Source organism: Pseudorca crassidens, chromosome 10 (genome assembly GCF_039906515.1).
Source record: "Pseudorca crassidens isolate mPseCra1 chromosome 10, mPseCra1.hap1, whole genome shotgun sequence".
Lineage (NCBI taxonomy): Eukaryota > Metazoa > Chordata > Mammalia > Artiodactyla > Delphinidae > Pseudorca > Pseudorca crassidens.
This window is the reverse complement of record NC_090305.1, coordinates 91882697-92171054: the sequence shown is the minus strand read 5'-3', so window position 1 is coordinate 92171054 and position 288358 is coordinate 91882697. Positions and strand designations below refer to the sequence as shown.

The window sequence follows — 288358 nt, the reverse complement described above, 5'->3', positions numbered from 1 at the left end:
AGCTCTGTTTAATAGGAACAATCTTGCTGCCAAGAATCTGGTACACTTGTTACACAGAGATTGGCCTTGAGCTTATCTTTAAAAGCTTCTGTATAGCTTCTACAGCTTTTTGTAATACACCTTAAAACTTAAAAGTCCGTTGATAGGAATACTCGTCTGGACACCCCATGCCAGTTCTCACAGTAGTAATAAATTACTTTTTGCGGTATTTGTATCCTAGAAAAACACATGTGGTTAACTTTAAAAAGAAAAGTATCACTTATTACAGGAATTTACTATTTCCAGAAATGGTACAGTATGCCACTTACCATAATGAAGTTTTTAAAGGATAATTTTGTAAGATGTTCCAAAAGTGTGTTTTTTTTTTTTTTTTTAAATCTCTTGATAGAGCAAGTGTGGAAAATGAAGCTTTGTTAAAACAGAGTTCAGTGTGGTTATTTCATTGCTGGACCTTGTAGACACTTCCACATGCCAGTGTGTTGAATGAATTGATCAGTAATGTTCATTAGGCTTCTCAAGAGGTAGACACAAATGCAGAATTTTCCAAGGACATCTGACAAAGGCTCCTTATTTCTTTTAATACAAAGTAAAAACCTACAGAACCGGTACCTGCAGGACACATAGCTTCTCAGTAAATCCTATTTTAAAATGAAGAACTCTTTTGCAAAGAAGAGAATCACTGTATCAGTAGATTTCAGAGCAGGAAAAAGAAAAACAGAGTATTTTCTAATAGTTTCAAACAGAACAGAATTTCACACCTGGAATTCTGGGAGATGGGTGGGAAATATTGCTGCTAAATCATTAGGTCACATCCTGTAAACTGCATTAATGGCAGAAAGGTGCCACTGCCAATGGGATATCAAAAAATACAGTTATAGGAAACGATTAAGAAATCACAATGATCCTCCGCTGCAAAGATGAGAAGTGTCAGAGGACGTGCCGTCCAGCCAGGCCCCACAGATGCTCATGTCTGCTGAAATCAATACATCTCCACTGCTGGAGGAAGGTGGCCCACTCTCCGTCTCACATCTTCCTCAGCCTACACAAGCGCATCTCATTGGCACATGTAGATTGAATCCAGAGTCCTAGAGACACAGGAGTCTCTGAAAGGTAATACCCAGGCTACTACCTCGGAGATACAGACCTATGAATCATACACTCTGGATTTCTACTTCTCTTGTCAGTGAAACACACTGTAAACAGGTATTCTGAGATTTAAATCCTGTTTCCAATCCCCTTTTTTCTAATTCCTTCAGGGAAAATAGAGAACAAATCTCTTTAACACTCTTTTACCTTCTTGAAGAATCATAGGCACCTAGTAGGGGCTCCAGAAGTATGTGTTGTGGGAATAATTGAATAAAAGACATGTACATTTTTATGTAGTTGAGGAAACAGGAAAATACAGTGACATGAAAGGAATGTTAATAAGTGAAATGCTTCTCATGTGGAATCCACAGGTAGTCCTCAGCGAGGGTCACATTTGCTTTATGAATTAACTTCATTTAATAATGACCTATTTCAGTTATCTTAAGCTTATCTACACAGTAAAATTGAATTAAGCTATATTTACTACAAGTTACTCATGAAAAGAGAAAAGCACATGTATTGAATATGAAGACATAAAAGATAAGATTGAAAGAGCAGCAATTATTATGAATCCCCTGCATTTTTCCCTTTCTTTCTTCTTTGCCACAGTGGTCAGAGACTCTCAAAGGACCTGACACACTTCTCTTCAGTGTAGACGGGGCTTACATTACAGTTGATGGAGTATCAGTGCTTCCTCCTGAAACATGGCTCGGATATACAGGTTCTCATCTGTCTTTCTATGAGAAAGCCAGAGATTAAAGTTGGGGCTTGGCCTTGCCAGTCCAGGGGTGAAGACTCCACACTTCTACTGCATGGGACATGGGTTCAATCCCTGGTCAGGGAGCTAAGATCCCTCATGCCACGCAGTGCAACCAAATAAACAAAGTTGGGGCTTAAGGTACCTTGTAAATAGTATCAGTGCCAACGTGTGTGTGTGTGTGTGTGTGTGTGTGTGTGTGTGTGTATTAGGGAGGAAGAGTTTCTCTCTCAATATACTATTTTATTGTAATATCCAGGCCAAAGAGGGGAGATTCTAAGTAGCTCAGATATTTTTTCTTACTTAGGTGGATATTCTAAGAAATCAGAATATTCTTCTGAGTGGATCCTATTAAGCAGCAGAAATGTACATTTTGATTTTTTATTTTTGAAGAAAAAATTAACACCTTACCTAAACTCTGGATGGTAGTATGGCGTTGGTTTCTCCCCTTCACCCCTCTCTCTTTCCCTGTCTCCCTCTCTGCAAGAAAAGTTAAGAACACAGTGAGATAATAGACACCAAACCTAATAATAAGATCAGACACCAGACGTCATATTTTCAGACACCAAATCTGATAATACACGCCAAATACTCAGTCACTCTGTCATTGTCTAGTTTCTCTTACAGGTGGGTTTGAAACGTGAGTAGTTCTATAAACAATACTGACATCAGCCTCATGGCCTGGGGTGATGCATTTCCTGTATGGCCTGCCCTCACCATCTCTGTCCCTTTGTTGTTGTCACCTTGGAGCCACACGTTCCACCAGATGCCCGACTCCACATCAGACCTGGTGAGAAAAAAACAAAACAAACACACACACTCACACACACACAATACTGGGGTATACCTCTAAGATACTAGCTCTCTTTTAGGAGCTAGTATTTGCAACCCTGGCAAATAGGAGTAGGGCATCTTTTGTACTAAAAGTCCCATAGGCTGAAATTCATTTTACCTTTTTCATTGCAAGCCCCTGGTGAGATCAACAGAAGTGGAATTTAAGAAACCTTCACTACAAAATAGATAACTAGTGGGAAGCAGCCACATAGCACAGGAAGATCAGCTGGGTGCTTTGTGACCACCTAGAGGGGTGGGATAGGGAGGGTGGGAAGGAGACGCAAGAAGGAGGGGATATGGGGATATGTATATGTATAGCTGATTCACTTTGTTATACAGCAGAAACTAACACATCATTGTAAAGCAATTATACAATAAAGATGTTTAAAAAAAAAAAAGAAGAAACCTTTACTACTATATCCTGGGAATTGTATGCACTACTCCATGTGTGTGTGCTTTCCTTTTCCCTGGAAAGAGGGTAGAGAACTTATATTGGAGCCTCCAAAAGGTCTAGAGTCCAAAGAAGGCCAAGGACTACCAGATGAAACGTTGTCTTTAGTTGAGGGAATTTTGAGCTTCTGTGAAATCCTCAAATCATGGAAGTCGTTACCAAAAGGAAAGAAGTCTGCTTAAATCTGAGCAATCTTCTTTAGGCTGTTGCCCTTCAGGGACTCAGAAGCCTGGCATTTGGGCTCAGGTTTGCAAGAAGCAGGTGTGTGGCAGGTGATGGGAGCTCTTGTGATTAGGAAGAATAGTCTGGAGCCAAGAGGCTTGTTCAATCATGTAACACAAAGGGATTAAAAGAAAAGAGGCAAGCAAGCGCTGAGCAGTTAGTCTTTGTGGTTGGAAGTCTTTTGTCTTCCTCTAATCTCCTTACATGTGATTGCTGTGGTGGCGTAGGCTCTTATATTTAATAGACTCTCAAGTTGCTTTGGAGATGAAACGTTTTACACTTACATAAAACATATTTTATACCAGAACACAGATGCTACAGTCAGTACCCCCTCGCTCCAAGAGAGCATTTCACAAAGGGTCCCCAAAGATTTTGCGGCTGCATTTATCATATATAAAAGAAAGATTACAATAATACTGAACTCCAAGATTAACGTAACAGAAATAGAAGCACGGAAGATGGGCTTATTTACTACTTTCCCTCTTGGGGAGTATCAGACAAAAGTGTTTTTTAAAATGCACTTAACAATGGCAAGGATAACTGTTCCAGGTATATAGATTTTCAGTAACTGCTCAAGTTGTCAATACATTGCACTCACTGCTCAGTAGGTGCACCTAAATTGTGTATTTTGTTAATGAAGAATTGTCAAGAAGTATTGGCTTCATTTAGAAAGCAATATTCTTCTCAGTAGCCTTGGTCTCATTTTAGGAAATCCACAGGGGATACGTAATGTAAGAGTTCAGAGCACAAAGTGTCGTATCATTATTCCCCAAATCTTTGCAAGTATCCCCCAAAGCAGGAAAGATTAAATTATAAGGTTTTGATTTCTCTACTGTTTCAAAGCACAAACCTGTAAAAGGGGAACATTGACACTCTTTTTCAAGGGCATAAAACCACCTTTAACTCACATGAAATGCTTTGAGTTGGTATGATTTGCTCCTCTGATCTCAAAGCAGTTTGTCATGTTTCATTGAACTTGACACTTCCCTTTGCGCAAGAGAGGTTAACCAAAAAAAAAAAAAAAAAAAAAAATCTTGCACTGTTGGCTTTCTCAAGCCACTCCAGGATTAAAAAGAGACACAGCATGTCTTTGTAGCCTTACAATTCTTAACAGGGAGATTTTCTATGCATTCCATTTATGGGGATGAGTAGAAGTCATGTGTATATACACAGACAAAGATGGGAACTGTGCCTTCTCCAAATCTACCCATTTCAAGATGGTGTCTGGAATCTATGATTCAAAAAACGATCGAAGACTATCCTGCTAAAAATTGCCTTTATTTTGGAGAATTGTGAGCTTCTGTGGTGTCGTGAAAACATGTAGGCAGTTAGAAAAAGTCTTGGTAGTACTTCACCCAGATGCTCTCTGAAATGGTAAATGGGGATAATAAAAAGTTATTGCTTCATCCATGTATTTTGAAGGTTGAGTAAGATGAAACTTATAAAGAGCTTAAAATAGGGCAGAAAGTAAACTCAGTAAACATTAACAAGCAATGCGAATAGTAATGGGAGTTGTAAAATACCTTCGTTGCTCCCTGTAACCAGTTTGCACGTTACCACATCTATAGAGTTTAATGTATAAAATCTGACAGTAGTTATTTTCTATAGAGCTTAATTTATAAAATCTGAAAGTTACTATTTTCTCCCTTCTTCCTTTTCTCCCTCCTCCCCTCCCTTCTTCCCTTCCTTTCTTCTTTCTTTCCTTGCTTTGCTGTCTATTTCATTCAATCAGTAATTCTTAGTGAACACCTATTTGTAAACACTGTGGATAAATTGCAGACCAAGCTAAACACAATCAGTGAAACATGGAATTAATATTTTAGAGCATAGAGGCAGATATTAAAGCCAAAATTGCACAAATGCTTAGTGCCAGTTGTGGCATGTATTATACCAGAGATAGCATGGGAGACATTAATGGATTGTAACCTGGGCATATATGCAAAATAGGGGCAGACTCACAGTGTATGAAGCACTAATTGAATTGTTTTCTAAGTCCTTTGCTAATGGATAGACATACAGTAGTAGATAAAAACATACAAATCGTTTCCCTCATGAAGCTCTCATTTTAGTTTTCGAGTTGTGTGCTAAGAAACTCTCAGCATCTTAGAGATGTGAGACTCTAAATGCCCACTGGACCAGTTAGGGAGAGGGCACGCACTGAAGCTGCACAACTCCGCACCCACTTCAGTCAGATATGGGCAGCCCTCCCTCTGCATGACACCATATTAACACAAATGTGTGACTGTGTGTACATAGGAACTCAGTCCTTGCTTTAACAGGTTTCTAATACGCATTAATGTCAGTTAACTTGGTACCATGTAAACTTGGATGTCCTCTCATGTATGTTTGACAAAGGTCGTACAGCTAAAATGAAATAATTGTCAACTCTTAGTTAAAAGTTCTAGTCTGGAACATGGTTTTCCAGTTCAAGAGTCCTTATAAGATTATATAGCTCCAAAGAACTGTCCTACTGCACTGGGCTAAATATCTCATTTTCTTGACTTTCTGTTAAGAATCAGCTCCGTTACTCTCGCTACCCTGATCATCTCTTTGTATACATACTAGTTGGACAACGTTCCTCTTAAAGCTTGGAACTCAAGACTGAATATCAAGTATACTTTGCAATGGAATATTTATCTGTAACACTCTGCAGACTGTATGTTCTATCAAAGTAGGTACGTGTCTACGCAATTCCCTCTTGTAACCTCAGTACCCTAGCAGAGTACCTGATATCTAATTGGCACTTAATGGTCGTTTCATTAATAAATACTCTAGGTGTTGCATGATCCTCCATAATATGGATACGTACTTTAGTAACTATAACATTATCACACGACCTTTGCTGGTAGCCACGTCACACAGTTGGCTAATTTTGTGTTTCTTATCGATTTAGCAGATTGGCTACTTTTCATTTGTGAAGGTCCTGAGAGAGCAGCCATGAGGGAGGTAAATTTAGTTGGGGAGGGATTGTGAACACAAAAGAGCAAAAGTCAGATCTGAGTGGAATCCTAAAGTGGAAAGGAAGTTGTTAAGAACATTATGATCTGTCTCCCCTAAGTGCTTTGTGCTCAGAGACTGAAAAGAACAAGGAAATCAAACTTCACATCATTCTGGAAATGCCAAGGCATAATGCAGAAATTTTATGGGTTTATATTTTAAAGGTTCTGCATTATAGTATTGATTTGAATGATGTGAAATTTCATACAAAACTTCATTACCTCTTAACTTGGTGAAAGTCACCGCAGAAAGAAGTGTTACAGAAATGGGCTATTCCATAGTGCCTTTCATATTCATGTCAGATTGTCAATGCAGACAACTGGGACTTCAAAATGATGGGAAAGTACACTTGAATGTCATATTTGGGCAAAGCAACTTGGCACTTATGTGACCAAGCTTAAAATACTCACACTGAAATTAGAAATTATACTTCTGGAAATCGAAGGAAATAATGAGGAGACAGTCAAAGATGTATGTACAAAATACTTCATCGTGGCACTTTTTTATAATAGAGAAAAAAAGGGACAATGTTCTTTAACATGGAACTGCTAAGACCAAATTATGGTTAAACCTATATGATAAAAAACAAAACAAGTATACTTCCAGAAAGATGCAGAACAATATGTATAGTAAGTTATCTTTAAACTGAAAGAAAAAGATGGAAAGGTAAAGCAAAAACTAATAATAATTGTTACCTGTAAGAGGAAGGAGGAAAGGAATAAAGTAGAAGAAAGAGCCTAGGTTACTTTCATTTTGAATTTGGAAGCAGGTAAATGTTTTATGTAACATGTAATATGGAAAAAAGAAAGTCTGACACTCCGAAGGAAAATAAAACAAAAGAACTTGTATGTGAAGTTAGTGGCTTAATGATGTTAAAGAAGAAAATTTGCATTCTAATAATTTGTATAAGTTTTGTGGAATATATCTCAATAACAAAAAGATGGCAAAAACATCTTTTTTTTCTTTCATTTTCTTTAAATTGAAGTATAGTTGATTTACAATATTATATTAGTTTCAGGTGTACAGCTTGGTGATTCAGTATTTTTACCGATTAAACTCCATTAAGTTATTACAAGATATGGTTATAATTCCCTGTGTTATACAATACATCCTTGTTGCTTATCTATTTTTTATGTAGTAGTTTGTATCTCTCAATCCCACACCCTTAATTTGTCCCTCCCCCTGGCAAAAAAAAAATCTTAAAATGTTATCTGTAATCATATTTAAATAATACTAATATTATTTTTAATTCATTACCCACATATTTTGGAATAAATCAAAAAAGTATTTTTATATCATGAGGAAACATGACTTTAATTGTTAAAATAAATATAAAGTCAGAGAAGTTAAGCAAAAGCCCTTGCATCCAATATTTGATTTGAAATTATCAAAATGAACTCATACTGTATTTTAACATGATATTTTCTATATCTCGCCACTAAAATGTCCAGAAACAATGACTGTCCCCATATTAGTGAATAGCCCCAGCACACAGATTGTGGTCTCTAAGTGGCTTTCCTAATAAAAGAAATCAGGACACCTTGGAGAGATGTTCAGTTCCAGGTTTGGGGCAGAAAGAGTATAAGATGAAACTGAAATATATGCTTGAACCCCCAAACAGGGAAGTCACATAACTGTCCTTATAGTGGAAGGTAATTATAATCACTTTTAAGGGCACAACCCTATCTAAGAAAAGATGAGAACTGTGAACATTGAAAATAGCGATAATGGCAATGAATTGACATGTACCAAAATATAAAAAATGAAGATGCATAATGATAGCAAAAAAATGGTAAAAAGAGAATCATGTACTTTTCTTACCGTTTCTATTCACACCATCTCAGCGTAGCCAAAGAGTTTCTTTATATAGAAGTATTTCAGGTAATAAATGTGGAAAGAATGATAAAATTAGATTATTACAATTATGTAACCACTAATGAAAAAAAAGATAATAGTTGCTAAAACCAAAACCCAGAAGTGAATGGCTGGTAGGAGCTTTATAATGGATAGATCAGGTTGTCAGTATCTTTAAATCTTAGTCTCAGGCACACACACATACACTCATATACACACACACCCAGAAAGCAGAAAACGATGTGCATATAGATGTGATGCAATAGGAATTATTCAGCATCACCTACAGCTATGAATTATCCATGTCATGATATCGAACCTGAATCTGATCAAGCTTCAAGACTTACCAGTTTGCAGGACATACACAGGTAGAGCAGCGTGTTGAAAACACCACAGAGAAACTATCAGCAAAGTTCAGGGTGTGAGAAATTCTTCAGGACGAATAACTGATTTCTTCCACAAATTAATGGCGTGAAAACTAAATAAGAGAAGGAAAGGGACCAATAGATTAAGAGACTCAACAGATGTCTCAACCAAATGTATATGTTGGATACTTTTTTTAATCCCAGTTTAGGCATACAGAATAGTAAAAACACATTTTACAACCAATTGTGAAAGATTGAACATGGACTTGGTGATATTGAACACATTTTCAAATGCATTGCAGGTGATAATGGTATTTTCATTGTGTTACAAAATAAAATCATTATCTTTTAGGAGTACAGACTGAACTGTTCATGGATAAAAATTATATGACGTGTTAGATTTGATTTAAAGTATGCTAGTGGAATGATCGAATAATGGGTGGTGGTGTAGGTGAATCAAGATTGGCCATATGTTGATAACTGTCTAAGTTAGGTGAAGGGTATAAGATGTTTTAATATAATATTCTCTCTAATTTTATCTATGTCTGAAATTTTACATAATAAAAAGTTAAAATTAATATTTTTAGATAACAACAGTTAGCTCTGGGTTATAGGATGTATGAATCTTTTACTTTCCTTGATTTATTTTATTGTATAACTTTTTTTTAGCAAGGGCGTATGACTTTCATGAGCATTAGAAAAAGGTACATAGATTTTAAGTGAACTCAAGACCAAATCTAAGCTGATATAACCAGGTTCAAATTCCCTAACGCTTGTAGAGAATCGCTATATTGTTTTCCAAGGGCTGCTGTAACAAAGTACCACAAATCAGTGGCTTAAAACAATGGAAGTTTAATCTCTCACAGTTCTGGAGGCTAGAAGTCCAAAATCAAGGTGTCAAGAGGGCCACGTTCCCTCTGAAAACTGTCTGGGGGAATTCTGTCTTGCCTCTTCTAGCTTCTGGTAGTGGCCATCAGTCCTTGGCTTATAGCTGTTATCACTCCAGTCTCTGCTCCTGTCGTCACATGGTATTCTCCTTGTGTTTGTGTCTTTTCCCCGTATAAGGATGTCAGTCATATTGGATTAAGGGCCCATCCAACTCCAATATGACATTATCTTATAACTAACTATAATTATATAACCAATTATATCTACAATGACCTTATTTCCAAATAAGGTCACATTCTGAGGTTCTGGGATTAAAAGTTCAGCATGACTTTTGGGACCACACTGTTCAACCCATAACAGTCACAAGTGCCATCTATGACTCTTGAAATAGCTGTGATATACTAGGCAGAAACCCTACATAAATTTGGCCCAAATTCAAATTTCAAATAAGCCCTTTATTCTGTGACCTTAGATTTAATTTTTTTTTTTTTTTTTGCAGTACGTGGGCCTCTCACTGTTGTGGCCTCTCCCGTTGCAGAGCACAGGCTCCAGACGCGCAGGCCCAGCGGCCGTGGCTCACGGGCCCAGCCGCTCCATGGCATGTGGGACTCTCCCGGACTGGGGCACGAACCCGTGTCCCCTGCATCGGCAGGCGGACTGTCAACCACTGCGCCACCGGGGAAGCCCCAGATTTAATTTTTTGAATCATACTTTCCTTGGCTGATCATACTAACAGTGATAATAATAATAATTTGTCTTAGGTCAGTTTCTCTACCAGACACCCTACGGTAGAATTTGTGTGCTAAACCCTGGGGCGTGGGGGGCGGCTGTAAAATCCTGCAGCAGCAAGAGTGAGGGAGAAAAGGCAAAGAGGCAGGAAAACACTGGAAGCAAATATGGTGGGCCCTCCATTCCAGTGGTTCAGCATGTGCAGATACAACCAGTCTTGGATCCAAGGTTGGTTGAATCCCAGGATGCGGTAACCACAGATGGAGAGGGTCAACTGTACCGTGCCATTTTATGTAAGGGAATTGAGCATCCCCAATTGTGGCATCCTTGGGAGCCCTGGAACTGATCTGCTGTGGATGCTGAGGGATGACTGTACATGCTGGGACACTATTACCGAGTTGGTCACAGCCTCACAAGAAGACAGTGTCAGCTGCTCAGTCATTAGGGCATTTCCAGACAGGCTGTGTGGAGCCTCCAGAGCTTAGCATCCTTCAGTGGGGTAAAGAGAAGAAATATGTATTTGCCAGCTCCTTCCTATCTCCTGTTTCTCATTGTTCCTACTTAACCCCATGAATCCTTAACTCTCCAGCTCTCCCCATATACCACTCTTGGTCTTGTTACCCAGTCTGCCTAGGCAGTCCAGGGAAGCCAGACCCCATGCCAAACAGGGAAGGGCTTCCTCTGAATGCGGAAGTGGGAAGAGTAGGCAGACCCTCTGGTGGGTAGGGTTGGGATGCATTAATGGCAGGTAAAATGGAAGCTGTGTCCAAACCCAGCCCTTACCCTGGAAATTGTTTATGGAGATGAGGCATATGAGGCTATATCCTGAGATTTTCAGTGAAAAGCAGCTGAGGCCCAGGGGCAGATAGACTGAGAAAATCTAGCGTGACACATAAATTGGGTCCAAAAACCACTCACCAACTTACAGATCATTTGTGATGAGTACATGGGAAAATACGTAAAACAATCCCCTGCTGCTAGGTACCACCTGCCTTAAGTCAGCCACTCCGTAAATGGTTCCTGCTTATTTCTGTTTATTTGGAAGAGACATATTTCAGCATCCAAAGAGCTTATCATAAAAATGATCTTTAATTTCTTTAAGAGGGCCACATGAATTTGAGAAGATGGGGTCAAACTGTATTTAATTGAGAAGATTTTAGTTGAAAGCCATGGTGATGTAAACTCAGCCTCTGAACTACTTGTAATGGAAAGGCAACTAACCGCACAAAATAATATGAGCTTGAAAAAAAAGGATGTCTTAGAATTATATGTGAGTTTTTGAACTATCGTAAATAAGAGTTCAGACTGTGGCCTGATGCACTTTTATTTTACTACATTATTTTATTTTTATTTTTTGCAATGAAACAACACTCCTCCTTTTTATTGATCTTCCCTTATTCATTCCTCTTCCCACTCCTCCATCCTCCTTAATACTTCTTGTAGTTAAAAGTCTGGGCTACAGGGAAAAAAGAGATTTAAAAATTCAGAGACCAGCTTGGTAACTCAAAAGCTACATGCAAATTGTTTAATTTCTTAAACTTTAGTTTCCTCAGTTGTAACTAACAAGTCGCAAGGATTAAATAAAATCCCATACACCAAATGCTTAGCACATGCTGTCTCTTGGCATTGTCCAGTTTTCATCCCCACTGTCTTCCTCCTCTCTAGATCTGAACAGAACCGCTGCCTAACTTCCCCACCCTCCTTTATTCCCCAGACCCTGCCTGCCAGCCTCTCTTCACTCTCTCCTTCTACCGTAGCTGGAGGAATCCTGGTCAGAGGGAAGTCTTTTCAGTGCCTTCTCACTAACAAAAGATAAACATGAAATTCCCAAGTTTGTCCCACCTGTCTGTCCAGCTTCGTTCCTCACTATCCCCATAGTAACCACGGGCACACCATTTCCCATGTGCCCTATGTGCTCTGACCTAGACATTTATCCCTGCAGTGTTCTTCCTCTTCTGGCACATAGCTAATGTCTGCTTGTCATTCAGGCATCAGTTGAAGTTTTTCTTCAAACTAAAAAGCTTCTGTACAGCAAAGGAAACCATCAACAAAATGAAAAGGCCACCTATGGAATGGGAGAAAACATTTGCCGACCATGTATTGTATAAGGGGTTAATATCCAAAATATACAAGAGATTCAGACAACTCAATAGCCAAAAATACATAACCCACTTAAAAAATGGTCAAAGGATCTGAATAGATATTGTTCCAAGGAAGACATACACCTGGCACCTGAAAAGATGCCCAACATCAGTAATCACCAGTGAAATGCAAATCAAAACCACAGTAAGATATTACTTTACACCTGTTAGTATGTCTTTTATGAAAAAGACAAGAGAAAAAATACTGGAAGGGATGTAGAGGAAAGTGAACCCTTGTACACCATTGGTGGGAATGAAAATAGGTACAGCCATTATGGAAAACAGTATGGAGGTTCCTCAAGAAATAAAAAATAGACTACTATATGATCCAGCAATCCCTATTCTGAGCATATACCCAAAGGAAATGAGATCATTATCACGAACAGATAGCTTATTGTCATGTTCATTGCAGCCGTATTCAGTATAGCCAAGATAAGGAGACAACCTAAGTGTCCATCGATGGACAGATGAAGAACATATGGCATATCTACACATGGGAAAATATTTAGCCTTAAACAAAAAGGAAATCCTGCCATTTGTAATAACATGGACGAATCTGGAAGGCATTGTGCTAAGTGAAATAAGCCAGAAAAAGACAAATACTACATGGTATCGCTTACATGTGTAATCTTACAAAATGAAGTCAGTCTCATAGAAACAGAGGGGGAAATGTTGGTTGCCAGGGTCTGGGGTTTTGGGGAACTGCTGAGAGATTGGTAAAAGGGTACAAACATTGAATTATAAGATGAATAGCTTCCGAGGATCTAATGAATAGGATGGTGACTATAGTTGATAATACTGTATTATATATATTTCTATGTATCTGGACATGATGTACTGGATTTAAAAAAAACGGGTATAAATAGGCCTTAAGAATGTGGTGGTGGAGTGTGGGTGGAAGGGAAGCTTTTCATAGTTCTAAAATTCGGTTTCTGTCTTTTAATGAGCCTATGCCTCTGGAATGTGAACTTCACAAGAGTTTCTCAGGGTGTTTTTGTTGTTTTGTTGCTGTTGTTTTCCCCCTTCTTAGACTGGACAGAATGGCTTAAGTGGGCGGGAGTTGGGTGTTTCCCTTCCCTCGGATCAGCTAGGTGCTGATAATACTTGATTAGGCTAGCCTCCGATGACTAGTTTCCCTGAAGTCAGGCCTGGTTTAAAAGAACAGAGTTCTCTGATGTATTTCAAAATGGTTCCCTTTCCCCTCCCCCTGCTAGGAGCAAAATAAGAATTTTCTCTGGTACTGACTTTAGGAACCTGGTCAAGGCTCAGGAGGTATAATCTCACAGGATTGTGCCCCCCCCCGCCCCCATGGCTGGGTCCCCCTGCAGTTTTTAGCCCTGAGTTGCCCACATTGAGTCGCCAGCGTCTGGGCAATCCCAGTTCAGCTTTTCCTACTACAGCGCCCGTTCCCGCCTCAGTTTCTGCCAGTGAATTTCTGCTCCAGAAAACCACGACTCCCTGTATCTCCCTGTCTCTCTCTCCAATCTTTAGGGCAGTGAAACAGAAAACCTTGTGTTTTCCTCTCTTGTGGATCCAAGAAGAGTTGTTGATTTTTCAGTCTGTTCATCTTTTTACTTGTTAAGGCAGAGCGGCGACTTCCGGGTTTCTTACACGTGCAACAGGGAATTGGGAACCCACAGTTAGATGATGCTCTGCATTCTTTCCCCAAAACTGAGCTCTCACAAGACAGAGGTTGACTGTGAAAGAATTCCCCCTTCCTGAAGTCTGTTTCTGAGGCATTTATCCAGGGTTTCCAATGTATGTCGCCTAAATCTTATATGTAGAAGAGTCATCCAGGTATTTTCCAGCCTTTTCTTGAAGTGTCGATTTTGAATGACAGTCTTAAACTGCATTTTTAAGAATGTTTCTCCTCTCCTTGAATATTGCCTAGCAATGACAACTGCATTCAGGCATGTTTTTGTTTGTTTGCTTGTTTTATGGTAGGTGCTATTTTATTGTAACCATGTGTAGCCACAGTACCTGTTGGGGTCTCCAAAGACCTTTAAGCAGGATGATCTTGGGACCCTGTGCCCCTTGTACTGCTACCCTTGCTGTGTTCTGGGTTTTTTTGTTTTGTTTTTTTATTGGGGTATAGTTGTTTTACAATGTTGTGTTAGTTTCTACTATACAGCGAAGTGCAGCTCCCTGTGCTATACAGCAGCTTTTTATTAGTTATCTATTTTATACATGTTACTGTATACATGTCAGTCCCAGTCTCCCAATTCATCCCCCCCAAGGCATGTTGTATTTTTGTTTGTTTGTATATTGGTGAAAAAATGTGAATGTGTAATGCCCCTTTGAGGGTACCACATTTCTTCTGTTTCAATACTGCCTTAGAAAAGAATTAAGGATTTGAGGGCTTTAACCCGCACTAAGTGTGCCTGTCAAGAATGTCACCACCACCTCACACCTTAACCCAGCCTTCAGTCAAGTGCTTCTATAACTACACTGTAAGTAGCTAATTAAGAAGGTGTTTAATGTGCTGTAGTTGAGAGTGCTTTCTATTCAGGAAATTAGTTCTACTGCTTATTAGGAGTTGCAAATAAGCAATTCAATAACCTGAATCCACTCCAAACAAAATACTAACCGGGTATCTTCATGGAGGCATAACTCCAGCTAGAATAAATGTGCATGGAAATTACTTTCTCCTCCTCCCACTTCTTCACGTTATTGTTATCCAATTCCACAAGGCAGAGATAAGAAGCACAACACCTGCATTTCTCAGATTACCAATCTCTTTATCCTGTGTTGGTAGAATGACACTCATTTTTTCGCTGGTAGCATTGCTGCCACCATCACAGCTGGATCTTTATTTCTTTTTCAAATAAATGAAATTAAAGGTGCACAGCATGGCATAGTTCAGCTGTATATCTCCAAGTTGCACACAAATTGAAGCTGCTTGTAACTTTAATTTTTAAATTTCTTTGCCAGCATGCAATGATAAAAGTAAAGAGAGTCAGACAACGTGGTCCGTTTACCTGCCTGCCTTCCTTCTAAATAGATAGCAGTTGGTTGTGAATGTGTTACTACTATAGGGCAATTTTATGGCAAAGAATTTTTTTTTCTTTCTTAAAAGGTAATGGAAATATCTGGAGAAAAAGACAGATTTTGTTTTCCTTTAAAAATTTCTCAGGCATCGGCAAGGTCAGAGCTGTTGATAAATGAAGTTGGGGTAATTTACTGAAACTTTTGTGGTGAGTAGATTGGGAAACTGGAAGAAACTATATTTATTGCAAGGTATATAAGGCATTTTGTATTCTGCAATCATAGCATTCACTTTTTTTAATTGAAGTACAGTTTATATACAATGTTGTATTAATTTCTGCTGTATGGTCTAGTGATTCAGTTATATATTTATGTATATATATATATGCATCATTCTTTTTTATATTCTTTTCCATTATGGTTTATCACAGGATATTGAATATAGTTCCCTGTGCTATACAGTAGGACCTTGTTGTTTATCCATTCTAAATATAGTAGTTTGCATCTGCTAACCCCAGATTCCCACTCCATCCCTCCCCCCGCCCATAGCATTCATTTCCATAAGATAACTATATTTTGGAAAACGCCAGCAACCTAATTGTATGAAATTTTGTGAAACACGTTGGTGTTTCCAAACTTGGTTATCTGAATTTTGTGATCCAAACTTGGTTATCTGAATTTTTCTCCCAGGATTTGGAGCTTTAAATGCAGTCATATAAGATTAAAAAAAGGGGGGTGGGGAGTGGCTGGAGCTGACTCATTCTTGCATTGAAGAGACTTTGCATTATGGATTGAATTATTTTCCACTCAAAAGTGTATTAAAGCCGTAACATCCCTGGTAGCTGTGAAATAGAGTCCTTGTAGGTGCCATGAAGATAAGGTCAGACGAAGACACAGAGGTAGGATAGCCACGTGAAGACAGAAATAGAAGTCGCTGTTATGCTTCCACAAACCAAGGAATGCCTGTGGCTACCATTAGCTCGAAGAGGCAAGAAAGGACCTTGCCCTAGTGGATTTGGAGGGATAGAGCCCTACTTCTGCTTTCCTTTGGACTTCTAGACTAAAGGACTGTGAGATGCAGAACTTCCCTGCCCAGGGATCTAACCCATGCCCCCTACATGGGAAGCACAAAGTCTTAACCACTGGACCACCAGGGAAGTCCAAAATTTCTCTTGTTTTAAGCAACCCAATTTGTGATCATTTGTTCCATCAGCCCTAGGAAACTAGTAGACCTTTCTTTTGCTTTTTCAGCTTTGATCTACTAAGATGCCCCATTTCTGGTTCCTTCCCAAGCCGAACTCATCAGTTTCTCCTTTGTTGTTTAAGTTACCCCATAATCTTTCCAGTAAATTCCCTTTAAACTTAGGTTAGCCTAAATGGAGTTCTGCTGCTTGCATCAAAATGTCCTAGCTAATAAACATTTCTTGCTGCCATCCTAGGTGTCTTTTGGTATTGGTAGGTAGTCAGACATAGTTTATTAAGAAAAATGAACCAAACTCGAAGTCACGCAGAGGTAGGGCAGCATGTACTCTTATAGACATATTAAGATAGAACATTGTTTAACAGGCCAACCCAAAGATTTTTAAATTATCTATATTTAAGGAATGTACCACTGATTGACTTAATGCTTACTATAAGAGTCCGTACTCTGTGAAATAGCCGTGAACTTCTAGACTTTGTCTGGTAGAGATGCAAATCATTATTTTCTGATAGATAATATAACTAAAACGTTTGGGTTTCACTGCCCTGTAGAACATTAATGAGTTTTATGTCTAATCTAGCCATGTTATGCCCACATTCTTTTTTCCAATTCCTATACACCCTTTGTTCTAACAATTATGCTTTGAATCAACTTTGCCTTCCTGCTGATTACTGCGTTAATGAGGGGAATCAGTCTTGATACATTTGTATGAAAACATATTTTCAAATTTTTGGTAATTATACTTTGCTGCATGCACATACAAAATTATTTGAGAATGCTGACAGTTCCAGATTAGCTGAATGACCTTGTGTAAACATATCTACAAGGCAGAAGTTAGAATGTTGATATTAAATGGAAAATTTGAAATGATTTCATTGTACTTAGAGAAAAGAATGATTTTCCTGTATATATAAAATTCTAGAAAGCTGATTCACTCAGATACATTGACTGAGAGAGTACTAAGTGTCTCTTAAAGCTAAGACAAATTTTCACTGAAGATACGGTCATTAAGAGTTATGTTAAATACCTTCAAGTCCACGTTATTTCACCCAGTTCTTTGGGTGTAACTAAATCTTCACACAGAAGCATAAAAATATTAAATAAACTGAAACCACCCAAAGCAGCTGAAAACCAGCTGAAAGTTACTTGAGAAAATGAGGTAATTTCCATAGCAATATCCAACTTTAGTTTTCACTGCAATATTGAAACTTCAATGTAAAAATAAAAACAACAAAGAATGAGTGTAACCAACTTCCATAATATTTGTAATGTAGGACCAATATGACATTTTTGAAAAGGACCAGACATCTCCCTAACGGCAGGTGTGTGTGTGTGTGTGTGTGTGCGTGCACGCATGCACACGCATGTCTGTCACAGCAGTAAAATTTGGGACAGCATAAAGGGTAGAGAAGGAAATAAGGATACCACCATTTTCTGAGTGTTATTATATGCCCTGCTCTAGGAGAAGTCTTTTTAAAAAGCGAAGTTTTCAGTTCTTGCCATATGAGAGCATATATTGTTATCAGTGCCATCAGTAAATGAAAGTCAAAGTGATTATCTTTCCCATGCAACAGCTCATGCAGAAACAGGATTCAAGTTCATGTCTAACTCCGGTGCTCCTGTTTTAGATTTTCTCTTAAAGATCATTGCATTACTTCAATGAAAACAGTTGTTGACGCATTTAATGTGAATAAACCTGAGATGCGATTATTTGAAAAATGACTTTATTTTATGTCCCTTTGAGAAAGAATAAAATGTTAGCGCTTAAACTGATACAGTGCTTTGTTATCAATTAGTATGTTATTTTATAGTTATTGAAAAACCTTTTTACTTAGTAATAGATACTTTTATCATATATCACAAAAAGGAAATATAAGAAAAATAAATTTGTGGTATTCCTATATTTTTTCCCATTCAGTGTCCAATTTTTCCAGATTAACATTTAGACTCATAGTTATATATGTTTTTTCCACATACAGCTACTAATTAACATCTACAAGTGTTTCAAAACTAATGGTAAGAAAGCCTTTCTTTAACATATGGTTGATTGCTATCCCTGAGGGTTTCTTCAAAGCCAGTGATATATTTTAATTTGACGCTGGTAAATATACAAAAATGTGTATTTGCCAGTGTGTGTGTATATGTGTGTGAGTGTACAGTCATATGGTTAAACATGTGAATTTTGGGCATATGTATGTATTCTATAACATTTCTAGGTTGTGAACACCTAGTGGGAAACACTTGGATATTATTCATCTTGACAGTCTCCTCAACATGCATTACGTTGTCTTTCACAAAATAAGAACTCAGAAAATATTTATCAACATGAGGACTTCCGTGGTGGTCCAGTGGTTGAGACTCTGAGCTTCCACTGCAGCGGGCCCTGTTCGGGAAAGATCCCACATCCCACGGCGTGGTGAGGCAAAAAAAATAAAATACTTATAAACATGAAGTGGGTCTAAAATATTCTACTCTGATTTTTAAAACTTTCAAATTATTTGGCTTTATATGTAATAAAGAAATCCATTAACTAGAGGGAATTTTCTAGACATACTGAAAATATATCCCTAAATGTTTGTCATTTATTAGCAAGAGAAAATCAGTAAAGATAGTAAATTCCAAAATATATCAATGAAGGCAAATTTTTCCTTAGAAAAGATAATTTGAAATTATAGTATTCCATGGAGTTCTCCAGTGTTATTTGTTGATTTCTGCTTAATTAAATGCAGATTATAAAGCAAACATCTGCTAGGCTCATTCCCACTGATCAGTTGGGTAACTAAAGGTAACAAAATTGGTATGTTTGGTTTTCTATCTAACACAGGATTTCTTTTATTACCAGCATTTTAAAATAGCATTTTTATCACCATTTTATGTGACTTGTAATTTATACATTAAAAATAAAAGTTTCAAAAATAATGATCACTTTGCATATTATTCAATAGGAATGTAGGGTATGAAATCTTGCTTTGATTGAATACTAAGTTAGACTCCAGACTTCTAAGTGCCCCGACTACCACCTGGTCTTCCCAAATATTCATTTGTAATTTTGAATTAAATTTGAAATAATTTATTTAAACATGTCATACAAATACATTGGTATGTTCTAGAACAAGCTGTTCCTACTAGTAATACATCAGTGTATCAAAACAATTGTTTCTCTAAGCTACTGGTTTATAACTAGGAAACCAGACTTTGCCTTTTAGCTGATGTGCCCACTGCCTTACTCCCTCCAGTTCTGGGAATTTTGCAATTATTCTTCTAACCTGAATGCTACACACAGACATAAACACACACACACACACACACACAGTTTTTGAAATAAATAGTATAACTTAAAAATTCAATGGCCTGAATACCGTAACATGGTGGCTAACAGTACAGATTTTGGAGTAAATTGCTGGGTTCAAATCCTGTCTCAACCACTACTAGCTTAGGGCCCCTGGGAAAGTGACTTAGGCTCTCTGTTCCTCATTTCTTCATCTGTAAAATGGGCTAATAGTACCGAATACATAGGAGTGCTTTGAGGAAAAACTAATATTTGAAATGCATTGAGAATTCTACCTGCCACATATTAAATCATATAAGTGTTTGCTAAATTTTAAACAATGAAAATATATTTCTATTAGTACTCACATCACACACTGAAGGAGTCTGTAAATGGTTGTTTTTTTTTTAAGTGACAAAGCTGGTATTTTTCTTTTGTTTTATTTTTTAATTAAAAAAATTTTTTAACATCTTTATTACAGTATAATTGCTTTACAATGGTGTGTTAGTTTCTACTGCATAACAAAGTGAATCAGCTATACCTATACATATATACCCATATCTCCTCCCTCTTGCATCTCCCTTCCACCCTCCGTATCCCACCCCTCTAGGTGGTCACAAAGCACCGAGCTGATCTCCCTGTGCCATGCAGCTGCTTCCCACTAGCTATCCATTTTACATTTGGTAGTGTATATATATTAATGCCACTGTCTCACTTCGTCCCAGCTTACCCTTCCCCCTCCCCGTGTCCTCAAGTCCATTCTCTACGTCTGCGTCTTTATTCCTGTCCTGCCCCTAGGTTCTTCAGAACCTTTTTATTTTTTTTTTAGGTTCCATATCTATGTGTTAGCATATGGTATTTGTTTTTCTCTTTCTGACTTACTTCACTCTGTATGAGTCTCTAGGTCCATCCACCTCACTACAAATAATTCAATTTCGTTTCTTTTTATGGCTGAGTAATATTCCATTGTATATATGTGCCACATCTTCTTTATCCATTCATCTGTTGATGGACACTTAGGTTGCTTCCGTGTCCTGGCTATTGTAAATAGAGCTGCAATGAACACTGTGGTACATGACTCTTTTTGAATTATGGCTTTCTCACATTATATGCCCAATAGTGGGATTGCTGGGTCTTATGGTAGTTCTATTTTTAGTTTCTTAAGGAACCTCCATACTGTTCTCCATAGTGGCTGTATCAATATTTTTTTAAATGTATTTATTTATTTTTGGCTGTGTTGGGTCTTCGTTTCTGTGTGAGGGCTTTCTCTAGTTGCGGCAAGTGGGGGCCACTCTTCATCGCGGTGCGTGGGCATCTCACTATTGTGGCCTCTCTTGTTGCGGAGCACGGGCTCCAGACATGCAGGCTCAGCAGTTGTGGCTCACGGGCCCAGTTGCTCCACAGCATGTGGGATCCTCCCAGACCAGGGCTCGAATCCACATCCCCTGCATTGGCAGGCAGACTCTCAACCACTGCGCCACAAGGGAAGCCCGTGGCTGTATCAATTTACATTCCCACTGACAGTGCAAGAGGGTTCCCTTTTCTCCACACCCTCTCCAGCATTTATTGTTTGTAGATTTTTTGATGATGGCCATTCTGACTGCTGTGAGGTGATACCTCATTGTAGTTTTGATTTGCATTTCTCTAATGATTAGTGATGTTGAGCATCCTTTCATGTGTTTGTTGGCAATCTGTATATCTTCTTTGGAGAAATGTCTATTTAGGTCTTCTGCACATTTTTGGATTTGTTTGTTTTTTTGATATTGAGCTGCGTGAGTTGCTTGTATATTTTGGAGATTAATCCGTTGTCAGTTGCTTCATTTGTAACTATTTTCTCCCATTCTGAGGCTTGTCTTTTCATATTGTTTCTGGTCTACATCTCTGTGCAAAAGCTTTTAAGTTTCATTAGGTCCCATTTATTTATTTTTGTTTTTATTTCCATTTCTCTAGGAGGTGGGTCAAAAAGCATCTTGCTGTGATTTATGTCATAGAGTGTTGTGCCTATGTTTTCCTCTAAGAGTTATAGTGTCTGGCCTTACATTTAGGTCTTTAATCCATTTTAAGTTTATTTTTGTGTACAGTGTGTGTTAGGGAGTAATCTAATTTCATTCTTTTACGTGTATCTGTCTAGTTTTCCCAGCACCACTTATTGAAGAGGCTGTCTTATCTCCATTGTATATTCTTGCCTCCTTTATCAGAAATTAGGTGACCATACGTGCGTGGGTTTATCTCTTGGCTTTCTATCCTGTTCCATTGATCTGTATTTCTGTTTTTGTGCTAGTACCATACTGTCTTGATTACTGTAGCTTTGTAATATAGTCTGAAGTCAGGGACCCTAATTCCCCCAGCTCCATTTTTCTTTCTCAAGATTGCTTTGGCTATTCAGGGTCTTTTGTGTTTCCATACAAATTCTGAAATTTTTTGTTCTAGTTCTGTGAAAAAGGCCATTGGTAGTTTGATAGGGATTGCATTGAATCTGTAGATTGCTTTGGATTCTGAAAATGTGATGCAGTATCCACCTATTTTTTGATATTTACCTCTTCCCTTACCATAAGTATATTTGCTTCTTGCTACTGCTTTCTCAAAAACTTTATTACAAGGGGATTCCCTGATGGCACAGTGGTTAAAAATCTGCCTGCCAATGCAGGGAACACGGGTTTGAGCCCTGGTCCGAGAAGATCCCATATGCCGTGGAGCAACTAAGCCTGTGCCCTGAAACTACTGAGCCTGTGCTCTAGAGCCCATGAGCCACAACTACTGAAGCCCTTGAGCCACAACTACTGAAGCCCGCGTGCCTAGAGCCCTTGCTCCGCAAGAAGAGAAGCCACCACAATAAGAAGCCCGCGCACCGCAACGAAGAGTAGCCCCCACTCGCCACAACTAGAGAAAGCCCGTGCGCAGCAACGAAGACCCAATGCAGCCATAAATAAATAAATAAAATTACTTATTAAAAAAAAAAGGATGTTTTTAAAAAAAAATTTATTACAAAGTATAACCATATATAAAATGCCCACATAGCTGGTTATTTCATTGAAACATAAAATTAGCCCCAGACATCCACCCCTCAAATTATTAAACTCTTCTTTGTTGGGAATGAGTAGAATTGGGTGGATTTTACCAAGCAGAGTTTACAAGTTTTAATAGGGCCAATACTATAGAGAGCTTATGGCTCAGATACTCTTATTGAGGAATTTCTGTGGAAGGCCCCAGGAATACAAACATTTGCAAAGTCTTATCCTGATGCCCTCGAGGTGCCAGCATTAGTGATCACTGATGCCATCCAAGTTGAGATTTGAAAATTTCACCATCTTCATGTACTAAATCACACTCCACATGAATAAGAAGCACTGTCTCTGACTCTGAGGCATGAAAGGAATTCATAGTGAACTTTTACTGATGTTTCAAGCTCAATAGGATCCACATAAAGAAAGTCATCCATTCTGTCTGCCTTTCTGTGCATTTGAATTGAAGAATTGAAACAGCTCTCTGCCCTACCTAGGAACCTGAGACTTGCTTCCTTTCACAAGTAGAATATGTTTCATATAAATATGATTTTCATCTGTCTTTTTTCCTTTTAATTATCTTATAGTAAACATGAATGGGATTCCCTTAAGAGTTGTACACATTGTTAGAGGTAAATGCAGTTTATTATTTAATAGGTGAGGCTACTGGGTATCTTATTGACCTCAAATTCTCGATTAGCTCCCTTTAGACTCCCACGTGGTTAAAGTATTGGAAACAATGTGAATAGTTTTCATTGAGCAGCTCTCCCTGCAAAAGTTCAGCGGTCCCATTTTACTATTCTATTTACATACTAAGTTATACATTAACTTGTACAATAATCTTTGTTCCACGCATTGCAAATGCTGGAATATTAGTTTTGTATAATGTTAAGAAATGTTATAAGGAAAAATTTTTGCAGTAAATTTGTTTCAAAAACAGTGAGTTAAATCAAAAGAAATGGGTTTCTTTACCACAAGTCTTCTCAGAACCATGTTAATATGCATCATCTTCAAGAGAGAGATGCAGGATGCTATGTCTTCCCAACATTTTTACCAGCCTTTTTTTTTTTTTTTTAACTTAGAATATTTCTCAGAATTCGTGTTATGTGATACACTGTTTGGGAGTGGCTTCTTGGTACACTTTTCTTATTTCTGAAAACTGAGGCTAAAGTAATAATTTGTTTACCAACACTTGAATTCTTTTATCAGTTAATCCTTCTTCTGTTCCCAGATAGCGGAGGGTTAAGGAAAGCAGTGCAGTTGTGAATAATACTAAGAAACAAATATATACCACTTAGCTCATTCCTCCCCTGGGAAATGTAAGTACAGCTTTGAAATTTACTATTTCTGTCATCAATGTAGAAATTGATAGTGTTGAGAATATTTATAAAGAAAAGCTGTTAGCAAGACCAACTAGGTCTGCCATGGCACTAGAGAACCTCCAGCTGTTTCCCCTAGTCTAATGCCAAGCCATGGCTAGAGTACTTCTTCAGTGGCAGTGAAAAACAAATGAACACTTTCCATTAAAAGTCAAATGAGGATCAGTGAATAGGTACTCCAGGAAGCCAGCTTTGGGATTAATATGAGGGAAACATGGTCATACAAAAAGGCTAACGTGGTAAAATATGTAACAGAATAGATTAATGCTCTGAATGTAGGACCCAAAGCCAGTTAACCATACCCATGGACTTAGAGAATGTTTCTATTTGGAAGAGAACTTAGAGTAATAGTAGGAGGATTTCAGCTCCCATGATGTCCTAGTCCCTTTGGCCTGCAATTATAGAATATTATAGATTGGGTGGCTTATGAACAACAGAGATTTATTTCTCACTTTTCTGGAGACTGAGAAGTCCAAGATGCAGGTGCTAGCTTATTCACTGTGGAGCGAGTGCATGCTTCCTGTCTCACAGGTGGCTCTCATATGTTGCTGTATCCTCACATGGCAGGAGGGGTGAAGGAGCTCTATAGGGTCTCTTTTATAAGGGCACTAATCCCGTTTATTAGGCCTGCACCTTCATGACTTAATCACTCCCAAGGTCCCCACCTCCAAATACCATCACACTGGGGATTGGGATTCAATTTATGAATTTCGGAGGGATAAAACATTCGATCCATAGCACATGCCAACTCTGATTGACTTGTAGTGGCTTTCTGAGTATTATGTGGAGGAAAATTCAAGTCTCAGTGTTAAAGTGTAGCATGAACAATTAACAGAAGATCATATTTTTAGGAATTGGAGTGTTGACAGTGTATGGGTCACCTGCTTGGAATTTGAACCAGGTGTTTGCATCCCAAGTCATCTATAAAAATATACTCTGCTGAAGTTTACCCCCTGAGACAGCCATCATTGCCTTCCTTGCCATTTAAAATCTTAAATAAGACATTCAGTTATATGTCAATCATATTCACTCATCACAATTAGAGCTGTTGAAATGAGAACAATTTTTCATAAACCCACTTGGGTCTGAAAGTCTTCACAGAGCTATATAGGCTGAATAAAAGTGGAAGGGTCTGTCATTCCAACTTGTAGAGCAAACCAAGTTGGAAATCAGGCATGTTATTCTTTATAAAGAAACAAGTAGGGAAGAACAGAGAAATGTCCTTGTGTAGAAAAAGAAAATTTGAATATCATAGTTTTGCTTTTACCTTAGTGCCGTCTTTAAAATCTTTGTCTCTTGACTACACAATAAATAATGAACTCTATACATCTTATAGCAACAACATACCCATACAAAAGCTATTCAAAATATGTAATGGAAAGCTTTCTTTGCAGTGTTTCTTTTCCTCTTTCCTTTTGTCTTTGTCTTCGGACTTAAATAGACTGTCAGCCATCTATTTTTATGGAATTTTTTGTGAATTGAGCATTTGGTAAAAGATGAAAACAGAATTGTAGGTTTTAATCACATAGAGAGGGAGACATAGAGAATAATATGTTCTAAAATCTAGGAGATGTCTTACATATAAAAATAAAGTACCAGGCCTTCCCTGGTTGTCCAGTGGTTAAGACTTCACCTTCCAATGCAGGGGGTGCGGGTTTGCTCCCTGGTCGGGGAGCTAAGATCCCACATGCCTCGCGGCCAAAAAACCAAAACATAGAAGCAATACTGTAACAAATTCAATAAAGACGTTAAAAATGGTCGACATCAAAAATTCTTTAAAAATATAAAGTGCTGACTAAACATTAATAGAACGTGCTTTGTGTCTTCCAGTTAATAATGTCTTTTCCAGATTTCAAGTAACTAGAATCTTGAATGTTCACAATGACTGGGGTTGTCTTTGGTCATGGAATGGACACTGTGATTGTAACCTCATTAACACTCTGGTTGATTTTGTACTAATAGGATAAAACAAGCATGGTAAAAGGAAAGCAGAAATTTATCACATATAAAAATCAGAAGACCTTATTCATAAGATTAGAGAAATTTAGAACTGCAAGGGATTGTTATAGACTATTTAAACTTCTCCTTTCCAAATGAGGAAACATACCCCAAGAAATGTAGTGATGTGTGCTAAGCACTTGGTTCAGTGTAATGGGGCCAAAAGTGAAACTCAGACTGTAAGATTATGCCATTTTAGTGTCCTTCCCCTTTACCCAATAGAAATGATTTTAAAATGACAAAATCATAAGCTAGTATAAACAAATTCCACTCTCATCCAGCCTTTGCAGTGACAATTTGGAAGGTCAGAACCACATTTTTTTCATTATTCTGCAAGAGTACAGTCATACGCTGAAACAATTTGAACACTTTATGGGATGTAGGCTTTCTAAGACAATTGTGAAAGTAGTAGAACACTCAGATGGTTAATTTTTGAAGACAGCTATTTTCAAACTGTTTTTACTTTCGTTATGTTTTGTCACTTACTTTTTTACACATGATGAAGATTAAGGTCTCGGTAATTTAAAAATTACGCAACAGCTGCTGCAAACTCCTTCTCACAGTGGAACATGAAATTTATGTTGGGAAAACACCTATTACTAGCTATAAAATGTGTATGAGCCTCTGCAGCCAACTTTCTCCTCGCAGCAAAATAGAATGGTTACTTTGCTTGGGGGATTAACCATTAAAGGAGAATTGTATTGATACTGTTAAGTATTGTTCCACTACATGAATAATGCAACCATCCTTTGTGATGCTCAGGATTTTGGAAATATTTCTAGACCAATTTATTATTTAGATACTTGTATGCTGCCTTTTGCAGCAGATCTTATTTTGTTGGATAGCATGCGTAACTGTATAGGTATAAATGGCAAATGTGTATCCGTAATTAATTTTGGGTCTGTGTGTTCCCACAGCTAATTAGATGGGCATGTTTTATATACCATATAAAATATCCACATCAACCAGAAAAAAAAAATGGTACTATTTTGGGGATGTTTTATGTTTATGACGAATGAGAAAAAGTAAGCTCTCAGGGATTTACTTTAAGAATTATTTCTCAGAGCATTTTGAATGTTTCACAAAGACAGTGTGATAATCTTGTTTTGTTTTCTTAACCATGTAAGTCTCACAGGCTTAGCAGCCCTGTTTTCGAAATCAAGACACATGGTGGTTAAACAGTTTAATCATCTTTTGCCAATGCTACCCCCAAACAGCCAAATTCATCTCCCCAAAGTATTTCTCATAAAATTTGGTCTGGTAGCTATAAAATCTGCAGCATCTCTTCCGGGTCTGCTGAATGGACTCATCTTCACATTTCGGGTCCTTTTGAGAAGCACAGCCCAGTGACTTTGCAACGCTTTCCAGCTCCACTCTCTAAATACACCTTACATGCTACAGCCCTGCCGTACCCTTATTGTTTTCTTTTTGTTCCAAGGCTCAGTCCCCCTCCACAAGAAGATCTATTCATCACCATCTTTAACAGTTCTAACTATCCTTTCAAACACAACTCAAATGCCTTTATTTGACAGTCCGATTACGTCTCATTTTATGGACTAGATATTTTGTGGGAAGTGGGAACAGTGGCCTGCAGGCTCCTGATAATCTTTCCTCATCCCCGAATTCCAGTAAAATGTACAGGTTAATATGTTGGAGATAGATCTACACTGCTTGGGTTTAAATTCCAAACGCACCATTTACTAGCTGTGTGCTTTACGGTAAGTTATTTAACCTCTTGTTACCCATCTTAGTTTGCAGCTGCTTTAACAAAATACCAAGACTGTGTAATACCCAGTTCTGGAGGATGGAAGTCCCAGGTCATGGTAGCAGCATGGCTGAATGAGGTCACACTTCCGCGTTCATTGCTAGACCGGTTTTGCTGTGTCCTCACATAGAAAGGGCCAGGGAGTTCTGAGGGGTTAACTTTGTAGTTATGGGAAATGTCCACAAGATGGCAGCACTTCCTCCTGCCCAGCTCTGGGTCCTGGTGCCACCAGAGCCTGAGGGAAAGTGGGTTTTTGTGGTTTGACGTTAGAGTGGCGTGTGCCAGCAGAAACGCCCCAGGGCTTGTGTCTCATTTCTTCTTTCCCCGTACCCTTCAGGCTCAAGACAAACGGCAACCTCTGCCAAACCTCGATGCTGCGGCTGCCACCTCAGGAGTGCGCGGCCATCTGAGGAAGGAGGCTGGAGGTGGGAACCCCGCCACCGGGAGACCTGGAGACCTGGGGACATTTCAAAGCTAATCCCACCCAGAGGCTGCACCCTCCTTTGGGTGTGCTAGGCTTGCTTAAGCTGTAGGAGGGGCCATCTGGGTCAGGAGATTATGTCGCCAGCCAGAGGGGAGCAGGCACTCCAGGTCCAGTGGGGGCTCATTGCTGGCGCATCCTCCCCAGCTCCCTTCGCCCCAGAACAGTCCAATCTTAGACTCCAAGTCTGCATAGGCTCCAGGGTTGTGCCATCAGTTCCGTTTATCGAGGCCTGAGAGGAATAGGGATGGCATTTTTAAATTTTTAATTAGGTTTTTTTTGCGGGGGGGAAGATTCTGCAATCGGTTTATAACATTGTGATAGTTCGTGGTGCACAGCAACGTGATTCCCTCCTATATGTACATATGTCTATTATTTTTTGTAATCTTTTCATTATAGCTTAAAGTGCTAAGTAGAGTTCCCTGTGCTCTGCAGTACGTCCTTGTTGCTTATCTGTGTCATATATATTTGTGTGTATATGTTAAGCCCAGCCTCCTATTTTATCCCTTCCCCCACGTCCCCTCTTTTATAACCGTAAGTCTTTTTTCTAAGTCTTTGAGGCAGTCTGTGTCTTGTAAATTAGCATCTTCGACTCAGTTTTTAAATTCCCCCTATACGTGATAGGCGATAATATTTTTCTTTGTCTCTCTTACATCACTTAGCCCTTGGTCTTCCTAGATCCATCCATGCATTGCATATGGTAATATGGCTTGCTATTTCATTGCTGCATAATACTTTTTTGTATATATGTACCACATCTTCTTTAGGCCACCCTCTGTCCATGGATATTTTGTTTGCTTCCGTGTCTTGGCTATCGTAAATCGTGGTGCAGTGAACGTTGGTGTGCATGAATCTGTGTGAATTACTTTTTTGTGCATATACGCCCAGGAGTGGGACTGCTGGATCATGTGATAGGTCATTTCTTAGCTTTTGAAAGAAGCTGTGTACTATTCTCCATAGTAACTGTACCAATTTCCATTTTGCCCAACAGTGAGGGAGGGTTCCCTTTCTTCCAGGGCCTCTCCAGCATTTATTGTCTGTAGACTTTTTAACGATGGCCACTCTGATTGACCTGAGGGTATCCCTCATTGTAGTTCTTAACTGCATTGTTCCAATAGTTAGCCATTTTGAGAATCTTTTCATGGGTTTTCTTTTTATAAACCGTTTGACTACAATATACTTGTTGAAGTGGGCTTCTTGAAAGTCGGCCCCCTTTTGAACTGCTTTTCAACTGCCTACCCCAGGGAATTTATGGGGTTCCTGTGTTGGTTACAGCACCGCAGACCTTGTGAATATTCAATGCCAAGAAGCTGGGGTTTTAACGTTGTAGTTATGGGAAATGTCCACAAGATGGCAGCACTTCCTCCTGCCCAGCTCTGGGTCCCAGTGCCACCGGTGCCTTAGGGGAAGTGGGTTTTTGTGGTTTGAAGTTAGAGTGGAGTGTGCCAGGAGAAACGCCCCAGGGCTTGTGTCTCATTTCTTCTTTCCCCGTACCCTTCAGATTCAAGACAAACGGCAACCTCTGCCAAACCTCGATGCTGCGGCTGCCACCTCAGGAGTGCGCGGCCATCTGAGGAAGGAGGCTGGAGGTGGGAACCCCGCCACCGGGAGACCTGGAGACCTGGGGACATTTCAAAGCTAATCCCACCCAGAGGCTGCACCCTCCTTTGGGTGCGCTAGGCTTGCTTTAGCTGTAGGAGGGACCATCTGGGTCTGGAGATTATGTCGCCAGCCAGAGGGGAGCAGGCACTCCAGGTCCAGTGGGAGCTCATTGCTGGCCCACTCTCCGCAGCTCCCTTCGCCCCAAGACCATTCAACTCTTAGACCTCAGGTTTACTCAGGCTCCAGGGAAGTGATATCAGCCCAGATTTTCGAGGCCAGAGGGGAACAGGGTCGGCATTTCTTTTTTTAATTAATTTCTTTTCGGGGGGAGGGTGATTCTGCAATCGATTTCTAACGTTGTTTTAGTTCATGGTTCACAGCAACGTGATTCCCTTCTATACATACAGCTATCTATTATATTTTGGAATCTTTTCCCATACAGATTAATACAAAGTGCTGAGTAGACTTCCCTGTGCTCTGCAGTAGGTCCTTGTTGCTTATCTGTGTCATATATGTTTATGTGTATATGTTAATCCCAGCCTCCTAATTTATCTTCTCCCTACACCATCCCCTCTTTCATAACCGTAGGTCTTTTTTTCTAAGTCTGTGAGGCAGTCTGTGTCTTGTAAATTAGCTTCTTCGACTCAGTTTTTGATTCCACCTATAAGAGATATGCGATGCTATATTTCTGTGCCTGTCTGTCTTACATCACTTAGCCCTTGGTCTTCCTAGATCCATCCATGCATTGCAAATGGCAATACTGCTTGCTATTTTATAGCTGAGTAATATTTTTTGTATATATGTTCCACATCTTCTTTAGGCCATCCTCTGTCCATGGATATTTTGGTTGATTCTGTGTCTTAGCTATTGTAAATAGTGCTGCAGTGAACAGTGGTGTGCGCGAATCTGTGCGAATTACTGTTTTCCGTGCATATACGCCCAGGTACGGGATTGCTGGATTATGTGATAGGTCACTTCTTAGTATTTTAAAGAACCTCCGTACTGTTCAGCGTAGTAGCTGTACCAGTTTCCATTTCACCCAACACGGAAGGAATGTTCCCTTTCTTCCAGGGCCTCTCCAGCATTTATTGAATGTAGACCTTTGGATGATGGCCATTCTGACTTGTGTGAGGGGATCCCTCGTTTTCGTTTTTATCTCCGTTGCTCTAAGCTTAGCGATTTTGAGCATCTTTTCTTGGGTTTTCTTTTTTTAAACGGTTTGACTACAGTATACCTGTTGAAATGGGCTTCTTGAAAGTCGGCCCCCTTTTGAACTCCTTTTCGACTGCCTACCCCAGGGAATTTATTGGCGCCAGGTGTTGTTTACAGCCCTGCAAGCCTTGTGAATATTCAGTGTCAAGATGCAGGGGTTTTCACGTTGTAGTTACGTGAAATGCCCACAAGATGGCAGCACTGGATCCAACCCTACCTGGTTCTTGCTGCCACCAGAACCTTTGGGGAAGTCTGGTGTTAGGGTTGTATTGGGTTGGCTAAATGTTTCGTTCGTTTTTTTTCCCTAAGATGGCTCTAGTAGCACTTAGTTGTCTTTAGCTTTATTAGAAACAATTTTGTTAGATTGTATGTGACAGCTGTCATATCAGCGTGCATTTAAAGAAGAACGTATCAAAACTGGTGACGTTTTGTGTAGCCATTTTAATATTGAAGATAGAAAAAGCAACATTTTTGATGTAGTGTGCTTCATTATTTCAAGAAAGGTAAAAACGCAACTGAAACACACAAATATTTTGTGCAGTGTGTGCAGAAGTTGCTGTGACTGACCAAACAGGTCAAAAGTGGTTGCAAAGTTTCCTCCTGAAGATTTCTGGCTGGACGATGCTTTACGGTTGGGTAGACCAGTTGAAATTGATAGTGATCAAATTGAAACCGTAATTGAGAACAATCAACGTTATACACATGGGAGACAGCCGACATACTTAAAATATCCAAATCCAGCGTTGAAAATCATTTGTCCCAACTTGGTTATGTGAATCGCTTTGACGTTTGGGTTCCACATAAGTTAAGTGAAAAAAACCTTCTTGACCGTATTTCTGTATGCCATTCTGTACTGAAATGTAATGAAAACGTTCCCTTTTTAATACAGATTGTGACAGGCATTGAGAAGTGGATACTGTAAAACAATGTGGAACAGAAGAGAGCGTCCGGAAAAAAGCGAACGAACATTTTGGCCAACCCCATACACATATCTCTTCTTCTTCCGACTTTTTTCCCATGTAGATTTTGACAGGGTTGAGTAGACTTCTTTGTGCTCTATGGAAGGTCCTTGTTGATTTTTTATTCCATATATATTTGTGTGTATATGTTTATCCCAACCTCCTTATTTATCCTTCCCCCACTCCCCAGTCTCCTATTTGGTAACCGTAAGTCTGTTTCCTCAGTCTGTGAGTCTTTTGTAAAGTAGTTTTTATCTCCATTGCTCCAATAGTTAGTGACTTGGAGCCTCTTTCCATGTTTTTTCTTTTTTAAAACAGTTTGACTGCAATATCCCTGTTGAAATGGGCTTCTTGAAAGTCTGCCGTCTTTTGAACCCCTTTTCGACTTCCTACCCCAAGGAATTTATTAGGGTCAGGTGGTACAGCCCCGCAGTCCTTGTGAATATTCAGTGCCAAGAAGCAGGGGTTTTAACATTGCAGTTATGGGAAATGGCCACAAGACGGCAGCATTTCCTCCTGCCCATCTCTGGTTCGTGGTGCCACCGGTGCCTTAGGGGAAGTGGGTTTTTGTGGTTTGAAGTTAGAGTGGCGTGTGCCAGCAGAAACGCCGCAGGGCTTGTGTCTCATTACTTCTTCCCCGTTACCCTTCACTACCCAGGCACATCTTAACCCTTCCAGAACCTCAATGCTGAGGGTGCCATCGTATGTGGGTGGGGTGACTCTGAGGAAGGAGGCGGAAGGTGGAAACCCCACAACCAGGAGGTGCTGAGACCAGGGAACATTTCATAGTTAATCCATCCCAGAGGCTGCACCCTCCTTTGGGTGCGCTAGGCTTGCTTTAGCTGTAGGAGGGGCTTATCTGGGTCTGGAGATTGTGTCGCCAGCCAGAGGGGAGCAGGCACTCCAGGTCCAGCGGGGGCTCATTGCTGGCCCACTCTCCGCAGCTCCCTTAGCCCCAGGGGAGTCCAGCCTTAGGACCCAAGCCTGGTCAGGCTCCAGGGGTGTGACATCAGCCCCATTTCCCCTGGGCTGAGGGTAATATAGTAGGTATACCTTTTTTTTTCATAATTTAAATTTTTTTTGGAGTAGTTGATTTACAATGTTGTGTTTATTTGAGGTGTACAGCAACATGATTTAGTTCTATATATACACATATACCTGTTCTTTTTCAGAATGATTTCCCGTGTAGATTATGACAGTATTGGGTAGAGTTCTTTGTGCTCTATGGTTGGTCCTTGTTGGTTTCCTAATTCATATATATTTATTGTATATGTTAATCCCAAACTCCTAATTTATCCTTCCCTCTCACTTCCTCTCCTAACGCTAACCCTCCTATCTGTCTTGTTTTGGTTACTTGCTTTTTGTTTTTTTTTTATTTTATTCATTTTTTGGCTGTATTGAGTCTTCCTTGCTACGTGTGGGCTTTCACTAGTTGCGGCGAGCAGGGGCTACTCTTCGTTGCGGTGCGCAAGCTTCTCACTTCCGTAGCTTCTCTTGTTGTGGAGCATGGGCTCTAGACACGTGGGCTCAGTAGTTGCAGCCCGCGGGCCCTAGAGCGCGCGGGCTTCAGTCGTTGCAGGGTGTGGGCTCAGTAGTTGCAGCACGTGGGCTCTAGAGCACAGGCTCAGTAGCTGTGGTACACAGGATCTAGATCACAGGCTCAGTAGTTGTGGCGCACGGGCTTAGTTCCTCCGTGGCAGGTGGGATCTTCCCAGACCAGGGATCAAAGCCGTGTCCCCTGCATGGGCGGGTGGATTTTTAACCACTGCGCCACCAGGGAAGTCCTAGTGGCTACTTTTTTATGTCTTTATTTGTAGAAGTTCTGTTTTGCTCGGTTCCGGTCTCTTTCCTCAATAGTTGTTTTACAAATGGTTGTGTTTTTGGTGTCCAATGAGAGAAGATAAGCTCATAGTCACTCTACTTCATCATCTTAGCTGATCTCCTGCCGAGTTCCTCTTCCTGGCTGTTCTCTTGCTACCTCTGGAGGTGTTAGGCAACTCCCTCTTCGGTCCTGGATCCTAGCTGTGCAGTTTTTACCTTGTGAGCTTTCAGGCTGTTTGAGCATTTCTTTTCCTGGACTGGGTCCAAAACTCCTGAAATGGCAACACTGATTCCAGGGTTACTGCATGTCTCTTAGAACACACACTTCAGTAATATCCACAGTAACTCAACTTCTTCAGGAAGAAAGATATTCTGGGTAGTACTCTCCCATATGGGGTTTTTTAGTCCAGGATCAATAACCTGGATGTTAATATGCTGTAGAGCCTTTGGAAGATTTTGAGCAGGAGAGTGATATGGTCTAGTTAATTTTTGTTGTTGTTGTTTTTTGTTTTTTGTTTTTGCGGTACGCGGGCCTCTCACTGTTGTGGCCTCTCCCGTTGTGGAGCACAGGCTCCGGACGCGCAGGCTCAGCGGCCATGACTCACGGGCCCAGCCGCTGCGCGGCATGTGGGATCTTCCCGGACCGGGGCACGAACCCGCGTCCCCTGCATCGGCAGGCGGACTCTCAATCACTGCACCACCAGGGAAGCCCCTAGTTAATGTTTTTAAAAGTTCACCATGGGTCACTTTGCAAGTTAACCCAGAGGGACTGCAATGGCATGGTAGTGGGTAAGAGGAAAACCATTAGAGTGTGATGTCCTGGAAGGCAAGGAAAGAAAATAATTTTCACCATTGTGATTACTCCTGCGAGGTCTAGCAAGGACAAGGGCGTGCCCATTGGGTTTGGAAACACTAATGGCATTAATTATATTGGAAGCAACTTTTGAGCAGTGGTAGGTATTTGAAGGATGACCGGAGTTGGAAGATGATGAAGAAATTGAGAAAGTAAATATAGACAGCTATATTAAGAAGTATGGCGTTGAGGGTGGGTGAAGTTGGAAGCCCAAGGATGGAGTGTGGTTTTGCATATGATATCAGTTAAGCCTGGCAAAGTTATGCTGACGTAACAAACAACCCTGCTGCTCAGTAGTTTAGCGCAACCCTTATTTTTCTCCCATGCTATAAATCTAATCAAATTTTGCAATGGGCTTTGCTTATCATTCTCACTCAGGGACCTAGGCTGGTGAAGGCTCTACATTTGCTTCCATGAACACCTGGAGTGAGGCAGAAAATGTGAAAAGTCCTGACCTTGCTTTCAGACTGGAAGCTCTAAAAGTGGGAGGTGACTGACTGAGCCATGTCTGCAGCTAACTTAAAAAAGCATGAAAAGTACACTCCTAACATGCGTTTGCAAGGAGAAAGAAATGCTTGAAATTATACAGAAAGGAGCCTTAAAAACATCTGTAAGAACTTCTGTCATTAAATATTAGTTTCCCAAATTCTACAACACGACTGCCCCAAGTAGTGAGAAAGAGAAATGGATGATACAGGACAAAGGGGAATGGTGAAGATGGAAGAGGATGGTACTCCATGTTCAAACTGAGAAAATAGCCTTAATTCAATATAAGCAGAGATATTTGCTCTATTGTAACTATTGTAACAGAAGGCAATGCAGAACATTTGGAGAGATTGGTATATTTGATGGGACTATTTAAATAAACAATTGGACATCACTGTGCTGACCTTTTAAAAATGGATGAAGTTTATATAGATGAAGACAGTTATCTAAATGATAAGTGTTACTGGAAAAAGAGTTGCATAAGACACTTACAAAATAAAATATTCTGTAAGAGGGCTTCCCTGGTGGCGCAGTGGTTGAGAGTCCGCCTGCCGATGCAGGGGACACGGGTTCGTGCCCCAGTCCGGGAAGATCCCACGTGCCGCGGAGTGGCTGGGCCCGTGAGCCACGGCCGCTGAGGCTGCCTGTCCAGAGGCTGTGCTCGGAAACAGGAGAGACCACAATAGTGAGAGGCCAGCGTACTGCACAAAAAAAAAAAAAAAAAGAAACCCAGTTTATCAAGATGGGTCTTGAATTATGCAAGTTTTGAATCATATTAGGGCATTAGGAACACACGCTGGCACGAAGTGGAGTGCCCTGAACAACCGAGTGTATTAGCTGGAGTTTCAGAATGTGAGTAACTAAAGATAGATTAAATATCCCAAGAGGTCTGAAAAACTATTAACTATATAAAAATTTCTGAGCCCAGAGGGACTGGGAGAATGATGAACACAGGCTCTGTAGCAATGAGCAATCTTGTAGTATGTTCCCTAACTGCCTGGGAAAACAGAAATATCACGGAAGGAAAGAAAGTATGCTTTCTTGCTAATTGAACCAATAACCAACATTTGTGCCTGAAGTTCTAGGACTGCACACTCACTAAAATATATTTGACAGTGGATAGAGGATAATTGTAGGCAATTACTGATAATAAAGACTCCATAATTATGGCAAAAGTTAATCTGTATTTTTCCATTGCAGAGAAATCTATCAAATGATTTTACTGGTTATTATCTTGATAAACAAACAAAAGAAACTACTATCGTCTTGCCAAGCTGTCCAGAATGTGAAGATAGATGGTGGGTGGAGAAAAGGTGTATATGATGCAATATCAGCCAGTCCTTTGTCTAATGAGGGATTTTAAAGTCAACTCCAATTTTTATTTCATGTTTATTTTATTAAGAATAAAGCTAAATTTTGTCTCCCCCTCCCTTTTACGTATCTCCTTATTTCACAGTGTTTGGAAATTGCTTTGCTTTCAAATTCCCTTTCCTGCCCTTATGATTTGGGATTTCCTTGACCAATTACTTCTTTCTCCATTTGTTTCTTTCTTGAGGCAGGTATTTCCCCTTAGCCGAACAATGTACAACATATGACTGTCTAAGCATTTTTTTCACAAATGACTTTTCTTTGTACTTGGAATTTTGCTATTTAGCTTTAGCGTGGAGACCCGTGTCTAAACAGTGTCTCTTAAATCATATGAAGAAATAGAAACATTTAAATTAGAAAGCCAAAATAGCTGTTACAGAGGTCACTCAATATTGACCTCCCACACATAATATTCATCAAGTATGAATAAATTTTTTTATAGGAAAGTTATAAAGTGGAATTATTGGTAAAATTCACAGATGCACGATGTTGGAGCTGTGTTAGTCGTGAAGTCGGACAGTTTGCTGTGGATGAACTAATAGGGTGGGTGCTAGGACGTGAAACATGAAAAGGTTTCACAGTGGGTTCTAGCGTGTAATTTTGTTCAAAGAAATTCTGTGAATGTAACGACTAAAATGTTGTACACTAAAGTTACCATGGTATAACCTTGCCAGTTATTCTAAGGAAAGTTAAACTGATAGTTATTGGTCTTTTAGTCTCCATGATTTACATCCTCTTACGGACTAAATGTCGATCTAAGAAAGAAATGGAAAATTTTGTTTGAGCCACAGTTTGAGGATTGCAACCCACAAAGAGCATCTCAGAAAGCTCTGAGAACTGTCCCACCCATTAGAAGTCAAGGCACACTTACACAAGTGTTTTGAGACAGAGGGCTATACACTAAATGACACATTATTGACAGTGTGCACCATCCAAATCATCGTGGCCCCTTAGGAGATCAAGAAGAAATGTTACCTTTTAAGGCGTTGTCTTGTTGATGCTGGGAGAATGTTGCTTTTTATGGTCGAGCAGGTATTCCTGCCAATGGAGGAGGTTTGGTTGATGCATAAAGCAGATACACAAGGCACGGAAGGGGAGCGAGGAGGCCAAAGGGCAGAGAAAAATTTTTATGTTTAAATTTTTCTTGTCTGGCCATAAAATTTTATTTCACATGTATATATCCCTTGAGAATTCTTGTGCCCTCACCCCTAGTGTGACTGTATTTGGAGATAAGACCTGTGAGGAAGTAATCAAAGTTAAATGAGGTCCTGAGGGTAGGGCCCTCATCCTGTAGAATTAAAAGAAGACACATCAGAGAGTGCTCTGTCTCTCTCTCTCTCTGTCTCTCTCTCTGACTCTGTCTCTCTCTTTCTTTCTCTCTTTCTGCCAGGGGAGGACACAGGAAGAATGCTGCCAGCTACAAGCCAGAGAGAGAGTCCTCACCAGGAACTGAATAAGCCAGCACCCTGATTTTGGACTTTCCAACCTCTCGAACTGTGAGAAATAACTTTCTGTTGTTTAAGCCGCTCAGTCTGTTGTATTCTGTTAGCGCAGCCCAAGCCAACTACGACACACAGGAAGTAGTATTGTATCTGTTCATGTTCACAGGGATGAGTCCATCAATTAATGTGGGTAAGGCTACACATTAATCTTGTTGAATTGTAGCATTAAATAAAACTGATAGGTTGATGATTTTTGAAAATTAGTTGTAGACCTTTTCTAAGATAAAGTCACTTTTGACTCTATAGCACAGATTGGCGCTTCCCTACCTACAGATATTTATGGTGACAATGTTGAATTTTACCTCAGCCTTGTGCTCCTGGAAAAAGCCAGGTCTCAGAAATCCTCCCACCATTTTGTGTTCTGGAAAATGGCTACTGCAAAAAGCACCTTTCCCCAAGTGACTTAGGTAAGAATCAAGATACCCACCCCCCAGTTTATATAAGACAAGGCTAGAGACAGACGCCGCAAATTCCCGTTCTTTGCCTTTTAAATGATTGGCTGGATCATTTTTTGTTCCCACTGACCAAGATAACAAAATACTTGTTAGAACTTGGTACAGTATAGCTCAGTTTTCAGGTCTACAGAAGGTGCTGAACAACAAGAAACTTTATTAAAGTACATAGAATTGGATTAGATAGAAACTTCTCTCCTTCCCCCAGGACTCAGTCTTGACCCGCGCTCAGCCAGTGCCAGTATACAGTCCCTCCTTAAAGGCCCTTCCAGGGAATAGGCAGGAGGCGATATTAGGACAAAATATTCTTCTCAGTCATCCTACTTCCCCAAGCCTGGTGTTGCCTGAAAACTGGCTTCGCCAAAAGACACGACCAAGCCAAAAGGGGGGAAGGAAGGATTTATTCATTGCAGCAAGTCAGGAGACCACCGGGGATCTTACCCAAAGCGCTGTCTCCCCTACAACAAAACTGGGGAAGTTTTAAGCTAAGGGTACATGCATATTCATGAAGGAGCTTGGGGGGGTAGGCAGAGTCCAAGCTCTAGTTGATTGAAGTCCTGAGGGTCAGAAAAGGTCAACATCATCCCTTGAGTTCCAGTTGATCTGGTGGTTAAGCGCCTGAGGGGGGATTTAAATTCGGTAAAACAGCTTTGTCTGGTCCAAAACGTGGATTGGAAAAGAATTTCCAGACACAAGGCAGAATGTAAAGAAGACAGAATTTATTAGAGAGAAGGGTCACTGCCAGAACAGCGGGACAGCTTCCTAGTAGTCTGAAAGAGTCGATCCTGATCATGTGCTGTTGATCAGTTTTTATAGCCAGAAAGCAAAGGAATGGTCCGAGGTGAAAATTTTGTTTACTGACTGGTCAGAGGCACAGATACCTCCCTTCTCTAGGGTGGGAGTGGGACGGGCCAGATGCCTTTCCTTATTTGGGAGAGGTCTCCTGGCCCAGGTGGGCTCAGGAATTTCATAACCATCTCCATGTGTTAGGGAGGGCAATTAAGAATCCCGTAGGGGTGTAACTCTGAACTTTTTTCAGGCAGGGTCATCCTTTGTCCTTGAAGCACCACAAGCTTAAGACAGTGCTTTAGGCTTATCTTTGCCCTTGAAACAGGAGGGAGAGTCTTTACAACTGCTTTGTTATTTTTGCTGTTGTTATTTTTCTTGCCTGATAAGTTTGTCCATTTGTTCTCTTGAGCTTTTGTTAGTACTGAGACCCGTTTTTAAGCCCTGTGGGCCGGTTTAGATCACAAAATAACTTAGGCCAAAAATGGCTTCTCTTATGTCAAGAAAGCCGTGCCTGATTCTCCTTCTCCAGAGACACCCCCACCCCCACCCCCACCCCCACCCCTGAGCTTACACTGGTACTTCCTAGTCTTGTTTACTTATCCTGAGAAAAGCTGCTTTTGCCTGACCTCTGAGACACTGGCTGATCTTGTGATGCCAGTACTTCCCCCACTGCAATAGTCCCATTCACCCACCCCTCTTGTAATAATCCTTTAGAACAATCTCTTTACATCCAGATTGATCTTGCATTTGACGAAGGAAACCTGAAGGAAATAAAATTTGTCAGAAGGCTCTGGCAATCTTAGATTATCCAGCTCCTCAGACTCTCCTTTCCCAGTGACTACCGCTGTTTTCGTTTCTGCTCCTATAATTGAACATGGATGGGTAAAGTAAAGTAATACATGATCAAACTGGGGGAGTTCACCTTCCTTTTGGGAAGATCGCCTCTAGAATGTTTTCTATCTCATCCAATTCTACATACTGGAATAAAGATTCTTGTTGTTCAGCACCTTCTGTAGACCTGAAAAGTGAGCCATTGCACCAAGTTAGTTTTAGGGGATTTTTATAAGATACATTAGAAGATTTAAACCACTTTTACTCTAGAGAGCGATGGATATGATTAATTAGTCCTATAATGTTCTGATCAGAAGGTTTGCCTATTGAAATGATTGGGGTTCTCTCTAGGAGCAATATGTTCTGATTAGAAGTAAGTTGGGCTTGGATTTGCGACGTCCTGAGAAGAACTATGGTTTAGAATCATGCAGAATTTGGCCCCAAGTTCAGTCTTCTGTTTTGCAGCAGCTGACTGAGTTAGGATCTCAACTGTTTCATCTGAAAATCAGAAGAAAAAAAAAAAAGCTCACATGGTTGCTGGGATGATTCATTGTGGGCAAAGTGCTTAGCACAGTGCCTGGGACCCGTTAAATAAAGAAATACTATTATTATTAATAAGGTAATTTTTTTTAGTCCTCCTTTGCTCAATGGAGGAAGTTCTCTTCCTGTCTCTGGCTGAACTGTTAGGCAGTTCTATGACTCTCCTGGTCCACTTTAATATCTTCAGACTCCTTTGTTAGTTTAAGTTGCAAGACGCATCCTCGATTTGGAAACGAGAATGTCTAGATCCAGAAAATCCTGATTGTAAAGTAAGCCAGCGTATGGGATCTGAATAAAGGATATGTATGTACGGGGAATATCTGATTTGTGTCTCTTTTTCTCCACCTCTAATCCTGACAGGTGTTTGTTGAAGATTCTTCCTCTCCTGGAGGATTTTGTTGGTTCTTTGGGGACCAACCCCATCCTATTGTTGGGGAACTCTTTCCTCCGGCTCCATTGACTGGGGCAAATGGATTTTCATTGCTGCTGGTCACTTCCTTCTGTAGCAGTTCCTTTAGAAACCAGAAGTCTACTGCTAGCTTTTCTCTGCTGACGTTATTCCTCCTCCAGGAAAGTCTTCTTGGACAAGATTTGACCACTAACCGCTGACCCTCCACCCCACGCTGTATCTCACTCCCTCATGGCTCTCACAGGAAAGACCTGCCCATCCTTGCCCCAGCAGACACTTGTAATACAAGGTGATTCCCAAGCGGCTTTCTCTTTTCCAGCCTCTATTCCCTAAATTATCCATCTTTTGCTGTTCAGATTTCAGATAGAAGTCAAACACTAGTCTCGTCTCCTGTGTCCTTTCAACCTCAGGTGACCCATTTCAAGGTATCTGTGTGATTCTGTCGAAGTTATTTTCTCTAAAGCAAAGGGAGAAACCCTTCCCTCAATGTTGGTGATCTGTGCAGAGACATATAACTGGTTCTTGGCCATCTAAAGCTTGCAAGTTCCACCAGTAGGCTCTTTTACAGCACTCTTAGATATCTGCTGTCTGGTATCTTATAGATTTGAGTCCATTTTAACACCATCTTCCATTATTATTATTGGTTTATGAAGGCTCTTCAGCTCATATCCATAGGTTATATGTGTATTTAACATGAGCTTAGCACTAGAAATGATTCACTCCCTCTCCAAGTACAGAAACTTTGGGCAGGTGATCTAAGAAACTTCCAAAAGGCTCAGGAGGGAAAGTAAATAAATGAAAAGAAAAGAAAAGGATGAGTTTTAATATTCAGCCCAAATTTCATACCAACAGCAGCAGCATGGGTGTTAGTGAAGTGCGTGGTACCAGGTTTAGTGGACATTTTAGCTTCCTTCTCAATTCATATCCTCCCTGATAGAATAAAAACAGTAGCTACTATTTCTTTTCTTTTTTTTTTTTTTTTTTTTTTTTTGCGGTATACAGGCCTCTCACTGTTGTGGCCTCTCCTGTTGTGGAGCACAGGCTCTGGACACGCAGGCTCAGCGGCCATGGCTCACAGGCCCAGCCGCTCCGCGGCATGTGGGATCTTCCCGGACCGGGGCACAAACCCGTGTCCCCTGCATCGGCAGGAGGACCCTCAACCACTGCACCACCAGGGAAGCCCAGTAGCTACTATTTCAGTGGGCTTTATTAGCAGGCATTGTGCTAAACACTTTTCTATATTTTTTTATGTCATTTAATCCTCAATGTCATTCAGAATGCCAGAAGAATTTAATAATGTGTCCAATATCACATGATTAACAAACACAGAGGTATAAAGTTCATACCAGCTCTGTCTGGATCCATAACTTGAGCTCTTAGACACTGCACTGGTTGCTGCTATTCCAGACCCTTTCCTAGGTTTTGCAGAAAATTTGTCCAAGGTCTTGTGTCACAATCATGCCCTGGACAGGCTCATTCTGTGAGGAGGAAAACATGTTCTGAGAGTTTATTCAATATGTTTCCTTGAGTTTGTCTGGAGAAGTATCTTGCCACATATCAGTTTAGAGAGCAGTGTTTTCTTTAAGTTTCCAGATGGTCCACCAGTGATACAATCAAAATCAATAATAATGGATTCAAAAGGTGCATTTTGTACACATAAACAACAGAAAATGACGTCTTATTTCTTCTTTGGGAAATACCAGACAGCCTAATGTTAGCTAGAGGGGTAGAGATTATGCAGTGAATGTACATACATCTGTTTATAGAAAGAAAAAGAAAGAGGGAGGAAGGGAGGGATGAGGGAAGGAAGGAAGGAAAAGAGAATGGGAGAGATGGAAAGGTGGGGAGGGGGGAGGAGAGAGAGAGAGAGTTGGAGAGGAAATGACTGAGATCATTAGCTCCTGAACTCTGTTTTTCACAATGTCCCCGATGTTAATGCAGCTTCTGTGATAGAGTTCTAAGAAGATGCACGTTTGTGAAACACTGGATTAAACAGCCTTCCATCCTACATTTTCTCAGTCTTTAACATGTATTTCAGCTCTCTAAGAAGGGGACACAGTTTACCATAATTTCACACTCCTTTGATCATAGAAGCCTTTGTTCCCTCCATCCGCCCACCTCTCAGAAGAAACAAATATTACAAAGTGTCAGTGCTCCAGGGAAGTTTCTTTGAGAAAGGATGGTCTTGGTGGTCACAGGAAGGAAGCTCCACTGCTCTAATCAAGTGTGATTATTGGAAGAGAAATAGAATCAGAATTCCTTTCTCCTAAAGGAACAAAGTCAAAATGGTTTTCTGGTGAGAAGGCAAGTGTCCAAGTCAGATGTTTCACCAGTGGGAACACAGCATAATGAGGCTGCACATTCAACGCCACCATCTGTTGCACGTTCCCTGAGACGGATGGCAAGACTTAGGCTTCTCTTTGAAGATTTTAAGTGATAAATGCTTAGTTTTGGTGCCAAATGTCGCGGTCTTTTTTAGAGACTGATTTCCCTGCTGAAATAATTCATCATAATGATGGGCACTGACTGTCCACTACAGATAAACTTCCTTCTGCTGTCTGCAAATGGAACATAAACAGTAGGAGGGCACCGAGGCTGCAATATGCAGCTTCTTTTAGTAAAAACCAGATGTTAGTAAGGGGAATGTTACAGGGCTTTCTAATTTACTTACTATTTGACATCACACAGTGTTAAAGGAGTCATATTAACCTCATTTTTCATTAGAAGAACAGCAAATAAGCTCTTCTGGTAGAAGGAAGTTATCCATGCTACTTTGGAAAACAGTGTAATGAAGATATCAGTCACAGAAACTGACTTTCCTGGATTCCAAGGCTTTCTTGGCTACTAAACCCTCTCTCCACGTGGCTGAGCCCAGCCAAATTGTCACCCATCGAGGATTCATGTTGACAGCTCAGAAACTGAACAGCCTTTTGCTGTGACCCTTATAAGCTAGCTCTGAAGTCACTTGGCCATTCCCCATCTTCTTGGAGAACCCCACTATTTTACCAAACCCTGCAACCATTAGCTTTCAAATCTCTTCTTAATTCTATATGAAAGTAGTTGCTGGGATTTCTTGAAAGCATAAATTCTTCACCCCTGAATCTAAGAGATTCCAAGCAAAGGAATTATGAGGTTATGTTTAAATTAGTAATTATATAGTCTGAAATAAGTGAGAAGATAATAACTCTGGTAATCTCAGATATTGGTTAAATGGGTGTGTGGTATTCCTTGCTCTTTCTGAATTTTTTAATGACATTAAAAGTCCATATTTTTACATACGTATAGAACTTTTAAATTTAGAAATTACCTTTGCTTGCAGTATCACAGATAAATCTCATGACAAGTTGGTGAGGAAGATGGAGTAAGAATTTGAAGCCCAGCCACGTGATTGGCCCAGGAGCACTGGCGAAAATGGGTCCCCCTTGATGCCATGATGTTTCAAAGGTCAGCTCACTCTCCTCTATGCATGGTGTCTCCTGCAAAGATTATGTTTTGATACGTTTAGTTTTGAACTTGTTTGAAAGGCATGAATTTGGTGGGGGGGGGGGGTTGGTTAGGAGGACAGATAAGGGATTGCTGTGTATTCTTTTTATTTTATACAGCAGGTTCTTATTAGTTATCTATTTTATACAAATTAGTGTATACATGTCAATCCCAATCTCCCAATTCATCTCACCCCATCCCCCCTGCAGCTCTCCCCCCTTGGTGTCCATACATTTGTTCTCAACGTCTGTGTCTCTATTTCTGCCCTGCAAACCAGTTCATCTGTACCATTTTTCTAGATTCCACATATATGCATTAATATATGATATTTGTTTTTCTCTTTTTGACTTACTTCACTCTGTAGGACAGTCTCTAGGTTCATCCACGTATCTACAAATGACCCACTTTCATTCCTTTTTATGGCCGAGTAATATTCCATTGTATATATGTACCACATCTTCTTTATCCATTTGTCTGTCTATGGGCATTTAGGTTGCTTCCATGACCTGGCTATTGTAAATAGTGCTGCAATTAACATAGGGGTGCATGTGTCTTGCCGAATTATGGTTTTCTCTGGGTATATGCCCAGGAGTGGGATTGCTGGGTCATATGGTAATTCTATTTTTAGTTTTTTTAAGGAATCTCTGTACTGTTCTCCCTAGTGGCTGTATCAATTTGCATTCCCACCAACAGTGCAAGAGGGTTCCCTTTTTTCCACACCCTCTCCAGCATTTGTTGTTTGTAGATTTTCTGATGATGCCCATTCTAACTGTTGTGAGGTGATACCTCATTGTAGTTTAGATTTGCATTTCTCTAATGATTAGTGATGTTGAGCAGCTTTTCCTGTGCTTCTTGCCCATCTGTATGTCTTCTTTGGAGAAATGTCTATTTAGGTCTTCTGTCCATTTTTTGATGGGGTGAATAGCTTTTTTAATCTTGAGCTGCATGAGCTGTTTATATATTTTGGAGATTAATCCTTTGTCTGTTGATTCATTTGCAAATACTTTCTCCCATTCTGAGAGTTCTCTTTTCGTCTTATTTATAGTTTCCTGTGCAAAAGTTTTGCTGTACAAAAGCTTTTAAGTTTCACTAGGTCCCATTTGTTTATTTTTGGTTTTATTTCTATTATTTTGGTAAGTGGGTCAAAATAGATCTTGCTGTGATTTATGTCAAAGAGTGTTCTGCCCATCTTTTCCTCTAAGAGTTTTATAGTGTCCGGTCTTACATTTAGGTCTTTAATCCATTCTGAGTTTATTTTTGTGTATGGTGTTACGGAGTGTTCTAATTTCATTCTTTTACATGGAGCTGTCCAGTTTTCCCAGCACCACTTATTGAAGAGGCTGTCTTTTCTCCATTGTATATCCTTGCCTCCTTTGTCATAGATTAGTTGACCATAGGTGCGTGGGTTTATCTCTGGGCTTTCTATCCTGTTCCATTGATCTATATTTCTGTTTTGGTGCCAGTACCGTATTGTCTTAATTACTGTAGCTTTGTAGTATAGTCTGAACTCAGGGAGTCTGATTCCTCCAGCTCCATTTTTTCCCCTCAAGATTGCTTTGGCTGTTCAGGGTCTTTTGTGTCTCCATACAAAGTTTAAGATTTCTTTGTTCTCATTCTGTAAAAAATGCCATTGGTAATTTGATAGGGATTGCACTGAATCTGTAGATTACTTTGGGTACTATAGTCATTTTCACAATATTGATTCTTCCCATCCAAGAACATGGTATATCTCCCCATCTGTTTGTGTCATTTTTGATTTCTTTCATCAGTGTCTTATAGTTTTCTGAGTAGAGGTCTTTTACCTCCTTAGGTAGGTTTATTCCTAGGTTTTTTATTCTTTTTGTTGCAATGGTGGATGGGATTGTTTCCTTAATTTCTCTTTCTAATCTTTCATTGTTTCTGTATAGGAATGCAAGAGATTTCTGTGCATTAATTTTGTATCCTGCTACTTTACTGGTTTCATTGATTAGCTCTAGTTGTTTTCTTGTGGTGTCTTTAGGATTTTCTATGTGTAGTATCACGTGATCTACAAACAGTGACAATTTTACTTCTTCTTTTCCAATTTGTATTCCTTTTATTTCTTTTTCTTCTCTGATTGCCATGGCTAGGACTTCCAAAACTGTGTTGAATAATAGTGGCAAGAGTGGCCATCCTTGTCTTGTTCCTGAAGTTGAGGAAATCCTTTCAGTTTTTCACCATTGAGAATGGTGTTTGCTGTGGGTTTGTCGTATATGGCCTCCATTATGTGGAGGTAGGTTCCCTCTATGCCCACTTTCTGGAGAGTTTTTATCATAACTGGGTGTTGAATTTTGTCAAAAGCTTTCTCGGCATCTGTTTAGATGATCCTATTTTTTTTAGTCTTCAGTTTGTTAATATGGTGTATTGCATTAAGTGATTTGCGTATACTGAAGAATCCTTGCATCCCTGGGATAAATCCCACTTGCTCATGGTGTATGATCCTTTTAATGTGTTGTTGGACTCTGTTTGCTAGTATTGTGTTGAGGATTTTTGCATCTATGTTCATCCATGATATTGGTCTGTAGATTTCTTTCTTTGTGATGTCTTTGTCTGGTTTTGGTATCGGGGGGATGGTGGCCTTGTAGAATGAGTTTGGGAGTGTTTCTTCCTCTGCAATTTTCTGGAAGAGTTGAGAAGGATGGGTGTTAGCTCTTCTCTAAATGTTTGATAGAATTCACCTGTGAAGCCATCTGGTCCTGGACTTCTGTTTTTTGGAAGATTTTTATTCACAGTTTCAATTTCATTACTTGTGATTGGTATGTTCATATTTTCTACTTTTTCCTGGTTTAGTCTTGGAAGGTTATACCTTTCTAAGCATTGTCCATTTCTTCCAGGTTGTCCATTTTATTGACATAGAGTCGCTTGTAGTAGTCTCTTATGATGCTTTGTATTTCTGTGGTGTCCATTGTAACTTCTCCTTTTTCATTTCTAATTTTATTGATTTGAGCCTTTTCCCTTTATTCTTGATGAGTCTGGCTAAAGGTTTATCAATTTTATCTTCTCAAAGAACCAGCTTTTTGTTTCATTGATCTTTGCTATTGTTTTCTTTGTTTCTATTTTATTTATTTCTGTTCTGATCTTTATGACTTCTTTCCTTCTACTAAGTTTGGGTTTTCTTTGTTCTTCTTTTTCTAGTTCCTTTAGTTGTAAGGTTAGATTGTTTATTTGACATTTTTCTTCTCTCTTCAGGTATGATTGTATTGCTATAAACTTCCGTCTTAGAACTGCTTTTGCTGCATCCCATAGGTTTTGGATCATCATGTTTTTGTTGTCATTTGTCTCTAGGTATTTTTTGATTTCCTCTTTGATTTCTTCAGTGATCTCTTGTTTATTTAGTAACATACTGTTTAGCCTCTGTGTGTTTGTATTTTTTACGTTTTCTTCCCTGTAATTTACTTCTAACCTAATAGCGCTGTAGTTGGAAAAGATGCTTGATATGATTTCAATTTTCTGAAATTTACCGAGGCTTGCTTTGTGACCCAAAATGTGATCTATCCTGGAGAATGTTCCGTGTGTACTTGAGAAGAAAATGTAATCTGCTGTTTTCAGATGGAGTGTCCTATAAATAACAATTAAATCTGTCTGGTCTATTGTGTCATTTAAAGTTTGTGTTTCCTTATTAATTTCTGTCTGGATGATCTGTCCATTGGTGTAAGTGAGGTGTTATTGTGTTATTGTCGATTTCCTCTTTTATAGCTGTTAGCAGTTGCCTTGTGTGTTGAGGTACTCCTATGTTGGGTGCATATATATTTATAATTGTTATATCTTCTTCTTGGATTGATCCCTTCATCATGATGTAGTGTCCTTCCTTGTCTCTTGTAATAGTCTTTATTTTAAAGTCAATCTTGTGTGATATGAGAATTGCTGCTCCAGCTTGCTTTTGATTTCCATTTGCATGGAATAACTTTTTCCATCCCCTCACTTTGTCTGTATGTGTCCCTAGGTCTGAAGTGGGTCTCTTGTAGACAGCATATATATGGGTCTTGTTTTTGTATCCATTCAGCCAGTCTGTGTCTTTTGGTTGGAGCATTTAACCCATTCACCTTTAAGGTAATTATCAATATGTACGTTCCTATTAGCATTTTCTTAATTGTTTTGAGTTTGTTTTTGTAGATCCTTTTTTTCTCTTGTGTTTCCCACTTAGAGAAGTTCCTTTAGCATTTGTTGTAGAGCTGATTTGGTGGTGCTGAATTCTTTTAGTTTTTGTTTGTCTGTAAAGCTTTTGATTCCTCCATTGAATCTGAATGAGATCCTTTCCACGTAGAGTAATGTTGTTGTAGGTTCTTTCCTTTCATTATTTTAAATATATTGTGCCACTCTTTTCTGGCTTGTAGAGTTTCTGCTGAGAAATCAGCTATTAACCTTATGGGAGTTCCCTTGTATGTTATTTGTCGTTTTTCCCTTGTTGCTTTCAGTAATTTTTCTTTGTCTTTAAGTTTTGCCAATTTGATTGTACCTCAGCATGTTTCTGCTTGGCTTTATCCTGCCTGGGACTCTGTGCTTCCTAGACTTGGGTGGTTATTTCCTTTCCTATGTTAGGGAAGTTTTCGACTATAATCTCTTCAAACATTTTCTTGGGTCCCTTCTCTCTCTCTTCTCCTGCCAGGACCTCTATAATGCGAATGTTGTTGTGTTTAATGTTGTCCCAGATGTCTGTTAGACTGTCTTCATTTCTTTTCATTCTTTTTTCTTTATTCTGTTCTGTGGCAGTGAATTCCACCATTCTGTTTTCCAGGTCACTTATCTGTTCTTCCTCAGTTTTTCTGCTATTGATTCCTTCTAGTGTATTTTTCATTTCAGTTATTGTATTGTTCGTCTCTATTTGTTTGTTCTTCAATTCTTCTAGGTCTTTGTTAAACATTTCTTGCATGTTCTCACTTTTTGCCTCCATTCTTTTTCTGAGGTCCTGGATCATCTTCACTATCATTATTCTGAATTCTTTTTCTGGAAGGTTGCCTATCTCCACTTCATTTAGTTGTTTTTCTGGGTTTTTATCTTGTTCCTTCATCTGGTACATAGTCCTCTGCCTTTTCATTTTGTTTATCTTTCTGTGAATGTGGTTTTCGTTCCACAGGCTGCAGGATTGTAGTTCTTCTTGCTTCTGCTGTCTGCCCTCTGGTGGATAAGGCTCTAAAAAACTCCAGCACTCCACACTCTGGAGGCCCTGCTTTGGATGTGCTGCCTCTCCCCTTCCGCACAGGTCCTCTGTGAATTCTTAATATCTCTGCTGCCTAGTTACTTTTTCAGTGTGTGAGGAACCTGAGAAAATATTCTTTCTTTAAAATATCATTAGTAGAAGCAGTAATAGTACTGCCTAATTTTATTGACTACATAGCTGTATGCCTGGTACCACTTTACAAGCATTTAAAAATCATAACTATCAAGACAGAGACTGAGGTGGGAAGAGAGGGAGAAAGAGAGAGAATATTAGTTTCCTCAATTACAGTTGATGAAACTGAGTGATACAGACTCTGAGAGATTAAATAACTCCCTGGAAGCCATTTACTTAGCTGGTTACCTAGCTGGTAAGTGGTGATGCCAGGCAGTAAATCCAGGAATGTCTGACTCTTAAAACCTAGGGTTCATAACCACAAACCCAGGAAAGGCAAATACCCTGTGTATGTGCTGCTAGTCCCTATTCCTAAGTCCATGGCAGACATTATTAATTGATTCTGGCACTTTCTGTTGAACTACCTCAGTGTGCCTTCCTTCCCCACAGAGCTCTTCCAACAGCCACTACTATGTGATTGAAGCTGGCATGTAACATGAGTTGCCGTTCTTTCATCAACTATACTGACTTAAAAATTCATACTCTCAATCACTAAGATATACTTTGAGGAAAAAAGTAGCTAACTCATCATCAATTATTATCATGCTGTCAGTAGTAATATCACATAGGCATGGTTATATATGTATTTTAGTTGGTGACAGGTCGGAAAAGAAGTGAAGGATTGTTAATTTAGACTGCAGTGCATGCAGCCAAAGAGTGATGATCACAGACTTTGTTTGATATGGAATATGCATTTTTAATTATTTAGGCAAGTGACTCGTTGTTACTAGTTCCAAAGTATAAATAACACTTTAGAGACCATGTGTCCAACCATCTGCAGGATTCCAGTATAATGTGTGTTCTAATGAACTTAACTATACAATTGGGAGCTGTGCAAGCAATTAGTTGCTTTCTCTTTGTCCTCTGATTTCACCAAGGCTGGCAGAGAAAGGAAGAATTTTGTAAGGAAAAAGAATAAAAACAAATAAATACTTTTAATGGGTGGGGGGTCATGAATGCTATGGCCATTTGTGCATAGTCCCAAAGAAAGTATAAGGGTCCTGAAATCCTTAAAAGCAGGTTAAGGTCTTCTGTGTTACATTAGTTTCCTGAAAATCCTCAGACTATAAAAAATGGAGAACTACCCACTCAAGGGAAGCCCAGCAGTGGGCTACAATTAGAAGTGCATCCAAGGCTTCCCTGGAGGCACAGTGGTTGAGAGTACGCCTGCCGATGCAGGGGACGCGGGTTGGTGCCCCGGGCTGGGAGGATCCCACATGCCGCGGAGCGGCTGGGCCCGTGAGCCATTGCCACTGAGCCTGCGCGTCCGGAGCCTGTGCTCCGCAACAGGAGAGGCCACAGCAGTGAGAGGCCCATGTACCGCAAAAAAAAAAAAAAAAAAAAAAAAAAAGTGCGTCCATAGAATTTTTCACCACTTGTTTCAATTATAACAAGTCCCATACTTTTTTCTGAGAAAGGCTGCAGACAATGATCAGTTTTGATGTGATGATTTCAGCGAGAGGATGGAGAAATCCATGATGGCTGTTACAGAAGCTTTACGTCTAGCAGAGTAGAAAGATGCAAGACCTCTGGTGAGATGAAAAACTCAATAGTTCCTACTGAAAAGCTCTTTTCCTATAACTTGTGGTACAGATGGTAGTTAAGACATTAAGATAGTTTATAAAAATCCATAACATAAATTATAAGGGATTTTATATTTTATGTAAGCAGTTATGGGTATTTCCATATTGATGATCATTGTCATTATCTTACTTGCTTTCACACATGAAAATCATTATATCTTACAAATAGTTACATTTGGCTTAAAGTGTCCAGCAACTATTTGGCAAGAACCTATTTTGCTCCTTGTTATTTTAGTTAAAATTTTCTTACTCATTCCTACCCACAAACCTGAAAGGTATCATCACAGATGAGGAAACTGAATTTTGAGGGGCTTGCTAGGTCATACAGCTGGAAAGTGGGGGAGCCAGGCTATGAAATCTAAAATATTGAAGGTTACCTTTTGGATTTCATCACTACAGATAAGCGATGTGACGTTAGGCAAGTCCCTTTTTCTGAATTCATCATATAAAATAATGATGTTAAACTAGATATCCTACTTTTTTCTAGCAAGGGATTCTAATCCAGAACAATGACAAATGTAAAAGCACAAACATCAAAGCACATTATAGAGGTTATACATATACACACACATTATATCCATATTTGCATACATACTTATTAAATACATATATATTTAAATACAGATATATGTATATAGATAGATGGATAAGAATATAGATAAGAAAATATGCTATATCTATATACTTTTTTCTTTCTTCCTTTTTTTTTTTTTTTTTTTTTTTAACATTTTGGCTACAACACGCAGCATGTGGGATCTTAGTTCCCTGACCAGGGATCAAACCCATGCCCTCTGCAGTGGAAGCATGGAGTCTTAAGTGCTGGACGTCCACGGAGGTCTCTATATCTATATACTTTAACCACATGCTATAATGAGCACAGTGACTTTGTCAAACTTTTTTTTTTAACATCTTTATTGGAGTAGAATTGCTTTACAATGGTGTGTTAGTTTCTGCTTTATAACAAAGTGAATCAGCTATACATATACATATACATATGTCCACAAATCTCTTCCCTCTTGCATCTCCCTCCCTCCCACCCTCCCTATCCCACCCCTCTACAAAGCACCGAGCTGATCTCCCTGTGCTATGCACCTGCTTCCCACTAGCTATCTATTTTACGTTTGGTAGTGTATATATGTCCATGCCACTCTCTTACTTTGTCCCAGCTTACCCTTCCCCTTCCCCTTCCCCATATTCTCAAGTCCATTCTCTAGTAGGTCTGTGTCTTTATTCCCATCTTGCCCCTAGGTTCTTCATGACGATTTTTTTTTTTTTTTTAGATTCCATATATATGTGTTAGCATGCAGTATTGGTTTTTCTCTTTCTGACTTACTTCACTCTGTATGACAGACTCTGGGTCCATCCACCTCACTACAAATAACTCAGTTTCATTTCTTTTTATGGCTGAGTAATATTCCATTGTATATATGTGCCATATCTTCTTTATCCATTCATCCATCGATGGACACTTAGGTTGCTTCTATGTTCTGGCTATTGTAAATAGAGCTGCAATGAACATTTTGGTACTTTTTGTATGACTCTTTTGCATTATGGTTTTCTCAGGGTATATGCCCGTAGTGGGATTGCTGGGTCATATGGTAGTTCTACTTTTAGTTTTTTTTTTTTTTTTTTTAACATCTTTATTGGGGTATAATTGCTTTACAATGGTGTGTTAGTTTCTGCTTTATAACAAAGTGAATCAGTTATACATATACATATGTTCCCATATGTCTTCCCTCTTGCATCTCCCTCCCTCCCACCCTCCCTATCCCACCCCTCCAGGCTGTCACAAAGCACCGAGCCAATATCCCTGTGCCATGCGGCTGCTTCCCACTAGCTATCTACCTTACGTTTGTTAGTGTGTATATGTCCATGATTCTCTCTCGCCCTGTCACAGCTCACCCTTCCCCCTCCCCATATCCTCAAGTCTGTTCTCCAGTAGGTCTGCGTCTTTATTCCTGTCTTACCCCTAGGTTCTTCATGACATTTTTTTTCTTAAATTCCATATATATGTGTTAGCATATGGTATTTGTCTTTTTCTTTCTGACTTACTTCACTCTGTATGACAGACTCTAGGTCTATCCACCTCATTACAAATAGCTCAATTTCGTTTCTTTTTATGGCTGAGTAATATTCCATTGTATATATGTGCCACATCTTCTTTGTCCATTCATCCGATGATGGGCAATTAGGTTGTTTCCATCTCTGGGCTATTGTAAATAGAGCTGCAATGAACATTTTGGTACTTTTGGTATGACTCTTTTTGCATTATGGTTTTCTCAGGGTGTATGCCCAGTAGTGGGATTGCTGGGTCATATGGTAGTTCTACTTGTAGTTTTTTAAGGAACCTCCATACTGTTCTCCATAGTGGCTGTATCAGTTTACATTCCCACCAGCAGTGCAAGAGGGTTCTCTTTTCTCCACACCCTCTCCAGCATTTATTGTTTGTAGAGTTTTTGATGATGGCCATTCTGACCGGTGTGACATGATAACGCATTGTAGTTTTGATTTGCATTTCTCTAACGATTAATGATGTTCAGCATTCTTTCATGTGTTTCTTGGCAATCTGTATTCTCCTTTGGAGAAACGTCTATTTAGGTCTTCTGCCCATTTTTGGAATGGGTTGTTTGTTTTTATGATATTGAGCTGCATGAGCTACTTGCAAATTTGGGAGATTAATCCTCTGTCAGTTACTTCATTTGCAAATGTTTTCTCCCATTCTGAGGGTTGTCTTTTCGTCTTGTTTATGGTTTCCTTTGCTGTGCAAAAGCTTTGAAGTTTCATTAGGTCCCATTTGTTTATTTTTATTTCCATTTTTCTAGGAGGTGGGTCAAAAAGGATCTTGCTGTGATTTATGTCATGGAGTGCTCTGCCTGTGTTTTCCTCTAAGAGTTTGATAGTGTCTGGCCTTACATTTAGGTCTCTAATCCATTTGGAGTTTATTTTTGTGTATGGTGTTAGGGTGTGTTCTAATTTCATTCTTTTACATGTACCTGTCCAGTTTTCGCAGCACCACTTATTGAAAAGGCTGTCTTTTCTCCACTGTATATTCTTGCCTCCTTTATCAAAGATAAACCCACACACATATCGTCACCTTATCTCTGGGCTTTCTATCCTGTTCCATTGATCTATCTTTCTGTTTTTGTGCCAGTACCATACTGTCTTTATTACTGTAGCTTTGTAGTATAGTCTCAAGTCAGGGAGCCTGAGTACTCCAGCTCCATTTTTCTTTCTCAAGATTGCTTTGGCTATTCGGGGTCTTTTGTGTTTCCAAACAAATTGTGAATTTTTTTTTGCTCTAGTTCTGTGAAAAATGCCAGTGGTAGTTTGATAGGGATTGCATTGAATCTGTAGATTGCTTTGGGTAGTAGAGTCATTTTCACAATGTTGATTCTTCCAATCCAAGAACATGGTATATCTCTCCATCTATTTGTATCATCTTTAATTTCTTTTATCAGTGTCTTATAATTTTCTGCATTTCTGGTCTTCTGTCTCCTTAGGTAGGTTTATTCCTAGGTACTTTATTCTTTTTGTTGCAATGGTAAATGGGAGTGTTTTCTTAATTTCACATTCAGATTTTTCATCGTTAGTGTATATAGGTATGCAAGAGATGTCTGTGCATTAATTTTGTATCCTGCTACTTTACCAAATTCGTTGATTAGCTCTAGTAGTTTTCTGGTAGCATCTTTACAATTCTCTATGCATAGTATCATGTCATCTGCGAACAATGACAGCTTTACTTCTTCTTTTCCAGTTTGGATTCCTTTTATTTATTTTTCTTCTCTGATTGCTTTGGCTAAAACTTCCAAAACTATGTTGAATAATAGTGGTGAGAGTGGGCAACCTTGTCTTCTTCCTGATCTTAGTGGAAATGGTTTCACTTTTTCACCATTGAGGACTATGTTGACTGTGGGTTTGTCATATATGGCCTTTATTATGTTGGGGAAAGTTCCCTCTATGCCTACTTTCTGGAGGGTTTTTATCATATATGGGTGTTGAATTTTGTCAAAAACTTTTTCTGCATCTATTGAGATGATCATATGGTTTTTCTTCTTCAATTTGTTAATATGGTGTATCACATTGATTGATTTGTGTATATTGACGAATCCTTGAATTCCTGGGATAAACCCCACTTGATCATGGTGTATGATCCTTTTAATGTGCTGTTGGATTCTGTTTGCTAGTATTTTGATGAGGATTTTTGCATGTATGTTCATCAGTGATATTGGCCTGTAGTTTTCTTTCTTTGTGACATCTTTGTCTGCTTTTGGTATCAGGGTGATGGTGGCCTCGTAGAATGAGTTTGGGAGTGTTCCTCCCTCTGCTATATTTTGGAAGAGTTTGAGAAGGATAGGTGTTAGCACTTCTCTAAATGTTTGACAGAATTTGCCTGTGAAGCCATCTGGTCCTGGGCTTTTGTTTGTTGGAAGATTTTTGTTTCTGTTTTTTTTGGTTTTTTTGTGGTACGCGGGCTTCTCACTGTTGTGGCCTCTCCCGTTGCAGAGCACAGGCTCTGGATACGTAGGCTCAGCGGCCATGGCTCACAGGCCCAGCTGCTTCGCAGCATTTGGGATCTTCCCAAACCGGGGCACGAACCCGTGTCTCCTGCATCGGCAGGCGGACTCTCAACCACTGCACCACCAGGGCAGCCCTGTTGGAAGATTTTTAATCACAGTTTCAATTTCAGGGCTTGTGATTGGTCTGTTCATATTTTCTATTTCTTCCTACTTCAGCCTCAGAAGTTTGTGCATTTCTAAGAATTTGTCCATTTCTTCCAGGTTGTCCATTTTATTGGCATACAGTTGCGTGTAGGAGTCTCTCATGAGCCTTTGTATTTTTGCAGTGTCAGTTGTTACTTCTCCTTTTTCATTTCTAATTCTGTTGATTTGAGTCTTCTCCCTCTTTTTCTTGATGAGTCTAGCTAATGGTTTATCAATTTTGTTTATCTTCTCAAAGAACCAGCTTTTACTTTTATTGATCTTTGCTATCGTTTGCTTCATTTCTTTTTCATTTATTTCTGATCTTATCTTTATGATTTCTTTCCTTCTGCTAAATTTGCGGGTTTTTTGTTCTTCTTTCTCTAATTGCTTTAGGTGTAAGGTTAGATTGTTTATTTGAGATGTTTCTTGTTTCTTAAGGTAGGATTGTATTGCTATGAACTTCCCTCTTAGAACTCCTTTTGCTGCATCCCATAGGTTTTGGGTCATCGTGTTTTCATTGTCATTTGTTTCTAGGTATTTTTTGATTTCCTCTTTGATTTTTTCAGTGATCTCTTGGTTATTAAGTAGTGTATTGTTTAGCCTCCAATGTGTTTGTATTTTTTACAGATTTTTTCCTGTAATTGATATCTAGTCTTATAGTGTTGTGGTCGGAAAAGGTAGTTGATACGATTTCAATTTTCTTAAATTTACCAAGGCTTGATATGTTACCCAAGATATGATCTATCCTGGAGAACGTTCCATGAGCACTTGAGAAGAATGTGTATTCTGTTGTTTTTGGATAGAATGTTCTATAAATATCAGTTAAGTCCATCTTGTTTAATGTATCATTTAAAGCTTGTGTTTCCTTATTTATTTTCATTTAGGATGATCTGTCCATTGGTGAAAGTGGGGTGTTAAAGTCCCCTACTATGATTGTGTTACTGTTGATTTCCCCTTTTATGGCTGTTAGTATTCGCCTTATGTATTGAGGTGCTCCCATGTTGGTGCATAAATATTTACAATTGTTATATCTTCTTCCTGGATTGATCCCTTGATCATTATGCAGTGTCCTTCTTTGTCTCTTGTGATTGTCTTTGTTTTAAAGTCTATTTTGTCTCATATGGGAATTGCTACTCCTGCTTTCTTTTGATTTCCTTTTGCATGGAATATCTTTTTCCATCCCGTCACTTTCAGTGTGTATGTGTCCCTAGGTCTGAAGTGGGTCTCTTGTAGACAGCATATATATGGGTCTTGTTTTTGTATCCATTCAGTCAGTCTATGACTTTTGGTGGGAGCATTTAAGCCATCTACATTTAGGGTAATTATCGATATGTATGTTCCTATTACCATTTTGTTAATTGTTTTGGGTTTGTTATTGTAGATCTTTTCCTTCTCTTGTGTTTCCTGCTAGAGAAGTTCCTTTAGCATTTGTTGTAAAGCTGGTTTGGTGGTGCTGAATTCTGTTAGCTTTTGCTTGTCTGTAATGGTTTTAATTTCTCCGTCAAATCTGAATTAGATCCTTGCTGGGTCGAGTAATCTAGGTTGTAGATTTTTCTCCTTCATCACTTTAAATATGTCCTGCCACTTCCTTCTGCCTTGCAGAGTTTCTGCTGAAAGATCAGCCCTTAACCTTATGGGGATTCCCTTGTGTGATATTTGTTGTTTTTCCCTTCCTGCTTTTAATATTTTTTCTTTGTATTTAATTTTTGATAGTTTGATTAATATGTGTCTTGGCATGTTTCTCCCTGGATTTATCCTGTATGGGACTCTCTGTGCTTCCTGGACTTGATTAACTCTTTCCTTTCCCATATTAAGGACGTTTTCAACTATAATCTCTTCAAATATTTTCTCAGTCCCTTTCTTTTTCTCTTCTTCTTCTTCTGGGACCCCTATAATTCGAATTTTGGTGTGTTTAATGTTTTCCCAGAGGTCTCTGAGACTGTCCTCAATTCTTTTCATTCTTTTTTCTTTATTCTGCTCTGCAATAGTTATTTCCACTGTTTTATCTTCCAGGTCACTTATGCGTTTTTCTGCCTCAGTTATTCTGCTATTGATCCCTTCTAGAGAATTTTTAGTTTCATTTATTATGTTGTTCATCGCTGTTTGTTTGCTCTTTAGTTCTTCTAGGTCCTTGTTAAACGTTTCTTGTACTTTCTCTATTGTATTTCCAAGATTTTGGATCATCTTTACTGTCATTATTTTGAATTCTTGTTCAGGTAGACTGCCTATTTACTCTTCATTTGTTTGGTCTGGTGGGTTTTTATCTTGCTCCTTCATCTGCTGTGTGTTTCTCTGTCTTCTCATTTTGCTTAACTTACTGTGTTTGGGGTCTCCTTTTCGCAGGCTGCAGGTTCATAGTTCCCCTTGTTTTTGGTGTCTGTCCCCAGTGGCTAAGGTTGGTTCAGTGGGTTGTGTAGGTTTCCTGGTGGAGGGGACTAGTGCCTGTGTTCTGGTGGATGAGGCTGGGTCTCATCTTTCTGGTGGGCAGGTCCCTGTCTGGTGGTGTGTTTTGGGGTGTCTGTGGCCTTATAATGATTTTAGGCAGCCTCTGTGCTAACGGATGGGGTTGTGTTCCTGTCTTGCTATTGTTTGTCAGAGGGTGTCCAGCAGTGTAGCTTGCTGGTCGTTGTGTGGAGCTGGGTCTTGGCGTTGAGATGGAGGTCTCAGGGAGATTTTCACCGTTTGTTATTACGTGGAGCTGGGAGGTCTCTTGTGGACCAGTGTCCTGAAGTTGGCTCTCCCACCTCAGAGGCACAGCCCTGACGCCTGGCTGGAGCACCAAGAGCCTGTCATCCACACGGGTTTAGATTTATGTTGAGTGACTGGGCACATGCAGTTCAGTTGAAGGATATTTTATTTGTGTGCTGGTGTAAGCTTTAGTGGGTCCAGTCTCAGTCCTGTAGACATTTCTGAATCCCAGGGTAAAAGTCACTTACAGTGTTCAAGTAGGGATCCATGCCACGGTGGCCAGGAAAAGGCCCTGACCTTCAACCCGGCCTCCATCCAGGCTCTCCCACTCCCTCCTGGCTGCCATTCCCTGCTCCTCCTCAAACATTTTTTTTAGACCTCAGTTTCTTCTTAAATTAAACGTGGGGGTGACTAGATCAGGAGTTCCTAAGAAAGGTGAATAAACTGGGCTTCAGCAAATTCTCTAAACCCCTGTTTAAATGGAAAATTGAGCATCTGAGCAGCTTTGGGCATCTGATGAAAGCTATTACAGATTTTTCCCAGAAAATAGACATGTGCAAATAGATTCCAGGCTTATATATATGTCAGAATAGTAACTCCTGGACTATGAACTCCAAAAGTTTTCATTGTGACATTCTATCACTATAAAGTGCTCTCTTCATAACAGGTTTACTTGAAAATGACTGCTTTTAAAATTTGAGTTGTATTGCTGTTTTTTCCCTTACAGTTGAATATAAATTGTAGGAAATACAGTGTTCTTAATTATATTTCTAGAGTATATTTTGGGACTTCTTCTACATTTTGATACATACTGCCAAATTGCTCTTTTAAAATGTTTTACCAGTTAGTGTTACCAGGAGTTATCAACAGTTGACCATCTATCTCCCTTGCTAACCCTAAATACTATGATCATTCTTCCTCTTTACCTATCCTGTGAAGACTAATTGTGCTCTTTCTTTAAATTTTACTGTTACATTTTTTGCGCCCTGTTTGCATGTCTCAGATTTGAATTTGCCACAGCCACAGCCTTGGTTGTAAATCAAGGCAAAATCTGAGAATGAAAAATGTTACCCTCTGAACAGTTATAGTTTCAGGAAGAAGTACGAACATAGATGCTTTCTCTCTGGAGTAGTGGGCTCTTGTGTAACTCTAGGAAAGTTCAGTGTTGGTATAATATGCATGTTTATTTTACCATGTACACTAGGCATCCCCATTAACTAAAAAACTTTCTAAAGATCTGTGAAGCAGAGGCTTGGAGGATCCTGGGAAGTAGGATAATTTCAAAATGGTTTACAGTAATCTGTTGTAGGCATGCACTTCTGCAGCCACTGGGAAGATAAAGAAATGGCCGAGAGAGGGGGGTAGAAACTGATTAAAGGTTTGGAAGGATTTAAGAAGTGTTGCTTATTCCAGTGCAAAGAGACTTTCTGCTCAGACTTGGAGAGAACCAAGAACTGTGAGATTGCTCTGCCACAGAACCAGAACAGACGCTGAAGCAATTTTCCAACCATTTCATAACTTCTCAGAGTCCCTCAAGAGTAGCTGTTTCATCTGCTTAATTAAAAAATATATATATATTGGGACTTCCCTGGTGACGCAGTTGTTAAGAATCTGCATGCCAATGCAGGGGACATGGGTTCAAGCCCTGGTCTGGGAAGATCCCACATGCCGTGGAGCAGCTAAGCTCACATGCCTAGAGCCTGTGCTCTGCAACAAGAGAGGCCACCGCGATGAGAAGCCCACTCACCGCAACGAAGAGTAGGCCCTGCTCGCCGCAACTGGAGAAAGTCTGTGTGTAGCAACAAAGATCCAACAGAGCCAAAAAATAAATAAAACAAAGTAATTAAGTTAAAAAATATATGTGTGTGTGTGTGTGTGTGTGTGTGTGTGTATGTACGTACGTATAATAGGAAGTTGTGCAATTTATCCTAGAGCAGCATTTCTTGGGGTAAAAAAGAAAACATCTGTCAGCTATCCCAAAACATTGAAGATTAATATTACTTTGTTGTGGATTTTAGTCCGTAAATCATCAAGGGGATATGCTGTTACTTCTCATTCTGGAAGTTAATTTACTACTTGTGTGAAAAGAATATTCAGAGAACTGATGGAATGTAATTTTGTTCTTTCTAAATTTTTCTTTATTTTAATGGATTGTTTTCCAATATCGGCATTGTTGTAGGTCAGTTGTTCTCTAGGTGCCGTCACCTGACCAGCAGGGGAAGCAGCAACATCTGGGAACTTTTAAACATGCAGATTCTTGGGTGCAACCCCAGATCTACAGAACCAGAAATTCGGGATGGAATCCAGCATTCTTGTGCTAACAAGCCCTTCAGGAGTTGCTGAGGGTGCCAAAGTTAACTTTTACATACTGAAGTGAAAGTTCAACTTGAGTTTGAAGTTAATGTTTTATTTGTATTAGATGTCAACTCAGATTTCACCTCCTCACTTTTCTTAACAAAATAGTTTGCTTCAAATGGCACTCTTTTACTGCAGAATGATCAACATGATCATAACTACATTTTTTCTGTTAACAGGTTTTTTTGTGTGTTTTTTTGCGGTACGCGGGCCTCTCACTGTTGTGGCCTCTCCCGTTGTGGAGCACAGGCTCTGGACGTACAGGCTCAGCGGCCATGGCTTACGGGCCCAGCCGCTCCTCAGCATGTGGGATCCTCCCGGACCGGGGCACGAACCCGTGTCCCCTGCATCGGCAGGCAGACTCCCAACCACTGTGCCACCTGGGAAGCCCCCAGTTAACAGTTTTTAAAAAGTGTTTCATTAATAATGTCATAATGTGTGATTAGCACTTTGCATATGGCTGAGTTATTCACATATTTGAACTCATTTTCATCTTTACAACAGGCTGATGATACACATGTTACTATTAATTTAGCTATGCAGATGTTCAGCAGAACATATTGTATCTTTGTACCTCTCGTATTTATAAATTACAGATAAAAGGAAGAATAAAAGGAAGATAAAAGGATAAAAGGAAGAATTATCAATTTGTTTAGAAATAGATAATAATATAAACAAATTGGAGGTCACTTCTGTTTCTACCAGAAAGGAAAAGATGAAAAAGAACATATTTTTTTCATGTCCTAAGTATTACAGCACAATTTCATCATATATTGAGTTGAAAAATCCTGATCCCTTAGAAAAGACCTGTATAACTGAAAAAACTTGAATTAATGAAGTTCAATAATGACACAACTTAGAAGTGAAAGAGTAAGAGTAAAAATCTCTAAGTAATATATACACAATACATGCTTCAATCTCGAAAACTGCCTTCAAGGAAAAAAACACCTTGACTGTAGAATGCTTTCTACAGGGTATAATATTGTGAAACACTCCCACCTGGTGGTTGACTCTTTTAATTACACTTTTATTAAAATAGCAAAATTATAAGATACTTCTACTCTTTAACTTCGTCAAAGAGGCATGTGTTGGTATTTTAAAAATTAATTGTAAAATGTAGTAAATTTTTATACTCTGATGAAATGTATTATCGTAGAAGTATTTGCCCTGTGAAATTATAAACATAAATTATAAATATTTAATTATCAAAATCATTCTAATATACATTGTGCTACAGTTAACTTCTTTGTATGTAACTTGCTGAAATTTACCTCCCCCCCAAAAAAATGTGTATTGAATCTCATTAGTGCTTTAACTGATTTAATTACTGAGTTACATAGTTGTTTTACAAAACATTAAAAACAACTTCTCCTGAAAGCAGAAGACAGGGCTTGGCATCAGCTTTGAAAAAAAATTGTTTTTCCATGATCACGTCTGCTGTATGTAGTTTTGTATTTTTACTGAGGTACCTGTATATTCTTTTTTAAAACTGAGATATAATTGACATATGACATTATATTATTTTCAGATATACAACATCTGACTTGATCTTTATATATATTTTGAAATGATCACCAAAATAAGTGTAATATAGTCTAAATATATGAATACTTATAAAATGCAAAATTCAGGTCAACAGGTTTTTTTTGAAGTATAGTTGTTTTTGAAGTATACTTAGGTAAGTTACAGGTGCACAACATAGTTGTTCACAATGTTTAAAGGTTAAACACCATTTACAGTTATTATAAAACATTGGTTATATTCCCTGTGTTGTATAATATATCCTCGAAGCTTATTTATTTTGTACATAATAGTTTGTACCTCTGAATCCCTTACTCCTATCTTGCCCCTCCTCACTTCCCTTTCCACAAGGTAACCACTAGTATGTTTTCTATATCTGTGAGTCTGCTGCTTTTTTGGTATATTTACTAATTTGTTTTATTTTATAGATTCCACATATAAGTAATATCATACAGGATTTGTCTTTCTCTCCCTGACTCATTTCACTTAGCATAATGCCCTCCAAGTCCATCCATGTTGCTGCAAATGGCAAAATTTTGTTCTTGTTTTTTCTTGTGTGGTTTTATGGTTGTTTTTCTTTTGGCTGAGTAGTATTCCATTGTATATGTATACCACATCTTCTTTATCCATTCATTTCTTGATGAACACTTAGGTTGCTTCCCTATCTTAGCAGTTTTAAATAATGCAGCTACAGACATTGTATGTATCCTTTCGATTTAGTGTTTTTGTTTTTCTCAGCTACGTACCCAGGAGTGGAATTGCTGGGTCATATGGTAGTTCTACTTTTGTTTTCTTTGAGAAACCTCCATACTGTTTTTCACAGTGGTTGCACCAATTTACATTCCCAAGAAGAGTCAGGGTTTTCTCCACATCCTCTCCAATATTTATTATTTGTGTTCTTTTTGATGATAGCCATTCTGACAGGTTTGAGGTGGATTAGATTTGCATCTCCCTGACGATTAGCGATGTTAAACATCTTTTCATATGCCTGTTGTCCAGAGTATTTCCTCTTTGGAAGAATGTCTATTTAGTTCTTCTGCCCATTTTTTAATTGTTTTTTTTTTCTTTTATCTTGACTTGTATGACCTGTTTGCATATTTTGGATATTAACCCCTTATTGATAATATAATTAGGAAATCTTTTCTCTACTTGGTAGGTGTCTTCTCATTTTGTCAGTGGTTTCCTTTTCTGTGCAAAAGCTTTTAAGTTTAATTGGGTCCCATTTGTTTCTTTTAGCTTTTATTTCCTGTGCTTTAGGAGACAGATCCAGAGAAAGATCACTGAGATTTATGTTTAAGAGCGTTCTGCCTATGTTTTCCTCTAGGTGCTCTATGATTTCCAGTCGTACTTTAGGTCTTTAATCCATTTTGAGTTTATTTTTGTATACGGTGTGATCCAAATGTTCTAGTTTAATTTTTTACGTGTAGTTGTCTAGTTTTCTCAGCACTACATATTGAAGAGACTGTCTTTTCTCCATTGTATATTCTTGCCTCCTTTGTCATAGATAATTGACTATAAGTGTGTGGGTTTAGTACTGGGCCCTCTATCCTATTCCATTGATCTGTGTGTCTGTTTTTGTGTCAACTTTGTGTAGTATACTCTGAAGTCAGGGGGTGTGATTCCTCCAGCTCTGTTCTTTCCTGGTATTGTTTTCTATTCAGAGTCTTTTGTGTGTCCACACAAATTTTAAAATGATTTGTTCTAGCTCTGTGAAAACTGCCATTGTTATTTTGATAGGGATTGCTTTGAATCTGTAAAATGCCTTGGGTAGTATCATCATTTTAACAGTATTAATTCTTCCAATCTATAAACATGGTATATCTTTCCATCTCTTTGTGTCATCTTCAGTTTCTTTAATCAGTGTCTTACAGTTTTTGGAGTACAGGCCTTTTGCCTACTTAGGTAGGTTTATTCCTAGGTATTTTATTCTATTGGATGTGATGTTAAATGAGATTGTTTCCTTAATTTCTCTTTCTGATATTTCATTGTTACTGTATAGAAATACAACAGACTTCTGTATATTAATTTTGTATCCTGCAACTGTACCAAAATCACTTAGGATCTCTAGTAGTTCTCTGGTAGTATCTTTAGGATTTTATATGTTCAGCATCATGTCATCTGCAAACAGTGACAGTTTTACTTCTTCCTTTTCACTTTGGATTCCTTTTATTTATTTTTCCTGTCTGATTTCTGTGGCTAGAACTTCCAATACTATGTTGAATAAAACTGGTGAGAAAGGACATCCTTGTCTTGTTCCTGATGTTAGAGGAAATGCTTTCAGCTTTTCACTGTTGAGTATGATGTTAGATGTGAGTTTGTCATATGTGGCCTTTATTATGCTCAGATGTGTTCCCTGTATGCCCGCCTTCTGGAGAGTTTTTATCATCAGTGGATGGTCAATTTTATCAAAAGCTTTTCTGCATCTATTGAGATGATCATATGGTTTTTATTTTTCATTTTGTTAACATGGTGTATCTCATCACTTGATTTGTACATATGGAAAAATCCTTGCAGCCCTGGGATAAACCCCATTCGATCATGCTGTATGATCCTTTTAATGTGTTGTTGGATTCAGTTTGCTAATGTTTTGTTGAGAATTTTTGCATCTATGTTCATCATTGATATTGGCCTATAATTTTTGTGTGTTATACTTTTGTCTGGTTTTGGTATTAGGATGATGGTAGCCTCATAGAATGAATTTGTAAGTGTTCCTTCCTCTGCAACTTTCTGGAATAGTTTGAGGATAGGTGTTAGGTCTTCTCTATGTCTTTGGTAGAATTCACCTGTGAAGCCAACTGGTCCTGGACTTTTGTTTGTTGGGAGCTTTTAAATTACTGATTCAGTTTCTGTACTGGTAATTGATCTGTTCATATTTTCCATTTCTTCCTGGTTTAGTCTTGGGAGATTTTACCTTTCTAAGAATTTGTCCATTTCTTCTAGGTCGTCTATTTTATTGGCATATAGTTGTTTGTAGTAGTCTCTTATTATCTTTTGTATTTCTGTGGTGTCAGTTGTGAGTTCTTTTCCATTTCTGACTTTATTGATTTGGGCCTTCTCTTTTTTTGTGTGTGTGATGAGTCTGGCTAAAGATTTATCAATTTTTTTTTTTTTACAGGTTTCCTTGATTGATTGATTGGCTGCATTGTGTCTTCATTGCTGCATGCGGGCTTTCTCTAGTTGCGGTGAGCGGGGGCTACTCTTCGTTGTGGTGCACAGGCTTCTCATTGCAGTGGCTTCTCTTGTTGCGGAGCATGGGCTCTAGGTGCACAGGCTTCAGTAGTTGTGGCACACGGGCTCAGTAGTTGTGGCTCACGGGCTTTAGAGAGCAGGCTCAGTAGTTGTGGCGCACAGGCTTAGTTGCTCCACGGCATGTGGGATATTCCTGTACCAGGGCTCAAACCAGTGTCCCCTGCATTGGCAGACGGATTCTTAACCACTGCGCCACCAGGGAAGTCCCAGATTTATCAATTTTGTTTATCTTTTTAAAGAACCAGCTTTTAGTTTCATTGATCTTTTCTGTCGTTGTTTTCTGTCTCTATTCCATTAATTTTGCTCTGATCTTTATGGTGTCTTCTACTAACTTTGGGTTTTGTTTGTTCCCCTTGCTCTAGTTCCTTTAGGTGTAAGGTTATGGTGTGTATTTGAAATTTTTCTTGTTTTTCAGATAAGCTTGCATTGGTATGAAGTTCCGTCTTAGAACTGCTTTTGTGTAAGATTTTGGGTTGTTGTGTTTTCATTTGTCTTCAGTTTTTTTTAAATTTCCTCTGTGATTTCTTCAGTGGTCCATTGGTTGTTTAGCCTCCATGTCTGTGTTTTTTGCAGTTTTCTTCCTTGTAATTGATTTCAAGTCTCATAGTGTTGTGGCTGGAAAAGAGGCTTGCTATGATTTCCGTGTTCTTAAATTTAGAGAGGCTTGTTTTGTGGCCTAGCATGTGATCTGTCCTTGAGAATATTCCATGTTCACTGGAAAAGAATGTGTATTCTGCTGCTTTTGGATGGAATGTCCTATATGTATCTATTAAGTCCACTTGATATAATGAGTCATTTAAGGCCAGTGTTTTCTTACTGATTTTCTGTCTGGATGATCTATCCATTGATAGAAGTGAGATGTTAAAAATTCTCTACCATTACTGTGTTACTGGTGTTTTTCTCCTTATGCCCATTAATATTTGCCTTATGTATTTAGGTGGTCCTATATTTTCAGATGGTCCAAGATAGCTGACTGCAGAACACCAAGGAGCCCCAAGTCTAGTGCTGGCTCACTCGTGGTGGACAGAGTCAAGTTCCAGAAGACTCTGGTGCAGTTGCCAGCCCAACGGTATGTGAAGCCAAGTCCTGGGGTTAGCACTGGCCTACTAGTGGGCAGAGCTGGTCCTGGAGTCTGGTTGCAGGGCGCAGGGGTCCCAGCGCTTGTGTCTAATTGCTGGGAGGGGGGTCAGTTCCTGACACAGTTGGTATGGGGCCTGGGGTGTCTCAGAGCTTGTGCTGGCCCAGTAGTAGTGAGAGTCAGGGCCCAGCTGGTCCCAGGGCAGGGTCTGGCCTGCTGGTGGGCATGCTGTGCCACTTGCTACAGGATTGTGGTTTTCTTATGTCTGCTGTCTGCCCCCTGGTGGTTGAAGCCAGTCCAGAGGCTAAAGCAGGCTTCCTGGAGGGCAGGGTGAGGGCCCAGGGGTTCTGGGGCTGGTGCCTTCCCCCTGGTGGGTGGAGCTGATTCCTGGGTTCTTGGGTGTCCAGAGGCAGCTCAGTGTGTCTGAAGGCAGCCTGTCTGCTTATGGGTGGGGCTGTGTTCCTGCCCAGTTACTTGCTTGGCCTGATGTATCCCAGCACTGGTGGCCTATAGGCTATTGGGCCAAGGTAGGGCTGGATCCTGGGGCTAAAATGCTACAGCAAGGATTCCACGATGGTGCTTGCCAACACCAGTATCCACATGGTAGGAGGAGCTCCCAAGAACGGTTCCCACAGGGTCTCTGTCGCCAGGGTGAGCCGCATCTCTCCCCGAGACTCTCCAGGATCACCAGGTAGGTCTGATCCAGGCTCCTATCCACTTACTGCTTCTGCCCTGGGTTCTGGAGTTCAGGAGAATTTGTGCGCCCCCTTTAAGAATGAAGTCTCTGTTCCCCCAGCCCTCTCGTTTTTCCAGAAGCAAGCCCCACGGGCTTCGAAGCAAAATGCTCTGGAAGCTTTGCTTCCTGGTCCAGGACCCTTAGGCTGGGAAGCCTGACATGGGGTTCAAATCATTCACTCCTTTGGGAGAACCTGTGCAATGTAATTATTCTCCAGTTTGTGGATCGCCCACTCAGGGATATGGGACTTGAGTATATCACCAGTCTACCCCTCCTACCTGTCTCCTTGAGGTTTGTACTTTAGTAGAAAGTCTTTTCTGGTAGGTTCTAGTCTTGCATCAAGGGCAATTCTGCGAATATTTGTGATTTTGATGTGCCCTTGGGAGGGTCTTACTACTCTGCCATCTTGTTTGATCTCTCCTAGTCAGTAGGTTTGAATAAGCAGACTAATTTGGTTTTTCCCTTACTGTTATTTGTTGTTTCCCATTTGGTGTTTAGCTCATTCATTTACCCAACAATTATCTTTTTGAGATCTATTACAGGCTGGGGCCTATTCTGGGTGTCAGAGCAGGGAACAAGATAGGCAAAGTTGCTTTTCTCATGGAGCTTACATTGTAGTAGGAGCAGGGACGAAAAAAAAAATGACACAAGGATATAAATTAATACAGTAATGACTGCTTTGAAGAGAGAAAAAGGAATAAAGTAGCAGCCCGTGACTATTGTAGAGTTGATAGTCAGAAACATCTTGTGTGAAGAAGTGACCTTTAAATGGCCTATGAGCCAGTTTATATAAGATTTGGGAGAACATTTCAGAAAGAAAAACAGCAATTGCAAATGTCATTAGGTAGAAATGAGTTTTCCTGGGCTCTAGAAACACAGAGAAGGTCAGAGTGGCCAAAGCATAGCTCTCTACAGAAAGAGAGTATGAGATATAGTCAGTATGGTAGGCAGGTCACTAAGATAGCTCGTATAGTCATGTGGTTAGGAATTTGGAATTTTGGCTAAGTTCACTGAGAAACCATTAATATAATCTGATTTATACTTTGTAAAGCTCCCTGGGATTCTTTACGGATTGCAGAGGAGGACAAAAATGAAACAAGAAAACCAGCCCTAGGAAAAAGATGTCTTTTGCTTGGTTTAGGATGGTAGTAATAGTGGTGAAGAACTATGAAAGGGTTTAAAATGTATTTTGGAGTTAGAACTGATAGGAGGTGATGTGAAACAGTGAGAGAAAGAGCGGATCCAGGAGTGACTTTCAGGCTTTTGGCCTGAGTCATTCAGTGGATACTGGGGTCATTTTTGAAGACAGAAAACCCGGGGAAAGAACAGTTTAGCGGTGCTAATGGAGATTCTTTCATGTTTGTGGACTCGCATTTTTCTCAAGTGCATTCATTAGCTGGGATATCTCCTTGTGACTCTCATTCTTTTATTTATTTAACAGATATTTAACAAATGTCCATCAGATGTCATACACTATACTAGACAGTTGATGTTTCCAGTAAAAACGAAGATGCAGCCCCCTACCCTTATAGAACTGCTAAACTAATCAGAGAAATAGACATGGTAATTAAATAGGCATACTATAAAACTGCAACAGGGATTAGTGCAAAAAATGAGAGGTAAGTAACGTTGTGATACGCTAAAATAGCGTGATCTGACCTAGTTATGGAAGCCTTGGGAGGTCTCTCTTAAGAAATGACATTAAACTTTAAAACAGATCAGTGATCTTGTGAAGAAGAAATAACTGTGAGGGGCTCATGACAGGAAGAAATTGACCAGATACTTGGAGCTGACAAAATATGAGTCTTAGCCTGAATTCCTTAACAGCAGAGCCTGCAGCAGTCAGGATATGGGCTACTAATTTATTAGGGAGTAGAGTCCTCATAAATTAGTATTAGGCATTAAGGGAAAGGGAGAATGATGCAGGGAAAAAGTGAGAAACTATTAATAGAGGATGCACTATTCCACTGGTCACTGTTAAATGCAGACGACTGCTGTAATCCATGGGACCATCCTGTTAAAGGGTGGTGGGAGGGGACATGGGAAAAGAGAAAAGGTTGTAATCTATCCACCAGTTTCCCTGTCTTACTGTGTAAACCTTTTCTCCATGGGGTGTTACTTCCTCCATGAGCAGGGTTCCGTGGTATCTCATGCCATAGTAGGAAGGGAAAAAGCCTGCCTTTCGTCATGAGCACCCCACCACCCCGCCCTTAACCTCCACCTGGTTTTAGTCAGCTGTAGTCCATGCAGAGCCGCTCACTCCAGCAGCGGCTGCTACAAGGCAGACAGCACCCAGAGTATCTGAAGCAGGGCATAAGAGGCATTTGATACAATCACTGTAACAGGATTGGAGGGAGGAAGGGAAGAATGGTATATGATGGAAGCTTAGGAGGAGTCTGACCATGCTGGGTATTGAAGAACAATTAAAGATTTTTGTCCCTCTCTCAAGGGCACTGGAAAGTCATTTTGGGGGATCAGAATAGGGATGAAAGTGGTCCAGCTAATGTGTTCACAGGGCAGAGCAGGGGGCTGATCCAGGAGAAACACAGGCAATAATCTCAAGAGAATTTAGTGTAGGTTGAGTGTAGGGGAAAGGAGAAAGCTGGGTATGAAGGATGATGCCTAGGTTTGTGGCTTGAGTACTTGGATGGACGCTGTTGCTTGAAATCACTGAACTGTACAGTTGTGGGGTGGGGGGGTGGGGGGAGGTGGATGGGAGCTGAACAGCTTTGGAAGGGGGCAATTGGCCTTCGCTTTTGAAACACTTCTCCCCCAGTCATCAGAGAGCAGACATCAAAACTTCAGCTATAAGAAGAATTCTGGGATAAAAATACCTTGAAGTCACTGGCCTGCATGTGACAATCAAAGCCTTGGATGGATGTGACACTTCAGGGAGACAGTAGAGTGGGAAACAGACTTGGAATTGAGTCTAGCAAGAACTTCAGGATCCGGTAAGTTTGGATGTCCTATTTTCTTCCTGGAGAATTGCAGTGTAGTAAATGTTACCGCTTTTTAGGTTGCATACAGTGAGCTGTTTTCTAGATACAGTTTGGCTTGTTTTCCCCCATTATATGTTCTGACCACATGATCTTAAAACCAAGCAGTTTCTAAACATGATCAATAAGTCAGCTTTGAACTCAACCTCACCTTTCTAAAGCATTCCTAAGAGGAGTGAGGGAATAAAAAATATATACTGTATGTAAACTGCTTAGTACAATTAAAACACTTTTAAAAGTCACAGTTGTCCACAGATTGTCTGCTGACCCACAGGCAGTGCCCCAATTACCCACTAGCCTTATTTGAAAGTATAGCATATTGGATGTTTTCTTGCAAAGCAAAACTTCTACAGTGTTCTAAAAGCAATCAGATGAATATACATTCATCTTCATTTTACATTATCATAAACAGAGGGTTTATTGGCATATTTGTTTGTAGATGTGCATATCTTAGATGGTCTATTTGTAAATATAGTCATTCAGATCAAAATCCTTTATTCATCCCTCATTTACGCTCTACTAATTTATACTTCATTTATAGATATCCCAGGATCAGAGGCAACTGAAGTTAAGGTTGATATGTAAATTCTGATTGTTCGTATCTGGGTAGAAAAGCATACAAACGTTTTTAGAGTACATGAAGGCGAATGTTTATTTGGAAAGTTGAATTTCTTGTATACTGAAATTATTTTTTTAAACCAAACATATTCATAAGTGTAATACAGACACCACCTACAATACAAACACATTTTAAGCAAGTTCTATGAATATTAACCTAAGCCAACAGAAAATCAGGGAAACCAGTTTCTACATACCTTTTACCTGTTTGGGGTTGTAATCAAACAATTTAAGATATAAAGAAAGCTTTGGCTCAACCCTACTTATTTATTTCACTATGGGCACACTGGGATAGATACGACCACAGATTACAAACCCAATCCCTTTATAATCAATGTAAAATTGTTACAAGAATCATATCTTAATGACATGTAAACATTTTTAGGGTTTCAATTGGCAATTATGCTTTAAACGCTTAGAAAATCACACCAACATTTTTCATTTTTGTTCTCTCTTGAGCTCATCTCTTCCATGAATATAAAGTAGGAAAAATATTATTTGAGAATTCCAGCATAATTTCATTGTGCTTTACACTTTTATAAACATGGATACATCTAAAATATCAGATGCCTTTACACCAACAGAACAAATCCCCCAAATTCACATTTTCTTATAAATACACCTGCAAAATTCATGAAAAACCCTTTTGTATAGCAAAGACCCTGCTTAATTATCTTCGGATTAATAATTTTTGATGGCATGTGCAAATCATACTGCTCATGGAACAGTAGAGTGCGTTCCTGCAGATTTGGTTTTCTATAAAAATATATTTATGTGTTCACAGGAAAAAAGTTGAGTTGGTATGTGGGGGGTGATTTTCGACATATCATTAGATTATAGGTTTATGAAGTTAGAAGGCATCTTAGCTTTTATCATGTTCAAATAATTTTTCTTCATAATAAAGAACACCCTGTGATGGAGAGAAGGTAACTGAGAGAATCATTAGCACTTTAGAGACAGTTTGAAGCCAACGGGTCAAGCAACTTGCCTACGGTTTATGTACAAAATCAGTGCTGGAACCAGGAAGAGAACTTGGATTTTCCCAGCCCTTGGACAGCTGTCTAGGAACTGATCCCCACCAACAGGCCTTGAGATTATATACAACCTATTACATTGAAATCCTATTGACAGGAGACTAGAGAAAGTTAGTCATGGACCTATTCCTTCTGTGAAGCTTCCCGGTAGAAACCACATGCTATTGAGAAAAGGTAATAGAGAGTGATAGCAAAAGGCAGTGTGAAAGCAATCTCATTTTTCAAGTCCCTAAGTTTTGGCCATTCAGAAAATATGAGCAGGAACATCCTTCTTATTCACGCAGTTAACGGAGAACTCTACGATCTAGGAAAAGCAATCAGTGTTTCCTTTTAACTTAAAGGTAATTAAATTGATAATAAATCTAATCCTAATGCACTTCTGAGATTATGTCCATCCTGCAGGATTCCGTTAAAACCTTGTTTAGCTGATGACAAAGAAGAGCAAGTGGAATACTAGTGGGACTAGACTCAGAAGTCCTAACCTTGGCCTCATGGATAGCTGAGTACCCGAAATTCCTCCCAGGTAAGTCAAAACATGATGATTCTTCCTTGAGAAAAGTTGTGCCTTAAAATTAGATGGGGATGAAGCTCAAGGGGCCGGATGGGTGGGTGCATGCACCCTCAGAGTGAGGGTGAGGCCCCACAGTAGTGCCTTCCCCCTTTGGGAATTCTTACTTCAGGGGTGTGGTCAAGTCCTGAGCCCACAAAGAATTGTTTTAAATAAGACCTTCTTTTGCCGCCTATCCCTTTTGGAGGACAGACAAGGTTTAAAACGATCATTAGATATTCCATGTGGATTATTGCGTTGACCATTATACACACTCCCTCACTTTAGTGCACAAGAAAGAGCGGGCTACATACATCAAAGTCAAGGGTTTAACAATATACACCGATGGGTACAGTTCAAAAAATAAAATCTGTGAGTCCATTTCACTTAAACATAATTAAGAAATACACTTAAGAATGTTGAGGTAAGGTTAAAAATGTTTTCCATAAAATGAGAAGCTCCACACTGAATTTTACTGACAGACATGCATGCACCGTCCTTCATAGTATTTCTAAACCGTTTCCATGTATAATTTTAGAAGGACTAGTAGCTCACGTGCCAGGAAATAAATTCCCTGACTTTGTAGTGGCTTGGACAGAAGGCGAACATAGAAAACTATCCCCCACCCCTGAAGATGTTTAAAGTGTGATACAGGCAAAACCTATGTATAGGAATTTCTACTGTAAACAGTTTTCCTTTTGGGGGGCTGGGGTAGGAGCACACTCAAAAAAATTTACTTTGAAAAATATGGAATCATTCCCCTCAATATTTATATGATGATATTTTATTTTGAGACGGTGGGAAAAAGCACATAAGAACAAAATCCAAATGCTTTGTACAAAGTCTTCAGTTTGGGAACCTCATGTGATTGGTTGGAGCTTTGGAATGATGAAACATGGTGCATTACTATATCCTCCAGCTGCACAGACATGCCTGTTAATGTTCTTTTTCTCACTCCAAAATAAAACAATCTCTATTTTAAATTGTGTAAATATTAACATCATATTTACAATGCATTCATGAAATATATGGAACATAACATTATACAAACATAGAGAAAAGGTACAGGCAGTCAGTTTAGAAATGGAGCTATTAAATAGATACCAATTATTAGACCACAGCATCACGGACACCTCCTGCCTGTTCTTTCATAAGATAACCTGACCACTGCTTCTTTTGCAGCTGACTTGAGTCCAAAACAAAAACACAAAAAACAAAGATGTTTTTTGTAGATGTGATGAGTGACAGAAATTACAAATTCACGTTGAAACTGAAAAAGGTAGAATTCTGTTTAAGCATGACCGTCTCTGGGCAAAGAGTTAGGCGCTCAATAAATACTAGTTGATCGTTCACCTAAGACTTCTACTACTCAAATTTTAAATAATAAATTTAGACTGTATATATTCCACGAACTGTTTAAGTAAGACATTCATTCTCTTTACATTTTAAATAACCAGTTTGCTTACCATCTTTTAACCTGTCAGGAAGCGAAGTCACTAAGACAGTTCTCCGAGACGGAATACACATGTGCATACACAGAAAACCCACAAGGTAGCAACATCTCTGCAAACACAGTGAAGAGTAAAACCAGGCAAATATGGAGTTCACTGGATGGATACTTTGGATTCAGGTGAGGTGAATCTAAATACAGGATTTGTTTTGTGTTCTACAATCTGAGCACCTGAAAAAAAAAAAAAAAAAACACAGGCGTGTAGTGCTAGGTATTTTACTTTTTCAAGGCAGTGCTATTGTTCTCAACACAACTGCAGGAAGTTCGAATTCTGGATGAAGTCTTTTGCCACAATGTTTCTCTTCCTAGAGGAAAAGTTCTTGCTCCCTTGAAGCAGATACATATGGAATGTTGGTGTGCACCGCTGATGGGTTTCTATGCTCTGCGTTTATGCTCGGAGTGGAAATGGTGCTGTAGAACTTCCATTGCTTTCCACCGATCCTTTCTCCTTAGATCCAGCATAGGCGCCAATAAATGACCCATCCTCACTGAATAGACCGTGGTCACCTTCTCCATAATCGACTAAGCTGTCGGCACTTTCTGTGGCCTGCATATCCCTGTTAAGGGAGCGAAGGCTTCCTTTGAGAGGTTTTTCATCGCTGTCACTAGAAAAGAAGAATTCGACAAAATCTAATGTGAGGTATTCACGTAAAGCAAGACTCATGCACAAGTGCTAATAGGTTTTTAACTTTTCTGGATATTCATATTAGCACTGAAGACGAGACAGGTAAATCCTGAATGACCCCTTTCACAAAGAAATGTTTAAATCGTCATTACCAAATTTGTGTCGTTCTGAGTAACTGAGAAACTCACGACCCTCCTGCTTCCCTTTAAAACTGAGACATGCAGATATCCAATCTGTTGATTACATAGAGAACAAATGTTATTTCCTTCCCTTTCATGAACTTCTGGAACCCTAGTCTCGAACTCAAGTCTCAGTCTTCTTCCTTTACCTTTGATTCTGCATGTTCCTCCAAATCCCTCCAGAAATGTCTCTCTTGTTTAGGTTAATCAATCAAATTCTGTTTCTTGTAACCAAAGAACTTTCATTAGTTTCTAAACTCAGGTTTGTTAAATGAGAGAAAAAAAAAAAAAAGCTGGCATTTTTAGAACAGAAATACAACAAGTATCCTACATTCATTTATGCTTTGCATTCTATTCAACAAAAGCAAGTCTGAGTTAGTACAAGGTCTATAAAATGATATAGTTTTCTTAATTTCTAGATGATGGGGTTTTTTTAATATCAACTTCCATCACACTAGAAAGCTGTACACCAAATTAGAAGATTTTATAAAATTCTAAGAAAGGAAAATTTGGGAGAAAAATATAATTGCTGTGCTATTAGCACTTGAATGTGGTAGTCCCTGGTGCTGGTCATCCAATAGGTCCATATCTCAGCCTGCTGGAAGTGTGGCAGGATGATACTTCACTGCCCTCTGAGTTAGGCATTGCCATGGGACTTGCTTTGGCCAAAGTGAGCAGAGGTGACATATGTCACTTTCCAGCCAGTACTCCATTTGCCACGTTCCATTTCCTCTGCTGTGCTGACCCCTCAGTGCTCGCTCACCAGCCGGTGCTCCCAAGTGACCAAGATGGCTCGAGCCATCTGTGTTGCACACGCAACTTGAGAAAGAAAAATATATGGCGTTGTTTTCAACAGCAGCGTGACCGAGACTGTCCTGAGTCATATAGTAATTGGCTCCCGAACTGGGCTGCTACAGTTATAAAAGCAAATACGAAGAAAACAAAAAGACAAAATGTGGCATTACCTTAAGGACCAGGCCACAAATAGCGAAGCAACTCTTACCAGAAGCTGGAAAGATGAGAATTCACGTTATGTAACTGTCTCCTTGCATAATTTTCCAGGTAAACATGTAGTTTTGGGGAAAGATGATGGAAACTGTATGAACTAACAGGATGCCAGGTGAAAGCTTGCAGGGGACGATTGTACCCGTCTTTTTACAGCAGCAGCAAAATATGAGGGAATGGGTTTTAAATAAGGCATGTCTTCGTTTTTTCCTCATAAAATCATAAAATCGAACCAGTAATATCTATCTTTCAAAAGTATTTTCGACAGTTGCCATAGGCTCTCAGTGATCCCTGCCTTGTGGGATTTGAGTCACAATTTCCTAAATTTGTATAATTCCAAGTTTGCTTTTTCTCTCTCTCCCTTCAGCCTTTAATGCTCCTTCTCCGTGGAAACTACCTCACATGGAAGGAAGAAGAAGAAGTATAGTGCAAAGTAGAGCCTAGAATGAGGCTCAGATGTACATCAGTTAATGCAGGATGGCTAATCAGAATACTCCACATCCCTGATTCTAGTAATGATCCAGGGTGAGGCCACTCAGAGCCAATCAAGTCATTATTTGATATGGACGCTGGTCTTGTGTGCCAACGGCCATATACGCCTGGAGACTGTAACAGCTCCTTTGGCTGCAGTATACAGAGGACCTGACTGAAAACAGTGGCATCCTAGAAAAGAACAGGTAAGAAAAGAAGAGGTACCTACCTCATTCCAGATTTCTTGCAATTTCTCCTACGTGTGACACATAAGTTTGCTCTGGTAGTTAAGAGTAACGCAGTCTTTTTCATCCTTTCCTCCTTTGGAATGGACCCTTCCCACAACTTCTCTTAGGCAGAAATGGTTGCTCCCTTTTCCGCTCTCTTATTCTCTTTCATTAATTACAGTTATTTATTTGCATTGATACTTTTTTCCTCTGAAGACTAGGTTCATCTTGAGGACACGCTCTGTGACTCAATCACCTTTTAGGTACACACCGTAGGTGCACAGGATACATGTTTATGGGTGTAAACTCCATACAACCTGGGTTCACAATGGCCACGGTGAGGAGAGACTACAAGCTGTTTTGGCTACTCCATCTATAGCTACTCAATCTAAATAACAGTAGTGTTCTCTGCAGAACACCTTTCAAGAAAAGTGTCCTAGCACACACGCTACCTAGATAGCGGTTACATCCCCACCTCAGCACAGAGAAATTTGATTGGGCCACTTAAGGCCCTTTGTTTTCTTTTCTTTTTAAACAAACTATTCTTTATAGGAGTATTAAAATATAGTCCTGTAATCGTTAAGAAGAAACACTTTTTTCTGTTTGTAAGCTGATGATGAATATGTGCTCTGCTACATTTTTCAATGGAACGTAATGTTTACCTGTATTCACCGAAGGTTTCGTCTTTCACTGACTGAACTTCTGGGTCTGGATGCAGATCTTCCTTTTCTTTTACTGAAAAAAAGGGGGAGGGGAGTAATACAAGTAATTTTTAAAGACGTATTGAACAGTGCTGTTGACAGTGAAAGTCAGGTTTGTTGTGGTTGTACCTATCACCCATCAGAGTTAGCTCTGCGTTCAAATAAAAACAGTAAAAGGATTCTCTGGCTTGTCTTCATTTGCCATCAGAGTTGCAGACTGCTGCAGATATGCACACAAGTAATGTAGTGTTATGTGGGCAACACGTCGTACTGGAAGAGTCCCTAACTTGGTTATGGTCTCTTAATGAAGACCAAATTACTGTATATACATTTTACTAGCCTCAACTTTTTGAAGATGTCATTGGCTGATAGCAGATCTATGTCATTACAAACTAAGGGGAATTAAGAAAAAGTCAATCATTTGGTGGTTCTCTCTCTCTACTCCAAACTGCCTCAGTAAGCAGAATATTCAAGTCTATAATGACACAGAATAAATTAGATTTATTCTGCATCGTGGGATACAGGCCCAGGAGGCTCTTGCTTCACTTTACCAGGAAAACTCAAGCTAAAACCCTTCTTCATGGCACCTTTTACTACTACTTGCTGAGACCTGAGAGTTTCTCTTAGTTGTCCTGAAAATGAAATGCTGACTTGTTTTTCTTTTCTGGGCACGATTTGAAGAAGCTTCTTCAGAATTGGGATAGGGCAACATTTCACAAATGACAATTCGTTGGGACACTCAAAAGGAAATGCTCTCTCTCTTTAAAGTTTCCAGTTAATTACCTAGAGCGTTCATGACTCATTAAGAATCTAATTCCTAACAAATTCAGTCTAAACAAGAAAAAACATGTATAATGGCATAAATTCTGTGTAACTTTACAATTTAGAAATTATTCTCTTGTTTGATTGTGCAGTATACATCACGGGCTCCCCAAAATATTTTGCTGGATGAATCGTAAGCCAGTAAAGACTTTCACACTGATCTGAACATCAACAAACGAATAGCACTGGGATCTAAATCTTTCCCCCTGTGTAAAAGCATCATGAATGCTAAGCAAAAATAATAATAATAGTAACAACAGAACATGTTTATCTGAAAAAAAACGAAATTTGGAAATTGAATGAAATTAAAGCCAAGCCAGATATTAATTAATTAATTCAAGAGGCAGTGTATCCGATATATGTCATGGTAATAAGAAGTGTGTTCCCAGCACTGGTTAAGTTTAACACAGTTGACTAGCAGAGCCAGTACGATTAGAATGGACTAATGCAAAACATCTCTGGGTCATGAATGTGTAGAGAGGCGTACTATAAATGGGTCCTTCTTTAGACATTAAAATATACGTGTGTGACTTAGTAACAGGTTTTACCAACATCTGTGATACTTTACAGATAGAAAATAGAAGCTTGGAAGTATTATATGTCTCCCTAGAGCCTATTTTATATACTAGAAACAAGAAAGCAACCAACCAGAGATAATATTCTAGACCCCATCAGTTAGTTAATATAGGAATTTTTCCCCCTCTCAGTATACTGTACACCTAATGTTCTAATATCAATTTGACTTAAATGTGTAATTAAAAAAATTAAGGATGTCTCTGAAGATGGCCCCCGAGAAATTAAAGACAATTTAATAAAATTCAAAGTCATATTAAGAAACAACTTTACCTGAGTACTTTCCACCTTTGTTCCTCTTCACAAAGCAAACAGTCAACAACATTAGGGTGAGAAGAGCAATCGCACACATCAATCCAATAAACCAGCCTTGCGTGGAGATGTCGTCATATAAACCAGCATATTCTGTTGTACAAAGAGAAGTCACACGTTGAGCGCTAGAAACGGTCTTTGGAATTATGTCCTTCTGGGGAAAATTAAACACCATTTTTAAACGTACAAAATAGCATCGATTTTATTTTTTCCTTGGAGTGACCCTAGAGGGAATGTGATTCGAAGGACATTTCATTGGGAGAATACTGATAAATCATTTAATCATTTTTTAGAAAGGGCCCTCTCAAATTGCGTTTGATTCTGTGGATGAAAACCAAAGAGAGACAGTAGAGACAGATGCAGTTAAATACAGCAGCAACAGCAAGCAAGCAAAAGCACAAGCTGCCCCAGTTACATGCAGGTTGCTATGGAGACGCTGGGGTTTTGGTTGTGGTTTACTTCTGGGTTTCTGTTATTAACGCACGTTAATTAGCAGCAGACATTTTTAGGCAACTACTCTGGTAAAAACAATAAGGGATAACTCGGACCTTGGTGAAACATTTTTTGTTTTGACAATTTTAAAATGCTATGCCAAAACAAATGGAAACTACTGTTGTTATAGCTAACATACTTCGTATTTTTATCTTTAATATAGGAAGTATGTAACATTAAATAATCTACAGAACACAGATGTATTGTCTAAGATGGCTCCAAACAGAGTCTCATTTCTCACCTCTCCCTCTTGTCTCAATTACATCTTCAAAAATGCTATTGTTATCAACCCAATTCTTAGTCAAAAGGCGAACTATATGTTCAGCTCCCGGCTCAAATGTCTCTACTGGGTGAATCTTTTGAGTAAGATTTACTCCTTCTGATATCTTCCCGACACGTTTACCTAAGAAACGTACACAGTTAAATCATACGAATTGTCATCACTGAAAAGTAGGACATGAAAAGTAAAAAAGTATTGTTATTTGAGATGAATAAGAGAGCCCTTTGTAGCATTTTTTCCCTCAGTTTCTGAATTATCAGAAGATCAAGAAAAGCAACGTTTCAAGATTTTCTTTTTTAATATGCTGAGATGGAGTAAATGAAATGAACTGATTCATGTCCTTTTAAGACGATGCACTTACTTATTAATGAAGTGATGCTATAAATCCGCCTGGTCATATGAATGGTTTAAAACCAAACACAGACTTCAAAAAACTATACAATGTCATCAGTTGCAATTTGGACTTTCACAAACCTAGCAGGGACGGAATATGGCAATTTTGGCTTACAAGTGAAAGCATATGGCATTAAAGTCTTAACTCTGTATTATTACTTCTTTTTGCTTTGGTTGTCTTCATAAATATTGGTGGAATAGCATCACAGTATGCTCATATATTAAATATTTGAAAATTGTAGGAACTTAAGCTACATAAAAGTGCAGGTTTACAGGTACACTTAAATGAAATGCATTGAGATTTTCAAAAGTGAGAAATTTACACGTTTCAAAAGAAACATGAATATGTCAATATATTAATTGTAGAATATCAGTAGCAGATAAAAATATGACTCAAGTGTCATTAAAATATACATTTAATGTCTAATACTATAACAAAATACCTAAAATATTTTTCCTTTTGATCCATACTTTTGCTAAGAATTAACTCAATTAAATAAATGTAAACCAAGAAATGTTAACAAGTTATTTGAAAATGAAATATATTCCATGTTGAGAATATTAGGAGTCATTACACTGTTTTAAGTGAGAATGTGTCACACGTTAAAATTTAGTTACAACTTTCACCACAGAGTAAAAATTGATTAAATAGTTACTGATAACACAAGGATCGTTAAAAAATGGCACCATGGGAAAAATAAGACCAGTTATATTAGCTGAAGAAAGCCTTCAAGATTGAGCACCATTGAAACAAAACACAATTAATTTTGCCCTTGAAAAACAGAAATTTAGTGTTACATTAAGTAGCGCAAGCTTTTGAAAAATAGAGCAAAGCAAGTGTTTTATTCAAACCAGTAATGACACAAAAAAGAATATTTCTGATTAACTCCATTTTTTCCCCCAGTTAGATTATGGAATGTGAGCCACCCGAAACTCTGAGTGACAACCAGAAAATGATGGGGGAAAAAAATGCTTGTGTATCAAATCCCATTCTCTGATTTAATGCCAGATGACCTTAAAATGTGCCATCTATGCAAAGAGAAGAAAGATACACAGAAATACATTCCAATTTGCACAGAAGTTATCATTTTTAGAGTATTTAGTGATAGCAAGATGGATTTCCTCAATAGAAGTGTGTGTGTGTATATATATATATATATATATATTATTTTTTCTCTCTTTTTCTCAAAGATCATGCCAAAATAGAGTGGCAGAAGGAGATTACAGTTTCTTTCCTGTAAATATGGCAAGATAGGCCTATAGAAGAAAAATCAGTGTCAACTAGGGAAGGGGACAGTAGGTGAAAATGCAGGATCCTGAAAAAGAGCACAAACATACTAGTAAGAAACATTTTCAAATTACAATATATGAGTGAAGAAATCTGCTGTAAAACACTCAAGCACATTAGTTATATCTTTAATTTGCAGAAAAGATGTAGCATCATTTATAAAACCACATAAACAGCATTTTCTACCCTCTGAAAAGAGTTTGTCAAACATAAACACAACCAAGCCCAAATTCTCCAAATATTTCCATAGATACTAGAATGACTAACTATTGTAAGGCAATTTTGTGAATTTCTTTTCTTACATGCTTCAAATTGGCAGGAATGGGATTAGCATTTCTGACACATACTACGGTCTTGGTCCTAAAAAACAACCACCCTCTCCATGCCCTAAATTCTGATTTAGAAAATACGAAAGTTGCATGTTTACATTACCACTATTCTGACTTACTTTCTTTGTGTTGAACACTTGATATCCGTTTGAACTCTTGAGAAAGAAGAACCTTTTAGTCACTAGAAAGTTTTCAATCACCATCTTTAAATCTACCTCTTAGGAGTAAGTAAATGAGTTCTTCATTTCACGATTCATCCTTGGGAATAACTTGTGGGTTTTGGGGGAGAAACCATTTTGAATATATACATATATCTTTTTCCCCATAAAAGGGAGTTTGGAGTATTTAGGGAGTCTGAGGAAAACATAAGCTCTTCATTATTTAGCTATAGTAGGAACAAAATGAGAGGAAGAAACAAACTGACAATAAAGGTCACAGCATAACCATTCGCACAAACCCATTGATTTTATACTGATTCACAAACTTCAATACGTTTCCATATGTATCTTTTATAAATGATAGACAATTCAATTTTCTTCATTATTATTTTCTTTTTCCATAGTCTAAAAATTGGGAAAGCATCCAGAACACATAAATGACTATTTGTATTTCCCTTCCTACCATTTCCCTTCCTACCATCTCCCAGTTCCTTTTGCCTGCCTCAGATATCCCTCTAAATCTGATGGACTTGAATTCTACACAAGGCCCTCTTTTTAAACTTATTAGTGTGTATATCCATTCCTCCAATCCATTTCCCTTTCTTGTTCTACCTTATTTTCTCTCCTGATGCCCTGTTGATAACATAGAAAGCTTAGTAAAAATACCGCTAAAATCATAATTGGAGAAATAATTTGGGAAGGGAAATGGCCTGAGTTGGGAGAAAAAAAAAAAAAGTGCAATTGCATTAGGAGAATTGTACAAATGAAACCAGATTTATGAGCCATTTTCAAGCTAGTTACTTGGCATCAACCAGGAGAGAGTAAACTAAAATTGATATATGAATCAATGTATGTATGAGTCATGACATGGAGGTGAAATGTCTTAGATCAGCGTTGCTGATCAGCGTTGCAAAATGTCTACCAGTGCAAGAGGCAAATATTTTCCCGTGTGGAAACATTTCCACAAGAAAGATATCCCTCTACTAATCTTACGAGTAACTTTTTGACCTTATATCCCCCTATTTTAATTAAGCAAAATTATAGTTCCTGACCTGATATACGCTAAAGCTATAGTTTGATTACTGATGTGTAGAAGTTCATACATTGAGGCAATGTGAACTTTAGAAACAAGATAAATTGTCTACGTCAGTGGAAAACAGAAGGTCAGACAGATTGAGATCACAATCATTTCTAATTTACAGTGACGAGCATGATGCAGCCCTTTCAGAGCAGTTTAAAACATAGCACGCATAAACCTCCTGTACTTACTCCCTTCTCCTAACGTGGAGCTTTCCTCAGTGACGGGTTTTCCACAGCCCTTTGAAGTGCAAGCCCTCAAGTAGAATTTGTACTTGGTAGTTGCATTGAGGTTTGAGAGACGCCAGCTGTGCTTTGATGGAGTTGTAATGTTGATATCATTTAGTTCTCCAATCTCATAGGTGTCATTTACTAAAGAAATAAACAGGCATATCAACGGCTCAAATTTCACAGCCTTAACCATTCAAGTTATGTTGTCTCTTATTTTTGCTTCTATGTACGCTTGTGGTCTGCAAGATATTATCTTAATTATTCAGAGCTATCAACTTACTTAATTCTCTGAGGTAGGTGTAATTATTATGATGTATTATACATGAGAAAATTAAGGTCTAGCAACAATAAACACCTTGCCTAGACCTAGAGCCACTAACTGGCAAACTGGGATTTGAATCCAAACTACAGCCTTTTAACTCCAGGGCCCATGTTCTTTTTTTTTTTTTTTTTTTTTGCGGTACGTGGGCCTCTCACTCTTGTGACCTCTCCCATTGCGGAGCACAGGCTCCGGACGCGCAGGCTCAGCGGCCTTGGCTCACGGGCCCAGCCGCTCCATGGCATGTGGGATCCTCCCGGACCGGGGCACGAACCCGTGTCCCCTGCATTGGCAGGCGGACTCTCAACCACTGCACCACCAGGGAAGCCCCAGAGCCCATGTTCTTAATCACTATGCCATACTGGAAAATCACTCCAGCTTTACCACATCTATTTAAAATGATGAACTTTCCCCCATTATTATATTTTCATTGAACCCTTAAGTATTTTTTAATCTCCCTCTGGTGTGATAATTTGGACAATAATCTACATGAGTCCTCTATAGTTTCTGGTTTAATATGTGGCACTAAATCAGTACTCACATATGTAGACTCAAGAAACTGATAAATTACATATTTTTAAATATCGACTGTATACTAAGCACTATGTAAAGTGATATATGGAAAGAGATGATTTAGATAGTGCCTTTCAAAGAATCTGCCACATAGCAAGATCATGATAGTTGTGCAAGGGCACAAAGTACTGTAAGATTGCCATAAGAATAATACAAGAGATGAAATGGTATTTCCAAAACTGTGCAGCCATTAGTGGTAAGAAAACGACTAGAATAAACACTCTTGACTCTCAGTCCAAGAGACCATAAAAAAATACATTTACTCTTTAACATAAAAATGCCTCCATTGGTCTATATAATGCAACGATATGAATGGAAATGAAAAAGAAACTAATAATCCAAACACAGGAAAGAAGAAAGTAAAATAATCACCATTTGTAGATTATTGGAGAGCATTCCTGTAAAATACCACCAATCAATGAAAAACTACCACAATCAATGTAAGAATTCAGGAAAGTACAGAGAGCTCTCATATACACACTCGACAACTATTTAGAACATATAAGAGCCACAAAAATATATAAGCCACCTAAAAATATTTCAATCACTTAATATTAATAGAGAGCAGAATAAGTATATAATTATATCATTTAAAAATCCACATATCAAGTAGTACAGTAACCACTGCAATTGTTACTATTTCAGCCTTTTCTCTATATATTCTAAGAACTTGTTTTAAAAATAAATTTATATATTATATACAGATCAGCATGAAGGTTAGAATTTAATGTTGAGTTTCTTCATTATGAGGATAAAGATAAGGCGTATCTTTATCAAGCAAAGTGACATTTGGAAAGTCTTCAAATATTTCTTCAGTGCTTTCTACATGTTTGAAATCTAGTTCATGGAAGAGTGTAGGCTTTACAGTTCAGCATCTAGAATGACTGAGCTGGGTCTGAATCCTTGTGTAACACTTACTTTACTGCACAGCTCTCTGTAAGTGAGCTCTATATGCTTCTCGTCCATAAAGTAGTGATGGTACATACCTCATAGATTTCCTCTTTTAATGAAAAAAAAATGCAGGGAGAATTCTTAGTACTTACTGATCCTGCTATATACCAAACACTCAAAGACGCTAAAATGCTGCCTCTATTAGGGTTATGGCTGTATCCATTTAATCATAGGTACCTAAAACAGAATAGGCCATCAGAAGCTAAAGCTGGTACCTGACCTGAATTGCTGCAAGCCTTGAACTGACTGATGGCAGTTCAGGGCTATGATCAAGTTGACTTTTGCAAGCAGTGTAGACTGGGTTTCTATAGTCCTGGTGTTTTTGTTGTTTAGGAATTCATGTCTTCAAAGTTTAAATTTTTTCCATGAGCTCAGTCCCCTAATTTCCATTTTGCGATGATGCCTAGATTTGAAAACTATTGAAGATGGGAGGCGTTATGATTAAAATGAGCTGATTTCATCTAAACATGTTTGTTTGATTTTTTTTAACCTAACGGCACAGCAGCATAGGGGGAGAGCCTAGGGTAATGGTCCAAAGACAGCTTCTTGTTTCTCTCAATATTACATGACTGTACCACTAGGCTACCAATAGAGGATTCTCAAATACAAATAGATGCAGGGTTGAGATTGGAAACATGCACCAGAGACAGAACAGGCAGTGTAGTGTGGAAGTTAGTGCGCTTTGAATCTCCACTACATCATTAAGTTTTTCTTTGCGTATTTCCTAATGCTCAAAGCCTCTTATATATACGTATTAAATGCATGTTTTCTGGTACCTATTAACATACTGCTTTTCTTCTAAAACAGGAATTGGCAAACCTTTCCGAAAAGGACTAGATTGTAAATATTTTAGCCTTTGTGGGCTATGCAATCTTTGTGGCAACTACTCAGCTTTGCCACTTTAGTGAGAAAGCAGCTATAGACAAATTTAAGTGAGTGGACATGGCCGTGTTGCAATAAAACGTTCTTTATACAAACAGGCAGCAGGCTGGATTTGGTCTGCCAGCCGGTTTACAAACCCCTGTGCTGTAAAGGAAGTATGCCAGCTTACAAATCATGAATTGGATTCTCAGCATGGTAAACCAAGTACGCAACCAGGAAAAATGAAACATTACTAGGCAAATCCAGTTCAAATATGTACTTACTTATCTGGTACTGTAATAGATAGCCAGTTAAGTTTCCATTTAATTTCTTAGGTAGTCCCCAGGATAAAGTGGCAGTGTCTTTATCAACTTTGATGACCTTGAGAAAAGTTGGCTTTTCAGGTACTGGAAAACACAAGGTCAACAACAGACACTCATAGACTGGTAAATTTCTTTTAAAAAATTACAGTTTATTAAATTGAGAAGCTAACTCATATGACGTAAGTACAGATTAACTAATAAGGGAAGAAATGTCTTGGCCATTGGGATATTTACTTGGTTATTTATTTTAAATTGTTATTTATTTAAAAATTGGATATTAAATTTATTAAATACATCGTTATTCTACATCATTATTCTCTCACCTCCTTCTGGTGTTTGAAATATATAAGGCTCACTCTCTGGACCAGCTCCTTTGGAATTATAGGCTAAGACTGTCAAGTGAAATTCACTAAAGGCATCTAAGGAAGGAACCATTCCATAGTTTCTTTGTCCTGAAAATCTCAGAATGTTTACTTCTTTAGGATATGTTCTTCCATCCAACAGACTTTTTGTTTTCCACCAATTTACCTGCAATGAAAATAGGAACGCTTTAACACATCAGCCGTGGTGACACATTCTCTTTTGGCTTCTTCTGGAATCAGTTCTTATTTACAGGAAATCTATTAATTCCACAGTGAGAAGAAGAAAATCTATGATAAAAACCTGATATCCTTTCAGATGTCCATGTACTCTTTCCTTTGGAATTGTTGACCAAGTAACTTTAACTAATGTGCTGTTTATCACATCCACCCCATGGATCACTGGAGCTGTATCAGGATCTGTTAAGCACATAAGAAGGATTAGCTTTCAGTAATCTCCAAGCATGATCATTAAGATCATTTCCAAAAGGTGATCTTTCATGTTTTTTGATCTGAGGAAAACACTTGTCTCAAATCAATTGCAAATGGAACCAAGAGTTTCTCATTACAGAAGAGTTTCAGGGTCCAAATAGGTTTCTAGAGAAGAGGAGAGCCTGGACCACACTGAGAAAAGCCCCCCTTCAGATGGATACAGTGTGGGCAATGTAACTGGAAACATTGGCCAGTAAAATTTTCTGTGGGCATCTGCCTCTGGAAACATGTGAGCTAAACTAATAATATAACTAAAATTACTTGGGAGTTCGATGAATCTAATATTCATAAGAAGAGCTGACATTAATTGAGCATATTCTGTGTGTCAGACACTGTGCTGAGGGCCTATAGTGGATTGGCTCACATCATTGTTAGAACCACCCTATAAAGTGGTATTATTATCCCCATTCTACAGGGGAGCTAACTACACGCAAATAAACCAAACCCACCACAGCCAAGACTAATATATTAATTCACAGTGAGAAGTCCTGTGTAGTGAGAATTTAGGTAGCAGGTGAACTAGACCTTCTTCTATTCTTGGATCGAAATATTACTTTGGATACTGCAAGAACAATGAGAATAACTCCTATCGTGTACAGATTTGGAATGCAGTCTTTCCTCTTTCCAATAATTTATTTGCAGCTGTTATTATGGTATAAATATTTAATAAGATCATATCACCAGTACCTCAAAACTCTGTGTGTGTGTGTGTGTGCGCGCACATGAGATTCCATATGCAAATCTGGGTGTGCACCTCATCTTCATGAGGAAGGCTCTAGCTCTGAGGCCAGGGTGCGACAGCAGACAGCTATTAGGAAGTCCTTGATAAGTAAGGGTAGATGTGATTGGAAACCTTATGACAGTTATGCTGCTTAACTGTGGGCACTGCTGATTCCAAGTCTTTGATTTTCATGATAGAAATAGCTTTTTTGGGAAACTGAATAAAATTAAACCTTTCAACATTCTTCCTTACCACCCTATACTGATCAACTCTCCTGCAGTCAACCCTGGAGTAGAAACCGTGTGTTATATGTCTTTTTATCTCCTACAGCTAGTACATCCACTTTGCATGCAGTAGTCGCTCAAAAATATTCATCGACAGAGTGTAATATACTTGAGAGAAACTATTATTAAGTACTTGGGGTTTCAGGTGCACCACTTACAGTCTTCTCCAGAATACAGAATCACTGACTGAGGCTCAGGGCCAGAGCCCAGGTGATTGACGGCTTGGACCTGGACATCATATGGAGCATAGACAGCAGACGTCATCACCCGCAGGGTGTGGTTTGTGACTGTTTCTTCCTCCCACTCCACCGGGGCTCCCTGTGGTTTCCAGGTCACTCTGTACTCCAGTCCAGGTCCATTCTGCTCCATGGGTTTCAGAGGCTAAAACAGAAGGCCACACTCATCCCATGTGATCACAGATATGCTGAATCAGAGACACAGAAGCCACCCTAAGTGGCCCAAGAAACGCTACAATAAAGGTATCATTTCTTGGGAGATCTTCAGTCCCCCTCTTTGGTTTGGAAATACTTGTGAAAAATGTTGTCATTCTGTAAATTTAACCTTGAAAGTTACTCCCTTACCTCCCCGAGTAGAGACTCTCACAATTTAGATGGCTGGATTATGCCTAACAGTTCACATATGAAAGAATTTACTAAGAGATTCCACAGAGGGTTTTAGCTTTTGTTTACACTTTGTTCTATATTCTGTTTTGGTGTTTTTTTCACTCGCAGAGAAGTTGCAGAAATAAAAAGGACATGGCCATGAATTCCAGGGATGTAAATGGGATTTTTTCCATGGCTTTTCAGTCAGAACTCTTTCTACCTGACTCCCTCCATCCTCCTCCATCTTCTTTCCAAGAGAAGAGAGACAGCAAGTAAATATTTTTGGATAATATGCATTTTTATACATTAGTACCCAGAAGATGTACTCCTCTCTACAATAAAATATTTCCCCAGCTCCTTGCCCATTCTCTATTTCTTTTACGAGAAAGCGCTTCCCACCCTCCACTTTATTTTGCTGTATAGAAATATATAATGGAGGAATTTCTCATATAGGAATTGGCTATTTCCACTCCAGTTTTTAATCGAACAGTACTTTAATTCAAAAAACATCAGTGTGATTTAAACCATCTGTTTAATATCATAAAAATGGGAATGTTCATTTAAGTGAATCAGTTACACAGAATACATTAAAAATGTGATTTTAGTCATAGATTTATAAGGGTCACTTATATAAATAGTAGTTTTGTCTGTATATGCAAGTGATTCAATAATATCATATATAGTGTTCTTACAGAATTCACAATGCTTCTGGACTCAGTCTACTTTACTAAAATACTTGTTAGACGGATTGGATGGAATTAAGTTGAAAGTATACACTAAATCAGCAAAATAATTTCAAGTCTATGCTTATTCCAGGGCGAATACTTAAATTAGCTAGGAGGAAAAAATATCAAAACGAAAACTTTCTGAGATTTTCATAGTCATTGTTTATGTTTTGCTTTCCAAGTTTTGCCCCAAGATATTTTCTACTCTCATATAGATATAAATTCACTGGAGGCTTTAGCATTGCCCGGATAAATCAGGCCACAAGCTTTTAGTTCCATACTACAATCTGCAATTACAATTTCCTTCAGTCCCAACTGACAATAAATGTGTACAAATACTATTATTCAATTTACACATGTTTTGCTTCAAGAAAGATAGTTACATTTGATAAAGCTCTCTGGAAAAACTTAAAACTAACTGTGCCACCAGAGGCAACACTTTTAAGAAAAATCTTACCTAAATCGCCAGCCTCCTTGGTGCCTAGGCTCCCAAAGAAACTGCAGGAATACTTCGTATTTGGCTTTCAGACAGTGGACAGCAAAACCTCAGCAAATTCTCAGATAGGCCCCCACTAAAGATAACAGACCAGAGGAGCAATACGGAGCCAGGGAGGTGAGTGGTGGGGAAAGACCACCAGCCTCCCCTCTGCTCATGAAGCTGCTCGGAAGGAAGGAATCTCTATAAAAGAGTTCTTAACTTGATGGCTAGGCATCTCTAGATGGGGTCCATGAGTGCCCTTCAAAGGATCTGAAAAGCCGTGAAACTGTTAGGAAAACTTTCTATGTATAACTTTCTAGAGCAAAACTATACTTCTATCGTATTTTCAAAGAGATCTATGAACAAAGCAAAGGTTATAATGACTCATCTAGAAACTGGACGGATTTTCTGTACTGCCTAAATTCATTTTAAAGGTGGTGGACTTTCTTATTATACTTGCAGTAGAAATAATAAATCCTAGGTCCTTTAGGAGTGAAACAACTTGGCTTTGATCATATAATCAGGTAACTGAAGCAGTTCCTATTTCCCGAACATTAGTGAATTGGGTTTTTGTTTGTTTGTTTGTTTTGTTTTTGTTCATCTGTTTTCTGGAGTCTTTGAGATTAGAAATTTGCTATTTTATAGAAGTTCAAATTTAACATAAATAAATTTACATCTAAGAACAAAGGGAAAAGTCAAGCAAAACTCATCATGGTATAATTATTTAACCAATCAGGGTGCAGTGGGCTCTTTTTCTGTTTTGAGGGATAGGATATTATCATTTTTTAACACTTAAAACACGTGAGTGAGTCATGACCTACCTAATATAAGAGAAGTGAATCTTAGAAGATAATGCTAACTAAAAAGACTAGTTCTATCCATAAGTTCAAATTTAATACATTAAAAAAAAATTTGTATCCTTAATGTTTAATGTGAGACATTTATAAAGATAATTCATATATAATAGAACATGAGCTAAATAAAATAAACTGAAATTCATTTTTGACTGTAATATAAGGTTCACCCATTCAATGAGTAAATGCATATTCATTAACAAGCTACATACAAAAGTCTGTATATTATTTTCCTCCACTGAATTTTTCAAAATGGTATTGTTTTATTTCTCATGTATTTGCTTATCGTCTGTCTCTCCAACTAGATTATACATTCCAGGAGAACAAAGACTTCTTTTTAATTGCCATAAATAAACCAAGGACCTCATAATACATTACTTTTATTCATATTTAATGCTAAAAAGAAAACATAAAACAAACAAAAATTAGGGACAACTAGTCTGTTCCTATTTAACCCTTTTGTGAAAGTTTTGTTTTTTTTTTTTTTTAAACAAATTGCTTCTCTCTGGTCATTATCTTGTAGACAGGAATTATTTTGTGAGTCAGTCTTTGGATGGGATCTGGTAATACGTTCACAGTGTGCGCTTGTCAACTTGGGGAATTATCTGGCATTTAACTCCTTTTTACACGATAATCGATGCAAAACAGTAACTGATGAGTAAATGTACTTAAACTTCACTGGTTGTGCTTATAGTTGTTAGATCTCTGACATTTCAAAATGATATGAAACACAATGGAATATATTATGAATTGTCAACATAGTTCCAAATCTGAGTACTTTCTTCCTCTGGTCAATTAATTACTAAATTACATGTCATTTACTCTTCAAAGACAAATTGTAAACACTTTCATGGTATAATCCCATTCTTCCAAGAAGAGAGCATTAGTAATCAGTCTTATATATCTTTGGGGCGGGGGAGAAGAGTGATTTATGAATAAGATCATCAGTAAGAAGGACTGCAGATTCCTGCCCCCTTTTCATTACTGACTCAGGGCATGGCATCTGGATAAGGTCACTAAACTGACAATCCCAGCTTCTCTGGACACAATGTAATGCTGATACCATGGAGCTACTGTAGCCCTCCCAGAGGAGTGGTGAGGATTAAGGAGCTAATGTTAGTGGAAAATGGTATACTTCTTTGAGGATCTGACCTGGTAATGATACACTATTACTGTCATCTAATCAATCAGTTATATCATCTCTCTTACAGAAATTTCCATGGAATTTAAAAGAAGAAGTGATACTCTAAAAGCATAAGATACTAACATAATTTCAAATTCTAAATTAAATAATCATCAGGACAATGTGGTAGCAGCTATTTATGGCCACATATTCAAGAAAATAATAATATTCTTGAATATATTTAGTTTCTGTATATTACCAATTTTTGTTTCAAATGTGTAAAACTTAATTTCACTGAAATGGGAATAAAGGGTTAGTTTTGACATAAAATTATTGACTACATATTTTGCAGGTATGGGCAATGTTGTCATGTAAGACCAATATATGATGAAGAAAAAAGGAAATCAAACTTTGTACATTCTAAAATTATTCAGAAAATCACATCTGAAATGAGGTGTGGAAATAATATATTCCACCATACATTCAAAAATGTTTGTAAAATTCAATGAATTCAATGTCGGAAAACTTATTAATCAGAATCTTTGGATGGGAATCTACCTTCAAGTAAGTTAAAATACTTGTTCATCAAACATGTCAAATAAAAGGGGAAAACAGCTTTCCACTGTTACAGAAGAAATTTAGAAATGACATTCAAAAAAATTAAAGTCATCTGAGCAGATACAAGATTTTATGCCAAATTCAAGGAGGAAAGTCTATTTTAATAACTTTTAACAGAGATGTATATAAAGAGAAAATGAGTAGGGTTTGAAATCCGAAGATATTCATGTTGAAATCCTAGCTCTGTTAATTTCTAGTTGTGTGGTGATGGGCCAGTCTATCTATCAGCCTGGACCTCAGTTTCTGTATCTAGAACAGAGTATTAATGATGCTCTCTTGACAACAGTGTTCTCAGAATTTGAAATGAGTATGCAAAATGCCTAATAGTGCTTAGTAAGTGGTGACTATTCCTTGCGAGTCATCCTTTTGATATGAATAATCTTTATTAGCCTATGTACCAAAATTTACCGAAAGACTTTCAGTATTTCTTTGAATGGGAGATGATTTAGAATATTGGTAATAAAAATATTAGGAATTGTAAACTTTGGGGGATGGATTATAACGAAATCAACCTTGTAACCTTTCTTAAATTATCTACCACTGTTAAACTCTATTTCACAACATTCTAATCATGATGATCTTTAAAATATAGAAATAAAATATTTTTATAAAATATACAAATCTTAGCCCTTTGTTCTTAAAAGATATTATTCTATCATCATACTTAGCATGTGGATCTAAAAAAAGGAAAAACACACAAAGGTAATAAATAACACAGAAAGAATTCTCACCTCCCATTTGATAATCATTTCCTTGGGTTGAGAAGCTTGAACCCTTATGTTTTGTGGATTCTTGTCTGGAGCTGAAAAATTACAAGTATTAAAATTACTTTTTCCCACTGTATGGTCCATAGATAAATCATCATATCATCCCTCCTCCCACAAAAAACAGATTTTTAAAAACTTTGATTATATTTGTTTATTTCTATCTGGCCCAGTTTGAAAAAAGACTTACGGTAGTTTTCTTTTTTTCCCCAGCTGTACTGAGATATAATTGGCACATAACATTGTGTAAGTTAACACTATGTTAAGGTGTACAACACAATGATTTTAGAATGTATATATATCACATATATATAATATTTATATGTGTATATTGTGAAATGATCACCACAATAATGTTAGTTAACACATCTGTCACCTCACATAAGGCAGCTTTGAAATATATATTTTACTTCAGGGAGTAAAATCGTGTTCATGGAGTGATATAGTTATTATTCAATGGAGAGTGGAAGGTTTTCTTTACCTGTCTTCATTTTAACCCTGCTCTTTAAATTTTAAACCTGCTTTTAAAAATCTAAACCCACTATTTAAATATACATTTTTAGTTTTAAATCTGCTTTACTTTTTCTATTAGAATTATTGTTAGAAATTTTGCTGTGAATATTTGCCTCTAAGTGAATAAAATTAAAGATCACGTATTAATATCAACAGCCAAGTTTTAGGGGCATCAAATAGGAAACAGCAGTTAACGTGCCCATGAAATATATTCAGATGGATCCATTTTATAAAAAAGGGCTAAGGATGGAGTTTAGTGCCAAGATGAACTTATACTAAAATCATACAAGTACCTGATTCAGTTATTATCTCCCCTTGATTGTTCTCAATCCTAAAAGGGAATTCTATCCTAGCATATATATTTCAGCCAGAGGAAAAATAACCAGGCTATGACCACATTGATAACCAATCCCAATTCAATAATACAAATGTCAGCGCTGTCATTATCTTTTTGGTTTATAACATTATGTAAGTCTCATTCTTACAATATTATAGTTTGAATTCTGTATACACTACTACAGCATGCTCATTCTTGAGAATTTTTTTAAAAAGCATCTTGGGAATTTAGATAGGTATTAGATATTCGTTTAGCTATTGAGATACAAAAATACACTAAATGGATAAAATTAATGACACCAGATGCAATGAAAATTTAACAAGCTGCCTATAACATGTCAAATGTTTTATTTCAGGAAGTTGAAATGAGGAGAAAAATAAAGAGAGAAAGTTGACTTTCTCCCTATATACTGAACTTCAGTTTAGAACTTACTTTATGGTACCTGATTTTAACACAATACTTAGCTATCAGAAATTACTCAGAGTAATGCTTGTTCATGTACCTCCTTGTAATATCCTGCTATCTATCAAACATTTACATACGACTTTTGAGACTGATGTACTTTAAATTGTGTGCTGTTAAGTTTACAGAACTATTCAAGCTCTCTACTGGGAGAAATCTAAAATCCTACACCAGGTTATCAATCCTTTCCCTCCCCCACCACATTTGTTCAAAGATGCGACAGACTAAAACTTGTTAGGAAGTTGAGGTGTGAACTTACATACCTGCTGGGGGTGTTTCATGATGGTCTGATGGCTGGCTAGGCTGGCTTCTCCCTACTTCATTCACGGCTATGACCCTGAACTGGTATCTCACATACGGAGCCAAAGATAACATGACTGTTGTTTCCTCTCCTTGGACTCTAGTCAATTCTTCCCACCTTCCAGGTTCCTCTCTGTTTCCTTCAAATTCTATAATATACTCTGGCAGTAGGAACATAGAAAAACACATTAGAATGGATTGAGAATGTTTAAGTTATACTAAGATTTATATACAATATTAAACATTTTAAAGGATGTTCTAAGGATAATCCACCCTTGGTGGTATTAATGGCTTTAATATTAATTTTAACTCTGGAAACTACAGTTATCCCAAGTCTTCCCTACCGCTAATATTGCTGTTGTGATCATCTCCAGCCTCCCATGTCAGCCGAACACTTCTGTTCTGTCTTTCAGACAAGTGAAGGTTTTCTGGCGGATCCGGAACATCTGATTAATAATGAAAAATGACGGTGAGGAGAAGGCAGATTATTGCCTTTGTCGATCCCACTTCCTCACTCAGGCACATTGCAAGTCCCCTTCCCCTCGGGGCCCGTCTCCACTCTGAACTGCCAAATCTCACCAATCCTTCTGGTTCTATTTCAAATGGAAGGAAGGGTGGGAGGGAGATGCAAGAGAGAGGAGATATGGGGATATATGTATATGTATAGCTGATTTGCTTTGTTATAAAGCAGAAACTAACACACCATTGTAAAGCAATTATACTCCAATAAAGATGTTAAAAAAAAAAACCAAAAAACAAATGCAGCTTCCTTCACATCTGTACATTCCTGCCCTACTGTATTTACCTCACTCTATGGTGATTCCCAGTTCTCAAGGGGCCATCTTTGACCATCGGCATCAGAATTTTTTTTTTAGGAGTAGTTATTAATGATGAAGATTTCTGGGCCCTATTTCTCTGACTTACTGAAAGAGCTGGGCCCAGGAGTCTGCATTTCTAAACAAATGTCCTGGTAGATATCATGAACAATGAAGTTTGAGAAACATGAACTTGATCAAGGAGACCAGTATCTTCCAGCTCATATGCTTCTTTATATGCCTGGTTCATCTCCTGTATGCGACTAAATGGATCTTCCAGAGTAGGAACCATATTTTATTAATTTTTGCACCACCCACAATGCCTTGCACATAAATGTTTTGTGACTAAATAATTAAGTGAAAAATATATTATCACTTCAACCATGCATCTAATTATCATATTAGAGCAATAAATTTAGGCCCTATGACTACAGGAAAATAAGAGAACATGAACTCAGGCTTTCTTTTCTACATGGTTTGGATTTTTATTTTAATTTGTAACAGTGAGTTATCAGTATCTTATAGCAACTTTTATACTCTGTTGGCCTGGAGTTCTGAAGAATAGGAAGGGCGTTTATACTGGAAGAGGAAGATATGGTACTGAATGTTGTGACAGAGACTAGAAAACTGAGTAGGCGATGACAAATTTTAAGTGTTAAAGTACTTGGAAATTTCTGGTACTTTAAAAATAAAAGGAACAGTAAAAAAAAATGTGATCCCTAATGATCCTAACTTCCAAACTTCGGTTTCAATTCTCCCATGTATTCAAGGACATTCATCTTTTCTCAGAGGAGACAATGAAAGTAGCATCTAATGGGGCCTTCTTATGGGCTCTTCTTTCTCCAAGTGGGAAGCAACATCCATTGCTCCTGCTGAGTATTTGACAATTGTTGGAAATTTATACTGACAAAAAAATTGTTTTCAATTCAGAGGAGAATGTGTTTATTTTAAAAATGTGGTCAGTGACTGCGTCCACACTGTGGAGCCTTAAATAAGAATTTATTTCCTTAACAGGCTTGAGGATCTCTGAGCTCGGAGAACTTAGGCTCCTCTTCAGCACTTACTAAGGCCACTCATTTCTGACATTTTCTGAACCAACCAGTGCAGCCTGTTGTGTCTGACATTAAAATCTGCTCTTTCCGAGAATCACATGGAGCTACGATTGATGGACTGCAGTTGAGACCTAAATGAATGATGCTTTTAAAGGATGTTTCTGGCAAGGCTTCTGAAAGTAACTTCTGTTTAAAATGGGTCAAGCATATACTTTAAAACACTATTTTCCAGGAAAAAGAGTCTTTGAGAAATTATACGTGGATTTGTCATTTGTTACTGTCAGTTATGGGGCTATGCTTCTTAAAATTAGAGGCTGGCCTGAAAATTAGAATGTAAATGCCAAGAAGTGGTTAAGAAAATGCAGCCTATCTCATAGATTATTTTTTATTATTTTCTTTTCATTCTGAAAACATTTGGTAATTACCTCATAAGTAAATAGTACATGTAATCCTAGCCCCTATTTATTTAAAATGATCAAAATTGAACAGTTCTAGAAGATGGCAGCCTCATTACAAGACAGATGTATTAAATTTCACAAGAAAATTTAGATGGCATGTACCAAGTGGTAGGGACCCCAGTCTCCTTGCCGTTGCTCAAAATACTTGGGGGCAAAGGCCATGGATCCTGACATTTACACTTAAAATTGTCGATAGACCCCAGTTTAACTTAGGTTCAACTATTTTGTCTGGAGAATTACTACTGGAATGATTACTAAGGATTGAACCTTTCTGCCCCTGAGGTAGCTGAAACGTATCACCTAAAGGTTTCATTCTTTTGAACCAAGTCCATACCACCTACCACCTGGGAACTACATTTTTTTTTTTTTTTTTTTGAAAACCCAACATGGTGGCCATTTGCTTCGCTTGAAAGATGGTGGTCATTTATCTCACTTAAAATATAGTGGCCATTTGCTTCACTAGGAGAGAACCTGCCTATTTACTCATTTTTCACCAGCCTACCTCAAAAGAGACTGAATTCTTTCCTCTCAGTCTGTACCCATGGTAGGCAACCTACCTGTGAATCCCAGCAACCAAAGCGCTAAAGATACAAATACCTGTTAATAACCAGGATTAATCTAGACATATGGTAAAGGTGTTTAGGCCAAATCAAACCTCTTCTAAGAACTATCAGCAAACTCAAGGAAAACTAAATGGTGCCCACTGAAACAGAACTATGAGAGAAAACTGTAAAAATGTCTTTATCAGTCAGGGTCCCAGCACAGCAGAGAGTAAACAGTTCACACAAGTTAGGGTACTTCAAAGAGATTCTAATCGAGACTCTTTCAAAAGATGTGAGTGGGATATCCAGGGTGGGGGGTGAGGGGTGGGCAGGGCAGTTACTGGAATCCCATCAGAGAGAGCTGTGTGGACAAAGCCTCTGAGAGAATCAGTGACTTTGGCAGAGGGACACACACAGCCAGCCTGCAGGGAGGGATTATCCAGAAAAAACACACTCTCCCCCCACTGCCTCTGCTGCCAGGGCTCCCCGGTGGCTGAACCGAATGAAAGCTTGAGGGTAGGTGGTTGGTTGGTGTCCACACAGGTCAGGTTTCCAGATTCAGAGAGCTGGTGGACGGTGAATCTGGAAGGGAAACTAGGAGAGCTATCCAACAGACGGTCTAAGAGCTAGCAACATGGGTAACTGCAGGGGTAATTGCATTGATTACACCAGTGAGTTGTGCACATGTTTTTCTAATTAGCATTATTATTTTAAAAAATCAGAGGCCTTTCTTTGCAGAAGAACCCTTGAAGTCCCTCCCCCCCCCACCCCCACCCCGTTCCTGGGACCCTGGGAGCTGAGCTCAGTCTAGGCCACTGGTTTAGGGCAGGGCCAGTGTTTAATCACCACTGGGCCCCTACCCTGACCCCTCCATGCTAGCCCGTCTCCATTCCTTAGCCACATTTCTCTGTGCACTAGGAAAGTGTAGCTCAAGGGTCCTGGGAACTCAAGCATGCTTCAGTTTTCTTTCTGCTGATAGCATCACCTACCTCCCTCCCACCGCTTCTGGCAGCATTACCCAAGTAGAGAAAAGAAGTTAAGCATCAATTAACTTCTTTAGAACCAGAAGAGGCGAAAGCATTCGAAAGTAGGGTCACTCTTTAATTGAAAATTTCAAACTAACAATAAATGTGTACGGGCTTAAATAATCATTGGTTTAATTGCCTAAGAACAGTGGAATTTAATCGGTAATGGAAAAGAACTGAACAAAGATTTCTTTATTCGTTAGTGCACTTACCAAGGACAGTTACTTGAGTCATAGCAGCAGTGCTATCTAGAGCAGTGTGAGCTGAACACGAGTATACACCTTGGTCTTCTACGGTGACATTAGATATAGTCAAATTAGCTCCATCAATAATTATCCTACCAGGAAAAAAGTGAGTCTATGATGAGGATGAAACAAACAGAAACAATAGAAAAGTAATCCTTTCAAAACTAAATATTCCCCATAGAAAGCCATTTAAGGAAGAATTAAAAAAAAAAACTTGTCCCATAATGTAAATTTTATTAGAGAATGCCATACTTGAAAACTGGAAAGTATTATTCAAGCACACACAAATGTCTACAAGCCATGAAAGGGATCAGGTTGGTTGGTTGGTTGGTTTTTAAATTACCAAATCCAACCATCTGTGATTCATGGGTCAGTGATGGAACCATCTTGCCTGGTGTGTCTGAAGAGTGTACCATACCTCACAATAGCTAAGATAAATGTGAGTCATTCTTAAGGTATGTTTAGGGAACCACCTACATAGGATCAACTTGGGTGCTTCTTACAAAGGCAGATTCCTGAATCACACCCCAGTTCTGCAGAACCACAATATCTGAGATGAAGTCTGGCAATCTCTATTTTTGACAACTTTCTCTTTTCTCCATCCTTCCACCTCCCACACTGAATGCACTTTAAGATGGGATAAAAAGTGAACTCTGTGACTTATCTGAACAGTAGATGGCAGACTAGTGCTTCTTTTTGCAAATCATTTGGCTTTTTATTATTTGTTCTCTTTTTGCCAATTTGTAATTGAGTTTACTATATGAATTTTTAAAAAATGAATTACACCTTTACCCTATGTATTGTTAGCATAACTATTCAAGGATTTTTTTTAAAAAATAAAGTTCCATTAAATCTGAGATATATTCACAGCAGTGAGCTATTTAATTGAAATAAACAATGTCTTCCTTGTGGGGAGGGAGGGAAAATCGTAAGTAATTTAGTTTCTTAACATAAAACTCATATAGGCTGCTGAAAAGTTCGAGTTATAGAAAACCAATTAAAACTGTAATAAAGTCAAACATGGTTCTGCCCTTTGATTATAGACAAAGTCGGCCCCTTACCCCTCCACCAATCACTGAATGATTTGCAATCAATACTACTTGCTATTGCTAGGCAAGAATCTCACTATAATTCTAATGATAAAGCTTTGACATAGTTTCTCAGTTCATGTTAGTTATGTGTCCATTTGGTACAAATATCAGAATATTACATACACTGACAATTTTGCAAAGTTTACCTTCTTAGATGAAGAAATACAATTTAATAACCTCTTCAAGAGGGCTGTGTGTGCCCTGCACATCTTCTTGCCAAGATTTGTACCCCGGTGTGGGACTGCTTCACGCCAGAAAGAAAGGGCAACTTAAGGGCAACTTTCCTGTAACGCACTGTCTTTTAAAACTCACAAATGTACCTCATTTTAATCAAGGTAGAATGACCCCCTGGTCCTTGAAATCTGGGAGGTATGATGTACACAGGGAGGTTATTAAAAATTTCCTTTGTTGGGCTCAGTCCAGTTTCCAAATCAGAACTTTTGGGAATAGGACAAGGGCCACTGCATTTGAACATGATACCTAGGTACTTCTGGCTCACATCAAAATCTGACAACTATTTGTGTTAGCAAGGATACACTCTGCTGTGCTGAAGTAACAAACAGCTCCAAATTCTCAGTGCCTAAGACCACACTCTTTATTTCTGTCTTACACTATGTTTCCATCATAGGTCAACTGTATTCTGCTTGAAGAAATCCTTGTTAAGCACATTATACATTTTAAAAATGGTTTCTACTCTGCATAGAACCTGTTCTCTGGCTTCTTCTTCATCTCTGTTCCTCTCAGTCTTTCCCCCTGTTTTTACCTGCTTAACTACCCCCCTTTGCCATCATTCTACAACCTCTCACCCCCTTCATCTGAAATATCCAGATCGCTAGTCCCCAAACCATGTTAACCTCCAGTGTTTTCTTGCTCCATTCCATCTTGTAACAAATTTCACTCCAGGCAATATTAAAAATGTTGCTTTCTTTGGAGACCTGTGTTTGAGGCTCGGTTTCACCAACTATGACTTGTATAATCTTGCACAAAACTTGGAGCCTAATTCACCTTATTTAAGAAATGGGGATAACAATATTTTCTTTCTTTTCAGGAGAAGTAAATGAGGGAAAACACATAAAGTGATTTGTGTATACAGCCTGGCTTACTATGTGCTCAAAGAGTGTTACTAATAATATTAATCAAATTGATTTAATTCATTGTTGGCTTGTAACTAATCACATTTCTTAATGCCCCCAACTCCCATTCCTCCTGCCTTTCTGCTTGAACAAATTACCTTAGTTCCTCTTTTCTTAGGAAGAGACCCTTCTCTATCCTTATAATCTCTGCCTAATCTAATGCCTTATAACCTCTGCATCCTTATCCCCCACCCCTGAGTCCTACCCCATTCATCTGCTGCCATTTCTGAGGGGAAAAAGAAGCCCTTCCTTGATGCCAAGATAAAGCCCTCGCACTTGTGCTTTTGACACCTTTTCCCTCTCACCTCCTATTCATGGACACGTGGACACATCCCATATCCCTCTGCCATCCCTCCTCCTTCAGGACTGGGTCGTTCACTCTGTCTATGGTCATGAACAGTCCCCGTTACATTTGTTGAGGACAGTCTAAATTTTAAAAGTGGTTTGATAGCATATCCACACTCCATTTCATTTTTCATAACAATATTGTGCTGTCTAGAGCCACCTGCAGGTTAGAAATCCACAGACAATTCCTTGAGGTCATTTCAGCCTTCCTAATAGGTTTACTGTGAGCACAATAGAGGGAAAGCATGTATGGGAGGCACTAACATAACGTGAGGCACCCAGCAGGTATAATGGTCCAGGGTAGCAGTTTCCAATACTTATCATACCCCTCATAACAGGGGACAAAAGGGGAGAGAAGAAGGTATTTTACTTCTCATTTTCCTCTATGTGCCTTTGGGTCAGAAATCTAAGCACTTTCTAGGTAAAAGCTTCTGGTTCCCAGCCTAGTGATAAGGAGAAGGTGTCCCGGCAGAAGGTGAGAAATGGGAGCTTACTAATGGTTCTACAGAAGTTTAGCAGATACCTGTGATCTCAACTCCCTGCTACAATTCCATGTCTGCTCCTGGTTCTAGTCAAGACCAGCCTGCAACAGTCATTCCCAGCCCAGCCCACCCCAAATATCACTTCTGTCTTAAGGAAAACTAGAAGAATGTCTGCACTACTTAGGTGACTCAGAGAGCCAGAGGATCAATTGGGTTCAGCCCCAGCGTCCTGCAGAAGCTATAAAACTGAGTCACACAAAGAGGCTGGTTGGAGAGTCTGGATTCAGGGCCTAAATATGCACGTCACATTACCAACCAGGCGTGAGTCTGATTCCCTTCTTGGCTGTAACCCAGAGGTTATACGGAAGACCCCAAATAACTGCACGGTTGACAAAACAGGGAGAATCTGGGGGGGATCTGAGCAGTTGACAGATCAACTCACACCTAACCAAAGGCTGAAGATCTCTGTTGCAACGTGTAGCCTGTTAGGTAGCAACAATTATTCTCCTTTTGTGTCACTGACAACTGGTTGCAGTACATATGCTGCCTTTCCACAAACATAAAATACAGAGGAGGGATGAGATGGAATAAATTAAGTACCCAGGGTGAAACCAATCAATGCCTTTATATAGAAGCGGCACACACACCCACAAATACCAAAAAAGACCAAGCAGGTAATAGAAATGAGACAAGACTACCAGAGAAATGAGGAGAATGAATCATCACAGCTAAACTGGACTGAGTACTGAGTATATTATAAGTGCGTGGTGTTCACTCCTAATAACCCTATGATGAAGTGACCTTAAACCATTTTTTTGAACTAAACTATGTTATAGAATATACAACTAAGGCACAGAAAAGTCAGTCAGCTGATCTAAGGTCACAGACCCAATAAGTGACAAAGTTGGGATTCAATCCCAAGCCCCTGGGTTCCAGTGGCCATGCTCTTAATGATGACACTGCCACCATCTCGCCTAAGGAATGCAAGTCTTGTCTAAAGATCTTCAGATTTAGTTTTTCAGAATGATGAATAACAAGACGGCGGGTGAGATTTGGAACAAGGATAGTCAAGTTTTAACCCCTAACTCAGCAACAATGCAAAAGGAAGGGGAATGTCCTCTGCTTCCAAAAGACAGCACACGCATTCACTAAATATTGACTGTTTTCTCTTCCTTTGATACACTCAACAGTGTTTAAATATAGTGCTAGTCAGCGTCTAGTCACACTTACTCTACATTCTCTCTTCTACACTTTTACATATTCTTTACAAAGAAGCTGGAAGGCTCAAAAATATACTTGTCAATAATTACCAATGGGAAGGATCTGAGATATGATCTAGCTTCTACCCATGAGATTGGGAGGTAGAAGAGAAATGGGCACCAGCTCCTCTGGGGCCTTGTGAGCTGACAGTGACTCTGGCAGATACAAGAGCTGGCAGTGCTGGACTCACCAGGAGAACCAGTGGGGTGAGTGGGGGCAGTGAAGACAGCAGCAATTTCCCGACGTGAATTGCAGCTGCAATGCCACATCACTGAGAACCCAAAAGCTTAGTAAGCAGCACCCACAGACCTATCTCCTCCACTCTTTCCAACGGTTTTGTGAGCACCCAAGCCCATGCAATAAATATTCCTCAAATAACAGGAGCTGTTTCTGTTGCCTGCACTCACAGGATGGTACACGTTACATGAAAAATCGGTAGCAAAAATGAGGAGAGAAACGTGTGGAAGTGAAACAAGTACACTGTTTGACCTTTTAAATACTGCCTTAAAGACTGAATGTCATAAGCAGTTTTTATATTTTAATTCAGTGTGTATACTTTTACAACTATTTTTCTTTCAAATGCAACGTTTAATCCCAAGCAAATATTATGAGATACTATAATAGTTTACCATAAATAGGTGTTGTGTTTTGTTAAATTCTTTTTCTGCATCTATTGAGATTATCATATGGTATTTATCCTTCAATTTGTTAATATGGTGTATCACATTGATTGCTTTGTGTATACTGAAGAATCCTGGCATTCCTGGGATAAACCCCACCTGATCATGGTGTATGATCCTTTTAATGTGTTGTTGGATTCTGTTTGCTAGTATTTTGTTGAGGAGTTTTGCATCTATGTTCATCAGTGATACTGGCCTGTAATTTTCTTTAAAGACATACTAATTTCCAACAAACACATGAAAGGATGCTCAACATCACTAATCATTAGAGAAATGCAAATCAAAAACACAATGAGGTATCACCTCACATCGGTCAGAATGGCCATCATCAAAGAATCTACAAACAATAAATCCTGGAGAGGGTGTGGAGAAAAGGGAACCCTCTTGCACTGTTGGTGGGAATGTAAATGGATACAGCCACTATGGAGAACAGTATGGAGGTTCCTTAAAAAACTAAAAGTAGAACTACCATATGGCCCAGCAATCCCACTACTGGGCATATACCCTGAGAAAACCATAATTCAAAAAGAGACATGTACCACAATGTTCACTGTGGCACTATATACAATAGCCAGGACATGGAAGCAACCTATGTGTCCATTGACAGATGAATGGATAAAGAAGATGTGGCACATATATACAATGGAATATTATTCAGCCATAAAAAGCAACGAAATTGAGTTATTTGAAGTGAGGTGGATGGACCTAGAGTCTGTCACACAGAGTGAAGTAAGTCAGAAAGAGAAAAACAAATACCGTATGCTAAGGCATATATACGGAGTCTAAAAAAATGGTACTGATGAACTTAGCGGTAGGGCAGGAGTAAAGATGAAGTCATAAAGAACGGACTTGAGGACACAGGGGGAGAAGGGGAAGCTGGGACGAAGTGAGAGAGTAGCAATGACATATATATAGTACCAAATGTAAAATAGATATCTAGCGGGAAGCTGCTGCATAGCACAGGGAGATCAACTCAAGGTTTTGTAATGACCTGGGGGGGGGGGTTGGGGGGTGGGAGGTAGGCTCAAAAGGGAGGGGATATGGGGATAAATGTATACATTTAGCTGATTCACTTTGTTGTACAGCAGAAACTAACACAACACTGTAAAGCAATTATACTCCAATAAAGATTAAAAAAAATAGTTTACATACCTGCCATCCTCTGTGCCATTAATTTCAAAGGCTTCTCCATCTTTACTCCAGGATAATTTTAAACTGTATTTCAAATGTGAGTCACATTTGCTCTCACAATGTAATTCAAGTGTGTGTGATCTGGGGACACGAGGATTCTTAGGAGAAACTCTAAGTTTTGTAGCATCTGTTTTTACAAAATAAAGATACTAGTTAGAGCTATAGAACACAGCTTACTTTGCTCTCAAGTGCCTGCAATTTAATCAACCAAATTGGTCAACACTGATAGTCAAATCCTCATGCAATGTTTGTCACACTGTTATTTCCTAACATCATATGTCATTACTATTTTCATTCCTTCCAAGCCAGGGCACCTGGGTAGAAGTATTATATTAATAGCAATTTCCCAAGAGTGTAAGCAAGCAAATGCCTCGGGATATTGAAAATAATATAAATTGTCTGGTGCTTCTGGACATGTGATCAAAATACCATAAAGAGGAAATCAATTAATTTTCTATTACCTTGTTTATTATTAAGTCAAATCTGAGGTTAAATGGTAAAGCCCATGCACAGATGAACTAACAACATGAAGGTGTGGAACGCGAACATAAGCACCATGAACGTGGAGGCTTTGCTTGTTTTGTTTCATTCAAGTAACTCCAGAGCCCAGAAGGGAGCCTGCGTACAGTAGGTACTCAATACGTATTTGTTGAATGAGTTACAGTGAGTCATATTTGGAAAGTAAATTAGTAATATCAATAATATGAATAAAATACCTAGGAATACAAATAAAATACCTAGGAATAAACATACCTAAGGAAACAAAAGACTTGTATGCAGAAAACTATAAGACACTGATGAAAGAAATTAAAGACGATACAAACAGATGGAGAGATATACCACGTTCTTGGATTGGAAGAATCAACATTGTGAAAATGACTATACTACCCAAAGCAATCTACAGATTCAATGCAATCCCTATCAAACTACCAATGGCATTTTTCACAGAACTAGAACAAAAAATTTTACAATTTGTATGGAAACACAAAAGACCCCGAATAGCCAAAGCAATCTTGAGAAAGAAAAATGGAGCTGGAGGAATCAAGCTCTCCAACTTCAAACTATACTACAAAGCTACAGTAATCAAGACCGTATGGTACTGGCACAAAAACAGAAATATAGATCAATGGAACAGGATAGAAAGCCCAGAGATAAACCTATGCACACATGGTCACCTTATCTTTGACAAAGGAGGCAAGAATATACAATGGAGAAAAGACAGCCTCTTCAATAAGTGGTGCTGGGAAAACTGGACAGCTACATGTAAAAGAATGAAACTAGAACACTTCCCAACACCGAACACAAAATAAACTCAAAATGTATTAAAGACCTAAATGTAAGGCCAGACACTATGAAACTCTTAGAGGAAAACATAGGCAGAACAGTCCATGACATAAATCACAGCAAAATCCGTTATGACCCACCTCCGAGAGAAATGGAAATAAAAATAAACAAATGGGACCTAATGAAATTTAAAAGCTTTTGCACAGCAAAGAAAACCATAAACAAGATGAAAAGAGAACCCTCAGAATGGGAGAAAATATTTGCCAATGAAGCAACACACAATGGATTAATCTCCAAAATATACAAGCAGCTCATGCAGCTCAATATCAAAAAAACAACCCAATCCAAAAATGGGCAGAAGACCTAAATAGACAATTCTCCAAAGAAGATATACAGATTGTCAACAAACACATGAAAGGATGCTCAACATCACTAATCATTAGGGAAATGCAAATCAAAACTACAATGAGGTATCACCTCACACCACTCAGAATGGCCATCATCAAAGAATCTACAAACAATAAATGCTGGAGAGGGTGCGGAGAAAAGGGAACCCTCTTGCACTGTTGGTGGGAATCTAAACTGATACAGCCACTATGTAGGACAGTATGGAGGTTACTCAAAAAGCTAAAAATAGAAGTACCATACGACCCAGCAATCTCACTACTAGGTATATACACCGCAGAAACCATAATTCAGTAAGATTCATGTACCACAATCTTCATTGCAGCTCTATTTACAATAGTCAAGACATGGAAGCAACCTATGTGCCCATCGACAGATGAATGGATAAAGAAGATGTGGCACATATATACAATGGAATATTACTCAGCCATAAAAAGAAATGAAATTGAGTTATTTGTAGTGGGGTGGACGGACCTAGGGATGGTCATACAGAGTGAAGTAAGTCAGAAAGAGAAAGACAAATACCGTATGCTAACACATATATACAGAATTGAAAGAAAAAAAATGGATCTCATGAACGTAGGGGCAGGACAGGAATAAAGATGCAGACGTAGAAAATGGACTTGAGGACATGGGGAGGGGGAAGGGTAATCTGGGACAAAGTGAGAGAGTAGCACTGCCATATATACACTACCAAATGTAAAATAGATAGCTAGTGGGAAGCAGGTGCAAAGCACAGGGAGATCAGCTTGGTGCTTTGTGACCACCTAGAGGGATGGGAGGGAGATGCAAGAGGAAAGGGATATGGGGATATATGTATACATGTAGCTGATTCACTTTGTTATACAGCAGAAACTAACACAACATTGTAAAGCAATTATACTCCAATAAAGATGTTAGAAAACAAAACAAAACAATATAAAGCTCAAACGTTGGTACCGTGGCTGTCTTGGAAAATGTCTGTTTCTTTATAATTGTTTCAAAACATATAATCCTTACTCTTAAGGACAATATTAAAGGCAGATATACTTTACCCCAATGTGGCACTTGGTAATCCTCTCAGAAGCTAAATCTCATGAGCTGACCTCCAACTCCACAATCATGTTCTAATATTTGCTATCTATATGTTAGTCAAGAAACTGATTAAAAATTGAGGTGTTAGTAAAATTGAGTTTTTGATATTCCAAGCATGAAATCTGAAGAGGTTATCAAATTGAATTAATTTCAAGTGAATTACTAAACATCCTAATTCTAAATTTAAAGGAATCCATTGAATACTAATTGATACCATTTAATAAGCACTTATTTCATTTAACTAGACTCTGTGAAGAAGTTTACATTCATTGTGACATTTTACAACAATTCTATGAATATTAATATCTCTACCTTACCGAGAAGATAACTTAAGGTTAAAATGAAATTAAGTAAGGATACTAATATTTTCTAACTAGTAAGGGACTGAGCTGTGATTTGAACTCAAGGCTGGAAAACACCAAAGCTCATGCTGCATAGCCTCTTATTCAATTCCATTCCTGACATTCCTTTTTCATATGTGAAAAGTATGCCCTTAATTCTCATGGATACGGTTCCTATATAACCCTTACGTATACAATGGACATGAGAACAGACCAAAAGTTTATGAACGTGGCCTTCTCTCTGGCCACTAGCAGTTTTGAGGTCCACTTTGGGCCAAGCACTGTGTTGGGCAATAGGAATGTGAAGGTTCATTTGGATTCCAGACTTCACTCTCATTATCTTTCACCTGGCGGAGTTGCTTATCTTTGATCTAGCTTGGTTTTACAAAGTATAAAAAGAATCATCTTCATTGATGTTATAAGAGCATTTTAAAAATTGCACATACCACTGGAAAATGCAGAGAGACATCCACTATAAGTAAGCATCAATGAATATTAGTGTGCCTTAAAAATATAGTCCATGGGGCTGGCATGTTGGGTAACTTAGGGTATAGAAAAAAATACGACGGAAGAATAAAAGAAGGAAAGAAGGGTGTGCGTGTGTGTGCAGAGAGAGAGACAAATGTTAAGGTAGCAGTGAAAACAGATGATTAAACAAATATGTACCTGTTATCTAAGCAGAGGTAGTAGCAGGCCATGACAGTGACCTGTCACAGGAAATACAAACCCTCCCTCCATTTACTATAGAATCTTTCTATTCTTTGTGTTTCCCTGAAAAGGGTTCTCTGAGCAATTTTAAAATCAAAATACTGCTGATGCCTGTGGATCTGGGTTCCAGTAAGCCTGAATCTAGGTGCTGAGAGGCCCCTCTTTGGGACACTGACATATCTTGGCACATACTTAACTGTGGGGAGCAATTACACATGAAACAGGCTGCTTGAACAAGAGAAAAAATACAGAGCTGTTTATGACTCAGAAAGAGGACAAAACTCTGCTCACTTTGTCATGCCGGAGTCTTTACGAAACTGATCCTTTATGAGTTTATTTGTGAAATTTTTAGTTCAAAGAGTTAAATACTGGTGACATTACATTGAGCTGGTTATTGAAATAAAATAGAGTTACAGGAATACACCAAAAGAGAGGACTTTTAAATATTGCCGGTCGTCCATCACCAAGAACACCTAGTTCCCTCTTACAATTGTATAAAGCCATGGACACGTCATCGACATATCCGATAATTCTTGTGAGGGTCGTTTAGATGAAATCCAATCTAGGAGTTTTGAAACAGTCTAAAGAAATTTAACAGATGCCCGAACTTACATCATATTGTTTCACTTGGGAAAATGAAAAACTGAAGCCATGTGACAATTCATGCAAAGTAAAAACAAAATAAAATTACTTCTAATATCCAAATTGGCTGTGACTGCTGTTTTTCCTTTAGCGTTTTCTACCCAACAAGAGTAGGAGCCAGCATCTTCTTCTGTGGTCTCGCTGATCTGTAACGTGCCATTCTCATGGAAATGATACCGTCCACCTTCAAGGGGTTTTGCTTCTTCCACCTTCTGCCTATAGAAAGTATAAATCAATGTGGGTTTGATAGAATCCTATACTCTTTGGCAAACTGGCGGCTGATGTCATTCAGTCTTATCCCTTCTTCAGGAGCTTAGCAGACCTTATGAAATGTTCCATTAGAGTTCACAATTTTTCCACAATAGGCGATAGGGTATACATCTTACCTGCCCAAATAGACTGTGACTGGAGGAAATCTGTGTCTGAGCTCTATGCTTCTGCTGTATTTATAACAGCGCTCAGTACCACTTTACATCTGTCCTCAGAGTTTAATAAATACTTTCTGCCTTACTGATGGTGAACCCTCTAGTTAGTCATTGCTTCAGGGTACTAAATGGGAAAGCTGGTAATTGAACGAGATAATGAACATTCTGAACCTCCTGCTGTCCTAGAGGAACGTTGGTCACTCAGAAATACTATAGGCCAGGAAGTCTTTCCTGTCCTGTGGACATGGATAACATTGACCCTCATCACCCAGAGTCATTTTCTCCTACATTCATCCATTTTCTAGGCATTTGCTGCCCCAGCTTGATTCTCCCTATGCGTTTCACAGTAAGAGGCTCCCGGAGAGAAAAGATGCAAAGGACAAAGTCTGGCTGCTGTTCACACGAGATTTTCCAGGGCGGGCGCTAGGGTAAGGCAAGTGAGGCGCTTGCTTCAGAGACAAAATTTAAGGGTTGCCAAAACAAAAATCTCAGTATAATCAAGATAAATATTTTAATGAGGTATTTCTAAAAATCAAAAATAATACAAAAGAATCCACAATGAACAAAATATCCAAGTTTTAAATAAAGATAGAATCTGACCCTATACTTGGATGACGTTGCCTTGCTCTCCTCATTCTAATCTCAGCCCTGCAGAGCCCTGGGGAAAATTATGTAAGACTAGTTTAACCAAGTTTTTCTAGTGAAGGAACAAATATGGTAGATTCATACAACGGTGTGTTTGAAGTTACTATACCAACTAATATATCGAAATTAAATTCAAAACACATGTTGACAAAGTTTTAAACATAGGCACTTGGAATGAAATGCAGACTTAACAATTATTTAGATAACACCCAAAACGACAACAGTAATGTATGACCTTAGATATATCCGTAATGGATACCTAAACTACCTATAAAATTGTCTTAGCAATCACTTCAATTTTTTGCTTTCCTTTGTGAGCAAAAATGGCTCTCCATATTTCCCCATGTGAGAGAATACTACAAATCTAGTCAACAGTGCCAGGAAAGGTAGGTAAGTAAGTATGCTACCTTAGTTCTCAGAGGCGCTCGCTACATGTAATAACTTGACACAGTGCAGCCTGTCAAGTGATGGATGAAGAAACAAGGCACAATCTACAACTGACATTCTCTTAAGAAAACCGTGTAACAGCTTACCAGGACACAATTGCCTCGGGTGAAGCAAAGAACTCACAGTGTAAGAAAGCACTGTACCCCACCACCGTGGCATAATTTTCTTCATCTGCAGTTTGTATCAATGGACGGACATCTATTGGAAAACAATATAAATGCAGTTTTAAATGTTCATATAATACAAGCAAATGTTTTTCTATACCCCAGCCATATTAATAAGGGAAAACAGTTGAATATCACAGTTCGTATTCTTGAATTGGAAAGTATCCCAATGCAATACATTTTTGGAAGTATAACTTTTAGTACGAGGTCTCATGCTCAAACGTAAGGTGAAAGGTACTTTGATTTTTCCCAACGTTTTATGTGCCAAGAATTCAATCTACTTGTGAGTATGACCGTGAACATTTTCCTGTAGAAAAGAGCAGACAAACAGTCTGCTCCCAAGTGTGCTTACCTACAACATCGATGTTGGCATTGGCAAGGATAGTGCCATGGACGTTCGAGGCTTCACACTGGTACACAGCAGTGTGATTCGGTTGCACATTGGTAAAACTGATTTCCCTGGGGGAGATGACATCACCAGAAAATGGATTTCCTACAAGAGATGAAAGACTGTCAGTGTGATAAAAAATAGAACCTAAAATATTTATACACTATTCATTAAACGTGTCACACAGTATTTATATTTTAAGACCAGTTTAGGGTGAATAAGAGTTCATTGAAGCCAATTCTTTAGAATTTCTTAACATCAACCATGATTTTTTCTTTCCAGACCCTTCTGCAATTTCAATCGTCCTTCAAGTAAGTATTTTTTGCCAAAATATGTGTTGATCTCTAGCTGTCTGCCTCTCCATACCCACATCCACAACAAAGATTCCACATTTTCTGTTTAGCACTCAAGTCCCACTATGAACTGAATCTCACTTACTCTTGTCATTGAAGTCCTGATACTGCCCAGCGTAAACCACATGATCAACACAGCTGGATCCCCCCAGTCCACCAATATTGACTGCTATCTTCCCCCTTGACATGTTTTTCCTGTTTCACTTCTCTGCCCTTCTGCAATTTTCCCATCTACACCATTCATTTCAATTGCCCTGCTTTGCTATTTAACTACTTCAGATAAACAGCTCATATATTTCATTTTCCCAGGAGGACTAAACTCTTCTTGAGAGCACAGACCAGGTTTTCTACCTTTTCGGCAATAAATCTTACCCCACTGCTTATCCATGTGTAATTCTGGAAATATCTTTTGCAAGTGAGAAAATCTAATATTTAGGGTACTTTATATATTTTTTTAATTTATTTATTCATTTATTTATCTTGGCTGAGTTGGGTCGTCGTTGCTGCACTCGGGCTTTCTCTAGTTGCGGCATGCAGGAGCTACTCTTTGTTGTGCTGCACAGGCTTCTCATTGCGGTGGTTTCTCCTGTTGCAGAGCACAGGCTCTAGGCGCACAGGGTTCAGTATTTGTGGCACAAGGGCTCAGTAGTTTTGGTTCGCAGGCTCTAGAGCACAGGCTCAGTAGTTGTGGCGCACAGGCTTAGTTGCTTCATTGCCTGTGGGATCTTTCTGGACCAGGGCTCGAACCCCTGTCCCCTGAATTGGCAGGCGGGTTCTTAACCACTGCACCACTAGGGAAGTCCCTATGGTGCTTTAATTAAGGGCCAGTGGACTCTGTTGGATACAGCACATGTGTTATCTCATTAACTCTGCTCAGAACCTGCAAGATCAGCACCAGTATGGCCAGTGAGCAGGTCGGGGGGACTGTATTTCAGTCCATACCACATCCTACAGCATTTAAAAAAAAAAAATTTATTTATTTATTTGTTGTGGTGTGAGGGCTTCTCAGTGTGGTGGCTTCTCTTTGTTGTGGAGCATGGACTGTAGGTGCACGGGTTTCAGTAGTTGTGGCACACGGGCTTAGTTGCCCCGCAGCATGTGCGGATCTTCCCAGACCAGGGCTCGAACCCATGTCCCCTGCATTGGCAGGCGGATTCTTAACCACTGCGCCACCAGGGAAGCCCCATTCCCACAGCATTTGGCCATGTGTCAAAGCACGTGCCCTGCTCTGAAACTACAAACAAGAAGTGGGAAGAGAAACATATTAGCTAGGAATGTTGAATAAGGGGCACAAATGTTAAAATTTTTCATTTATGGGCTTCCCTGGTGGTGCAGTCGTTAAGAATCCACCTGCCAATGCAGGGGACAGGAGTTCGATCCCTGGCCCAGGAAGATCCCACATGCCACAGACCAACTAAGCCCGTGCGCCACAACTACTGAAGCCCACGCGCCTAGAGCCCATGCTATGCAACAAGAGAAGCCACCGCAATGAGAAGCCCACGCACCGCAATGAAGAGTAGCCCATGCGTGCTGCAACTAGAGAAAGCCTGCGGACAACAATGAAGACCCAATGCAACCAAAAAAAAAAAAAAAAAAAGAAAAAGTGACGATGCTAAGTTTTAGGTCATAGAAAACATTGAATATTACATAATAAAATAGAAGATTTTTTTTAACATCTTTATTGGAGTATAATTGCTTTACGATGGTGTGTTAGCTGCTGCTGTATAACAAAGTGAATCAGCTATATGTATACATATATCCCCATATCCCCTCCCCTCTTGCATCTCCCTCCCTCCCACCTTCCCTATCCCACCCCTCTAGGTGGTCACAAAGCACCGAGCTGATCTCTCTGTGCTATGCAGCTGCTTCCCACTAGCTAGCTATTTTACATTAGGTAGTGTATATATGTCCATGCCACTTTCTCACTTCGTCCCAGCTTACCCTTCCCCCTCACCGTGTCCTCAAGTCTGTTCTCTATTTTATTCACGTCCTGCCCCTAGGTTCTTCAGAACCTTTTTTTTTTTTTTTTAAATTCTTATACATCATTTTTCCCTCTGGGAGTGAGAAATAAATACATCTTTACACTTAACTGTGAGCTCCACGGGGGCAAGACCTTGTCTATGTGTTGTGCACTATGTTCCTAGTGCCTAAAGAGCAGCTATCACAGAGGAGGCAGTCAGTAAGTATCTCTTGGAATGACTGAAACATTTTCGTTGGGTGGCATTTTACCCATGGCCGAAAAATAGCCCCTGAAAGATGGCCACAGTCTAATCTCTACAACGTGTGAACATTTTACCTTATGGTGCAGAAGGGACTTTGCAGATGTGATTAAGGTCAAGGACCTTGAGATTGGATGATTATCCTGGATTATCCAAGGAGGCCCAAAGGAATTATAAGGCTCCTTATAACCAGAGAACGTTTCCTGGCTATGGACAGCCAAAGAGAGATGTGACCACGAAAGGATGGTCGGAGAAACGCAACCTTGCTGTTTTGAAGTTGGAGGAAGGGAGCTGTGAACCGAGGAATGTGGGCAGCCTCTAGGAGCTGGAGAAAACAAGGCACGGGTTTCTCTCCTAGAGCCTCCAGAAAGAAGCACAGCACCACTGACACCTTGATCTAAGCCCAGGGAGACTTGCGTTGGCCTTCCAACCTACAGAATTGTAAAATAATAAATGTGCACTGTCTTAAGCCACTGAATTTGTGGTAACTTGTTATGGCAACAATAGAAATTTGATACAACACCGTAGGACAATGTATCTCTTAAGAAGCATCAAGATGAGTAGCTCTTACAAGTTTTTTAACGTTAAAAAGAATTGTGTCTTTGATCTCATCCTGTACTCTCACACCCTACTTCGAATTTAACAAATTTCAGAGTAAACCCCATCATGCTGTTCAGTTCTTATACCATGTGCCCCATGGTAAACTGAGTCTGCATAGCATTACAAAAAGAAGAAATGAGACTATGGCCTCCTGTTTGGGTGACAAGTAACTAAACATTGCTCCAGGATGCCTTCTGGGATAGGTATGGAAACTGCAGAGTATTGTGGCATACAGACTTCCAGGAGCTTCCAGAATTCTAGAAAAATTCTAAAATTCTTTATCAAACAAAAACCACTAGTCCTGACCTAAGTTGTCTTTCGTCAGCTCAAAGGGCAAACATGCAATATAGAGAGAGAAACTACAGCTCCGGAATTAATCATTTCAGTTCCATTTATGGCTCTAAATTCACTTGGGTTGTGTCCTCAATCAAGTCAGTAATGTAATCTCTGAGCCTCATTTGCCACATCTACAACCTGAAGAATAAAATTATCTCCTTTGCAGGGCCCACTAGGAGGCTCAGAAATATTGGATGCAAAGTATTTGAAAAAGGTTAGGCTTGTAATCAATAATAGTAATCATTTTGATTTAATTTTCAAATATTCTATATAAAGGATATGTAATTGCTAAAAATATAAGCTTAAAGAGATTTCAAACCCTTTAGTGATCCACTGTCATCAAACATCCCAATTATAAATGGTTATGACCTGTTGGCAGGGAAGCAAGGAGAGCTGTGGAAAGAACATGGAACATGGGTTCCAAAAATGTGGCTTTGGTTCTAGGTCTGCCATTACTCAGCTGTGCTATCTTGCATTAGTTTGTCTTCAGCCTTGATGTGCTCACCCATCAACAAACGTGTTGGCTCTATTTTGTATATAAATCCATAACCTACCTGTTACTACTACCAATCTAGCCCAGTATCTTTTAGGCAGCTCCTAATTGGAGTCATACAATTGCTTCTCCATTCAGAGGCCAGAAAAATTCTTTGTTAATAAATTAGATCCTGTCACTCTTCTGCTCTGAATAGTCCAAGAGCTGCCCACCTTACTCACAATAATATCCCAAGCGCCCTTTTGGACCTTCCCCTTTACATATGATGTGGTCCCTGCACCTCCGGACTAATCTCTCCCAGCACTGCCCCCTCCTCACTCACTTGGCTTCAGCCATACTGCAGTCCCTGCTTTTCCTCAACACTCCAAACACACCTCAGGTCTTTACACTCACTGACCTCTCCGCCCTGAAAGCTCTTTCATAGGTAGTTGCATAGCTGCATCACTCTTCTCTTTCAGATCTCTACTCCAAGGTAAATAACCACAAGGATCTTACTAGTACTATCTTAAAATCGGAGAGCAGCTCTAGGTCCTGGACTTCTCCTACACCCACCCCTTCCCCAGCTAGTTTTCACTTTACCACATTGATGTGTTTATTTGTCTACTGTTTATCTCTCCCTACTAGAATGTCCAAATCATGAGAGCAGGGACTGTCCGTTTTATTCACTGCTATCTCCCAAGCAACAAGGCCAGTGCCTGGCACAAAGAAGGCATTCAATAAATATTATTGAATGAAATAATCAATCTGTTAAATATGAATAATCGTACTCCCTTTAAAAGGCTCATGTGGGGACAAGGCAGTACGTGAAAGTTCTTCGTAAACAGCCAAATGCTATTCAAATATAAAATTTTATGATTCTATGTTCCAGAGAATCTGCATTTTTTGTTTTAGCACCCTTAACATTCTTTATAAACAAAAGTTATTTTCATTTCTGATTTACCTGAAGTCTTATTTTTCATTTCTTATTCTGTTCTCTAAAGAGATGAGGAAAAATGTCTCAAATTGAGGAAACTAATAATGAGGGCTGAGGTGTCATCAACAGATGAATGAATAAAGAAAATGTGAGATAACTGCTGTATTTAAAATGGACAACCAAAAAGGACCCACTGTAGAGCACAGGGAACTCTGCTCAACGTTATGCGGCAGCCTGGATGGGAGGGGAGTCTGGGGGAGAATGGATACCTGTATATGTATGGCTGAGGCCCTTTGCTGTGCACTTGAAACTGTCACAACATTGTTCATCGGTTATACTCCAATATACAATGAAAAGTTAAAAAATAAATAAATAAAAACAAGACAGATTCACAAAAGCAAAAAAAAAAGTAGAAAATGTGAGATACATATCTATCTATCTATATATATATATCACACACATATGCACACAATGGAGTATTATTCAGCCATAAAAATGAAAAAATCCTGTCATTTGTAACAGCCTGGATCACCCTTGAGAGCATTATTGTAAGTGACATAAGTCAGACAGAAAAAGACAAATACTGTATGATCTCACTTATATGTGATATATAGAAAACAAAACAAAACAAGCTCATAGATACAGAGAACAGTTAGTGGTTGCCAGAGGATGGGCCAAATGGATGAAGCGGGTAAAAAGGTATAAACTTCCAGTTATAAAACGAATGTCATGGAGGTATAATGTACAGCCTGGCAGTAATAGTTATTAAGACTGTATTGCATATTTGAAAGTTGCTAAGACAGTAGATCTTAAAAGTTCTCGTCACAAGCAGAAAAATTCAGTAACTCTGTAAGGTGACAGACATTAACTAGACTTACCGAGGTGATCATTTCTGCAATATACACAAATGACAAACAATTATGTTGTACACCTGAATCTAATATAATGCATGTTCGTTATGTATCAATCAAAAAAAGGAAAGAAAAAAATTTTCAGAACTGTTCATTGTTTTGCCAAAGTATTTGTATTTTAAATAAGTAGGCACATTCTTTCTTCTGAAAGCTATAACAAGACAGAATTGAAAGTGATTTTGTGTTGTTATCTGCTGAGAAAGTAGATATGGTCATACTGTTATTTGACAATTTCTAGATTAACAGTCATAAGCTTGTGTGAGTAATAGATATTTTAAAATAACTATCATTTTAATTTTCAATCTCATCATCGAATATGTTCAGTTAGTATTTGCTTATCATTGACACTGTACCTATTGTCATACGAAGAAAAATGAAACAGATGCGTTTCTCAAAAATAACAATGAGCACTAAGGCTTCCTGAGTGTTTGCTACGTGAAAACAATAGTAAACAATACTTTGGAAGTGCTTTTTGCATGGCAGTCACTGTGCTAAACATTCTCTGTGTGTGTCATTTAATCTACATAAAAATCCCCAATGGTTGGTGCTATTTTCATCCCCATTTTACTGATGAGGAAACAGGTTTTAAGAGGGTCAGTAATACACCAAATCACACAGCTAGTAAATGGTACAGCCTGAATGCAAACAAAGACCCTCTGGATCCAGAGTTTATAAACTTTCACAATGTTCTACAGATAAGTAATATCCTACTTGGTAGACTCCATCGGTCTCTTTCAATTACAACCAACTACCATTAGTTCCATTTTGCAGTTGAAAACCTAAGCTTCAGGAGATTCCCAGCTGTATGATCTTCAGCTGTTTAGTGAATCTCCCCAAGCTTAGGTGCACAGCCTAGTTGGGACTCCAGGTCTATATGTCACCAGGATGCCTGCCCTGATACGAGTGGGTCTAGGGCAAAGGAACTAATAGAATCAACACACATATGTCTCCATATTATAAATGCTCTAAATCAAGCTGATCAATTGACCAATAAGATCTGTTCTATTATCCTACTTTAACAAAGACATTCAAAATGACCAGGGACGGGACTTCCCTGGCGGTCAAGTGGTTAAGACTTGGCCCTCCAGTTCAGGGGATGCAGGTACATCCCTGGTCAGGAAGCTAAGATCCCACATGCCTTGCGGCCAAAAAACCAAAACAGAAAACAGAAGCAATACTGGAACAAATTCAATAAAGACTGTAAAAATGGTCCACATCAAAAAAATCTTAAAAAAAAAAAAAAAGACCAGGGCTCTAGGTTCAAATTGAGGATTTGGGACTTCTTGGAGCTCTGTGCTGCAACACAGTGGAGTAGGGAGATTAGGCATTCAGCCCTGGTCCATCCCTTCTCTTCCACGCCCAGCCCATGTGGGAAGGGCTCAGAGCTGACCGCGCAGGGGATTTTTCTGGTCTTGGGTTACTGAAGCTTTGTCGAGAACCTGCAGTGAGCCAGGTTCAGGCTTTGCATGTCACTTTGGCCCTGCGGACTTCTCAGATCACGGAGATAGGCATGCCATAGCAGGTCCTTGTAACGAGCAGAACCCAGTGAGGAGTTCCTGTTGCCTGGATCCAAGGGAAGTCCTAAATTCCAGCCTGTGCTCTCAACCACTAGGTCCCTGTAGCTGTTTCTTCTCAGGGAGAGGAACCTTCCTCCTTGGATGCATCCTCTGTATCACTCAGTTGTCTTATTTTTTAAACCTTATTTTTATATAATTAACGTAATAGCCCCAAAAATATTATTTATGGCTTTTCCATAAATCTCAGCATAAATCAAATTGCTTTGAAAGATGCAATTTTGGATTTCCTGGTTAGACCTGTCTTGTCAGTCCAGCCACTTACCAACTCCACTTTAGCCATAACGAGGGTGTCTAAACACTGTGTCCCAGCAAACCACTGCCTTCAGCAGTGCCTCACAGTTGGTGTTTTCACTTACTCTCAATTGGGAAACCATTGACTCTCCACTTGATTGCGGGCTCAGGTTCTCCTTCAGACTCACACAACAGGATACCACTGCTCCCAGTGCTGTACACGCCACTCTGAGGTTTCTTTGTCCAGCGAGGGGGCTCTGGAGATAAACTGAAGAGCTCATCAACATTTTCTATATCACAGAAGGTCCAAAAATGTTAAGGGCTGTATTTCTAGTATGCACCAGCAGATGGCAGACACAACAAAGTGTTTCACACTAGCTGTTTTTCATAAATGTTCTCTAAGGCAAGATGGGCATTGTTTTTGCCTGGAATAAGGTTTGTGTGTGGTTATGTGCTTTTATGCGTGTGTGTGTTGCAATCTGGAATCTTAGCATGTGTAATACAATCAACACACTAAAAGCAGTTACCTACAGTCACTGTATTTAGCTACACGAGTATCTATCTCATTACAGAAAATGAAGGAGGGGTAAACATGTGAAGTTTATTGAGTGCAAGGCATCTAAAATGGCTCATATTCAAGAAATATATTTTGAATATTTTTTAATGAAATTAAAATGTTCAGCCGTTATTTAAAATATTTCTTAATTAATGACTCTATAGCATTTATCTGTCCATATGTAATTATCTATCTTAAGAATTTGGGAGACATTACTTCCTAGAATTTTTTTTTTTTTTGCAAGGGGGTGGGAGAAGGAATCCCAAAACCAATATTTACCTTTTTGCCTTCAAAACAATGGAGGAAAAGATAGATTTAAATCATACACTTGTATCTTTCTATGCCCTAACGCTCCAATCTTATAATTCTAAGTGGTGTGTTTCAGTATAGAAGGAGACATTCTTTAGTGCAAACATTACTGTCATGTTTTGTCACCTTAAGTATATTACTATGTCAGGAGTGAAGAAAAGATTCATATTAGAGCGTGAATGGTTTGGATAATTTGATTTCAGAGAAAATTGCACAATACCGGTAGGTAGTAATTCCCATCAAGTGTTGCTTATTTTCCCTAAGACATTTCTGGATTTCTATTTTTAGTCAAAAAGGAAAGTCTTTAAGATACATATATGTATAAGATGAAAAATGTCATTTAAACAATTTTTTAAGGAAAAGAGGGATTATGTGGGGGAAAAAAGTCTATAAATTCACCAGGGAAAACAAAAATATACAAATATCCTAGCAAGTTTAAGTCCAAACAAGAGACATGGCTTTGTAATTATTCAACAGGGTGTGGACTTGTTAAATTCCAAGTTATATATGTGTCTTCATAATCTACAATTTGTAAATATTTAGTCATTAAGTTTAAAATGCAGTAGTCCAAATTATAAACCGCACATGACCTCCGAGGTGAAGGGTTTTAGCTTTTGTGTGTTTGTCTGCATTTTTTATGTGAGTGTTACTTTCTTTTGGTCTTTTCATATAACCACAGTGAAATTAAACATTTGAGTTAGAGAAAAAACACGAAATTTTTCCTATTCACAGTAGAAAACTAAGACTATTGCTTTCAGAACATGTAAAAATACAGGAGATGATGGGATATAATATATAGCATGGTGACTATAACGGATAAATAATACTGTACTGTTTATGTGAAAGTTGCTAAGAGATTAGATCTTAAAAGTTCTCATCACAAGAAAAAAATTGTAACTATGTGGTAATAGATGAAAATGACACTTATTGTGCTGATCATTTTGCAATACATACAAATATCAAACCATTATGTTGTATACCTGAAACAAATGATGTAATAAGTCAATTATATTTCAATAAAAATATTTCAATAAAAATAATAAAGGATACCATGTAATTATGACCTTTCCCTAAATCTTTATGAAAAATAAAATCAAGATTTCCATTTCTATTCTCATCCTACAAATTTCATTAATCCTTCGGTACACGGGCCTCTCACTGTTGTGGCCTCTCCCGTTGTGGAGCACAGGCTCCGGACGCGCAGGCTCAGCAGCCATGGCTCACGGGCCCAGCCGCTCCGCGGCATGTGGGATCTTCCCGGACTGGGGCACGAACCCGTGTCCCCTGCATCGGCAGGCGGACTCTCAACCACTGCGCCACCAGGGAAGCCCTTAAAATGACCATCTTATCCAACCATTTCACCTTACAGATGGAGTACTGAGCTTTGGAGAAGTCATCTAACTTGCCCAGGGTCACCAGGAAAAGAAGCCCCACTTTCTGTTCTTGCCTTTCCATGGACCTGCAGACCTACTGGATGATCAGCACCGAGACTCCGAAGTAAACGTGGTGTTATTTCTAACTCATTACTATTTCACTAATTTGGATCACAGGTAGGAACCAAGGCTAAATAGCTTTACCAACTTTCACTCTGTGCTTCGAAATCCACGCTTCTGCAACAGCTATCAACTGACTCAAGAGGTTTTGCGTATCCACTAGAAATCATCGTTAAACTGTACCTGAACCCTTTCTCATAAGCTTTGTTTATAAATGTTTGAAAATTTGTTGTTATGCTTCCCATCCCTGTTTCTTCTGAAGAATTAATCTGTTCCTGAGCAAAGGTAGAATTGGCCATGCAATGTGAAAGGGACTTCAAGCCTGTCTTCTTCAGAGCATCTTCTTCTTGGGCCTGTCACGCCACTGCTCTCAATTCCAGCCCAGACTGAGAATCTCACAATTGGGATCCGTAGTGAGAGCACCTAGACTAGATCACCAGAAGAGTGATCTCTGAAGAACCAGGGCAGAATTGTTCTCTTTCTGATGACTCCTCTGCTTTGTATAAGCGAACAAAATCTGCCACCCCAAAATATTTCTTTGGCATGCAGATTACTTTGAGCTGGAAATAATCAAGGCCCAAAAGACTCAGGAAGAAACTCTGACCTCCCTGCTAACCGCCTAAGATAGTTTAGCTAGAAAGCCTGTTTCTGGAAGAGAGCTACTACAGAAATACCTGCCAAGAACATGGGCCAGTTGTGGTAGGGGGAGCTCTGCAGGGCCTAGAGATTAGAGTCCACTCTGTGGCCCAGCAAACATCTGCGTACCAAACACTTGCTCTACCATCTCCAGTCTTCCTTGGAGATGCTGTCCTGTCCCCCTCTGAAGTCCCAAACATCCTCTTTTGTCTTTAGCTGAAGACGGTATTTAAGATGAGGCTTGGGCCACTTGGGTGAGTTACTCAGTTTTTCTGGCTCTCTCCCATGTATACATATTATTACACTTTTGTTTTATTTTCTCCTGTTAATCTGTCTCATGTCAATTTAATTCTTAGATGAGCCACAACAAAATAGAAGGAAAGAGGAAAATTTCTTTCTCCCCGACACTGGCACAATGAGAACAGATGCTCGTGGGGTAATTTTCAGTTGAACTGAAATGACTGATTCCCAAAGACTCCAGTGAAAAAGGCATAGAGAAAAAGGAAGGGGCCTTGGACAGGAGGGAATCACTGACTTCTGGTCATTCACAATCTCATAATTTCATACCTTGATTGAACATATTTACCTCGTTGCTACTTTGTTGACAATAGGACGCATGGTGAGCCTGAGGACACGGGTACAGGATAGGAAACGTCTGGTGGCTGAAGTGAGGCTAAGGGCATGCAGGGACAGAGAACAGATTTTTCCAGAGGTTGGAACATGCAACCCTATTCCTGACAGGTAAGATCTATTCGAAAGGATGAAAAAAGGGCTCAAGAGAGAAGAATGATTAAAATGGAAAACTCTGAGAGAAAACAACATCACTGAACCCCAGTCTTTTATCTATTATCCTAAAATCTATGGTAACTGATGAGGGCTTCCCTGGTGGCACAGTGGTTGAGAGTCCGCCTGCCGATGCAGGGGACACGGGTTCGTGCCCGGGTCTGGGAGGATCCCACATGCCCCGGAGAGGCTGGGCCCGTGAGCCATGGCCGCTGAGCCTGCGCGTCTGGAGCCTGTGCTCCGCAACGGGAGAGGCCACAGCAGTGAGAGGCCCACGTAACGCAAAAAAAAAAAAAAAACCAAACTAACAAAACAAAAAAAATGTTAGCTATGGTAACTGATGAAAGCAACTTATGTTGAAACTTTACTCATTTAGTCATAATTGTAAATTAAAAAATAAGATGATAAATTTCTCTCACACTGCTCAAAACTGAGATGCAAATGTCTGAACATGTAGAATGTGATAAGCAAGCTAATTAGAGATGTTTTTCACTAGACAGAAAGCAAAATAAAACAGGAAATTTGGTACCTATGAAACATACAACACAGGTTATTTTCTTATAACAGATTTCTATAAAGTATGTATATCCTAACAAATCAAAAATTATTAGGTTCAGCAAACTTGAGTTTCATTGCAGCTTTCTGGAAATAAATTTATTTGAAAATGAGGCTTTCTTAAATCGATCAGTGACTGAATTGCATTTGAGTTCATAACATCTTTTTAAAATGCAGTAAAATTATGGGTATATAATTATGTATAAATACTTTCCTATTATACTTACTAAGTTTCAAAAGCCTTACATGATAACAATGTTTGTGCTGTAAACTTTTGTACCGTGACTTTATTTAATCAGTGGAAATGGGACTGTGGTCATACTTTGATTTCTGGATTTGGACAGTTTTAGATGCCATTTTAATAGATCTCTTTTCATTGAATGTGTAATATATTTAGACCATGGATTCCTAGAAAGGATAGATGTGCCTCAGCAAGACATCCCGGCTGTTGTTGCTTATACATACTATAGGATTTGAAAGTGCAGTTTGTTTTCCTATTTAGAATGTTGTAACCTAAATTACAGAGTTTGATTGTGTTTAGTAATAAAGAAGAAGTATCACAGATATAGAGAATACAGTAAAATACATGCTTTTACTTAAGCACAATGAGTGTTTTCAGAATGCGCTAGATTTTCAAAGTTCACAATAACATTGCTCTTTTCCTATATGGCTAATCCTTGTTATTTGAGTTTCCAAGCAAGACACAAAGAAAGGGAAAGAAGAAGGTGCAGCAAGGCAGAAGAAAATTGAATGAAAGTGAACTCATCCGTCCATATGATTAATGAAGGATATATTTACTGCTTTCACACTTAACAGAAAAAAGACTTCTTGAGCTCAGTTTGCTTTTCACTCGCATGGGTGAAGAAAAACTCCTAAAACATACAACTGAGGGCTCATTTAGTAGTTTCTCATTAAGGATAAAGGATTAAATGTTCCTCATAAAAACATTATTTACATCTCAATAGTGCTAATAGCTGTTTTATGAATAGTGAGGACAATTTGTTCGGGAAACCTATATTCCTTTGGAGTCCTATAGTCAACCTTTTAAATTGTGTAATTAATTTTACATCCTTGATCTATTTTTTCCTTTTGCAACCTTTGCAGTTCTTTTGAAAGCTTCAGTCTTCTAGTCAAGAAAACCATGGCCAGATTGTTAAAATATTCAGCTACCGTAGCAATGTTCCAGCCATCTGGAAGGATTTCTAATAGTCAGCAATTCGGAGTACGAGCAGCTAACAGTGAGACCTGTCTGGTTCCTGGGTATGTGCTGGCGGGGGCGGGGGCGGGGTCAGGAGTTACAGAAACACACCCCTGTTGCATGGTATAGCCATATTATGTAGAGGCATCAAACGATGACTAAAATTAGAGAAAAAAAATAAATCTCTCAAACTCTTCCTCTCTGAATTTCTTAGTGAATAATTTAATGTCAGAGGAATATGTCACTGTCGGCAAATGTTGCTGTTTATCCATAATACTAGGCTTTCTCCTTCCTATACAGGTTTCGCTTGTGTGGAACTAAGGGAAATGATATTCTCATCTTTGGTTCTTCATTCTTCCTAACTTAACCAATCACACACGTTGAGAGAGGTCTTGGAAATACACTGCTCTTCCAATCAAACAGCAGCATGATTACAACTTATCTTAACATTTACTTGTGAATATAATTTGTGTCTGAGTATTTTTTTTTCCACTAATTAAAACTGTGGGCCTTTACTTAGGCATTCCTTGTGCAAAATGAAGCTTTAAGAGGTGAACTTTATTGGAATAAAAATGGAAGCCTTAGAGCACCAGTTCACTAAACGGAAACCTGAAGGAGACCATTCCTTTCAATAGTTAAGCCCACACAGCACTAAATAAGTACAAATGCAGTCATCATCCCATTAATTTGATCAATACAGTCAACCAAACCATACACAGAAACCTCAATGTGATCAGAAGCACAGAAAATAGTCTGCATCAAATTCACAGGATGACTAGGCAACCTTTACATCTGCCCAGCAGGCAGAACCCTGCTGTCTACATATTGTGGCTTACCATCTTTTTAAATGGTGACATCATCACCTACTTATTTCTATGAGTACAATGAACAAGAGCCCAACTTCTATTGCTCAAAAGGCTTGTTTACAGAAAGATGACTTGAATATAACGTGTTTTCCTGGACCTTTTGACAGAGAAATAACACTTACACCATACTGTCTATGTTTCTTTCCCCATTAGTAACATATTAAACATCATCTGAACTCAAGATATGGACCCCAAGATAAGAAAGAACTAAGACAATAATTTGTCTGACTCCCTCAATTCACTGGTGAAGAAATGGAGGTTCAGAAAGGTGAAGTAAATTGCTCAAGGACACAGGACGTTAATGACAGGACTGGGAAAGTCCAAGGTCTCTTCCAGGCCCATCATCATACTTTCTCCCATGGTAAGGCTTACTTAAGATTTCATATTATGCAGTGTCACATGTATATTAAAATAAATTTTTCTTCTCATAATATGGTGATATAGGAGATTAGGTTTAGTGACTATTCAAATAAACAGTGGAAGTCATCTGTGTTCAGTCCCTAACCAGAGATCTTTTCTTGTCATTTGTCCCTTCTATGTGGCTTTGTGGGGTAAATGACAAACCTGATTAATTGAAGTGTAATATATTCCATTGCTTTCTCTAGAATTAAAAGTTGAAACAGCTTAGCTGTTTTAACATATATGCATTAGAGATCAACTACATATGGATTCCTTTTTTTTTTTAAATAGAAGAAAAATAAATCAACGTGGGAAACGTACCTTCTACTATAACATGAAAATCATGAATGGCTGATCCCAAGAAATTGTTGGCTGTGCAGCGATAGTTTCCTTTGTCCCGATAGGAGACATTCTCTATCTTCAAAGTTTTGCCATAATTTTCTTTTGTTTCTCTTCCCTTTGGTAAATCGCCTCCCATTTTGTTCCAATCAACCTGTGGAGTTGGTCTGTGAAACAATACATAAATGATAAACATTTATTTTAAGTGAAAAATAAAAAGTAAAGAAATCCACAGGACACATCCCTCACTGTGGTGCTTTCAGGTCTGCACTCAGAGTTCCACAGAAAAACATCAGGCTTCCCAGTGCACAGACCTGCCCACCACCATCCATGGTGAACATCAGGATTGCATCAAGTCTCTTTCATTGCAAGCTCCTTCACTAAGCTGCTTCCTCAGAAATCCTCTATTTCCTCTACTGAGAGGGCTAACTCCATGTAAGTGCTGAATAGATACGGTTAGATGAATGACAGATTACTGGGCCTGTAGAAATATTACAAGGTATTTTTCAAGCGTGCTATCTCCCTGTGGGTGGTTTGAAAGGGCCAGAAATAACGGCCCTCTTCCCTAGAAGAGTTTGAAAAACATGATGAAGTAAGGCCCAACAGCGAGCAGCGGGAAACTGTGGTACCCCCTTTAATCCTTATGAAGCTGATATTGGACAATAAGACTCAGATGTAGGGGCCCAACGTGCTGTCTGGAACAAGGAATAGCTCATTATAGGGCAAGGTGGGCTCTGCAGCACAGACCTGGCCACTCAGGTAGCTTTCCACCCTGATGGGGAATACACCAATAGAGGAATGAACCAAATCTCCCTTGCTTAGAAAGATTAGATCACCCAATCAAAACAAACACGTGATAAAAGAACAAAACAATAACCAGACTGATAACTTGTCACACACAAACACAGTAACATTTTTCCACCATATTTGGGTAGAAAACAAGAAGGAGGAATCAAGCCAGCTGCGTTTAAAACAGAAAAATCCCATCTCATGAAAACCAGACAATTGGGAGAAGTGGGACCCTCTAGACTTTTGTGATTTAAAAATGATGTGGAAAACACTGATGCCTGATTTTAAGTGATAGATTTTTTTTTTTCTCCTCTTCACTTGGGCTATATGACTGAGTGGAAGACACTTTTGTTGCTTTTACTGATGATTTTTTTTCCTTCCCAGTATATTTCTTTTTATCATTAATACCTGAAAGTTATTGAGTATGTTCTAAATGTGGTCATTATTATCATCATTTTACCAGTGAGGATTCTCAAGTTCAAGAAGTTAATTTGCTTAAAGTCACTGGGGTAATAAATGACACATTAGAACTTGAATTTGCCTGACTAAACTTGTTCTTTTGATCAATGTGTTCTATTTTATTTGTGCTTTTCCAACTCTTTTTTTTTTCCTTTCTAACCACGTATTCTTGGAATATAGGCTTGTAGGGAACTTAGTTACTAGTTAATAATTGAACAATTCATATTGTCTGTGTCAATTATCTTAAATTGTATTGTTAGGAGGTGGTTAAACTAATTCAGTTATTATGCAAAAAATATGAGAGGTAAAGATGAAGGTCTTTTACACACAGCTAGTCTCTTCCCCTTCCCTCGAGGCTCAAGTACTTATCAGCCTTACGGATCTGGAACCACTACCTTTTATTTTACCAGGATTACGGTCCATGGCACACTTCTGCAGGAAACAGTAATGATGCTCAGACAGGCAGTTGTGAGAGTATGTTAGCCGGTGGCTTCCCAAGCACACCACCCAACAGGATGCATAACCCACGCCTCCTAACTGCTTGCTTTGCACTCCATCTGTCAAAATGGCCATTTGCCAAATTACAGGGTGCTCTGGACCTCAGTTGCTCCAAATCAGGAGTTTTTCGTGAGTCCATGCTTTAATAGTACAAGCATCTCACCTGCTGTAAAATCTTTTTTTTTTTTTTTTTTTTTGGTTAGGCCTTGGAAACCAGTCTGATCCTCTAATACCTATTCTTTGAAAGAACAGGATAAAATGATTATCTGTAAGTATCATATGACTATGAGACATAATTCATCTAAGGACACATCTATACCATTGCAAGAACATCCAGCGATATCCTTGCTAATTTTTTTCTTTTTTTTAAATTTAATAAGCATTTACTAACAGCACTAGAACAATAAATTTTTGAAGGAAAATATATTGCTTAATCCATTTTTATACGTAAATATACACCATGTCATCATCTCAAGCTCTTGTTCAGGTCTTTGCCCAGCCAACTTTAATTCTTATACTTCCTTTGTTTGCAAAAGAATCGTACGTAGCTTAAACTCGTGAATTTACAAAACAGAGAGAAAAGAGAGAAAATCTGAGCCCAACAGTCAGCAAAGGGAATTTGCCTTTAATCCTACTGAAGCTTTCACAGGGTGTGACTGAGTGTGCACTGGCCCATGAATATGGTCTTTTCCACTGAGGGACTCACTGTCTGCACTTCTTCTGGGGAAGGAACGCTTTTCTTTTCTGAATGAAATTCACAACATCATTTTAACTATTCTCAGTTTCCACCTTACAGAATCTGTAGAATCTGAACCCTTTCCCTGTGAAAGCCTTCCCATTTTACTTAATAGTATCAATATTTTCATTATTAATAGCCATTTTCTGAAACATCTACTATAACCCACTTCTTTAGATTCAGGGGTAATGCCATCCTTTGTTCACCCTGGCTTTAACTGAACAAAACAGTTCATTTGCTTGAAATATGCCAAAGAAGTTAAATTTAGAGAGAGTTTAAGAGACAAATAGGATCGAATCCCAGCCTCCACTTCATACTAAGTGTAGAGAGGTGAATTCAACTCTCTGGCCTGCATTTGCCTAAGCTGCAAATGGCAATAACTGTCATGAGAAACAGTGAGGATAAAATGAGCTAATGTACATATGCCAATGCCTAGAGGGATGGGATAGGGAGGGTGGGAGGGAGACACAAGATGGAGGGGATATGGGGATATAAGTATACGTATAGCTGATTCACTTTGTTGTACAGCAGAAACTAACACAACAATGTAAAGCAATTATACTCCAATAAAGATGTTAAAAAAAATGAGCTAATGTATGTAAAGGGCAAAACGTACCGCCTGACACATAGTAAAGAGGACAATGTCCTCGTTATAATTATATTTGTTACGGCACTTTAAAACTTCTAAGGAGAAAATTTTTCAGGTACTCTAAAAGTTTTACAATGTATCACCTTCACCTGAAAGGCAACAGGTCAGCCAGGATTCCCAACCCAAACCCACGATGAGTAAGAAGAAACCACTTCAGGTGAAACGCTTCTGACAAGGCATCAGGCATCCTCAAGTTCCCGAAGACAACACATATTGACGTTCACTTTCTTCTTCTATATTGCTTCACGACATTGCATTTTCCAAAAAGCACGTGAGAGCCTTTCTATTATATTGAAGACAATCCATATAGTTGCCGGCACACTCAAGAGGTAAGTTATAGCATTTGTGAGAAATAGGAAAAAAGGATTACTGACATATTCTCCCTGCCCAAAGAGTCAACCAAGAATAGTGACGAACCCTGAAAGAATTTAATTTCTACCACTATAAACGCATATGTATAAGAACAAAAGAGTAGGCAGTTACCAACATGATTCAAACTGAACCTGAGTCTTTCATCTCCTCACATAATACAGAGACCAAATTCCCAAACAGAGGCCATGTCCCTGCACGTCTAATTAATTTACGATCATACACTTTGGCAATTTAAGACAGATAAGCAACCTGAATATTTCTGCTGGATGGAAAGAGAAATTTACAAAGCTTAGGGGTTGTAAAACCATTAAAATCTGCTCCTTTTCTTCATAATCCAATTTAAAACCACCCATTCAGAATATACGCTGGATTATGAATGAGTATGAACTTCAAACTCTAGTCCATGAACCAGACGCCCAGCTATGCAAAGCCCTTAGTTTACGAACTGATTATGTAAACTTGGGTGCTAGGAAGGTGGAATGTATTTTCTCATGGTATTCCCAATGGCAGGAATGGGTATGTGGTGGTAAGCATAGAAGGATGATGATAGGAAAAAGGTGACCTTGTACGACCAAGTATTAACTAAGATGGTCCCTGTTTACGTTGACTTACGGTAGTTACTCAATAAAGTCACAATTTCAAGAGGTGACCAAGCGAAGACTCCTTAGCCTTTACTTGGAGGATTTGGAAAAGTGTTATTTCTTCAGTCGTGAAAAAAGTGTGGTTCATGAGTTCTGATGTAAAACTCTCTTAAATTGCATGATCTGGACCTGCTTGTGTGCAAAGGACAGGTGGGTGAAATAACAGATAAACAGGGCTCCGTGGAACCTGAAAAGACATTAACAAGCAGGGGCAGGACAATACAGCAGAGAGACACAAACCTTGCACTAATAGTGATGGGCAGACTCCTTATCAACCTCATGCTCTAAGGATGGCATCCCACTGCTGACTGAGCCAAGGAGAATGCTGTCACTGACACCTCCATTCACACTTTCACCAACTGACAGAGATCTAATTATAAATCAATCTCAGTCACAGCCTGAAATCTGCAGAATGAAGTGCAGATTACTTTCTCCAGGGATGTAGTAACAGGATTTTTTTTTTTAAAGAAATCATTTTTAAAGATGCATGCAGGCACACCCTTCACTGCTACCTTATTCTTTACAGAACAGAACGGAAAAAATCAGGAACGGGGTCAAGTTACTCACAGGCCTTCAGCAAAACACTCGAGCAGCAGGGTGTCCCCTTTGAGGATGGTAACGGACGACTCACTGCCACTCTCCGGAGAAGGCAACAGTAGTCTGGGTTTCCTCTGCTTGATTGAATTCGCTACAAAGCAGAACAGAAAAGGCTCAGATTTTTTTTTTTCCAAACTAAGAAAAGTAAACTCCTTTGGCACTCAATCTTTCTTAAAAAATATTTAACCATATGGACCTATGTGTGTGTATGTATATTTACACACACATTTTAATTTATTTTCACACATTTACTTCACATGTTTTTCACACATTTTAATATACTCCCATTTAAATAGATTCCACTCATACCACGAAGCATGGGTTGCCCTTCAGATGCATTAAGTAAGTGTTGCATCAAGTTTTATGAAGGTTATGATTTAACCCACATCTTCAAATTCAGAAGTTCAAACACCGTTCAAGATAATTAGTTTCTTGATGAAAGCCCTTAAGTTAATTGACAGTCAATGGTTTTATATTCTACATTTTAATCATACATGTTCATGTTTGATGGCCATGTGTATTTTTCTTGAATTTAAATGTGCCTAAATATTTGACAAGCTTCCTGGGCCCTGCACCCAGAAATTCTGATTCACGAAGCCTGTGGTGCACACCAGGCATCTATGAATTTATCAAGCTCTTTAGGTGACTCTACTTGCAGTCTCAGGCCCTCAAAGACAAACACTGTTGTAGGAAAGACTCAGAAGCATTCTCAGTAACTGGGTAAGGAAATGTTCCATTTCTTATTTTCCTAAGAATACTTTCAAATACAATGGAAAATGAGGAAACTTCCATTTTCAATGCAAACTTTGATTTCATTTCCAAGTGTTCACACAAATTATGTTTCACATCCAATATCAATGTAATTTGACGCGATATGCAAAGAGTAAACAGGTGACGTGCTGTTGTCAGAGTAGAAGAATGAAAATTACTGGCAGCTCTGTGTAGCCTGCTATAGCTTCCTTCCAAGTGTTTATTTCTTGAAAAATAATTTTGCACATGTAGTATGTGCAATGATTTTTACTGACTGCTGGAAAGATATGACAATATATGTTTGTTTTATTGACCTCAAAGGAAATGATGTTGGCCATATATACCTAGTCAGTCCATTTTCAAACTGAGGGTGTACCAAGAGGAGCCCTTATCCAGCCCTGCCGATGTTACCGGTATATTAGATATCTAAGCATGGAGGGTTCAATGCTGGTGCCAATTTTAAAAGGAATATTTGTCACATTCAAACAAATGATTCTTTTCTTTACAAAAAAACAGCCTACTATATAATTCAGGTTTACTCAGCCATCTTCCATAGAACACGACTGTGGTAAGTGCTCTATGGGAAACACAAAAAAATAAAAACCTTTTCATAGACAAATGAGTTTGGAAAATGCTGCAACCTATATTCTTTCTCAGTGAGTCACAATGGACAGTTGTATATTAAGTACTCCAAGAGGTCTTGCACGGAAAATAACCATCTAACTTTCTTACACCCAACGCTTTCCCTATGTCTGTTACACTCGACCAGTCCTTTTTCCTTTTCTTCATGTAACAGCTCTGAACCAAACTGCTGATCAACCAGGAGAGACATTTTGGGAGACCTATAATAATTACTCCATTAAAAATGTGTTATATATGTGTATTTACTTATGTTAATTATATCATCTATAAGTATATAGGTGTATTTATATAGTTATGCATTTATAAATATCACTCCTTTTTACATATATTTAATGGGGATGGGAGGAAATAGAACCCTCTACGCTAAGGAGTTTTCCTTACTAAGAATATTAGTATTTTAATAAACTCACAACGGTATTAAAGGAAAAATTCAAATTCTAAGATGACAATGAGCTACCGTAGGTGAAAATAAATGTCAACATTCTGCACGTCATCAACTTACCCTTGGAACCAATTTCTGTGGATGAACTCGAGTCATTAGCATGCTTTACTGAAATAAAAAAATGGAAGAAAAAAACTCACAAACATAATGGTAGATGCAGATATCAAAACAGAATGAAAAGCCATAGCTTTCTCTTAGAAAAATTACAAAATGAGATATAACCATGCTTCACTAGAAAAGCACCTTTGGGGATATAGTTGAAAAACATTTATAACGAGCTTAATCTTGAACTACTACAGATGAAATCCAGGTGGAAAAGATACAAATTATAGCTCCATTAAAGAGAACTGAGGTTGCCAAAAGGATGCTATAGTGAAGCCCTGGCATAGTGAATCTACACACAATGATGAAAAAATTATGAACCAAATTAGACAATGGAATGGTCATGCCAACTTTTGACTCCACCAGAGCCAATTACTCAGTCAGTGAACTGCTGGAGATTATCTCTGCCCTTTGAATCTATGGTTCTTTCTCCCACTAATAAGGACTGTTTTCAAATGTAGGAACCCAGACTGGCATCTGCAGAATTAACTAGGAAAGAGGAGCAATTCAAATAAGTTTGCCAATTTGGGAAGGACAAAAAAGCTTGATGTGATAAAAATCGTAATACTGCTTCTTTTTATTTTTGACTCTGTTCTTTTCTTCCACATTGTCAGCCTGCCGGTTTATCCAAAATCACAGAGATCCAGAGCCTGAGACTTGCTTAGAAAGTCCCTGGAATTTCCTCGTGTATTTCGCCCAGGAGAAATGACTAGACCTTCCAGACGTCAAGTGAAATACATTTGTACTGTGAATTGAGATTTGATTTTCTGGATGCAGGAGACAGAGCTACCGTCAATGTACAGCTGCAGATGTCTCTTTCATTGAGATGACATCTCTAGAGTTGAACTAAACACTGGTGGAAAATATCAACCCAGCTCTAACTGGCTTCAACCAGAATAAAATTATAGACACATTTGTATCCCCCATTCATGCTGGCACGAGAAATTATTTGGACTTACAACTGTTAACTGTTAGTTTCATAGGCATTTTCTGCACGATAGTCCTTAATCTTGGGAATGCAGCAAAGCAACAGTAATCATTCCGACTGTCTTTTTCTTCCACATTTGCAAAGTACAGATCTCCCTTTTGGCTCATGTATACTCTTTCATCTTGTTCGATGTGTTCTAATTCTGGAAAAGAAATATCTTGTCATTAAAAGGGGCAACTGTCCTTTATCATGTCTCATCTCCTTTTTTCATTATCCTTTCCTTTATATTAATTTTATTTTATTTTTCATGTCGGCTCTTCCTATTCCTCTCAAGTCTGGTCTTACTATAAAAGCAATTAGTGAGTAAGAAGTAAAATACAAAAAATAACAAAACCCTTGGGAGTGCACTTATCAGTCTGGGCATTCTACCTCCCCTGACCATCCAGGACTCTACCTGTGCTTTATGGGTCTGCACTGGCTTATCTGAAAACTGGTCCAATTCAGATAATGGCCTAATTATTACTCTTATTTTATTAGGATCATATATCTTTAAAACAAATTTCCACAAAAGTGTGTCTGAGATATTAATCTCTCTTCCATGGATGCAGCCTGGAAAGTTGTAAGATGAACGGAATCTGCAACTTGGGCTGCAGCCAAGAGTAGCTTCTTTTGCTTTCTTTCAAATGCTGTACGATTATTAATTTTCTCTGTGGGACACAATGGGAAAACATTTACAGAGCGCTGCTAAGGCACATGCCAGAAGTAGGCTTTACAAGAAACTGGAATTCCAACTCAAGAATTGGTAAAAGTTTTTGACAAATTAAACACAAAAGTTAATACTAATTTCTATGTGTGTCACTGTACGAAGTGGGTACAACATTATTAAAAGAGAAATTTAAAGCTAGCAACACAGATACAAGCCATCCTCAGTTTTGACATGGATAATATCCCAAAGGTAAGTAAATTGTTTGGAATACCAAAAGTATTTCCTTCATAGACATACTTTATCACATCAATAAAATAAATCCTCTACTCTTTCCAGATATGACAAAATCAAGAAACATATTTAGTGGTTTTCTAGTGCTTTCATGTGTATTTAGAACTTAGAGAAGACAACAGATAGAAATAGTTTTTAAAATCTACTTGATTTCACATTGACAACCATATATTAATTTTTTATCTTTATGTTAGTTATCAGTATGTTAGTTTACATGATGCATGAAATTAAAATGTCCCCTTATGGATGCAACAGAACATTACTTACCAATATTCATCCAATAAATGTGTAAAGGTGGGAGGCCTTTGGGAGGGTTGCACGGGAGGACAATTGGATCACCCTCCTCCACTTCAAGAGGGTCAATTTTTTCTTTTGGGAATTTTGGAACATCTGGTATAAAAAATCATTTAAAGACATTATTTAAAATTTATGTTACAAGTAATGTTTTAACGTTACAAGTAATATCTTAAAGCGTTCTTTTTAAAAATTAGAGCATTTTTAATAAATTCAACACCCGAAATCTTGGTTCTCGTATCTCTCCTGCAGAGGAAAATACTGTTAAAAGTATGTGGTGCATCCTTATACAACCTTAAAAATATTTCTGCATCTGTAACTGTAGACAACAAACGTTTTTGCTCTGACATCAATAAGGCAACAGTATGCTTGTGCCTATTTCTCTGTGCAGAGATGTAAGCTGTGAGTCACAGGAGTTGCTCGTTTTAAGTTTTGATAGATAAGGAATCTTTTTTCTCCAAACCCTGTGATTTATTTTTAGGGAGATACTTATTTTCTGTCTTTTGCTTTATTGTAAAGCCCTTGAATGTGATTGGCAAATATTCCATTCAGAGCATAATCAAACTAAATAAACAATTCAAAGCCCACGTGGGGAAAACAGTATGAATGCAATGAAAAGCCAAACATGATCACTATATGTGGCAGACAGAGTCATTCATATTGAAATCACTCTCAGTAAATGAAAGATTAAGTGAAATGGAATTGATGTAGGAAAGGAGAGTTTGCAGTATTTCAGCATATTGTTTCTTTCCCATGCTGGAATCAATTTCCTAAAAATCAATGCATTGGGACTATAAGTCACAACTGGGTAGAAGTTGAAATCTGACACCAGTGCTTGATGTTCTTATGAAGTGATTTATAAAATAGTTTTAGGAATATTCAAGATATATTCTTCCTCAACATTATTTGTACCTTTCCACTTTGTTATGGGAATTTGTGTTATAGAATTACTCAGACTCTGATGGACGAGAAGGACCTTAAGAAGGTACTTATAACCTTCCTGACCTGATGGAATTTATTAGCAGGTTTTCTGTCTCTGTATTTCATTCTTAAATTATGGTTCACAAAAGATTATCATTATTCTTGGGAGTCTAAAGATATACTCATTCATTGTAAAATTTCTTCTTGAGAAGCTTCGTGCAGTTCCTGTATATTTGTTCCCTTGAGCCTCACCCCCTAACCTAACTCTTTAGTGATTGAGGGAATTTGCTGACATTTCTTATCGATGCACTAGCTGGTTACAGTGAATTGCTTTTTGTCTAAATTCAAGGACCTTTCAAGGCTTAACACTGCAGGGGGCAGTGTGGTTATTACACTGCCTTTGCCAGTTCAAAAGGCAGGCATCAGTCATGTGACAGTCCTCAGTGGATTCCCTCATGGTCAACTCATTGTAACAGATTTCTCCTGGTGAGTCTGGAAATACATTTGAGATGGTAACTATATTGGAATCATCCTTTTGCTCTAGGTAGCATGAAATTTCCATCAAAAAATGGGAAAGAATGCTGAGTACGTTCCCTACCTCTACCTTGTAGATAAAGTATCAATACCACCTATTTGGTAAAGACTTAGCTTTGACGGACAAATGTTATGCAAGTCATTTTGCAGAAAGTATACCTTATGCAAGTAATAGAGTAACTTACAAAACTAGTATGTACTCTAAGCTCCAAATTCAAATCACCTTTTACTGAAACTTGCTATAACTGAAGCCCGGTGTTTGCTGGTATTGAAGTTAGCTGTGTTGCATGGCAGTTACTGAATCTGTTTATACACAGATACGAGCAGCAAAAGAGGAAGGGAAACATAGATTAGGAACTGGAAGGAGCACGTAATCCTGTTCTATAACCAGCAAACTTTACAGTGCCAAATATGAATATACAGTTTTCTGGGTGGTGTCTATTGTAAAGTAGCTAATGAAGTTGCACAAAGCCCTAACTGGAAAGCCTCCTCTTCAGTAAAAATTTAATAATTCAAACAGAGAGTATCGCCAGTGAAGCACTATCATCTTGCATTAATTAAATCTACATTATAAAATTCTAATTACAAAAATGTAACTACGTTATTCAACTGGCTTCCAAGGCATCAATAATAAAATAAAATAAAATTCAGAAGTCTACAAAACCTTTATCACACACACACCATAAATGTTTGGAACAGCTTTAACCAAAGATGAAATTAATACCTGGAAACAAGGAAGAATATTTATATATTTAATAATTTAAGGTCTAAGAATAAACACTGTAAAGGACATAAATTTGTCAGGTTTTCTTAAGTCTTACTCTTTGACTCTGAAACTATTTAGCGAGCCTGATGCAAAGCTAAAAAGTGAACATGTTAACATCCACAGATAAATGTGAAATTTAATTACTCCAACTTAACAGCAGGCATGAAGTTAATTCAAATAAAGAAATGAGTCTATTTAAAAATAACTCCAACCAATGACTTTTGCTAATTGTGTTTCTCTGGTATAAACATTAGCATTGTTGAGTCTGGACAGATGCAATACTTTAAAAAATGAATTGTAAACAATTGTTTTTCTTTTGCGTGAGCCTACTACCCTGCTTTAGCTTACCAAAACATTTCAAATAAGTGCTCCATCATCACCAAAAACAAAATAATTTGTGTTTCAGTAAGACTGGACTTGACCATGGAATGGTCTCTTTGAAAAGGGATCAGAACCAACTTCGACATCAGCATCTACCTAAGTAGGGCTTTAAAAATGTTTGGAAATCCCATAATAATCAAGTCTAGATGAAGCTATAAACATTTTGTCCCTATCAGTCTACCTGCATCAGAAAATCAAGCAAATCATAGCACTCATCTCTTGACTGTTCTCCAGTAACTTTCCACATTTATTATTCAGTGTAGCAGACAGATTTCTAGTAACAACTCCAAGGGTACAATTTCCTGAAAACCCATCTAGCATGAAAAACCTTTCCTAGAGACAAAGTAGCTGCATGCTAGTCTTCTTATTGGAGCTATCAACGCATGGCAAACCTGCAAACACAAACTCTCTAGGGGCTCTACAACTTGAGGTGCTGACAATTGGTTTTGAAACTCATCATCTTAATTCTTTCAACTTAATATACTGAAAAAAATAACATCTCTGTACTTGAAATACAGAAGACTTCTGAAAAAAGTATTTTTTATCTATAGGATAGCCTACAGGATAAACTAGGCTCTAGCCCAGACACTAAAACTAATAGCTATGTAGCTTCAGACCAATATCTTTACCCTTCTGTGCCCCCTTTTACTTTTCTCTGGCATCCTAGAATCCTTCCAACTCATCTCTCTGGGGTCCTCAAAAGTCTCACTAGGTTAGAAATTTCTTAAGAGCAATCTGTAGAGTCCCACCATTCCAACACACTTAACGGTAAAGAACTGTAATGAAATGGCATCAGAGTAATTTAATTAAATACAAATCTTTCTAACTAATCACTTCAATGAAAAGATACTGGTGACTGAACCACCATCAAGTTATGTAAACTACAGATTATCTTTCTCTGGCACCCAAAGAATAAAATCAAATCTCCCTATATTCTCTACCTCTCTGTGAGTCTGATAATCACTGCCAAGGTATGTTCAACAAAGAAGCATAACGCTTTCTAACTCATCTAGAAGATGTGTCAACAGAATGATCAAAGCATAGGCAACACTGTGTAGCATCGCGTCATACACTACTCTGGAGCCAGCTGCCTAGGGCTGAATCCTGGCTTCATCACTTACTATGTGACCTGAACCTGTTACTTAATGTGCTTCAGTTTCCTCACTCATAAAATGGAAACTGTCATGACATCTAATACCTTGATTTGCATCAAAGTTTAAATAAACAATTTCATATAAATCAATTAACATAGTGCCAGGCACTTAAAAATCACTCAGTATATGTTGGCTCTTATTCAAATGTTTTCACTTTGCATGGTACACCCAGCCACATTGTACAGAGATGAGTTGGGCAAAGAGACAAAGAGCTTTCCTTTGCTGCTGTTTCTGGTTTTTCGTGTAGCCTGTATCATAACAACTTCTGCAATTTTATGCAACTATTTGGAACTAACTTTATTAAAGAAACTAGGGAGGGGGCCAGAGGGAAGAAACACTATATATTTCATGGAGAACCTATGACTTGTTTAATGAATTATTCTGTACTGCCCTTCCTATGCCAAAGAACTTTATCTATTTTGACTTCTCACTGTTTACAGGACTGGCCTGGAGAGTTTTTGAGTGTGTTTCATTTCCCTTGAATGTGCTCGGCAAATTGCTTACAGGCTGGCACCGTTATCATGAATGCATGCTACTGAGCTCACATGCTGTATCACCCTTAACTCCAGTCTCTGTCTGCAAAGAGATTTAATTGATTCCCATTTCCTATGGTGTACCCCATTAACCCACTTAGAAGTACAGAGAAATAACATTGCCTTTCAGCCTATGAATTCACAGTAAGGAAGGACAACCAATTCAGCCCATTTCATTCTAGTCATTCACATACTCTGACGGATGAGAGCAAAATCCTGGGCCTTAATTAAACCTTTAAAACTCTAAGTTGCACTCTCAACTGAACAAATTGATCTTCTTTGGTTGGTTTGCATATATTAGTAGAAGAAGTTAACATATGCTACTGGACCCCTGCTTTTGCTAGCCCTCCCAAATCAGTGCAGTAAATAGCCAAGGTATGTCTTAAGGAAATTGACCTGAGGAATCTGAGGAAGCTGTACAAATGTAGAAACCCAGCACATTAAAAATTCAAGTCGGTTTCCATTAAAACAGTATACAGATGATTTCATCCCTAAGCCTGCCATTTCTTACATTACTTTAATAGTGTGTAGATATTGCATTATTACTTTTATTCATTCTCTTATTCTTTAGTCTATGAACTAATAAGTCAATCACTGATAATATGCATTCATGCAGCATCAAGACAATGTAGAGGAGGAAGAATAAGACAGGATGCTATCTTTCTCACTTCTAAGCAACCTGATTAATCATGTAACACTCAAAACACTCCCCCAAACAGTAAATAATGCTTTTAAAATTCCATCGAATTTACACATGGATATTCCTAACACTACTAATTATTGCTAATGTTTCTTCTTGTAATAGTCAAAAGTTAGAAACAATCCAAATGGCTATCAACTGGTGAATGGATAAACAAAATGTGGTATACCTGTATCATGGAATATTATTCAGCCATAAAAATGAACACACTACTGATTTATCCTACAACATGAACACATCACAAAGAACAGGCTAAGTGGAAGAAGCTAGATGCAGAAGATCATATATTGTATGATTCCATTTACAAGACGTGTTCAGAAAAAACATTTATAGAGGCAAGAGTCAGACTGGTGATTGCCTGGGGCTGGGGAGAGAGAACACCTACAAATGGGCACAAGGAATCTTTTGGGGATGATGGAAATGTTCTAATACAGGCTTTTAATGATAGTTATACCAGAATTTTTTTATGAAAAAAAGTCCCCGATTGTGTACCTAAACACATAAAATTTATGATGTTAAATAATACTTCAAAAATTATTTGAAGAATACAAGGTAAGGAAAATTAGTATAGGCTAAGACGGACTGAGAATGCTAAGTGGAGAAGGCTGATCTGTGCCCTGAAGGATGCATAGTACTGAACAGCCAAAACAATTATTTATAGCATCCTTTTAACTCCACCGACATCTGTCATAATGAAGGCAAGAAAACAGCTCATGTTCTCCCCAGACCCACTCACCACACCCACAGGATTTAAGTTTCTTGGTACAGGCTTTGTTTTGTTCACTGCTATATCTCAAATTACTAGAAGAGTGTCTGCCACATGAAGGGAGCTTAATAAAGATCTGTTGAATAATTCACTAACTCTCCATGCCATATCTTGGAAAATCCATTTAGTTAAATGATTTTCCCCATGTTTGAAAACAGCACGTTGTGTTTGGTTGGTTGGTTTTCTTTTACTCTTTCTTTTTTCAGCAAACTCAACTGCAATTTTGTTAAAAGCAGAAAAGTAAACATGGTGTATAAAGGTCTGTTTGTAGGGAGTAATAACCAGATTTTTAGCTACTGTACTTGTGTTCAAACTTAGGTGGATCAAGCCTTTAAGGTTGGTCTAAAGAAAAGTTTAAGAAATGAGAGATACAAACTCTAAAATTCAAATTACAAAGTTTAATATAAAAGAAGAATCAATTCTTTACAGCTTAAGAGAAGAATCAATTGATAAAGGTCGTAGGAAGCTTTAAATGGTCTCTGACCATTTGTCTCTGACAAATTCCTAAGAATTGGGGTGGCAGTCCTATTCAACATGTAAATGATTACAGAAAGCTGTTAGATGATGAAGTAATTTCAGGAGGGGCTGGAAATGATGCATAAGAAACCTAATTTATTTTGCTCTTTTCTATAGCAGCAGAAAAGATGGAGCAATTACCCACTACATAGCTCAGATTCAACTCTTCATCTCTTAACTACAATACTAGCAGATTCTGGCCAGAATTATCCTTACATTGTTCATGTTTTCACTTGGTCTGCTTAGATAATGAGAGAAAACATTTTTTTTAAATCCTCGTTGTAGAATCTTATACTAAAGTGTGCCATTTCCTTCTCTGCAATAGGTCTAGCAACTGCCTTTTTCCTTTGTGTTTCCATAGCAACCACTAGAATTCAGGTTAGGGATCACCCTCATGCCTTGTCTTCTACAACAGATTTTTAACATCTCCCTTTCTCTCCCTCTCTCCCATCTTATTTCAGTCAATTAGATATATATTGTATAGTTACAGTTCTATGTTATAGACTATAGTATAGTTATATAATATAGACTGTAAGTATAGCTGTATAGTTATATGATTTTATGATTCTCAACCAGTTTTCTGACCCAGAATTCATGAACATTTCCTACTATCATTTCAAACCCAAACTCCAGAGGCCAATTTTCAACACTGTATGCCACTGCTCTGTCCATTATTATTCTATAATATCACACTTAATAACCGAGAATATCTAATTAAGACAAATCAGTATGCTACATACTTATTAATTTTATATATATTAAAAGGTCATTTATAAAATAAATGTAAAGAACAAAAAAATACAACACTCTACCTACCACCCATCATAAGAAAAACATAAAATCACCATTATCTTTCTGTTTGGTGCAGATCCTACCCCTTCCCCATTCCATCAGAGGTAACTACCGTCCTAAATTTTGTTTTCATCATTTTCTTGCTTTGCATTATAATTTTACCACATGAAATGACACTCCTGAACAATATGCTATTAATTTTTACATATACTGACCGACCTTAAATAAATAAAATCACCCTTTTTTTCTAAGATTTACTTTTATTGTTCAACATATTCTTAAGGTTCATCAATTTTCACTGCTGAGTAGTAATTCTTGTATGAATATACCACAATTATTTCATTCTATCACAAAAGAACTTCAGTTTTTTCCAGTATATTTAAAAAATACAAACAATGCTACCACAACTATTGCTGGTGCACGTGGGTAAGGGACATGTGCACGTGAACAAAGAAATGGAATTTCTGGGTCATAGGTGAGAACTTCTTTAATTAAGGAGGCAGTGACTAATATTCTCCACAGTCCAAGCAGTAAACTATTCTCATCAGTGGTGGATACGTGTTTTGGTAGCTGCACATTCCCACCTAAAATTGTTACTCTCGGACTTTGTTATATTTCCCAATTTTGTGGGATCAAATGCTTTTATTATTTGAGTTACAGTAAATCTATTTCTGATTACTAATGATATCAAAAGCATTTTCATATTTTTATTGGTCATACCAGTCTGAGGTGCAAGTTCATGTCTTTTACCACTTCATTTTTTGTTTTTTTCTTAGAGGATGGTAAAATTATTTATAAATACATTAGTATTATCTTTAGTTATATTCATTGGCCATGATTTTTTTTTTTCTGGGTTATGGCTTACCTTTTCCCTTTTGTCCTAGGGTCTTTTGATGAAAAGAGAATCTCAAAATCAAATGTAGTCAAATTATCCTTAATGGAGATTTAATTTGTCTTAAGTAATCTTTCTCTACCCTGATGTCATAAATACTTTGTCCGAATCACTTTCTAAGTTAAAAAATTTTTTTTCCTTGCAAAGTTAAGCCTTTAATCCACTTGGGATGTATTTTTTATACGATGTGACCTAGGACTTGAAATAAGTGTGTCTCTATGTGGATAATCAGTTGTTCCATACCATTTAGGGGGAGGGAGGAAGGGAGGGAGGGAGGGAGGAAGGGAGGGAGGGAAGGAAGGAGGGAAGGAGGGAGGGAGGGAGGGAGGGAGGGAGGGAGGGAGGGAGGGAAGGAAGGAAGGAAGGAAGGAAGGAAGGAAGGAAGGAAGGAAGGAAGGAAGGAAGGAAGGAAGGAAGGAAGGAAAAGAAAAAGAAAAAGAAAAGAAAAGAAAAGAAAGAAAGGGAAGGGGAGGGAAGGGAAGGGAAGGAGGAAAAAAAGGAAGAAAGGAAGCCCATGCCAGCTCTTTCACACTACTTTCACATATATGAGGGCTGGTTTATGGGTCCTCCACTGGCCCATTTGTCTAACGCTGTGCAAAACCATAGGCTTCAGTACATTTTACATTGAGTTTTACATTGAGTCTTGTTATCTGATAAGACCAACACCTCCTAACATTCTCCAAGCTTCTACCAAACCTTGCAGTGTTCCTCAAATACATTTGGAAATCAAACTGGTCACGTTTCACAAACAGACAAACTAAAAACAAACTAGAGAGTTTTGACTTTGATTATTCTATACATCAAGTCATGAAGAATTAAACTTTTAGCTTTACTGAGTCTTCAGATCAGTGAAAAAGGTATTTTTTTCCACATCTATATCTTTTAAAAATGTTTTCCAATAAATATGTGTACTTTTAATACCTCCTTCTTGGATTTATTTTCTGCTTCTATACTATTGTTCCCCTTCGCTCTCTTTTGAAGTTTAACCTGTTATCTAAAGATAACTTATTAGGTAACAATTTTAAGATGAAAATGAAGGAGCTAAGATTATTAATTTCCATCCCTTCTTTTCTAAAGTATTTTGAAGATGAAAAAAATCTCTCTCCTCATAATACTTTAGCTGCCTCAAGTCTGTTTTGTTAAGCATAATTTCTACTATCATCACTTCAAAATACATTCTATTTTCCTTTGCCATTTCTTATTTGGCCTTTGAGTTAGACATGTTTTAATTTTGAAAGATATAAGACTTTTTCTAATTTTCTTTTTAATACTGATTTCTCCATTGTATTTTGGTCATATTTACTTCCTAGCTAATATACCATCAAATATTGAAAAACATTCTACAGCTTTAGGTATAATGTTCGATACATGTTCATTAGCTAGAGCTCGTAAATGGGTTCTTTAAATCTTCTATGGGTTTTCTAATGTTTCCTCTGCTTGAGCTACCAAATAATGAAACAGATATGTTAGCATCTCTCATTACTATGGTAGATATTTCTCTCTCCCCTTGTAGTTCTTTTTCCTGCTTCAAACATTTTCGTATTATATATGCCTAGTACATTAATCTCCAGGAAGCCTTTATAAAATAAAGTTTATAAAATAAAGTCTATTTTGACTGATACTAATATAGCCATACCTACTTTTCTTTTGAATAGTATTTACCTAGTCAAGATATTTATTCAAGATATCTATTTATGTTTTCAAAAGATGGGACATGTTTTCCATCCTTTCAGTTTCAACAGTTCTATTTTCTTGTGATTTAGATGTGTTAAATGGTAAATAGCTTATAGCTTTTAAAACATTTTGGAGCATTTAGTCTATCTACTTTCACCTTTAATGAGTGATATACTGAGATTTCTATAGTTTTTTCTTTCTTTTTCTCTCCTTTCTTGCCTTGTTCTTCCTCACACCACATAGTTTGATAATCATTCACATTTGCTCTGTACATTTAATGTAATTATTCTGTAAATTTTAAGATGCATATATTACCTGTCAGAGTCTAAATTTGAGCTATATTCTCTCCTCTAGAAAAATATAGAAAACTTAAAGAAATTTAAACCCAGTTCCCTGTCCCAACTTTGAGGATAACGCACAGACGTTTTTCATTATTTGTTTTTCCAAGGCTTGTGTACATTCTGCTCCTCCAGCATAAACCGTCCATATCCTGGAAGGTCTACGACTTTGAGTCTCTTCAGTGTCTAGAACTCTGCAAGAAGAAATTTCCAAATGGCAACTCTTGACAGTTTCATACCTAAGATTTTTTTCTGTAAACCCTTTGGTTAGAATCAAGTAGTGTTGGATACCTTAAAATCTGGGAAAATAAATGACCAAACTTGGAAGTCAGTCATCAGAGATCCCATGCTGCAGAGGCCAGATCTGATAATGAAGAAGTTGCTTACTCTTTGGGATGGTTATTGATAAATAACACTCTTAAGAGTAAAGGAGCTTGCAGTTTTCCATGATCATGATTTATGGAAAATATTACTACAATATACTAATCACTGGTTCTCCTCTCCTAGGGGGCACCCACAATATTGAACTTAAGTGGGCCCATGCCATTTGCTCTGCCCCCACCTAACAAACTGTGAGTAGAAGCTGCCTGTGTAACTTGTTGTTGGAAGCAACGTTCTCTGTCCTCCACTCTTTGACCTAGATGGCACAAGTTTCACATGGTGCTGACACAGGATGATGGGTACCTCCATTAGCTTGGATCGCCCAGTGGCTGCAAGGAGAACAGCTGCCCTGAAGAGCTGCCTGACCCACAGCAAACTGCATCATCAAGGAATAACCTTGGGTTAACACGAGGGCTTGGGGATTACTTGTGACTGCAGTATAATTTAGCCAAATCTAACTAATATATTTAACTTTATCCTATGAGGCAAAACAAATACTATTGTTTTCCCATGTTACATATATTATTACTGAAACACAGCAAAATTATGTTGTTTTCAAGGTCATCCACTTCTAAGCATCAAGATCTGGAAGACAATTTCCCTTATAAATAAAATATAAGGCCTATATAAGCTGATTAAAGGAATAATCTGTTATTTCACTGCAGCCCAGTATAACGCCTGCTAAACTTCATTAAAACATTAAATGAAATCTCTACTGTAATACTTACTTGGAACTATAAATTCCATTTCTTCTGACATAGCAATTCCCAGTTTATTAGAAGCAAAGCAGCGGTATTTCCCTTGAAAGTGAGATATGTGTCCCTCATTCGGGATCCTAAATGTTCCCGAGTTGTTGGATACAATTATCCGAGGGTCAGAGAGATCAAAAGGCTTGTCATCCTTACTCCACGAAAATCTGTAAGATAAAACTAAAACTAGTAATCCTGAAAAATCGTATTTCTTACTTATAAACAAATGTACAGAAATGAGGAAACAGATATTTTATAGTAAAAAAAAGTATATATTTACATATTTAATTGAATATAATACAAAAAAGGGTCTCTGAAGAATCTGAGAAATCTTACAAACTCCTATAGACTGAAGGTTTATGTCCCCCTAAAATTCGTATGTTGAAGCCTAATTCCCATTGTAATAGTATTTGAAGGCAGGGCCTTGGAGAGGTGATTAGGTCATGAGGGTGGAATCCTCACAAATGGGACTGGCGTCCTTATAAGAAAGACCCCAGAGAGCTTTCTTGCTCCCTTCCATCATATGAGGTTACAGGGGAAAGACCGCTGTCTGTGACCAGGAAGCAGGTCATCACCACACACTATATCTGCCAGTGACTTGATCTTGGTATTCTCACCTCCAGACCTGTAAGAAATATGTTTATTGTTTAAGGCACTCAATCTGTGATATTTTTATTACAGCAGCCAGAATTGACTGAGAAACAAGCCGTGAAAAAGCTGTGATAACTGACAGGAAAAAAAGGTGAAAATAGGTTTTGTTCTGTTCTTTTTAAAGTTATATTTTAGAACTTTTCCAATTAGAAAGATAATGCAGGATCTTTACTAGTATTTTAGAGACTGCAATATTTGGAGACTAAAAAATAAAAATATACAATACGTCTCTGTGTGTGTGTGTGCGCGCGCGTGTGAAGAGCTCACTCAAAATTCAAAAACACACAAGCAAGTGCTATTAAATTTGGTCATATATGATCAATATTTTTGGACATAGCTGTAACATATTTGAGACCACAATGGATGTATAATTTTTCCATGTGAGTTTTTCCAATTATTACAATGTTACTAAAGACAGATTTTATTACATTATCTCCTGTCTTACAGTTACTATTTAACTTACTTAACCATTTCCATTTTTCCCTTTTATGAACAATTTTGTTACAAAAAACCCTACATATTTATTTTTGGGGGTACTTATCCAAATATTTCATTAGGTTAATTCCTTAAAAATGAAACTGATAAACCAATAACATAAGAAATATTTTATCACTTCTGATAAACATTGCAGAATTGTATTCCAGAAAAAACATACACAAATTCCTACCCCCATATGTAACAGAGTCACTTCTATGGACAAGGCTGTAAAAAGCCTTTTTTTTAAATCTTTATCAATCCAACAGATATATGACTTCCCAATTAAGATTTTATTTAGTATTTTATATATGAATTACCCATGCAAATTTAGATTTGCTTCAGGACAACACAGTCTTACATAATCTAATATTCTTTCAAAAATAACAAAATTTCACGAGACCCATATTTTTCTTCGGAGCATGCCTCTCTCCTGACAACAACTTTTACTTCTTTTCTCTCTATATGTTTTTACTGCTTTTACTTACAAAAGAACACATAGAATCTGTTCTTTAAAATTCCAATACATTGACTAGGATAACTCCACATATTCAAAATTAAGCATTTCCAATTGGTGACATGTTATATCTTTCCATTCATTCAAGTTTTCTTTTATCCTACTCTGCAATGTACATGCCAAACAGTTCATATTACATTTTGTTGATATTGCTGTTACTATTGAAATTGCTGGATTTGCTCCTTTTACTATTGTGATGGGATATTTCTTTCTTGTTTTCTAATATTTTCTGTTTTGTATAGGCATTTAATTACACCTTGAAAAAAGAATAATGATTGACTGCTTAATTCGTATTTGTAAAATCTTGCTTTTTGCCAGTGAATAATGACAATTTAACATGTTAATGATTCACTAATAATTTTTAAAATATCCAATTATCAGGCAATAAAAATGTTATTCACATTACAATTTTAAATAATCCTGATCAGGTAAATCAATAAAGGTATGTAGGTTTGCTTCCCAGAATCATTTAGAACTTTAAAATCTTTTTTTTTTTAACTTTTATTGGAGTATAGTTGCTTTACAATGTTGTATTAGTTTCTACTGTACAGCTAAGTGAATCAGCTATACGTATACATATATCCCCTCTTTTTTGGATTTCCTTCTCGTTTAGGTCACCATAGAGCACTGAGTAGAGTTCCCTGTGCTACACAGTAGGTTCTCATAAGTTGTCTATTTTATACATAGTATCAATAGTGGATATATGTCAATCCCAATCTCCCAATTCATCCCACCTCCCCCCTCTTCCCTCCTTGGTATCCATACGTTCGTAGAACGTTAAAATCTTGAATTCTCCCCACATCTTTTCCCTCCTTAATCTCAATACACGCACATTTCTTTCTCTCCAAACTGGGAGGTACTTAGAAAAAACTTCATCAGTGATTACAATTACCTACAGTAATAATTGTTTCTAGATAGTAATATCCCACGTCATTTGTATGCTGCCATCTAGGATGAGTCGACATTTCTATGACAACTTAAAATATATCAAGTAACAACCTATTCACTGAATACAATATGGTTACATTAAAAGACATGCAATAATAACTATGTATAGAATATCATTTATAAATATACTAACTTTGGCTTAATAAATGCTACCTTTCACTCATCAGAATAAAGTATCTTCTGTTTTCTAGCTATCTTGTTCACTCATAAGGTAAAGAATTGTTTAATATTTCCACAATGCCAAAGTCTATGCTAAGTATTTAACGTAAGACATTTTATGATAAAAGTAATTTTAACTGGCAAAAGAACATATGTAAATAACCAAACTTTATTTTTATAGACATGGCTATCATTCATTTGGAAATCTTTACTTTCAATCATATGTAGACTTATAGTCCAATAAGCTTATACTGATTAGAGTAAAAATTAATATAAAGGATTGTATACATTTAAACAATTATTTAGTTTGAAGGAAATACTCACGTTGGTTCTGGATTTCCCTTAGCTTCACATTCAATTTGAAAATACTCATCAAAAGGAAAGGCAACTTGTACTTTTGACTGTTTTATGATTGTTGGAACCTGTTGAACTAAATATTAAAATATGTATTTAAATAACATGCTCTCCAATAATTGGGTGTAGTTTAGCTGCAACAGAAATACTTTGAAATAAACACACTTTCTATATTGGTAAGTACAAGGATTATAAAAGAATGAAAATTATCGAACCTCACTTCCTCTTTGCAAAATGTATTTAGCTGTAGGGAATATACTTCACTGCCATCAATTCATGTTGCCATATAACTTATTTAATGCCAGAATAACGTAACAGTGTAACAACTTTAAAACATCTGTGTTTAAATTATTGACATTTCATCTATGTTCATGTGTTTATACAGTTTTACTTGGTTCGGTCATTGACAATTCTGTTTTTTATTTATAGTTTTGTAAGACATTATAGTTAATTTACTACTTCTGTATGATTTCTTCCATTGGTATTTGATAATTTATTTAATAATTTTATTATTGGACATTAGATTTTTTCATTCAATAGACAGCCTCAAGCATACAGATTTTTCCTTTATTGAATTAGTGACATTATAAATTTCCAGGCATGGACACAAATGGTAATGACTATGGATAAATGTTAATATTTCACAAGGGGCTAATTACCACAAACATGAGTACATTGGTTTCCCACATCCTTGCCGCCAACGAACAATAGCATTTTATAAATTTATTTATTTATTTTTGGCTGCGTTGGGTCTTCGTTGCTGCGTGCGGGCTTTCTCTAGTTACGGTGAGAAGGGGCTATTCGTTGTTGTGGTGCGTGGGCTTCTCATTGCGGTGGCTTCTCTTGTTGCGGAGCATAGGCTCTAGGTGCACAGGCTTCAGTAGTTGTGGCACGTGGGCTCAGCAGTTGTGGTTTGCGGGCTCTAGAGCGCAGGCTCAGTAGTTGTGGCTCACGGGCTTAGTTGCTTCGCGCCATGTAGGATCTCCCCGGACCAGGGCTCAAACCTGTGTCCCCTGCATAGGCAGGTGGATTCTTAACCACTGTGCCACCAGGGAAGTCTCAAGAATAGCATTTTAAAACAATAAGATACTTCATTAATAATTAGCAAAAAAAAAAAACCCTCCTCCTCTTTATTTTTATTTCCATTTATTGCTTTTGTTATATTTTTCCCTGAGCTTGTTTATTTGTAACTTCCCATTTACACACATTTTTTAATATATTTTTCCTACTTGGAAGCTTGAGGGTACTTTTCCCCCTTATAGAATTTAACACTAATAATCATTAGGATAAAAATAATAGCTAATAAATGATGGTTTCTTTTAAAAGGATTCCACATATTCAAATATTCCCTCATTGTGATAAACATTTTTAGTGTTTGACAAGTTAAGTACCTTCCAGACAAATTTACAAAGTATGGGGTGACTTTGTCTCTCACCAATTCAAGCAGCTGGATGGCATTGCCGAGAATTATGATTATAAAATAAATGTACTAACGCTGAAGATACAAACTTGGATTAAGTTTTAAAATAGGACACAGATCATGATATATGTTAAGATCTACTGTCATGGAACACTCAACAGTTTTCAAATTAAGACATTACAATTTTAGTACAGTTCTAACAACCTCTGTCAGGGGACAGGATTGAATTCACAAGGAAATGTAAATGGTTCAGTAGCAGGAATCTGATTCTGGCAAACATCCTTTGAGAAAAGCAATTTGCAGAAAGGCCCTGAGTGTGATTCACATGGGTAATATTCCACAGTGGAGTTACAAATAGGCCCTAAACCCTGTGACATTGAGCCAGGCCCTGAACCACTCTGTTTTCTCATTTGTAAAATTAGAGATTCAAGCCAGTTAAATAGATTTTTTGGTCACTGAATGCCTTTACATTCTTAAAAATTATAGGAAATCCCAAAGTGCTTTTGTAAACGTAGGTTACATTTAATAATATTTACCATGTTAGAAATGAAAACTGAGAAATCTTCTAAATATTTACTAATTCATTTAATACTATCATTTGCTAAAATAAATATTTTATCAAAAATACTAAGTATAATGAGAAAAGTGGCCTTGTTTTACATTATTGCAAATCTTTAATATTTTAATAGATGGCAGCTGGATTCTCATATCTACTTCTATATTCCACATGTTGCTGTAAGTTGTTTTGTTGAAATAAATGAAGAAAATTCAACCTTATACAGATATGTACTTGAAAAAGGGTGACATATTTTATAGTCCTTTCTGATTATTGTGGGCATTGTTTTTGGATAGTACACCGAAACTCACCAAGTGGTTAAAGGTTTACCGCAATATGGAATCTGAAACCATATGGATAAATTTTCATATTCTGTCATTAAAGTGTTTTATCCATGGGTGCTTTTTAATTCGTGCATGATTTTGTAACATCATACAATATTCATCTGGAAAAAAATATTGGTTCACTGAGTTATACAGATCTTCCAAATACTGACACACATCACTATACAATTTAAAAAATTCACATTTGTTAATATCATCACTGATCTAAGAAAAGCCTTAAATGTGGGGAAGCTGTCAATCTCACACTGTAGGATACAAGTTTTCCACAATTCTCATTTTCTCTTCAACAGCCAAATTTGATCATTGACAACATATATTATCAGTTGTTTCTCTTGAAGTGACAGGCTCACTTGGTTCGTTTTGGGGAAAATATCCATGAAAGTAATCAAAGTTTGTCTGTCAGTTGTACTTTTAAGTAAAAATGGTATTTGGCTTGGCACTCAAATAATGACACAATCAAGGAACAGAGACTGTCATAGTACTTTGTTACACAGCAGAATTATTTTATGTATATTTCACAGTTCATCCCACAGAATATTAAGACGAATGTACTCAAGGATGAAGATTTTTAAAAATCAATAATGTTTAACTGTTTCAACAAGGACAATCTTAAGCAAAACTTTGCTTTATGTGTTTTAGATGTTTTGTTGTTTTGGTGTGAGTATACCATCCTGAGGAAACCCATGAGTTCGGTGTCAATGCCTTGATGTGTGCTGGGCAACTGCAGTTTTAGCACCACTGCTTTTGTGACATCAGTGCAAATGTCAACAGGATGGAAAAGGAAAAATGACACTTTAGTATTATTATGAAACATGTGATTGCATGGACTGCCTGAACAAATCTCCGTGACCCTGAGGGGTCCATGAATCACATTTTGAGCACTGACGACCAGCCTAGAATAATAACTCAACAGCCATTTCCCATTTTAAACTTTTCTTTACTTTTGCCTAGTAAAATTTTACTAGTTAAGTGACAATGCAAGTGCAGGCTTCATATTCAGAAACATTTTAAAAACATGCAAAAAACATTCATATCTTCATTGACATTTACCTTGTTTCTGATTACCACTCTTTCTCAGTAGAGCAGATCTTGAACTTACTGCAAATTCACATACTATTTAAATGTTATTACAGTTATAAATGGTGAGGGATGATGCACAATAGCAACAGTCCCTAAGATATCAGCTAATAACTTGTGAACAACTTGTTTATTAGAACATTATTCTTTCTTAAATTTGCTAAGGTTGTAAAGTCTCAGCCATAACTAATTATTCAGGGAGTGGAGCTAATAACCTTTGGGTGTTTATAAGAATATGTATTCTACATTATAAATCCTTTCCTCCATAATTAGGCCAATTACAGAGACGCCAGACTCATTGACATTCAAATTGAATACCTGCCTTACTTGCATTTGCTAGTGAGAGCTCTAGAGTACTGAAATAAATGGGTAGTATTCAGATGTTCTGAAAACATGTCATTAATATTTTATAACAATTGTTGTCTAACGACATTAGAGTGTGAAAAGGCATAAGTAACTGAGACAACCAGAATAAAAATGTGTCTTATGTACTAATACAAAATTTCCAATCACCACTGGTGAACTAAATGAGAAAAGATGGAGGGAAAATGTACATGCTATGGTCAGAATGTATATTCTATGGTCAAGAATCTGAATCAGGAATCCCAGTGCATCTTTGGTGCTACTGGGAAGAAAATGTAAAATTATTAACCCCTTTTTCCACAAGGATTGCCAAGAACTGTGCTCTTAATTTGGCACTGCATACTCAAAACCCAAAGAATGTACTTAAGATGAATTATTTCAGGCTCTTGACCAGTGTTTGTACAAATAGGCCAATATATGTGGTGTGTAGGCTAACAGATTTCACCTTGACTAAAGCAAAAGTTTAAATCTGAGAACGTGTAAGTGAAATTCCTTAAAAGGGTGAATATTGACACAGAGACTTGAGGGCAGTAGAGAAAAGATTCTTACCTTGGGGATGGAATACAAATGCAGGGCCACCCAAAGTGTGTCATGTGAAACTGCTACATCAAGTATTTAAAGCAGCCCTTAGAAAATGGTTTTAGAACATATTATATACTCAGAGAATTATTTCCTTTTCTAGTCACACTCAGACTGTCCAAGTACTTCTGAAGAAAAGTTTCAGTTGTGTTAGCACCTCTCCAATAATTATTCAACTTTCTGAGGTCAAGACTAGTCCTTTGAAATTTAGATGATCTGCACAGATCATTTCCAATGCTAAGGTTCTAATAAACATTCTTATCTCTTACATTATAGCTCTCCTAATTAGGTATGGAAGAAATAATAGGGATTAATTCTTCAACTGTATGGATAAAAATACCTAACTAATCTCTCAATGGTCTTTTTTAAAATCCTATGTGCTTATAAATGAGAAATTCCCCAAACCTGTACATTAGTTGATACACTATTACATAAATTGTGTTTGCACGTGTACTGTTTTTTGAACTAATTACTATAACTTGTTGAAACTGATGTATGATAGAGTTACATCCATTTTACCAATATATGTTAAGATATATCACGACTAACATTTTGATATGAATTCACCCTAGAGAATGCTCTAAACTTGCAGAGGTGGTATCATTTTACACTTTTAGTTGTGTACTATGAAAACGGCTTTTTAATATTGTCCTAATTGTTTTCATTCTTAAATATATAATTAAAAAAAATTTTTATTGGAGTATAGTTGCTTTACAATGTTGTGTTAGTTTCTACTGTACAGCAAAGTGAATCAGCTATACGTATACAAATATCCCCTCTTTTTTGGATTTCCTTCCCATTTAGGTCACCTCAGAGCACTGAGTAGAGTTCCCTGTGCTATATAGTAGGTTCTCACTAGTTATCTTTTTTTTGTTTGTTTGTTTTTTTGCGGTACGCGGGCCTCTCACTGTTGTGGCCTCTGCCGTTGCGGAGCACAAGCTCCGGATGCTCAGGCTCAGCGGCCGTGGCTCACGGGCCTAGCCTCTCTGCGGCATGTGGGATCTTCCCAGACCGGGGCACGAACCTGTGTCCCCTGCATCAGCAGGTGGACTCTCAACCACTGTGCCACCAGGGAAGCCCTAGTAATCTATTTTATACATAGTATCAATAGTGTACCACTCTTAAATATATAATCATTTTGAAAACAATACAAAGTTTAATCAGTTCCTTTTTTGTCCTGATTAGTTGAATGCCAGTAACTTCTGGAGTCACACTTCTCCCTAAAATAAACAAATCTGATACATAAAAGTAATAGCCGTTGCTAATGTTGCAGATTATCTTACGTGGTGAAATAGCACCTGATCTATAGGTTATATTTCTTGTTATGTGCCAAGTTTGTCTAAGAGGCTAAAAGCTGCAAAATAATTAATTATAGCAAGCAGCCAAATGTAAGTCTTCTGAAAAATTTAAAAGGAGAACATGAATTCTGATGATAGATTGCTGTAAAATCTGTAGAAATATGGTAGAAAAATCACATCCTTAACATATAATTATTCTACTTAAAAATCAAAATGCAAATATGGACTTTTATAAGTAGGTATTGAATGTTGTCACTTTACCTGAAAGTGGTATATCAACAGCTGTTGAGAATTTTAACAAGAAGAAAATTAGAGATGTGATTAATCCTCTTCCACTTAACAGCATCCCCATTGTTCTTCAGGAAGGAAGCAACCCAGAAAGAATGAAAATCCTAATGTCTCTTCTTACTTTTGGTTGAAAGCTGAGAAGAACGTGGTTAACCTGGAAACAAACAAACAAAAGACTAACAAACTTAGGGATTCTAAGTTCATGTACTGTAAAAGGTCAACATAACAGCAATTGAATACATTTTTCTGTTGGTAATAATTTCCTCCTTATGAAAGTGTTCTCAAATAACTCCACACAAATCTTAGTTTTTCCTCTTTGTATTTAAAATAAAAGACAGTTGATAAATGCTATATGGTAAACCAATAAATCGTATTTTTTTGGTCAGAGGAATTTGTACTTGGAAGGTACTCTAGTATACTCTAATGAATGTCGGTGGCTATGAGAATAACCTCATTTAGGTCATTTCATTCAAAAGGTGACTCTTTCAATCAATTCTTTATATCAAGCATTCAACCCCATCTAAGTCATTCATTAAGTATCACAAATTTAACTTTTAATTTTCCTGGCAAAATACCTTTTCATGTTCAAAATTATCACACTAACAGATGGTGAATAGCAATATACAGGGAAGGGATAAAGGAAAAACAAATGGATAAGGACTGGCCATGTCAACTAAAATTTCCAAATCTAGGCTTTATTCAAGCAGAAGACAAGAGCATCAGTTACTTTCCACTTCGGCAGAATGTTTATTCATTCCAATGTTGACATAAATAGAGTAAGGATTAAAATATCAATTTTCCCTTACTTTCTCTTATGATTTTCCTTTTCTTCTGAAACATTATGATAATAGACATCCAAACGTTGTTTATAATGTATTGTTTTTCAATCAAATCAAAGATTCTTTAAGCTCTAGAGTAATTTACAATTTTTAAAAGTTTCACACACGATTTCATGTAATCCCTTAATAACCCTTTTATTCCCCTATCCCTAGGATTACCCTTGCCCCAGTGATAACCATTACTTTGTTCTCTGTATCTGTGCATTTGCTTCTTTTTTGCTTTATGCACTAGTTTGTTATATTTTTTAGATTCCACATATCAGTGATATCATACAGTATTTGTCATTCTCTGTCTGACTTATTTCACTTAGCATAATGCCGTACTAGTCCATCCATACTACTGCAAATGGCATAATGTCATTTTTTTTTATGGCTGAGAAATATTCCATTGTATATACAATACCACATCTTCTTTATCCATTCATCTGTTGATGGATACTTAGGTTGCTTCCATACCCTGGCAATTGTAAATGATGCTGCAATGAAAGTTGGGGTGCATTGTGTCTTTTGGGGGTTTTTTTGGATGTATACCCAGGAGTGGAAAGCTGGGTCCTATGGTAGTTCTATTTTTAGTTTTTTGAGAAATCTTCACACTGTTTTCCACAGTGGCTGCAGCAATTTACATTCCCACTAACAGTATATGAGGGCTCCCTTTTCTCCACATCCTCTCTTATTTGTGCTCTTTTTGGTGATAGCCATCCTGACAGGAGTGAGGTGATATCCCATTGTGGTTTTGATTTGCATTTCCCCGACGATTAACTATGTTGAGCATCTTTTCATGTGCCTGCTGAACATCTGCAGTTCCTCTTTGGAAAAGTATCTATTCAGTTGTTCTGCCCATTTTTTAATTGGGTTGTTTGGGTTTTTTTTAATGTTGAGTTGTATGAGCTGTTTATATGTGTTGGATGTAAAACTCTCCAGAAACTGGGCATAGAGGGAACATACCTCAACATAATAAAGGCCATATATGACCATCCCAAAGCTAAAATCATACTCAGTGGTAAAAAGCTGAAAGCATTTCCTCTAAGATCATGTACAAGACAAGGATATCCACCCTCACCACTTTTATTAAACATAGTTTTAGAAGTTGTAGCCACAGCCATAAGAGAAGAAAAAGAAATAAAAGAAATCCAAATTGGAAAAGAAGAAGTAAAACTGTCACTGTTTGCAGATGACATGATAATATACATAGGAAATCGTAAAGACACCACCGAAAACTGAGAGCTCAGCACTGAATTCAGTAGAGTTGCAGGATACAAAATTAATATAAGAAATCTGTCACATTTCTATACATTAACAATGAAGTAACAAAATGAGAAATTAAGGAAACAACCCCATTTACCATAGCATTGAAAAGAATAAAATACCTAGGAATAAACCCAGCTGAGGAGGTAAAAGACCTTACTCAGAAACCTAAGACACTGATGAAAGAAATTGAAGATGATACAAGCAGATGGAAAGATATACTATGTTCTTGAATTGGGAGAATTAATATTGTTAAAATGACCATATTACATAAGGCAATCTACAGATTCAATGCAATCCCTCTCAAAATACCAAGGGCACTTTTCACAGAACTAGAACAAATGATTTTAAAATTTGTATGGAAACACAAAAGACCTCGAATAGCTGAAACGATCTTGAGAAAGAAGAAGAGAGCTGGAGGAATCACACTCCCTGACTTCAGAGTATACTACAAAGCCACAGTAATCAAAACAGTATGGTACTCGAACAAAAACAGATACATAGATCATTGAAATAGGATAGAAAGCCCAGAAATAAACCCACATCCTTATGGTCAAGTAATCTACAACAAAGGAGGCAAGAATATACAATGGAGAAAAGACAGTCTCTTCAATAAGTGGTACTGGGAAAACTGGACAGCTACATGTAAAAGAATGAAATGAGAACATTCTCTAACACCATATACAAGAAAAAAAACCAAATCCTCAAAATGGATTAAAGACTTAAATGTAAGACCAGACACTATACAATTCTTAAAGGAAAACACAGGCAGAACAATCTTTGACAAAAATTGTAGCAATATTCTTTTGCACCTGTCTCCTTTAGCAAAGGAGATAAAAGCAAAATTAAACAAATGGGACCTAAGTAAACTTGCAAACTTTTGCACAGCAAAGGAAACCACTGACCAAATGAAAAGACAATGTACTAAATGGGAGAGGAAATTTGCAAATAATATAATGTATTCATAAAAATGAATTGGCTTCAAAATGTGATAATTAGTTTTTTCAGGTACATAAATTTTTCCATAAAAATAATTTATTCACTTACAACTAGTAGAAAAATTAATTCCATACAGTCAGATAAGACATTAAATTTATATTTAACTCCAAATATTTTGAGTTTTTTATTTCACCTCAAGTTGTACCTCAAGATATTATGGACCGGTACTTTTCATATACTTATGCAAGTAGGTAAAATTTAAAATAGTAACTAATGCTGCTGTTTAGCTGTTTGAAAATTTTGAGAGTCTGAAGAGACAATAATCTCATTTATATTTTAAGAAAAGTTACATTGAGCACTAAGGAAAATACTGCCATCCACCCCACAAAACGTTGTGAATGTTTGTTCTTAAATTAGAGTAATGTCATTACTCTACTTTGTCTGACATCAATTGACCCATTTGTAAAATGGGAATTGGAAAAAACAAAAACAAAAACCTACCCTTGGGCTTCCCTGGTGGCACAGTGGTGGAGAGTCCGCCTGCCGATGCAGGGGACACGGGTTTGTGCCCTGGTCCGGGAAGATACCTCATGCCGCGGAGCGGCTGGGCCCGTGAGCCATGGCCGCTGAGCCTGCGCGTCCGGAGTCTGTGCTCCGCAACGGGAGAGGCCACAACAGTGAGAGGCCCGCGTACCGCAAAAAAAAAAAAAAAAAAAAAAAAACCAAAAAACCTACCCTTGTGTGGTTCAGAATAATTCCTAAAATAACAAATAACTTACATTGGTAATTAAAAATATTTTCAAATGTGTCATTATGTTAAATGACACCTATTTTCCTGGTGAAAGAATTATTCCAGTCAACAAAACAAAATGTGAAAAAAAATTGCTTTCATTATAAAAAGCAGAACATTGCCTAAGGACAAAAACTCAGTTCTGCATATTTGTATAAACTTGGGGGATACTGAACCATTTAGCTATTTCTAAGATGAAAAGTCAGAAGGAAATATTAATGCTGTGGGCTTTGAATTTTCCCTTTCCTTCTCTCTTCTGAAACACTCTGGTAATAGTAATCTAAATTCATTGTTTATAGTTATATATCACTCTTTACCTGCTATCTATTATTTAATACTCTGTTCCCTTAATATTCAATGCTGATTTAAGGGCATTTCATGTATTTGTTTAATGAGCTGTCCTCTATCTGTAAGGAATAAGGCTTTCAAATGCTAATAGGAGACCATATGTCCAGATTAATATATCATCCTACCCAGAAATAGAAAATACCAGACAATCAAATATGTGAGAACAGGCTTAATTTCAATTAACCTACTGATTTGGGCTAGTGAGCTCAACAGTCCCTAATTGCCATATTAAATAGCTTATAGATATGAATTGTTCAATAGTGATGATATGACTTTTGTAATTTTAATGATTTTTAACTACATGGTCTTGATGCAAGAAATTCTCTCCCATAAAAGTATGTCACATTGAAGCCTTGGCTTAAAATAAGCCTATAAATTAAGCGCCATAACAAACACTGATGACACCAGCAGTTTCCAGAATATGGATAATGGTTAGTTTGATATCTGACTTTATCTCCTGCAGGGAGTAGCTTCAATTTACCTGAGACTTCTATGTTAAGAGGCTGTTATAGAAAAGTCATTGGAAGTTAAAATGTGACCCCCTACAAGCAAGACTCCATTATGTGATGATGATGACAGCCCCAAATAGCTTTCCTATTGAAAAGGAAAAGTCAGTCATAATCTCATTGTCAGAATGCATAAAGGACATACTATTTAGTAATTATGTTTTACAACAGTAAGATAGCAATAAAATTATGGTAGCAATAAAATTATGTTCTCACTTGTCTTTCATCCAAGAATATGAATTTAATGCCTCACACCAGACCTCAAGATAAAAGCTACTATTGGAACTCAGGATGGAGCTGACACTTAGACAAGAAAAAAATGTACTAAACTATTTTTGAGGCACAGTCACATAAAACGGATGTCTGAATGACATTAACTCAGATCCAAAAAAGAATCAATGAATTTTCATGAATCTGGACCAATTGGGTTACATCTTCTTACTATGCTAGCTCATCCTCGGAAAGAAGAAAATCATCCCTGACATCTCACTCAAACGGAAATAGATGTCTTCTTGTCATTAACATCTGACTCTTCCTGATTGCTTCAGCTTCTCCAGTATGACTAGAGTCACAATGATTAAGAACACATTGGTTTCGAGACAGCAACTGAAACATGGACAGGCATGCATACCACATGAGACACTTCCAATACAGCAATAAGGAAATGAAGCTCTTCGTTTCTCCAAAACAACAGCCTCTAACATACACACATCAACAACATTAGAAAGTGACCTCATAGATCCTTCTCATGTTCTTAAAATAGCTCCACTCTGGTAAATCTAGAAACAACTGACTCCCTTAAATTCATTTTCTGCTTTAAGAAATGGAAGAGAGTTGGCTTAGCCTTTTCATTCCACCTGGCCTCCACAAGTAAATGTCAAGAGACTGTGGCCTGCTGACCAGCCACAGAAGAGCGTGGTATGTAGTAAATAAGAACATGGAAAATGGAGTCAGTTTATCATGACCTCAAAGCGATTGCTCACTAATTATGTGGCCTTGGGCAGTTCACTTAACCTTTCTCATTCACCTCTATAAATGAATATGAGTTGCTGCCCTGTAAACACACTTATGATTGTTAAGTGAGGCAATAAATGTTTAGCATACGTGATAGGAGAAAAAATGAAATTTACTACTAGTGATAGCGATGGTCACTTTGTTGTTAGTGGTACTCGGGATATAGCCTCTAGTAATAATATTCTGATTCAAAGAGTATAGATAACTTGTATGGCTTCTATTTAATAAAACTGTAATGACCAAAAAATAAAACACTTTTCACTGAAGTATTCAAAGGTGAAATGATATTAATTGATTTAAAACACTCTAAAAAAAGACTTTTTAAAAGTGTGGGGGAACTGTTATAATTTTTTTTTTTTGACTGTGATAGATTGATAACAAAAAGTCTTCAATTCTCCTTGATAACAAAAAGTCTTCAATTCTCCTGCATCCACATGCATTGCAAGATGACTTTACAGGTACTTCCTGACTTCTTAAATCTGGCCAGCCTTTGACCAATCGAGTGAGCTCTGAGCTAGGGCATTGCGTGTTTTTATTCTCTCTTTTGGAACTGCTCAGTGTAGACTGCACTAGCCTGCTGGAAGATGCACGACATCACCCATCACCCTCTGAAATCCTGGCCGACAGCCAGCCAGCCACCAATGTAAAAGGACAGCCATCCTAGACGAACCAGCCCCAGATACATCAGTTGGCCACATATGCAAGAGCCAGCCTGACCACTATCAGCCCAGACTGGCTAAGATCAGCAGAACTGCTTGACAGGTTTCAGGACACACTACCCCAAAACGTGATACTTTGGCATACTGAATATTTTAAGCTGAAAGAATTTTAGGAATGGGAGACCCTTTGGCCTTCCCCTGAAGCAAATTCATAAAACCCTCATGTAAGAGTTGCTCTCCCTATACTGAGAGGAAAAGAAGCATCCTTATCTCCAAAGATGGAGGGATGCTGTCAAGAATCTAAATAAGCAGACCTTGCCAACTTTCTTGCAGTTTACTATACTTAGCTCAGATCCCTTTTGTTCTACCGTATTTCCCCACGACTTTCCGTTCTTTCCCAAACCTAGCATGAAAAAAACTCAGGTGTAACCACCTCTTCAGGTCTTCCTTCACTCCCTTATGAGGGCTCCCATATCACATAAAACTTACATGACATAAAGTTGCATGTTTTCTGTTCATCTGTCTTTTGTTACAGAGACCCAGCCAAGAGAGTAGAAGGAAAAATATATTATTTCCTCCTCCACACACCCAAACAGACAGACTTAGGAACAATAATAAATAGTTCTTGTATGAAATCAATCTGTTTTAGCATGGTTTGCAATGCAGAAAGAGCTAACTGATATAGTGCACATAGAATAAAAAAAATTGACACAATATTGATAATTGTTGAAGCTATGCAATAGATATACATGGAAGTTCCTTACACTATTCTATTTGGGGGTATATTTTAATATTTCCATAAGAGACATTTTTAAATGTTTATTCAGTTTGTGGAAATCAGAGATTAGCCTAAAATATTCCAACAGCAATAAGGAGATTCTTTTAGGCAAAACAAAGTCATGAGAACTTCCACTGGCATACTTCTTTAAAAAAAACAAAATCATAGGCAGAAAGATTCCTTTAAGGCTACCACGCTAACCAGACCTCTTTTGTTTGAACTAGATTCAGAAGAATTTGGGTCCCTTTAACATAAGTGTATCTGTTCCACACATCCTGCACAACAAATAAATAATGTAACACAATGTCTGTTCCTTATTGTTTTATGGGTTTGGAATGTCCAACAAAAGAAAATATAAGCCCAATATATATAGTAATTATTTTAATCTGGGTAGCTGTTAGTATATATTTGATGTCTTTTGATATTTCTTTCATGCTTTCAGTCTTACCTCACTGACTTCGCATTGTTTCTGTTGGAGTCTGCTTTAAATTCCATTAATGAAGTATAAGAAAGGCAAAAAGGAATAAAAGAAGTGAAGATTACATTGTCACCTTGGACTATTATATGCTACCTTTCTAAATCAAAGAGAAACACAAGTATTTTAAAATGAAAGGTCTCAGGCTATTGTTAATATATTCTGAATAATAATAGTTCCCTAATAACCACTTGTTTTTTACACTTAACAGTAATGGTGTCATGTTTACTCAAAACATTTGATACTATTGTTCTCCAAGGTCCTGTTGAATTATAAACACTTTTATTTTTCCTTGAAGGCAATAATGTAACACAAATTCATATACTTGAATTTCAAAATAAAGACATTTCTACCTCATTTTAAAAGGAATACAATCTGACCAGTGAGGTGAATGAATCAAAAGCAGCTTAGGAAGCCAGCTAGTTCAGGATAGTAAAATTTATCTTGGTGGTATTTTTCACATTCTTGGCATTTTCTGTCAATAATTATTCACAAACATGCGCAGGTCAAATTTCTAAAGAGAGACTATTATAAAGCAATTCCAAAGGGAAAAAAAACCAGCTCTTATGATCACTGCTTCTAAAAGCCTCATTTCTACTGCAGCAGTTACACAAAGCAGCCGTGTCAGCGGCAGTCCACGTGCCATTTCTAAAGAAGGCATAGAAGGTAAACGGTCCCAAAAAGTGCTGTGCTGACATTCCTTTTCACTAAGACACAGCATTGAGTTGTTGTAGCCACTGTGATTTCTACAGATCAGAATTAACTTCGGCACACTAAATCATTAAACATTTTTCTACTCAGGAAGCTTGAAATAGATCAGCAACCTTTATTATAGTCAGCAGGAAGGGATGTATTAGGACACTGGTGTCCAAATTGTGGTTTTAAAAATAACTCATTGGATTTGTGTAATAGTCTGGGACAGTGCCACAACACAGAATTATTTAAATTTTATTTTCTTTTCACACAATAAGGGCTTCAGAATCAGTGAGCTGCAACAGCAAGCGTCTTATATAAGGCTATCTGACATTTTCATGATGGGGTGGATGTCACCCTCACTTCCCTGTGACCTCAAGTGTCCCTTTATGAAACTCCTTTTTACATGCTTGTCAAGCTACGGCAAACTATTCCCCTGATTCAAGAATTAGGTCTTATGGGGAGGAAGTCCAGCGTACTTTGGTAAGACTAAAGTGTGATCTGAATCACTCAACACCTTGAAACTGGGAAAGGATAAACACAAAGAAAATGAAAAGGCTTTTTTTCACTGACATGCTTGGCTAATACCATAAATCAATTTACAAGTGGCAGAAACATGTTAATCCTGAAATAACTGCTAATGGCTTTTCGCTCTGAAAACAAAGGAAATATTGTACATTATGGCCAGATCCATTCAAATTCTGTTTCATGTCACTGAAGTGACAAGACAAAAGAATTGCTTCGAGTGGTAATTCATCCTCCCTACAGAAGATCAGAGAAATGTAGATTTTTATTATAAGCAAATTGATGTTATTGGAAAAATGTCAGCATTAATAATTATGTTGAATAAACTAACACCATTAATAATACCAATTGTTTAATTAAATAGCAAAATACTGTGCTTGAGCTCTGACAGGAATATAACTAATATTTTTTTGTTTGTTTTCCCCTTTATTTACCTACAGATCCAAAATTCTTACCAGGCAGTATTCTGAAGTGATATCTAATTCAAATTCTTTCAACATGGAGAAAAACAATACCACCATATTTCAAGGTCACTTGACTATAGGGATGGAGAAATTACGCTTCCACATGTAAGTCATGTTCTGAGTCATTTCTCACAAAACTCATATATCAGTGATGATCACATAGTCAGTTTTTTAAAAACTGAGGAATAATACAGATGTACTAAAAGACACAGAACTCAGGTGTACAGCTCAGTGAATTTTTACGTATGTATAAATTCATGTAACCACTTTTCAAACTTTTTAAGGAGTTCTAGGGACACAAGGCATTACATTAGCTTCCTTCCTAGAGGATTCCAGATGGCCAGTTCACAAGAAAGCAAAACCAGTTTGTGTTCCTCTAGCCTACTGGATCCAAATGTGGGTGGCACCTGGATTATGTGTGTGTGCGTGGAGGGGGGCAGTTTTGGTTGTCACAATGACTGGGGAGTGCTGTTAGCATTTTCTGTGCAGGAACCATGGATCCTAAATGACCTGCATTGTTCCATGAAGTCCTGCCCAATGAACAACTGCCTTAGCTGAAAAGCTCCCCCTCCACCCCAAGCTATACTTGTGTTTAGTGTGCTTGGTGAAAAGAAGGTTGTGTGCTCAATAAATTAGGGATATGCTATATGCGCTATTATATGCACCTGTGAAAATTTTCAGTGCATATTAGCATATAAAGGCTGAGAACCTTATTTTGCTAAATTCAGGGTTTCACAAACTTATTTGACTATGAAAATCTGTTTGTGTATTTGTGTGTGTGTTTGTGAAATTTTCATCAAAATCCACACATGGAAGAAACTGCTTCATGAGTCATCATCAGAATAACTGTTAATGATGAGATCGATAATAGCTATCAGCCTTTAAACTTTACTGAGCAGTTTTTATGTCATAATTCCTTTTACGTTTAATTCTCATATCTGCATGATATAGATATTACAATGACATCTTATTTTATATATAAAGAAACTGAAATACAGAATGCCCAAGTCTTACAACTAAAATGTTGAGTTGAAGTTAAAACCAGTGGATTATGTTTCTAGAACCATTATTCTTAACTATTACATCTACAGCCCTTTAGAAATAATCTTCAAGATTTCAAGACATTTACTGACTATCAGAATAAAACTAGAAGAAAACACATCAAAATAAGTAAGAAATATTTGGAAAGCTACTATGGAAAGTTTGTTACTGAATAATTCCATCAGGTCTTGAATAATATCGCCTAGAAAAATTGGCTAAAATACACTAATAGAGCATTTCCTTCAGAGAAAAAATTATCTCCAACTAGATAATCTACAAGTTTATATCACTCTAAAATTATCTCAACCAAGAAAAGTCCATCACTTCTAATTTGAGTGAAAACATTTGTGGATTATAGTCTCATCTAAAAAAAAAATCACTTTTCTAAAATAAGAGAATCGAAATACATAAAAGAAAGAAATTACAACAGATTTCTGAACTATAATCAAAGATCAACTCAGGATATAAGTTCATAAATTAAAGAAAGCATCCTTACAACTCCATTTCCTTTTTCTATCTCACTTCTAGCCCTACTTCACAATACCTAAAATTCCGGAAGATTGCTAAGAGCTTTTAACAAATAAACTATTGATATCTAGCTGTCAATTAGATCAAAGCTCAATTTTTTAAATTTTTATCCTCCCCTACTTTTCTCCTTTCATTAACTACTATCCCCTCTATTTATTGCCTCTTTATTTACTCCTTATATATTTCAACTTTGCTCAGTATCAATAAAGACATTTTCAAAAAGGAAATGGTCTACCCCCAGGTAAGTTAAAAACTCTCTTCCTTATCATTTAAGAGCAATGACACAAACATATGTGAAAATAGGTTTCATTGAGTCTGGAAGTCAATGCTAAAAACCAACCATAAGCAAGAATTTTATAATTTTTTAAAAGGATAAATTATATAGATATAATATTTGATTACAACTAATTATTACAATTTTTAAAAAAGAAAACTGATTAAAAAATATCCCTAAGTTTTGGATGGCTTTAATATGGTTTTTCACTTTTCTGTATTAGTCAAATGCTTTTCATGTGCACAGTCTACTTATAAAACTAAAAAACGGTTCTCAAGTTGTTTTTGCACCTGCCTCGTGCACGGATTTGTAAGAGATTGTACATTCCTCGAGGCAGGCACCAGATGCTATCTGCCCTTATTTTGCATGTCTAAAATGTAGGAGAGGGACTCCCCAGATGGCAAAGTGGTTAAGAATCTGCCTGCCAATGCAGGGGACACGGGTTCGAGCCCTGGTCCAGGAAGATCCCACATGCCGCGGAGCAACTAAGCCCACGCACCACAACTACTGAGCCTGTGCTCTAGAGCCCGCGAGCCACAACTACTAACCCCACGTGCCACAACTACTGAAGCCCGTGCACCTAGAGCCTGTGCTCTGCAACAAGAGAAGCCACTGCAATGAGAAGCCCGCGCACCGCAAGGAAGAATAGCCCCTGCTTGCAGCAACTAGAGAAAGCCCGCATGCAACAACGAAGACCCAATGCAGCCAAAAATAAAATATAAATAAATAACTTCAAAAAATAAAATGTAGGAGACACTCAATAAACCTTTCTGAATAAATGAATGAATTTCATACACATGTTCACAAAATATATTCTGCATAAACATGTACAATGTTGATAAAACTCTACACTTTTTTCTTGTTTACCCAAAGACAACTCAGAAATTAAATTTTCTGAATTACTTATTACAGTAAATATGGATTTGTGTATGTAAAACATTGATCTAAACATTGCTAGGCTTGTTCCAATAATAACAGCTAGCAGAAATAGAACTTCCAATGAATATCAATTTTATCAGTGTCAACTTGAGGCCAACTATATTCATAGCTTTTAGTGGTTCTGACCATTGCCAACAGAAGTGAAATATTTTACTTTCTAAAATTTACTATAGAATACTTCAACATAAACTATGTTAGAGCTGCATAGATATGATGTAATTTTAATCTATCCCATGGTGAGTTTAGATAATATTTGAAAGGTTTTAATCATAACTCTTAATTTCTAATCAAATGTAGCAGAATTGGCTACTACAAGTACTTCAGCTGTCTTTGTTTTCTAAAATATCAGATGGCTTGTTAATCACCAGGAAAGATGTTAGAAGAATGTTCTATAGTAAAACAAGTGGTGTTCAAGATACAGGTGGCCTTGCTACAAACGTTTGTCCCGACACAAGCACCGTTGCATAAATGGGATATAAAAATCAAGCAAGCCCTACTACAGACAATTTCACTGCACTCCAGGCTAAGGATCCTACTCATTCCCGCATTCAGAGTGTTTTCCTCACTCTCCAACTTGAAGGGTAGCTGAATCCAGCAGCTAGAACCGCAACTCGGCTGCCTCTACAGAAGCTTTCTTGCAGAGTTCTCTCACAATGCCTCAAAGGTTTAATGGCCAGGACTGCACTGAGCTGAGAGAGCAGAGGGTATAAGTGAGTGTAGTGTGCACGTGTGTGAGCACACATAGGTATGAGCACGTGTATTTCTTTGATGGTTAATAAATATTGGGTTGGCCAAAAAGTTCATTTGGGTTTTTCTGTAACAAACTTTTTGGCCAACCCAGTATTTATTCTCCTGGGAAACTTCAGCCTAAGACAGTCCTTGCCCCATAGCACCTGATAGCCAGGTTACGAGAGAGGACAAAAACCCTCTTCTTCCTCTAAGTCCTGGAAACTACCAGTATCTAGAAAAAAAAAACTAATGATGAAAAAAATGAATTGGATTAGGTCAAGATGCTAACATCAAGAAATTATTATATGCTGTAAACTTTCTATAAGGAGGCACTTTCAACAAAGATACTTATAAATCTGAAGAAGTTATACACCATTACCCTTAACCTTATTCTATTTCAAACTCTTTAAGGAATAAATTCCAACAATTGGTACTTGAGTGTGGTCTTATTTTTCTCTAATCTTTGAAAGGCACTTAATCTTATAGTGACTGGGAGGGTCATCACTGTTACCAACTTCTAGTGACTATTAAGCACAGGAACAGGTCACTACTAGGTCTTTCAGGGAGGACAAGGCTGGATGATGAAGGTAACAGGTCCATGATTTGGGGTATCTTCCTTCTGATTTTCTGTCTATACTATCTCACAAGCACTTGTTAATTTTTTCATTTTTTCTGTTTTGTCCCATTTCTTTTCCCATTTTCTGAGGCAAAAGCATCCGAGGCAATTTATTGGTTAAAAATGCTAACGGCCATATAGTAATACTAAAACTTTCGACTTATTTTCTCTCTAAATTTGTAGTTCATAAAAATATCCCTCTTGTCAATTCAAAACTTATAGGTGGAATATAGTGAAGCAAATCAACTATGATTAATGAGATCTGGGGCATATTAAAGAAATAATATTTATGCATTATCACAGTCTACGGGTTGTCAAAATGGGATTTCTTTATTTATATTTATAAAAAGGTGTATTTTTTTTTGCAAATAGTCTGATAGATGTGTGAATGCCTAGTTATGCTAGAAATTTTAAGCTTGTCACCAAACAAGTCCTAAAAAGCAATCCTATTCAATTCAAGTCATAAAATTCAAAGGATGATTTCTAAGTACTTAAGAGAAATTTATAAATAGGTTATAATTTCCTTTGGCTCATCATTACTCTTTTGTTTCCTTCACCCAAAAGTTAGCTATTTTATTTTATTTTAATTTTTTAACATCTTTATTGGAGTATAATTGCTTTCCAATGGTGTGATAGTTTCTGCTTTATCACAAAGTGAATCAGCTATACATATACATATATCCCCATATCTCTTCCCTCTTGCGTCTCCCTCCCACCCTCCCTATCCCACCCCTCTAGGTGGTCACAAAGCAATGATGGCATTAGAGCTAACAAAGTTCATTCATCATTCTTTGTACTTTTATGAGAAGAATTAATGCAGAATCCTGGGCCCATGACCTAGATCTCTAAACCCTTTATATCTTGGACTCACTTTCCATGAATAAGAAATAAGAACAAGAAAGCAATATCACCTTATATGTTGTTCTGAACTGATTACCTTGTTTTATTTGTACAGTAACCAGTTAGATACAACTTTCTGTGGTAGAGTTACACAGCTTTCTTAATACATATGTTAACAATATGAAACAATCTTATGCCTTTTGATTCTAACACTAATAATACTTTTAAAATTGTACTTGGTATTATCACATACCATTTTAAATTTTTTGTTGTTTACCTATTTTATAACAAAAACATAACCCTGTGAAATTCTAACAGAAAATAATATATTAATATATAATATTAAAATAACAATTAGATTAATATTTAATTATAATAATTAGATTAAAAGATTACATACCTCCCTTCTCCCTCCACCCCACCCAGCCAACAATTAAGGTATGACCACTTCCAGACATTTTTCTATGGGAATATATATACTATAAGGATATAATTTATCTGTTGTTACATAAATGCTATCATATATCTAGGATATTCTGTTAAGTGAAAAAGGCAAGCTGTGAACAAAGAAGAACAAAAGAATGTTGGTCTACCACTCAGTTCCACAAGGGTTAAGTCATAACCCACTGTCTTTGCCCACCCACTGTGTCACCTGAAAGAAATTCAGGATGAAAAACAGGATGGGGCCCTCTGTGCTTTGGATATACAGGCCCTTAGATAGTTAGATGCATCTCTCAGGAAGAATTTTAATGACCCCAGATTCTTGCATCTCCCCATAAATAGAAAGGCACTAAAATCATTAACTTGAGATATCTGTTCTTTGTGATTAGCAGTAATCATTTACCAAGATGTATTCTTGACTGTATTTATTTCCTAGCCAAAAAAATACATACATACATACATATACATATGTATGTATATATACACACGTGTGTGTATATATATATATATATATATAGAGAGAGAGAGAGAGAGAGAGAGAGAGAGAGAGAGAGAGAGTGAGAGAGAGGCTTCTCTTCTACCTTCAGAGCAGCTTTCTCACAGCTAAGTGAGTGGCTGCCTCCCAGGTTATAGTCACCAGTAAGGTCCCTGAATAAAACTTAAATCCACAACACTTATGTTGTGTGTCTTTCTTTAAGTCAACAAAATTATAGAGTGATATTTATAGAACTAAACAACTGAAGACCACGGGGCTCTTCCTGGGAAAGTCATTTCTTCTCATTTCAGTTTAGAAAAAGAATGACTGAAGGAAAAGCAAACATTTTAAACTTCTCCGGCTACAAATTATAATGAGGACATACGTTGCTGCCAGTATTATGAAAGTTTTTAAGTTCATCAACATTCCCAACATTAGTTCATTCGTTGGATATTTCTAAGTACAAAGAACATTCTAAGTACAAAGAACATTCTGTCTACTATAGAAAATTTTCTTTAGTATTACATTTTGTGACTCCAAAGACAATACTATATGCATTGTGCCAACTAAAAATTGGCACTTGCCATCTGCCTCTACAAGGATTAAATCACAAGCTTCCTTGTGACTGCAGGGTGGAGATCAGGAACGAGGCACTCGGTGCTCTGGGAAAAACTGGCAGAACAGGACTTTGGATAGTTAGATATTTTCGGTAGATGATTTTATGAGCCCAATTCTTCATCCTCCCTTATCTAGAAAGGTACTAAAATGATAAACGTCGACATCTGCTCCTCGTGACTAGCAATAACCTTCTGCAAAAATGTGTGCTTGACTGCATGTATCCCCCTCTTCACCAAAATTACGTATGCACTGATCTCCCCTCCTCTTTGAAGCAGCTCCTCAGAGATATCTGAAATGCTGTCTCCTGGGCTATGGTCCTCACTTTGCCCCCAATAAAATTTAACTCACAACTCTTACATTGTGCATTTTTTTCAGTCAACGATTGGAATATCCTGAGTCACTCTCAGATGACAGTGACAAAGAAGGTGTCTCCTAAATGTTTTGATGAAACTTGATGTGAACTAAAAGTGACTTTTAGCCATGATAATATCTTCCTTGTTAGAGATCTTTCCCTTGAATGAGAGATCTCAAACTATCATCCTTTGCTACTAACATACCATTAGCCTTAATAAATGATACGCTAGAAGTATGCTTCTTTCATTAATGTTGTGGTGTGTCATACAACCTGAATGCAACAGATCTAAAAGAGTCAAAAAGGAAGTAACATTTATCCATGATCAGGTATAACTACCGTGTAATTTATCAGAGAGTAATTGATAAAGCTGCCATCCAACCACCCGAAGCGGGACTTCTCTGTGCAAGAAGATCCCAGGCAAGGAGGCAATTTCCATATAGTAATCACACAACAAGGGTAACTACTGTATGGCAATGATGTATCTTTTTACAAGTGATTTTCACAGCACGATTTCCGCATTTTGCTCCTTACACTTTTAACTAGACAATGCTGAGTCTCTGCAAAGAGCTAGGCAATTGCAAAGAAATCCATTCTCTGAGCAACCAGAAATCACCTCCATTATGTATTGAATCACTCAACAGAGGATAATGGTACTCAGAAGATAACTGCTGACTCTGACAAGTCATTTTTGCTTATTTCTTGGGTTACAGTTGCCACTAGAGGCTGGCAATCAATTCTCTGAAGCAGCAAAAAGTGTTCTTTTGCATTCTCCTTATTTTTTGGGGCGGCGATGTATAGCTGGAACAATCTAGTTTCTCCAGACATGTGTCACAAAAACGTGGCCTGTGGACTAAGCCGGCCATGCCTATTCGTGCACACAGAAAAAGCTGTGGCGAAAGCTTCATGAGACTCCTCCCTCTCCTAATGCAGACCCTCTGGGGAGATGATGATTTCCTTCTATTTTGCTCTGGTTCCACAGCACTCCCTACCTGGACTGTATTATCCAGGTAAAGAAGATGAAGGTTAACAATTGTTTAGATAGGAAAACCTAATTTGGTATCTCACTCTTAGGAAACATATAAAAGTCTTACCTTGTTCTCTCAGGAAACGGTTGCCGGAAACCACCTGCCTTGGCGAGGCACAATGGTAACAAATTGCACGAGTTGTCTTGCAACAAGAGGTCCCAATAAGGAACAAGGTGCTGCCACCAAAAACTAACCGGGAGAGCTCAGGAGGGGCCAAAAGGAGGAGACAGGAGACACCTGCCACCTCCCAGAAACCCTCTCGCTGGAGTCCGTCTTGGCTGAGAGATGCACACACCACCAAGAAGGACGCTGAGACAGAACAAATACGGGCGAAGCAAGATGACTGGCGAGAGACAAGCAGGAAACTAATCCCATTACCGTAAAACCTGAGACTGCAAGCCACGTGACAGAGCAGTTCTCCTGGCTTGCCTTACCCTGCTGCTCTCCACCGGGGAGCCCCTTCCCAATAAAGTCTTTTGTTTTGTCAGCACGTGTGTCTCTTTCGACAATTCATTCTGAGTGTTAGACAAGAGCACACTCTTGGGCGCTGGAAGGGGTCCCCCGCCTTCCTTCAACAGTTCCACAGGTTCGGAATGGTCTAGATCCTGCACACATCCCTCACTGCTCTCTCTTTCGCTCCTAACTTCCCAAACACTCCAAACTATCTCTTGCCACAAGCCTCTGCCTCAGTCTGGATCACTCTTCACTTCCATCACCTTTTGCAGAGACAACTCCTTATCTTTCATTTCCCAACCCGCCTTTACTTACTTAGAAGGCCTTTCACTATCACAGGCTTCAGTTACACTGGGGTTTTCCCCCCCCCAGAAGTAAGACTTTTCCCATCAGAACATGTATACAAATTTGTAAGTACACATTCACTGGCATGATATCTGATGATATTTATCTCTCACTAGACTATAAACTCACGAGAGCAAGAATCATTCAGTCTTTCTCATTGAATGTGCTTTCCCCTTCACTCCCGTGAAGACAACTGAACCACGTCACTGAAATCCATGTCTTCTCCCCCAGGGACTCTGCTTCAGATCAAATTCCTGCCTGCCTATAAGCTATCTCCACCTGAAAGACCCAAACCTCAACCTTTAGATTCCTCAAACTCAGCAAATCCAGAGGTGCATTTATTTTCCTCTCATGGCAGTTTATATCTCAGCACCGTCACCCCCCACCAAGCCTGCCACGATCAGAGTTAAAAGCTTGAGTCCCCTCAGTGTCCTAAACAAATCTTATTAGTTTTCGTTTCTGTCAGTTGATCTATGGTTGCCTCTCTAGAGAGGCAACTCTTACTCTTACTACCTTATTGCTGTCCATTATGGCAGGCTTCTAACAATTTTCTCTAATTCCATGTTCTCTAAGTTTCCCACTTCTTCCCTTCAAATTCTTGACCAGTTTGTTTTTCTGAAACCCAGTAGTGATCCTGTCATTCCCCTACTGAAATCTTCTAGGTAGATGAGCTTAAGCATTTTGTGTTAAAGTGGGACCAGGTGCTGCGACCTGGATGGAAGGCAAAGGGAAGTGGACTTTTTTTTTAAATGTCGTATTTCCAAGCAAGCTCACTATTTGTAGGTTTCTGTGTTACCATGGCTGTTCGCAGAGGCACACAGATGCAAACTGTAGATGGGGACTAATTGTCGTCCTGAAGCCACCCATCATTGCTGATGTAGTTTCACTGCTTCCCAATCAGGTTAGTACAATGTGCAACCTCCAAGCCTATGGGAGCGTAACATATAAACCCATTCTCTCACCATGTGTAAACTCATTGAAAGAGAATGGGTTTTCACCAACACACTTCTAATTAGCTGTTGGACTAGACTGTCATTTATAAAATCAAGATACTATGTCCTCCAAATATGCTATGAGCATTCAGCGCTGCAACATTTCTACCTAATATTTTACCTGGAACATAGCAAGTTCTCAAAAATTGGTAGCAATATTGGAAATTTTTATTATAATTTATTCCTATCGACATTATTTATCACCTGGCCTAATCTACTTACCCACCATTTTCTCTCCTTATCACCCAAAATGGAACCAATGGTAAATATTTACAATTCCTTGGGCCCACTGCGTTCCCTTATACTTTGCCCATCTCACTCCCCTTCTCCTCCCCCAACCCGCTGAAAGCATTTTATCTTCCTGCTTTACCCCAGCAAGTGCTGATTCATCTCTCAAGATTTAACTTGTACCTTGATTCTGCATTTCTGGAGATCAACTGTGCTGCTCTTCTGAAAGATAACTGATAAATTTTTCAAAGCACCCTTATCATAATGTGTTTTTTTTAAAAACACTTCCATCACCTCACATAATTACCCATTTTTTGTGGGGTGTTAACATTTAAGATCTAGTCTCTTAACTTGCATGTATATGATACAGTATTGCTAATTATAATCACCCTGTTTTACATTAGATCCCCAGAGCTTATTCACCTTTCAACTGTAAGTTTGTACCCTTTGACCAACATCTCCCCATAGCACCCACCTCAGCCCCCCTTCTACTCTCCATTTCTGTGAGTTCAACTTCTTTAGGTTCTAAAGATAAGTGAGAATATACACAATCAAGTAAGAACAGTATTTGTCTTTGAGTTACTTCACTTAGTGTAATGCCACAATGTGTTATTTATTTACCTGGCTATGTTCCCTCCAAGACCGAAAGCTCATGGGAAGCAGGAATTGTCTCATCTATCCTCCTATAGTGTCTGGCACATGGGAGATTATTCAATAAATGTCAGCAGAATGAGTAAACTTGAAACATGTACCAATTGCATTATCCACTAAAAACCTTATCTTTCTCACAGTGTTTAACCATGTTATAGCACTTCACCATTGCACCGTTCATACTGCTTTAAAAAAATCGCTATCTGTTGAAAGACTTGTTCTGTGCCACATACCATGTTTGGGGTTTTAGATTCCTTATCTGTGATGTTAGTTTTGTGTTCCCCTCATTAGATTGTAAAAATATTTGAGAGCAGGGGCTGTTTCATTCATCTCTGTAACCACATCACTGAGGAAAAAATTTAGGAAGAATATGGTTAAACAGCAGGTCCGCCATTCAATACCTCCCTTTACCAAGAGAACACCTCTCAGAAATAAATGAGGTGGCCCAGTCCAATCTCCAGCTAATGGAGATAATGACAGACTTCCTTGCAAGGAAGTCAATGGCACTGACTAGTGAGAGAGTCCTTATCTGTGAAATGTTGACTGTCTAACACTGCCTATGGTAAACGACCCGGGATGTTAAGGTTAGTGGGGCATAGTCTATTGAAAAAAGTGGTGTTATTATCTGAACATAAAATGGAGATTTTTATGATCAAAATACTCCTTTGTACAAGTAATGAGAATGGCACACATCACTTAGAGACCTCCTGTGTGAAACTGGGCAGCATGCATGCTCTGAGGCAGCAAGAAAGGACGTGGGAACTTCACCGGAAGTCAAGTACTTCTCCCTCAGGTAATCACAAGGCACAAGAAGCAGGAAGAAGCCCCCAACCTCCAGTGAAGTTCCCACGTCCTTTCTTGCTGCATGAGAGCATGCAAGGGGCCCAGTTTTACACAGGGCTTCACCTTACCTGTACCCTTAAAATTACTAGTCAAAAGAAAGAAGTCCTGAAACATGCTACAATGTGGATAAGTCTTGAAAAAGTCATGCTAATTGAAAACAGTGGAACACAAAAGTCCATATATTGTGTGGTTACTGTACAATTCCACTTATATGATATGTCCAGAATATTTTAATCCACAGAGACAGGAAGTAGATTAATGGTTGCCCGGGGTGGGGAATGGGGAGGGGGATAGGGAGTGATGCTAACAAGTACAAAGTTTCTTTTTGTGGAACTGAAAATGTTCTGCAATTAGTGTTGATAGTTGCACAACTCTGCAAACGTATTAAAAACCACGTAATTGTACACTTCAAAGAGTAAATTGCATGGTATGTGAATTATATCTCAATAAAGCTGCTGTTTTCTCTTTCAAGAAGTAAATATATACAAATGTTAAAAAAAATTATTAGTCAAGATATATTTGGGTCAGATCTGTGATTCACAGGATTCTGTTTTTAACAATTCAACCCACTATATTATCTCAACCTCCAATAGATATTTCCTAGAAGAACACATTTTTATGCCTATTTAGCATACCGGGCGGAAATTCTGAGGGAGATCTCATTGGATATATCCAACCAACATTCACAGGCTGATACACTGTTTCTTCCTGGGACTCATAACCACTGAAAACAGTGCAGAAGTTCGGTTGTATACCCTCCGATGGAAGTAACAGGTCCACTTAGGAGTCCATTAACATAATCACAGATGATTATCAAGTGGGCCACCTAATACACGCTACCTCTGGACCTTAGAGCTATAACAGACCTACAGAGTTAGTTTGTATTTTGAAGTCTAATTCAGCTCTATAATCACTAGCCCACTGAGATGGCCGAGACATTTTCTGCATCAGAGTAAAGAAATCACAATATTAAAATCAATTTGGTCTCCTGTTGTTAACCGAGGGTCTGTTTCTTCAGTCCCACAGAGATGAGGCAAGAATGGAGCTCTCTTTGAAGCTAACAAAAGCTTAAGGTCAGATCATCTCCATGGGATACAAAGCAAACCCAGGGAGAAGTAACAGCCGAATGATATTTCAAGCGTTCTATCAGAAGGGGTACTGCTATAATGCACAGCATTCAGGCACGACTGGATACAGTTTTGTTCTCTCTTCAGTGTCTGAAGTATTGTAGGATTTTAAAATATATGATGTTCTATCTCCCATTGATTAAAAATAGCACTACTTAAGAATTGTTATTATTACACTGGTTCACACCATATTGAAAGGCATTTTGTAAGTATGAAATCAATGTCACCCACAGTCCCCGAAGTATAATATGCCTCCTAATAATGCCAAAATGTTCTACTTGCCAACGGAGAGCAAACGCAAAGATGATGATGAAGGTAACAATAATATCACTTTAATTTTCTTACAACAAAGGACACTTTTTTGATCTCTTGTCTTCCCTGTGTCAATCTCTGGTCCTTTTCTCTCATTATCTTTGGCTCTCGCCCTCATATTTATCTCCCCATCCTCTAACCATGTCTCTGTTCTAATCCTTTTGCTTGGTACCTCTCCCATCTATGCCCCTCTCACTAACTTCAGAATTCCCAACACCTCTTTCTGTTCTTCCCAATGCACATATTCTCCTCTCCACACTTGCTATCGTTCACCCTGTCCCCCCGACTTCACTATGCACTTTAAGTGCCGTCATTATATGCGTATATATTTCAACAAACCTAAAAAAAAATCATATGTACATTGCTTTAACTATTCTGCTCTGATTTAAGTCTATATTTCCCCCCTTACAGTGCTTTTGTCATGATATGATGAACAGCTATTATGTGTCTATAATCCTACCTTTTTTTTTTTTAAATAACTTCCCACGCATTCTGTCCCAGGTGTGGCCTCATGGTCTAAGGTGGGGCATCCACAGCCCCTGACTTCTCCAGGTCACTGTGATATATGAATGTGTGGCCCAAGTGTGAGTAATGAAAACGATACCCTGAGAATTCCCAAAGCCTCTTTTCCCCTGTGGTCATGAATTTATGAAAGCATGGATCAAAAACTGCCAGTGACCATGGTTCTAAATTCATGGATAAGTCAATTTAAAGAGAAAGTGAAACGTACACACAGATAGAAGGAGAGACAGATATGAGAGGTGAAAGCATCTGAGTCCTTGTATCAGTATCTGTAAGGCCAGATCCATCCATATTTTCACACAGTTTTCTTAAATGAAATAATAAATTCCATATTTGACATTAACTAATGTGAGCTCAGTTTTCATCACTTGCAATTTATCTGTAAAAATATAAAAATCTATATATTGGAGTACAGATCTGAACTCGATGACAGGCAGGTGTAGTTTTCAGTTTGGAGAAAAACCAAAACATTTATCAAGTAAGGAATTCAGTGTATAAGGGGCTGCTAAAATAGAAATTTCAGCTGAGACACCAAGACACTCAAGAAATACCTTCCAAAGAATATGATGGATAAATCATAGCATTCACCAAGAAGGGTCCTAACCTCCTCACCACATCAAAGACGTAAAAAGATGGTGAGCTGATGAAAATTAGACGAGTGTTTCTTTAGAGAGACTTGTGCAGTGATTCCAACTCCCATCCTCCCCCAGGTAGGAGGCGTGCTATGGGTCCATCTTCTAAACTCAAACCAAATGAGGGAGAGTTAAGAGTTGGCAGATGATTGTACAAATCTACTTATGGTCACCTAAGCCTGGAACAAGGGAACAGAGCATACCTCTTCACTAGACAAGCAGTCTGCCATTCGGTAAAGAGCAAATAGTAAAGGAAGTGCAAAAGAAAAGCCACCGTCATTGCTTTGCTTCATGGGCCCTTTTCATGTGCTTAGCAAATTGCGTTTCACTTGATAATACTTCCAAATTCAACTGCATTACCTAGAGGTAGAGAACTGATTTTTTCTTTCTCTTAGAATAGGGCTAACATTTTCCTTTATGTTTTTAAGGACTCTGATAGAGATGGATGATTCAGAACAGAAAAAAGCCTTCCTTTTTAAGGGGAACAGAACTTACCAGGCCCAAATATGCCTCTTTGGCATACGGATCATTTTAGGCTGATTATTTTAAGAAACAGCAAACACAGGATAAGTTCTAAAAACTGAGTAGAAGTTACTCTTCTGTGAGAGATAGTTACACTATTTCCATTTATGAAGGTAATCTTCTCATTTCTAGGGTGTCTCCCTCTCTGTACCAGGAAGAGAAGAATGACTGTAAAACTCTAGAAACTCCTATTCATGGAGAAAGCAATGACTTAAATGGACACGATAAACTTACCCTTGTTCACTGTGCTTTTTCCTCATAAACTCACTTAACTGGCTTCCTCTCCTACCTCTAAATATCTTCCTTTTATCTCTGCTGAAGACGGTTTAAGGTTATCACTTGGGCCATTTTGGAGAGTTACTCAGTTTTCCTGGATATCTTCTATATATACAGGAGATATATACATTATTAAACTTTTGTTTCTTTTCCCACATGTTGATTTTTCTCTTCTTTTTTTTTTTTTTTTTATTACAGGGGGGTCTCAGCCAAGAAACTAGAGGGAAAAATCATTTTCCCCCTCACACACTTTCAAAGAACAAAACGTGATAATTCTGCATCCATGACCCCTCTCTTCTCATGACTTAATGCTACTTTTTAATATACTTTTTGTTGGTGGCATTATTTTTGTTTTAAGACTTACACATGTAAGTCCCATGCAGTGCTTTTGCCCATTAGTCAAAAGGCAAGTAATGTTCAAGCAGCTGTTCCTTTTGTGGCTCTGGGGCACTAATAACTCTTGCAATCAAACACTGTGTGCTCTTTGACTTCTTCCCTAGCTTCTTTGAAATGGTAACCATTCATGGAAGGACGGTGATTCTGTATGGACCTTTAGCTCCTTATCACTCTTATGGGCCCTCTCAAGAAATGTGAAATCCAGCTCTCTCTCTAAACCCTTGGGATCTCCAAACTGTTGGGATGCGGATTAGAAGGAAAAGTGTGCTTACAAACAGAAATGACTTGGTGGAATCATATTTATGGCTATAACACCCAAAAAAGAAAGTGTTAAAAACAAACAAACACAGGCCCAACATGGAGTCACTTATGCTAGGCCACGCTACCTAACTAGAGCTTAATACCTAACCTAACTGAAGCTGAGACCTCCCCCAAAAATGTAGTCCTAACTCGTCAATCAAGAACTTTCTGGTTAGCATCAGTGAGGTAATCTGTCATAGGACCATCTCCAACCCCCAAAGGAAGGTGACAAAATCTGCCACACAGACTGCTTCCCCTATAGGTAGGTTGCCTGAGCCTGAAATCATCTTTTTTGTTTATGACTTCCTTGTCTTGCCTTTAAAATCCTTTCCCTTTCTGTAGCATGGAGCTCCTCTCTACTCACTAGATGGGATGCTGCCTGATTCATGAGTCTTTCATTAAAGCCAATTAGATCTTTAAAATTTACTCAGTTGAATTGTGAAGTTAAAAAGGAAGGAAGGAAAAAAAAAAAGAGTCAAAAATTCATCTATCTATAAATTATTATTTTAGTAAGTAGGATTACAATAAGCGATCTAAAATATCTTAGAACAGCATTACAGTGTCTGGCACAGAGTAAGTATCCCATAAATGTCTATTAAATAAATAAAAAAGAATAAATCAATGACATTGACTCCCTACCATTTAGACATATATTGTCATGCATTGTCACGGTGAGTAGTTTGAAAGGTGAATTCTGGTCAGCTTCACTTCTAAAGGTCAAAATGTGTTCTGTCCTGCGATGTGGTGAATTGAATTTATTAACTATGTTGATTTAATTATTAGTTCCTACTTGGTGTACTGTTATTAATATATTAATTTCATATTCAGAAAAAAAAATCTGCACCCTCCCCATGTTCACTGCAGCATTATTTACAATAGCCAAGATATGGAAACAACCTAAACGTCTATCAATGGATGAATGGATAAAGAAGTGTGTATATATACACAATGGAGTATTATTCAGCCACAAAAAAGAATGAAATCTTGCCTTCCGTGACGACATAGATGGACCTCAACAGCATAATCCTAAATAAAATAATTCAGACAGAAAGATAAATACTGTATGATCTCTCTTGTATGTGGAATCTTAAAAACAACAAGCTCATAGATATAAATATGGAGAATATAGAGAAATGGGTCAACTGGGTTTTCTTTAAAGTTTCAATAAATTGAAAATTTTTTAAAATAAGAATTATTTTTAAGGATTTAATGAATGGCTACCTTTCAAAATACAGTAACAATAGTAACGTGAAAAAAAAGAAAGAAAATGGACGGGTTTCTCTTAGATGCCTAATATATCATGAAGAATCTTGGTATAATTTGGTTTTGGTCATTGTTTTTAGAGTAACGCTCACAAACTACAATCCTACTTTGCTTTTCTAAGCATATGTAGCTAAATAATATTACATGGGTAATGTGAGTTCTGATAATTTCTTTTTTATTACTAATTTTAGTTTTTTGGCCGTACTGCATGGCTTGCAGGATCTTAGTTCCCAGGCCAGGGATCAAACCTGTGCCCCCTGCACTGGAAGCACAGAGTCCACTGGACCGCCAAGGAATTCCCTCTTTTTCTACTTAGGTCAGTGGACTCAAAAATAACCTCCTGATTCTAACATTTATTGTTAAAAATCTCGTACAGCCTTTCCTCGTATCCATGTTACAAAGCACAATGTAACACACAAACATGAATTCAATGATATCTTCAAGTCAGAGGGGCTGAGAATAATCATTTGGAACCTTTGAGAGGAGCACAGAGGTGAAAGATGAAGAGGAATAGCCAGTATCTCAAACATTAGAAAATATCCTGCCTGACCTTTGATTTCTCAACAAATATTCCATATTATTGGCTTCTGTTTATTTTACATTTGCTTTTTTTTTCTTCCAGGAAAACTGGGAAAGATCCAGCTAGTTTAGATATTCAATCTATTTCTTTTCCAGCTAAAAAGTTTCCATTTACATTTCTACCTCAACATTTCTAAATTTTAATAATGCATCAACAGTTCATTATTTAAAGGAAAGATAATGTCTTATAAACTAACCTAAAGCATTATGCTGTATCTATATACTTACATCCAAACAATCAATAAACATTTATTGGGTCTTCCCATAAACCATAAGTCAGGTTGATAAAAATCATTAAAAAGCATTGGTACTTTATTTATGCAAGAATATCAATGTTCCTCCCAACAATATTTATCTCCTGGGGCATGATGAATCAAACTTACTAATTATGTTGGCTGTATTAATTTCTACTCTAGTGCTGTAGACAACGTTTCTAATATAAAAATTTTATACTTAGAAAAGAATTACTTTAAAAGGATGTACTGAATGAATGACTTAAAAAGATGACTCTTTATTTCCGTAAGTAAAATAGCAATAAATAAGTATACGGTACAGGCAAGCAAAATTTTGTCATTAGATATGTGCACATATCACAAAGTCAGTGCCGAAAAGATTAGGACTCATTCAAGCAACATTTTCCCTGTTTGCAGTAACAACACAAGCTTTTACAGTCCTGACTTAAAGCATCTTTGATGAAAATGGTGCGTGTGTCATTTAGATAAGTTTATAGGACTTAACATATGGAGTCAGCATTGCTGGATTGTGAATTCATAAGAAACACCTTTATCATTTCCAGAGCTTGTACACAGCAGAAAATGCAATAAAGAGTGACACACAGATAATAGTTTTAACATTTATGAAAAATGCAACATGAATCATTGTGAGCCTTTCTTTCTCCTGTTTAACACTGCTATCAAAATAAGAACGTGGATTCAAAGGTAAGTATAAATCCTGCCTCAGGAGTATTTCCAAACATGCAAAGGTTTCATAAGCTGAACTGCAAGAGAATTTCCCTGCTGTGAGGCTCTACAGGACAAGCACAGTCAGCAGGATGTTAAGAATCCTTCCGCAAACATGTTACCTAAGCTACTGGACTGATCCAAGGCTCATTATGTTTGCTGACAATCATTTTGAAAAGGCATAGGTCTAACACTTCTAAGGCAGCCAGTCATCATTTCAAAAAAGAATCAAAAGGTGTCCTTTAAAAGTCTCTAATTTGGGGCTTCCTTGTGGCGCAGTGGTTGAGAGTCCACCTGCCGATGCAGGGGACACGGGTTCGTGCCCCGGTCCGGGAAGATCCCACATGCCACGGAGCAGCTGGGCCTGTGAGCCATGGCCCCTGAGCCTGCGCGTCCAGAGCCTGTGCTCCGCAACAGGAGAGGCCACAACAGTGAGAGGCCCGCGTACCACCAAAAAAAAAAAAAAAGTCTCTAATTTGAAGAATGGTTAATTGAAAATATCAATATTTCAAAAAATTTCATACTTGACTGCTTAAGTAAACCAATTACTTATGTTGTAAGTTTTTATCAGTGCCCTTAAACACTGTTATAAGAAAGTCAAGGGGATGGCCAGAGTGATTAGGCCATCTTTCCACTGCTGGAATATTTAATTCCCTCTGAGGAAGAAAAATAAAAAATAAAACCAAATTCAACATGAAGAAAATTATATATTTATTCAACATGTTTTGCAAGGAACCTCAATAATAAAAAGATGCAGGTAGAATTTATTTATAAAAATAGTGAAACAGTTAGGCTGATATGTATGATACTATTATAAATTTGCATTTATGTTTTCAGAGGACAATAGGTTTGAAAGTCCTTCCTCCTTATGAACTGCAAAATTAACCTTTTGTTAACCAATCTTTCCTCCTGCCCTTGCATTAAGGGAGCCACTAATTATTATATTAAACATACATATTAAACAGGCAATCCCTACTTTATAGCAAAAATGTCCTATAATAATGTGCTAAACTGTATATCACTTATAAATTCACCAAGATGCTAATTACCATGTTATTAAAAATCGTTACAATTGTCACCATAGCTAACATTTTTGCATGTGGTTACAGCTACACTCACCTTATTGGCATTTGATGTTAACATCAGTTCCACAAAGTTCCTCTTACAATGAGGGAAGGGGTTCATGCAGTCCTTTAAGCATTAATTGAATGCCTGCTATGCTCCCAGAATAAGGCCACGGGTTGGGAAGGAGAAAGGGGTGAAGACATGGCTCCTTCCTAAATTGTATTAGTCAGGGATGGTTAATTAGAATCTGCCCCTCAATTAAGCAAATCAGGAACCAAGAGATGGAAGGCAACACTAAACCAAAGTCTTCCATGGGCTCATTAAGTGACTAAGGGAAGCTAGTTTTCTCTTTTCTAACCTAAGAAGCATATGCAGGTGGCCCTCATTATTCGCAGATTCTATATTTGCAAATTAACCTAGCTACTAAAATTTATCTGTAGCCCCCAAATCAATACAGTACTTTTGTGGTCATTCACAAATACGTACAAAGCATCAAAAATTTTTGAGTTGCCTGATACAAGTGTTTCTAGCTGCCTTGAACAAGGAGGTAGCTCTGCCTTTTTGTTGCAGTTCTCATACTGTAAAGAAGTGTCCTTCTCACGGTCTATTTAGTTTTTCTTGTTTTTAGGCCTTTTTTCTTTTTTGGCCACACCACGCAGCTTGCTTGCAGGATCTTAGTTCCCTGACCAGGGACAGAACCCATGCCCTTGACAGTGAAGACACGGAGTGCTAACCACTGGACCACCAGGGAATTCCCTCGTTTTAATGCTTTTTGTTGTTGATTTCACTATATAAAATGGCTCACTATTTAAAAGTGTGGTGCTCAAGTGCTGTTTACCGTTCCTAAGTTCAAAAAGGCTGTGACGAGTTTGCAGCAAAAACACATGTATTAGGTAAGTTTCATTCAGGAATGAGTTACAGTGCTATTGGCCCTGAGATCAATGTTAATGGATAAACAATATATATAATGAAGCATCTTAAAACAGAAACATACATACAACAAGGCTATGTATTGATCGGTTATAGAAAATGTTGTGATCAAAAGCTCTAAGAAACCTAACCCTGTGTTTCCCCTTAGGAACAATGGTTCTCGGTATTCCATCAGTATTTGTGGCAACTTTATAGAATATAACTACCCTAAATAATGAGAATCAGCTGTAAATGTTATTGTTTTTAATTATATTTTATAGCATCTCTCATATTTTTGAATTAGTTTGAGAAAAATCTTAATCCATAATAAAAGATTAAACCAAAAATCCAAGGATTAAGTAACCTATTGTCCATAATTTCCTTCACAATATTAATTGTATCAAGTTTCTATGTGTTTAAGGTAAAAAGAAATGAACTTTGCAGCAGTGAATTTTTAATTGCCAAAGTAATTACATAAACATTTGTTCCACAACTCCCTTTTAAATGAAAAAATATTTTTTAAGATCATGAAATTAAAGCAAAATAAATGATGCTTATATGTATATACACATATGTAAATATATATATATATTTTTTGCTTGAATTCTAGGTTTTCAGTTCACACATTTCCCCTACATTGCACTTCAGTGTCATTTAATCTGTGTTCCAATGGAAGAGCTATTGATTAAAGGTATTCAAAAGAGTGGAATAGGTATTCTGATAGGTAGGTATTCTAAAATGCTTCTCAGTTTCACAATAAAGCTTATCCCCAGCTCTTTTTAATAACCTGTCTTCTCCATATAAAGATGGTGTTCATGGTCCTGTTGATTTTAAAACAAGTTTAAGGTCCACCCCTGTGAACACAGCCTGACACACAGAGAATGCAAAGATGGAACCCCCCCAACGCGCGCGCGCGCGCGCACACACACACACACACACACACACACACACACACACACACACACATTTGTCAGGAAAATGCTGAGAGCCCTAACCAGTAGAGGCGGGGGGTTGGCAGGGAACTGATCACATCCTCCTACATGGCCCCCTCTGGTGACAAACAGCATTTGTGAAATAGCAGCCCAGGGGTCAGGGTAAAATCTGTGGCAATGGAACTGGACCAAAAAATAGACTCAGAGGAACAGTAGATATGTAACCTTGACCTCATTAGCAGCAAACAGTAACCAACTGCTAATTACCTTATGGCTATATTGTAAACTGATAACGTGTGTATATAAATTGTGTATGTTTGTATATAAATTGTGTATGTGTGTATGTAAATTGGGTATACTTGGCACCTAAAATTTGCAAGAATTTAATATGATTTAAGTTAGGGAGAGATGGTACTAGATTAACCAACACCCTCTAATGGAAAATGAAGGTTAAATCTTAAAGTAGTGATGAACTTTCTGGTGGAAAACATACTAATTGTACCAAGTATATTCACTTAGTCACATTAATTTAGCTTTGTTCTGTCCTGTATTCTGAGGAGGAGATAATTCAATCAGAATCAAAGTAAAATGAAGCTAAAGGTTACCAGTAAAATAATACGTATGTTCTTCAAGAACAAAAATAATTCTTTTAGTAGGCACATCACAATAAAAAGGATGCTGTAAGTAAATTAAACAGTTTCTTAGAAATCCAGTTAGTTCCATGTATTGAATATATAACCTGAAGGATTAATTATATCAGAGCAGAGAGTGGCATTTATAACCTCTACAGAAGAAACTTTAGGATAGATTCTAAGATTACAAAGAGATGTCTCCCTCATCTTCCCCAAAGCACAGTTTTATAGCAACAAATAACTACAAAGCCGCATGTCTTTAATGTCTCAGTTCAAGTTTATACAAGAGACGGTGAGAAAACAACCCAAGATATAAGCCTACCAAGTGGCAATTACGGTTTGAACAGAAAAGGAAAGATCTCCAGCATCTAATACATATTGAGTGTCTATAAGTGCCAGGCACAGAGCTAGCATCCAGAGACACAGTGAAAGACAAGACAGACTTCATCACTGACTTAGTAGAATTTATATTTTAATGATGGCAAAGAGAAATACAAATGAATATAATGGTCATGGTAAGCGCCATGCAAGAGACAAACTGGGTGACGTAACTGAGAATAGGGTAGGCAAGGACCTCTTAGGGGGCTTAAAGGAGGTCTCCCTTGGGATATTTATGTTGGAACCAGAATTGTGAAAATGGGGGTAATGAAATTTATGAACTACGTTCATTGTGAATTTTGTTCACACGTTGCTCATTATTATAATTATATTCAATTATGAAAATGGGGAGGAGAAAAAAAACTGCCAGAGAGACACATAATGAGCAAAACTATATAAAGTTTCATCACAAGTTTGGAAACACTGCCCCCTCTCACTGCAACCATTTTTCTTTCTACCTCAAGCACCAATGCAGAGTCACATAGGTTCATAATCAATAAAGACCACAAAACCAAGAAAAGAAAAATCCCACAGTTTCTGTTGTTAAGTCACTTCCAGAGGATATAGACTGCTCATAATAAAGCTATTATTTATCAAGCCTTGGCTATGTTATACGCATGCTTTGTATAGTACTTCATTTAATCCTCACAAGTCAAGAAGGCAAGCGTTATAAACTCTGTTCTGCAGTTGAGTAAACTAAGATAGAGTCTAAGTAATTTGTCGGCAGGTACACAGCTGTGGAGGAGTCGGGTTTGTATTCCGAAGCACAGTTGGACCTGTCAGACTGTGATTTTTAACTACTATGCTAGAAAGCAAAATTAAGGAAAGAATTGAAATGATTATCTTCTCTGGCTTTCTTTATTCATCCAATCACGTTCCCACTGACTGTACTGAATTTTGCACTCAATTACTTAATTGCAGTATAAAAATAGACTTTAGCTTCTCTGGCGACACAACTTTTACATGCCAGGGATACTTGTAGAGAGAACAGTGGGAGGGACTTCAGATTTCACTGAAATGCCCGAATCAAACAGCTGTAACGATACCTTCCTCAGATAAGAACTATCTTACCTTGTAGTCTGTATTTTTGTTTTGTAGAATTCCACATTTCATCAAGATGCCTGAATGGCAGCTTGATCCAGTTTTGACTTGATCCAGTGTGTAGCATAAAAGATGAAGATGTGATAGTGAAGTCATCATTCTAATTAATATTTCAATCATGCTTGCTAACAGCCTTTTACTTCCAATAGATAAACCAGCTTGCAAAAGGCGAGCACACCCCAAAAGATTTATCTAGGATTTCTCTTCAAACAGGAAATACAACCAGTGTTCAGACTATCTTATTGTGATTGGTCAAAGAGTGACATAATAGATTCTGTGATATTTTATACTTAATTTCATTATCTACACTAATGGAATTATAAATGAATCCACACACTCATAAGTTCATAGTTTTCCATTACCACAACTATATATAATTATCTAAAATACAGCCACCTTATTCAGTTATGCCTGCCTTAAAATGGGTATTTCAGTCCAATTCGAATTTAAAGAAAAATTAGGAATGTCTGATTAATGATTTGGGGTCTAACGAAGTTAGAGAGAAAAGTCATTCTCAAGATAAACATCATTTCCCTGCTTTCTTTTAAATCTATCAGGCCAGGATTTTTTCTTTTCTTTTTTTTTTTTTTTTTTTTTTTGCGGTACGCAGGCCTCTCACTGTCATGGCCTCTCCCGTTGCGGAGCACAGGCTCCGGACGCGCAGGCTCAGCGGCCATGGCTCACGGGCCCAGCCGCTCCGTGGCATGTGGGATCTTCCCGGACCGGGGCACGAACCCGCGTCCCCTGCATCGGCAGGTGGACTCTCAACCACTGCGCCACCAGGGAAGCCCCAGGATTTTCTTTCAGCAATTTTCTCTGGTCACCCCCATCTCCCCAGTTATATACAATGTCAAGAAGGTAGAAATCATATTTGTCATGTTCTCTGAATAATGTCCAGCTCTGGTCACAGGATGTTTTAAAGTCTGCATATCTCACATGTGTTTTTAATGGTCCAGTATTCATGGCATTGTTATGAGAGTGAATATCTTTACATTGGTAGGATTATACACCGTCATTTAAAAATTAGCCAGACTTCAATTCGTTTGGAACAGTTTCTAAAAATTTCCATACAAATATTCCAGTGTTGTTCACATGTACAGATAAGTCAATATGCCAGCAAACGATCACCTCTTTACACTCCTAACATAAACCTTGTGTGAATAAGACATACGTCAACATGACTGAATAATTCATTCACATCCTTGCTTTGCTGTCCTCGTACTACTCAGGGCTCACATTAAATGTCACCTCAGACAGTCCTTCTTAGTTCACTAATCTAATGTTACCCATCACCCCCTCACAACCTCCTGCTTTATTATTAACAGAATACTTATCAGCGATAACTTTTATTTAGGCGTTTGTTTTTTTTTTCCCCCTGGTTCTAACCAAGGCCAGTAAACAGCATAAGAACAGAGACTTATATTTCACAAATCATTCCCACTACCTAGCAAAGTACTTGCCACATAAGAAGTATACAATAGGGCTTCCCTGGTGGTGCAGTGGTTGAGAGTCCGCCTGCCGATGCAGGAGACACAGGTTCGTGCCCCGGTCCGGGAAGATCCCACATGCCGCGGAGCGGCTGGGCTCGTGAGCCATGGCCGCTGAGCCTGCGCGTCCGGAGCCTGTGCTCCACAACGGGAGAGGCCACAACAGTGAGAGGCCCGCGTACCGCAAAAAAAAAAAAAAAAGTACACAATAAATGCTTGTTGAATGATATGTGAGTGGATGAATCAATGTGTGAGAATGGAAACCTGAGAAACACATATGGAAATACATTCATTCATCCGATAAATACCCCATCTTTAGGCATCATGTAATACTGATTTTTAAGAACTTGCATATTATGATGAAAGAAGAAAACATGTCTTTTATACCAGTGGTTCTCAGTTGAGTGCAGAGGGGAAGGACATTTCACAATATCTGAAGATGTTTTTACTTATCACAACTGGCAGGGTAATACTGGCATCTACTGGGAGGCCAGGGATGCTGATGCTAAGCGTTCAACACTGTGTAAGATAGCCCCCTACAAAACAGAAGTACCCAGCCCCAAACTTTAAGAGTACTGATGCTTTATACTATTCTCTATTCCTCATAAGAATTTAACTTAACACATATTTATTAGGCAACTACCATATGCTAGTATCAAATTGAATTTCTGTGAAGAAAAAAAGACATGCTGTAGATGGATTACAAACAGATTGACTAATAGATAGTTGACTTGCTAGATGGAAAGATAGAGGGATATATGGCTGGATGCATGGGTACTTCATAGATAGATATATGCATATATAAACCAAACTACAGCAGTCACAACACTCCGTGTTGGACTAAAATAAACCATATTAGTGATTGCTAATTGCAGGACATTTATAGTCTTGCTATCATCTTCTTGTATCTCCATAGAACATGTTCTTTTTAACAATAAAATATTGGACTGCATAAAAAGATGCACATGAGTTTGGGGAGAGACTGTATGGTCATTCTGGCATTATTGCTAATGATATTTGTGAACAGATTGGCCGTAAGTGAGAACCGATCACCAGTTTTTAGTTAGGTGCCCCATGAAGTAAATATAATGTCTTCTTCAAATGAAAGGCATGTGTCTCTTTCCCAAAAACAAGCATCACTGTGACAAGTGAGAAATGTATTAACTATGTAGATGGAATGCTTCTGCATATGATTCGGTAGCAAACTGGAATCTAGGCAAAGACTTTGAGCAGAGGCTTTTCAAAAACAGATGCTCCAATAGTGGGGATTATACTTAGATCACTGGATAGAAAAGAAAAATTGTATTTCCTTGGAGGTCCTACATTTTACATAGCATGGCCCATAAATCAGGTTATGAGTAGCAAAGGCAGGATTTATAAAAAGATAGGGAGTAGAGGTAGCTTCCTCCAAGTCTTCCTCATTTCCACTATAGTATGGAGGGACCCATAGTGTATGCTTTGGAAGCTCATATATTAAAACTGAAATGATACGGAGAAGATTACCATGGCCCCTTTTTAAGGATGACATGTAAACTTACGAGGTCTTCCACATTTATCAGTGGGATGACATATTCAAAGTGCTGATGATCAACCAAAAATTCTAAGTCCCTCAAGACAATTCTTCAAAATTAAGGAGAAATTAAGACATTCCCAGGTCAACAAAAACTTAATTTGATGCTACCATATCTGTCCCACAAGAAATATTAATGTGACTCCTTCAAGCTGAAATGAAAGGGCACTAGATGTTAAGTTGAATTTACACAGGGGAATAAAAAGCACCAGTAAAGGAAAATATATGACACTGTATATGTATTTTTTTTTTTTTTTTTTTTTTTTTGCAGTACACAGGCCTCTCACTGTTGTGGCCTCTCCCATTGCGGAGCACAGGCTCTGGACGCGTAGGCTCTGTGGCCGTGGCTCACGGGCCCAGCCGCTCCGCGGCACGTGGGATCTTCCCGGACCGGGGCACGAACCCATGTCCCCTGCATCGGCAGACGGACTCTCAACCACTGTGCCACCAGGGAAGCCCTATATGTATTTCTTATAGCTCTTTTTTCCTCCTGATTAAAAGATAATGACATGAAGCAATAATTATAAAACTGTATTGATGAGTTTACATTGTATAAAGATGTGATTTGTATGACAGTAACAGCACAAAGCAGAGAGGAGATAACAGGAATATACTGGGGCAAAAGTTCTGTATACTACTATTTAGTATTAATCTGATACATTGTTTTAGGTCAGACTAATTGTAATCCTCAGGGCAACCATTAAGAAAATAAAATTTTAAATACAGAAAAAGAAGCAACAAAGGAAGTAAAATGATACACTAGCAATTATTTAACACAAAAGAAGGTACTAAGGGAGGAGTAGAAAAACAAAAAAATTGACAGAAAAGATAGCAAAATGCTAGATGTCAATTCTACTGTATCAATAATTACATTAAATGTAAATGGATTCAACACTCTAATTTGAAAGCAGAGCTTAAAGAAAATTTTCCAGCCAGATGCTGTTCAGAAGTGAAAAACTTCTGATTCAAAAATGTTTATAGGCTGAAAGTAAAAGGAAGAAAAAGTAACCGAAACAGATCTTGGGTGGCTATACTACCATTAGACAAAACAGACTTTAAGAAAAACATTGTTACTAAAGACAAAGAGGGACATTCTTTAAAATGCTAGTAAGTCAACCCATCAGAAGATATAACAATTATAAACTAAGTGTACCTTAAAACAGAGTCCAAATACACAAGATTAAAAATGGACAGAAATGAAAGGAGAAATAGACAATTCAACGATAATAGTTGGAAATTTCAATACTTCACTTTCAATAATGGATAAAATACCTAGGCAGAAGATCAACAAGGAAACTGAAGATCCAGAAGTTTCCATGGGCTTTTGTGGGAGGACACAGGAAGAGCTGAATAGAAAACCACAGAGACACTATACCAGGATGGAGTAAACCTGTATTAGTATGAGTTCTCCAGAGAAAAAGAACCAACAGGATATGTATATACGCATATAGATGTAAATACAGATATACAGGGATTTATTTTGAGAAACTGGCTCACACAGTAGTGGGGTTTCTTAAATCCCATTTGTGCAGAGTAAGCTAAGAGGCTGGAGACTCAGGAATGAGTTGCAGTTTGAGCCCACAGGCCGTCTGCTGGCAGACTTCCTTCTTGCCATCAGGCAAGGTCTGTTCTATAAAAGCCGTCAACTGATTGCATGAGGCCCACCCACACCACAGAGGTCAATCTGCTTAATGTTCACCAATTTAAATGTTAATCGCATCCAAAAAAATACCTTCACAGAAACACCTAGAATAATGTGTGACCAAATATCTGGGCACTGTGGCTTAGCCAATTTGACACATAAAATTAACCATTGCAGGCTCCAGTGATGAGTTGGACAGATGATATGGCTAAGACTCAGAGAGGCCTAGCACCACGTATGGCTGTTAGCACAACTGAAGTCATCTTGGGCGCTTACATTTTCTCCTGTGCTTCCTCTCACCCTACCCAGGACTGTACTGGGCAGTAAATCACTTCTGTTACAAAGGGCTTTGTAGTTAATAGGTATCATTTAATAATCATTAGGACCAGATGGCCTCAATGCTCTGTTAGTCCCGTTAGTCCCCAAACTATGATGACAACTTGTACTGACTATTCCCCCCAGCCACAAAATTACTGATAGCTACCCATTCATAAATCTTGACTTACGAATTCACGTCCTGTTTCCAAGCACCTATCCCTATGCCCTAGGTTAACTATAAAATTATCCCAATGGCCCACTGGCAGTGTGGAATGCAGCTGCAAATGCTTCCAGATCTGTGTCTGCCCAATCCCACCCTGTGAGTAAATTACCCTGCCTCATTTTTCAGTCTCATGATGCGTGTCCAGTTTGGTGGGCACTTTTTGTTCCCCCTGTCCTCCAACACACCACTTAACAAAACTTGAGGTGGAGAATCAAAACCAGAGGATTTCTGGGCCCTGGTAGTGCAAAAGAACCAGCAGAATCACAATTTTGCCAGCCTCATAATTTACAACAGCCTGGGGTGCTGGTCATGACTGGGTGACTTAGACATTAAATGCTAACCGCAGGGCATGATGGTGAGAGCAAGAAGGGAATCAGAAGATAGCACGGGCCTGATCACTTGGCTATGAGCCCCTTTCTATGCACCCATGGAGTCATGTAAATTCCCAGGCTCTTTGGCAATTTCTTGGGGAGTAGAAGTCTAAAAAGGAATATCTGAAGCACTGAACAATTGCTAAGGAGACTAAGTTACTCAAAACGGTTAAGGTTTTACAACCTGAACACTACTGAAATTTTGGACTAGATAATTCTTTGCTTTGGAGAGATATCCTGCGCATTGTAGAACGTGTAGGAGCATCACTGACCTCTACCCATGAGAGACCAGTAGCACCCTTTCCTTTCCCAAGTTGTGACAATCAACAATCTCTCCAGACATTGTCAGATACTCCCTGAGGGGCAAAATCACTCCAGATGAGAACCACTAGGTTAGAGAATGTGATATTCTTAATTGGAAAATTCTCTAGCCAAGAGTTTTACATATTGTGTGTGTATGTGTGTATATACATCCGTATGTGTGTGCACACGTTTGTATGTGGGTGTGTATGAGTGACAGGGAGGACGGGCACTTACTATTAGTTAACTCCTAAAACCAGGGAGGAAAAAGATTGCCATCTATAACCCATGAGAGAAGAATATGTATTAAACTACCCAGCTAACCAACACACCAAAGTTCTTGTAGTTCAACTCTTTACCCTTCACTGATCCCTCATAGGAAAAGTCATTTAGTTGATTATAGTCGAGGTGACAGTTTCCATCACCCCAACTCTCGCCTCTTGTGCCATTCTTGAATGCTTGCCTTTAGACAGCTTCAGGCTCTCTTTCTCAGATCCTGTTCGCATGTAGTAAATATACCAGAAGGAGTTCTGAACCAGCTTTACCAGTAATGAAAATATTTCAGCATTTTAATTCTTATCTAACTTATTTTGTAGGTCCTTCAGTTTGCCATTAATGATAAAATGATTTGCCACAGATTATTTTCTTCTTTTAAGAAGAAAATTATTTTCTTTTTTCAAGAAGACTGAGTTTCAATTTTCTTGACAAATTTTGCTAGAAAAAGGTTTATATACCATCCATGTCAACACAACAGTCTCTTGAAAAACCCCTGCAAAATCTCCCATTCTTTTAAGTACAAATTGTCATCACTGTTGCTGAAATTAAGTCTTAGTCTATCAATAACATTTTAAAATCTATTTTAAAATTTTATCTTAATTCTGACTTAGCAAAGATATTCCATAGAGCACCAGTATAGACCTCTTTTTTATTTATTTCTCTCTTTTTTTGTCTAGTGGAAATCTGATTTTATCCCAACATAAGCATAGTCAGCAGTTTAGAAAAAACACTGGACAATGTGAAATAAAGGACTATATTTTTATGCAGTGGTTTTATACTCAGTAGGAAAAAAAACCCAGTAGGAAAAAAAAGGCATTAACACATTTTCAAGGGACTTCGCAAGTACAATTTTTTCCCTTGGCTCAGCATTTCATTTTTACAGGATCTATTAATCAAGTCTAAGCAGCCTTTAAATCCCCAGTCCCTACTTCAGGTTGTTTCACAACTGCTGCCCTCTTCTCCCTTTGTCTCTAGTACTATCTTCCTCTTTCTCTATTGTTTTAACTCAGCTCTTTGCTCTACTCCTTCAATCAACCCCATCTACCATCCTTTGAGAACAGCAGCCATCAATTTCCAAAACCATACAAGGACTAACGTTTATACTTTTGAAGGGAATTCACTGAATAATAAAGATCATTTAAGAAATGCCAGGAAAAATTGATCACTCCAGAACTTAGAGCAACCAGTCCAGACTGGAGAGAGAAAAAAAGGAAAAAGACGACAAATTCATCTTTGTTATTTATTGTATTTGAATATTAAAACCCACAGAATCTAAGACGTATTTAACTTAATTGAGAAGAGACCAGCTATAGAAAATAGCTCCCCCTTAATTACAGTAAAACTTTTAAGAAGCTAAAGGTATGTAAAAAGATGTATAAGATTAAAAAAATAGTACAGCAATAAAAGGAACCATGTATCTCCTTCACTAGGAAATTGTTAGACCAAAATGTTTTCACTATTTCACTAAAGTGGAAAGCCAAGTAAGTGGTTGGCTATTTTCTTGTCTGTCCTTATCCTTAAAAGTAACTGAAAAATTCCCAAGTACCTAAAGGCTAAACATCATTAATCTATTTTTCTCAGATACCTGTCATAATTCTGAATGTTGTTATTCTATAGGTGCATTTTATTCATGTCCCCATAAAAATACTAAGATCTGGGCATGAGAAATACAGAGAAATCAGAGCAATCCCAACTTGATTGAAACCATTTAAAAGCCAAGGGCAAATCCAAGCTTCCTGTTTTTTTCTTCCACAACAAGACTCAAAATAATGCCATTTCTTGCTTTGTTCCTATCCTTGATAGAGTTCAGATACTAAAACATTACTTCCTGTCTGAGATTTGCAGACTGCCATTCATAACATCATAAAATATCACTTTTATTGAGTAACTCTGTGTGTACCTCTGCAAGGAAACAGTCTCTTCCTTAGGTCCAATATCCCAAATCTACCATTATGCTTCTTGAAGTGACAGAAAACTGCTTTCAAATACAATTTCTACCCTGCCTTTTTATAGATACTGTAAAAAAAAAAAAAAAAAAAAAAAAGCAGCAAAGCAAAGGGGAAAACAGGTTAATTTTATGCCAATCACGAAACCTGGTGACAGGTGCTGCCATATGTTGCGACAAGATCTCTTGACCATGGGTCATCGCTTTGAAAGCAACTAGAGAATGTCTTGCAGTACTGTGACACAGAGAAAGGCCCCCTGGGATCTCATGCAAAGAGAGGGGTATGAAATTAACTCGTGGCATCATGGTATTTTCCAAACATGACAGCTCCCAGGTCAGTAGCCAGTTAAGCACAGTGGGGATTGTGGGCGGGGGTGGGGGGGGGAACTTTGGCATCTAGTAAACGATTTCAGTGGAGTCTCTGGTGAGACCTAAGAAAAAACCATCCCCAGAGAGATGTCTAGAAAGGTTAAAATCATAGAAGGCAGTGGGCAAATATCAATACATTAAGTTAAGCTAAGTAACTCTGTTTTGGACAGTCTCCTAATTTTACTTTGCTTCCTGGACCAGTTTCCACAGAGAAGACGAATAAAGTATTCAGTATGATGATTTTGAAGAGCTCTTTGTTTCTTCCCTGAATTAGAACAAGAGTTTCAGTCATGAGTTGAGGAAGTACTGAAGCAACCACGCTTCCTCCCAACACACACACAAGCGTGCACACGAATGCGCGCACGTGCACACACACACACACACACAAATTCCCAAACCGGAACTTTCACAACTGTGTTACATGCGCAAATGTAAAATCTCATTATGGAAAATAAAGATGTTAAAAGAGCAAAGCAAAACACTTGCATCATATAATAAATGCATCTGTCGCAGGCTTACTTTACTGACTTCTGAGTTAATTCCCTTTCCTACACCATTTCCAAATGTCACGTCAAAGGTAATAGGTGGAAATGGGCAAATACAGAGTAGGAAAAATAAGCAAGTTTAGCATCTAGAAATATAGCCACCTAAACCAGGTATTTATTTTCTTTGAATTCCTAGTATAAAAACAAGACTTTTGCACAATTTTCATAGTATGTTTTAAGAGAAACAAATCATAAGCACAGTGATTGTAGTTTGAAATGCAAGCAATTTTTGGTCCTGAAAGCATAAAAGTTACATAGGAATCTGAATGTGGTAGGGAGCGAGAAATTACATGGGATTGAATGCTATGTTCTTCTGTCAACAGGCAAATTAAGTGTATTAATGTTATGTGTGTATACAAAGAGAGACTATTAAACTCTAGTTTCACAGTCTGGGCACTAGTTACTAATGCCTAGTTCTTTATTTTACTTTTTTAAATACAAACTTTCCTCAGAATGACTTTATGATCCTAGTATGTGGACCTTACCATTTAATTCTAGGACTGGGAATACCTTAATTATCAAATAATATCCTTCAATTTCCAAGCAGTTGTTTAACACATTTTAAGACCAGTAAGCATTCAGCATATTATAAATGATTTCCTGGAATGACTATATATGTAACCCAAACTATATAAGACATACTATGTGCCACGCACTGTTCTAAGAACTTTATAAGTAATTCACTGAATCGTAATAGAACAATCCTCTGAGGTACGTACTATAATTATCTCTAACGTTCAGATGAGATAACACGAAAGCAGAGAAGACAAGCCATTTAAAACACATCTACAGCTAATATGTGGACTACTCTACAACTGAACCAGAATCCAGGCTCTTAACCTCCATGTCATGATGCCATGAAAGTCCTTTCCAGATCAGGGCTCAACAACCTTTCCAGTCATGACGTTTTCCCTGGGACTTAAGTTCTTTTTGTTATCGCCATTTAAATTTCATGGACTAAGAGAATGGAGTCACTGAATTGCGTTAGTTGTAACTACACCACCAGCGTGATAAAACACCAACTTTCTTTCAAGCAGGTTAAATTCTTCTGCATCCCCAGCCCACCATCGCCCCCGCAAAGTCTCCAAAGCAACACTCTAACAGCCTTAATGTTTTAACGACTCCAGCCTTCAGAACAAGATGATTCATTCAACATATTTTATTGAGTAACAACAATGTATATACATTATATATATTATATGCATTAAATAGAGTAGTGAATTAAACAGACATGATCTTTACCTTTCACATTTTATTTTGGTGAGGAAAATATATATTCATTGTCATGATTACTTTTATAACATAAGATTTATTTTTAAAAGAATGGTATAAATAGGTGACTTATTTGAACTTCGAAGTCCAGTAGGTCTTCAACTCTAACTCCTCTGATTACTAGGTTTTAGAACTTGAATTACTTTCTTAACCTTTCAAATTCACAGTTTTTTCAACTATAAAAAGGGAGTAATAGTGCTTTAAAGATGAAATGAGATTTAGTATAAAATGCTTGGCATTTTATAGAAAATTAGAAAATTGCTTGGCACATATATATATATATTCAATTAATAGTATCTTTACATCATTGCTAATAATGTTTAAATTTTACACATGCATCCTTTTATGTAAGTTTATCTTTACACAAGTGTTCTTTTCAGACTAAGAACTATCCTTTTGAATAGTAGTAATGGCCTTTTTTCAATTTCAGGAAATAAAGATTTCTCATGATAAAACAGTAAGTTTATTCAATTCCCCATTCAACGGTCTTATGAATACATAAACAATTAGACTACTGGAAAAAAGGCAACACACCTGGTCTCTAGGCGTCCACTGTTCCCTGTCCATGACACCACGCAAACCATCTGTTGGCTTTTTCTGCAGCAAAATACTGAATATTTCACTACACTAATTGACAAAATTGTGTCATTCTACATGGCAACTAAAACAATTCATAACATACGTTTTTTGTCATAGACATGAAGCAAACCTGGACCCACTCTTGCCATCAATACACATAAACAGAAATAAGAATGTAATATTGTGGAAGTTAAAAGCACTCACAAATAACTGGAAAGCAAGTAGGATATTTGCTTTTGTTCTGCAATGATAGATTTATATTTTCAATCGGACAATGGAAATCTGACCAATGAATAGTAAGTTTAAAAAACAAATTAGGGCTTCCCTGGTGGTGCAGTGGTTAAGAATCCGCCTGCCAATGCAAGGGACACGGGTTCGAGCCCTGGTCCGGGAAGATCCCACATGCCGCGGAGCAACTAAGCCCGTGTGCCACAACTACTGAGCCTGCGCTCTAGAGGCCGTAGGCCACAACTACTGAGCCCACATGCCACAACTACTGAAGCCCACATGCCTAAAGCCCATGCTCCACAACAAGGAAAGCCACTGCAATGACAAGGCCGTGCTCTGCAGCGAAGAATAGCCCCCACTCGCTGCAACTAGAAGAAGCCCGCACACAGCAACCAAGACCCAACGCAGCCAAAAATAAATAAATAAATTTTTTAAAAACCAAATTATTTTAAGATAGCAAAATACATTCTTAGGATATTAGTATGATACTACATAATGAGTCATGCAGTGAGCGAGAGCCTGGCCCAGCCCCACGAGCCAACAGCTAAGTAAACTTGGGCCATCACTGATCCTGCCTGCCCTCCCCCAATCTAAGGGGTAGTTTCATTATTAGCAAATGGGTAGAATAATCCCAACCAGCACCTACTGTGTCCACAGTGCCATGTTAGGCACTGAAGGTACAGTGGTGAGCGAGACCAGCCTGGAGCCTGTGTTGACAGGATATACTATCTAAGTTGCTTAGTCAGAAAAGGAAGGTACTTCTTCTCGTAAAATGCTGAGGCTAAGTTATATGGTCCACTAGAAAGACACAAGATGCTACAAGGATCACAGCGGTTTATACAGAAAACTTAAGAAATTAAATATCAGTATTTCTTGCACATTAGCAACTGGGTAAGTCCTCATATAAATGAAAGAAACACAGAAAAATTGGGCATTGACTGAGGCAAGATATACCTGTACTTCCCCAACTGGAGGTAAAATTTTTTTCAATTACAGGTGGCTTAGATACTCCTGAAAATGGCCAAAAATATCCTATTTAAAATTTGAAAACCACAGTAGTGGAATCTAAAACCAACTAATGTGCTGTTTCCAGTGAAAGGGAGCTATTGGTAGCATATGTGTCAGCCTATCTCACACTCAGGTTAAAAAAATAAATAAACCAAACAATGATTTCAACAGAAAGTTCTACCACAGTATCTGGGTTTAGAAGCTCGTGGGTTGGTGAACTTGAAAATCAGTTCTTTCCTCATTTAACTCATTTGAATAGTGGGTATATTTATTCTGCTTATCTAAAGACAGCTTTAGTTGGCTTAATAGTTTTGAATGTTAATTTGAGCATGGTTTCACCTAGGCAAACTCATTTATATTGGAATAGTGATGTATACGAATAGTACCCAAAATGTATGCGTGTGTGCACAGTGCTTCACAGGGATCAGAAATTCCATGTGAGACAGTACTCTGTCCAGACTTGCTCTTTCCAAAATGGTAGCCATTAGCCACATATACTAGTTACATTTACATTAATTAATTTTAATTTTAATTAAAATGAAACAGAATTAACAATTTAATTTCTCAGTCAGTCACACTTCAAGTGCTCAACAACCACATGTGACTTCAGGTTACCATGTCGGACCAGGCAGATACAGAACACTTCTATCACTGAAGAAAGTTCTATGGGGCAGAGCTGGTGTGGACATTCGTTTATTTTCATTCATACATTCATTCGTACTCATTTTGGGTTCTTTGCACCACAAATATTAAGTACCTACCATGTGTCCAGCCAAGGGCTAAGCCCTGAGACACAATGGTAAGCAAATATATTGTTCCAATTACCACGGAGCTTACATTCCTATGGGGTAAATAGACATTAACTGAATAATCACACAAATAAAGATAAAACTGAAAATATGGTAAGTGCAAAGAAGGAGATGGAAGAGGTGCTATTTTAGAGTGAGGAGATCCATCTACCCAGCAAAGATGACTCTGAAGTGACAAGTGACTTGAGCTAAGGTAGGATGTCCAGGAGCTAGCTGGGCAAAGAGGCAAGAGAGTGTAGTGGGCACAGATACATGAGCATGTGCAAAGCTCTACGGTCAGGCGGGCCTGGAGAAAATGAGGAAGGTAAAGGTCAGTGGATGGGAGTATGTGAAGAGAGGGGGGATGTGTTCACAGTTCAGTCTGCAAGTTACTTAGGTTTGTATTACTGAAGCTTTGTAAACCATGTAAAGAGCTTGTCTTTACCCAAGGTAATAGAAATTAATTTTAAGGCACGCCAAGTAATGTCAAGCAGAAGGATGGTATGATTAGCTTTGTATTTCAGAAAGAATCTCTATGTAGAGTATGAGGAACTACCATATGGGCAAGAGTATATAAGAACAGTTAGGAGACACGTCCATGCATACTATCATCCTGCCACCTCGAGTTTAAATATAGACAGATTATAATTTAAAATCAAGATGCATCCATACTTAGCTAAATTTTTGAAAGATGTTATTATAATAGAAAACATAAACCTCACATCAAACTCATGGATCTGATAATTTCCTAACATACGCAATTTCACCCATCCACAAAAGACAACGGGAGAGGGAAGCGACAGGGAATAATGTGAATATGCTGAATTTAGCTCCTACCAGTATCGATGAGGCTTAATGGCCGAACAATGAAGGTGCAGAGAGGACCCAGCTCCTGAATGAGATTAAAGGAGATGAGGGAGCCTGAGGAGAAAGTGATGAAGTTTCGGAGTCATAATTATCTCAGAGAAATTAAAGAGCTTAAATACTTGTGGGGAAAAGGCAGCCAAACTAAAACATATTGATTCAGGTTCTTGGAGGAGGAACTCTGAATGTGGTCACAGGAGGGGCAAACTCTTTTCGGTCGTGAAAAAGCCACTAAGCAAATTCTAGCTATTGTACACTCAGCAACACCAAAAAGATTGAAAAATGCACAGAACTTCCATGAAGTGCTTGATTTACTATGACCTCCTCACTGTTCCTAGAGTATGTGCCAAACTTTCCTTCCTAAAATCTTTGCCACTGCTGTTCACCTCACTGGAATGGCTCCTTCCCAGATACTCACACAGCTACTACTCTGATCCAATGTTATCCCTTCAGAGAGGCCTCCCTTGGCTATCATATTTAACAGTGGCCCATGTCCCTGCTTTTACTTTTCTTAATAGGAAATATCACCACCTGACACTTTATTACCTACCTCTTCATCGGTTTGGCTATTTGATACCTCCCTAGGTTAGACTATAACTCCCATAAAGGCAGAAATCTGTCTTGTTCATCTCTGTATCCCCAGCACCAAATGCCTGGCAATCACACGGGTGCAATAAGTACTGGGTGAGTGAATGCTTGAATGAATGAGAGGATGCGTTGAGTCGAGAGTACAAACCCAGCGGTCAGTCATCTTTGGAACGTTTATCACAAAATGTGCTGATTGCTACTTTGAACTCGTTCAACATAAACTCTTGCCTGATCTTGTAACCTCTTTTCCACAATGCAAACAACTCCAACTAGCCTTTCTAGTTATGAGACTGAAAAGTCTCTCCTGCCTTTGTTGGCTTCTTGCGATTGAGTGTCATGGCTAACACATTAACTTCCTACATAAGCTACCTGAGGGAAGAATCTATGTCTACCTCATCTTCTTATGTCCGCAGAACCAAAACACAGCATTTTGTAATGAAAGGAATTTGTGTTCTTGAAATGTTTCTGAGAGGGAAACTGCAAAGGGGAAATAAAAGAAGGCTTGACATTTATGAATTAGAAATATATCTATTACTAGGACTTCCCTGGTGGTCCAGTGGTAAAGAATCTGCCTTCCAATGCAGGGTACCTGGGTTCGATCCCTCGTCAGGGAACTAGGATCCCACGTGCCATGGGGCAACTAAACCCATGTGCCACAACTACTGAGCTTACGCACCCTGGAGCCCGCGCGCCACCACTAGAGAGGGAAAACCCTCACGCCACAACTAGAGAGAAGCCCAAGCAGACCGCACGCCATAACGAGAAGATCCCACATGCCTCAACAAAGATCCCATGTGTGGCATCTAAGACCCGACACAGTCAAAAAAAAAAAAAAAGAGGAGAAGTATATCTATTACTAAACCTAAGACTTGGAAGAAGACCATAAAATCCATTCAGAAATGCCAAAGAATCGTGTATTGATAGGAATAAAAAACAAAATTATGAATTGGAAATACATATATCACTACCCCTAAGGTTTGGAAGAGTACAAGAGTACCTGCAAATTTCACAAAAAAACAAGGTAATGAGAGAAATAAAACAACTACAGCAACAAATATAGATACATCCTGAGGCTTTGAAAAGAATAAATTTCCCCAATATTTTTGGTATTGCTACATGTGCTTGTACAAATAAAATTTTTTAAATAACACTAGCAATATTATGGTAAAGTAAAAAAAAAACAATGGCAATTTAAAAGTAATTAATAGGTGTAAGAATTCCGTGTATTTAAGGCAACTGGTAAAATTATTTATATGCATATTATTTATGAATATAAAATTGCATTTGCCCAATTCTGCTGAAATCCTGCTACATTTGCAGAAAATGTCTACCGTATGATTTCACAGCTAGCACATATCAAAACAGTGTTTTATCACAATGTGATTTTTAATAGCTAGAGATATGACTCCCAAATAGAAATGTCGCAAAAACATGATCTCCACTTAACATGAAAGACGACTTTCATAAGAGTGCTTCGAACACAGCACGCATACAAAAGGAAGAACCACGATGCATCCGTAACACACAATACTCTCACCACATTCAATGTTCACTTTGATTTCCCTTTCCTGTCCCCATTGTTCCTCTTCATCTCTTTGTCAGATAACGTTATCACACATTTCCCGATTTCTACAGCTTAGCATGAAAGTATCAGCCTTAGCAGCTCTGCATCCCTGGATTTCTATTTATGCCAAGGTCCATTCAAAGTTAAAAATTGTGACAGTTTCTCCATCCTCACACATTCCGGGTATTTCATCTCATGGGAATTTCTACTTGGTAAATGTATCAAGTAGACTTCTGTAATCTCCCTGTCAACCACTCTGCCTATGACTAGCTAGAAAAAAATCAGTGGGCACAAGGGGTCTACGTGCAGGGAAAAGAGAATAGGAGGCCTCACGGAGTTCTCTAATCCAGCTGTGATTGGTTTATCAAGGATTCTCACCTAGGTTGGAACATTAGCATGAAATGATTTCACTTTTTTCTTCAAACGTTGCTTTCAACACTACTTTGCCAAATTCTGCTTCCCACCACTCTATGCTGTCTTATTCCATAAGCCTCAAGTCACTCTTTAACACTAAATATCAGGCTGGTTCAGAATGCTCCCTCCTTCCCCACTTCTGGCCAGCACTATGCTGGAAGGAGTTGGAATGAGGAGAGTAATGTCATCGCTTCTTTTATTCCTCGTCTCTCTCTAGCATCCTGGAATTCGAACTGATGCTTCTAGACTGGATCTTCAGTTGTGTCGGCTCCTGAACAGGCCCCTGGCACTCCCACCTCTACCCAGTTTCCACCCCTAAGTACAGAGCCCAGACCCTCTTGTTGCTGTTGTCACCGTGCTCCTAGCCACCCCTAGGGTGAGGTACCAGCTACTTAATACAATGTCTGTTTGATAGATGGGACATTTCAGGCACCCTGCTAGGCCCAATGGTGAAAGTCTGGACTGCTTTACCAGGTCCACCCTACCCTCTCCCCTCAGTTTGCTCCTGCCCTGCTCACATCAGCACAGTAGGAGATCAGGAAGTCGTCACTGATTCAGGTAACAGGGAACAAACTACCAGTCTCCCACCTTTCAGGCATATCAATCTGTGCGAATGTGTCATTGACCCCTTCACTTGCCTTTACAAAGGCAAAAGCGCTACAGAGAGAATCCCCTCTTACCACCGACAGTGTACATTGCGCGAGGCTAAAACATTTCAAAGAGCCACTCTCACCCTCCTGGCCCTGAATCGTGCTGTGTACAAGCTGGGCAGCTGAGGTAATGGTTGGGGAAATCTGGCTTCTTCTTTCAGCTCTTGGGAACCCCCTGCGTGGTATACTACTGTAACAGAGCAGGACTCTGTGACGCCTTCCTACAGTAGACCCCCACTCATGTCCTCCACCTGCCTTTTGTTTGTTAAAAAAAAAAAAAGATTAGTCAAAGAATAAATTTAATCAGAGAAATAAGAGAATGCAGAAAGAAAGGGAAACAGTCAAGAAAAACAAAATAATAATACTTTAGCCATTAAACAAAGTCAAGGACCTTTAGTTCCTCCTCAAGGACTGTAGATGATATTCTAAGCCGTGTCCTTTGAGCTGTTGTGCAGATACTGAAACCCCCACCAGGTGGAAGAAGTTAACTGTCTGCCGCCCACAAGCACGTAGACCCCAGACCAGCTGGAAGCAGAAGGTTGAAGATGCTGACTCCCGATTACCTCACCACTAGCCAATCAGAAGAATGTCCACGGAGCTGACCACGCCCTGCTCTGTGAACACTAAGACTCCTCACTACCCTCTCCAGGGCTGGACACACAGTTTTGAGGGCATTAGCCCACTGTGACTCCCTTTCCCTGGCAAAGCAATAAAGCTATTCTTTTCTACTCCACCCAACACTCTTTCTCCAAGTTTCTATCAGGCAGCAGTGAACAGAGGCCAAGTTCCAGCAACACAAGTCTCCGCTCTGCTTTCCGCTGTGGGTTCTAACTACCAACTTGGGAGCAACAACAACAACAAAAACACTAAGTCTCACTCAACATCCTTTCAACACTCATTACCAGAGAAGTGTAAATTACGCTAATATTTTAGCCACCACCTGAATTGCTCTTTGTCTTTATACCCTCTGTTCTAGAGAAGCAGAGCGAATTATTTCCTAAAACTGAGTCCTAATAATGGACACAGGATCTAAATCCAAATCGGCCATTAAGATTGTGTTTTAATTGTTTTCTGTATGCTAAATAAAACTAAGATTTATAGGTGCCTCTGAATACAAAATTATTAAATTTTGTAACATATTTATGGCATGTATAATAATCTTGAATAAAGGAAAAGGAACCTGTATCAACAATTCCATTAATTATGCAATGGAATCCAATATAAGCACAATCTAGTCATCATTAAATATACTTTCCATGTCACTGCTGTAACTTCTACAAAATCTTATACTTTATTATTCCAAATTAGTATTTGAGTCACTCTTTAAAATAAAATGTAACATAGAAGCTTGGGAAATATACTGAAAATCTGCACGCAAAGAATTAAACCTATTGAACATGTGCTGGGGCAAAACACATTTAGAGCAAGAATAAACAGAAAATGTGATAATGACAACAAATATGAATGGAATAAACTACCAGCTGTGATTAAAAAAAAAAAACAAAGCAAGTTTTTTTTCATAGGGAACACACCATTTTAAAATTGACCATCACCGGCACAGGTGATTAAACTCACGGCTAAAGGTGAGATTCCTGACGCAAATGCATTTCTAGGATAATCATTAGAACTTCTCCTTAAGAAAAAGCGCTCAATTTGCATTTACTTATTTCTTGGAATTAGTTCACATGTTAAATCTATTTTCTCAACGAAATACCTCTTAAATCAGAGTTTGCCAGAAAGTTATATGTACTCTTCTTGAGTTTTATACAACTTAATGGAGAAAATCAACATGAATCTGGCCTTGCCTTTGAGATACACAACAGAGTTTAATTAGGTGTTAATGTTAAATCAGTGAAGATCATAAAATATAATGTATAAGGTGATTTTAGATTCTCAAGACAGGAAATTTTATGTATGGAATGCATTTAATTTTAATTTTCTTCTGGCAAAATAAAAACAAAAAAATTTTCAGTTCTCATAATTTTAAGGTAATATCAGCCACTAGAAACTTGTCAATACTACAAGTTTTTAGAAAGTGAATACAATTTTAAGGAGAAGTAAATAAGAACAAAAATACGAACATAAAATAGAGGAAAATGAATAATCCCAACCTGCCCTAAGCCTAAAACACCTCAGGGTGGTGAATTTTGATCGTCTGCTAGTAAGTTGCTACCAGGGCAAGGAGACAAATTCTCGTCATACTTGGAGCCACGAGGGAAATGACAGCACGAAGCCTCTTCTTAGCATAATTTTGAGAAGAGATCTTGCTGCCAAGTAAACGTGCCTTAACAAAAATGGTAGCACTTATTTTTTCAATTGTTCAATAGGCATTTATTTAAATCCTGGTGTATACAGTGAAAGGGTACAAAGTAACAGGAGCGTAGGATCCTTACCACTGTGAAATATGAACAACATACTGGAAATAGCAGGTGAATGCAAGGAACCAGGCTCACCAATATGAAAAATGAGGACAAATTATGCTGGTAAATGCTATGGAGGTGCAGACACATGATTTGTTATCAGCCAGCTTCCCGCAGACTCAATCCCTAGCATCTGAAGTAGGGGGAGAGTGAGATGATTTCCTGGATGTCTTAGTCTGTTCAGTCTACTATAACTGTACCATGGACTTATAAACAACAGAAATTTATTTCTCACAGTTCTGGAGGCTGGGCAGTAGTCCAGGACGAAGGCGTTGGCAGAGTCAGAGTCTGGGAAGAACACGCTTCCTAGTCACAGGCGGCGATCTTCTTGCCTTCTTCGCAAACGGTGATGGAAAAGATGAGAGAGCTCTGGGGCTCTTTTAAAGAGGCACTAATGCTATTCATGAAGGCTCCACCCTCAGGACCTAATTGCCTCCCAAAGGCCCCACCTCCTAGCCCCATCACACTGGGGATTCAGCTTCAACTTAGGCATTTTCAGGGGGTCATAAATATTCATTCTATAGCACTGAACCCTAAGATAACCAGGGAACAGCTTTGATTAATAACTACTGTTTTAATAACTACTGTTGTTACAATATGAAGTGTAAATAACTGTGTCTTAGAGTTTCCTAAACTGCTACTCCCAAGTGTTGCCTCGCTGATTTAGAGAATCCCCATCCCCAGGTGAGAGCTTCAGTGGCCACGCTGTGCTCACAGGTGTTCCAGGACTATCCAATTTGCTCCTACCTTATTTGTTCCAAGAGAAATCAACCTAACTTCTTGATGCAGGAAAACCACATAATCTCTCTCAGACAGGTTGCCACCGAGGGGGAGCGATGTATGCCACCCCCAAATGTGCCATTTTGGCATGTGGATTGTTTTGAACTGAAGCCAATTACGACCCAGCAGATTCAGGAAAAGCTTTCTGCCTCTCCCTTAACTGCCCAGAACAATATATTAATAGATACGGAGCCTGTACCAGGAAGAGAGAGCTATTGTCAGAAATAACTTTCTATATCAGAAAGATTTATCTGCAAGGCATGGCAAACATCTGATTACTAAATGGGCTCTTCTCACATTCTGTGACTTGTCTTCCACCCCTTTAAGGCCCCAGTCTCCCACCCCCTTCTCCTTAGCTCAGGATGGTATATAAGCCTCAGCTGCCTGACTGTCCGTGAGTCTCATATTTTTTTATGGAGCTCCCTAGGTACAAAGTTGTTTTTCTCCCGTTCATCTGTCTCATGTGAATTTAATTATTAGGCCAGCCAAAGAAGATAGAAGGGAAGGAGGGAAAAGTTTTCCACCCCATCACAAAGCAAGCCTCTACCCTGATGTTACTGGCACCAAAGCCAAAGCTTAACATTTTTACAAATAAAGAGCAGGCGTGGTGCCAACTTATATCTCAAGGAAAGGGGCTAATTCTTCCATAAGTTCCATCAACTCCAAGACATCCCAAAGAAACTACAATCTAAGTAAACATAGCGTGCCTGTCATGCACATACAGCTTCAAGGTCAGTCCCTACCCCACTTCTCAGTGAACCTCCTCCATGTAGAAATTCTAGAGCCACCCTGAGTAAAGACATGCCTTCTTTTTCCATCTGCTGGTGTCACCTTTGTAGGTGCCTATTGGTGCCACCTGTAGCTCCAAAGGAACTGAGGCTTCAGCTAAGCCACCTGCTCCTGTTGTTGCCACAGCTGCTGGTAATATGTCCCGACTAAGCCATGTAATTCTTCAAAGTGCAAGAAAGAAGGCTCTTTCCCCAGGCCTTTATGCTTAACCGAGAATGCTGCGCAACAAAGTTGGCCACGGTTACTAGACTTACCACACTTCGTGGAGCTTTTCGCAAGTGCCCTTGAGAAAATGATCTGCTCCCAGTGGACGAGGTATGCAGACCCAGAGCCGCCACCCCCTTTAAAAAGCCACTGGTCCCATTTATTTCTCTGCATGGAATTGTTTGGGGGGGGGGTTGGTTGGTTTGTTTATTTTCCTTAGAAGGCTTGTTATTTTGACCAAAGCTCCAGAGATTTCAAGAACTTCGAATACTGAGGAGAAACCTCTTCCATTCCAGAAGATTCCTGGGGTGTTTATCCAAATTTACCACCTCATTTTCCATTGCACTCCCCACCTTAGAGCAACCATCAAGTTTAAAAACCTTAAAATTCCACCTTATTAAACCCTCTGCTTCACTGTGAATACTTAAAAGCCTCTTTCATTGCATTCCCCACACCTCTCTCTCACACAGGTTTTGAAAGAATGTGGGGATAATATATTATTGTATAGAATTTGAGAAACATTCTGGGTTAGGGGCTACCCTCTTCCTCGCTTCCGTATATCATCCTTCTCCTGGGCTTGGGGATCAGATCAATCAGAGTGTGCATTTCAACTGAGAAACTCAGTAGTTTTTGACTAAAAAAGTTAGTGTGAACCTCAATTCCTTATCTATAAAATGAGGATACTGAGAAAGCACAATTCCTTGAGTTACAGAGATCAGTAAGTGATATCAAAGTATCACAGTAGTAGATTTACAAAGTATCTATATCTCATTTACAAAATATACAGAAGTCTGTATCTCACTTGTAGTTCTTTCTTAATACCCAAAGTAAAGTGCTTTCAAAAATGCTTGGGATTATTAACCAGGAAGCAAAGACTGGAAAGTACTGTTGACACAGAGTTGTAGATGTCTAATTCACCTAGCACTCTGGTCTTTTAGGCAAATAGCCCATTATAAAAAAAGACAGAAGGTCTTTGTATTCCAGAATGATACATTTTCCCTACAACCCCAAGACTATTTTATTAATCAGAATGTCCTTTGTTAAAAGAGCAAGGATCATTCATTCAGAGAGTTAGATAATGACCAGTCTCAAACCCCTCCCCCTGCTCAATTCTGAGTATCTCAAAGACAGGAAGTGAATCTGCCTCTGCAATCTTCATTATGGCACACAGTAGGTCCACGATATACTTCCATATCCTGCATACAGGTCAGGGGCACTGTGCTAGTCTGACAGTCCTGAGTTATTAAAGATGAAAATTGCCAGCAAGTATTCTCACCGTCGATCTTTTGTAGTATTGTTTTCAAAACGACTTCTCCCTTTCTAAGTGATCTGTTTACGTGAAAACCTACGCAGTTTTATTACTACCGAGTTCTTATTTCCACTGGAATACAAATAGGGCCTCTACACGTTCACTTTCAAAATGATTCCTTACGTGTAGGAAAGAGAGCAATAAAGGCAGGGGTTATGAACAGTATTACTTACTACGTGGGCTTGTTTAAAAAGTGCAGAAAGAAGCAATTCACCTGTCCTAGTCATGTGGCAATGAGTTTAGTATCATTTGAACAGAGTACATAAAATGAATCATTCAACTCATTTAACTACTAATTGGTTATCCTTATAGTAAGGTCTGAATGACAGTGCCAGAGCGAAGCACCCAAGGGAGAAAGAAACTAGAACAAGAAACTGCAGGCATTTCTGCAAATCTATCCTAAGACAGTGATAGTGCAGCCTGTCAACACCATCCATCTTAGATAAGCTGACACTGGACGGGAACACACAGGAAAAGGTCATTCTTTTCAAATCAATATTGACACTTTGCACTACCATCATGTGGCCCCGCACATGGATATATTCAAAATAGCTTACACAACTGTATGCAGCTAAGAACAAAGCAAAACAACTGTGGCATCCTTAAAATCACTCTTTAAACACCCACTGACCCAACACAAATATGGTGAATGCCCTCTATGTTCTAGAGCCTGTAAAAATCTAAAAGTGAGATATACAAAAGCAAATACATGCATAAATAAAAATAACGTAATTCTTGTCTGATTGATTTATGGAGAAACTGACTCCATACATCAATTATGTGAATAAATCTTAGCTAGATGGAGAGATTTGGAGCAGTGACAAATGCAAGTGGCAACAAGGGACTTCTTATGTTTTGTCTAGAACATCCCATCACTGCAAGTTTCCAGTAACAAATGAGCATTTCCTTTCTCTAACATTATTCTTTCTTAAAAGAAAACAAAATAACAAACAAGAAACATGCCACAACAAAACAATGAAGAAGATGTTGAAATTCAGAACCATCACAGTATAAAATGACAAATTTTCAGTTAAATGTTCAACATGTCCCGTGCATTCTTTTTTCATTAACTACTCCAAGAGCCATAACCTCTTAATGCATCAATACCACCCTGGGGATGAGACTGAATTAGCTCCTTCAAAAGGCGAGGAGTTCATTTGATGAATCACCACAAGTCTCAGGGCACTAGAGCGGAGAGAAGCTGGTCGATAGGGCGGCTCATTGCCATTTCTGAGGAGCTTAGCTGCCTGGGCATCTGGATTCTACTTCAGTGCAAATCATTTAGCAGGGAAATTGACATAAGAATCTACTCTCCGAATTTCCCTCACTTTGTGCTACGTTCTGGACTGAATATTATATGGTCCTCGTGTTTCAGGGCCATTCTGAATTCTATGGGGAAGGATACTCTTTAAATATCTGAACGAGATCATAAAAGAAACTGTCATTAAGGATTGACAGCTGATAGCAATTTACCTGGTAGTTGAAATGGGTAGAAGGCAACTCAGAAACCCTTGAATCAAAGGGGGGTGGGGGCGGGGGCAAACTCTGCTCACAGGTGTCTTTGGTTTACCTTCCACACGGACTTTTCTTGAAGGCCTGAATTAGCTTCCATTGCTTAAACATTAAGCGTTTTAACAGTAAAATTCAGATTTCTGTCCTTTCTCTGAAAATGTAGAAAGTCTGACAAGACTAGTCCTGCTTTGGCATCTGGCAATGATCTTCCAGGACGTGAAATCAAGGGCAGTCATCAGTTAGTTCCCTTAAACTATAACTTGCTTAATAAATACTATGCTGTAATCGGCCTCCACTGACTAAATTCCTTTTAATTGTTCTTGCAAATTGCATACCCTCCAAACTTCACACAGCTTACTTAGACAAAACATCACAGGACTCCTTTAACTGCCCCTATAGATGACACCTCTGACTGGTGGGTTACTATAGTAACAACGGCTTAAACTGGAGCCAGTCTTGCCCAGTTCAAACCGGTGGAGACCTGTGTGAGTGTCCAATTGTCCGTCTTTCGACAACAGACGGCTCAGAACCCCCGCCTCAGCTCACATTAACTCTACCACTTTCTGAACATGCATCCCATGAAGATGTGTGTAACTCAGATACACCTGCACAGAACACTGATTACTTCACCATTTTCTTGCCTCCAACCATCCCTCCCCATGCCTAAGACCACCCTGTTTCTTTATCCCATAAATATCCCAAGCCCTTCATCTTTGAGGACCCTTGTTCTCCCCTCTCCTCACTTGTCTGCCTCATGAATAAACCCTCTGTCTGTGACAAGCCTCGGCGACTCAGTGTTTGGCTTGCTGCACATCGGGCAGACAAACCTCGTTGGGTAACAAGTAGAGCAGAGGTCTCCAGTTTAGAACAACCTGGATTCTCCAGGGCACCAGTCCCCACTCCTCCCTATCGTCTTCTACCTCTCCTGATACTCACCCCTTAGCATTTAAATGTGTGCCTCATGCCCTGTAAGCACTGCTGATCTTGGCTGTGAATGTACTTAAGCTATTAAAATTCTCAAGCTAAATTATTGACCTGAAGAAGTTATGAAGAATACATATTGTTCAATTTCCTTGTATTAAAATATTAAACACTGAATTATACTCCAGCAATAGTGGTACTTCCCATTATTATCATTTTATTCAAAATGTACTTTTCCTTCTAAATTTGATTTAGGTCTTTTAGAGCCGATTCTTTGTGTCTCATATTTTTAAATAATTATTCTATTCTTTGTATTTCAAATTTGACAGATACGTTAAAAAGCAAAGAGACATATAGTCTTTAAGGCTGGAATGCTGCTTCAGTATCATTCAGCTCCAATGCATATATTTTACAAGTAAGAAATCTTAATAAATGTGTGACCTTTTGAGGGCACACAGGTAGTGAATATGATATTCAACCACGGAATATGATTGCCCAACCTCAGTAAACACTCAACTTTAGTAGCAACTGGCCTTACCTATTCCATGGTGCTTCACGAGGGAGAAAAAAATACCGTTTTCTGAATATAAGAAGTTTCTCCCATTCTCTCCCCCATCTCCCTCTCTTTTTTCTATCTTTTCTTCCTCTTTCCCCCCCTTTCTTCTCTCCCTTCCCTCTCTTCCTCCTTTCTCCCCCTTTTAAAGACCCAATATTTAATTCTTACCTCCAAGGAAACTAAACATCATGCTAAACAGATAACATTTTAGTGGAGAGCAGTATTGGGTGATATTTGTATGCAATTTTGTTTCATTAGGCTTGTATTATGCAGTACTGGACCTTCTTTTTCTACAATGATCAAAGTTAAAAACATGGGTTGTGTCCAGACCAGCTAGCTGAGAGGCAGAACTAAGTGACCAAACCATTGTGGGATTTAACAGCTTAGCTCATCGTTCAGATGATTCACATTTCTTTCTGGAAAACAAATTCAGTACAATTAATTTAATAAGTAAAAAAGGGGTCAGACAGAATGGTTTCTCAAACTGTCACAAACCAGATTTCCAACAAGCTGGTGGTTGCAGAGCTGCAGAGACCTCATGGAAAAGTTTGGGAAAAATAATTTCATTTAAAAACCATTTTGTCTTTCCTAATCTTGTTTGTTTCTTATTGCTCTTCTCCCTTATTTTATTAGTAATGCAGTTTATAGGAAAATAAGAGTGTCTCCTTCCGTGGAAAGCTTTTACATAGATCTTTTCCTTCCACCATCCAATGCGTTGAGTTTTTGAGATCAACATTTTGAACAAGTGTCACAAACTACACCCCAGTGTCGATGAGGTAACTTTTATAAATGATCTCCCTGTCTTGTTTGTTTGGTAAGCTACAGTAGTCTGCAAGTACCCATATATGTATGGATCTGTGCTGTCATACTGGCATGAGAATGTGATTTAGCAAAATATTATGGTTTGGGAGATAGTGATCCCATATTGGACATAATATGCAAATGACTTAAAATGTAAGATGGAAGTGGTTATTTCTAATGGCGTTATACAGATTTATGTCTTCTTTTAAGAATGTAAAGGAGAAGAACCATTTTTGGATATTTCAAAAATTTACTTTTTATATTTTATTTACAGTTTTTGGTGTATTAAACATTGTGTGCACATATGCAAAAACAGCCCTGCTAAAATTTTAGAATACAGATGAATTCCTAGAATCCCGGGCCCCACAGCCAGAGTGGGGCCCAGGAATTTGCATATGTAATTAACATCCCAAGTCATTCTTTTACTCATTTATACAATTATTCATTTAACAAAATCTTGTGACAAATATTATGCTCTGTGCTTGGTAGTATGGATAGACAAAGCCCCTGCTTTTGTAAATTGTTTTAATACATAAATAAAAAGATATAAAATGCCTGGTAGCCACAAGAGCTATGAACAGAAATCAAATAGGGCAATAGCAGGCAAAGATGGATGAGATAGCAAGATGAGATATTCAGGCAAGACCTCTATAATAAGATGTTGCGCATATAAATGGCTCAAGGACCAAAACCGGAGAAAAACTTCCTTTGAACAGGCTAAGGAAAAATAAAACTGATGTCTTGCTTTTCAGCTTACACATGGTGTCAGATATTTCATACGTCTTCAAATGTCTAATTTCTCTTGGTACTTAACAGTTTACTCTTATTTCCCTGCAATTCCTATTTCCTGCTACACACACACAACACAAATCACACATATTTTTATTAGAAAGACATTGGCATAAGTTTAAAACAAAGAAGGTGTGGCACAATTGTAGTATTTTTTAAAAAAGACAGTTAATGAATGATGTAATAAAATTGCCAAAAAGTTGGTAATCCTAGGATATAGTAAAAGAAATATGGTATTTAGAATAAAGAATGTGATTGTCACACTTTACTTTTTTTCCCCTAAAGGAACACCTAGACATTTTTATCCAGGCTTAGGTGCTTAAATTTAAAATTGATTCAGACAATCAATGGACACCACCTTGTGGAAAGAAAGGAAGGAGCTGGGGATGTTTTCTGGGGAAAAAAGATAACTCAAGCGAGACATAAAACCTCTCTTCAAACATCTGAGTGTCACAGAAAAGGAATTCGATTTTGTTTTCTAGGGGTCCAATGGGCAGAACTGGGAGAAACAAATGAAAATTCCTGGGAGAGAGATTCGAGGCTTGGAGTTACACACACATGGACTTGGAAGCCTCAAGAAGGAGCCCTCTTATCAGAGGAGGTGAAGTAGAGGTTGATGACCATGTATGGGAACGGTAATGCAAACGCCTTCACGTCCCAAAAGAATGGTTGAATTAAAGGACAGCTGAGGTCCTGCTGACTCCTATGACGCATGACTCAGAATTCAGTGACTCATAATAGTAGGACTGACTGCCCAGTGAAACAATAGTCCCTCTTACTCTCACAGGCCTCTCAAACTAGAAGGCATGTTGGTGCTGCCTGGACAGATACCCATGTGAGAAGAACTGAACATCTGAAGTTGATGCAGTTGGCCTTTCAAAGGGCCCTACGTGTCCTTCCAGGACTTGTCCACCCCCTTTGGGCGGCCGCCCTCTCCCAGCATCCATCATCATCTCCCAGGTGGCCCCAAAGACATACAAACGCATCCCCAGAACATGCTGCCTCTTTCGGAACCACTCAGCCTGGGGGTCCCCAAGAGTCTCTCTTCCTCAAGGGGAGATATCAAACTAACAAAATAAACAAATTCAATGTTTCTCAAGCCATTCAAGTGATACATTCATGATTTTTTTTCATATGCATGCATTACTTGCACTTATTTTTAATTGACTTACTTTTCTATTTAGATTAAAATATCTTTTTTCTTTTTTTAACATCTTTATTGGAGTATAATTGCTTTACAATGGCATGTTAGTTTCTGCTTTATAACAAAGTGAATCAGTTATACATATACATATGTTCCCATATCTCTTCCCTCTTGCGTCTCCCTCCTTCCCACCCTCCCTATCCCACCCCTCTAGGTGGTCACAAACCACCTAGCTGATCTCCGTGTTATGCGGCTACTTCCCACTAGCTATCTACTTTACGTTTGGTAGTGTATATATGTCCATGCCACTCTCTCACTTTGTCACAGCTTACCCTTCCCCCTCCCCATATCCTCAAGTCCATGCTCTAGTAGGTCTGTGTCTTTATTCCCATCTTACCCCTAGGTTCTTCATGACCTTTTTTTTGTTTTTTCTTAGATTCCATATGTATGTGTTAGCCTACGGTATTTGTTTTTCTCTTTCTGACTTACTTCACTCTGTATGACAGACTCTAGGTCTATCCACCTCACTAAAATATCTTAAGGTAATATGTTCTCTCACTACTACAGAATGGGAAATCAGCACCACATCCCATAAAAATAAATGCATTGAAACCTAAACAATTAAATTCTAAGCAGACACTGTGACCAGCTGAATCTTGGATTTTGAAGTCTGGTCTCTTTTTATGAGAAAGAGATGGTAGAACGTGTTAAAACTGTATAAAATCATGCACGCACAAAACTAGTTTCTGACTTAATCCGAAGCACCAAAAGAGAATGAAAAAGGAAAAGTATTTGATTTATATGTCTGCTATTTACTTATACTTAATCTTAGATTATCTATGATTATTTTTTACTCCATCAGTGGTACTCATCCCATAACTAATCAAAGCTAATAACCCCATGTTAGAGGAGACATGAAGCCTTAACCCCTAAAATTACCCAGGCGGACAGAACTTTAAGGCGAGAATGCCAGGCACCATGGAAAATCCATGGAGAGATCCTTAATCACCTACATATTAAGTCCCCCCTTGAACTGGAATTTCCATGTAAGGACAAACACAGACACAGGCAGGACTCAGTTCTTGTTTCTACTGTAGTTCCCTTTTGCCTAGATACCAGGGCCGACAATATAAGGTTGTCCAGTCCAAGTCGTTCACTCATTCAATCATCCCAAAAATATATTGGGCAACCACCATATGCCAGCTGTTCTTCTAGGCACTGGGAATACAGCACTTAAAAGACAGATGAGGGGCTACCCTGGTGGCGCAGTGGTTAAGAATCCGCCCGCCATTGCAGGGGACATGGGTTCAATCCCTGGTCTGGGAATATCCCACATGCCACGGAGCAACGAAGCCCCTGTGCCACAACTACTGAGCCTGAGCTCTAGAGCCCGTGCTCGGCAACAAGAGAAGCCACTGCAATGAGAAGCCCGCGCACCGCGATGAAGAGTAGCCCCTGCTTGCTGCAACTAGAGAAAGCCCAGCGCGCAGCAACAAAGACCCAACACAGCCAAAAATAAAATAAATAAATTTATATATAAAAAAAAAGACAGATGAGGTTCCTGCCCTAACCTCCGAATCTGCCTGGGAACTGAGGACATTTCTTCCTTTGTCTACTCGCACACTCTCACCTTAATTCCTGGGATCTATGGTCTCATTTCCGAAAGGACAGTGAATTAATTAGAACTATACAGCAGCATTCATCAATACTGCTTTTGCTTCTTCACTTTCTTTGGGCTTCTGCTTAGAACTAAAAACATGTTAAACAAAGTAAGAGAGTTCCTTGCCTCGGTTTGTGTGTATGCATGACAGAGAGAAGAAACTACTAAAGAGAAGCAATATTCATGAATGCAGTTTAAAAATATAGTAGAACTTTAAGTATTCTATATCCTGGTCCTTTACTAAATCTCCAAATATATGTATATCGCCAGAGCATGTCATTTCACCCATTACACAGTAAAGCAGAGCTTCTCCTTTTGAGTGATGTACAGCTGTTGTACAACTCGAAGGAAGAACTCTGCACAGAACACAAATGAATGGTATTCCCTGGAGTTGTACAAGGCAGCATTCTTGCTTTGGATGTAGGGAAGGAGGCCTTACTTAGAGCAGTGGTTTTTCAACCAGGGGTGATTTTGTACCTTCCTTATAGATATTTTAACAGACCAATGCTTCTCAATGCTACTTGTCAAATAAAATCATGGGTAGAGGTTGAAAAGAGCACCCACACCCACCACTACAAGCAACAGCTATCTGGGCTTCACCTACAAAGTTGGAATGGCTGCCCAGAGAGCCTTAGATCTAAAAAGTGCCACAGTAAATTATGATAGGCAGTCAACGGTGAGAACTACTGTGCTAGTTTGCCAGGAAACACTGGGGGAAAACAACGCAAGAAGATACAGCCTGCAGCATATATGAATCATTTATCTCTGCAGTTTCCATATTTCAGATACTAAGCTTCTTCCACCAGGCACTGACACTTGCCCAAAATAAACGAAAACCTTTAGCATTTACACTTTTTCCCGGAGAGTATACCTAAATAATTAGCATGTGTGTGTGTGCGCGCACACACACACACACACACACACACACACGCCAGTTATCAGATACAAAGATGACATGGTGCCCATCTGTGCCTCTCTGTGACCTAGAAGTTACTGAATTCTAAAGTCATTTGAATGACCCAAATCGTAAATCAATGTGGTATAAACTATAATCACTTCAAATGTCAGAAAAGGTTTTTATAATCTCATGAAACTCTAGGAAATATTCCCATTGCCTTTAAATCATAGTAACTGGAACTCTAGCCTTTTTAGTGGATAAAGAAAGATATTTCTTAAGCTACACACAATTGACTAAGTCACAACTAATAGCTCAAAACATCCTTTTCCCAGAAAACAACTGCTTTTTGAGACTATAATTATAGTAGCAAGCCAGTGAGAAGGTTAAGAATGAAAAGGTCTATAAATAGCATTCTGAGAGAAAACACAAATTCAAGTACAATTTCATAGGGCAGAAATGGGCTCCAAAGGGCGGAACCATGGTAGCTAGAGATAGGGGGAGGCGAATCCTGGTGCATGAGCAGAGAAAAGGGTAGAAACAATTGAAAATACAAGTCTAGCTTCTCTGCATGGCTTACAAGGCCCTGCATGGTCTGGTGTCTCAAGCCTCTCTCCTCCCAGCATCTTGTGTTCTAGCTTTACAACGGTCATTTTTAAGACCCTAGAAAAAATCTAGCTCTTTCTCTGCTCAGACTTCAGAGCTATACTTCCCCCGGGCCTGAGGGTCTCAGCCAGCTTTAGCTCCTCAGAGAGACCTCTTCTCTAGCTGGGGATGAATCTTAAGAAGTTACCATAGAAGATTTGTTTCCCTGGGAAGCAGACTCTGGTCTATTAATGAGCTATCTGAGATCAATGCATGGGGAAGGGATAGCAAGGAAGCAGAAGTGGACAAAGGGAAAAGCTGAGCTGTGACACAGCATAAAGAGACTCCTCAGCCCACCCTACAGGGAGTTCAGACGTGGGCATGATCCTTAGAGCTGTCCTAATTTGGGTTAGGGTCCTGGGTCTTTATCCCTCTACATCAGGCAGTAGATGTCTCCTTGCAAAGGAGTCATGACCTTGAGCAAGGGGGTACTCTCTTCATCTGAGGCAATCGTGACCCTGACTGGGTGCTTACACGTGAGGGCTGGCTGCTGGCAGCACTCCAAGCAACAGACAGAACCCCTGGTTCTCAAAGGCTGATCTGAGTGGAGCGTTACAGAATCTACCACTGTGACTTTATCTCACTGCTCCTCCATTCTCTCATTTGTAAAATGAGGATGATACTAAAAATCTCAAAAGATATACAATATCTAACATGATGAATGACTCAACAGTAAGTTCTCAATGAATGTTAAATTTGCATCTTTACCTACTCTATTCAGGAAAAAATGTGGATGCAATTTTGACTAGGGAGCATTTTTTCAAAAGATGATTCCTTTCTTTCTCCCTTCATCCATTGACTCATCCAATATTAACTGAGTGGCTACTAGGTGTTAGGGATTTTCCAATATGTGAGGAAAGAGTGTAGTAGGTTCTTGTCCAAATGGAGTTTACACTTTAGTAACAGGAAGAAAGAAAATAACCATGTAAATAAATAAGTAATAGAACACTGTTAGGAGTAATAAATGTTAACTGAAGGTTGAAGAAATGTGTTTCTTAAAAAGCTGTATTATTGGACTCATTAATGGGTCACATAAACCCAAATCAAACTAACTTAATTAAGGGAATTTATTAGCCCACAAACAAAAAACATACAAAAAGCAGAGGGAGAACCATCACCAGGGGCCTCTGAATTCTGCAACCCAAACATCATCAAGCCATCGTGCTTACTCTTACTTCTGTCTTGTTTGTTTGCAGCAGCATTCTCTGAGACTAGCTCTGTTATTCCAGCGTGAGTTCAATAAATCCCCAGCGAAGGATGCTGAATATAACCAAACTGGCATTACCTGTCCCATCCTCTAAGACTGTGGTGCTAAGGGAGGATGACTGGATCATAATTCGATAGGTACACAGCCTTGTAGCCAGGGCAATACAAGTCATGTTGTTAATAATTATCGAGCCCTTGCCATGTAGAAAATACAAGGCATTTACATAATTGTATCTATTAAAAAATAAATTCTGTAAGTACTATTATCTCCTCTTTACTGAAGAGAAAACCAAAGCTCAAAGAGATTGAGTAACTCACAAATGCACACATTATTAGTAAGTACTGAAGGTCAAATCCAAACCCACTTCAATCAGATCTCCAAGGCACATGCTCATAACCACTAGGTAATTAGGCCATGCTAATGTTGGTTACTATATAGTTATATCATAATCAGTGTAATTATTTCATTACCTTAATTAATCCATGCTAATCGGTCTTCCACCTAACATGAAGGCATGATAATTGGACATTCACAAATGAAGAGCATATCCACACCAAGGCCAATAAAATGGGAAATGGCACAAGAAAAAAAGAGCAGAGGAAATCAAGATGAAATACCATTTAATGCTATAATCGTTGAGGCCAATCAGACAATGATTGACCAATTTAACCATATCTAATTCATGTCAGGGGTTTGCGTGCTTCCATTAAGTTGGGAGGAATCTATATTACATGGGCAAATCAGTGAGGCACTGTAAAATGTACACGAGTCTAGAAGCTAGGAGATATAAGAGCTAATTCTTATTCAGTAAATATGAATTTGACTTTGAATGAGTCAACATCTCAGTTTTCTAACCCATAATTTAGGGACAGTAGTCCCTAGGCTGCCTATTTAATATGTTTACTCTGTATTCCCTAAGGGTTAAGATAAAGAAAAATACAAAAGAACTTAGAGTATTTATCACACAAAACATGAGGATGAGTTTTTAAAATACCAAGTAGAAAAAACATATATCTGGATTCTTTCTTATATCTGTAGCACTAGAAAAAAAGATTAAATGTTTAACATACTACAGACGAAAGTAAACTTTGTAAAGCTGAAACATGAGTAATTTAAGTGAAGCATAAACAGACTGAAGAAGATGCTCCAATCAAACCAAACACTTATGTACTTAAATAAATAACTAGGTGTAAACTGAATCATTTTCTAGATTTAGAAATGTCATAGAATTTTACTTTGACCAAAATAATCTTAGAAGTATTCTTATGCATTTTATAAGAAATAAGAAAACACTTTTCTGGAGGTATTTCTACATGTTATAGTGGTTGAAAACTTTGGCCTGAAAGTTTGTTTTTTATCATTTGATTTTACAGTCCTAGAATTTCAATTTCCAACTCAGCTTGATATTTTTAGTTGGAAAATTAAATTCATTTTAAAGAGGACTGTAAAAATGTGACAATTACAAAGGGAATGATTTGAGAAACCAACCATAATGGGAAATTAAACATCCCACCAAAATCCTTTAAAGGCTTTTTAGCAGAAGAAGTATGTGTTATAAAATGCAATCTAAGACAATAGAAACTTCTAAAATGTGGATTATAGAAATGTAAGTAAAGTTGCTAAAAGGTGGAACTGTGCTTCTTTTCAAAATCTACTTCCCTAAAACAATACTTCCCCTAACCTGCCAGCATATAGACTTCCCATATCCAGAATGAAATTTCCAACTTTAGATTTGCCTGAAAAATCATGGAACCATTAGAACAGGAAGGAAGCTTGCAACCTAAATCCAACACCTCCATTTTATAGAAGTATGAAGTTGGAACTCAAAGTAATGAAATGATATGCCTAAAATCACACTACAAACCAGTGCTAGACCTCAAGATGATGGTGGTGATGATGATGACGATGACAGCTACCACTTATTGAGACAATTCTGTGATGTAAGGATTATGATCAGAAGCCTAAGGTTTGGAGAGGTTGACTAATTTATCAGACCCATTCTCTTAATCAGTTTACTATCTACTGCACTGTCCTCTGCCCTGTATCTGGACCCATTTTCCACCACCACTTCCCTTCCAAGAAAAATGAAAGCGTGTTAATAAAATTCTCTAATCAAAGATCCTTCTTACCTTCCCTTCTTGCCCAGTTTATTTCCTACCTCTGATCAGGCATCAGTTTCTCAGAGAAGCTTTCTCTGATCTTCATAGGTCAAATCCCCATTTAACACTCAGTAGCATTGATCAGAGTGGCAATTTCACGCTTTTTTGCATGATAATCTGATCAATCTGTGTCTACCCTAATAGAGATAAGCTTCATGAGGGTAAAAACTGCCTGTTTTAGTTTGCTGCTGTATCCTCAGCCAAGTGTCTCTTAACAGTTAAACAAAAATAATTGTTGAATAAATTAATTTTTTTAAAATGTTTAGTTTCTACAAATGAATGAAGCATCCTATATTAGACAACTGTAAAGTGATTTATAAGATTTATTTTGCTTTTACTGTCATTTTACACGTGGCACAGGTTTAAAATGTTAAAAAATATGTAAAGTATGGGTGACAGGAGAATATAATGTATAGAGATATGGTACACAGTTAAGGAACTTGCTATACTCACAACATGGAGTGAAACACCAAAAATCACATAAGGGTTGATTAACCGGTTAACAAGAAGTTAACAGCATGGTAACATGGACTGAAGTCTCTGACCCAGCCCAAACTCAAAAGACAATAGTTACTCAAATGTAAAATAATTTGCCTTGTGTTTCCAGTTGTGAAAAGAACCCTAATATAGACAAGAAAGGGCCGCAAATAAGTGGAAGCACTGCCTAGAGTCTGTTTGCAAGTAAGTTACTTAAGCTAATGGTGCCAGCTACTCTCGATCTCAAAAGCAGACCTCAAACATACTATTAAAAAAAAAAAAAAAACAAGATTCATTTTCACTTTTCTAATAGTACGTGCTGTCCTTAAGAAAGGGAGTTTATACTGTACAGTGTTCTTAGAGAGCTTTGATGCATTTCTCCTTTTCCCTCCTTCTCTTGCTTTTTGTAGGGCAGGGAATGTTGTGGTGTCTGTGGAGGCCCCAATCTTTGATCTCTGTGCACAAGGCTTCTTTCCATGGCAGCGTCACTCATGACAGGCTAAATTAGCCTTTGATCAGAGGCTTTGATTTCCTTCCTACTTCCCAGCTTCATCACCAGGCTCTCAGATGCGCCTGCTAACTCTGTCCTCCCCAGCTCAGGTGGTGACAGAAGTGATGTATTTCATTGTTTTGCTTCTTCTCCAAGGCCTCAAATATTTGCACACATGTGCAGTTCAACAAAATCTGCTATTTAGGGGAGATGCCTATGATTTGTCTCACTGTTATACATGGTATTGTTCCCCAACATGGATTTCCTTAGGGCAAAAATGGCATCGTGTTGAGTAAACACAGTTTTCTCTCTTCATTGGATTTTACTCTAAGTCATTGTTTGCTGGTGCTACATATTTCCATGGACATTTTATTTGTGCAGTAGGTCATGTTGCTACTTGAAAAGTCCTTTTAAATAACAATATAAGATCCACAGTGTTTGTTTATTAAAAAGATCACCAAAGTTTTGCTGGGTTTCAGTGTCTCTTTGTCTTTAATATTTTTATGGTCATTTTACTTCAGTCTTTTCTCTGCAAAGGAATAGCAACATTTTTCCTACTGAAAAAAGGCTCTGCCTTCTGCAATTGCATAGAGAAAATAAGTAAATGATTAGAAAATGGCTAGGAAGACTAAACCCAACCCTATTAAAATCTTACAAACCAACAGACTGGCAGTAACAACAAAAACGTGCAAAATGATCACAACGCTTGACTTTAAAATAAAATTCTTCACATAGTGCTCATTCTACAATCTTTTGATTTTGAGACTCCATTTCCCTAGTGACTTAAAAATCTACCTGTAGCATTTTAACAACATATTTGCGTATCTCACCTTCCCTCTGGAGCCCTTACTGTGTTTTCATGCTTTAGAGATCGCATTTATTTGTGTACGTGATTTGAGTAAAAGCAACTGTAATAAGACTCCAGTTGAAACAAACATGGTTTTGGCACCTAGATACCAAAATTATGTGTGCAAACTGGAGGTAATCCAAAGGACAGCCATGAGAATGATGGAGGGAATGAAGGGCTTGGCTAAGGAAGAAACGCAGGGCTTCTGAATGTCTCTGGAGTGGATAAACAACAACAGAGGAACAAAACAGCCCGTAAATATTTAAAAGATGTAAACATCAATTATGGAGAGGAATGATTAATTCTGGGACAAGGGCATGGAGCTAGTTCTGATGCTCTTATATCACAGAAAGGAAAAAAAGAAAAGAAAAAGGATACTGTTTAATATCATCATTTTGAAATATGCAATATTAATTACTTATACAAAATATTTTAGCATCCAATGGAATCTTTTTTCTTTTTTTTTTTTTTTTGCGGTACGCGGGCCTCTCACTGTTGTGGCCTCTGCCGTTGCGGAGCACAGGCTCCGGACGCGCAGGCTCAGCGGCCATGGCTCACGGGCCCAGCCGCTCCGCGGCATGTGGGATCTTCCCGGACCGGGGCACGAACCCGTGTCCCCTGCATCGGCAGGCAGACTCTCAACCACTGCGCCACCAGGGAAGCCCCAATGGAATCTTATCGTCTCTGAATGCCCTCTTTCAAGAGATGCTGAAAAATCGACACTTAATTATTCAAAATAGGGGAACTTCTTTCTGAGGAGATCAATTTTACTCAGCTTCCACTTAGGATTTCTTGAGGAGAGACTTTCATTTTGGGTTAAGACTCACTCAACAATTCCTCACGCTTTTATTTCAGAATGGTCCTGAAGTGAATTAGCCATAGGCAATGCCAATCCGGGGCCTCTTAGCCAGGTGGGGATATTAAAGACAGGAGAGTTAAGGGAACATTAGAATTCATCAGAAACCAAGTTTGAGTGAAACTAGAAACTGCTAGCAAGATTGCCTAGACTATAGGACCCAGAGAAGCAATCAGAGAATTTAGCCCAGTAGGTGTCCAAGGAGTGACCTGTCAGGAGAATCTTTCCCTCCCTCTGTCCTTCCTTTTAAATCTCCCCATCCCCTACCTTTATAAAGCATCTAGTGTGAGCTAGGGTCTATGCTCAGTGATAACAAAGCAAATATATATTTGAACTGGCCCCTGCCCTCAAAGACATATTACTGAGACAAATGTGTAAACAAATAATTGAAACTTAGTGTAAGGCCCGTAAACAGAGTTAGAACAGAGAGAGGCAGGATAAGCCAAACAAGTTGCATTTGTGCAGTGTATTCATCAGGTTCTCCAGAGAAACAGAGCCAATAGGATATATATAGGGATAGAGAGAGATGTATTACAGAAGTTGTCTCATGTGATTAAGGAGACTGAGAAATCCCATGGTCTGCTGTCTGCAAGCTGGAGAACCAGTAAAGCCAGTGGTATAATTCAGGATGATTCCAACGGCCCAGGAGCCAAGAATGCTGATGACAGAGCAGAAGACAGGTGTCCCAGGTCAAACAGAGAACAAATTCCCCCTTCCTCTGCCTTTTTATTTTCTTCAAACCCTTGGTGAACTGGATGATACTCACTCAGATTGGTGAGGGTGGTCTTCTTTATTCAGTCTACTGACACAAACGCTGATCTCCTCTGGAAACACCCTTACAGACACACCCAGAAATGATGTTTCATCAGCTATCTGGGCATCCCTTATCCCAGTCAAACTGGCATTTAAAATGAATCACCACAGGCAGTAAATGCAGCACAGTGCACTGAGAATATTTCAAAAAGGACAGGTTGTTCTATCTTGTTCTCCCCAGAGTATGGGAGCCAAGCCCTGATGTAACTGAGCATGCAGAGTGCTCTATGAGAGGAGACATGGATTTCATTGGAAAATAACCAATACCTTTAGGACAACTTCACAGACCAGCAAGGGAAGGCAGCTATAATCTTCTCTCACATAATAGCACTATTCTAAGATTTAAAGGAAAATACTACTCTCTCTTACCTCCTCTCCAGACATGCAGCTTAGTCTTTGATATAAAAGAATATTCACCCAAATCCATAAAACAGTAGGAGGAGCTGTGTGTAGAGACAAGCACCATCAACCAGTCTCAGCACATGACCCAAGGCGACTCACCGTATTTAACAGAGCACACTTTTTATGTGACCTTCTGCTACAAAAATACAGTCTCTATCATTCAACTACTTAAGCCTTCTGTTAAGATGTATGGAGAGTATCATCTTCAGATAAAGTATACATAGGTATGGAAATGATTAAAATGTATAGATAAACCTATGTAAATGTGCTATGCGCAAACTCAAGGTCATATGACCCACCTCCTAGAGAAATGGAAATAAAACCAAAAATAAACAAATGGTACCTAATGAAACTTCAAAGCTTTTGCACAGCAAAGGAGACCATAAACAAGATGAAAAGACAACCCTCAGAATGGGACAAAATAGTTGCAAATGAAGCAACTGACAAAGGATTCATCTCCAAAATTTACAAGCCGCTCATGCAGCTCAATATCGAAAAAACAAACAACCCAATCCAAAAATGGGCAGAAGACCTAAATAGACATTTCTCCAAAGAAGATACACAGATTGCCAACAAACACATGAAAGGATGCTCAACATCACTAATCATTAGAGAAATGCAAATCAAAACTGCAATGAGGTATCACCTCACACCGGTCAGAATGGCCATCATCAATAAGTCTACAAACAATAAATGCTGGAGAGGGTGTGGAGAAAAGGGAACCCTCTTGCACTGTTGGTGGGAATGTAAATTCATACAGCCACTATGGAGAACAGTATGGAGGTTCCTTAAAAAACTAAAGATAGAACTACCATACGACCCAGCAATCCCACTACTGGGCATATACCCTGAGAAAAGCATAATTCAAAAAACAGTCATGTACCACAACGTTCACTGAAGCACTATTTACAATAGCCAGGACATGGAAGCAACCTAAGTGTCCATCGACAGATGAATGGATAAAGAAGATGTGGCCATATATACAATGGAATATTACTCAGCCATAAAAGGAAACAAAATTGAGTTATTTGTAGTAAGGTGGATGGACCTACAGTCTGTCATACAGAGTGAAGTAAGTCAGAAAGAGAAAAACAATACCGTATGCTAACACATATATATGGAATCTAAAAAAAAAAGGTCTGAAGAATGTAGGGGCAGGACGGGAATAAAGACACAGACATAGAGAATGGACTTGAGGACATGGCGAGGGAGAAGGGTAAGCTGGGACGAAGTGAGAGAGTGGCATGGACATATATACACTACCAAATGTAAAATAGATAGCTAGTGGGAAGCAGCTGCATAGCACAGGGAGGTCAGCTCCATGCTTTGGGACCACCTAAAGGGGTGGGATAGAGGGGGTGGGAGGGAGATGCAAGAGGGAGGGCATATGGGGATATATGTATATGTATAGCTGATTCACTTTTTTATATAGCAGAAACTAACACAACATTGTAAAGCAATTATACTCCAATAAAGATGTTAAAAAAAAAAGTATAGACTGCTGTAAACAAGTTCAAATACATTTGAGTGTTGAAAAACACAACAGCAAAATCAGTATTCATGTATTGTAGTCTATTCAGAGTCTTGGGGATTAGTTCACCCCATATTTTTAATTCTTGAGAGGTTGTATGTGGGGGACTCTCTAAATCAGAGATTCTCAAAAGAAAATTAATGCTGAAGTATGTATGTGTGTGTGTGTGTGTGTGTGTGTGTGTGTCTATATCTCCTAGGACTATGATTCCCTAAGCACTTCCTGGAAGCTGCATAGTTGAATTTCTCAAGCTCTACAACGAAAATGGATGGCAAGGGAACTTATTTTGTAGAATTAAATAATGATTTGGTTGATTATCAAGAGGAACACAAGAAAATAAACATAACTCAATAAAATAAAGAATGCATTGTTATGAGTCAGCAGTTGTTTTGCAGGTTGCCATCCATTTTCATGATGTCAAAAGACACAATTATTAATACATCATCATGACACAACCCTAATTAAGGTTCCTCATGATAGCATGCTAACATCTTTTTTTTTTAATTTAATACCCCAGACATTGTAATTTCATCCTTTAATTTCTGAAAAGATTTACCTAGGTTTCTTAGGATCTAGAAATTCATTTAGGATGAAATCATAAAAGTGTTTTAACATAATAAGTGTACTCCTCATAACCAATCATCATCAAAGGATTCGATTAATCAGATTTCAGGAAGAGTTTTCTCTAAGAATATGAGTATATATCGCAAATGCTTTTTAATCTTCTAATAGACCAGCAGATTAACTGGAGTTAGAAAGACTGCACAGAGTAGCCTCTTGCAGCAAGTTCCAAAGGGAAGATCTAAATACAGTGGACGGGCAAAATCACTCCACTGAATGAGACGGAGAGCACAAGTTATTCAGAACACACACACAGTTTCCTCATAGACGTCTTCTTGGAATAGCCCCACATTTGTTTAGAAGGCCCCTCCTGGTTACCAGGCAGCAGGTAAGCTAGCAATGACTCAGAAAGTCAAGGAGTTCCACCTCTTTCCACATCGTCTTCCTTATAGCTACTAAGATCCCAGTATACAACCAGCATATAGAAAGATTTTGCATGTACCCCAAAACATCTTAATTGTACAGGAATGCACATTCTTTTGGTAACAAAATGTGCTCTTGAGAAAGTAAAAAGAATATTATTCTTTCATTGAAAAAAATACCATTTTTTTCTCATACAAAAAACTAGTGAACATAACAAAAAAGCAGTGGACTCACAGATATAGAGAACAAACCAGTGGTTACCAGTGGGGAGAGGGCTGGGGGAGGGGCAATAAAGGGGTAGAGGATTAAGAGGTACAAATTATTCGTATAAAATAAGCTACAAGGATGTATTGTACAGCACGGGGAATATAGCAATTACTTTATAATAACTATAAATGTAGTATAACCTTTAAAACTAGGGAATCATTCTATGGTACACCTATAATATTATGTATCACGTATACTTCAATCAAAAATACTGTTTTTTTCTCAAATTACTTTGTCTTTAAAAACTAATAATGATAGTAAGGGTTGACATTTACCGAACAATACTATGGACTCAGCACAGTGCTAATAAGCATTATCAAAATAATCTGATTTAACCCACACCTACAGGAAATTACAACTATTATTCTAAGTTTATGAATTTGGAAATGGAGGTTGAAAAGGGCTAAATAGCCTCCCCACAACCAGATCCTTGTGTATCTGGCCCTTAAAAGTAGACTTTTTCTCACTCTTCCAAACTCTTTGAAATTTGTTACAATTCAGCCTGGTACCGCACAAAGAATTTGAAAAAGCTCCAAAGGAGGATTCAGGTCAGATTTCACACTGATCCAGATCCAAGGGACAGTTACTGAAGCTGAAAGCCCTTCAGACCATGAAGGGATGAGCTCTGTTTGACTGATGAAAATATAGGTTTTCTCACTAAAACTTCAAGCCTCCTAGGAAGCCAATCTGCTCAGATCCCAATGGAGAAATTCATTTTTCTATTAAAAATGATATTTAGGTAAATATCATCAAGATGCAACTTTCAAATATGCCCAGAGGTCAGCTAACAAGAAAAATAACTTTTAGTTATTCTGCTCTTTCAAAAATAAGCCATTTTAATGGAACTCCAAAAGCAAAAGACAACTCACATTATATATCTGGTCCATATCCTGGGTCACTCGCTATGGCTATATTCTTCTACCAAGCATTGCAATAATTAAATGCATTCAAGATGCATAAAGCACCTGATTAAGGAAAATATTCTTACAAGGAAATTAAGTTCCCTTTAGTTCCACTATGATATGTCTGCAGTATTAACACAGGGTTATTGTTTGTAGTTTACAGCACCTAGAGACAGATTAGAAAGTTGTAATTTTAATGATAATTCCCATCTAAGGATCCACTTTTAATTTTTACCTTTTCCCTGTTTAAGAAATTGATTTCATTTTTCTTTCTGTTCACCCCTCAAAAAAATTCCCAGATACCTAAACAATAGCATTGCTCTGTCACTGAGGATAAAACACATCCTCTAGACTTCTATCTATGAATAAATGAAGCAGAGATGCAGAAAACAGCCACATAATTACTCTTCTTATTGAAAGAATTATTGACGTGTCTTTTCTCGCGGATTCAAGTATTTTGCAACAGACCACAATTTGTGCGAATTTCTACTTGGCAGTCCTCCATGAACTGTTTTTCACAATAACCATTTGCTTTTGTCTGAGGCTGTGACCAATCTATCAAAATAAAACTGTATAGACTAAAACGATGAGAGCTCTATCAGGAAGCACTCTCCAAGATCAGAACTCTATGAATCAGAGTTAACATAAACCTTCCATTCAAGAGGCCATCTCTCACCCAGGTGTGTTATCATCAAGCCTCTCATCTTTTAAAAAATCAACATGTGAAATGAAGGAAGTGTTTCAACCAGTATATACAATCGTTTTAATGTTATTTCCCAAATCCTTTGAGGATTGGCTCCCAATCTCTAAAAGACTATTTATAAGCTTTTTTTCTGAATGCCATCCTAAGAGTACATCTATGAAAAGCTAAGATTTTCTGTTGAACATAAGGACGGTCAAAATAAGTCAAAGATTTTTCTCATACCAGATGTCTTAACTTAATGAGCATCATTCAGAAGAGCTAAATTCCATCTAGTAATTCTAACTAATTCCTGTAGAAACTACTAATTAAAGAGATTTATAAAACTACCATATCTTTCGCCTTAAGAGAAAGAAGGATAGCTAAAATATTCAAGCAACGCACTTCCTTTCTGTGCATTAATCGCCAACCTCTTTGGCCTTATTCCAAAAGCTGTTGTCAGAAAGTTATAAACAGATTGCAATGCCTCTGGAGAGAAACTCACACCGATACACTGAAAAGAAAAATTCCACCCTGGCAAGTATGAGAATAGTCCCCACTGCTTTCCAATTGACCAAGTGACACACTGCACAGACTGTGCCCCGTATACTTCTGTTTAGTGACCTCATTTCAATCCCTTTAGGCCGACTTCTGACACTGTTATAATTTCCCTTATTACAACAGAAAGAACTGTTTATGGATGACTCACAAAGCGCAAAACATTTAATATGGCTCCTAACCAGTGGGTTCATGGTACACTTAGCTTGAGTATAATTGTATCTATTGAGGTCTACAGGCTAATAGAAGCTTTTTCTGTAAATACAGGAATATAATAACTGGCCATCATTTGTTGTACCCAGCATCCTCTGTGTTTCAGTAGCCACCCAGTGGGGAAAAGAAAAAATGACATGTTTCCACGTGTGGATTCCAAATTAGATATGCTGACTGCCCCGCCCCATTTACTGAGGCTAAAGTTAAATGATATAATATAGGATGTCCTCTACTTATCCCAGCGATAAAGAATGTCATAAATTGGGTACATTCTACAGCCAGGGAGCCACTTTTATGGTTCCCATATTAAATCTAAGACACCTCTTCAAAACCCACCCATCTCATATAGCTACTGCAGGTGGCTCTTCCCAGTGGGTCTCACCTTTTTACCTCTGTCAATGACACCCATGACAACAGGGATCAGTGCCTGTGCTGAATTAGCCACACTCTCGCTTAGCAATTTCAAGAGAGTTGCTTGGCATCAGGCATGGAGACTGTAGCTACTGATCAAACTTATTTGTATGCTCACAGCAGCAGCGTATGCCTGCTGAGCTCTCATCCGCTTCATTCAACTTTGGTTGAGAAGGTACTCACATTAATCACGGATATAAGTTCTGTGCTGCTAATCCAGTCATTGTGTGTGTGTGTGTGTGTGTGTGTGTGTGTGTGTGTGTGTGTGTGTGTGTGTGTGTGTTTGGTGTTGGTGTGTATAAAGAATTATTTCTGTACTATTAGGTCTCCTTTTATTCCTTCATGTTGTACGTGTATGATCTTCAAAAAGGGGTACGCAGACAATCCCTTAGAATGCAACAAGTAATACTAAAACATATATATGTATAACTGATCTTGAACATATATATTAAGGCATATAGTTTGACATTAAAATATCCATATACACATATGAGCATATATGTTATTTTTATCGCATTGTATCGCATTCTTTTAAATTTCTGTCTGCTTTTCTGTTTTCTTATGGTAAATATTAGCACACTGTGAATCTGTACAATTTGGGATATACATATGCTGGAAGTATAGGCTCAAATATTATTATGAGAAGGGTACACACATACACATACACACTACACTACTGAAATCTAAGAAAATATCTTTCTGGTTCTACTTTTATTATATTTAGCAGGATACATAATCTTTTGAATTTGTTTGTTTAAAGCCTTTACCCTTTCTCCTATCACCAGATATTAGTATCACAGATTCTAATAGCTTCTTTTCCATTCTTAGAGAAAAGTTGCTTGTTTATTTTTCAAAGCCCCTAAGTTTTTCTACTTAAGAGATATTAATAAACATACCTACCAAATGTTAAGGGAGGAATGAGGAATACTGAAAGGAAATCTGAAGAATTTAGAACCATAGTAAAGTAAAATGGGCATTTGAGGCCTTGTTGGTTGTTTGCTTTTCATTGAAAAAAAAAAAGGACAACTGAAAGAAACTATAGTGTAGGCACATCAAACTAATTAAGTTAAACTCAACTCACTTGAGGAAAAAATAACAGAAAGAGAAAGTACACTAGAGGGAAAAAAAGAACTTTTTCAAAGTAAGAGGCAGTTAAAAAATGGATTGGGGTCCACCCAGTGAACAGTGAACCCATGGCAGGTATAATACAGGAGCTTTGAATCCGCTGAAATCAGGTCTACATGCCTTCCTGATATGAACATCTTGCTGCTCTGAAGTTATTTAGAATGTGAAAATAGTATTTTTCACACAATGTGTCCCCTACAAGCAAACCTATGACTTCATACGTGCTCAGCAAAAGAAATGGTGATCTCTTACAATGCTGGGGGAGAGCTGGCTATATAAGAATTATTTAGAGGCAACATGCAATTCTTCTACATGGCGCCATCCTGGGATACTTTTAAGGTGAATTCTCCTTACCACCGAATTTACAACAAATCATATGTAAATTGTAACTGCATTCTAGACAAAATTAGCAAGAGACCAATGGCTGTCATAAATATTCCTGCTAGCTTCCACTCTGTATTAACACAGTGAATCTTGAGTTCCATAATGTCAAACCTTGATTGCGGCTGTAATCCCAGTGCCACTGATTGGCAACATAATGAAGCTTAAAAAAATACATTTTGGATGAATTAGTGATTGAATGTATAAAAGCTACACATATCAAAAATTAGTGGCACTTCAGTTCTTTAACCACAGTCATAGGTGTGAATGTCACTCTGATAGAGGCAGAAGGAGCACATTAACCACTGTATTTGGCAAAACAGACATGGAAGCATAAGGAAAAAGAGCCAGAGGAGCTAAAAATAAAGTGACTGTGCACTTACTCACTGTGTGATCTTAGGCTAATCACATAACCTTTCAGAACTCCACCTGTCTCATCGGTAAATAAGGGATAATAGTATCTACCTTGCAGTACAGGGTTGAGGGAGAGGACTAACATGTTCAAATGGCTTAGCTCAGGGATGGGACCTAGAAAGTGTTCAGTGAGCAGAGGGGCAGCACAGATCTCCATCATCACCCAGAGGTAGGCAATGAGGCTGGGAGGGGCACCTGATCAGTGCCCCCCATAAGCTCAAACTCAGCCAATAGGTGGAAACCACATCCTAGCATAGGCACCTTGACAGCTGCTGTATAAGCTACCTGTGTGGACAGGTACATGCCTTATTCTCATGAGACAGAAAGAGATTTCTTTACAGTATTTTTTTTTTTTTGCAAGTTTGTGAGTTCCTCAAGGCCAGGAAAAACACTTGTTTTATTAATTTTTGCCTCCCTCAGACTCAAGCACAGTGGCTGTCAAGTTGTCAAACACTGGCTGCTTATGAAATGTACATCGAATGAAAATGCTTATTTTGGGTGTGTGTGCGGGTGTATGTGTGTGTGTGCGCATGTGTGTAGTGCATGTATTTGGAATAAAGTGGATATTTTTTCTTTTCTTTTTCCTTTTAAAAATGTACCTAATCTCGGGCTTCCCTGGTGGCGCCGTGGTGAAGAATCCGCCTGCCAATGCAGGGGACACGGGTTCGAGCCCTGGTTCGGGAAGATCCCACATGCCGCGGAGCAACTAAGCCCATGCGCCACAACTACTGAGCCTGCGCTCAAGAGCCCGCGAGCCACAACTACTGAACCCACAAGCCACAACTACTGAACCTGCATGCCACAACTACTGAAGCCTGTGCGCCTAGAGCCCGTGCTCCACAACAAGAGAAGCCGCTGTGATGAGAAGCCTGTGCACCTCAATGAAGAGTAGCCTCTGCTCGCCGCAACTACAGAAAGCCCCTGCGCAGCAATGAAGACCCAAAACAGCCAAAAATAAATAAATAAAATAAATTTTTTTTTTTAAGTACCTAATCTCAATCTTTAACCACTGGAGAGTTTCTAGTGCTTTATAAAACAGACTGAGAGCACCCCAGCTTCTAGTCAATATTTGGGTCAATATCCTTAAGACGTTGTTATCGACTGACATTTACTTGGCATGAATGAGCTCTTGATTCAAATCATGGAGGTCCATACCCTCAAAAATGTGTGCCAAGATGCTCGATTCAATTCTGTTGAATGAATATAGTATCTTTTAAAAAGCAAGTGATAGGGCTTCCCTGGTGGCGCAGCGGTTGAGAATCTGCCTGCTAGTGCAGGGGACACGGGTTCGAGCCCTGGTCTGGGAGGATCCCACATGCCACAGAGCGGCTAGGCCCGTGAGCCACAACTACTGAGCCTGCACGTCTGGAGCCTGTGCTCCACAACAAGAGGGGCCGCGATAGTGAAGAGGCCCACGCACCGTGATAAAGAGTGGTCCCCGCTTGCCGCAACTGGAGAAAGCCCTCGCACAGAAACGAAGGCCCAACACAGCAAAAATAAATTAATTAATTAATAAACTCCTACCCCCAACATAAAAAAAAAAAAAAAACAAGTGATATGTGATGCACATACTATTCTCTAGGATATAAGCTGGTGGTACAGTAGAAATGAACACACAACAGATATTCTTCAATATGCCTACAAAGAATGCACAGTAAAATGAAAACAAACAAATGTTTGCTTTTGGAAATTATTTACAAGCAAAACCTTACACAAGCAATATGAAGATGTTGAATTTGTTCCTACAAACACTTCTGGAAGAATACTCTGAAAGAGTCCCTATTCCTGATCATTGGTTTTAGTATTTGTTGACTAAAAAAAAATTATTGACCCCTTACTAAGGAACAACTGAAGACATACTGGATGCTGGATGCTGTGCTAAGCAATTTGTGGATTATCTTATGTAACAGAGTGCCCTCCAAGTTAGGTAGCACTGACCATAATTTTATAGATGATTAAATGAATTCAAATAGGTTAGTTAGGCTACACAAACTCACAATAAGTGGCAGAGCCAAGATGTGAACCCAGTCTGTGTAACTCCAAGCCCATGCCTTTACCTACTAGCTTACCTCCCCTACGACATCATTCATGTCAAGTGCCATGAGTTTGAGAAAAGGACTCCATAATAATTATTTCTCTAAGTTCTATCACATTTTTTTTGTCCAATCACATTTTAAGATATACATTCAACTGTCCTAAAGATGCTAATAGCATAATATGGTGAAATTAGCAAAGAATATTCCAGGGCAATCTGACGACCTAATAAATATTATTCCTAGCTCTGTTATTAACATTGCCTATTAAGCGCAAGTTTTTTAACCAGTTTGGGTCTCAGTATCTTCATCTACGACATGAGAGTGCCAACAGTGATTTCGAGTTTCTTTTTGTCTCAGAAGTCTATAATTACAAGAAAAAAATTCTCTGATAATGGAGTTGAAGGAGGTACACAGAAGATCAATTAAAATATTCAAGAGGCTAGGATCATGAGACATACAAGGGAAGACTAAAAAGGTTAGAAGTCTTTAGTGTGTAAAGATGAATACACAGAACAGATAGATCAAAATAAATAAAACCTTGAAGGATACAGGAGAGGTAAATACAATTGTCTTTTCTACAACTTGGACTGTTAAAACTTAAAAGCGAGGAGATCCCTCAGAAATGAGGTAATTCATACAGAATAGAATTCTATTACTATGATAGGCCATATATGTTAAAGAAATAGTTTCCAGAAAGGTCAAGTCATGTTTTTGGCAAGTGAACTCATAGTTTATTCACAGAAAGGAGGGCTTATATTTCACCATTTGAGAACATCATGCAGAACAAACACACCTTCTCAAGAACCCCTTCCTTCCCTATAGATGGCTAGTCTACAAGGATCTGGAATTAGCCAATGATATCGATTATCCTCAGGTACTCTGGATTTTGACTCAACTCCATCATGTAGCACACAGGAAGTCATCAATTAATATTTGCCAGAATGAATGAGCTCTGTCATTTACTAGTTGTGTCACCTTAAGGAAATTACTTAAGTCCTATCTTCTCTACAATCAAATGTGGCTATAATTTATTCCGACGACTATCTGAAAGTAAGAATCAACATGCCTAAACTGCAGGACAAATTCTCAGAGGTGATGTTTTCTGCCAAAACTCCTAGGAAACCAGCTATAGCCAAGAGTTGAAGGCAGTTTGTTGTGCAGAACCCTGAGGTGGAGGAACAGGACCTGTTACTTTGGAGTATGATAGGCAGGGGCATTCCCTCGTTTTCTCAATATGTCAAATGCATGTAAGTATTAATAGAAATCATTTTTGAAATGGTTTTGAAAGCAATAAGCAAAGAGTCAATGTTTTAAGTTAAGAATAAATCAAATAGATAATCTTTTAGATCTCAAACAGGATCTAGCTCTGATTTTACATTACTTTCTAATGCAATTGGAGACTGTCTCCCCAGGTAGTAGGAATGTCCATTACAAATTTGCAGTAGCAATTCTGAAAACGATTGAGGAGCACTTTGCTTTTATATATGATCCAAAATGTGTGTGACAAAAATCTCATATATCAGAGAAGCGAGGCTCCTTTGACAAAAGCCTATCAAATCAGTTGATCATGGGCAAGTTAATAGCAAAAGCAGACTCATTTAGTGATGATAAGAGGATATGTTTATGTGGGGCTTGCTGTATGCCAGGCATTGTGCTAACTATTCTGTACTTTATGAATTAATTTCATCTGTACAACTCTATGAGGTAGACACTTTTTGTTTTTAAGGTCCTCATTCCAAAGATGAGAAACTAAGGCAGAAAGAATTTACATATCGCCTAGGGTTACAAAACCATTTCTCCGGAATGCAGCTTTATAATTTTGATAGCCTTAAATACTGCCAAAGATATTACTGCAGCATCAGGACACTTTTAAAGCAGACCCTCGTTCTTTAGGGCTTCAAGCTTAGTGACACAAACATTTCAAATCATGATTAAAGAATGGAATTACAGACCATTAAAAGTCACACTGGAAAATGTACTGAAACTGCCTGAGAATCTTTCAGGCACATTTAGGTATGAAAGGGAGTTAACATGACTATTATTAGGACTTTCTGTCCCAAAACATTGCACAAGGGGTCGTTGTTTATTCATTCAAATATTTATTACTTGTCTACTCTGTGTCCTGCACTGTGGTCAGGCACACCCATGAATGGGGAGCCCTATGTTCCTGAAATAGGAACTTGTCTAAACAAATACGATCCCAGGATATTATTCCCAATTTCCTGCTTGAGCCATTCCACCTGCTGCTTTGGTCAGAGCATTTGCTCAAGCGGTTTTCAACCCCTGACTGGTCTCCACTGTTCCTGCACCACTGGCTTGTGGACCTCAGACTCTACTTCCCTCTCAGCTTCACCGAAGCACACCCGAGCTACACTCTCTAATCTGCCCTTGAAATAAGACTAAATTTCAATAATCTGTCCACCTTCCCCAGATGTTTTCAGCACTGTATGTATTTTAGTCTTGATAGCTACTTAAGGTTTCACATCACAGGGAACCTTAGGAGACAAAGAATTTTCAAGTGGTTTCACTACTCCATCCATGAAAAACTCATTTTCACCCATGAATTCATGTTAGAAAGGCTTCATAGGAAAGGACAATTGGTTAAGGTGGATAACTGTGTGGGGTTTTTTGCTTTATTATGAGTGTAATAAATGTTCACTGTAGAGATTTGGTAAAATACAAATGTATATGTATGTGTGTGTATATATAAATATATAAATATGTGTATACACATATATACATATAAAATAGAAATCATCTGCCAAAAATAAATATTACTAACATTTTAGTGCATTCCCTTCCCCAATTAATATATCGATATTCAACTAGTAGTACAGCTACACACACAAATATACACACATACGTGTATGTATACTAATGAATATCTAAAAATCATAAACTGTTTAGCTATACATAACATTATGAACATTTTGCTTTATTGAATAACCTAACATACCTTTTCCTCTCACTGATGTGGCCTCTCCCGTTGCAGAGCACAGGCTCCAGACACGCAGGACCAGCGGCCATGGCTCACAGGCCCAGCCGCTCCGCGCCATGTGGGATCCTCCCGGACCGGGGCACGAACGCGTGTCCCCTGCATCAGCAGGCGGACTCTCAACCACTGCGCCACCAGGGAAGCCCCCTAACATACCTTTTATGTTCATATGCTTGGGCCAATATTCACATAACTGGAAATCTAGCCTGATTTAGATTAAACATATGAAAAAATACTCAAACAGTAATGTAAAATGTTTACTTCCTGTAATTTATAACGATGAAATTTTGATTAACAACCTAAATGCTCAGAAACAGAGAAATAATTAAGTACTTAGAATATAGCTATGTATTAGAAAAGTTTGTAGGTTTTTTTAAAAATGTATTTTCAAAGAATATTGAATGCTAGAGAAACTTCTTATGTCATAATATTGGGTGAAACCAACAAAATTTTATAGAGTTTGAGCTTGATTTTACAAAAAAATTATATGTATCTATATCTACCTGGGCAATAACATTGGAAACAAATACATCAAATTACGAGCATTGCTTTTGGGGGGAAAGGGGCAAGGAGAGAGTAAATATGATCTAATTTAATAGATATTTTTTTAATAGTCATGAATTATTTTTTTGCACCAAAATGAACATGATAAGAAATGAAAACACTTTTCTCCCAAAGGCTGCATAGTTATCTGAACTAGGTAAGTAAATGGCCCAATTTATCAAGCTGAAAAGAAAGAAATTGCGTTCCAGTTTTAGGGTAGAGGGTGGGTATGGGAAAGCAAGAGAGGCAGCTGAGAAGTCTAAGAAAACAGAGCAGAGTCAAGAAGATAAATGAAGTTTGGGGAAGCTAAAGATAAAGACAAAGAAGAAATAAAAAAGGGATGAGGCTGAAAAAATGTAATCATTTCACAATGTATATCAAGTTATCATGTTGTACACTTTAAATATAAATGATTTTGATTCATCAATTATACCTCAATAAGGCAGGAAAAAATAAAATTATGTTTCTATTTAAAAAATAGAGATAATGTGTAACATGATGATTATATTTTATATACACTCATTGGCAAATGGAAACTTTGTTCTATAAAAAATTTCTAAGTGCAAAAACCTAACTGTGAAAATAAATAAGTAGCAGAGCATGGAAAAGTTACTCTGATAAACTCAAAAAAAATCTAAAACTGCTACAAAGAGATGTCATAAGATGTTCAAAAATTAAAGTAGGCTATTGTTATTTACAGACTTTAAATGGTATAGTAACTATTTAACTTATAAGTTATTAAAATAAAATGCTAATTCTAATTAATCGTAATGCAGAAGAAAATATACAAATTCAATGACAACTCTCAAAATACTTTTAATGGGAACCAACTCAAAATAATTCTGTATGAAGGGCTCCAGGAAACTGTGTGCAAGAAGAATAATATACAAACATAACTGTGTCACTCAAAAGACCAAATTAATAATTTCTAACAACCCGCCAATATGTAGACCTAGACCATGATTCCCCAGTGCCTCTTCACACTGAGCTCAGTACAAGGTAGATGCCAAAACCACTGAGTTAAAGAGATGAATATGCAAATTCCCAGTATAACTTTCTGGCCAACCAGCAGTGATTGCCATGACTTCCACTCCTACCAAAAATTGATCAGTGAATCAATGAGAAATATAAGGGGATCAGAGATTTCTGACATGAAGAGATAGAAAATCACTAATGATGCTTTAAAAAATATTCATTAAAATAAAATTTATTTTGGGCTAAGTAAGGCAAAAGTATAGTTAAGGATCACACCAACACTTTGAGGGTGAGATACATTTGGGGTGATAGAGAATAAGAAATAAAGTCGAAAGATACAATTCTGGTTGAAAATTTCAATTAACATTAACTTTTTAAAATATCAAAAATCAACATTTAGAAAAAAATATTTAATGCAATCCTATTTTGCAAAATTTCAAATTTGGTCACCTAGGGCTAGGCCTGTTTCAATTCTCCATGAAACTGTGCATCTGCAATTACCTAAGACATTAAAGCAAAAGAAAAAGAAAAGACAGCAGTGGTGGTAGTAATGATGGTGGTTGTGTTACTGTAAAAAAAAAAGAGAAGAAGGAAAGAAAGAAAAAAATCTGCCTTAATTATGGGAAATCACCAAAGTAATTTTTTATTTTTTATAAATATTGGGGAAAGTTATTCAGATCTCCAATCTGCATTGATTTTTATCCCCCAGGGAATGTGAAAAAGAGATAGTATAGTAAAACATAATGCAGAATTTCAGTTAGACAAAAACTCTAAGTAAATATAAACCAATATACTAAATTCACTTTTCAGGTATCCAATCCTATAGTAGTAGGACTACCAATTAATGCGAAATGAAAATTAGTGATGATTATCCAGTTAAGAGATTCTTAACCCCATTAGAATCACAAACACATTTGAAAATCTGGAGAAAGCTGACTCTTCAGAAATATACACACATATTCATGCATTAAATATACTGAACACAATTATAATGGTTTCAAAAATCCCCTCTGGGGCTTCCCTGGTGGCGCAGTGGTTGAGAGCCTGCCTGCCGATGCACGGGACACGGGTTCATGCCCCGGTCCGGGAAGATCCCACATGCCACGGAGCGGCTGGGCCTGTGAGCCATGGCCGCTGAGCCTGCGCGTCCAGAGCCTGTGCTCCGCAATGGGAGAGGCCACAACAGTGAGAGGCCCACGTACCGCAAAAAAAAAAAAAAAAAAAAAAAATCCCCTCTGATCTAGATCATTCAAACCACTCAAGATAAAGTTCAACATAATCAGAGGATGTTCAGCCTTAAAATAGGGAACTAAAATATATCATAATTGTTTAATCAAATTTTATTGCAAATTACCTATCTTATATAACAATATAACATCTTACATTTTATAGCACTACATGACTTTTTTCATTTAATCCTTGAAATAACTTTGTGAATTTTATCAGGTTCATTTATATATCAGGAAAAATACAATCCAATGAACTAAGTTACTTCTTTAATTTCGCACATAGTAAGTGACAAAAGTCAAGTGTAGAAACCATATTGTGATTCCAATTCTAGTACTTTCTCAACAGTGTCATAATCCAGTTTCTAAGCTAAAAAAAAAAAGTGGTTTTTACCTTGTGAAGTTAGACAGTTTAAAATAAAACAAACTCAATCCTTTACTGTGAAAGGAAAACATTTTTTTTTTTTCTCCAAATCATCAGCTGGTGGTTGTTATGACCCAGTGAGCAAGCTGTGGACCAGAGCTTTCCTACTTCGGATTTTGTCAGTTTAAAGCCTTTGCTTTCATCTATTTCTGTTTAACGTGATAACACAAAAGTCTAGAGAACCACCACCTTCCTTAGCTTCTTCACATAATCTGGGCTCATACAGGAGCTTAAAAGACATGTTTTATTCTCTTCATTATATACCGAATGCTCCATATTTATTATACAAGAAGAGATCCTTTGATCCTTCAGAAACAAGCTCCTTTTTGAAGCCCTGGCAACATAATGTTCAAGAGGGTACCTCCAATAGGGGCCAGTGGGTCACCCAGCACACATTCTTAAGTACTTACTTTGTACAGCTCCTTATTAGGTCTTTATAATAAGGCAGAAACTCGGGGTGGGAGGATGCATCCAAAGCAAAACAAAACAAAAGCAGCAAACACTAAGAGGGGTTCAACTCCTTCCCTTAGTGAGCCCTCAGTGAAATGGAGAGAGGAAATTTTATCTAAGGAAGGCTGGGATGGTGGACGGAGGAGGGGTACAGACGCGTAATTAATTTGCAAGTTCAAGACCAGAAACAGATTAAGGCTAAAATTGCATGCAATCAACGTTATTTTCTGTTTTCTCAAAGCCACCTAAAACATTACAAAGTATAATCTGAGCCCAGATATAAGGATCACACAGAAATCTCAATAGGCATTTTATAATTCCACAAGAGTGAAGAAACTAGTAGCTGAGAGCTGAATTAATTATCTGGAAAATTCAAGCAAAAAATCCTTTCCTCTAATACTTCCATATCCACAAATATTTCAGGAAATATTATGCTCTAGAGACCTATATATTCTAGAAAATGGACTAATTTCAGAAAAGCCAACTCTACTTTGGACATTCACATTCTTTTGGTTAGGAAATGTAATATTCTCAGGTTATTTCTTGCATTAATTATTCACTTAGTGTACTTGCAGTGGATGCCACTGAATTCGCTTCTGTGTTTAGGGCAAAATTTGTGGAACTTATGGATGGACACAAGGGGAAAACTAGCTGGTCAGTGAACGTTTTGGGAATAGCATTTTTTCCTGTCATTTTTACACATCAGTGGTCAAAATTAATGAAGTTTCTGAAGGAAATAACAATTAGAAAAAAAGATTAGGACAGACTTTTAATAAATTGTATCAGACATAAACCAAGTTGGGAGAAATTATAATTAATAAACGGTGAAATGTAACACCGCCTTAAAATAGAAAGCAGAATCTCCTTAGAAACAACACGCAGGCTAATACAAAAATCAATGCTCACCGTGCTGATTGTTTGCAAAATTACACAATTAATCCTGTGTAAACTAACCTATCAGCAATGCACACTGCAGGATGCCTGATAACTATTAGGCTGCACAATGTATTAAAGAAAGAGAACTTTAATGAGATCCCATGAGAACCTAATGATTTAAATCACTTTTTCCTCCCTAAAAGAACATTCTTACGCCACTTAACGGACATTATTTTCCATATCTAATACACATATGGTCAACTCCACCATTAAATCAATCACCAGGAACCAGAAGACAGTCTATCTTGAGTCTAAAATATGCCATTAAGCTTATTTCAAAGTAACAAAGGATTTAGAAATCTACATGAAAAAGATGCCACACTTATCTTCTTAGATTTGATAGTAATCTACTGCTATCCTATGTCAGTGGGCTCTCACAGGGGCTAAGGAGCCATTACAAAATCGTATTACCACATGATATACCACTCGAAGATATGTAGTCTTGTGTGCATTCAATTTATGTAAATTATAATCTGGCTTATTCCACTACAAAAATAACTAGAAATAAAGTAAGCATTTAGGTATAATCATTTTAAAGATATTAAAATGATTATACATGTACCTGTTACACATGTACTTACACTTACATGAGCATATAAGTAAAGATGTTTACATTCATCTGTAGGTATTCCCTTGAACACTTAACAGATAAATAGACAATTCTGCACAGTTTAATCAGAAAAACAGTTCAATTTTTTTTTTGGGGGGGGATGATTGGGGTAAGCCTTTTAGGGACATTTTTCAACTCTTAGATTGAATGTAATTCCATCCAAAAGCATATCACTTGGATAGAGGCAAAGTGATTCTTCAAAAACTGCCCTGTGCCTTCATTACATACTCAAGTGAATTGAAATGCCCTTGAAGAAGACATATTATTGTTAAATATTCCAATAACCTCATTAAATTTGGTCTTAACTTCTTCTGAGCCCTGATTCTGTAATCCTGACAGCAATCTTGTCATAGATGAAACCCAGTTAGGCATTGTCTACCTCTATACCAAACCTGCATGCCAAAATAAATGGATGCATGGATTGATCGATATGTCAATCCATCTATAGATCGACTAATACACAAGGGCATTAATTGCAATAAGCGAAATTGAGAAAAAGAGAAATGCTGTCAATCATCTTCCTGGAGCCAGTGTGGACATCCCAGGGAGCCCCAGGTGCACTCACAGGTATTGGCTGGTTTCCATCCCTTTACTCCACTGTTGGAATCAAACAGAGCAAAATTGCCAGTGGGAGGTCAGAAGCAAAGAGTACAGGTATCTTAAAGAGTAGAAAGATGGGGAAAAGTGAGGAGAGACCAAAAGAGGAAAATCCAGGAGGAGAAAAGAATATAGGCGCACAAAGGAGAGCAATTTGCCTGAAAGGCTGGAAGCCTCCAAAGCAATAAAGACAGGCTACATTTCTGCAGTGACGTGTCAGCACAAAAACTGTAGCAAGGGCCCACACGTGCCAGCGCCGTGCCACATGTCACCTACTGTCTTTCAAAATGATATGAGCCTTTTAGCTCTTATTTTCATATAATAATAAGAATGTTAAGAAAAAAGACAGGGTTTTGGTTAGTTCATTTTTTTTTCTCATTTAGCTCAGAAGCACAATACTCGCCTACTTAGTCCAAGGAACTAGCGCTGATATCTCAGCAGCATCACTAAGCGGAGCACACACACCCAGTGCTACTCTAGACCCCAACTTCAGGTCTTGCTTCTCCGGGTGGATGTATCACTTCCTGTCTCCTTATGTTTCTTCTCATATAACTTTTCTATGAACACAGTTAGGCAGAAACAAATATTAAAAGTGATCTACGAGACGGCTCCGTACTTGGTTTTAACAGATGGGCATTCATAGGTGGTTATTAAACTAAAAGTAAGATGAACATGGGGTGGGAAGGAGATGGCTACCATTTATGGTCCTTATAAACCCTGGTAATATCTACTGGGTTGGCCAGAAAGTTCGTTCGGTTAGTGAATAGGGTGTTCAATAAAATCCTTGGTGAAAATGAAAATTGTGTCTTTTTACTTAAAATCGAACGAACTTTTTGGCCAACCCAATACACCTGCTACTTTCTTGTATGATATAAATATTAATTTTACCATGAAGACTCCTGGTGAAATTATTTTCCTGAAATAATAGGCATGAATTAATCTGACATGCATTTCAGTGTTCGCCAAAACTTTTCCATTTTCAACAAGAAAATATTTTGACAAGGACTAAGACACGCTTCATAAAGGACAGTCTGATACCCTGTATAGCTTCCATCGCAGCACTTATTATTCATCTATTCATCGTCTACCTACTGAGCTAGACGGTAGGTTCTTTTAGTGTAGGTAGCAATCCAGTTGCTCACTATTGTTCCTGAACTTAATGGAGAAGTTGGTATACACTCAGAGCTCAGTATTACACGTTGAAAGAATAAAAGGTTTATATACTTAATCCTCTAGTCAATTAGTACCTAACACAGTCCTTCTGAGTTCTTTCAATCAATTTTCTGCACTTTTCTCTCCCACAGAACTCTGCAATTTGATGTAACCAACATGGTTTTTGATACTTCACTGGATCTAATAATGTTCACAATTGCAGCAAATACATTTTTAGCAAATGCTACATGCTGCTCACTGTTCTAACAGTTTTTAAAAGAATAATCCATTTAGTAATTGCAACAATCTTCACAGATAGGTCTTATTCTTTATACGTGATACAGTAGCAGTTTCACTACAAAAATTGACCACGTTTTGAAAAGCAGATTACTCCCAAAGAAAGATGGTATAGCACCCATACAAAAGTTAACTCTATGGGTCAACACTTAGAGGACATTTACCTTCTAATATTAACATCACCATGCATATTTGTTTTCCTGTAACAGTTCACTTAGGTATCACTGTTTTATATCATATGACAGTGATGGACCATAAAGCTTTCACCCAAAGGTCACTTAATATTATGAATCTTTCAACCAGAAAATAGTTTGAAGGGTGGTATGTTTGGCTGAATAATGACTCCCAAAGTTGTCCACATGCTAATCCCTGAAACCTGTAAGTATGTTGCCTTACATGGTAAATGGACTTTGCAGATATGATTAAATTAAGGATATTGAGACAGTGAGATTATCCTGGATTACGTGAATGGAGCCAATGTAATCACAGGGTCCTTACAGGGAGAAGGTAGGAGGGTGAGAGTCAGAAAAGGGAATAAAAGGACAGAGCCGAGAAAGAAACTAAAAGATGCTATACACTGCTTGCTTTGAAGATGAAAATGGGGCCGTGAGACAATGCAGGTAAACTCTAGAAGCTGAGAAATGTAAGAAACAGATTCTCCCCTAGAGGCTCTAGGGGGGGCACAGCCTTACTGACATTTGGATTTTAGGACCTGTAGCCTCCAGAATGGTAAGAGAAGAAATTTAAGCCACTAAATTGGTGGTAATTGTTAATAGCAACAATAGGAAACTAATGTAGGTTGTGTATAGAAATATGTAGATAAGAACTCACATTTTAATTTTGAGGGACAGTTTTTGGTACTTGTTTTGGGTTCATACAAATGCTGCCTTCATTCTAATTATTTTATAAGAAGATGAAGTAATATTATATTTATTAAAATTAAAATGACACTGCTTTTTACAGACACTTAAGTCTTTAAATAAGATTTGTCATGTAGATAGTCTCATATTAATCATTGAGCACATAAAATATTTTCATAAATTAAGCCACTTAATATTAAGGTAAAATGGATTACTATCTTGTATAAGTTAAACACAGCATCGACAGTCTTATTAACTTAATATGAAACAAGTAATTTAAACTCTCTTCAGTGGTGTGCTCATGTATATTCCAAGATAAGATAAGAACACTTACAGAACTGAGAAGAACACTGGGAAGATTATCTGATACTGCAAGTATTACTGAAGTATGTCTTTGAACTTTGTGTAAGTACTGGAATGTTACTATGTAGATCCCCTCTACTCTTTTAAAGAAGAGACTGAGTTGATTTTTTTTTGCCTAGTTTTTCACAACTACCATGTTGAAAGTGGAAAGGCATGAGATTTCCCTTAGCTCTAAGCAAGTGAATCTTGGAATACGTTTACAGTCTAGTACAGGTAAATACTCTGATATGCTGGCATTGTAATCAGGAGCTGAAACAAACTCATATATCAGTCTTCTAACGATAATGTTTCCACAACTGAGGACTCAAAACCACTAACTCTGAATTTTCAATTTCACAATGTAGCTTAGATGTTTTTGTGTTTTGAAGAAATTTGAATACAGAAAAGTAATACAGAAATACCTATACGATTGCCATCTGGAATTAACAAATACTAATATTTTGTCATATTTGCTTCATAACTCAACTTTTTAAATAAATAAAATACAAGAAATCAAGTTGAAGCCCCTTAAATTTCTTTTCTAAGTTCCACTTCCCGACTTCCCTGGTGGTCCAGTGGTTAATACTCCACACTGCAGAGGTAGTGGGTTTGATTCCTGGTCGGGGAAGTTCCGCATGACGCATGGTGTGGCCAAAAAAGAAAAAAAAAAAAATCCATTTCCCTTTACTTCCAGAAAGAACCAACATAATCCACTTGGTGTATAACAATACATGTTTTATATTTTTCTACAAAGACAATATAATTTTGTATGAGTTTTTTTAATTCACATAATTGGTACCATCCGCAAGGTGTCATTCTGAGACTTGCTTTTTTTCAGGTAAACTGTTGTTTTCAAAATCTACATTTAGATTTAGTTCATTCATTTGAACTATTCTATAAAACTCAAGATCTATATATTAAATATTTTATATATGTCAAATTATTCATTCCCTTTAGAAGGACATTTAGGTTGGCTTGTTGTTTTGGGGGGGTTGTTTTTTGGGGTTTTTTTGTTGTTGTTTGTTTTTCACTTATAAATGGTTGCATGGAACATACTTGTATATTTCTCCTTGAGCACATGTGTGAGCATTTCTCTTGGGTGATCATGTAGCAGGCATGTGGATGAGCATGTGGCTGGGCATTGCAGGGTGTAAACATTTTCAACCTTTCTAGCTCTTGCGAATTCCTCCTCCAAAACGGGATTATGTCACTTTACACTCGTACCAGCAGAGTATGAATGCTTCCACTTCCTGGAATCTTCACAACATTCAGCACTAGAGGTTTTCATTGTTGTAGCCTAATAAATGTTAAGCAGCTTCTCACTGTGATATTTTAAAAATCAGCTTTATTGGGGTATAAGTCACATACCATAAAATTACCACATTTTAAATGAACAATTCAACGGGTATTGACAAAAGCATGCCGTTGTTTAAACATCACTGTAATCAAAATAGAAAATATCCATCTCCTCACCTCCAACCCCCACCCACCAGTCCCTGAAGTCACTGATCGTACCTCTGTCCCTTCAGTTTTGCCTTTCCCAGAATGTCATATATCGATAAACGAAATCACACACCGTTTGACTTTTTGTCTGACTCCTTTCTCTAAGCACAATGCTTCTGAGAGTCATTTCTGTTACTGTGTATATCAGCATTCACTATTTGTACTGCTGAGTAGTAGTCCATGCTGTGGATGAACCACAGTTTGTTTTCACTGTGATTTTAATTTGCACAGTCCTGATTACTCAAAAAGTTAAATATTGTTATATATATTTTGAGCCTCTTTTTTCTGAAATGTGTGCTCTCTCTTTGCCCATTTTCCCATTGTGTTATCTTTTTTTCTTATCAATTTAAAAACTATTCTTCGTTCTTTCTGTCATTCTCAGCATAAGTGATAGATATTTTTCACATAGATTTGAAAATAAATACCCAAAGTGTAAACTTTAATCCTCCTAGAAGAACACATTTAGCAGCGTTTGACATCTACAAGCCAAAAAATAGGGTAGGCATCTGGATTAAAGTCAGTGTACTTTATTTTCTATTCAGTAAACCTTTAAATGGTAGAATGGTTCTTTCCTAGGAAGGAGGGAGGTGGGTAATGTGTCCTATATTGACTTGGGGACACTTAATATGAAACATTAATATATAGCAAGAGAAAAAGATATCTAAATTCTATTTGAAACAATTATCTCACCATTTCAACCAACACACATCATGCTTATGATCAATAATTGAATGGAAAATGTCTTCCATCTTCTACCCTCAACACAAAACTGCTGTACAAATTAATAAGCAGGTTCTCCCAGAGTAGTGTGCATGTACTCTTTCTGCAATTGCATGCCCTCATCCAGACCAGAAGCTCACTAAATGTCACTCACCCCGGCCCTGAGCCGCCCCGGGGCTCATACAACTCACTCTGCTACTAAGCAGCATGGAAACAAATATCTTAAACCTTGTCATCACACAACTCCTTATTCTTTGGTTGTTTCCTGTGTAGGTTTTCTGCCTGCACGGGCTGTGTGTTATTCCTTATAACAAGCCCCAAACCACCCATATCATCTTATTAGAAGTACAATAAACAGTCTCGCTTACAAAATCCCCTCTATCACACCCTGGTTCAAGTCCAAATCGTCCTCATCTCCCATGTAGAAAACCAACAGATCTTGCTCTCCATCATAATCTACTCTTCACACAATAGCAAAAGCGATTCTTTTTTTTTACAAACATAAATCAGATCAAGTTGCTTAAACCACCTGAATAACTGAATAGACATTTTTCCAAAGAGGAAATGCAGATGGCCAACAGGCACATAAAAAGATGTTCAACATCGCCAGTCATCAGGGAAATGCAAATCAAAACTACAATGGGATATCACCTCACACCTGTCAGAATGGTTGTCATTAACGGGAACACAAATAATACACGTTGGTGAGGATGTTGAGAAAAGAGAGCCCTTGTACACTGTTGGTGGGAATGTAAATTGGTGCAGCCACTATGGAGAACAGTATGACGGTTTCTCAGAAAACTAAAAATAGAACTAACACATGACCCAACAATTCCACTCCTGAGTATATATCCAAAAAAACCCACAAACACTAATTTGAAAACATACATGCACCCCAATGTTCAAAGCAGCATTATCTACAACTGCCAAAATATGGAAGCAACCTAAGTGTCTGTAAACAGATGAATGGATAAAGAAGATGTGGTATACACGTGCACACACACACACACACACACACTGAAATACTACTCAGCCATAAAAAAGAATGAAATAATGCCATTTGCAGCAACATGGACAGACTTGGAGGGTATTACACTAAGTGAAATAAGTCAGATACAAAAAGACAAATCCTGTACGATACCACTTATGTGTGAAATCTAAAAAACACAACAAACTGGTGAATATAACAAAAAAGAAGCAGACTCACAGATATAAAGAACAAACTAGTGGTTACCAGTATTGGGGCAATATAGGGGTGGGAGACTGGGTGGCACAAACTCTTGGGTGTAAAATAGGCTCAAGAATGTATTGTACAACACAGGGAACATAGTCAATATTCTGTATTAACTGTAAATGCAAAGTAACCTTTAAAATTGTATAAATGATTTTTTAAGTTGCTTAACTGCCTGGATTTTTTTGAAGTTACTTAAAATCCATATTCTCATGCATGACCTAGAACGCCTTATGTGATCTGCCTTAACCTCACCCGTGCCAAGCTCTCCCACGCTCACTGCACTCCAGGTCTCAGCCTTCTGTCAGTTCCAGACGACGCCAAATTCGTGTCTTCCACACTGCCTTTCCACTCCCTGTCCCTCTGCCTGCAACTCTGCTCTTCTGGCTCTTTTCCTATTTGCCTTCTCCCCTTTCTGGCTCAGCTTGAAAGTCACCTTCTCAGACAGCCCTTGCCAAAGTTAAGTTCCTTCTCTCATTTTTCTCTACCACAGTCCTTTGTTTCTTTCCTGTAATGATTTTATTGTTTATTTATTTATTGGCTGACATTCTCAGTAATGGCAAACTATGAGAGGGCAGGGAATCTGTCTTGACCTTAATGCTTAGCACAGTGCCTGGGATTTATAACAGCTCAATAGATATTTGAGGAATGAATGAATGACACCTTGAAATCAAAACTACGCACATACCACACACACACACACTTCACTTGAAGACGCTGGTTCTTCTGTCTTCTATTTGGGAGCATAGCTACAGCCCCATAGGTAAATTTTTCTGATATGGTTCCTTGCCAGCATCAATCTGGTCAGACCAAGTTGCACAGAAGACAATTCCTCCCCTGATGCACACAGGACTGAAGGGGGAAAAAATCAAACTAGTAAAAATTTCCTTCCTCTGCAGACTTGTAAACTGCTAATCAGCACAAGCAGCTTGTAGCAGATTGAGCTCAAAGTGTAGCTGAAATGGCACATAACTAATTCCAGGTGATTTAATATCTTACATGGCCCTAGTGAAAATACTGACAAAGAAGAAGAACACGATTTGGAGTCTTTCTGCACTGCTGAATTTGCTGTTAGCTTTGGAGCCTCTATCAAGGCATTTCCATTAACCAGCATTGCTGAAGAAAGGAAGTCTGGGTGTGGCATGCAGAAACCACTGCCGAATTGGGAAAATGCTAGAAAACGGTAAAATGCTAGTTATCCAGGTGTGAATATTTAGGAGCCCTTTCTCAAAATGTACGGTCCCCTTGGTGAGTGTCAAAGTAACGTCCAGCAACGCGCCTTGAGCGGTCGATGGCACGTGCCTAAGGAGGAAGTAAGTCTCCTGAGTATACTGCCACTACTCACAGGCAATTACCAGCGTTAAGGGAAATATGACGTTGAGATTCTTCGAGCAAAGTCACATCTTACTAGTGCCATCTGTAAGCACAAACTTTCTTTCTTTTTTATAAACGGGTCTGATGGAAATTGACTACTCTAGGGTTCAGAGATCATTATTTTATTCATAAAAGCTTTCTCTAGGGACTTGCCTGGTGGTCCAGTGGGTAAGATTCCGTGCTCCCAATGCAGGGGGCCTGGGTTTGATCCCTAGTCGGGGAACTAGATCCCGCATAAATGCTGCAACTAAAGATCCCGCATGCCACAATGAAGATCCCACATGCTGCAACTAAGAACTGGTGTAGTCAAAATAAATAAATAAATAAATTTAAAAAACGCTTTCTCTAGTGCATTATTTCAGAATTCACTCTCCTTAGCTTTATAAAAGGTAATAGTCGCTTTAATTCTTCTCCTGACAACATTAAAAAGAATACAGGGGCTTCCCTGGTGGCGCAGTGGTTGAGAGTCCGCCTGCCGATGCAGGGGACACGGGTTCGTGCCCCGGTCCGTGAAGATCCCACGTGCTGCGGAGCGGCTGGGCCCGTGATCCATGGCCGCTGAGCCTGCGCGTCCGGAGCCTGTGCTCCGCAACGGGAGAGGCCACGACAGTGAGAGGCCCGCGTATCGCAAAAAAAAAAAAAAAAAAAAAAAAAAAGAATACAAAAAGCAGGGAGATTTTTTTTTTCAATTGTCATGTAGGAGAGTCAAATTTGACATCATGGGACATCAAAAAGAAAAACAAAACTGTAGTATTTAGAATTATTGTGCCATATACCCTCAAAGATACATTTTACCCTCAATGAGCCAAAACTTCAAATACCAGCAATACTATTTCTCCCACAGTACTTCAGTTTAAAGCTGTACCATTAGACATCAGATTTGAAATATCACCTGATCAGTAGTGTCCCTCTAAAATACAGCAGTAGTTTTTAAACACCATATTTTGTTTACATATTCTGGCAGCTAGGTCTCAGATCCTAAATTCTTAGGTTTAAAATATCTCCAAATATATATATTCTCACTCAGAACATTCATTATACCAAAGTTCAAAGGTTTAGGCTGGCAGTTGACAAATTTGATAAAACGGACCGATCCATGGAGCCAATAAATGAAAAACGAGTGGCAATGTTGAAAGTCAAACAATTTTAGAAATCATAATATGGCAAACCCAGAGGTAAACTTCATCATTGAATCATTCAACAGATGTCAATGACACCGTTGTCAAAGCCAAGTTGTAAACCTTTTGAGAGAGATGGTTCAATGCATAGAACAGTTTTATAATTAATCACCTAGCATGTGGCCAAGAAATAGATGTCACGTTTTGCCCTCAATAAGCATACAGTGGCATAAGCAAACCCACTGACAATTTTAAGAGGTTTTCACTCTGCTGATGAATGCTTTATGAGAAAGCATAGCCTAAGAGAGTGAATGCAACATAAGTGAGGTTCTGTAGATTTGCAAAAGAGCAATTACATACACGTATGTGAGTATGTGTGTGTGCTGGCTGTGTTTAAGCTCTCAACTTTTAATCTCTACATTATGCCTTGACACTGTTACTTAGTAGATGCACATAATTATTCTTTGTAAGGATATTTCACATCACTGTAACTATTGCTTTATAAACTCTACCAACGGAAGCACTTCTTCCAAGAGAACTCTGGAGTTTTGTGTATTTCTAGGTATGAATAAAAAATTCATAGCAATTAACACAGGGTGCATTATTCAGAGAGCTATCAGAAGGAAGAAGATCCATTACTAATCAATATTGTGGGTATTCATTTTTGTACCTTTTTTAAAAAGTAAAATTACTTAAAGTTGTGAGATTATACAAATAAACAAGAATTTAGAGAATCCTGATATTTCATAGTCAGACCCTAATATTTGAAGTCCTTATCATTACTTTCCTGTTTCCCCTTTTTTTAATTTCACATGCATATTATGTTTAGAAAACTGACCACAGAATGACCATATGTGCATTATCTGAGCTTCCATGACTAAGAATGAGGTCCTAGAAAAGACTAGAGAATGCAGAAATAGCAGTACTCTGAAACATGGAGGAGAAATTAATCCAACTGCAAAAAAAAAAAAAAAAAGATAGTGCTGTGTTTTTCTACTGGTTTCCTGGCCATCTTAAAACTGAAAATCACTTCGCAAGGTCACTGGCACCAAACATCCCTACGATGGCTCAGGATGCCCATACCCCTGACCTCTCTGCCAGTCAAGCAGACATTAGGCTGGCTCCGTAAACGCAGATGCTGTGACGGTACCGTCTTCCAAATATGTTTGGCTTTCTGTAAGCCCACTTCAAATTAGGGAGGGTTCTTCTTTTATAATACGTGGGAAGGTCTTTCAGAACTTGAGAAAGGTATTCAGATCACATTTTAACACTTCAGATCTTCTCAAACAGCACTAGACTACACTGTGACAAACACTGCTAAAAATCAAATGCTCATTAAATAGGGCTTGAACATGTATTTTGTTTCAGAGAAATGATAACTGAAATGGAATTTTGTCTTTGCCTTTCAAAAGTTCTGCCTTTTCCCTGACACCTTTTAGTAGTACACAAGCTGGAAGGAACCTTTCTCTATTTTGACCACACATTGTCAGTACATTAAATGGCATTTATAATCCTTTATTTTGCAGTATACTTATTTGTGTACTTGTCCCAGCTCTTTAATTAGACATACTCAGATTAATAACATTTTACGGGCATGTATTCAGTGGTAACTGTAAGCATCTTCAGGCCACCAGCTGTGTCTAATTCATCTTGGAATTTGTCCATTCAGCGTAGTGATTTCCACACAGCAAGAACTTCCTAAATTTTCACGTAAAGATTAAATGCAGGAACATAATAGAATAAAGAGAGAGGAGGACTGTGATGAATTTTTCTTAGGGGTGTCTTCACCCTCCTGCAGTTGGGTTGCATGTCCTAGAGTAGTAGTCTCAGTATTGAGACAAGCTTAGAAAGTGCCTTTGGGCAGGATGTAAGTGAACATCCTTTCTCTTTTAATCCTTCTGACTATAAAAACCTGGAAGTCTCAGGTAGGTTCTAATATATCATTAACAGCGCTTTAACTCTTCTAATCTTGCTGTTTCATAAAGAGGGAGCAGGACTTAAGCCTGGAGACTTGGTCAGGCAATAGGACCTCACTAGAATGTAATGACCTTGGGTTGTTTTCATTGTATTCACGCTTGTAGTGACCTTTCATTATTTCCCACTGACACTGGTGTTTCATTGATAGAGTGAAATAAAACTTACATTTTAAGTCAGTGTCTTTTTATAATGAGCCAGTTAAAAATTTAAGTGAATTATGGTAGACGGCACAAAGATAAGACAAAAATCGTGACAATCGTTACATTTCAGCGAGTACAGTCTTAGAGAATTGTAGATTACTGAGTGACCAGTGACTTTAAGAAGAAAGGACAGCAGGAAATGTGTCTGAGAAGACAGACAGGAGCAACGAGCTGGCCAGTAAGAGGAGGGGGTCTCTAAGGATACAAGAAAGAAGAGAGGAATCATGAAGCCTGAGCCCAGCTGGATGTGGAAACCAAGTATGACAGTTACTTGGCCCGCAGAGCAGTGGGGAGCCAGGGGAAATTTTCAGGAAGTAAGTGACATTATGGTCAAAGTGACAAGCGAGAAAGGGGATTTTAACAGTGACGTTTAGGTCTTAGTGGAGACGGGCGACAATAAAATGCAGAAATCCAGTGAGAGAAAGGTTGCTGTGGTCTAGTGATTAGAAGACTGAACAAGGAATTTTCCGGAATAGCTCATGAGAAATAAATCTCAGTGTGTCAAGGAGAAAGCTGAAGCAGGTTTTCCGGTTGTTTAAAGTAGAGAAAGGTTAAAGAGGACAGAAAATGGCAAACTGCTAAAGGGAGATGGGAGAAAAGATGCTCTCTGCTACAGTAAAAATGTATTTGCTATATCAAAAAAAAAAAACTGTGGGGAAACCTACGATTGCTTGTGTTTCAGTAGTCCCAATCATTTTTTTAAGTACAAAGTCATTATAGAAACCTCAGTTTACAACCACCATCAATTGCTTCCATTTCTTTCATTTTTTTTCTGAGATCCAAGAGAGCAGAATTTAAAATTTATAAGGTTTTAGGTTATATCACTGAAAAATGAAACCTGTTCAGAAAACTTGCATTTTCTGAATAAGGAAATCTTTTATCAGTCACAAATGATTTGCCATTAAAATAACTTTAAGACAAAATCAGATGACCTGATTTCTAGTTCCACATTCACACATATGAGTTCCACGAGTTCCCTTAACTCTCTGAACAGGATCAATACCTACCTTGCTTAAATACCTAGCCCTTACGAGTATCAAATTAAATGTACATACACTGTGTCTTTCAAAGGCAATTTAAAGCATTACCAGTATAGAATTAAATACACCATAGCATAGCCTTTTAGGGTTACATATATTACATTTTGCCTGTTGACATAATTTTTGAAATATGAAAAATATAGTGCAATACTCTGCTGGTGCTTTCGGCAAGACTGCAGGAGAAACACGTCTACTCACGTTTATCAGAAAGGTGGGAGTCAGAGGTATACGAAAAATAGCATGCTTGGCTCCCAAGTACTTAGAGAAAAAATGACAGGCTATAGAAGGAAGAATATGATGGGAGGATTTGAGAAAATAGAAAGGCAGAAGCAATGAGAACACAAACGGAACCTATATCAGGCATGGCGGTAGTTGTTCTTCAGCCACTCTCAGTGAGCCCTTGAAGAGAAAGAAATAGTCCAAGAAAGCTCCCCGGCTATATATTCTTAACCTGCTTCTTGTTCTGTGCACAAGAAGAAATAAGAATAATGTTGGTCCTCGCTCCCCATTAGCGCCTTCCCATTACAGCCATGCTTCTGAAAGTTACAGGTAAAGCAGGGTTGCAGCCAAAGGCACAATCATCATTTCAGGCCAAGAAGCCTGCTTCCTTGTCCATGTGTGGCTGTAATGGACAAATAGAAGGAAATGGAGCAGCTCTCCTCTCTCCCTCCTCAAGCCTGGTGCCTTATGGAATCTCAGCAGTCACCTCCTTGATTCCTGGCCTTCGGGTTCCACCTTGGCCCTTCTGACTCTCAGGAGGTACTCCTGGTTCTCCCACACCCAAGCCATTTCCAAGGTAAATGGAGAAGAGTAAGGATAAATGTAAATGGATCAGAAGACAAAAGCATCAGAAAAGCCTATCCCACTGAAGAATCTTTAGGCAAAAGTATTCTTGGCCAACTCGTCCCTCCCTTACTCTCAACTCTAGCCTCTCTCTCCAGACAAAACCACAGGCACTTCCATGGAGCCCAAATTCACCCTCTTGTCACACTCCCTTCTCAAAGGCATTTGTTTTCCTGGGCTTAAGATATTCAGGAACTGGGGAAGACAAAGGAGTATCCCCTTGGGACAGAGAGTAGTTCTACTTGTTCCATGTTTCTTCCACTTTTTAATCAATCGTGTATGAAGTACATGGTGTCACAGTGGGCTTGATAATCCTGTTATTAGCATGTCTTTGAAAAAAAATTTCTTCCTACCTTGTCTACTAGAATCCTCCAGCAAGGTAGTTAGATGAGTCCTCCCTTTGAATCCAGAATAGTCTTTGATGGCTTGGACCAATGGATTACAGCAGAAGGGCTACTCCACACCTGGCCTTTAAGACAACTGACAATCTTCTAAGTTTAGCTCTTGGAGCCCTGAGCCATCACTCAAGAAGTCCAACAATCTGTTGCAGAAACCAGTGAAGAGGCCATGTGGCTACATGAAAAGGAAGAGAAGCCCAGCTGAGCTCAACCCAACTGGCTAAAACAACAGACATGCAAGTGAAGCCATCTTGGGGCCACCAGTCCAGCTTAGCCACCATCTGAAAACCACGAGGTGACCTCAGTTGTTACGAGGTGGGGCTAAAGAAATCACTTACCCCAGCCCAGGCTGAATTCCTGACCCACAAAATTATGAAATTTCATAAAATGGAGTTTTAACTTGTTTAAGTTACGGGTTAGTTTGCCAGGTAGCAATAGATTTATGGGACAACGCCCCTTCATATTTTACATGAATTGCTACATGGTCACATTTCTGAATCATTTTTCATCATTTCCCCTCTTAGCTACACATAAGCCTCCAGGTATTTTTCTTCCAAACAATAAGCAGCTTGTGTATTTCCCCAAGAATCTCATATGCAAAACACGTATCTACTGAGGTCTTAAACAGTTTTAAGCCATATGGTGAATTCCCGGTACACAATTCAACAAAATAAATGATGAAAATAGCGTGAACTCAATTTCAGAAGTCAATGGAATGGTGATAGTATTTACACAGCACAGTCTCCCTAAGTGATGGTAATAAAAAAATACACTGTGATTTCCCTATAGTGGGCAATACAACATCTTATCTGCAAAGAATAGTACCTTGGATAGCTATCAGTACATTGCTTCTAGAAGGACATCTTGTAAAAGGTTTGGAGGTTTTATTATTGCTCTTTTGTATTTGTATTTAACATTCTTAAACAGCTACATCACTAGTTAAGAGGGTTTTACGTGATTTTCAGATAAATGATCTGTACTCCTATACGTGATACATGAAAATTTATCTTTTCTATTCTAAACTATGTTGTAATTTCTTAATGACTCAGAACCATCCATATACTCATGATTTCTGAGTTGTCTTTTTCTAGCGTTTCTATCTTTATCCCTTGCTGAAGAGATGTTAGCTGTAAATTCTTTTGTCTGTGAATGAATCTGCAACATTTCCTTCATCTGCTCTAACTTGCAGTTTATCCTGTTGTCCGCTAAAATAAAACAGACAATTAAGCTTACTGGGATGCTTCTAAATTAAGAGTAAATAGTCATCGAATAAGGCTGGTCTTTCCACAATAACATTATTGCAGTTTGGTGAATTTTTGCAGAGATTAGATTTAGGTTGCTATGATGCCTCTTTTGTTCAATTTTTAGATACTAGCTTAGGATTTAAATACTGGAGTTACCTGGTGAGTAAACTCCAAATGAATACCTATCATTACAGTCATTGATTTATTTGACATTTTTACTCTTATTTGTAGCAGTAAAACAGCATGGAGGAAAATGAGCATTGTTTTGGCAATAGGTGAGAAATATTTATTTTTAGGACATCTACATAGGTCAAAATAAATTCGGATTGAAAGTATTTAATATGATATGTTAACTACAGATTAATAAACTACTCTGTATTATTCAAGGCTTCCAATTTTATTTTTTTAATATTTATGGACTGGGAGTAGCTGTGTAATTACTTCAGTTTTCCACTTGAGTTTTAGCATGAGTTGTGAACAGTGCACACCCTCCTGCCCACCCCACGCACGTATACACTTACAGCCACTCACATAATCTTGTTTCATTTATGGAACCAGTTGTAAATAACCAAAACCATATTGGTATGCAATCTTCAAAGACAGTAAGTGCAATGTAAATCCAGTTGAATAAAAATCTAGAACAGGGCCTCCGTTCCCTTCATAGGACACAGAACCAAATGGACAGCCAAATTAGCCTCCCATTAAGGACACATTCTAATTTTCAGAGGAGACAATCAAGGGACTCTCCACCAGAAGCATTCAGTCTGTTAAACCCATTATTTAAATGAACTTGGGAAATGATGACACAAACCTTTCTGTCCCTCCTCATCAGCTCAGAATTTGGAGGGGCAAAGGAAGCGGAATGCATGCTTAATTGAGGCAGTAAATGCTAGGCTGTAGCAGACTGTTATACTGTTAAATACAGCAATGGGTTTTTAATGGCTGCTGTCCAAAATTACACTGGAGATAAATGGTTTATTAGTAATAATAATAGCTGGCACTTTTATCCTCAAAACACTTAACAAATATTAGCTCATTAATCCTCCAACTGCCACTGGGAGGCAACAGTAAATGCTTCTATCCTCAGTTTACAGCTGGTGAAACAGGGAAATTGAAGGTAGTAACCAAGTTTTCAAAAGGAGGTTTTGTATATGGAGGTCAATTTCCAATTCAAACAACTCATGTCAATTTTTATACATAATTGGATGGTATTCCCTCTAATGACTGCCAGCCCTTTTTTGAGGGGATAGTGATTAAGGTCAAATCCAATTTATTTGAACTTGACTCCCATGAGTTGTACCTAAACTGCTCAAGCCTGGTCCTTTAGCATCATTTCAAGCAAATCAATTGTGTTCAAAATCTATTCAGCCCAAATCAATTACATGCGGAAACTTGTATGCATGGAAAAAGGTCTCTTGAGATCCTTTGAAATCTAGCTCCACTGAGAATTGCTGGAGGTCACAATGTGAAACAGGGTCGAGGTCAAATTTAAACACCTTTATTTTGGCTTTCTATTTTTAACCATTCACTCAGATCTCCTTTGTGGAAAACAGTATATGTCTCAAATTAGTGAACAATAACGAATAACCCAAAATAGCCCGTTATTCATTCTGGTGTAGTCTATAGATGTTAAAATTATTATATTTTTCTTTGTTTACTTTTCCATCGTGGACAATGTTTTCAATTTCTTGCCATTGTATAATGCCTTAAGTATTTTAATTTAATGAATGATTTCTCTGCTGAGTCATCAGATGCACTGTACAGAACAAGTTTAGAAAGTCTCTGAATTTATAATACCAAAAGAAGTTCATTTCCTGAGGAGCTAAGTGCTGTACTCTAAAGAAGCAGGCATGGATCAAACAAAAGCCTTAAAGCAATTCCACTCCATATAGTCCAAGGAAATGGGATCTGCTCTATAGACAAAGCAGAAAGCAAACACATTTTTGCCACAATCTATTATATAAAAAAGAGCCTTTTGGAGTCAGTGTTTGAGAATGCTACTTGTATTTTGCATATTAAAAAAATACACATTTTTTTCTAAACACCACACACCAAAAAAATCAAACACCTCTCAAAAATCCTAAATATATTGACCATGCCTAGAATAGAGTTGATTTCTTTTTCCCTCCAAAGCCTTATCTTAACTGACAGCTGCTAATAAAGACAGCGCCGTCGTTATGATAGGTGTCATTTTCAAGAACAGTCAGGCTGGGATACGGCATCTACCACTGCCGACTATTTCTATCTTAATCGGGAGTGGCAGATACACCTTTGTGGAAATGTCAACCGTGTAATGCAATTGGTTACATATAATACCCAGATATGAAGGAAATCCATGCATATTGATACTATAGAGCATCAGAAACATTCCTGCCAAGAAATAAGAAATGGTAATGAGGGCAAGCAAAAGCTTTGGTGAGGGTGAAGGTTGATTTTTACATATACTGGTGCCCAGGACACATTTCAGGGAGACTCAGACACCAAACACTTCTATGACATGATTTTGAAGAAAACACAGATGTCCTCCTTTCCCAATGTATCTCCCACATGGCAGTGCCTCACAATGAATCTTTGCAACAAGAATTTTAAATCCACCATTTTAAATGGCACCATTCCTGGTATAAACATACAATATCATGTAATACCTTAGGAGGAGCCCTTATTATCTACTTTTCCACATGTTTACCTGAGGTAATAAGACACAGAACAGGTAAATCTGGTTGGACAACAGGGATGAGTGCTGGCCCTTGATGAAGACCATAGTTAGAGAACCCTACTAATCCAGGGGGGTACTGACGGACACTGCACACATGGGAAATGAAGTCAAAGAGAGAAGAGAAAGGGTGTGCAATGGACTGAACGTGTGTGTCTCCCCCAGATTCGTATGTTGAAACCCTAATACAGATGTGATGGTATTTGGAGGTGTGGCCTTTGGGAGGGAATTAGATCATAAGGGTAGAGCCCTCATGAATGAGATTGGTACCCTTATAAAAGGGAAACTGGAGAACTCTCTTGGGCCCTTTCTGCCGTTCTCCCTGTGACAATACAACAAGAAGTCAGCAGTCTGCAAACAGAAGATGGCTGGCACCCTGATCTCAGGCTTCTAGTCTCCAGAACTGTGAGGAATAAATGTCTGTTGTTTGTAAGCCTCTCAGTCTGTGGTACTTTGCTACAGCAGTCCAAACTAAGAGGGGGTGCTGAAGGGGTCTGCCGGACTCAAAGGCAGCATAGTGTAGGAGTTAAGATCTTGTGGCTGGGGAGCAGATACTTCTGAGTTTAAGTCCCGGCTCAGCAACTTCCAGGCCATATTGTGTGAGCCAGGACAAGGACGCCCCTACGTCTGTGACACTCAGCGTTAAATGGGTATTATCATAATAGTACTTTCCTCAAAACACTGATGCAGAGATTGCAAAATGCATCATAAACATTTAATAAGTGATAGCTATTTAAGTGTTTGCCTGGCACAGCCTCAGTCCTGCGCAAAGCAGTTATTCAATAAAAGTTTTTTAATGATTGGTCGCTGTCAATGTCTCACAGAACATACAATCAATCAATCAACTAATCAATCAATGTGCAGTGGAATTACGGAAGCTATGTAAAAAAATCTAATCTCTCTACCTTTGGGCAGGGCTATATTCAACCTTGGAAATATAATTGGTGAAGTTTTCAATACTTCCCCTACATTTACTGCATCCCTCAGCATATATATTAACTCTGAATTTGTTTTTAAAAAAAGAAATCAGCTATACGATAGTTCTCTTTTTTTTTTTTCAAATAAGGAAATCTAAAAGCTGTAGAGTGGATTATGAACTTGGTTACGTATCAGGGTATCTGCACTTTAATTCTGGTTTCACCACTGCCCAGCCCGCTATTCGACCTTGCTTCAGTTTTTTTTCCTCTATATAATGAGCTAGCAAACCTGTCACTTTTTGTCTGCCATGTTGTTGAAAAAGTCACATGAGATATGGGGCTTTTAAAACTCTTTAAAAAGCTCAAATAAGTACTCAAATAATGCAAGACATGGTGATTTTTAAATAGAAATATTCAGAAGGAATCTTCCAATTGGATGGAAATGCAGTGTCAAGTGTCAAGAGTCTCAGAAAAGGTCAATACTTATCTTCCCCTTGAACCTTTGCACATGAGAGGTGTTATTTCCTTTGAACACATCAATATGTAAGACATCCCATAGTAAGCTGATATTCTATCACATTACATTCTTTAGTGGAGGTCTTCAACACAGAACAAACTGAATTCACAATCAACTCTAATAGCATCAAATCATCAAAAATCTCCACATTTTTCTCACCAATTTACCTTCTATTACACTGACTACGTCCCTTGGCCAGGGAACATACAAATTTCTCACATCAGGATGCTACCAATGCATCCCTGATCTATTTCCTCATCCTCTTTACCCTGACACCACTACACCAAAGAGAGGTACCCTCCAGAGACCCAAATATCCAGGTCACAGTGACTTCAGGCTGCCAGAGGATTATTTGAGGGTGTCTCCACTTCCTGGGTACGACACCTGCAATCTCTAGAGTTAAAATCACCACTTACAGCAAAAGCTTTTGTTAGGGAGGAAACTCTGCTAAAAATGCAAGCCTGTTACCTTAGAAGAGAGAATACATCTTTTGCATTATTCTCTCTGCTGTAAAGCTCTCATCTTGGAAAGCAGAGATAATGCAAGGGAATAGACAAGTTTGTTTTAAAGTTTGAAGGCCGCAACTGAAACTCACCTCTGGCCATGAGCATGCCCACCTGGGGCAATGAAAGAGGAGCCGAGAAAGGAACAACAAAGAAAAAGAGGAAAAGATAGCCCTGAATGCAAATTTAATGATTCTCCATCTTGTCCTGCCTTTGGCGATTCGAGCTTTCTTCCTCCCCATTACCCACATTCTATACATTTGAAGCCTTCAAGGTGTGCTTCATATTCTTCATTAACCCCCCAGATTCAGATCCCTTCTCCACCTTTCTCCAGGCTGCTCTGTGCAGAGGGATCCAACTTCAGCAGGACACTTGCACCAGGCTCCCTTGTCCACTGCCTGCTAGTGGGTACAGCCACTGCGAGGAAGGAGCCGAAGATCTTGGGGTGTCCTGTTACTCAAGAATGGCTATGTTTCTCTAAAACCACAATTCCTGTCTGCAGCCTTCCCCAAAGCTATGGCTCTCACCTTCCAGTAAATTTTCTCTCTTGTCGTCCCACTGGACTAAGGGCAGTAACAGCCCCAGGGGTGCCTCTGCAGCCCTTGTTGGTTTCCCTCAACCCTGCCCAAAAAGATGTGGTCCCTTCTTTAAATGCCCTTCAATTGCCCCATTTGAGTACTACTTATATACAGGAAAAAAATCAAAGTGAAAGCAAGAGAGTGCCAGGTTTTATCCAGAGAAGATGAAAAACTCTGGGTCCTTTAAGACTGCCAAGGGGACATGTTACCCAGTTCCAGCCAGTGGTACTCTCTGTCACCTGGGCATTCAGGTCCAATATTCCAAGAACATCAAGTTTTCCAAGGTAAGTCAGAAATATGAATTTTATGTGAAATATCTGGGTTTTAAATATTGGCTCAAATATTTCTTAAACATACCTCAGGCCAAATAAACACATATGTAGGCTGGGTTCAGTCCAAGGGACACAGGGTTGGATCTTAAATAGACTACGGTGCCTCTTCTTAAAAAAAAAAAAAAATCCGCTTTTCCTTATAATGCAGAATTATAACAAGAAAGGTAGAAATTCTCATCTATACAGCTCTTTCCTACTCAATTATTTAGTCCAAAAACAACCACCTTCCCTCCCTCATTTGAAATCTCAAGGCGAAAAGAGAGAAACAACCAGAACTCAAAAGTGACAGGAATCTTGATATCTGGGTCTGTTCTAAATGTATGAATCTAATCAAATTATTTAATTTCTGTATGGCTCTCTCCATTCATCCACAAAATCAGGATAATGACTTTTTTCCTACCATCTTCACAGAGACATTTGGCTGAAAAATGAAATACATAGTAAATGAAAAGCACATTTGAGCTCTTCAGAGAATAAAGTGCTGTCTAAACCAAAGGGATAAGTAAGAAAAACCTCAGAGGTTTATCAGAGCTCTTCTTTTTCAACCACATTTCATTATGCCAAGGTAACTGTGAGTCAATGCCTCAGGCCAACATGATATTATAGAAGACCTACCCCAATCTAAGGCGGTGGCTCTCAACTCTTGCATCAGAATCTCACCGGAAGCTTTCAAAAATCCACATGCCTGATGACCACCTCCAGGGATTCTTATTGAACTGATCTGGGTTGCTAGTTTTAAGAAAAGCTCTCCAGGTGATTCTCATTTCAGCCAAGCCTGAAAACTACTACTCAGGATCTTTCAAAGATGTGAAACAATCACAACCAGTATATGTGCAGATAATTGATGTATATGTGCATATAATTGATGTAGGTGTCAACCCATGTTCCATACTTTTAATGATAATAATATAATAAGCTCATACTTGTTCATATACATAGATAACACACTTATGTCTATCTCTCTTTTATCCATTCATACACTGAGCATGGAGTAACTATTATAATAAAAAAGCCAGAATTTACTGAATGCTTAATGAGTTCTAATAAGTTGTCTACATAGACTGCCCCATATAACGCTCATAATAACACACGTGAGCTGGGTATGGATATCACTCCTCATTTCCACAGATGAAATCAGTTTTAGGGAGGTTAAAATGACTCAGCCAGGGCCACACACTGAGGAGTTCACAGAACTGGATTTGGAAGCCTGGCAGCCTGACTATTACAGCCACACCAGTCTGCTTCCCACTGTGCCAGAATCTGTAGGGTTTATGAGATGCATAGAATGAAGCATGTGCCCTCAAAAGATTTTACCATCTGAGAAGGGAATTACGATGCACACTAACATTCACAGGCTGAATAGGAAAATGGTATATTGTAGTCCCTGGAGTCAGGGAGAGGTGGACTGAAAGATGGGCAATGGCTGGCTTTGCTAAGCTCCTACTTCACAACTACAGGGGAAATGAGATGCACGCAAACATCTGAGGAGAGAGTGTGATAAGACCACCTGGAGAAGAAACCCTGGTCAAAGAACAGAGTGCATTTATATATCTGCCATTCAGCACATTTATTATTCTGATCATCTCCCAGTATCACTTGGATTGAATGTTTATGCCCCCCTAAATTTACCAAATTATCATGTCAGTCATGACTTTTGAAGACTTCACCTCAGTTCGAAATTTATTTCTGATTCTTACTGAAAAATTGTGTACACACAATTTTAACATACACACATACACACACACACAGACACACACACTCCCAATAATCTGACTTCCAAAGAGGTACACAAGTTGCAATCTTTTGGTAGTAATAAACTAATGTGAAAATTAAGTAAACATTTTTTACAGAAAATTTTTAAAAACTGAAAACAGAATATTCTCTCTTTGTATTTTTACTATCTAAACACAGTGGAAAGGTAAGCAGGATCATTTTTCATCCACAATACATAAAATCTAAATTAGTTATGGTCTATTTGTGCACTGACTAAAAACATTCGTTAACAAAACAGAATTTTCTAGTTTACTGGATAAATATACCAGGAGAAATTGCAGAATAATGTTAGGTTGCCAAGCAACCACTGCTCTACTCCCTCATTCATCAAGCTTCTTATCCCAGTGCTAGAGAATTCCAACCGATTTGTTTCTTGGGAAAATTACAGTGACTTTCGGTAACACAATAACACTTCTATTCTCAGAAGATAAACTTAGATGTTCTTTTGATCAGAGAGATGTGTTAATTCATTACTCTCTACATGGTGCTAATGAGAAAGCTATAATTAACTAACTATACTAGTGCGACGCATAAAATAAACTGCAGTAATTAGTAATGTTTAAGGTTTTAACCAGATTCCCAAATCAGAAAATACAGAATCTTTCCTCCAATAAAGATGCAGAGAAAGGAGAAATCACCATAACTAATTAAATTGAGAATTGTTTCCATTCTCTACCCTCTCCCCCCCAAAAAAGGGATAGAGGCACGTGATTGCCAAAATGTGAGAGATTTCACTTTAATAGCAAAGAAAATGGCTCAATGCCAATTCTACTTGTAGGTAGACATAAAATGCCAGAGAATACTGTAATCTTTTCTTTGAAAGAATGCTTAGCACAATATTTTTCCAGGAATGAAAAGAAAGAATATTAGGCTTTCACTCATTAGCCGTGTCAATTTAGCATATTGTATGTAAATCACCATAATAATTGCATTCCCTTCATACGGAATTAGTTAGAATGAAGCTGTAATCAAAATGTTCATAATTGAAAATATAGTATTCTCGGTCTCGTTTTGAAAAAATAACAAGGAACACTGATTGAATCAGATAATACAGTACATCATTGAAAACAGCCTTGGTATAGAGACAAGTTGGTCCTCTAGATTATACCTTAGCATGTCAATTAGCTCCCCAGATTCAGGACTCAACACTTCTGGATCTGTCATGGGTTTTTATTTTTACCCTTTGTCTTCAGCCGAACTTAAACTTTCCATGTGCATTACTGCTTAAATTTTTAGGGAAAATACAAAATAGTGAAAAGCTAAATTTTGTTTCTAAAAAGTATTAGACTCTATGGCACTGCTGGCTGTCATAAGTCAAAGTGCAAAATAATTTCCAATAAATGAAACATTTAATGCCAATGCTCCTGGGAAAGAATGTGTAAATGATCACATGAATTTCAGGCAAGCTGTCACACTAATTCCTCAAGGCACCCTTTAAAGATGACATATTCACTGTGAAGAAGGGGGTGTTGGTTGTCGTGCAAAAGTCAAACTTGACTCAATACTCTGCTATCTGAATTGATATTCACAGAGCTTCCTGACACTCATTTCTTCAAATCTAATGCCATTAGCTACCCTCTATTACTTAATTTTCTTTTATGAGATGAAAACTAGTAGAATCTTAAATCAGTCTTAAATCATTACTTTTATTTATAATTCTCCATTAAAAAAAATGAATCAGGCTAAAATATTTCAAGAAAGCAATTTTGGGTCAAACAACCTGCTATCTTCAAAGAATTCAGAAGTTAACTATAAAAATCAAGTTCCTATCCAGCAAACATTTTCCTAGGTGAGGTCTATTTTGTAAAATCATAAGGAGCTTTGTGACGGTGACATCTGTCTGGTTTTACTTGCTTCAGCTTCATCAAAACTTGCCAATATTTTAATAAGCAAGTAATTTAAAAATGAATTTAATACTACTTCATTTAATGAGATGAATTAACTTTAAGGTAATAAATACATTATGTGCAATATCAAATTCTGTCAGACCTGTAATTAGGTCAATGGGGTGTATAGTTTGCTCATCACCAGATATGTTGGAGCACCCATATAACCAAGAGTAGTAATAAACGTCCGTAGCCTTTTCTTTAAAGGGAAGGGCCCATAAGATGCAACAGAGAACAATCTGGAAAACACAGATTAATCATCACAGTCCTGCACTTCTGCAGTGAAGAGTACAAACATGCTCGGAAAGAGATTTTAATGAACTTTCTTAGCCAGTACTCACACCTGCCCAGACATAACTATTTGTCTCCATTTATTCACTGACAGTATTCAGGAGCTTGTGAGGAATGATTATACACTGTGTGCCCTGCCGTTCCTAGAGGTGAGTCCACTGCAGCACTTAAGGCCATAAAATGGAAAGCCATGTTATACACTAGACTCTAGAACCAAGTTAAATTTTGAAAGCCACAGGGTGGTCCATTATAAAGAGAATGAAATTAAGACAAAGCCAATTGCAACATTAGCAGGTGAAAGAGGAAACATTTTTACACACAAAGTGGTAAAAGCAACTGTTTTTTTCTTGTCACTAAAAGTTTCCCCCAGTAGCTTTCTAAGCTTCTCTCTCCATCCAGTTGGTCAGTTTGTATCTTCCAATCTGCTCCAAAGCAACGCTTTGTAGGAGTAGGACTGGCCAGTAATATTAATGTCAATTGATGGTCTCCAAAAGTAGAAATTAGTATTTTGCCTTCAATAAAAATGCAGAGTAATGAGAACACGCCGTATCTAATTGAGGACTAACTTATAATAAAAGTAACGGCGTCAGCAACCATAACTTTTAGTGTTCATTATGCATCAGACACTGAGCTAAACTGTCTACTGGAATTATCTCATTCCAGGCGCTCAAAAACCCTAAAAGGAAGGTACTGATATTATCCCTATTATTCAAAAGGGGAAACTGAGGGACGGGGTCGATAAATGTCTCGTCCAAAAGCACACATCTCAGAGACCATGGACCTGAAATTCGAACGCACGTGAGCACGGCGAGAGCCTTTGCCTTGCACGAGCCCAGGTGGCTCACCAGTTGCCCACCTCCGCGCGCACGCGCAAATGTGCCCCCCACCTGGGGCGTTCCCGTGAGCGCGCCATCGCGCGCGCGCGTGCCAGGCGCCGCTTGCCAGCTCTGGGGGCTCTTTGGGAGCTCACGCGGGCGGGGCTGGAACCTCGCGCCCCTCGAGTTGGGCTGGACCTGGATCTTCCTCCCCGCCTTGCCGCCCTGCTGTGTCACTACACACCCGCCTTCAGCCGCTCACCTCCCACCCCTTCCCCTGCCCGCCCTTCGGCGGACAGCCCGACCACCCACCCTGCGCTCGCCCCAGGGCGCGTCTCCGGGCGTGGGTACCTGAGCTAGCACGACGGAGGCTTCTTGGGCCCTGGCTTGTCGCAGGAATTCCTCAGTCCTGCCCTTGCATGAGAAAGTGAGGCTCGCAGCGGGCAAAAGGAGTGGGAATGAAGGGACTGGCTAGCGTTCCCCAGCCTCCTGGCTCCAGTCTCTGCTCTCCAAATTAATCACTTTCTCCCTGCTCCCTCCCCACGCACACTCTCACTCAAAAAAAAAAAAAGGAAAAAAAAAAGGAAGGAGGAGAGGCACAAAGAGGAAGAAGGGACCTTCCATGACTGGCATCTCTAGCTCCCTCAGCTTCGCTACCAGGGAGCCATGGCAACACGCCCCCAGCCTGACCCCTCGCCCCCTCGGTGGCCTGGGGAGGTGGAGCTCCTAACCCTCCCAGTTTTCTCGCCCCCCAACCCAGCTGTCCACAGATCTCCCTTTTCCAGCTGGCGTCGCGTACCGAACCCCAGCGGGATCTGGAATCCTCCCCTGAGAGTGGGAGCAAGACAGTGGGGCGGGGGTGTTGGCGGAAGAGAACTGAGCCTTACGACCCAAGAGATGGTAAGGGGCAGAGAGGAGTGAAGCCAGGACTGACTCCAAACCCAGCTGGACCTCGCAGCCCCCTCTCGGGAGAGGGCTGGAATCTCCAGGAGGGTCTGGAATCCTCTCCAGAGGGTAGGAAGAGATGCTGGTAAGGGAGGTTGGAGGAAAGACAAGAGGGTCAACCTACCCGTGACCAGGCGGAGAAAGTGGGAGCCGGAGGATTCGAGGACCCGTTTACTCCGTCCGACTGACCGGAGGGGTCTGAATCCAGCCTCAGCCTCCAGGGGGCGGGGCTGGGAAAGGGGGTGTCTCTAACTGGCTTAAGGCTGAGGGACCTCGGACCACCCTACTTCGTGCAACAACGGAGCCCTGATTGCACACCATCTCCGACCCATAAGGAGTTGACCCCCTCCTCCCAGAAGCAAACCACTTACCCTCCTGCTGTCTCGCTCAAAGATTTGGGGAGCCCCCAGGGCTAACGAAACAAACGCAAACTGACCCTCACCCCGGACACACCTGAGTCGCTTCCTGCACCAGATCCGTTCGGTACCTTCCCTCGGGAAAACCTCTCCCTCAGGCTGGCTTGGAACGGGAGAGGGACGTGGGGGTCCAGTAGCTCCCGGCAGATCCACGGGAGTTTCTGGCCGGCCGCTCCCAGCTGATCTGCACGCGGGTCTGCCCGCGGAGATGCCGCCGCGCCCCGCCCACCGCCGGCAGTGGCCGAGAGGACGCGGACCTGTTCTGGCTTGCGCTCCGTTCCACGCCCACCCGGTAGAGGCTGGTTCGCGCCTCTCCTCTCTCCGCTGGTTCTGCTCCGCTACCCCTCACCCACGCCGCTTATTTTCCTTCCCTTTGCACACTCCCGTGGGACAGGGAGAGTTACAGGCTTAAGACTTTTATTTCATGGTGAAAAGCAAGGGACGAAGCCAAAACTTTGCTCGCCATTTTCCACATCTATGGTCAAAGAGGTCAAAAGATCGCTGCCCCTTTTGTCTGGAAAAAAGGAATTTTAAAGAAACCCCTCCTCCTCCCGAGAGTTCCAGTCAGTACATATTCCAGACACGGGTTGCCAGTCTGGTTTTCTCTCACTGCTGCGTGTTGAAGGGGTGTGATGCCATGGACCTATTAAAAATAATTCTTTTTGCTTTCATTCCTCATTTAGAGGCGTGATGGGGCGTGCTATTTAATTTACAAATGATGCTACTTCCATAAACTGCCAAATTATTGTATACATAAATTTACTCACCTTCTTCTGTTACCATTTTAAAAACATTGTTCTAACACTTACGGTCTATAATTTTACCATATTGTTCCCTAACATTTTTTTCCTATTTATTCTGTATTAATTCACTATTATAAAGTAGAAGAAAGCCCTGCGTGCTTATTTCCATTGCAAAAGGCCACTTCTGATGCCTTATCAATTCCACCAAAAAAAGCAAATTTTATTTTAGGATTCCAAAATTAATCTGGGAAAGTTACAGTCCTTGCAGTATAAGTGGTTTATATACCCCTTTCATTTTTTTCTCCACCGTGATCATATTTTCCCAAATTTTCACACAGTACTACGTTTTTTAAAAAAATCCTGTTGAATTTAAGTTCTCTTTGATGGTTAGAGAATCATTGACTTCTAATTTTTACTCTAGTAAGGCAGTGAGATTGACCTTACAGTCTAGTCTGGTTTTGTTCTCATCTAGTGCATTGAACAATGAAGACATTTAGAGCTGTGAGCTACCCTCAGAGCTGGATGCCGCTATAGTGAGCAGCAAGGGGAAGGCAACTCAGGATTCAGCTTCAGAAGCAACTGAATAAAATATTTTGAAAAGGAATAAATGAACTTTTAATTTTAATAATTGCTAACCTTGAAGCCCCAATTCTGTCAGTTCATGTGTGGGCATAGTTCTTACTGACTGCATCGCAAATTGCAAATGCAAGTGAGGGCAGGATTTGTCCTGAGTTTAAATTGAACTGCTGGAGTAATTTCTTTGCCTGAGGCCTCATTATTCACGTGGCATGTCTTCTAAAATAGAAACAAAGATAGAATATTGAATAAAATTCCAACAGGGAAAATACTGTGTCCGTAGGAAAACATTTCCAAGGTCAAGGAGACACAAAGCTAAGTTGATCTCGGGAGTTTACCACATTCTGGATAAATATCTGCTGAGCAAAAGACTAAGAACTCCATCCTGGCCAAACCAACAGAATACTGAAACATATTGTTCTTCTTTTCTCTATGATGAGTTTGCTTGACATCTGGATCATTATTTTAAAAACAAATGTTTATTGAGCACCTACTATTTATCAGTCATTGTCCTAGGTGCTAGGGTACAGTGGAAAACTCAACAGGCAAGGCCAGTTGCGTCTTTTTAAATCAACTGCCCAAAAATATATAAAAGAATACCAAAGTATAATACCTGAAACAAGAAGATGAAGTGTCAGCTCTTAAATATGGGTTTTTATTGAAAGGAAAATAACAGTAACATACTTCTGAGCCTCTGGCACTGCATATAAATTAGGAAATACCCAAAGAGTAAACCCGTGGCTTACCAGGGACAGCCATTAAGTCAGCATATACACAAAAAACTTTACTCCAGGCAGCTACATTTTAAGAAAGAAGTGAGAAAGAAGCAAAAGATAGGTAAGGAAAAGGGAAGAAAGGGAGGGACAGACGGTGGGAGGAAGGAAGAGAGGGAGGAAGACAGGCAAATGATTAACCAAGAAAGGAAAATAGTATTGAGAACAAGAAAGTATTTTAGCCAACTAAAGGAAGTTTTTTTTTAAAAGGAATACAAAATGGAGGCAGTGACTTAAACTTCCACATCCAAGAAACACCTCATAGCTCTTACCTCCAAGGATAAGTTCATATTCTTAATACATATTTAAGGGCAGGCAACCAATCTAGGCTTTCCTGTCCCAAGAAACTTGCTGCTTTGAAACCCTCTCTTGGCTCCCATTCTCCTGTCTGACACTTTGTTCAGCACATTTCCCACTCTACAAACAACACTAATCTATCAGGCATCACTCCTCTGCATGTGGGTGCTGCAGAAAGACTAGATACTTATGTCACGTAAAAATTTGATTGCATTAGCCTTGAAAGGTGTGAATTGCTCTCTCACAATGGAGGAACACCACATAAAATAAAAATTCAACTATTAAATCACAAATGAAGGGGAGAAAAGGAGTTCTTTCATGAATAGAAGCAGAAGGTGAGAGAGATAGGCCAGTCATCTGGAAAAAAGAGAAAAGGTATTAAAAGCTGGGGTATTTTTTAGCTTTTACTGCTAATTTACTGCTTACCCCGGCCTGAACCATCATTTGGTATCATTCCCAGAGTAGGGCCATTGGAGGAATACTGCCTTTTGGCAAAGCCCAGTAGCTAGGGATATGGCATCACTCCTAGAAAAAATTGTTTAGCAGAAGAGCTGTAGTTTTGGAAATGGCATTTCAGTCTATCAGTTCAGAATAGTCACAGATCGACAGAGGTTTTCTGGCCAACTGCTATAAAAAAGGAAAGCCGGATGTTCCACTGAGGGATAAACCCTCAAAGGCAACCTTGGAAGTACAAAGCAGCCACCTTCGGCTTAGATATTAATCAAGCTAAAGAAGACCGTATTAACTCTGAGGACTTAAAATGACAGAGTCGATACTCCTCTAACCTGTCCTTTAGTGTGAGAACAAACGACATGTGTTAAAAATCAAAGGGCAATAATTCTGGAACAAATAAAAAGATAAAATCTTGTATTTCATTCTGTGGATCATTAATATGTGTGATTCACCCTTAGGAGGTCATGGAACCAGCCACTTTAACTGGATTCTAAAAGGGCTAGCTAATGTTATGGTCATTAATAACATTATACTTACATAGCTAAGACATTGCTTGTATTTTGCCAAATCTCAGGCTTCAGGGCATTTGTTGATTTCTTGTGGAGACCAGAAAGATTTCCTATCCTCCAACCAGAAACGCCCAACTGACAATTATGGCCAGCTCACTTTCCTATTGGTGATTGCTCTAAAGTCCTAGTCAATCAAATTTTGTCTCAAAGACCTGTGAACTGTGTTATAGAATGAATTCACATTTATTGCGGGAAAACACTGGTATTTTGGGAGGGTGGGAATTTCATCTAAACCTCTCTACTTCCAACATAATATAAAATCTTTTCAATCTGATAGGGACCTCAGATAAAATATTTTCCTACAACTTCTTTTTATATTGATACCTGAGATGGGTAAGGTTCAGAAATTTTCTCAAGGTTGTACAACCGGTTAGTGGCCTAGAAAAAATTGAAAGATCTCCTAGTTTTTAATCTTGTGTCATTTTAGAATATGACAAGCCACTGCCATCTTGGAAGATAATTTTATTTATTCCAATTCTGCTACAGCAAATAAACGTAGGCTGAATAGTCAGATGGTGAGTGATACCACAAGAATAAGGGTATTTGTCTCTGACATTTACAGAGACAAATAGTTTAGTCGAAGTAAAGGACTTAGTTTATCCTTTTTCCCTGTCTATTTTGTCCAGTTGATTTTGGACAATAGGTTTTGCCACTGTCAACATGAAGTAAACATGTTAGAGAAAAAGGAGAGAACCAGTGGCTCTCCTTAATATAAGACCTTGTGGCAGGGGACTTCCCTGGTGGCACAGTGGTTAAGAATCCTCCTGCCAGTGCAGGGGACATGGGTTTGAGCCCTAGTCCAGAAGGATCCCACATGCCACAGGGCAACTAACCCCGTGCTCCACAACTACTGAGCCTGTGCTCTGGAGCCCGTGAGCCACAACTACCGAGCCCACGTGCCATAACTAGTGAGCTTACACTCTAGAGCCCGTGCTCGGTGATAAGAGAAGCCACTGCAATGAGAAGCCCGCGCACTGCAACGAAGAGTAGCCCCCGCTCACTGCAACAAGAGAAAGCCCATGCGCAGCAACAAAGACCCAATGTGGCCAAAAATAAATAAAATTAAAAAAAAAAAAAAAAGGACCTTGTGGCAGGATGTTGTTTGCTCTCCTCCCTTCTCCTGCCTCACCCCCAAATCTGTTCCTTCTGTTTTTTTTCTTCCTGGGCACATGGCCACCTACCAAAAGACTACATTTCCCAGTTTCCCTCGTGACCAAATTTGAACCCAAGACTAAGTTCTTACTAAAGCGACATGAGGAGAAATGTAGTTGGCAACTTCCAGGTCATCTACTTAAAAATAATCTAGCTTCACAGCTCTTTTACCTTCTAGCTAGTCTGCAGTGGTAAATGTTTTATGTGGAAGAAGACAAAAAAACACCCCTTAGCCTGAGTCGCTGGATGACTCCATGGATTGGAGCCCACTTCTTACCAGGAAATGACTTTATCTCTTCTTTGAGCCAATGTCTTTTGGGGTCTCTTTATTATAACCGTTTAACCTTTTCCCTAACTAATACAATTGTGATCTCTGTCATCAGAACGATTTCAGAATAGTAAAGGAAAATACGAATGGAAGCTGCAGTGGGCAGTGCTATTTTTTTGTTTGCCTGGCATTTATCTGCATTCATAGAGCTCAACCAGCTTTAGAGAATAACATCCCCCTGTGTTTACATGGCTGAGTTGAGGCTAAGTGCAATGCTTCTTATCCACCTCTGGTCCAGGTGACAAAGGCATGAACAACCAATATTTTCTATCCCTCTGATCAGAGCAACGAAAGGCAGATTCAAAAGGAGCCAATGAGAGACCTACCTTGGACTCACTCTGAGCAATGCGGATAAAAACTGAGGATTGCTCAGCAGGCATGAGGTAAGTGAGGCTGTTTTTTATCAACACTTAGAGCACGCCTGACAATGAAGGCACTGCAGGGAAAAGAAAAGGAGAGAGACAGTTACTTGACATTCTTATTTGAAGACTTAGATCTTCAAATAAGCTGAAAGTTCATTGTTTATTAAAAGCTGAAACTGGAATACATCTTGACTCTGTAGCTAGGTGAGCGGAAAAATATTTTACATAAAATAGTTTGTATTGGTTTCCTGTTTCTTGTGATCGAAATCATTTTTATTCACTATAAATGCCCAAGTAAGATTATTCTCTTGGGATAAGTTGTTTAGTAAAAGGGATGTGCATGGCAAAGTGTCTTCCTTTCATGAGATCACCGATCTGATTGGCAATGACCCCCTGAAATACTCTGTCCAAAGGATTCCACCCTATATCTGAGTTCAGCAGGAAAGGACAAAGTGATCTATTAATGATGCCTGTCATTGATATTACACAAGAAATGATTCTCACGTGCCACAGGTATTTGTCATCCTTGTTTTAAGTCATTCTTAAAGTTTGGCATAAATCTAGATGTATGTGGACTTTACTTTTGTAAAAAATTATGACATAATAGTACATTCTCTGGGGGCACATTTTTAGCTCTTTAAAAACGAGCCATGGACCAATTAGTCCTCTCCCTGTAGTGTTTAGTGGCCATAATTCATGCTTTCATTTGACTTTTTTCCTGCAAAATAAACAAATTAATTAGCAGAGATGCATTTAAAGCACAAATTGCTAGTATGTTATACTGTGTTAACAGAAACCATAACTCAATTATTTAGTCATTGCACTGGATTTATTTTCTTTCAGGGGTTAAATGAGACTTATCAATCGATTTTTTTCATGTTGCTTTTCATAATATGATAAACAGACAAACTCAGTAAGGCATTCCAAACCCTATGCCACAGTACAATAAGCTCACAGCAAGGATTCTGAATCCCCTGTTTGTATTGACACAAAAGATTTGCCTTATCATATAGGCATTGGTTCTTCTATCTTCCGCTGTATCTTTTGTGTTTCTCACTCAGGTAGTTTTTTGCCAGCTTATGCTAAAACATTTAAGGACACAGAACTACAGGCACGAGTGTTACATAACCCTTATATTTGCCGATATATAGTGTTTCCTCCAAACAAGCAAAATTTATTGGCTTATATTCTTTTTCCTATTGCTCAGTCCATCGCACTAATACAAATGGGAAACATGGTTAAACTTTTTCCTATCTTGTATAAAGAAGCCAGCATAAAAGTTTCCTAAAATTAAGCAGCTTTTAATATCCTCAAATATAAGTAAAGGAAGAAATTTGATGATGCAAGTCTGGAATATTCCAGGGTCCCTAAAATATTCTGATACAGTATCCAAAGAAGACATACATGAATTGACAAGTACCATGAATATATGCAATGTAGATAATAACGAACAACCATAGCACATAAATCAAAGTAAATAACTTGATAATATTTTGGCTAATGAAAATAAACAAAACAAAACAAAAAAGCAAAGCCCGAATATAATTGCATTACCCAATTTTAGGACAGACACCATTTTAGACACCATTAATTCATGCAACCATTTTAGGAAAAAATAATTACATTACGTATTATTGTTTTAAAATTAAATAATAAAATTAGCAATTATACTCAATAAGTTTAAGGATGTCCATAAATTTGGACCCAGGATTCCCACTTCTACGGCTCTATACAACGTAAATAACCTGAAATACAGGTAACTCAATACGCCCATAAATACTCAATGATAAAATTAATTATAAATACATGAGAACATAATTACCAGGTTGAATTATATGAAATTGTTCCTATGTCAGTCCTGCAAACATGGTGATTTCACACTGTTCAACCTAATGAATTATTCTGCAACCTTATGATGATTAAACAGTCTAAAATTATATTTTTAAAGATTGGTAATGTAAGAAATTCTTTCCAGTGTAAAGTTGTGGAATTCTAGTTATGGTTCCTTTCAGGACCAACCCTCCTGTAGATAAAAACTGTAAAGAGTGCTCGCTTCGGCAGCACATATACTAAAATTGGAACGATACAGAGATTAGCACGGCCCCTGCGCAAGGATGACATGCAAATTTGTGAAGCGTTCCATATCTTTCTGTTTAAAAAATTATATATATGTAGAACTGGGGGGTTTGAATACTCATTAGATATTTGGTAATATTAAGGAATTATTGTTAATTTTGTGGTTGTGATAATGATATTGTGGGGGTTTTTTTTTAATCCCTATCTAGAGATACATGCTGATATATTTAAAACAAAATAATATGATGTTGGGAGTCATTCAAAATAATCTGGGATGAGGGGTGAGTAGTAGCATTATTGTTGAAACAAGATTGTCTATGAGTTAACTGTTGGAAGCTGGGTGACAGGTCATGGTGGAGGGGGTCCTCAAACTCTTCTCTCTTTTGCTTATGTTTGAATTTTCCATAATAAAAACTTAAAAATAAAATAAAAACAAGCAAGCAAACAAAAAAACTGTAAAGAATGGATAGAATATAAACGTAATAACTGAAAGCGCTGGAAGGTTTTCCCAAACAGGCAGATGCTGGAAAGGGTAGCAGAAAAAGGAAACAGCACTGGATGAGTTTCCTATTTTATAGCTTTTAACCAGAGGGCAGGACCCAGTCTGTCAGCTAGATCAACAGAAATTTTCCAACCTCAAAGAGAGAGACAAGATTGGAGGGAGAAAAACGAATGCAGCTTCAAAATACTTAATATGTGTATAATTGGAGTCCCAAAAGAAGAGAGAAAGATGGGGCATAAAATATATTTGAAGAAATAATGGCAAAGATTTACCGAAAGTGATGCAAGTCAGAAATGTATAGATTCAAGGAATTCAGCAATGCTATAGCAGAATAAATACAAAGAAAACCCCACCTAGGAGCATAGTAATTAAGCTGCTAAAAAACAAAGAGTAAAAGAAAACCTTGAAAGAAGACAGAGAGAAAAGCAACACATAACATACACATGAATAGCAAGCTTAAAGTGCTAAAAGAAAAAAAAAAAAAAAACAACTCTAGAAGTCTAGATCCAGTGAAAGTATTCTTCAAGTATGAAGGCAAGATAAAGATAGTTCCAGATAAAAGAAAACTAAAGAGGGTTATCACCGTCAGAGCTGCACTACAAGAAATGTTAAAAGTAGTTTTTAAGGCTGAAGGGAAATGATACCAGATGAAACTAAGATCTTTAGAAGGAAATAAAGACCCTGGAAATGGAAATATGTGGGTAAATATTAAAGACTATTTTTTCTTCCAATTTATTTAAAGTATACGTGACTGTTTAAACAAAAAGCCCTAGCTCTTACTTCCAATAAAACTGAGACAATTCTCCCAACTCAAGAGAAAATGCACATTATTACACATACAAAAAAATACCATTTCATATATAAAGATATGTTTCAATAATTTATATTCCTGAACAAAAATATAGCATCTTTCATAATGTAGATTTCATCCAGGGTTTTATTATTAGCACAACTGCAAAGCCTGCAGAGATTTTACAGAAAGATCAGCCCAATTAGATAAAAATGAGAATCCTCTTTTCAGATCTAAATTTTGCATCATTATCTCTCTAGGAAGAGATCATTAAATTATGATTTAGTCACAGGGCTGTTTACTGATTAGAATGCAAAACACTTAACCATTTGCATTTGAAAACAAAGTGGAAGATATATAGCTAGTCCACTTTAAAACAAAAGAGCTTAAAATTTATCTAAATTTTAATGAATTGCTTAAGAGGAAGTACAAAACAACTCTCTGCCCAGTATAGTGTGTTTTTTTTATTATGCACGCTCAAAGGGCTGATAAATTGATAAATATCTTACACACAAGGTAATTAACAACAATTCTTGTATACCAAACATGTTTTCTTTGCTTCATCCAATGAAAAATACATTTGGGGGAAACTTGTTTCTGTTTCTCAAAATTAGACTGATGTTTATTGCAGGACCAGATACAATTATTATGAACCAAAAAAGTATTTATCTTACGGTATTTCAACCAATATCATATCATGCAACAATTGGTTATCATGAGCAGAAGAAAGATCTTTTTTATTTTTCATAATTATCTAATAATCAGAAATTATGAAAGCATAATGTATAATGCAATTTTTGTGAGTTTTCAAGGCACTGGTAAGTATTAAGAGTCCAGTTAAAAAAGAGGACAAGATGGAATAAATAAATGTAAGTTTGTTTTATATTCCTAAAAATTTTTCTTTATAAAATAAATATTTGGAGGATACCATGTTTTTAACACACATAAAAATATGACAAATCTAATGTACATACAGAAAACACAATTTTCCACTAAACGCTACTGAAATAAATTGCAAATAACGTTTTTATAAACTGATATTATCTGGCAGCCTAATCATGTCTTTAATTCACACACTCACTCCAAAATTCAGATATAGTGAAAAGATAAAATGCTCACCAAGGGACTTCCCTCCTGGCACAGTGATTAAGAATCCGCCTGCCAATGCAGGGGACATGGATTCGAGCCCTGGTCCGGGAAGATCCCACATGCTGCAGAGCAACTAAGCCCGTGTGCCACAACTACTGAGCCTTTGCTCTAGAGCCCGCAAGCCACAACTACTGAAGCCTGCGTGCCTAGAGTCCGTGCTCTGTTCTACAACATGATATACCACCACAATAAGGCGGTGCAGCTCAATGAAGTGTAGCCCCTGCTCGCCGCAACTAGAGAAAGCCCACGCACAGCAACGAAGACCCAACACAGCGAAAAAAAAAAAAATGCTCACCAAGATATCTAATGAAGCATAATAGTAACCTTTTGAAAAATTTAAAATGCTATTGAAATATTTTCATTTTGAAAGTAAGCTAACATATTTACTAGGGACAAATTGCGAAGCCTTACTGACTAATTCTTACTCAAATGATTTAAATATCAAAGACTGTTGCCAGATTTTGAAGGTGATAGCTGGCAATTAACTTCTGTGAAAGTTTGTGAATAAAGCAAGGCATATGTTCCACACTTGACGAATTACACACATCCATTATAAGATCTAGAATAGAAAGACAGTCCCATGCCAACCTGCAAGCCTCAACAAGAATTTATTCAAGCCATAACTCTACACGGATGACAGAGCAAACCAACATAAAGTGGGGACTTTACCAAAGGAATTGTTTATAGAAGGTCAGAAGAGGTTTCCCGTAAAATGCTGTAGAAACCCAACTGTTTTGTTCTATTTTATACTTACCATAATAAACTCCTATCCTTTAAGTTATAGAATTTTCTCACCATCATGTGATCTAAAATGTAAGGTGAAACAGGTCCTTGTTGGAATTATCTCAAAGAGGGAAAATAAAATGTGGTCTCTGAAATGGTGACTGTGGTTTTGTTCATATCCTTTGGCAAATGAATTAGCCTCCTTGGGAATTGGTAGTTAAGTGTAATTCTGGTTGTGGAGAGCATCACCAATTTTGTACTTACTTCCATCAGTAGGTGTAATCTTCTATATTTGTTGAAGATGGATGACTTTGTCTGTGCTCTTGATTCCCCAGAGATTGAAATTCTGTAAAAGGGTACAGAAAGTGTCATTAAACGGGGCATCTATGGTGCACATTAAACTCAGAAAAGTGCATAATAAAGTCAGAAAAATAACAAGCCTGAAACACGAGCAAACATTGCTTCCCTAAGTAAGCAGGAGTAATGGAGAGAGACAGAAAGGGAAAAACATAAATCGCATAATGCATACTAAAAATGCTTCATCTAGAAAACACATTTTTATACCTTTATTTCACATTCTTTGAGAAATAAATAACCCTATCAATAAAATATGTGGTATTCTAGGGTCAAAGCGGTAAACTGAACTTAAAAGGATCATTCAGATTTTAAAAGGGAATTGGAAAATAGGCATAGGCACGTAATTGACAACCAGATGCCTTTGTGAACCTTAGACTTTGCGAGCATTTCAGAGGCCCTCCAAGTGAAGAATACAGTTAAATTGTATAGTGATACCATTGTTCATATAAATTATCTTAGGAGAAAGAAAGAGTCTGTAATGCTACCTGAATCATTATCTAACACATATATACATAATCTGCATATGGGAAACATGTAACATGGAAACCTCTCCTTGAACCAGAATAGTTAATTTTCTAATATTTGGAATAAATGGAACTTTAGTATGTTTTAAAGACCACCTTGAATACCTTATGGAAGCAATAGGTCCTTCTTGTATCTAAAGTTGGAGAGATTCACTGCCTTCATAACAGCCTAATCCTTACCAAGTGGTATCCTGTGGAGATGTTCAGTATCTGCCATAATAGGGATTCCTTTCATCTGAAATGTAGCTCTGATAACAGTGCTGCTTACAGGATACTGAGGAAGTGAATAGAAGTGGAGCATCCTGCAATGAGCTAGAAAGCACAGGCAGCATCTTCACCACTCTGCCAGGCCAACACCAAGGCTCCAAAAACAAAGGGCTCTTTCCTATTAGAGGTACACACAACTCAGGCCAGGTGAAATGCATTCCCTTAAGGCTGATTTGTCTTCCCTCCATGCATCAACGTGGTTATAGTCCAATTGGTCCAAATGGCCATTTCATTAAGGCCCTCGGTAAATACTGGCTTGGCATAGTAGCTGGCCAAGTTTAAAAACAAATATATTTTATTCTGAGAGGTAAACTATTTAAAATAGCTCCTTGGTCTTTACAATCACAGTATTTGATCAAAACAGCAAAACCAGCAAAGTAGAGCCAAATAAAATGTTTCCATCTAAGTTGATTTTTTTGTCCCGATGGGGAAAACAGGGGTGATGTTCATATATAAGCAAAATTCTGTAGAATAATCAAGTTCTTAATCATTCTGAAGAGTGTATCTCAGAATTATAATCAGTTGATTTTGTTCTCTAATTTTACATCAGTGGAGATGACTTGGCTGGTGTATCTACAGACTTTTTGTCTTGTAACAAAGCACCACATGCATTTTTAACCATAAATTATCCTTGATTTGATAGGACTGAATGTAACCATGGAACAAAGTGACAACATGAATATATCTTCATAAAATAAAGTGATCTGAGAATTCCTAAATCATTTGCTTCAATCAAAGAAGTTATATTTCAGTAAATAATCAAGTATTTGCTGAATACTTATTATGTACCAAAAATAAAAACTCTGAAATAATGCATAGTTCATTCTTACTCCACTTGGGACAATGCAATATATAAATGGGGATAAATTATAAAATTGGCCTTTATAAGGGTCAGGCATACAAGAATAGGGGATCATTGTAAGATTTTAAGTTATTTTAAAACATTGATTCCATCAAATTTTTCCCATACTCAAAAATCTAAACTGTCTCCCCATCATGAATAGGAGGAAGTCCTCACGTCCTGGGTTATTACTAGAGGCCAACACCAATCATACTCAATCCTACCAGCACCACTCACAAGCACACAGCCTATGCTTGTGCTGGGATGTTAAATAAACTGATTCCACAAAGACCGTAGCTCACCCATGACCTTGAATCACCATAACTCTAGATGACACATCTTGGCTCTTAACATGTGTGGCCTTATTGTCGCAATTATCCTTTCATTTTTCATTAATAATAATAATGACAATAATAAGGGCTAACACTTATTGAGGGTTTATTATAGGTTTGCCACAGAGCTAAGGTTTAGATGTGCCACCTCCTAATTTGTACTCACAAAACATCTCTCAAGGATGTATGATGATTATCCACATTTTCCACATGAGAAAATGAGTCATGGTGAGGTTAAGCAAATTGTCTAAGGTCAGAGAAAGTGATGGAGCCACGACTTTATCATAAGACAGTTTGAGTCCATAGTATAGAGATGTGATCAATATCTAGTGTTCCCCAAGAGAAGGTACTTTTTGAAAAGCTAGGAGTTGTTTGATATTTCATGTATCACTCACAGTGAAGCCTGCAGACTATTTGGCCCATAATAAGGCCTTAATGATTGTTGAATCGGTGCATGGATGGATAGATGGATGGATGGATGGATGGAAGGACAAATGGAGAGATACTAAGGGCAGGAATTAATTCAGGGATGAGGCCTGATGTTCTTTTAAACAGATGGTGAAGATAGGATATTTGGCACGAAGGACAGGATTTGAGAACCGAATGAATATGAGAGGAGAAGAAGTAGGAGAGTAGAACATGACTTAAACGTTGTAAGACTGGGAAATTGAAGCAATGGTGGCAAGTTAGAAAGATGAATCAAGTTTCAGACCACATATTCAGTTCGGTTTGGGACATGCTTTGATATGAATAAGATACTCAGGGAAATATCAGCTAATTGTAAAGTTGCAAATGAGAGATTTTGAAGTAATGAACCTAAGGATTTTGTTTTGTTTTGGGGGTTGTTGAGAGTTGCTGCTCTGTAAGGGTTGTCGAGAGTGTGAGCTGCGGGGGGGGGGGGGGGGGGGTGGAGGGGGGCGCGTGCAGAAGGAGTACAGGAATAAACCACATCCACCATCACATTTTAGGAGGCAGAGAAAGAAAGCCACCAAAGCACATGAAGAATAAAGTATAAAAAAAGTAAGAGAAATACTAAAAAGTACAATGCCATGAACATTACAGCAGAAAAATATGTCAAGGAAATGGTATTTAACAATATCAAATGAATAAAGTGTTTGGAGGCAAAAAAAAAAAAAATAAAGTAACTGTTGACTTTGCTGAAACATTGGTAGACTTATGGTTCTAGAAATCTTATTTCATTAAAAATCGGGTTATTGAAAAAAAAATTAATAAACTGTTTACAAGGGATTACTAGGTACCAAAAACTGAACTCAGTGGTCTATATAGACTAACATTTAATCTACACAAAAACAAAGCTCTGAGTTTGATACTATGATTATGCCAACTTTAAGAATGAAGAAACTGGGACTGAGGGTGAAGTGCTGAACCCCAGGGCTAGAGAGTGAAAGATCAGGGACTCGAACTTCGATCTGTGTGATTCATACATGCTTTATTGCATCATTTGGCAGATCTAATTAGAAGAGACAGCAATATCTCAAGAAGGCACTTATGATATAAAGGAGATAGACTGGTATAGAAGGATAAAGTGGAGATGATTGATAAAAATAAGGGTGAGTATGAGATTCCTCAGGATTTAAGAAATAGTGAAATCAAGAAAAGTTATCTCGGGCTTCCCTGGTGGCACAGTGGTTGAGAATCTGCCTGCTAATGCAGGGGACACGGGCTTGAGCCCTGGTCTGGGAGGATCCCACATGCCGCGGAGCAACTAGGCCCGTGAGCCACAACTACTGAGCCTGCGCGTCTGAAACTTGTGCTCTGCAACTGGAGAGGCCGTGATAGTGAGAGGCCCATGCACTGCGATGAAGAGTGGCCCCCGCTTGCCACAACTAGATAAAGCCCTCGCACAGAAACGAAGACGCAACACAGCAAAAATAAATAAATTAATTAATATACTCCTACCCCCAACATCAAAAACAAAAAAAAAGAAAAGTTATGTCTACAGGCAAGAAAAACCAATCCTTCCTCTAAGACAAATCAAAGTTAAGAGGAATTCACTATAACATCTAGCTGTGTTCCACCACTGTCTTCCCCTTGTCACTTCTCTTTTCTTTCATAACCAGATCAAGTAGTTACCTTTGATTCCAAGGACAGTTTTCACAAAGTAACTTTGTTCTCTCCTGCTACAAGTGATACTCCCTGTGGTCTGACCAGGTAAAATCCAGCATAGCAAAGCCATATTTTGATGTTACTGCTGGGCAGTCCCCTATGCTCACTGTCTATGCAAAATTATCTGGGCATGAGACTGAAATTCTTGCAAAATAACAGATTACCCAATATGCTGGCTGAAGGGTCGCCAACCAAGGCCTGTAGGCCAAATCTGTCCTGCCACCTGTTTCGTAAATAAAGTTTTATTGATGCATATTCATGCTCATTTGTTTACCTATTGCCTATGCACGATTTTGTGCTACAATGACGGTTGAGTTATTTCAACAGAGACCATATGGCACTGAAAACCTAAAATCTTTGTATCTGGCCCTTTACAGAAATTTTCTCAACCCCTGTCCTGGACCTTTGGGATTGCCAGCAAATGTTTACAGTGTTAAGAGTAAATCCCCAAATCCAGATGGTCTTCTAAGTTATCCAGATAGGCATATATTCTATAACAACTTAACTACTCCTTTTTCTCCTTTTCCATTATACATAACTCTGCAAAATAGAAGTTTGGTAGGCCACGAGGCAGAGACTACAAGTGTCAATCAATACTCTATTCTCCTTTTGTTCCTGGGCATGCAGTTGAGCTAGTTTTCTCAGGCTCCCTTGCAGCTGGGTGGAATCATGTGACTGAGTTCTGGCCAATGGAATATGGGATGGAGAAATATGTGCCCCTTCCAAGGATGGTCATAAAACAATCTTTCAAGTTTGCTCTCTTTCCACCTTTGGGGATGAAAGCAAAGGGGAAAACAGCTGTGTTTCAAGAGAGAAAGAACCTGGGCTCTCTGCATTAACTTTTAGAGAAGAGACACCTAACCTGGAACACTTACAGTGAATTTATATGAACAAGGAACAGATTCTGTGAAGCCACTAGGATTTTGGAGAAGGGACAAAAATTTCGTTATATCAGCAAGCATTAATTGCTCTAATAAGGCCCATAAGATATAAGTTTTCCACCAAATAAAATGATAGTATTATGTTTTTAACCTTTATAATATAACCATCAGATCATTAGAAAACAGTTATTAATGATCTTATTTTACAAAGCCTGAGTTATGGTAACATGCCCCTGTTAATACTAATTATCTGCATCTATCTAAAAATGTTGTTTCTATATTCTCTATTTCTGTGAATGGCACTGTGTTAGTTTGCTAGGGTTGCCATAAAAAAATATCACAGATTGAGTTGCTTAAACAACAGAAATTTATTGTCTCACAGTTCTGGAGGCCAGATGCCAATATCAAGGTGTTGTTAAGTTTGTTTTCTTCTGAGGCCTCTCTCCTTGGCTTGCAGATGGCTGTCTTCTCACTGTCTCCACACCTGATCTTTCTTCTGCATGTACACATCCCTGGTCTCTGTGTGTCTGACTTTCCTCTTCTTATAAGGACACTAGTCAGATTGGATGAGGGCCCATTCTGAGGGCCTCATATTAATTTAATGACTTCCTTAAATGCTCTATCTCTAAATATAATCATATTCTGCGATACTGAGGTTTAAAGCTTCAACATATAAATTTTGGAGGGGACACAATTCAGCTTATAACAGGCACCAAGAATCATTCATTACTTGACCCTTGTTCCTTTCCCCTGCATCACCTCATATATTTGTCAAGTCTGATTAAGTTTATCCCAGAATTATCTTTCATTTCTGTCCCTTCATCCCCATTTCTACTGCCACCGAGTCCATAACCTCATTTCTTTTAGCCTAAACTTCAGTAAACTGTCCTTCTGTATCTAATTCCCTGCATCTTCATACC

General features: G+C 38.3%; 1 protein-coding gene and 2 non-coding genes across 14 annotated transcripts; 2 read left to right on the top strand and 1 right to left on the bottom strand.

The window, feature by feature from the left end:
* Nucleotides 1-74850: 74850 nt before the first annotated feature.
* CHL1 (cell adhesion molecule L1 like) lies at nt 74851-271889 on the bottom strand. Of its 12 annotated transcripts, none has more exons than XR_010947129.1 (28): nt 271654-271889; nt 156098-156278; nt 150170-150275; nt 147076-147263; nt 135973-136095; nt 134740-134910; nt 133739-133786; nt 131815-131935; nt 127086-127270; nt 120095-120259; nt 112301-112441; nt 111871-111982; nt 110317-110483; nt 105775-105940; nt 99599-99723; nt 95839-95940; nt 95458-95655; nt 93850-93920; nt 88877-89099; nt 87526-87641; nt 87186-87390; nt 86824-86946; nt 83797-83976; nt 80321-80482; nt 79549-79680; nt 77842-77914; nt 75450-75530; nt 75140-75277 (listed from the first exon to the last, which is right to left on the bottom strand). XR_010947129.1 is itself a non-coding variant. In XM_067755232.1 (28 exons), the coding sequence occupies exons 2-27, from the start codon at nt 156186-156188 to the stop codon at nt 76476-76478; spliced, it is 3504 nt and encodes a 1167-aa protein (XP_067611333.1). In that variant the 5' UTR covers nt 156189-156278; nt 271654-271889; the 3' UTR covers nt 75140-75277; nt 76442-76475. The 12 variants fall into 12 exon arrangements, 11 of the variants coding, with proteins under 11 accessions (XP_067611323.1, XP_067611327.1, XP_067611324.1 ...); XM_067755232.1 differs by lacking the exon at nt 75450-75530 and adding an exon at nt 76442-76485; XM_067755222.1 differs by lacking the exon at nt 75450-75530 and having other exon boundaries at nt 74851-75277; nt 271654-271885.
* Nucleotides 191638-191740, top strand: LOC137233233 (U6 spliceosomal RNA). Its single transcript, XR_010947392.1, has one exon. It is a non-coding gene; the product is annotated as a U6 spliceosomal RNA (small nuclear RNA).
* Nucleotides 271890-278914: 7025 nt separating the features above from the next.
* Nucleotides 278915-279018, top strand: LOC137233215 (U6 spliceosomal RNA). Its single transcript, XR_010947377.1, has one exon. It is a non-coding gene; the product is annotated as a U6 spliceosomal RNA (small nuclear RNA).
* Nucleotides 279019-288358: the final 9340 nt, after the last annotated feature.

What these genes read in the sequence shown, in the direction of transcription:
- CHL1 (XM_067755222.1), bottom strand. Translation starts at nt 156,188, where the DNA reads ATGGGGATGCTGTTAAGTGGAAGAGGATTAATCACATCTCTAATTTTC. An exon ending in CATTTATTGGATGAATATTG is followed by an intron (nt 134,911 to 135,972) that starts GTAAGTAATGTT and finishes TTTCTTTTCCAG; the next exon opens with AATTAGAACACATCGAACAA. An exon ending in CACAGAAATTGGTTCCAAGG is followed by an intron (nt 131,936 to 133,738) that starts GTAAGTTGATGA and finishes TCTGCTTTGTAG; the next exon opens with CGAATTCAATCAAGCAGAGG.